The sequence below is a fragment of the Puntigrus tetrazona genome, unplaced genomic scaffold (genome assembly GCF_018831695.1).
Source record: "Puntigrus tetrazona isolate hp1 unplaced genomic scaffold, ASM1883169v1 S000000975, whole genome shotgun sequence".
In the NCBI taxonomy this organism is placed as follows: Eukaryota; Metazoa; Chordata; class Actinopteri; order Cypriniformes; family Cyprinidae; genus Puntigrus; species Puntigrus tetrazona.
Genome location: NW_025048570.1, coordinates 1 through 258,280, shown reverse-complemented (window position 1 = coordinate 258,280; position 258,280 = coordinate 1). Strand labels below are relative to the sequence as shown.

At 38.4% G+C, this 258,280-nt stretch overlaps 25 non-coding genes and 130 pseudogenes across 25 annotated transcripts; all 155 read right to left on the bottom strand.

The window, feature by feature from the left end:
• Positions 1-96,211: 96,211 nt before the first annotated feature.
• LOC122337745 lies at positions 96,212-96,330 on the bottom strand (annotated as a pseudogene).
• Positions 96,331-109,240: 12,910 nt separating this feature from the next.
• On the bottom strand, positions 109,241-109,359 carry LOC122337733 (annotated as a pseudogene).
• A 277-nt stretch (positions 109,360-109,636) lies between these two features.
• Positions 109,637-109,755, bottom strand: LOC122337715 (annotated as a pseudogene).
• Positions 109,756-113,204: 3,449 nt separating this feature from the next.
• Positions 113,205-113,313, bottom strand: LOC122337750 (annotated as a pseudogene).
• Positions 113,314-120,078: 6,765 nt separating this feature from the next.
• On the bottom strand, positions 120,079-120,197 carry LOC122337721 (annotated as a pseudogene).
• Positions 120,198-120,473: 276 nt separating this feature from the next.
• On the bottom strand, positions 120,474-120,592 carry LOC122337680 (annotated as a pseudogene).
• A 275-nt stretch (positions 120,593-120,867) lies between these two features.
• On the bottom strand, positions 120,868-120,986 carry LOC122337737. The gene has a single exon (XR_006249567.1). It is a non-coding gene; the product is annotated as a 5S ribosomal RNA (ribosomal RNA).
• A 4,645-nt stretch (positions 120,987-125,631) lies between these two features.
• Positions 125,632-125,750, bottom strand: LOC122337723 (annotated as a pseudogene).
• Positions 125,751-126,022: 272 nt separating this feature from the next.
• On the bottom strand, positions 126,023-126,141 carry LOC122337705 (annotated as a pseudogene).
• A 276-nt stretch (positions 126,142-126,417) lies between these two features.
• Positions 126,418-126,536, bottom strand: LOC122337722 (annotated as a pseudogene).
• A 276-nt stretch (positions 126,537-126,812) lies between these two features.
• On the bottom strand, positions 126,813-126,931 carry LOC122337769. Its single transcript, XR_006249577.1, has one exon. It is a non-coding gene; the product is annotated as a 5S ribosomal RNA (ribosomal RNA).
• A 275-nt stretch (positions 126,932-127,206) lies between these two features.
• On the bottom strand, positions 127,207-127,325 carry LOC122337673 (annotated as a pseudogene).
• A 5,401-nt stretch (positions 127,326-132,726) lies between these two features.
• On the bottom strand, positions 132,727-132,844 carry LOC122337696 (annotated as a pseudogene).
• A 275-nt stretch (positions 132,845-133,119) lies between these two features.
• On the bottom strand, positions 133,120-133,238 carry LOC122337702. The gene has a single exon (XR_006249564.1). It is a non-coding gene; the product is annotated as a 5S ribosomal RNA (ribosomal RNA).
• A 661-nt stretch (positions 133,239-133,899) lies between these two features.
• On the bottom strand, positions 133,900-134,018 carry LOC122337731 (annotated as a pseudogene).
• Positions 134,019-134,294: 276 nt separating this feature from the next.
• LOC122337666 lies at positions 134,295-134,413 on the bottom strand (annotated as a pseudogene).
• A 277-nt stretch (positions 134,414-134,690) lies between these two features.
• On the bottom strand, positions 134,691-134,799 carry LOC122337747 (annotated as a pseudogene).
• Positions 134,800-135,076: 277 nt separating this feature from the next.
• LOC122337752 lies at positions 135,077-135,185 on the bottom strand (annotated as a pseudogene).
• A 275-nt stretch (positions 135,186-135,460) lies between these two features.
• Positions 135,461-135,579, bottom strand: LOC122337643 (annotated as a pseudogene).
• Positions 135,580-143,479: 7,900 nt separating this feature from the next.
• On the bottom strand, positions 143,480-143,588 carry LOC122337741 (annotated as a pseudogene).
• A 276-nt stretch (positions 143,589-143,864) lies between these two features.
• LOC122337662 lies at positions 143,865-143,983 on the bottom strand (annotated as a pseudogene).
• Positions 143,984-144,261: 278 nt separating this feature from the next.
• On the bottom strand, positions 144,262-144,380 carry LOC122337638. Its single transcript, XR_006249558.1, has one exon. It is a non-coding gene; the product is annotated as a 5S ribosomal RNA (ribosomal RNA).
• Positions 144,381-144,662: 282 nt separating this feature from the next.
• Positions 144,663-144,771, bottom strand: LOC122337719 (annotated as a pseudogene).
• A 282-nt stretch (positions 144,772-145,053) lies between these two features.
• LOC122337765 lies at positions 145,054-145,172 on the bottom strand. Its single transcript, XR_006249573.1, has one exon. It is a non-coding gene; the product is annotated as a 5S ribosomal RNA (ribosomal RNA).
• Positions 145,173-145,448: 276 nt separating this feature from the next.
• On the bottom strand, positions 145,449-145,567 carry LOC122337675 (annotated as a pseudogene).
• Positions 145,568-145,843: 276 nt separating this feature from the next.
• On the bottom strand, positions 145,844-145,962 carry LOC122337726 (annotated as a pseudogene).
• Positions 145,963-146,238: 276 nt separating this feature from the next.
• LOC122337683 lies at positions 146,239-146,359 on the bottom strand (annotated as a pseudogene).
• Positions 146,360-146,641: 282 nt separating this feature from the next.
• LOC122337697 lies at positions 146,642-146,760 on the bottom strand (annotated as a pseudogene).
• Positions 146,761-147,033: 273 nt separating this feature from the next.
• Positions 147,034-147,152, bottom strand: LOC122337652 (annotated as a pseudogene).
• Positions 147,153-147,816: 664 nt separating this feature from the next.
• On the bottom strand, positions 147,817-147,935 carry LOC122337691. The gene has a single exon (XR_006249563.1). It is a non-coding gene; the product is annotated as a 5S ribosomal RNA (ribosomal RNA).
• Positions 147,936-148,213: 278 nt separating this feature from the next.
• Positions 148,214-148,332, bottom strand: LOC122337725. Its single transcript, XR_006249566.1, has one exon. It is a non-coding gene; the product is annotated as a 5S ribosomal RNA (ribosomal RNA).
• Positions 148,333-148,614: 282 nt separating this feature from the next.
• Positions 148,615-148,732, bottom strand: LOC122337694 (annotated as a pseudogene).
• Positions 148,733-149,010: 278 nt separating this feature from the next.
• On the bottom strand, positions 149,011-149,129 carry LOC122337782 (annotated as a pseudogene).
• A 657-nt stretch (positions 149,130-149,786) lies between these two features.
• Positions 149,787-149,905, bottom strand: LOC122337651 (annotated as a pseudogene).
• A 280-nt stretch (positions 149,906-150,185) lies between these two features.
• LOC122337655 lies at positions 150,186-150,304 on the bottom strand (annotated as a pseudogene).
• A 278-nt stretch (positions 150,305-150,582) lies between these two features.
• Positions 150,583-150,701, bottom strand: LOC122337801 (annotated as a pseudogene).
• Positions 150,702-150,979: 278 nt separating this feature from the next.
• On the bottom strand, positions 150,980-151,088 carry LOC122337734 (annotated as a pseudogene).
• Positions 151,089-151,366: 278 nt separating this feature from the next.
• Positions 151,367-151,485, bottom strand: LOC122337687 (annotated as a pseudogene).
• Positions 151,486-151,764: 279 nt separating this feature from the next.
• LOC122337695 lies at positions 151,765-151,883 on the bottom strand (annotated as a pseudogene).
• Positions 151,884-152,162: 279 nt separating this feature from the next.
• Positions 152,163-152,281, bottom strand: LOC122337678 (annotated as a pseudogene).
• A 279-nt stretch (positions 152,282-152,560) lies between these two features.
• LOC122337657 lies at positions 152,561-152,679 on the bottom strand (annotated as a pseudogene).
• A 278-nt stretch (positions 152,680-152,957) lies between these two features.
• Positions 152,958-153,076, bottom strand: LOC122337674 (annotated as a pseudogene).
• A 270-nt stretch (positions 153,077-153,346) lies between these two features.
• Positions 153,347-153,465, bottom strand: LOC122337684 (annotated as a pseudogene).
• Positions 153,466-153,743: 278 nt separating this feature from the next.
• LOC122337768 lies at positions 153,744-153,862 on the bottom strand. The gene has a single exon (XR_006249576.1). It is a non-coding gene; the product is annotated as a 5S ribosomal RNA (ribosomal RNA).
• Positions 153,863-154,534: 672 nt separating this feature from the next.
• On the bottom strand, positions 154,535-154,653 carry LOC122337783 (annotated as a pseudogene).
• A 275-nt stretch (positions 154,654-154,928) lies between these two features.
• Positions 154,929-155,047, bottom strand: LOC122337739 (annotated as a pseudogene).
• Positions 155,048-155,325: 278 nt separating this feature from the next.
• On the bottom strand, positions 155,326-155,445 carry LOC122337763. The gene has a single exon (XR_006249571.1). It is a non-coding gene; the product is annotated as a 5S ribosomal RNA (ribosomal RNA).
• A 280-nt stretch (positions 155,446-155,725) lies between these two features.
• On the bottom strand, positions 155,726-155,844 carry LOC122337774 (annotated as a pseudogene).
• A 275-nt stretch (positions 155,845-156,119) lies between these two features.
• LOC122337767 lies at positions 156,120-156,238 on the bottom strand. Its single transcript, XR_006249575.1, has one exon. It is a non-coding gene; the product is annotated as a 5S ribosomal RNA (ribosomal RNA).
• A 278-nt stretch (positions 156,239-156,516) lies between these two features.
• LOC122337650 lies at positions 156,517-156,635 on the bottom strand (annotated as a pseudogene).
• Positions 156,636-156,912: 277 nt separating this feature from the next.
• Positions 156,913-157,031, bottom strand: LOC122337693 (annotated as a pseudogene).
• Positions 157,032-157,309: 278 nt separating this feature from the next.
• Positions 157,310-157,428, bottom strand: LOC122337795 (annotated as a pseudogene).
• A 276-nt stretch (positions 157,429-157,704) lies between these two features.
• On the bottom strand, positions 157,705-157,823 carry LOC122337775 (annotated as a pseudogene).
• Positions 157,824-158,098: 275 nt separating this feature from the next.
• Positions 158,099-158,218, bottom strand: LOC122337698 (annotated as a pseudogene).
• A 276-nt stretch (positions 158,219-158,494) lies between these two features.
• LOC122337672 lies at positions 158,495-158,614 on the bottom strand (annotated as a pseudogene).
• Positions 158,615-158,891: 277 nt separating this feature from the next.
• On the bottom strand, positions 158,892-159,015 carry LOC122337757 (annotated as a pseudogene).
• Positions 159,016-159,289: 274 nt separating this feature from the next.
• LOC122337713 lies at positions 159,290-159,408 on the bottom strand (annotated as a pseudogene).
• Positions 159,409-160,077: 669 nt separating this feature from the next.
• LOC122337800 lies at positions 160,078-160,196 on the bottom strand (annotated as a pseudogene).
• A 276-nt stretch (positions 160,197-160,472) lies between these two features.
• Positions 160,473-160,591, bottom strand: LOC122337766. Its single transcript, XR_006249574.1, has one exon. It is a non-coding gene; the product is annotated as a 5S ribosomal RNA (ribosomal RNA).
• Positions 160,592-180,371: 19,780 nt separating this feature from the next.
• On the bottom strand, positions 180,372-180,491 carry LOC122337738 (annotated as a pseudogene).
• A 1,835-nt stretch (positions 180,492-182,326) lies between these two features.
• Positions 182,327-182,435, bottom strand: LOC122337754 (annotated as a pseudogene).
• A 657-nt stretch (positions 182,436-183,092) lies between these two features.
• Positions 183,093-183,211, bottom strand: LOC122337762. Its single transcript, XR_006249570.1, has one exon. It is a non-coding gene; the product is annotated as a 5S ribosomal RNA (ribosomal RNA).
• A 276-nt stretch (positions 183,212-183,487) lies between these two features.
• On the bottom strand, positions 183,488-183,606 carry LOC122337772. The gene has a single exon (XR_006249579.1). It is a non-coding gene; the product is annotated as a 5S ribosomal RNA (ribosomal RNA).
• A 282-nt stretch (positions 183,607-183,888) lies between these two features.
• LOC122337663 lies at positions 183,889-184,006 on the bottom strand (annotated as a pseudogene).
• Positions 184,007-184,282: 276 nt separating this feature from the next.
• LOC122337781 lies at positions 184,283-184,401 on the bottom strand (annotated as a pseudogene).
• A 273-nt stretch (positions 184,402-184,674) lies between these two features.
• Positions 184,675-184,792, bottom strand: LOC122337670 (annotated as a pseudogene).
• Positions 184,793-185,073: 281 nt separating this feature from the next.
• Positions 185,074-185,192, bottom strand: LOC122337647 (annotated as a pseudogene).
• A 278-nt stretch (positions 185,193-185,470) lies between these two features.
• On the bottom strand, positions 185,471-185,589 carry LOC122337679. Its single transcript, XR_006249562.1, has one exon. It is a non-coding gene; the product is annotated as a 5S ribosomal RNA (ribosomal RNA).
• Positions 185,590-185,869: 280 nt separating this feature from the next.
• LOC122337677 lies at positions 185,870-185,988 on the bottom strand (annotated as a pseudogene).
• A 279-nt stretch (positions 185,989-186,267) lies between these two features.
• LOC122337727 lies at positions 186,268-186,376 on the bottom strand (annotated as a pseudogene).
• A 277-nt stretch (positions 186,377-186,653) lies between these two features.
• LOC122337654 lies at positions 186,654-186,772 on the bottom strand (annotated as a pseudogene).
• Positions 186,773-187,049: 277 nt separating this feature from the next.
• On the bottom strand, positions 187,050-187,168 carry LOC122337649 (annotated as a pseudogene).
• Positions 187,169-187,448: 280 nt separating this feature from the next.
• Positions 187,449-187,567, bottom strand: LOC122337648 (annotated as a pseudogene).
• A 280-nt stretch (positions 187,568-187,847) lies between these two features.
• Positions 187,848-187,966, bottom strand: LOC122337642 (annotated as a pseudogene).
• A 278-nt stretch (positions 187,967-188,244) lies between these two features.
• On the bottom strand, positions 188,245-188,363 carry LOC122337661 (annotated as a pseudogene).
• Positions 188,364-188,636: 273 nt separating this feature from the next.
• On the bottom strand, positions 188,637-188,755 carry LOC122337664 (annotated as a pseudogene).
• A 278-nt stretch (positions 188,756-189,033) lies between these two features.
• Positions 189,034-189,152, bottom strand: LOC122337641 (annotated as a pseudogene).
• A 278-nt stretch (positions 189,153-189,430) lies between these two features.
• Positions 189,431-189,549, bottom strand: LOC122337749. The gene has a single exon (XR_006249568.1). It is a non-coding gene; the product is annotated as a 5S ribosomal RNA (ribosomal RNA).
• Positions 189,550-189,831: 282 nt separating this feature from the next.
• On the bottom strand, positions 189,832-189,950 carry LOC122337682 (annotated as a pseudogene).
• Positions 189,951-190,228: 278 nt separating this feature from the next.
• On the bottom strand, positions 190,229-190,347 carry LOC122337776 (annotated as a pseudogene).
• A 276-nt stretch (positions 190,348-190,623) lies between these two features.
• LOC122337667 lies at positions 190,624-190,742 on the bottom strand (annotated as a pseudogene).
• Positions 190,743-191,017: 275 nt separating this feature from the next.
• Positions 191,018-191,136, bottom strand: LOC122337753 (annotated as a pseudogene).
• A 282-nt stretch (positions 191,137-191,418) lies between these two features.
• On the bottom strand, positions 191,419-191,537 carry LOC122337653 (annotated as a pseudogene).
• A 274-nt stretch (positions 191,538-191,811) lies between these two features.
• Positions 191,812-191,930, bottom strand: LOC122337773. The gene has a single exon (XR_006249580.1). It is a non-coding gene; the product is annotated as a 5S ribosomal RNA (ribosomal RNA).
• A 279-nt stretch (positions 191,931-192,209) lies between these two features.
• Positions 192,210-192,328, bottom strand: LOC122337802 (annotated as a pseudogene).
• A 283-nt stretch (positions 192,329-192,611) lies between these two features.
• LOC122337660 lies at positions 192,612-192,730 on the bottom strand (annotated as a pseudogene).
• Positions 192,731-193,010: 280 nt separating this feature from the next.
• LOC122337690 lies at positions 193,011-193,129 on the bottom strand (annotated as a pseudogene).
• Positions 193,130-193,405: 276 nt separating this feature from the next.
• LOC122337668 lies at positions 193,406-193,524 on the bottom strand. The gene has a single exon (XR_006249561.1). It is a non-coding gene; the product is annotated as a 5S ribosomal RNA (ribosomal RNA).
• A 282-nt stretch (positions 193,525-193,806) lies between these two features.
• LOC122337658 lies at positions 193,807-193,925 on the bottom strand (annotated as a pseudogene).
• Positions 193,926-194,205: 280 nt separating this feature from the next.
• Positions 194,206-194,324, bottom strand: LOC122337714. Its single transcript, XR_006249565.1, has one exon. It is a non-coding gene; the product is annotated as a 5S ribosomal RNA (ribosomal RNA).
• A 275-nt stretch (positions 194,325-194,599) lies between these two features.
• Positions 194,600-194,718, bottom strand: LOC122337656. The gene has a single exon (XR_006249560.1). It is a non-coding gene; the product is annotated as a 5S ribosomal RNA (ribosomal RNA).
• A 269-nt stretch (positions 194,719-194,987) lies between these two features.
• On the bottom strand, positions 194,988-195,096 carry LOC122337751 (annotated as a pseudogene).
• Positions 195,097-195,376: 280 nt separating this feature from the next.
• On the bottom strand, positions 195,377-195,495 carry LOC122337799 (annotated as a pseudogene).
• A 276-nt stretch (positions 195,496-195,771) lies between these two features.
• On the bottom strand, positions 195,772-195,880 carry LOC122337724 (annotated as a pseudogene).
• Positions 195,881-196,157: 277 nt separating this feature from the next.
• Positions 196,158-196,270, bottom strand: LOC122337761 (annotated as a pseudogene).
• A 12,196-nt stretch (positions 196,271-208,466) lies between these two features.
• LOC122337646 lies at positions 208,467-208,585 on the bottom strand (annotated as a pseudogene).
• A 6,904-nt stretch (positions 208,586-215,489) lies between these two features.
• On the bottom strand, positions 215,490-215,608 carry LOC122337645. The gene has a single exon (XR_006249559.1). It is a non-coding gene; the product is annotated as a 5S ribosomal RNA (ribosomal RNA).
• A 279-nt stretch (positions 215,609-215,887) lies between these two features.
• On the bottom strand, positions 215,888-216,006 carry LOC122337778 (annotated as a pseudogene).
• Positions 216,007-216,281: 275 nt separating this feature from the next.
• On the bottom strand, positions 216,282-216,400 carry LOC122337729 (annotated as a pseudogene).
• A 277-nt stretch (positions 216,401-216,677) lies between these two features.
• On the bottom strand, positions 216,678-216,796 carry LOC122337706 (annotated as a pseudogene).
• A 277-nt stretch (positions 216,797-217,073) lies between these two features.
• Positions 217,074-217,192, bottom strand: LOC122337717 (annotated as a pseudogene).
• A 277-nt stretch (positions 217,193-217,469) lies between these two features.
• Positions 217,470-217,586, bottom strand: LOC122337720 (annotated as a pseudogene).
• A 278-nt stretch (positions 217,587-217,864) lies between these two features.
• Positions 217,865-217,973, bottom strand: LOC122337718 (annotated as a pseudogene).
• A 276-nt stretch (positions 217,974-218,249) lies between these two features.
• On the bottom strand, positions 218,250-218,367 carry LOC122337742 (annotated as a pseudogene).
• A 275-nt stretch (positions 218,368-218,642) lies between these two features.
• On the bottom strand, positions 218,643-218,761 carry LOC122337780 (annotated as a pseudogene).
• A 275-nt stretch (positions 218,762-219,036) lies between these two features.
• Positions 219,037-219,155, bottom strand: LOC122337770. Its single transcript, XR_006249578.1, has one exon. It is a non-coding gene; the product is annotated as a 5S ribosomal RNA (ribosomal RNA).
• Positions 219,156-219,430: 275 nt separating this feature from the next.
• On the bottom strand, positions 219,431-219,549 carry LOC122337764. The gene has a single exon (XR_006249572.1). It is a non-coding gene; the product is annotated as a 5S ribosomal RNA (ribosomal RNA).
• A 661-nt stretch (positions 219,550-220,210) lies between these two features.
• On the bottom strand, positions 220,211-220,329 carry LOC122337779 (annotated as a pseudogene).
• A 273-nt stretch (positions 220,330-220,602) lies between these two features.
• Positions 220,603-220,722, bottom strand: LOC122337701 (annotated as a pseudogene).
• Positions 220,723-220,996: 274 nt separating this feature from the next.
• LOC122337798 lies at positions 220,997-221,115 on the bottom strand (annotated as a pseudogene).
• Positions 221,116-221,389: 274 nt separating this feature from the next.
• On the bottom strand, positions 221,390-221,508 carry LOC122337700 (annotated as a pseudogene).
• Positions 221,509-221,782: 274 nt separating this feature from the next.
• On the bottom strand, positions 221,783-221,902 carry LOC122337685 (annotated as a pseudogene).
• A 277-nt stretch (positions 221,903-222,179) lies between these two features.
• Positions 222,180-222,301, bottom strand: LOC122337671 (annotated as a pseudogene).
• A 279-nt stretch (positions 222,302-222,580) lies between these two features.
• Positions 222,581-222,698, bottom strand: LOC122337704 (annotated as a pseudogene).
• A 277-nt stretch (positions 222,699-222,975) lies between these two features.
• LOC122337711 lies at positions 222,976-223,092 on the bottom strand (annotated as a pseudogene).
• Positions 223,093-223,371: 279 nt separating this feature from the next.
• On the bottom strand, positions 223,372-223,490 carry LOC122337686 (annotated as a pseudogene).
• Positions 223,491-223,767: 277 nt separating this feature from the next.
• LOC122337659 lies at positions 223,768-223,886 on the bottom strand (annotated as a pseudogene).
• Positions 223,887-224,158: 272 nt separating this feature from the next.
• On the bottom strand, positions 224,159-224,277 carry LOC122337669 (annotated as a pseudogene).
• A 275-nt stretch (positions 224,278-224,552) lies between these two features.
• Positions 224,553-224,671, bottom strand: LOC122337794 (annotated as a pseudogene).
• A 274-nt stretch (positions 224,672-224,945) lies between these two features.
• On the bottom strand, positions 224,946-225,064 carry LOC122337797. Its single transcript, XR_006249582.1, has one exon. It is a non-coding gene; the product is annotated as a 5S ribosomal RNA (ribosomal RNA).
• A 281-nt stretch (positions 225,065-225,345) lies between these two features.
• On the bottom strand, positions 225,346-225,464 carry LOC122337640 (annotated as a pseudogene).
• Positions 225,465-225,740: 276 nt separating this feature from the next.
• Positions 225,741-225,862, bottom strand: LOC122337759 (annotated as a pseudogene).
• A 665-nt stretch (positions 225,863-226,527) lies between these two features.
• Positions 226,528-226,645, bottom strand: LOC122337703 (annotated as a pseudogene).
• Positions 226,646-226,921: 276 nt separating this feature from the next.
• On the bottom strand, positions 226,922-227,040 carry LOC122337796 (annotated as a pseudogene).
• A 282-nt stretch (positions 227,041-227,322) lies between these two features.
• On the bottom strand, positions 227,323-227,441 carry LOC122337755. Its single transcript, XR_006249569.1, has one exon. It is a non-coding gene; the product is annotated as a 5S ribosomal RNA (ribosomal RNA).
• A 273-nt stretch (positions 227,442-227,714) lies between these two features.
• On the bottom strand, positions 227,715-227,831 carry LOC122337710 (annotated as a pseudogene).
• Positions 227,832-228,108: 277 nt separating this feature from the next.
• On the bottom strand, positions 228,109-228,225 carry LOC122337735 (annotated as a pseudogene).
• Positions 228,226-228,499: 274 nt separating this feature from the next.
• On the bottom strand, positions 228,500-228,618 carry LOC122337692 (annotated as a pseudogene).
• Positions 228,619-228,890: 272 nt separating this feature from the next.
• LOC122337792 lies at positions 228,891-229,009 on the bottom strand (annotated as a pseudogene).
• Positions 229,010-229,285: 276 nt separating this feature from the next.
• LOC122337791 lies at positions 229,286-229,404 on the bottom strand (annotated as a pseudogene).
• Positions 229,405-229,682: 278 nt separating this feature from the next.
• On the bottom strand, positions 229,683-229,801 carry LOC122337785. Its single transcript, XR_006249581.1, has one exon. It is a non-coding gene; the product is annotated as a 5S ribosomal RNA (ribosomal RNA).
• Positions 229,802-230,077: 276 nt separating this feature from the next.
• LOC122337689 lies at positions 230,078-230,196 on the bottom strand (annotated as a pseudogene).
• A 662-nt stretch (positions 230,197-230,858) lies between these two features.
• Positions 230,859-230,977, bottom strand: LOC122337790 (annotated as a pseudogene).
• Positions 230,978-231,251: 274 nt separating this feature from the next.
• LOC122337789 lies at positions 231,252-231,370 on the bottom strand (annotated as a pseudogene).
• Positions 231,371-231,645: 275 nt separating this feature from the next.
• On the bottom strand, positions 231,646-231,765 carry LOC122337740 (annotated as a pseudogene).
• A 12,154-nt stretch (positions 231,766-243,919) lies between these two features.
• On the bottom strand, positions 243,920-244,038 carry LOC122337644 (annotated as a pseudogene).
• A 272-nt stretch (positions 244,039-244,310) lies between these two features.
• On the bottom strand, positions 244,311-244,427 carry LOC122337676 (annotated as a pseudogene).
• Positions 244,428-245,482: 1,055 nt separating this feature from the next.
• On the bottom strand, positions 245,483-245,599 carry LOC122337756 (annotated as a pseudogene).
• A 5,806-nt stretch (positions 245,600-251,405) lies between these two features.
• On the bottom strand, positions 251,406-251,524 carry LOC122337748 (annotated as a pseudogene).
• Positions 251,525-251,797: 273 nt separating this feature from the next.
• On the bottom strand, positions 251,798-251,916 carry LOC122337788 (annotated as a pseudogene).
• A 272-nt stretch (positions 251,917-252,188) lies between these two features.
• Positions 252,189-252,305, bottom strand: LOC122337709 (annotated as a pseudogene).
• Positions 252,306-252,581: 276 nt separating this feature from the next.
• On the bottom strand, positions 252,582-252,704 carry LOC122337732 (annotated as a pseudogene).
• Positions 252,705-252,976: 272 nt separating this feature from the next.
• Positions 252,977-253,095, bottom strand: LOC122337787 (annotated as a pseudogene).
• A 273-nt stretch (positions 253,096-253,368) lies between these two features.
• Positions 253,369-253,485, bottom strand: LOC122337708 (annotated as a pseudogene).
• A 280-nt stretch (positions 253,486-253,765) lies between these two features.
• LOC122337786 lies at positions 253,766-253,884 on the bottom strand (annotated as a pseudogene).
• A 276-nt stretch (positions 253,885-254,160) lies between these two features.
• Positions 254,161-254,277, bottom strand: LOC122337758 (annotated as a pseudogene).
• A 273-nt stretch (positions 254,278-254,550) lies between these two features.
• On the bottom strand, positions 254,551-254,669 carry LOC122337736 (annotated as a pseudogene).
• A 272-nt stretch (positions 254,670-254,941) lies between these two features.
• LOC122337743 lies at positions 254,942-255,057 on the bottom strand (annotated as a pseudogene).
• A 276-nt stretch (positions 255,058-255,333) lies between these two features.
• Positions 255,334-255,450, bottom strand: LOC122337699 (annotated as a pseudogene).
• Positions 255,451-255,725: 275 nt separating this feature from the next.
• On the bottom strand, positions 255,726-255,842 carry LOC122337707 (annotated as a pseudogene).
• Positions 255,843-256,118: 276 nt separating this feature from the next.
• Positions 256,119-256,235, bottom strand: LOC122337746 (annotated as a pseudogene).
• A 269-nt stretch (positions 256,236-256,504) lies between these two features.
• Positions 256,505-256,621, bottom strand: LOC122337730 (annotated as a pseudogene).
• A 276-nt stretch (positions 256,622-256,897) lies between these two features.
• LOC122337784 lies at positions 256,898-257,016 on the bottom strand (annotated as a pseudogene).
• Positions 257,017-257,296: 280 nt separating this feature from the next.
• Positions 257,297-257,415, bottom strand: LOC122337688 (annotated as a pseudogene).
• Positions 257,416-257,685: 270 nt separating this feature from the next.
• On the bottom strand, positions 257,686-257,802 carry LOC122337716 (annotated as a pseudogene).
• Between the last annotated feature and the right edge of the window lie 478 nt (positions 257,803-258,280).

The following is a 258,280-nucleotide window of genomic DNA, read 5'->3' as shown; positions in this document are numbered from 1 at the left end:
TTTCATCAGTTTTTGACTTTTTATGAGCAGAAATGCTTTTTTAGTGCTTCTGAGCAAATGAACTCAAAACAAGCCTAGAAGTACTTTAAAGCTTGTTTTTCAGCGAGAGAAAGCTTTTTCAAGCAGTTTCAAAGTAGAATGAGCCTTTTCAGTGTGTTTCTAGTCTTGGACACAAAAAGTCATTTTAGAGCTCAAAAAGCACAATTTCATCAGTTTTTGACTTTTTATGAGCAGAAATGCTGTTTTAGTGCTTCTGAGCAAATGAACTCAAAACAAGCCTAGAAGTGCTTTAAAGGTTGTTTCTCAGCGAGAGAATGCTTTTGCATGCAGTTTCAAAGCAGAATGAGCCTTTTCAGTGTGTTTCTAGTCTTGGACACAAAAAGTCATTTTAGAGCTCAAAAAGCACAATTTCATCAGTTTTTGACTTTTTATGAGCAGAAATGCTGTTTTAGTGCTTCTGAGCAAATGAACTCAAAACAAGCCTAGAAGTGCTTTAAAGGTTGTTTCTCAGCGAGAGAAAGCTTTTGCATGCAGTTTCAAAGCAGAATGAGCCTTTTCAGTGTGTTTCTAGTCTTGGACACAAAAAGTCATTTTAGAGCTCAAAAAGCACAATTTCATCAGTTCTTGACTTTTTATGAGCAGAAATGCTGTTTTAGTGCTTCTGAGCAAATGAACTCAAAACAAGCCTAGAAGTGCTTTAAAGGTTGTTTCTCAGCGAGAGAATGCTTTTGCATGCAGTTTCAAAGCAGAATGAGCCTTTTCAGTGTGTTTCTAGTCTTGGACAGAAAAGGTCATATTAGAACTCAAAAAGCACAATTTCATCAGTTTTGACTTTTTATGAGCAGAAATGCTGTTTTAGTGCTTCTGAGCAAATGAACTCAAAACAAGCCTAGAAGTGCTTTAAAGGTTGTTTCTCAGCGAGAGAATGCTTTTGCATGCAGTTTCAAAGCAGAATGAGCCTTTTCAGTGTGTTTCTAGTCTTGGACACAAAAAGTCATTTTAGAGCTCAAAAAGCACAATTTCATCAGTTTTTGACTTTTTATGAGCAGAAATGCTGTTTTAGTGCTTCTGAGCAAATGAACTCAAAACAAGCCTAGAAGTGCTTTAAAGGTTGTTTCTCAGCGAGAGAAGCTTTTGCATGCAGTTTCAAAGCAGAATGAGCCTTTTCAGTGTGTTTCTAGTCTTGGACACAAAAAGTCATTTTAGAGCTCAAAAAGCACAATTTCATCAGTTTTTGACTTTTTATGAGCAGAAATGCTGTTTTAGTGCTTCTGAGCAAATGAACTCAAAACAAGCCTAGAAGTACTTTAAAGCTTGTTTTTTCAGCGAGAGAATGCTTTTGCATGCAGTTTCAAAGCAGAATGAGCCTTTTCAGTGTGTTTCTAGTCTTGGACACAAAAAGTCATTTTAGAGCTCAAAAAGCACAATTTCATCAGTTCTTGACTTTTTATGAGCAGAAATGCTGTTTTAGTGCTTCTGAGCAAATGAACTCAAAACAAGCCTAGAAGTGCTTTAAAGGTTGTTTCTCAGCGAGAGAATGCTTTTGCATGCAGTTTCAAAGCAGAATGAGCCTTTTCAGTGTGTTTCTAGTCTTGGACAAAAAGTCATTTTAGAGCTCAAAAAGCACAATTTCATCAGTTTTTGACTTTTTATGAGCAGAAATGCTGTTTTAGTGCTTCTGAGCAAATGAACTCAAAACAAGCCTAGAAGTGCTTTAAAGGTTGTTTCTCAGCGAGAGAAAGCTTTTGCATGCAGTTTCAAAGCAGAATGAGCCTTTTCAGTGTGTTTCTAGTCTTGGACACAAAAGTCATTTTAGAGCTCAAAAAGCACAATTTCATGAGTTCTTGACTTTTTATGAGCAGAAATGCTGTTTTAGTGCTTCTGAGCAAATAAACTCAAAACAAGCCTAGAAGTGCTTTAAAAGTTGTTTCTCAGCGAGAGAAAGCTTTTGCATGCAGTTTCAAAGCATAATGAGCCTTTTCAGTGTGTTTCCAGTCTTGGACACAAAAAGTCATTTTAGAGCTCAAAAAGCACAATTTCATCAGTTTTTGACTTTTTATGAGCAGAAATGCTGTTTTAGTGCTTCTGAGCAAATGAACTCAAAACAAGCCTAGAAGTGCTTTAAAGGTTGTTTCTCAGCGAGAGAATGCTTTTGCATGCAGTTTCAAAGCAGAATGAGCCTTTTCAGTGTGTTTCTAGTCTTGGACACAAAAAGTCATTTTAGAGCTCAAAAAGCACAATTTCATCAGTTTTTGACTTTTTATGAGCAGAAATGCTGTTTTAGTGCTTCTGAGCAAATGAACTCAAAACAAGCCTAGAAGTGCTTTAAAGGTTGTTTCTCAGCGAGAGAATGCTTTTGCATGCAGTTTCAAAGCAGAATGAGCCTTTTCAGTGTGTTTCTAGTCTTGGACACAAAAAGTCATTTTAGAGCTCAAAAGCACAATTTCATCAGTTTTTGACTTTTTATGAGCAGAAATGCTGTTTTAGTGCTTCTGAGCAAATGAACTCAAAACAAGCCTAGAAGTGCTTTAAAGGTTGTTTCTCAGCGAGAGAAAGCTTTTTCAAGCAGTTTCAAAGTAGAATGAGCCTTTTCAGTGTGTTTCTAGTCTTGGACAAAAAAAGTCATTTTAGAGCTGAAAAAGCACAATTTCATCAGTTCTTGACTTTTTATGATCAGAAATGCTGTTTTAGTGCTTCTGAGCAAATGAACTCAAAACAAGCCTAGAAGTGCTTTAAAGGTTGTTTCTCAGCGAGAGAATGCTTTTGCATGCAGTTTCAAAGCAGAATGAGCCTTTTCAGTGTGTTTCTAGTCTTGGACACAAAAAGTCATTTTAGAGCTCAAAAAGCACAATTTCATCAGTTCTTGACTTTTTATGAGCAGAAATGCTGTTTTAGTGCTTCTGAGCAAATGAACTCAAAACAAGCCTAGAAGTGCTTTAAAGGTTGTTTCTCAGCGAGAGAGAATGCTTTTGCATGCAGTTTCAAAGCAGAATGAGCCTTTTCAGTGTGTTTCTAGTCTTGGACACAAAAAGTCATTTTAGAGCTCAAAAGCACAATTTCATCAGTTCTTGACTTTTTATGAGCAGAAATGCTGTTTTAGTGCTTCTGAGCAAATGAACTCAAAACAAGCCTAGAAGTGCTTTAAAGGTTGTTTCTCAGCGAGAGAATGCTTTTGCATGCAGTTTCAAAGCAGAATGAGCCTTTTCAGTGTGTTTCTAGTCTTGGACACAAAAAGTCATTTTAGAGCTCAAAAGCACAATTTCATCAGTTTTTGACTTTTTATGAGCAGAAATGCTGTTTTAGTGCTTCTGAGCAAATGAACTCAAAACAAGCCTAGAAGTGCTTTAAAGGTTGTTTCTCAGCGAGAGAAAGCTTTTGCATGCAGTTTCAAAGCAGAATGAGCCTTTTCAGTGTGTTTCTAGTCTTGGACACAAAAAGTCATTTTAGAGCTCAAAAAGCACAATTTCATCAGTTCTTGACTTTTTATGAGCAGAAATGCTGTTTTAGTGCTTCTGAGCAAATGAACTCAAAACAAGCCTAGAAGTGCTTTAAAGGTTGTTTCTCAGCGAGAGAATGCTTTTGCATGCAGTTTCAAAGCAGAATGAGCCTTTTCAGTGTGTTTCTAGTCTTGGACAGAAAAAGTCATTTTAGAGCTCAAAAGCACAATTTCATCAGTTTTGACTTTTTATGAGCAGAAATGCTGTTTTAGTGCTTCTGAGCAAATGAACTCAAAACAAGCCTAGAAGTGCTTTAAAGGTTGTTTCTCAGCGAGAGAATGCTTTTGCATGCAGTTTCAAAGCAGAATGAGCCTTTTCAGTGTGTTTCTAGTCTTGGACACAAAAAGTCATTTTAGAGCTCAAAAGCACAATTTCATCAGTTTTTGACTTTTTATGAGCAGAAATGCTGTTTTAGTGCTTCTGAGCAAATGAACTCAAAACAAGCCTAGAAGTGCTTTAAAGGTTGTTTCTCAGCGAGAGAATGCTTTTGCATGCAGTTTCAAAGCAGAATGAGCCTTTTCAGTGTGTTTCTAGTCTTGGACACAAAAAGTCATTTTAGAGCTCAAAAAGCACAATTTCATCAGTTTTTGACTTTTTATGAGCAGAAATGCTGTTTTAGTGCTTCTGAGCAAATGAACTCAAAACAAGCCTAGAAGTGCTTTAAAGGTTGTTTCTCAGCGAGAGAATGCTTTTGCATGCAGTTTCAAAGCAGAATGAGCCTTTTCAGTGTGTTTCTAGTCTTGGACAAAAAAAGTCATTTTAGAGCTCAAAAAGCACAATTTCATCAGTTTTTGACTTTTTATGAGCAGAAATGCTGTTTTAGTGCTTCTGAGCAAATGAACTCAAAACAAGCCTAGAAGTGCTTTAAAGGTTGTTTCTCAGCGAGAGAAAGCTTTTGCATGCAGTTTCAAAGCAGAATGAGCCTTTTCAGTGTGTTTCTAGTCTTGGACACAAAAAGTCATTTTAGAGCTCAAAAGCACAATTTCATCAGTTTTGACTTTTTATGAGCAGAAATGCTGTTTTAGTGCTTCTGAGCAAATGAACTCAAAACAAGCCTAGAAGTGCTTTAAAGGTTGTTTCTCAGCGAGAGAATGCTTTTGCATGCAGTTTCAAAGCAGAATGAGCCTTTTCAGTGTGTTTCTAGTCTTGGACACAAAAAGTCATTTTAGAGCTCAAAAAGCACAATTTCATCAGTTCTTGACTTTTTATGAGCAGAAATGCTGTTTTAGTGCTTCTGAGCAAATGAACTCAAAACAAGCCTAGAAGTGCTTTAAAGGTTGTTTCTCAGCGAGAGAATGCTTTTGCATGCAGTTTCAAAGCAGAATGAGCCTTTTCAGTGTGTTTCTAGTCTTGGACAGAAAAGGTCATTTTAGAGCTCAAAAAGCACAATTTCATCAGTTTTTGACTTTTTATGAGCAGAAATGCTGTTTTAGTGCTTCTGAGCAAATGAACTCAAAACAAGCCTAGAAGTGCTTTAAAGGTTGTTTCTCAGCGAGAGAATGCTTTTGCATGCAGTTTCAAAGCAGAATGAGCCTTTTCAGTGTGTTTCTAGTCTTGGACACAAAAAGTCATTTTAGAGCTCAAAAGCACAATTTCATCAGTTTTTGACTTTTTATGAGCAGAAATGCTGTTTTAGTGCTTCTGAGCAAATGAACTCAAAACAAGCCTAGAAGTGCTTTAAAGGTTGTTTCTCAGCGAGAGAAAGCTTTTGCATGCAGTTTCAAAGCAGAATGAGCCTTTTCAGTGTGTTTCTAGTCTTGGACACAAAAAGTCATTTTAGAGCTCAAAAAGCACAATTTCATCAGTTCTTGACTTTTTATGAGCAGAAATGCTGTTTTAGTGCTTCTGAGCAAATGAACTCAAAACAAGCCTAGAAGTGCTTTAAAGGTTGTTTCTCAGCGAGAGAATGCTTTTGCATGCAGTTTCAAAGCAGAATGAGCCTTTTCAGTGTGTTTCTAGTCTTGGACACAAAAAGTCATTTTAGAGCTCAAAAAGCACAATTTCATCAGTTTTTGACTTTTTATGAGCAGAAATGCTGTTTTAGTGCTTCTGAGCAAATGAACTCAAAACAAGCCTAGAAGTGCTTTAAAGGTTGTTTCTCAGCGAGAGAATGCTTTTGCATGCAGTTTCAAAGCAGAATGAGCCTTTTCAGTGTGTTTCTAGTCTTGGACACAAAAAGTCATTTTAGAGCTCAAAAGCACAATTTCATCAGTTCTTGACTTTTTATGAGCAGAAATGCTGTTTTAGTGCTTCTGAGCAAATGAACTCAAAACAAGCCTAGAAGTGCTTTAAAGGTTGTTTCTCAGCGAGAGAATGCTTTTGCATGCAGTTTCAAAGCAGAATGAGCCTTTTCAGTGTGTTTCTACCCCTGGACAAAAAAAGTCATTTTAGAGCTCAAAAAGCACAATTTCATCAGTTTTTGACTTTTTATGAGCAGAAATGCTGTTTTAGTGCTTCTGAGCAAATGAACTCAAAACAAGCCTAGAAGTGCTTTAAAGGTTGTTTCTCAGCGAGAGAATGCTTTTGCATGCAGTTTCAAAGCAGAATGAGCCTTTTCAGTGTGTTTCTAGTCTTGGACACAAAAAGTCATTTTAGAGCTCAAAAAGCACAATTTCATCAGTTTTTGACTTTTTATGAGCAGAAATGCTGTTTTAGTGCTTCTGAGCAAATGAACTCAAAACAAGCCTAGAAGTGCTTTAAAGGTTGTTTCTCAGCGAGAGAATGCTTTTGCATGCAGTTTCAAAGCAGAATGAGCCTTTTCAGTGTGTTTCTACCCCTGGACAGAAAAGGTCATTTTAGAGCTCAAAAAGCACAATTTCATCAGTTTTTGACTTTTTATGAGCAGAAATGCTGTTTTAGTGCTTCTGAGCAAATGAACTCAAAACAAGCCTAGAAGTGCTTTAAAGGTTGTTTCTCAGCGAGAGAATGCTTTTGCATGCAGTTTCAAAGCAGAATGAGCCTTTTCAGTGTGTTTCTAGTCTTGGACACAAAAAGTCATTTTAGAGCTCAAAAGCACAATTTCATCAGTTTTGACTTTTTATGAGCAGAAATGCTGTTTTAGTGCTTCTGAGCAAATGAACTCAAAACAAGCCTAGAAGTGCTTTAAAGGTTGTTTCTCAGCGAGAGAAAGCTTTTGCATGCAGTTTCAAAGCAGAATGAGCCTTTTCAGTGTGTTTCTAGTCTTGGACAAAAAGTCATTTTAGAGCTCAAAAGCACAATTTCATCAGTTCTTGACTTTTTATGAGCAGAAATGCTGTTTTAGTGCTTCTGAGCAAATGAACTCAAAACAAGCCTAGAAAGTGCTTTTAAAGGTTGTTTTTCTCAGCGAGAGAATGCTTTTGCATGCAGTTTCAAAGCAGAATGAGCCTTTTCAGTGTGTTTCTAGTCTTGGACACAAAAAGTCATTTTAGAGCTCAAAAGCACAATTTCATCAGTTTTGACTTTTTATGAGCAGAAATGCTGTTTTAGTGCTTCTGAGCAAATGAACTCAAAACAAGCCTAGAAGTGCTTTAAAGGTTGTTTCTCAGCGAGAGAATGCTTTTGCATGCAGTTTCAAAGCAGAATGAGCCTTTTCAGTGTGTTTCTAGTCTTGGACACAAAAAGTCATTTTAGAGCTCAAAAGCACAATTTCATCAGTTTTGACTTTTTATGAGCAGAAATGCTGTTTTAGTGCTTCTGAGCAAATGAACTCAAAACAAGCCTAGAAGTGCTTTAAAGGTTGTTTCTCAGCGAGAGAATGCTTTTGCATGCAGTTTCAAAGCAGAATGAGCCTTTTCAGTGTGTTTCTAGTCTTGGACACAAAAAGTCATTTTAGAGCTCAAAAAGCACAATTTCATCAGTTCTTGACTTTTTATGAGCAGAAATGCTGTTTTAGTGCTTCTGAGCAAATGAACTCAAAACAAGCCTAGAAGTGCTTTAAAGGTTGTTTCTCAGCGAGAGAATGCTTTTGCATGCAGTTTCAAAGCAGAATGAGCCTTTTCAGTGTGTTTCTAGTCTTGGACACAAAAAGTCATTTTAGAGCTCAAAAAGCACAATTTCATCAGTTTTTGACTTTTTATGAGCAGAAATGCTGTTTTAGTGCTTCTGAGCAAATGAACTCAAAACAAGCCTAGAAGTGCTTTAAAGGTTGTTTCTCAGCGAGAGAATGCTTTTGCATGCAGTTTCAAAGCAGAATGAGCCTTTTCAGTGTGTTTCTAGTCTTGGACACAAAAAGTCATTTTAGAGCTCAAAAGCACAATTTCATCAGTTTTTGACTTTATGATGAGCAGAAATGCTGTTTTAGTGCTTCTGAGCAAATGAACTCAAAACAAGCCTAGAAGTGCTTTAAAGGTTGTTTCTCAGCGAGAGAATGCTTTTGCATGCAGTTTCAAAGCAGAATGAGCCTTTTCAGTGTGTTTCTAGTCTTGGACACAAAAAGTCATTTTAGAGCTCAAAAAGCACAATTTCATCAGTTCTTGACTTTTTATGAGCAGAAATGCTGTTTTAGTGCTTCTGAGCAAATGAACTCAAAACAAGCCTAGAAGTGCTTTAAAGGTTGTTTCTCAGCGAGAGAATGCTTTTGCATGCAGTTTCAAAGCAGAATGAGCCTTTTCAGTGTGTTTCTAGTCTTGGACACAAAAAGTCATTTTAGAGCTCAAAAGCACAATTTCATCAGTTTTTGACTTTTTATGAGCAGAAATGCTGTTTTAGTGCTTCTGAGCAAATGAACTCAAAACAAGCCTAGAAGTGCTTTAAAGGTTGTTTCTCAGCGAGAGAATGCTTTTGCATGCAGTTTCAAAGCAGAATGAGCCTTTTCAGTGTGTTTCTAGTCTTGGACACAAAAAGTCATTTTAGAGCTCAAAAAGCACAATTTCATCAGTTTTGACTTTTTATGAGCAGAAATGCTGTTTTAGTGCTTCTGAGCAAATGAACTCAAAACAAGCCTAGAAGTGCTTTAAAGGTTGTTTCTCAGCGAGAGAAAGCTTTTGCATGCAGTTTCAAAGCAGAATGAGCCTTTTCAGTGTGTTTCTAGTCTTGGACACAAAAAGTCATTTTAGAGCTCAAAAGCACAATTTCATCAGTTTTGACTTTTTATGAGCAGAAATGCTGTTTTAGTGCTTCTGAGCAAATGAACTCAAAACAAGCCTAGAAGTGCTTTAAAGGTTGTTTCTCAGCGAGAGAATGCTTTTGCATGCAGTTTCAAAGCAGAATGAGCCTTTTCAGTGTGTTTCTAGTCTTGGACACAAAAAGTCATTTTAGAGCTCAAAAGCACAATTTCATCAGTTTTTGACTTTTTATGAGCAGAAATGCTGTTTTAGTGCTTCTGAGCAAATGAACTCAAAACAAGCCTAGAAGTGCTTTAAAGGTTGTTTCTCAGCGAGAGAATGCTTTTGCATGCAGTTTCAAAGCAGAATGAGCCTTTTCAGTGTGTTTCTAGTCTTGGACACAAAAAGTCATTTTAGAGCTCAAAAGCACAATTTCATCAGTTTTGACTTTTTATGAGCAGAAATGCTGTTTTAGTGCTTCTGAGCAAATGAACTCAAAACAAGCCTAGAAGTGCTTTAAAGGTTGTTTCTCAGCGAGAGAATGCTTTTGCATGCAGTTTCAAAGCAGAATGAGCCTTTTCAGTGTGTTTCTAGTCTTGGACACAAAAAGTCATTTTAGAGCTCAAAAGCACAATTTCATCAGTTTTTGACTTTTTATGAGCAGAAATGCTGTTTTAGTGCTTCTGAGCAAATGAACTCAAAACAAGCCTAGAAGTGCTTTAAAGGTTGTTTCTCAGGAGAGAGAATGCTTTTGCATGCAGTTTCAAAGCAGAATGAGCCTTTTCAGTGTGTTTCTAGTCTTGGACACAAAAAGTCATTTTAGAGCTCAAAAGCACAATTTCATCAGTTTTTGACTTTTTATGAGCAGAAATGCTGTTTTAGTGCTTCTGAGCAAATGAACTCAAAACAAGCCTAGAAGTGCTTTAAAGGTTGTTTCTCAGCGAGAGAATGCTTTTGCATGCAGTTTCAAAGCAGAATGAGCCTTTTCAGTGTGTTTCTAGTCTTGGACACAAAAAGTCATTTTAGAGCTCAAAAGCACAATTTCATCAGTTTTTGACTTTTTATGAGCAGAAATGCTGTTTTAGTGCTTCTGAGCAAATGAACTCAAAACAAGCCTAGAAGTGCTTTAAAGGTTGTTTCTCAGCGAGAGAGAAAGCTTTTGCATGCAGTTTCAAAGCAGAATGAGCCTTTTCAGTGTGTTTCTAGTCTTGGACAAAAAAAGTCATTTTAGAGCTCAAAAGCACAATTTCATCAGTTTTTGACTTTTTATGAGCAGAAATGCTGTTTTAGTGCTTCTGAGCAAATGAACTCAAAACAAGCCTAGAAGTGCTTTAAAGGTTGTTTCTCAGCGAGAGAATGCTTTTGCATGCAGTTTCAAAGCAGAATGAGCCTTTTCAGTGTGTTTCTAGTCTTGGACACAAAAAGTCATTTTAGAGCTCAAAAGCACAATTTCATCAGTTTTTGACTTTTTATGAGCAGAAATGCTGTTTTAGTGCTTCTGAGCAAATGAACTCAAAACAAGCCTAGAAGTGCTTTAAAGGTTGTTTCTCAGCGAGAGAATGCTTTTGCATGCAGTTTCAAAGCAGAATGAGCCTTTTCAGTGTGTTTCTAGTCTTGGACACAAAAAGTCATTTTAGAGCTCAAAAGCACAATTTCATCAGTTCTTGACTTTTTATGAGCAGAAATGCTGTTTTAGTGCTTCTGAGCAAATGAACTCAAAACAAGCATAGAAGTGCTTTAAAGGTTGTTTCTCAGCGAGAGAATGCTTTTGCATGCAGTTTCAAAGCAGAATGAGCCTTTTCAGTGTGTTTCTAGTCTTGGACAGAAAAGGTCATTTTAGAGCTCAAAAAGCACAATTTCATCAGTTTTTGACTTTTTATGAGCAGAAATGCTGTTTTAGTGCTTCTGAGCAAATGAACTCAAAACAAGCCTAGAAGTGCTTTAAAGGTTGTTTCTCAGCGAGAGAATGCTTTTGCATGCAGTTTCAAAGCAGAATGAGCCTTTTCAGTGTGTTTCTAGTCTTGGACACAAAAAGTCATTTTAGAGCTCAAAAGCACAATTTCATCAGTTTTGACTTTTTATGAGCAGAAATGCTGTTTTAGTGCTTCTGAGCAAATGAACTCAAAACAAGCCTAGAAGTGCTTTAAAGGTTGTTTCTCAGCGAGAGAATGCTTTTGCATGCAGTTTCAAAGCAGAATGAGCCTTTTCAGTGTGTTTCTAGTCTTGGACACAAAAGTCATTTTAGAGCTCAAAAAGCACAATTTCATCAGTTTTGACTTTTTATGAGCAGAAATGCTGTTTTAGTGCTTCTGAGCAAATGAACTCAAAACAAGCCTAGAAGTGCTTTAAAGGTTGTTTCTCAGCGAGAGAATGCTTTTGCATGCAGTTTCAAAGCAGAATGAGCCTTTTCAGTGTGTTTCTAGTCTTGGACACAAAAAGTCATTTTAGAGCTCAAAAGCACAATTTCATCAGTTTTGACTTTTTATGATCAGAAATGCTGTTTTAGTGCTTCTGAGCAAATGAACTCAAAACAAGCCTAGAAGTGCTTTAAAGGTTGTTTCTCAGCGAGAGAATGCTTTTGCATGCAGTTTCAAAGCAGAATGAGCCTTTTCAGTGTGTTTCTAGTCTTGGACACAAAAAAGTCATTTTAGAGCTCAAAAAGCACAATTTCATCAGTTTTTGACTTTTTATGAGCAGAAATGCTGTTTTAGTGCTTCTGAGCAAATGAAAACTCAAAACAAGCCTAGAAGTGCTTTAAAGGTTGTTTCTCAGCGAGAGAATGCTTTTGCATGCAGTTTCAAAGCAGAATGAGCCTTTTCAGTGTGTTTCTAGTCTTGGACACAAAAAGTCATTTTAGAGCTCAAAAAGCACAATTTCATCAGTTTTTGACTTTTTATGAGCAGAAATGCTGTTTTAGTGCTTCTGAGCAAATGAACTCAAAACAAGCCTAGAAGTGCTTTAAAGGTTGTTTCTCAGCGAGAGAATGCTTTTGCATGCAGTTTCAAAGCAGAATGAGCCTTTTCAGTGTGTTTCTAGTCTTGGACACAAAAAGTCATTTTAGAGCTCAAAAAGCACAATTTCATCAGTTCTTGACTTTTTATGAGCAGAAATGCTGTTTTAGTGCTTCTGAGCAAATGAACTCAAAACAAGCCTAGAAGTGCTTTAAAGGTTTGTTTCTCAGCGAGAGAATGCTTTTGCATGCAGTTTCAAAGCAGAATGAGCCTTTTCAGTGTGTTTCTAGTCTTGGACACAAAAAGTCATTTTAGAGCTCAAAAGCACAATTTCATCAGTTTTTGACTTTTTATGAGCAGAAATGCTGTTTTAGTGCTTCTGAGCAAATGAACTCAAAACAAGCCTAGAAGTGCTTTAAAGGTTGTTTCTCAGCGAGAGAATGCTTTTGCATGCAGTTTCAAAGCAGAATGAGCCTTTTCAGTGTGTTTCTAGTCTTGGACACAAAAAGTCATTTTAGAGCTCAAAAGCACAATTTCATCAGTTCTTGACTTTTTATGAGCAGAAATGCTGTTTTAGTGCTTCTGAGCAAATGAACTCAAAACAAGCCTAGAAGTGCTTTAAAGGTTGTTTCTCAGCGAGAGAATGCTTTTGCATGCAGTTTCAAAGCAGAATGAGCCTTTTCAGTGTGTTTCTAGTCTTGGACACAAAAAGTCATTTTAGAGCTCAAAAAGCACAATTTCATCAGTTTTTGACTTTTTATGAGCAGAAATGCTGTTTTAGTGCTTCTGAGCAAATGAACTCAAAACAAGCCTAGAAGTGCTTTAAAGGTTGTTTCTCAGCGAGAGAAAGCTTTTGCATGCAGTTTCAAAGCAGAATGAGCCTTTTCAGTGTGTTTCTAGTCTTGGACACAAAAAGTCATTTTAGAGCTCAAAAAGCACAATTTCATCAGTTTTTGACTTTTTATGAGCAGAAATGCTGTTTTAGTGCTTCTGAGCAAATGAACTCAAAACAAGCCTAGAAGTGCTTTAAAGGTTGTTTCTCAGCGAGAGAATGCTTTTGCATGCAGTTTCAAAGCAGAATGAGCCTTTTCAGTGTGTTTCTAGTCTTGGACACAAAAAGTCATTTTAGAGCTCAAAAGCACAATTTCATCAGTTTTTGACTTTTTATGAGCAGAAATGCTGTTTTAGTGCTTCTGAGCAAATGAACTCAAAACAAGCCTAGAAGTGCTTTAAAGGTTGTTTCTCAGCGAGAGAGAATGCTTTTGCATGCAGTTTCAAAGCAGAATGAGCCTTTTCAGTGTGTTTCTAGTCTTGGACACAAAAAGTCATTTTAGAGCTCAAAAAGCACAATTTCATCAGTTTTGACTTTTTATGAGCAGAAATGCTGTTTTAGTGCTTCTGAGCAAATGAACTCAAAACAAGCCTAGAAGTGCTTTAAAGGTTGTTTCTCAGCGAGAGAAAGCTTTTGCATGCAGTTTCAAAGCAGAATGAGCCTTTTCAGTGTGTTTCTAGTCTTGGACACAAAAAGTCATTTTAGAGCTCAAAAGCACAATTTCATCAGTTCTTGACTTTTTATGAGCAGAAATGCTGTTTTAGTGCTTCTGAGCAAATGAACTCAAAACAAGCCTAGAAGTGCTTTAAAGGTTGTTTCTCAGCGAGAGAATGCTTTTGCATGCAGTTTCAAAGCAGAATGAGCCTTTTCAGTGTGTTTCTAGTCTTGGACACAAAAAGTCATTTTAGAGCTCAAAAGCACAATTTCATCAGTTTTTGACTTTTTATGAGCAGAAATGCTGTTTTAGTGCTTCTGAGCAAATGAACTCAAAACAAGCCTAGAAGTGCTTTAAAGGTTGTTTCTCAGCGAGAGAATGCTTTTGCATGCAGTTTCAAAGCAGAATGAGCCTTTTCAGTGTGTTTCTAGTCTTGGACACAAAAAGTCATTTTAGAGCTCAAAAGCACAATTTCATCAGTTTTGACTTTTTATGAGCAGAAATGCTGTTTTAGTGCTTCTGAGCAAATGAACTCAAAACAAGCCTAGAAGTGCTTTAAAGGTTGTTTCTCAGCGAGAGAATGCTTTTGCATGCAGTTTCAAAGCAGAATGAGCCTTTTCAGTGTGTTTCTAGTCTTGGACACAAAAAGTCATTTTAGAGCTCAAAAGCACAATTTCATCAGTTTTTGACTTTTTATGAGCAGAAATGCTGTTTTAGTGCTTCTGAGCAAATGAACTCAAAACAAGCCTAGAAGTGCTTTAAAGGTTGTTTCTCAGCGAGAGAATGCTTTTGCATGCAGTTTCAAAGCAGAATGAGCCTTTTCAGTGTGTTTCTAGTCTTGGACACAAAAAGTCATTTTAGAGCTCAAAAGCACAATTTCATCAGTTTTTGACTTTTTATGAGCAGAAATGCTGTTTTAGTGCTTCTGAGCAAATGAACTCAAAACAAGCCTAGAAGTGCTTTAAAGGTTGTTTCTCAGCGAGAGAAGCTTTTGCATGCAGTTTCAAAGCAGAATGAGCCTTTTCAGTGTGTTTCTAGTCTTGGACACAAAAAGTCATTTTAGAGCTCAAAAGCACAATTTCATCAGTTCTTGACTTTTTATGAGCAGAAATGCTGTTTTAGTGCTTCTGAGCAAATGAACTCAAAACAAGCCTAGAAGTGCTTTAAAGGTTGTTTCTCAGCGAGAGAATGCTTTTGCATGCAGTTTCAAAGCAGAATGAGCCTTTTCAGTGTGTTTCTAGTCTTGGACACAAAAAGTCATTTTAGAGCTCAAAAGCACAATTTCATCAGTTCTTGACTTTTTATGAGCAGAAATGCTGTTTTAGTGCTTCTGAGCAAATGAACTCAAAACAAGCCTAGAAGTGCTTTAAAGGTTGTTTCTCAGCGAGAGAAAGCTTTTGCATGCAGTTTCAAAGCAGAATGAGCCTTTTCAGTGTGTTTCTAGTCTTGGACACAAAAAGTCATTTTAGAGCTCAAAAAGCACAATTTCATCAGTTTTGACTTTTTATGAGCAGAAATGCTGTTTTAGTGCTTCTGAGCAAATGAACTCAAAACAAGCCTAGAAGTGCTTTAAAGGTTGTTTCTCAGCGAGAGAATGCTTTTGCATGCAGTTTCAAAGCAGAATGAGCCTTTTCAGTGTGTTTCTAGTCTTGGACACAAAAAGTCATTTTAGAGCTCAAAAGCACAATTTCATCAGTTTTTGACTTTTTATGAGCAGAAATGCTGTTTTAGTGCTTCTGAGCAAATGAACTCAAAACAAGCCTAGAAGTGCTTTAAAGGTTGTTTCTCAGCGAGAGAATGCTTTTGCATGCAGTTTCAAAGCAGAATGAGCCTTTTCAGTGTGTTTCTAGTCTTGGACACAAAAAGTCATTTTAGAGCTCAAAAGCACAATTTCATCAGTTTTGACTTTTTATGAGCAGAAATGCTGTTTTAGTGCTTCTGAGCAAATGAACTCAAAACAAGCCTAGAAGTGCTTTAAAGGTTGTTTCTCAGCGAGAGAATGCTTTTGCATGCAGTTTCAAAGCAGAATGAGCCTTTTCAGTGTGTTTCTAGTCTTGGACACAAAAAGTCATTTTAGAGCTCAAAAAGCACAATTTCATCAGTTCTTGACTTTTTATGAGCAGAAATGCTGTTTTAGTGCTTCTGAGCAAATGAACTCAAAACAAGCCTAGAAGTGCTTTAAAGGTTGTTTCTCAGCGAGAGAATGCTTTTGCATGCAGTTTCAAAGCAGAATGAGCCTTTTCAGTGTGTTTCTAGTCTTGGACACAAAAAGTCATTTTAGAGCTCAAAAGCACAATTTCATCAGTTTTTGACTTTTTATGAGCAGAAATGCTGTTTTAGTGCTTCTGAGCAAATGAACTCAAAACAAGCCTAGAAGTGCTTTAAAGGTTGTTTCTCAGCGAGAGAATGCTTTTGCATGCAGTTTCAAAGCAGAATGAGCCTTTTCAGTGTGTTTCTAGTCTTGGACACAAAAAGTCATTTTAGAGCTCAAAAGCACAATTTCATCAGTTCTTGACTTTTTATGAGCAGAAATGCTGTTTTAGTGCTTCTGAGCAAATGAACTCAAAACAAGCCTAGAAGTGCTTTAAAGGTTGTTTCTCAGCGAGAGAATGCTTTTGCATGCAGTTTCAAAGCAGAATGAGCCTTTTCAGTGTGTTTCTAGTCTTGGACACAAAAAGTCATTTTAGAGCTCAAAAGCACAATTTCATCAGTTTTGACTTTTTATGAGCAGAAATGCTGTTTTAGTGCTTCTGAGCAAATGAACTCAAAACAAGCCTAGAAGTGCTTTAAAGGTTGTTTCTCAGCGAGAGAATGCTTTTGCATGCAGTTTCAAAGCAGAATGAGCCTTTTCAGTGTGTTTCTAGTCTTGGACACAAAAAGTCATTTTAGAGCTCAAAAGCACAATTTCATCAGTTTTTGACTTTTTATGAGCAGAAATGCTGTTTTAGTGCTTCTGAGCAAATGAACTCAAAACAAGCCTAGAAGTGCTTTAAAGGTTGTTTCTCAGCGAGAGAATGCTTTTGCATGCAGTTTCAAAGCAGAATGAGCCTTTTCAGTGTGTTTCTAGTCTTGGACACAAAAAGTCATTTTAGAGCTCAAAAGCACAATTTCATCAGTTCTTGACTTTTTATGAGCAGAAATGCTGTTTTAGTGCTTCTGAGCAAATGAACTCAAAACAAGCCTAGAAGTGCTTTAAAGGTTGTTTCTCAGCGAGAGAGAATGCTTTTTTTGCATGCAGTTTCAAAGCAGAATGAGCCTTTTCAGTGTGTTTCTAGTCTTGGACACAAAAAGTCATTTTAGAGCTCAAAAGCACAATTTCATCAGTTTTGACTTTTTATGAGCAGAAATGCTGTTTTAGTGCTTCTGAGCAAATGAACTCAAAACAAGCCTAGAAGTGCTTTAAAGGTTGTTTCTCAGCGAGAGAATGCTTTTGCATGCAGTTTCAAAGCAGAATGAGCCTTTTCAGTGTGTTTCTAGTCTTGGACACAAAAAGTCATTTTAGAGCTCAAAAGCACAATTTCATCAGTTTTGACTTTTTATGAGCAGAAATGCTGTTTTAGTGCTTCTGAGCAAATGAACTCAAAACAAGCCTAGAAGTGCTTTAAAGGTTGTTTCTCAGCGAGAGAATGCTTTTGCATGCAGTTTCAAAGCAGAATGAGCCTTTTCAGTGTGTTTCTAGTCTTGGACACAAAAAGTCATTTTAGAGCTCAAAAGCACAATTTCATCAGTTTTTGACTTTTTATGAGCAGAAATGCTGTTTTAGTGCTTCTGAGCAAATGAACTCAAAACAAGCCTAGAAGTGCTGCTTTAAAGGTTGTTTCTCAGCGAGAGAATGCTTTTGCATGCAGTTTCAAAGCAGAATGAGCCTTTTCAGTGTGTTTCTAGTCTTGGACACAAAAAGTCATTTTAGAGCTCAAAAGCACAATTTCATCAGTTTTTGACTTTTTATGAGCAGAAATGCTGTTTTAGTGCTTCTGAGCAAATGAACTCAAAACAAGCCTAGAAGTGCTTTAAAGGTTGTTTCTCAGCGAGAGAAAGAATGCTTTTGCATGCAGTTTCAAAGCAGAATGAGCCTTTTCAGTGTGTTTCTAGTCTTGGACACAAAAAGTCATTTTAGAGCTCAAAAGCACAATTTCATCAGTTTTTGACTTTTTATGAGCAGAAATGCTGTTTTAGTGCTTCTGAGCAAATGAACTCAAAACAAGCCTAGAAGTGCTTTAAAGGTTGTTTCTCAGCGAGAGAATGCTTTTGCATGCAGTTTCAAAGCAGAATGAGCCTTTTCAGTGTGTTTCTAGTCTTGGACACAAAAAGTCATTTTAGAGCTCAAAAGCACAATTTCATCAGTTTTGACTTTTTATGAGCAGAAATGCTGTTTTAGTGCTTCTGAGCAAATGAACTCAAAACAAGCCTAGAAGTGCTTTAAAGGTTGTTTCTCAGCGAGAGAATGCTTTTGCATGCAGTTTCAAAGCAGAATGAGCCTTTTCAGTGTGTTTCTAGTCTTGGACACAAAAAGTCATTTTAGAGCTCAAAAGCACAATTTCATCAGTTTTTGACTTTTTATGAGCAGAAATGCTGTTTTAGTGCTTCTGAGCAAATGAACTCAAAACAAGCCTAGAAGTGCTTTAAAGGTTGTTTCTCAGCGAGAGAATGCTTTTGCATGCAGTTTCAAAGCAGAATGAGCCTTTTCAGTGTGTTTCTAGTCTTGGACACAAAAAGTCATTTTAGAGCTCAAAAGCACAATTTCATCAGTTTTGACTTTTTATGAGCAGAAATGCTGTTTTAGTGCTTCTGAGCAAATGAACTCAAAACAAGCCTAGAAGTGCTTTAAAGGTTGTTTCTCAGCGAGAGAATGCTTTTGCATGCAGTTTCAAAGCAGAATGAGCCTTTTCAGTGTGTTTCTAGTCTTGGACACAAAAAGTCATTTTAGAGCTCAAAAGCACAATTTCATCAGTTTTGACTTTTTATGAGCAGAAATGCTGTTTTAGTGCTTCTGAGCAAATGAACTCAAAACAAGCCTAGAAGTGCTTTAAAGGTTGTTTCTCAGCGAGAGAATGCTTTTGCATGCAGTTTCAAAGCAGAATGAGCCTTTTCAGTGTGTTTCTAGTCTTGGACACAAAAAGTCATTTTAGAGCTCAAAAAGCACAATTTCATCAGTTTTTGACTTTTTATGAGCAGAAATGCTGTTTTAGTGCTTCTGAGCAAATGAACTCAAAACAAGCCTAGAAGTGCTTTAAAGGTTGTTTCTCAGCGAGAGAATGCTTTTGCATGCAGTTTCAAAGCAGAATGAGCCTTTTCAGTGTGTTTCTAGTCTTGGACACAAAAGTCATTTTAGAGCTCAAAAGCACAATTTCATCAGTTTTTGACTTTTTATGAGCAGAAATGCTGTTTTAGTGCTTCTGAGCAAATGAACTCAAAACAAGCCTAGAAGTGCTTTAAAGGTTGTTTCTCAGCGAGAGAATGCTTTTGCATGCAGTTTCAAAGCAGAATGAGCCTTTTCAGTGTGTTTCTACCCCTGGACAGAAAAGGTCATTTTAGAGCTCAAAAAGCACAATTTCATCAGTTTTTGACTTTTTATGAGCAGAAATGCTGTTTTAGTGCTTCTGAGCAAATGAACTCAAAACAAGCCTAGAAGTGCTTTAAAGGTTGTTTCTCAGCGAGAGAATGCTTTTGCATGCAGTTTCAAAGCAGAATGAGCCTTTTCAGTGTGTTTCTAGTCTTGGACACAAAAAGTCATTTTAGAGCTCAAAAGCACAATTTCATCAGTTTTGACTTTTTATGAGCAGAAATGCTGTTTTAGTGCTTCTGAGCAAATGAACTCAAAACAAGCCTAGAAGTGCTTTAAAGGTTGTTTCTCAGCGAGAGAATGCTTTTGCATGCAGTTTCAAAGCAGAATGAGCCTTTTCAGTGTGTTTCTAGTCTTGGACACAAAAAGTCATTTTAGAGCTCAAAAAGCACAATTTCATCAGTTCTTGACTTTTTATGAGCAGAAATGCTGTTTTAGTGCTTCTGAGCAAATGAACTCAAAACAAGCCTAGAAGTGCTTTAAAGGTTGTTTCTCAGCGAGAGAATGCTTTTGCATGCAGTTTCAAAGCAGAATGAGCCTTTTCAGTGTGTTTCTAGTCTTGGACACAAAAAGTCATTTTAGAGCTCAAAAGCACAATTTCATCAGTTCTTGACTTTTTATGAGCAGAAATGCTGTTTTAGTGCTTCTGAGCAAATGAACTCAAAACAAGCCTAGAAGTGCTTTAAAGGTTGTTTCTCAGCGAGAGAATGCTTTTGCATGCAGTTTCAAAGCAGAATGAGCCTTTTCAGTGTGTTTCTAGTCTTGGACACAAAAGTCATTTTAGAGCTCAAAAAGCACAATTTCATCAGTTTTTGACTTTTTATGAGCAGAAATGCTGTTTTAGTGCTTCTGAGCAAATGAACTCAAAACAAGCCTAGAAGTGCTTTAAAGGTTGTTTCTCAGCGAGAGAATGCTTTTGCATGCAGTTTCAAAGCAGAATGAGCCTTTTCAGTGTGTTTCTAGTCTTGGACACAAAAAGTCATTTTAGAGCTCAAAAAGCACAATTTCATCAGTTTTTGACTTTTTATGAGCAGAAATGCTGTTTTAGTGCTTCTGAGCAAATGAACTCAAAACAAGCCTAGAAGTGCTTTAAAGGTTGTTTCTCAGCGAGAGAATGCTTTTGCATGCAGTTTCAAAGCAGAATGAGCCTTTTCAGTGTGTTTCTAGTCTTGGACACAAAAAGTCATTTTAGAGCTCAAAAAGCACAATTTCATCAGTTTTTGACTTTTTATGAGCAGAAATGCTTTTTTAGTGCTTCTGAGCAAATGAACTCAAAACAAGCCTAGAAGTACTTTAAAGCTTGTTTTTCAGCGAGAGAATGCTTTTGCATGCAGTTTCTAAGTAGAATGAGCCTTTTCAGTGTGTTTCTACTCTTGGACACAAAAAGTCATTTTAGAGCTCAAAAGCACAATTTCATCAGTTTTTGACTTTTTATGAGCAGAAATGCTGTTTTAGTGCTTCTGAGCAAATGAACTCAAAACAAGCCTAGAAGTGCTTTAAAGGTTGTTTTTCAGCGAGAGAATGCTTTTGCATGCAGTTTCTAAGCAGAATGAGCCTTTTCAGTGTGTTTCTAGTCTTGGACACAAAAAGTCATTTTAGAGCTCAAAAAGCACAATTTCATCAGTTTTTGACTTTTTATGAGCAGAAATGCTGTTTTAGTGCTTCTGAGCAAATGAACTCAAAACAAGCCTAGAAGTGCTTTAAAGGTTGTTTCTCAGCGAGAGAATGCTTTTGCATGCAGTTTCAAAGCAGAATGAGCCTTTTCAGTGTGTTTCTAGTCTTGGACACAAAAAGTCATTTTAGAGCTCAAAAAGCACAATTTCATCAGTTTTTGACTTTTTATGAGCAGAAATGCTGTTTTAGTGCTTCTGAGCAAATGAACTCAAAACAAGCCTAGAAGTGCTTTAAAGGTTGTTTCTCAGCGAGAGAATGCTTTTTGCATGCAGTTTCAAAGCAGAATGAGCCTTTTCAGTGTGTTTCTAGTCTTGGACAAAAAGTCATTTTAGAGCTCAAAAGCACAATTTCATCAGTTTTTGACTTTTTATGAGCAGAAATGCTGTTTTAGTGCTTCTGAGCAAATGAACTCAAAACAAGCCTAGAAGTGCTTTAAAGGTTGTTTCTCAGCGAGAGAATGCTTTTGCATGCAGTTTCAAAGCAGAATGAGCCTTTTCAGTGTGTTTCTAGTCTTGGACACAAAAAGTCATTTTAGAGCTCAAAAGCACAATTTCATCAGTTTTTGACTTTTTATGAGCAGAAATGCTGTTTTAGTGCTTCTGAGCAAATGAACTCAAAACAAGCCTAGAAGTGCTTTAAAGGTTGTTTCTCAGCGAGAGAATGCTTTTGCATGCAGTTTCAAAGCAGAATGAGCCTTTTCAGTGTGTTTCTAGTCTTGGACACAAAAAGTCATTTTAGAGCTCAAAAGCACAATTTCATCAGTTTTTGACTTTTTATGAGCAGAAATGCTGTTTTAGTGCTTCTGAGCAAATGAACTCAAAACAAGCCTAGAAGTGCTTTAAAGGTTGTTTCTCAGCGCGAGAGAAAGCTTTTGCATGCAGTTTCAAAGCAGAATGAGCCTTTTCAGTGTGTTTCTAGTCTTGGACACAAAAAGTCATTTTAGAGCTCAAAAGCACAATTTCATCAGTTTTGACTTTTTATGAGCAGAAATGCTGTTTTAGTGCTTCTGAGCAAATGAACTCAAAACAAGCCTAGAAGTGCTTTAAAGGTTGTTTCTCAGCGAGAGAATGCTTTTGCATGCAGTTTCAAAGCAGAATGAGCCTTTTCAGTGTGTTTCTAGTCTTGGACACAAAAAGTCATTTTAGAGCTCAAAAGCACAATTTCATCAGTTTTTGACTTTTTATGAGCAGAAATGCTGTTTTAGTGCTTCTGAGCAAATGAACTCAAAACAAGCCTAGAAGTGCTTTAAAGGTTGTTTCTCAGCGAGAGAATGCTTTTGCATGCAGTTTCAAAGCAGAATGAGCCTTTTCAGTGTGTTTCTAGTCTTGGACACAAAAGTCATTTTAGAGCTCAAAAGCACAATTTCATCAGTTTTTGACTTTTTATGAGCAGAAATGCTGTTTTAGTGCTTCTGAGCAAATGAACTCAAAACAAGCCTAGAAGTGCTTTTAAAGGTTGTTTCTCAGCGAGAGAATGCTTTTGCATGCAGTTTCAAAGCAGAATGAGCCTTTTCAGTGTGTTTCTAGTCTTGGACACAAAAAGTCATTTTAGAGCTCAAAAGCACAATTTCATCAGTTTTTGACTTTTTATGAGCAGAAATGCTGTTTTAGTGCTTCTGAGCAAATGAACTCAAAACAAGCCTAGAAGTGCTTTAAAGGTTGTTTCTCAGCGAGAGAATGCTTTTGCATGCAGTTTCAAAGCAGAATGAGCCTTTTCAGTGTGTTTCTAGTCTTGGACACAAAAAGTCATTTTAGAGCTCAAAAAGCACAATTTCATCAGTTCTTGACTTTTATGAGCAGAAATGCTGTTTTAGTGCTTCTGAGCAAATGAACTCAAAACAAGCCTAGAAGTGCTTTAAAGGTTGTTTCTCAGCGAGAGAATGCTTTTGCATGCAGTTTCAAAGCAGAATGAGCCTTTTCAGTGTGTTTCTAGTCTTGGACACAAAAAGTCATTTTAGAGCTCAAAAGCACAATTTCATCAGTTTTTGACTTTTTATGAGCAGAAATGCTGTTTTAGTGCTTCTGAGCAAATGAACTCAAAACAAGCCTAGAAGTGCTTTAAAGGTTGTTTCTCAGAGAGAGAATGCTTTTGCATGCAGTTTCAAAGCAGAATGAGCCTTTTCAGTGTGTTTCTAGTCTTGGACACAAAAAGTCATTTTAGAGCTCAAAAGCACAATTTCATCAGTTTTGACTTTTTATGAGCAGAAATGCTGTTTTAGTGCTTCTGAGCAAATGAACTCAAAACAAGCCTAGAAGTGCTTTAAAGGTTGTTTCTCAGCGAGAGAATGCTTTTGCATGCAGTTTCAAAGCAGAATGAGCCTTTTCAGTGTGTTTCTAGTCTTGGACACAAAAAGTCATTTTAGAGCTCAAAAGCACAATTTCATCAGTTCTTGACTTTTTATGAGCAGAAATGCTGTTTTAGTGCTTCTGAGCAAATGAACTCAAAACAAGCCTAGAAGTGCTTTAAAGGTTGTTTCTCAGCGAGAGAATGCTTTTGCATGCAGTTTCAAAGCAGAATGAGCCTTTTCAGTGTGTTTCTAGTCTTGGACACAAAAAGTCATTTTAGAGCTCAAAAGCACAATTTCATCAGTTTTGACTTTTTATGAGCAGAAATGCTGTTTTAGTGCTTCTGAGCAAATGAACTCAAAACAAGCCTAGAAGTGCTTTAAAGGTTGTTTCTCAGCGAGAGAATGCTTTTGCATGCAGTTTCAAAGCAGAATGAGCCTTTTCAGTGTGTTTCTAGTCTTGGACACAAAAAGTCATTTTAGAGCTCAAAAGCACAATTTCATCAGTTTTTGACTTTTTATGAGCAGAAATGCTGTTTTAGTGCTTCTGAGCAAATGAACTCAAAACAAGCCTAGAAGTGCTTTAAAGGTTGTTTCTCAGCGAGAGAATGCTTTTGCATGCAGTTTCAAAGCAGAATGAGCCTTTTCAGTGTGTTTCTAGTCTTGGACACAAAAAGTCATTTTAGAGCTCAAAAGCACAATTTCATCAGTTTTTGACTTTTTATGAGCAGAAATGCTGTTTTAGTGCTTCTGAGCAAATGAACTCAAAACAAGCCTAGAAGTGCTTTAAAGGTTGTTTCTCAGCGAGAGAATGCTTTTGCATGCAGTTTCAAAGCAGAATGAGCCTTTTCAGTGTGTTTCTAGTCTTGGACACAAAAAGTCATTTTAGAGCTCAAAAAGCACAATTTCATCAGTTTTTGACTTTTTATGAGCAGAAATGCTGTTTTAGTGCTTCTGAGCAAATGAACTCAAAACAAGCCTAGAAGTGCTTTAAAGGTTGTTTCTCAGCGAGAGAATGCTTTTGCATGCAGTTTCAAAGCAGAATGAGCCTTTTCAGTGTGTTTCTAGTCTTGGACACAAAAAGTCATTTTAGAGCTCAAAAGCACAATTTCATCAGTTTTGACTTTTTATGAGCAGAAATGCTGTTTTAGTGCTTCTGAGCAAATGAACTCAAAACAAGCCTAGAAGTGCTTTAAAGGTTGTTTCTCAGCGAGAGAATGCTTTTGCATGCAGTTTCAAAGCAGAATGAGCCTTTTCAGTGTGTTTCTAGTCTTGGACACAAAAAGTCATTTTAGAGCTCAAAAGCACAATTTCATCAGTTTTTGACTTTTTATGAGCAGAAATGCTGTTTTAGTGCTTCTGAGCAAATGAACTCAAAACAAGCCTAGAAGTGCTTTAAAGGTTGTTTCTCAGCGAGAGAATGCTTTTGCATGCAGTTTCAAAGCAGAATGAGCCTTTTCAGTGTGTTTCTAGTCTTGGACACAAAAAGTCATTTTAGAGCTCAAAAGCACAATTTCATCAGTTTTGACTTTTTATGAGCAGAAATGCTGTTTTAGTGCTTCTGAGCAAATGAACTCAAAACAAGCCTAGAAGTGCTTTAAAGGTTGTTTCTCAGCGAGAGAATGCTTTTGCATGCAGTTTCAAAGCAGAATGAGCCTTTTCAGTGTGTTTCTAGTCTTGGACACAAAAAGTCATTTTAGAGCTCAAAAGCACAATTTCATCAGTTTTGACTTTTTATGAGCAGAAATGCTGTTTTAGTGCTTCTGAGCAAATGAACTCAAAACAAGCCTAGAAGTGCTTTAAAGGTTGTTTCTCAGCGAGAGAATGCTTTTGCATGCAGTTTCAAAGCAGAATGAGCCTTTTCAGTGTGTTTCTAGTCTTGGACACAAAAAGTCATTTTAGAGCTCAAAAAGCACAATTTCATCAGTTCTTGACTTTTTATGAGCAGAAATGCTGTTTTAGTGCTTCTGAGCAAATGAACTCAAAACAAGCCTAGAAGTGCTTTAAAGGTTGTTTCTCAGCGAGAGAATGCTTTTGCATGCAGTTTCAAAGCAGAATGAGCCTTTTCAGTGTGTTTCTAGTCTTGGACACAAAAAGTCATTTTAGAGCTCAAAAGCACAATTTCATCAGTTTTTGACTTTTTATGAGCAGAAATGCTGTTTTAGTGCTTCTGAGCAAATGAACTCAAAACAAGCCTAGAAGTGCTTTAAAGGTTGTTTCTCAGCGAGAGAATGCTTTTGCATGCAGTTTCAAAGCAGAATGAGCCTTTTCAGTGTGTTTCTAGTCTTGGACACAAAAGTCATTTTAGAGCTCAAAAGCACAATTTCATCAGTTTTTGACTTTTTATGAGCAGAAATGCTGTTTTAGTGCTTCTGAGCAAATGAACTCAAAACAAGCCTAGAAGTGCTTTAAAGGTTGTTTCTCAGCGAGAGAATGCTTTTGCATGCAGTTTCAAAGCAGAATGAGCCTTTTCAGTGTGTTTCTAGTCTTGGACAGAAAAAAGTCATTTTAGAGCTCAAAAGCACAATTTCATCAGTTTTTGACTTTTTATGAGCAGAAATGCTGTTTTAGTGCTTCTGAGCAAATGAACTCAAAACAAGCCTAGAAGTGCTTTAAACGTTGTTTCTCAGCGAGAGAATGCTTTTGCATGCAGTTTCAAAGCAGAATGAGCCTTTTCAGTGTGTTTCTAGTCTTGGACACAAAAAGTCATTTTAGAGCTCAAAAAGCACAATTTCATCAGTTTTTGACTTTTTATGAGCAGAAATGCTGTTTTAGTGCTTCTGAGCAAATGAACTCAAAACAAGCCTAGAAGTGCTTTAAAGGTTGTTTCTCAGCGAGAGAATGCTTTTGCATGCAGTTTCAAAGCAGAATGAGCCTTTTCAGTGTGTTTCTAGTCTTGGACACAAAAAGTCATTTTAGAGCTCAAAAGCACAATTTCATCAGTTTTTGACTTTTATGAGCAGAAATGCTGTTTTAGTGCTTCTGAGCAAATGAACTCAAAACAAGCCTAGAAGTACTTTAAAACTTGTTTTTCAGCGAGAGAATGCTTTTGCATGCAGTTTCTAAGTAGAATGAGCCTTTTCAGTGTGTTTCTACTCTTGGACACAAAAAGTCATTTTAGAGCTGCAAAAGCACAATTTCATCAGTTCTTGACTTTTTATGATCAGAAATGCTGTTTTAGTGCTTCTGAGCAAATGAACTCAAAACAAGCCTAGAAGTGCTTTAAAGGTTGTTTCTCAGCGAGAGAGAATGCTTTTGCATGCAGTTTCAAAGCAGAATGAGCCTTTTCAGTGTGTTTTCTAGTCTTGGACACAAAAAGTCATTTTAGAGCTCAAAAGCACAATTTCATCAGTTTTGACTTTTTATGAGCAGAAATGCTGTTTTAGTGCTTCTGAGCAAATGAACTCAAAACAAGCCTAGAAGTGCTTTAAAGGTTGTTTCTCAGCGAGAGAATGCTTTTGCATGCAGTTTCAAAGCAGAATGAGCCTTTTCAGTGTGTTTCTAGTCTTGGACACAAAAAGTCATTTTAGAGCTCAAAAGCACAATTTCATCAGTTTTTGACTTTTTATGAGCAGAAATGCTGTTTTAGTGCTTCTGAGCAAATGAACTCAAAACAAGCCTAGAAGTGCTTTAAAGGTTGTTTCTCAGCGAGAGAATGCTTTTTGCATGCAGTTTCAAAGCAGAATGAGCCTTTTCAGTGTGTTTCTAGTCTTGGACAGAAAAAGTCATTTTAGAGCTCAAAAGCACAATTTCATCAGTTTTTGACTTTTTATGAGCAGAAATGCTGTTTTAGTGCTTCTGAGCAAATGAACTCAAAACAAGCCTAGAAGTGCTTTAAAGGTTGTTTCTCAGCGAGAGAATGCTTTTGCATGCAGTTTCAAAGCAGAATGAGCCTTTTCAGTGTGTTTCTAGTCTTGGACACAAAAAGTCATTTTAGAGCTCAAAAGCACAATTTCATCAGTTTTGACTTTTTATGAGCAGAAATGCTGTTTTAGTGCTTCTGAGCAAATGAACTCAAAACAAGCCTAGAAGTGCTTTAAAGGTTGTTTCTCAGCGAGAGAATGCTTTTGCATGCAGTTTCAAAGCAGAATGAGCCTTTTCAGTGTGTTTCTAGTCTTGGACACAAAAAGTCATTTTAGAGCTCAAAAAGCACAATTTCATCAGTTCTTGACTTTTTATGAGCAGAAATGCTGTTTTAGTGCTTCTGAGCAAATGAACTCAAAACAAGCCTAGAAGTGCTTTAAAGGTTGTTTCTCAGCGAGAGAATGCTTTTGCATGCAGTTTCAAAGCAGAATGAGCCTTTTCAGTGTGTTTCTAGTCTTGGACACAAAAAGTCATTTTAGAGCTCAAAAAGCACAATTTCATCAGTTTTTGACTTTTTATGAGCAGAAATGCTGTTTTAGTGCTTCTGAGCAAATGAACTCAAAACAAGCCTAGAAGTGCTTTAAAGGTTGTTTCTCAGCGAGAGAATGCTTTTGCATGCAGTTTCAAAGCAGAATGAGCCTTTTCAGTGTGTTTCTAGTCTTGGACACAAAAGTCATTTTAGAGCTCAAAAGCACAATTTCATCAGTTTTGACTTTTATGAGCAGAAATGCTGTTTTAGTGCTTCTGAGCAAATGAACTCAAAACAAGCCTAGAAGTGCTTTTTAAAGGTTGTTTCTCAGCGAGAGAATGCTTTTGCATGCAGTTTCAAAGCAGAATGAGCCTTTTCAGTGTGTTTCTAGTCTTGGACACAAAAAGTCATTTTAGAGCTCAAAAGCACAATTTCATCAGTTTTGACTTTTTATGAGCAGAAATGCTGTTTTAGTGCTTCTGAGCAAATGAACTCAAAACAAGCCTAGAAGTGCTTTAAAGGTTGTTTCTCAGCGAGAGAATGCTTTTGCATGCAGTTTCAAAGCAGAATGAGCCTTTTCAGTGTGTTTCTAGTCTTGGACACAAAAAGTCATTTTAGAGCTCAAAAGCACAATTTCATCAGTTTTTGACTTTTTATGAGCAGAAATGCTGTTTTAGTGCTTCTGAGCAAATGAACTCAAAACAAGCCTAGAAGTGCTTTAAAGGTTGTTTCTCAGCGAGAGAAAGCTTTTGCATGCAGTTTCAAAGCAGAATGAGCCTTTTCAGTGTGTTTCTAGTCCTGGACAAAAAGTCATTTTAGAGCTCAAAAAGCACAATTTCATCAGTTCTTGACTTTTTATGAGCAGAAATGCTGTTTTAGTGCTTCTGAGCAAATGAACTCAAAACAAGCCTAGAAGTGCTTTAAAGGTTGTTTCTCAGCGAGAGAATGCTTTTGCATGCAGTTTCAAAGCAGAATGAGCCTTTTCAGTGTGTTTCTAGTCTTGGACACAAAAAGTCATTTTAGAGCTCAAAAGCACAATTTCATCAGTTTTTGACTTTTTATGAGCAGAAATGCTGTTTTAGTGCTTCTGAGCAAATGAACTCAAAACAAGCCTAGAAGTGCTTTAAAGGTTGTTTCTCAGCGAGAGAATGCTTTTGCATGCAGTTTCAAAGCAGAATGAGCCTTTTCAGTGTGTTTCTAGTCTTGGACACAAAAAGTCATTTTAGAGCTCAAAAGCACAATTTCATCAGTTTTTGACTTTTTATGAGCAGAAATGCTGTTTTAGTGCTTCTGAGCAAATGAACTCAAAACAAGCCTAGAAGTGCTTTAAAGGTTGTTTCTCAGCGAGAGAATGCTTTTGCATGCAGTTTCAAAGCAGAATGAGCCTTTTCAGTGTGTTTCTAGTCTTGGACACAAAAAGTCATTTTAGAGCTCAAAAGCACAATTTCATCAGTTTTTGACTTTTTATGAGCAGAAATGCTGTTTTAGTGCTTCTGAGCAAATGAACTCAAAACAAGCCTAGAAGTGCTTTTTAAAGGTTGTTTCTCAGCGAGAGAATGCTTTTGCATGCAGTTTCAAAGCAGAATGAGCCTTTTCAGTGTGTTTCTAGTCTTGGACACAAAAAGTCATTTTAGAGCTCAAAAGCACAATTTCATCAGTTTTTGACTTTTTATGAGCAGAAATGCTGTTTTAGTGCTTCTGAGCAAATGAACTCAAAACAAGCCTAGAAGTGCTTTAAAGGTTGTTTCTCAGCGAGAGAATGCTTTTGCATGCAGTTTCAAAGCAGAATGAGCCTTTTCAGTGTGTTTCTAGTCTTGGACACAAAAAGTCATTTTAGAGCTCAAAAGCACAATTTCATCAGTTTTTGACTTTTTATGAGCAGAAATGCTGTTTTAGTGCTTCTGAGCAAATGAACTCAAAACAAGCCTAGAAGTGCTTTAAAGGTTGTTTCTCAGCGAGAGGAATGCTTTTGCATGCAGTTTCAAAGCAGAATGAGCCTTTTCAGTGTGTTTCTAGTCTTGGACACAAAAAGTCATTTTAGAGCTCAAAAGCACAATTTCATCAGTTCTTGACTTTTTATGAGCAGAAATGCTGTTTTAGTGCTTCTGAGCAAATGAACTCAAAACAAGCCTAGAAGTGCTTTAAAGGTTGTTTCTCAGCGAGAGAATGCTTTTGCATGCAGTTTCAAAGCAGAATGAGCCTTTTCAGTGTGTTTCTAGTCTTGGACACAAAAAGTCATTTTAGAGCTCAAAAGCACAATTTCATCAGTTTTTGACTTTTTATGAGCAGAAATGCTGTTTTAGTGCTTCTGAGCAAATGAACTCAAAACAAGCCTAGAAGTGCTTTAAAGGTTGTTTCTCAGCGAGAGAATGCTTTTTTGCATGCAGTTTCAAAGCAGAATGAGCCTTTTCAGTGTGTTTCTAGTCTTGGACACAAAAGTCATTTTAGAGCTCAAAAGCACAATTTCATCAGTTTTGACTTTTTATGAGCAGAAATGCTGTTTTAGTGCTTCTGAGCAAATGAACTCAAAACAAGCCTAGAAGTGCTTTAAAGGTTGTTTCTCAGCGAGAGAATGCTTTTTGCATGCAGTTTCAAAGCAGAATGAGCCTTTTCAGTGTGTTTCTAGTCTTGGACACAAAAAGTCATTTTAGAGCTCAAAAGCACAATTTCATCAGTTTTTGACTTTTTATGAGCAGAAATGCTGTTTTAGTGCTTCTGAGCAAATGAACTCAAAACAAGCCTAGAAGTGCTTTAAAGGTTGTTTCTCAGCGAGAGAATGCTTTTGCATGCAGTTTCAAAGCAGAATGAGCCTTTTCAGTGTGTTTCTAGTCTTGGACACAAAAAGTCATTTTAGAGCTCAAAAGCACAATTTCATCAGTTTTTGACTTTTTATGAGCAGAAATGCTGTTTTAGTGCTTCTGAGCAAATGATCTCAAAACAAGCCTAGAAGTGCTTTAAACGTTGTTTCTCAGCGAGAGAATGCTTTTGCATGCAGTTTCAAAGCAGAATGAGCCTTTTCAGTGTGTTTCTAGTCTTGGACACAAAAAAGTCATTTTAGAGCTCAAAAGCACAATTTCATCAGTTTTGACTTTTTATGAGCAGAAATGCTGTTTTAGTGCTTCTGAGCAAATGAACTCAAAACAAGCCTAGAAGTGCTTTAAAGGTTGTTTCTCAGCGAGAGAATGCTTTTGCATGCAGTTTCAAAGCAGAATGAGCCTTTTCAGTGTTTTTCTAGTCTTGGACACAAAAAGTCATTTTAGAGCTCAAAAGCACAATTTCATCAGTTTTTGACTTTTTATGAGCAGAAATGCTGTTTTAGTGCTTCTGAGCAAATGAACTCAAAACAAGCCTAGAAGTGCTTTAAAGGTTGTTTCTCAGCGAGAGAATGCTTTTGCATGCAGTTTCAAAGCAGAATGAGCCTTTTCAGTGTGTTTCTAGTCTTGGACACAAAAAAGTCATTTTAGAGCTCAAAAAGCACAATTTCATCAGTTTTTGACTTTTTATGAGCAGAAATGCTGTTTTAGTGCTTCTGAGCAAATGAACTCAAAACAAGCCTAGAAGTGCTTTAAAGGTTGTTTCTCAGCGAGAGAATGCTTTTGCATGCAGTTTCAAAGCAGAATGAGCCTTTTCAGTGTGTTTCTAGTCTTGGACAAAAAGTCATTTTAGAGCTCAAAAGCACAATTTCATCAGTTTTGACTTTTTATGAGCAGAAATGCTGTTTTAGTGCTTCTGAGCAAATGAACTCAAAACAAGCCTAGAAGTGCTTTAAAGGTTGTTTCTCAGCGAGAGAATGCTTTTGCATGCAGTTTCAAAGCAGAATGAGCCTTTTCAGTGTGTTTCTAGTCTTGGACACAAAAAGTCATTTTAGAGCTCAAAAGCACAATTTCATCAGTTTTTGACTTTTTATGAGCAGAAATGCTGTTTTAGTGCTTCTGAGCAAATGAACTCAAAACAAGCCTAGAAGTGCTTTTTAAAGGTTGTTTCTCAGCGAGAGAATGCTTTTGCATGCAGTTTCAAAGCAGAATGAGCCTTTTCAGTGTGTTTCTAGTCTTGGACACAAAAGTCATTTTAGAGCTCAAAAGCACAATTTCATCAGTTTTGACTTTTTATGAGCAGAAATGCTGTTTTAGTGCTTCTGAGCAAATGAACTCAAAACAAGCCTAGAAGTGCTTTAAAGGTTGTTTCTCAGCGAGAGAATGCTTTTGCATGCAGTTTCAAAGCAGAATGAGCCTTTTCAGTGTGTTTCTAGTCTTGGACACAAAAAGTCATTTTAGAGCTCAAAAGCACAATTTCATCAGTTTTTGACTTTTTATGAGCAGAAATGCTGTTTTAGTGCTTCTGAGCAAATGAACTCAAAACAAGCCTAGAAGTGCTTTTAAAGGTTGTTTCTCAGCGAGAGAATGCTTTTGCATGCAGTTTCAAAGCAGAATGAGCCTTTTCAGTGTGTTTCTAGTCTTGGACACAAAAAGTCATTTTAGAGCTCAAAAGCACAATTTCATCAGTTTTTGACTTTTTATGAGCAGAAATGCTGTTTTAGTGCTTCTGAGCAAATGAACTCAAAACAAGCCTAGAAGTGCTTTAAAGGTTGTTTCTCAGCGAGAGAATGCTTTTGCATGCAGTTTCAAAGCAGAATGAGCCTTTTCAGTGTGTTTCTAGTCTTGGACACAAAAGTCATTTTAGAGCTCAAAAAGCACAATTTCATCAGTTTTTGACTTTTTATGAGCAGAAATGCTGTTTTAGTGCTTCTGAGCAAATGAACTCAAAACAAGCCTAGAAGTGCTTTAAAGGTTGTTTCTCAGCGAGAGAATGCTTTTGCATGCAGTTTCAAAGCAGAATGAGCCTTTTCAGTGTGTTTCTAGTCTTGGACACAAAAAGTCATTTTAGAGCTCAAAAAGCACAATTTCATCAGTTTTTGACTTTTTATGAGCAGAAATGCTGTTTTAGTGCTTCTGAGCAAATGAACTCAAAACAAAGCCTAGAAGTGCTTTAAAGGTTGTTTCTCAGCGAGAGAATGCTTTTGCATGCAGTTTCAAAGCAGAATGAGCCTTTTCAGTGTGTTTCTAGTCTTGGACACAAAAAGTCATTTTAGAGCTCAAAAGCACAATTTCATCAGTTCTTGACTTTTTATGAGCAGAAATGCTGTTTTAGTGCTTCTGAGCAAATGAACTCAAAACAAGCCTAGAAGTGCTTTAAAGGTTGTTTCTCAGCGAGAGAATGCTTTTGCATGCAGTTTCAAAGCAGAATGAGCCTTTTCAGTGTGTTTCTAGTCTTGGACACAAAAAGTCATTTTAGAGCTCAAAAGCACAATTTCATCAGTTTTTGACTTTTTATGAGCAGAAATGCTGTTTTAGTGCTTCTGAGCAAATGAACTCAAAACAAGCCTAGAAGTGCTTTAAAGGTTGTTTCTCAGCGAGAGAATGCTTTTGCATGCAGTTTCAAAGCAGAATGAGCCTTTTCAGTGTGTTTCTAGTCTTGACACAAAAAGTCATTTTAGAGCTCAAAAGCACAATTTCATCAGTTTTTGACTTTATGAGCAGAAATGCTGTTTTAGTGCTTCTGAGCAAATGAACTCAAAACAAGCCTAGAAGTGCTTTTAAAGGTTGTTTCTCAGCGAGAGAAAGCTTTTGCATGCAGTTTCAAAGCAGAATGAGCCTTTTCAGTGTGTTTCTAGTCTTGGACACAAAAAGTCATTTTAGAGCTCAAAAGCACAATTTCATCAGTTTTTGACTTTTTATGAGCAGAAATGCTGTTTTAGTGCTTCTGAGCAAATGAACTCAAAACAAGCCTAGAAGTGCTTTTTAAAGGTTGTTTCTCAGCGAGAGAATGCTTTTGCATGCAGTTTCAAAGCAGAATGAGCCTTTTCAGTGTGTTTCTAGTCTTGGACACAAAAAGTCATTTTAGAGCTCAAAAGCACAATTTCATCAGTTTTTGACTTTTTATGAGCAGAAATGCTGTTTTAGTGCTTCTGAGCAAATGAACTCAAAACAAGCCTAGAAGTGCTTTAAAGGTTGTTTCTCAGCGAGAGAATGCTTTTGCATGCAGTTTCAAAGCAGAATGAGCCTTTTCAGTGTGTTTCTAGTCTTGGACACAAAAAGTCATTTTAGAGCTCAAAAGCACAATTTCATCAGTTTTTGACTTTTTATGAGCAGAAATGCTGTTTTAGTGCTTCTGAGCAAATGAACTCAAAACAAGCCTAGAAGTGCTTTAAAGGTTGTTTCTCAGCGAGAGAATGCTTTTGCATGCAGTTTCAAAGCAGAATGAGCCTTTTCAGTGTGTTTCTAGTCTTGGACACAAAAAGTCATTTTAGAGCTCAAAAAGCACAATTTCATCAGTTTTTGACTTTTTATGAGCAGAAATGCTGTTTTAGTGCTTCTGAGCAAATGAACTCAAAACAAGCCTAGAAGTGCTTTAAAGGTTGTTTCTCAGCGAGAGAAAGCTTTTGCATGCAGTTTCAAAGCAGAATGAGCCTTTTCAGTGTGTTTCTAGTCTTGGACACAAAAAGTCATTTTAGAGCTCAAAAGCACAATTTCATCAGTTTTGACTTTTTATGAGCAGAAATGCTGTTTTAGTGCTTCTGAGCAAATGAACTCAAAACAAGCCTAGAAGTGCTTTAAAGGTTGTTTCTCAGCGAGAGAATGCTTTTGCATGCAGTTTCAAAGCAGAATGAGCCTTTTCAGTGTGTTTCTAGTCTTGGACAAAAAGTCATTTTAGAGCTCAAAAGCACAATTTCATCAGTTTTTGACTTTTTATGAGCAGAAATGCTGTTTTAGTGCTTCTGAGCAAATGAACTCAAAACAAGCCTAGAAGTGCTTTTAAAGGTTGTTTCTCAGCGAGAGAAAGCTTTTGCATGCAGTTTCAAAGCAGAATGAGCCTTTTCAGTGTGTTTCTAGTCTTGGACACAAAAAGTCATTTTAGAGCTCAAAAGCACAATTTCATCAGTTCTTGACTTTTTATGAGCAGAAATGCTGTTTTAGTGCTTCTGAGCAAATGAACTCAAAACAAGCCTAGAAGTGCTTTAAAGGTTGTTTCTCAGCGAGAGAATGCTTTTGCATGCAGTTTCAAAGCAGAATGAGCCTTTTCAGTGTGTTTCTAGTCTTGGACACAAAAAGTCATTTTAGAGCTCAAAAGCACAATTTCATCAGTTTTTGACTTTTTATGAGCAGAAATGCTGTTTTAGTGCTTCTGAGCAAATGAACTCAAAACAAGCCTAGAAGTGCTTTAAAGGTTGTTTCTCAGCGAGAGAGAATGCTTTTGCATGCAGTTTCAAAGCAGAATGAGCCTTTTCAGTGTGTTTCTAGTCTTGGACAAAAAGTCATTTTAGAGCTCAAAAGCACAATTTCATCAGTTCTTGACTTTTTATGAGCAGAAATGCTGTTTTAGTGCTTCTGAGCAAATGAACTCAAAACAAGCCTAGAAGTGCTTTAAAGGTTGTTTCTCAGCGAGAGAATGCTTTTGCATGCAGTTTCAAAGCAGAATGAGCCTTTTCAGTGTGTTTCTAGTCCTGGACACAAAAAGTCATTTTAGAGCTCAAAAGCACAATTTCATCAGTTTTTGACTTTTTATGAGCAGAAATGCTGTTTTAGTGCTTCTGAGCAAATGAACTCAAAACAAGCCTAGAAGTGCTTTAAAGGTTGTTTCTCAGCGAGAGAATGCTTTTGCATGCAGTTTCAAAGCAGAATGAGCCTTTTCAGTGTGTTTCTAGTCTTGGACACAAAAGTCATTTTAGAGCTCAAAAGCACAATTTCATCAGTTTTTGACTTTTTATGAGCAGAAATGCTGTTTTAGTGCTTCTGAGCAAATGAACTCAAAACAAGCCTAGAAGTGCTTTAAAGGTTGTTTCTCAGCGAGAGAATGCTTTTGCATGCAGTTTCAAAGCAGAATGAGCCTTTTCAGTGTGTTTCTAGTCTGGACACAAAAAGTCATTTTAGAGCTCAAAAGCACAATTTCATCAGTTTTTGACTTTTTATGAGCAGAAATGCTGTTTTAGTGCTTCTGAGCAAATGAACTCAAAACAAGCCTAGAAGTGCTTTAAAGGTTGTTTCTCAGCGAGAGAATGCTTTTGCATGCAGTTTCAAAGCAGAATGAGCCTTTTCAGTGTGTTTCTAGTCTTGGACACAAAAAGTCATTTTAGAGCTCAAAAAGCACAATTTCATCAGTTTTGACTTTTTATGAGCAGAAATGCTGTTTTAGTGCTTCTGAGCAAATGAACTCAAAACAAGCCTAGAAGTGCTTTTAAAGGTTGTTTCTCAGCGAGAGAATGCTTTTGCATGCAGTTTCAAAGCAGAATGAGCCTTTTCAGTGTGTTTCTAGTCTTGGACACAAAAAGTCATTTTAGAGCTCAAAAGCACAATTTCATCAGTTTTGACTTTTTATGAGCAGAAATGCTGTTTTAGTGCTTCTGAGCAAATGAACTCAAAACAAGCCTAGAAGTGCTTTTTAAAGGTTGTTTCTCAGCGAGAGAATGCTTTTGCATGCAGTTTCAAAGCAGAATGAGCCTTTTCAGTGTGTTTCTAGTCTTGGACAAAAAGTCATTTTAGAGCTCAAAAGCACAATTTCATCAGTTTTTGACTTTTATGAGCAGAAATGCTGTTTTAGTGCTTCTGAGCAAATGAACTCAAAACAAGCCTAGAAGTGCTTTAAAGGTTGTTTCTCAGCGAGAGAAAGCTTTTGCATGCAGTTTCAAAGCAGAATGAGCCTTTTCAGTGTGTTTCTAGTCTTGGACACAAAAAGTCATTTTAGAGCTCAAAAGCACAATTTCATCAGTTCTTGACTTTTTATGAGCAGAAATGCTGTTTTAGTGCTTCTGAGCAAATGAACTCAAAACAAGCCTAGAAGTGCTTTAAAGGTTGTTTCTCAGCGAGAGAATGCTTTTGCATGCAGTTTCAAAGCAGAATGAGCCTTTTCAGTGTGTTTCTAGTCCCTGGACAGAAAAAGTCATTTTAGAGCTCAAAAGCACAATTTCATCAGTTTTTGACTTTTTATGAGCAGAAATGCTGTTTTAGTGCTTCTGAGCAAATGAACTCAAAACAAGCCTAGAAGTGCTTTAAAGGTTGTTTCTCAGCGAGAGAATGCTTTTGCATGCAGTTTCAAAGCAGAATGAGCCTTTTCAGTGTGTTTCTAGTCTTGGACACAAAAAGTCATTTTAGAGCTCAAAAGCACAATTTCATCAGTTTTTGACTTTTTATGAGCAGAAATGCTGTTTTAGTGCTTCTGAGCAAATGAACTCAAAACAAGCCTAGAAGTGCTTTAAAGGTTGTTTCTCAGCGAGAGAATGCTTTTGCATGCAGTTTCAAAGCAGAATGAGCCTTTTCAGTGTGTTTCTAGTCTTGGACACAAAAAGTCATTTTAGAGCTCAAAAGCACAATTTCATCAGTTCTTGACTTTTTATGAGCAGAAATGCTGTTTTAGTGCTTCTGAGCAAATGAACTCAAAACAAGCCTAGAAGTGCTTTAAAGGTTGTTTCTCAGCGAGAGAATGCTTTTGCATGCAGTTTCAAAGCAGAATGAGCCTTTTCAGTGTGTTTCTAGTCTTGGACACAAAAAGTCATTTTAGAGCTCAAAAAGCACAATTTCATCAGTTCTTGACTTTTTATGAGCAGAAATGCTGTTTTAGTGCTTCTGAGCAAATGAACTCAAAACAAGCCTAGAAGTGCTTTAAAGGTTGTTTCTCAGCGAGAGAATGCTTTTGCATGCAGTTTCAAAGTAGAATGAGCCTTTTCAGTGTGTTTCTAGTCTTGGACACAAAAAGTCATTTTAGAGCTCAAAAAGCACAATTTCATCAGTTTTTGACATTTATGAGCAGAAATGCTGTTTTAGTGCTTTTGAGCAAATGAACTCAAAACAAGCCTAGAAGTGCAGTGTTTTTTAAAGGTTGTTTCTCAGCGAGAGAATGCTTTTGCATGCAGTTTCAAAGCAGAATGAGCCTTTTCAGTGTGTTTCTAGTCTTGGACACAAAAAGTCATTTTAGAGCTCAAAAGCACAATTTCATCAGTTTTTGACTTTTTATGAGCAGAAATGCTGTTTTAGTGCTTCTGACCAAATACACTCAAAACAAGCCTAGAAGTGCTTTAAAGGTTGTTTCTCAGCGAGAGAATGCTTTTGCATGCAGTTTCAAAGCAGAATGAGCCTTTTCAGTGTGTTTCTAGTCTTGGACACAAAAAGTCATTTTAGAGCTCAAAAGCACAATTTCATCAGTTCTTGACTTTTTATGAGCAGAAATGCTGTTTTAGTGCTTCTGAGCAAATGAACTCAAAACAAGCCTAGAAGTGCTTTAAAGGTTGTTTCTCAGCGAGAGAATGCTTTTGCATGCAGTTTCAAAGCAGAATGAGCCTTTTCAGTGTGTTTCTAGTCTTGGACACAAAAAGTCATTTTAGAGCTCAAAAGCACAATTTCATCAGTTTTGACTTTTTATGAGCAGAAATGCTGTTTTAGTGCTTCTGAGCAAATGAACTCAAAACAAGCCTAGAAGTGCTTTAAAGGTTGTTTCTCAGAGAGAAAGCTTTTGCATGCAGTTTCAAAGCAGAATGAGCCTTTTCAGTGTGTTTCTAGTCTTGGACACAAAAAGTCATTTTAGAGCTCAAAAGCACAATTTCATCAGTTTTTGACTTTTTATGAGCAGAAATGCTGTTTTAGTGCTTCTGAGCAAATGAACTCAAAACAAGCCTAGAAGTGCTTTAAAGGTTGTTTCTCAGCGAGAGAATGCTTTTGCATGCAGTTTCAAAGCAGAATGAGCCTTTTCAGTGTGTTTCTAGTCTTGGACACAAAAAGTCATTTTAGAGCTCAAAAGCACAATTTCATCAGTTTTTGACTTTTTATGAGCAGAAATGCTGTTTTAGTGCTTCTGAGCAAATGAACTCAAAACAAGCCTAGAAGTGTTTTTTAAAGGTTGTTTCTCAGCGAGAGAATGCTTTTGCATGCAGTTTCAAAGCAGAATGAGCCTTTTCAGTGTGTTTCTAGTCTTGGACACAAAAAGTCATTTTAGAGCTCAAAAGCACAATTTCATCAGTTTTTGACTTTTTATGAGCAGAAATGCTGTTTTAGTGCTTCTGAGCAAATGAACTGAAAACAAGCATAGAAGTGCTTTAAAGGTTGTTTCTCAGCGAGAGAAAGCTTTTTCATGCAGTTTCAAAGCAGAATGAGCCTTTTCAGTGTGTTTCTAGTCTTGGACACAAAAAGTCATTTTAGAGCTCAAAAGCACAATTTCATCAGTTCTTGACTTTTTATGAGCAGAAATGCTGTTTTAGTGCTTCTGAGCAAATGAACTCAAAACAAGCCTAGAAGTGCTTTAAAGGTTGTTTCTCAGCGAGAGAATGCTTTTGCATGCAGTTTCAAAGCAGAATGAGCCTTTTCAGTGTGTTTCTAGTCTTGGACACAAAAAGTCATTTTAGAGCTCAAAAGCACAATTTCATCAGTTTTTGACTTTTTATGAGCAGAAATGCTGTTTTAGTGCTTCTGAGCAAATGAACTCAAAACAAGCCTAGAAGTGCTTTAAAGGTTGTTTCTCAGCGAGAGAATGCTTTTGCATGCAGTTTCAAAGCAGAATGAGCCTTTTCAGTGTGTTTCTAGTCTTGGACACAAAAAGTCATTTTAGAGCTCAAAAGCACAATTTCATCAGTTTTTGACTTTTTATGAGCAGAAATGCTGTTTTAGTGCTTCTGAGCAAATGAACTCAAAACAAGCCTAGAAGTGCTTTTAAAGGTTGTTTCTCAGCGAGAGAATGCTTTTGCATGCAGTTTCAAAGCAGAATGAGCCTTTTCAGTGTGTTTCTAGTCTTGGACACAAAAGTCATTTTAGAGCTCAAAAAGCACAATTTCATCAGTTTTGACTTTTTATGAGCAGAAATGCTGTTTTAGTGCTTCTGAGCAAATGAACTCAAAACAAGCCTAGAAGTGCTTTAAAGGTTGTTTCTCAGCGAGAGAATGCTTTTGCATGCAGTTTCAAAGCAGAATGAGCCTTTTCAGTGTGTTTCTAGTCTTGGACACAAAAGTCATTTTAGAGCTCAAAAGCACAATTTCATCAGTTTTTGACTTTTTATGAGCAGAAATGCTGTTTTAGTGCTTCTGAGCAAATGAACTCAAAACAAGCCTAGAAGTGCTTTAAAGGTTGTTTCTCAGCGAGAGAATGCTTTTGCATGCAGTTTCAAAGCAGAATGAGCCTTTTTTCAGTGTGTTTCTAGTCTTGGACACAAAAAGTCATTTTAGAGCTCAAAAGCACAATTTCATCAGTTTTTGACTTTTTATGAGCAGAAATGCTGTTTTAGTGCTTCTGAGCAAATGAACTCAAAACAAGCCTAGAAGTGCTTTAAAGGTTGTTTCTCAGCGAGAGAATGCTTTTGCATGCAGTTTCAAAGCAGAATGAGCCTTTTCAGTGTGTTTCTAGTCTTGGACACAAAAAGTCATTTTAGAGCTCAAAAGCACAATTTCATCAGTTCTTGACTTTTTATGAGCAGAAATGCTGTTTTAGTGCTTCTGAGCAAATGAACTCAAAACAAGCCTAGAAGTGCTTTTTAAAGGTTGTTTCTCAGCGAGAGAATGCTTTTGCATGCAGTTTCAAAGCAGAATGAGCCTTTTCAGTGTGTTTCTAGTCTTGGACACAAAAAGTCATTTTAGAGCTCAAAAGCACAATTTCATCAGTTTTTGACTTTTTATGAGCAGAAATGCTGTTTTAGTGCTTCTGAGCAAATGAACTCAAAACAAGCCTAGAAGTGCTTTAAAGGTTGTTTCTCAGCGAGAGAATGCTTTTGCATGCAGTTTCAAAGCAGAATGAGCCTTTTCAGTGTGTTTCTAGTCTTGGACACAAAAAGTCATTTTAGAGCTCAAAAGCACAATTTCATCAGTTTTTGACTTTTTATGAGCAGAAATGCTGTTTTAGTGCTTCTGAGCAAATGAACTCAAAACAAGCCTAGAAGTGCTTTAAAGGTTGTTTCTCAGCGAGAGAAAGCTTTTGCATGCAGTTTCAAAGCAGAATGAGCCTTTTCAGTGTGTTTCTAGTCTTGGACACAAAAAGTCATTTTAGAGCTCAAAAGCACAATTTCATCAGTTTTTGACTTTTTATGAGCAGAAATGCTGTTTTAGTGCTTCTGAGCAAATGAACTCAAAACAAGCCTAGAAGTGCTTTAAAGGTTGTTTCTCAGCGAGAGAATGCTTTTGCATGCAGTTTCAAAGCAGAATGAGCCTTTTCAGTGTGTTTCTAGTCTTGGACACAAAAAGTCATTTTAGAGCTCAAAAGCACAATTTCATCAGTTCTTGACTTTTTATGAGCAGAAATGCTGTTTTAGTGCTTCTGAGCAAATGAACTCAAAACAAGCCTAGAAGTGCTTTAAAGGTTGTTTCTCAGCGAGAGAATGCTTTTGCATGCAGTTTCAAAGCAGAATGAGCCTTTTCAGTGTGTTTCTAGTCTTGGACACAAAAGTCATTTTAGAGCTCAAAAGCACAATTTCATCAGTTCTTGACTTTTTATGAGCAGAAATGCTGTTTTAGTGCTTCTGAGCAAATGAACTCAAAACAAGCCTAGAAGTGCTTTAAAGGTTGTTTCTCAGCGAGAGAATGCTTTTGCATGCAGTTTCAAAGCAGAATGAGCCTTTTCAGTGTGTTTCTAGTCTTGGACACAAAAAGTCATTTTAGAGCTCAAAAGCACAATTTCATCAGTTTTTGACTTTTTATGAGCAGAAATGCTGTTTTAGTGCTTCTGAGCAAATGAACTCAAAACAAGCCTAGAAAGTGCTTTAAAGGTTGTTTCTCAGCGAGAGAAAGCTTTTGCATGCAGTTTCAAAGCAGAATGAGCCTTTTCAGTGTGTTTCTAGTCTTGGACACAAAAAGTCATTTTAGAGCTCAAAAGCACAATTTCATCAGTTCTTGACTTTTTATGAGCAGAAATGCTGTTTTAGTGCTTCTGAGCAAATGAACTCAAAACAAGCCTAGAAGTGCTTTAAAGGTTGTTTCTCAGCGAGAGAAAGCTTTTGCATGCAGTTTCAAAGCAGAATGAGCCTTTTCAGTGTGTTTCTAGTCTTGGACACAAAAGTCATTTTAGAGCTCAAAAGCACAATTTCATCAGTTTTTGACTTTTTATGAGCAGAAATGCTGTTTTAGTGCTTCTGAGCAAATGAACTCAAAACAAGCCTAGAAGTGCTTTTTAAAGGTTGTTTCTCAGCGAGAGAATGCTTTTTGCATGCAGTTTCAAAGCAGAATGAGCCTTTTCAGTGTGTTTCTAGTCTTGGACACAAAAAGTCATTTTAGAGCTCAAAAGCACAATTTCATCAGTTTTTGACTTTTTATGAGCAGAAATGCTGTTTTAGTGCTTCTGAGCAAATGAACTCAAAACAAGCCTAGAAGTGCTTTAAAGGTTGTTTCTCAGCGAGAGAATGCTTTTGCATGCAGTTTCAAAGCAGAATGAGCCTTTTCAGTGTGTTTCTAGTCTTGGACACAAAAAGTCATTTTAGAGCTCAAAAGCACAATTTCATCAGTTTTGACTTTTTATGAGCAGAAATGCTGTTTTAGTGCTTCTGAGCAAATGAACTCAAAACAAGCCTAGAAGTGCTTTTTAAAGGTTGTTTCTCAGCGAGAGAATGCTTTTGCATGCAGTTTCAAAGCAGAATGAGCCTTTTCAGTGTGTTTCTAGTCTTGGACACAAAAAGTCATTTTAGAGCTCAAAAGCACAATTTCATCAGTTTTGACTTTTTATGAGCAGAAATGCTGTTTTAGTGCTTCTGAGCAAATGAACTCAAAACAAGCCTAGAAGTGCTTTAAAGGTTGTTTCTCAGCGAGAGAATGCTTTTGCATGCAGTTTCAAAGCAGAATGAGCCTTTTCAGTGTGTTTCTAGTCTTGGACACAAAAAGTCATTTTAGAGCTCAAAAGCACAATTTCATCAGTTTTTGACTTTTTATGAGCAGAAATGCTGTTTTAGTGCTTCTGAGCAAATGAACTCAAAACAAGCCTAGAAGTGCTTTTTAAAGGTTGTTTCTCAGCGAGAGAATGCTTTTGCATGCAGTTTCAAAGCAGAATGAGCCTTTTCAGTGTGTTTCTAGTCTTGGACACAAAAAGTCATTTTAGAGCTCAAAAGCACAATTTCATCAGTTTTTGACTTTTATGAGCAGAAATGCTGTTTTAGTGCTTCTGAGCAAATGAACTCAAAACAAGCCTAGAAGTGCTTTTTAAAGGTTGTTTCTCAGCGAGAGAATGCTTTTGCATGCAGTTTCAAAGCAGAATGAGCCTTTTCAGTGTGTTTCTAGTCCTGGACACAAAAAGTCATTTTAGAGCTCAAAAGCACAATTTCATCAGTTTTTGACTTTTTATGAGCAGAAATGCTGTTTTAGTGCTTCTGAGCAAATGAACTCAAAACAAGCCTAGAAGTGCTTTGGTTGTTTTCATGAGAGAAAGCTTTTTGCATGCAGTTTCAAAGCAGAATGAGCCTTTTCAGTGTGTTTCTAGTCTTGGACACAAAAGTCATTTTAGAGCTCAAAAGCACAATTTCATCAGTTTTTGACTTTTTATGAGCAGAAATGCTGTTTTAGTGCTTCTGAGCAAATGAACTCAAAACAAGCCTAGAAGTGCTTTTAAAGGTTGTTTCTCAGCGAGAGAATGCTTTTGCATGCAGTTTCAAAGCAGAATGAGCCTTTTCAGTGTGTTTCTAGTCTTGGACACAAAAAGTCATTTTAGAGCTCAAAAAGCACAATTTCATCAGTTCTTGACTTTTTATGAGCAGAAATGCTGTTTTAGTGCTTCTGAGCAAATGAACTCAAAACAAGCCTAGAAGTGCTTTTTAAAGGTTGTTTCTCAGCGAGAGAATGCTTTTGCATGCAGTTTCAAAGCAGAATGAGCCTTTTCAGTGTGTTTCTAGTCTTGGACACAAAAAGTCATTTTAGAGCTCAAAAGCACAATTTCATCAGTTTTTGACTTTTTATGAGCAGAAATGCTGTTTTAGTGCTTCTGAGCAAATGAACTCAAAACAAGCCTAGAAGTGCTTTAAAGGTTGTTTCTCAGCGAGAGAATGCTTTTGCATGCAGTTTCAAAGCAGAATGAGCCTTTTCAGTGTGTTTCTAGTCTTGGACACAAAAAGTCATTTTAGAGCTCAAAAGCACAATTTCATCAGTTTTGACTTTTTATGAGCAGAAATGCTGTTTTAGTGCTTCTGAGCAAATGAACTCAAAACAAGCCTAGAAGTGCTTTTAAAGGTTGTTTCTCAGCGAGAGAATGCTTTTGCATGCAGTTTCAAAGCAGAATGAGCCTTTTCAGTGTGTTTCTAGTCTTGGACACAAAAAGTCATTTTAGAGCTCAAAAGCACAATTTCATCAGTTTTTGACTTTTTATGAGCAGAAATGCTGTTTTAGTGCTTCTGAGCAAATGAACTCAAAACAAGCCTAGAAGTGCTTTAAAGGTTGTTTCTCAGCGAGAGAATGCTTTTGCATGCAGTTTCAAAGCAGAATGAGCCTTTTCAGTGTGTTTCTAGTCTTGGACACAAAAAAGTCATTTTAGAGCTCAAAAGCACAATTTCATCAGTTTTTGACTTTTTATGAGCAGAAATGCTGTTTTAGTGCTTCTGAGCAAATGAACTCAAAACAAGCCTAGAAGTGCTTTAAAGGTTGTTTCTCAGCGAGAGAATGCTTTTGCATGCAGTTTCAAAGCAGAATGAGCCTTTTCAGTGTGTTTCTAGTCTTGGACACAAAAAGTCATTTTAGAGCTCAAAAGCACAATTTCATCAGTTTTTGACTTTTATGAGCAGAAATGCTGTTTTAGTGCTTCTGAGCAAATGAACTCAAAACAAGCCTAGAAGTGCTTTAAAGGTTGTTTCTCAGCGAGAGAATGCTTTTTGCATGCAGTTTCAAAGCAGAATGAGCCTTTTCAGTGTGTTTCTAGTCTTGGACACAAAAAGTCATTTTAGAGCTCAAAAAGCACAATTTCATCAGTTCTTGACTTTTTATGAGCAGAAATGCTGTTTTAGTGCTTCTGAGCAAATGAACTCAAAACAAGCCTAGAAGTGCTTTAAAGGTTGTTTCTCAGCGAGAGAATGCTTTTGCATGCAGTTTCAAAGCAGAATGAGCCTTTTCAGTGTGTTTCTAGTCTTGGACACAAAAAGTCATTTTAGAGCTCAAAAGCACAATTTCATCAGTTTTTGACTTTTTATGAGCAGAAATGCTGTTTTAGTGCTTCTGAGCAAATGAACTCAAAACAAGCCTAGAAGTGCTTTAAAGGTTGTTTCTCAGCGAGAGAATGCTTTTGCATGCAGTTTCAAAGCAGAATGAGCCTTTTCAGTGTGTTTCTAGTCTTGACTGGACAAAAAGTCATTTTAGAGCTCAAAAAGCACAATTTCATCAGTTCTTGACTTTTTATGAGCAGAAATGCTGTTTTAGTGCTTCTGAGCAAATGAACTCAAAACAAGCCTAGAAGTGCTTTAAAGGTTGTTTCTCAGCGAGAGAATGCTTTTGCATGCAGTTTCAAAGCAGAATGAGCCTTTTCAGTGTGTTTCTAGTCTTGGACACAAAAAAGTCATTTTAGAGCTCAAAAGCACAATTTCATCAGTTCTTGACTTTTTATGAGCAGAAATGCTGTTTTAGTGCTTCTGAGCAAATGAACTCAAAACAAGCCTAGAAGTGCTTTAAAGGTTGTTTTTCAGCGAGAGAATGCTTTTGCATGCAGTTTCTAAGCAGATTGAGCCTTTTCAGTGTGTTTCTAGTCTTGGACACAAAAAGTCATTTTAGAGCTCAAAAAGCACAATTTCATCAGTTTTTGACTTTTTATGAGCAGAAATGCTGTTTTAGTGCTTCTGAGCAAATGAACTCAAAACAAGCCTAGAAGTGCTTTAAAGGTTGTTTCTCAGCGAGAGAATGCTTTTGCATGCAGTTTCAAAGCAGAATGAGCCTTTTCAGTGTGTTTCTAGTCTTGGACACAAAAAGTCATTTTAGAGCTCAAAAAGCACAATTTCATCAGTGTTTGACTTTTTATGAGCAGAAATGCTGTTTTAGTGCTTCTGAGCAAATGAACTCAAAACAAGCCTAGAAGTGCTTTAAAGGTTGTTTCTCAGCGAGAGAAAGCTTTTGCATGCAGTTTCAAAGCAGAATGAGCCTTTTCAGTGTGTTTCTAGTCTTGGACAAAAAAAGTCATTTTAGAGCTCAAAAGCACAATTTCATCAGTTCTTGACTCTTTATGAGCAGAAATGCTTTTTTAGTGCTTCTGAGCAAATGAACTCAAAACAAGTCTAGAAGTGCTTTTTAAAGGTTGTTTCTCAGCGAGAGAAAGCTTTTGCATGCAGTTTCAAAGCAGAATGAGCCTTTTCAGTGTGTTTCTAGTCTTGGACACAAAAAGTCATTTTAGAGCTCAAAAGCACAATTTCATCAGTTTTTGACTTTTTATGAGCAGAAATGCTGTTTTAGTGCTTCTGAGCAAATGAACTCAAAACAAGCCTAGAAGTGCTTTAAAGGTTGTTTCTCAGCGAGAGAATGCTTTTGCATGCAGTTTCAAAGCAGAATGAGCCTTTTCAGTGTGTTTCTAGTCTTGGACACAAAAAGTCATTTTAGAGCTCAAAAGCACAATTTCATCAGTTTTGACTTTTTATGAGCAGAAATGCTGTTTTAGTGCTTCTGAGCAAATGAACTCAAAACAAGCCTAGAAGTGCTTTAAAGCTTGTTTCTCAGCGAGAGAAAGCTTTTGCATGCAGTTTCAAAGCAGAATGAGCCTTTTCAGTGTGTTTCTAGTCTTGGACACAAAAAGTCATTTTAGAGCTCAAAAGCACAATTTCATCAGTTTTGACTTTTTATGAGCAGAAATGCTGTTTTAGTGCTTCTGAGCAAATGAACTCAAAACAAGCCTAGAAGTGCTTTAAAGGTTGTTTCTCAGCGAGAGAATGCTTTTGCATGCAGTTTCAAAGCAGAATGAGCCTTTTCAGTGTGTTTCTAGTCTTGGACACAAAAAGTCATTTTAGAGCTCAAAAAGCACAATTTCATCAGTTCTTGACTTTTTATGAGCAGAAATGCTGTTTTAGTGCTTCTGAGCAAATAAACTCAAAACAAGCCTAGAAGTGCTTTAAAGGTTGTTTCTCAGCGAGAGAAAGCTTTTGCATGCAGTTTCAAAGCAGAATGAGCCTTTTCAGTGTGTTTCTAGTCTTGGACACAAAAAGTCATTTTAGAGCTCAAAAAGCACAATTTCATCAGTTCTTGACTTTTATGAGCAGAAATGCTGTTTTAGTGCTTCTGAGCAAATGAACTCAAAACAAGCCTAGAAGTGCTTTAAACGTTGTTTCTCAGCGAGAGAATGCTTTTGCATGCAGTTTCAAAGCAGAATGAGCCTTTTCAGTGTGTTTCTACCCCTGGACAAAAAGTCATTTTAGAGCTCAAAAAGCACAATTTCATCAGTTTTTGACTTTTTATGAGCAGAAATGCTGTTTTAGTGCTTCTGAGCAAATGAACTCAAAACAAGCCTAGAAGTGCTTTAAAGGTTGTTTCTCAGCGAGAGAAAGCTTTTGCATGCAGTTTCAAAGCAGAATGAGCCTTTTCAGTGTGTTTCTAGTCTTGGACACAAAAAGTCATTTTAGAGCTCAAAAGCACAATTTCATCAGTTTTTGACTTTTTATGAGCAGAAATGCTGTTTTAGTGCTTCTGAGCAAATGAACTCAAAACAAGCCTAGAAGTGCTTTAAAGGTTGTTTCTCAGCGAGAGAAAGCTTTTTGCATGCAGTTTCAAAGCAGAATGAGCCTTTTCAGTGTGTTTCTAGTCTTGGACACAAAAAGTCATTTTAGAGCTCAAAAAGCACAATTTCATCAGTTCTTGACTTTTTATGAGCAGAAATGCTGTTTTAGTGCTTCTGAGCAAATGAACTCAAAACAAGCCTAGAAGTGCTTTAAAGGTTGTTTCTCAGCGAGAGAATGCTTTTGCATGCAGTTTCAAAGCAGAATGAGCCTTTTCAGTGTGTTTCTAGTCTTGGACACAAAAAGTCATTTTAGAGCTCAAAAAGCACAATTTCATCAGTTCTTGACTTTTTATGAGCAGAAATGCTGTTTTAGTGCTTCTGAGCAAATAAACTCAAAACAAGCCTAGAAGTGCTTTAAAAGTTGTTTCTCAGCGAGAGAAAGCTTTTGCATGCAGTTTCAAAGCATAATGAGCCTTTTCAGTGTGTTTCTAGTCTTGGACACAAAAAGTCATTTTAGAGCTCAAAAGCACAATTTCATCAGTTCTTGACTTTTTATGAGCAGAAATGCTGTTTTAGTGCTTCTGAGCAAATAAACTCAAAACAAGCCTAGAAGTGCTTTAAAGGTTGTTTCTCAGCGAGAGAATGCTTTTGCATGCAGTTTCAAAGCAGAATGAGCCTTTTCAGTGTGTTTCTACCCCTGGACAGAAAAGGTCATTTTAGAGCTCAAAAAGCACAATTTCATCAGTTTTTGACTTTTTATGAGCAGAAATGCTGTTTTAGTGCTTCTGAGCAAATGAACTCAAAACAAGCCTAGAAGTGCTTTAAAGGTTGTTTCTCAGCGAGAGAATGCTTTTGCATGCAGTTTCAAAGCAGAATGAGCCTTTTCAGTGTGTTTCTAGTCTTGGACACAAAAAGTCATTTTAGAGCTCAAAAAGCACAATTTCATCAGTTTTTGACTTTTTATGAGCAGAAATGCTGTTTTAGTGCTTCTGAGCAAATGAACTCAAAACAAGCCTAGAAGTGCTTTAAAGGTTGTTTCTCAGCGAGAGAATGCTTTTGCATGCAGTTTCAAAGCAGAATGAGCCTTTTCAGTGTGTTTCTAGTCTTGGACACAAAAAGTCATTTTAGAGCTCAAAAGCACAATTTCATCAGTTTTGACTTTTTATGAGCAGAAATGCTGTTTTAGTGCTTCTGAGCAAATGAACTCAAAACAAGCCTAGAAGTGCTTTAAAGGTTGTTTCTCAGCGAGAGAAAGCTTTTGCATGCAGTTTCAAAGCAGAATGAGCCTTTTCAGTGTGTTTCTAGTCTTGGACACAAAAAGTCATTTTAGAGCTCAAAAAGCACAATTTCATCAGTTTTGACTTTTTATGAGCAGAAATGCTGTTTTAGTGCTTCTGAGCAAATGAACTCAAAACAAGCCTAGAAGTGCTTTAAAGGTTGTTTCTCAGCGAGAGAATGCTTTTGCATGCAGTTTCAAAGCAGAATGAGCCTTTTCAGTGTGTTTCTAGTCTTGGACACAAAAAGTCATTTTAGAGCTGAAAAAGCACAATTTCATCAGTTCTTGACTTTTTATGATCAGAAATGCTGTTTTAGTGCTTCTGAGCAAATTAACTCAAAACAAGCCTAGAAGTGCTTTAAAGGTTGTTTCTCAGCGAAAGAAGGCTTTTGCATGCAGTTTCAAAGCAGAATGAGCCTTTTCAGTGTGTTTCTAGTCTTGGACAGAAAAGTCATTTTAGAGCTCAAAAAGCACAATTTCATCAGTTTTTGACTTTTTATGAGCAGAAATGCTGTTTTAGTGCTTCTGAGCAAATGAACTCAAAACAAGCCTAGAAGTGCTTTAAAGGTTGTTTCTCAGCGAGAGAATGCTTTTGCATGCAGTTTCAAAGCAGAATGAGCCTTTTCAGTGTGTTTCTAGTCTTGGACACAAAAAGTCATTTTAGAGCTCAAAAGCACAATTTCATCAGTTTTTGACTTTTTATGAGCAGAAATGCTGTTTTAGTGCTTCTGAGCAAATGAACTCAAAACAAGCCTAGAAGTGCTTTAAAGGTTGTTTCTCAGCGAGAGAAAGCTTTTGCATGCAGTTTCAAAGCAGAATGAGCCTTTTCAGTGTGTTTCTAGTCTTGGACACAAAAGTCATTTTAGAGCTCAAAAAGCACAATTTCATCAGTTCTTGACTTTTATGAGCAGAAATGCTGTTTTAGTGCTTCTGAGCAAATGAACTCAAAACAAGCCTAGAAGTGCTTTTAAAGGTTGTTTCTCAGCGAGAGAATGCTTTTGCATGCAGTTTCAAAGCAGAATGAGCCTTTTCAGTGTGTTTCTCCTACCCTGACAGAAAAGGCCGCCTTAGAGCTCAAAAGCACACCTCATCAGTTTTGACTTTTTATGAAATGCTGCTCTTAGTGCTTCTGAGCAATAAACTCCAAGTCGTTTGAAGTGCTTTAAAAGTTGTTTCTCAGCGAGAGAACGCTTTTGCATGCAGTTTCAAAGCATAATGATCCTTTCAGTGTGTTTCAGTCTTGACACAAAAAGTCATTTTAGAGTCCAAAAGCACAATTTCATCAGTTCTTGACTTTTATGAGTAGAAATGTTGTTCTTAGTGGGCTTCTGAGCAACAAACTCAAACAAGCATATAGAAGTGTTTTTAAAGGTTGTTTCTCAGCGAGAGAATGCTTTGCATGCAGTTTTAAAGCAGAATGAGCTTTCTAGTGTGTTTCTGCTCCCTGACAGAAAAAGTGTTATTTAGAGCTAAAGCAATTTCCCATCAGTTTTTGATCTTTTATGAGCAGAAATGTTGTTTAGTGTTTGAACAAATGAACTCAAACAAGCCTAGAAGTGCTTTAAAGGTTGTTTCAGCGAGAATGCTTTGCACAAAGTTTGAAAGCAATGAGCTTCAATGTATTTCTAATTTCTGACAGAAAAGGAATATTTTAGAGCTCAAAAGCACAATTTCATCAGTTTTGACTTTTTATGAGCAGAAATGCTTTTTAGTGCTTCTTGAGCAATGAACTCAAAACAAGCCTAAAGTACTTTTGTGCTTGTTTCTTTTTCAGCGTAGAGAACGCTTTTGCATGCAGTTTCAAAGCAGATTGAGCCTTTTCAGTGTGTTTTTTAGTCTTGACACAAAAAGTCATTTTAGAGCTCAAAAGCACAATTTCATCAGTTTTTGACTTTTATGAGCAGAAATGCTGTTTTAGTGTTTGAGCAATGAACTCAAAATAAGCCAAGAAGTGCTTAAAGGTTGTTTCTCAGCGAGAGAAAGCTTTTCAATACAGTTTCAAAGAAGAATGAGCCTTTTCAGTGTGTTTCTAGTCTTGACAAAAAAAGCTATTTTAGGAGCTGAAAAGCACAATTTTTACTGGGTTCTTGACTTTTTATGATCAGAAATGCTGTTTTAGTGTTTCTGAGCAAATTAACCTAAAACAGTTTAGAAGTGCTTTAAAGGTTGTTTCTCAGAGAAAGAAGGCTTTTGCATGCAGTTTCTCAAAGCAGAATGAGCTCTTTCAGTGTGTTTCTAGTCTTGGACACAAAGTCATTTTAGAGCTCAAAAAGCACAATTTCATCAGTTCTTGACTTTTTATGAGCAGAAATGCTGTTTTAGTGCTTCTGAGCAAATGAACTCAAAACAAGCCTAGAAGTGCTTTAAAGGTTGTTTCTCAGCGAGAGAATGCTTTTGCATGCAGTTTCAAAGCAGAATGAGCCTTTTCAGTGTGTTTCTACCCCTGGACAAAAAGTCATTTTAGAGCTCAAAAGCACAATTTCATCAGTTTTTGACTTTTTATGAGCAGAAATGCTGTTTTAGTGCTTCTGAGCAAATGAACTCAAAACAAGCCTAGAAGTGCTTTAAAGGTTGTTTCTCAGCGAGAAAAAGCTTTTTCAAGCAGTTTCAAAGTAGAATGAGCCTTTTCAGTGTGTTTCTAGTCTTGGACACAAAAAGTCATTTTAGAGCTCAAAAGCACAATTTCATCAGTTTTTGACTTTTTATGAGCAGAAATGCTGTTTTAGTGCTTCTGAGCAAATGAACTCAAAACAAGCCTAGAAGTGCTTTAAAGGTTGTTTCTCAGCGAGAGAATGCTTTTGCATGCAGTTTCAAAGCAGAATGAGCCTTTTCAGTGTGTTTCTAGTCTTGGACACAAAAAGTCATTTTAGAGCTCAAAAAGCACAATTTCATCAGTTCTTGACTTTTTATGAGCAGAAATGCTGTTTTAGTGCTTCTGAGCAAATGAACTCAAAACAAGCCTAGAAGTGCTTTAAAGGTTGTTTCTCAGCGAGAGAATGCTTTTGCATGCAGTTTCAAAGCAGAATGAGCCTTTTCAGTGTGTTTCTAGTCTTGGACACAAAAAGTCATTTTAGAGCTCAAAAGCACAATTTCATCAGTTTTGACTTTTTATGAGCAGAAATGCTGTTTTAGTGCTTCTGAGCAAATGAACTCAAAACAAGCCTAGAAGTGCTTTAAAGGTTGTTTCTCAGCGAGAGAATGCTTTTGCATGCAGTTTCAAAGCAGAATGAGCCTTTTCAGTGTGTTTCTAGTCTTGGACACAAAAAGTCATTTTAGAGCTCAAAAAGCACAATTTCATCAGTTTTTGACTTTTTATGAGCAGAAATGCTGTTTTAGTGCTTCTGAGCAAATGAACTCAAAACAAGCCTAGAAGTGCTTTAAAGGTTGTTTCTCAGCGAGAGAAAGCTTTTTCAAGCAGTTTCAAAGTAGAATGAGCCTTTTCAGTGTGTTTCTAGTCTTGGACACAAAAAGTCATTTTAGAGCTCAAAAAGCACAATTTCATCAGTTCTTGACTTTTTATGAGCAGAAATGCTGTTTTAGTGCTTCTGAGCAAATGAACTCAAAACAAGCCTAGAAGTGCTTTAAAGGTTGTTTCTCCGAGAGAAAGCTTTTGCATGCAGTTTCAAAGCAGAATGAGCCTTTTCAGTGTGTTTCTAGTCTTGGACACAAAAAGTCATTTTAGAGCTCAAAAGCACAATTTCATCAGTTCTTGACTTTTTATGAGCAGAAATGCTGTTTTAGTGCTTCTGAGCAAATGAACTCAAAACAAGCCTAGAAGTGCTTTAAAGGTTGTTTCTCAGCGAGAGAATGCTTTTGCATGCAGTTTCAAAGCAGAATGAGCCTTTTCAGTGTGTTTCTAGTCTTGGACACAAAAAGTCATTTTAGAGCTCAAAAGCACAATTTCATCAGTTCTTGACTTTTTATGAGCAGAAATGCTGTTTTAGTGCTTCTGAGCAAATGAACTCAAAACAAGCCTAGAAGTGCTTTAAAGGTTGTTTCTCAGCGAGAGAATGCTTTTGCATGCAGTTTCAAAGCAGAATGAGCCTTTTCAGTGTGTTTCTAGTCTTGGACACAAAAGTCATTTTAGAGCTCAAAAAGCACACAATTTCATCAGTTTTTGACTTTTTATGAGCAGAAATGCTGTTTTAGTGCTTCTGAGCAAATGAACTCAAAACAAGCCTAGAAGTGCTTTAAAGGTTGTTTCTCAGCGAGAGAATGCTTTTGCATGCAGTTTCAAAGCAGAATGAGCCTTTTCAGTGTGTTTCTAGTCTTGGACACAAAAAGTCATTTTAGAGCTCAAAAGCACAATTTCATCAGTTTTTGACTTTTTATGAGCAGAAATGCTGTTTTAGTGCTTCTGAGCAAATGAACTGAAAACAAGCATAGAAGTGCTTTAAAGGTTGTTTCTCAGCGAGAGAATGCTTTTGCATGCAGTTTCAAAGCAGAATGAGCCTTTTCAGTGTGTTTCTAGTCTTGGACACAAAAGTCATTTTAGAGCTCAAAAGCACAATTTCATCAGTTTTTGACTTTTTATGAGCAGAAATGCTGTTTTAGTGCTTCTGAGCAAATGAACTCAAAACAAGCCTAGAAGTGCTTTAAAAAGGTTGTTTCTCAGCGAGAGAAAATGCTTTTGCATGCAGTTTCAAAGCAGAATGAGCCTTTTCAGTGTGTTTCTAGTCTTGGACAAAAAAAGTCATTTTAGAGCTCAAAAAGCACAATTTCATCAGTTCTTGACTTTTTATGATCAGAAATGCTGTTTTAGTGCTTCTGAGCAAATGAACTCAAAACAAGCCTAGAAGTGCTTTAAAGGTTGTTTCTCAGCGAGAGAAGGCTTTTGCATGCAGTTTCAAAGCAGAATGAGCCTTTTCAGTGTGTTTCTAGTCTTGGACACAAAAAGTCATTTTAGAGCTCAAAAAGCACAATTTCATCAGTTCTTGACTTTTTATGAGCAGAAATGCTGTTTTAGTGCTTCTGAGCAAATGAACTCAAAACAAGCCTAGAAGTGCTTTAAAGGTTGTTTCTCAGCGAGAGAAAGCTTTTGCATGCAGTTTCAAAGCAGAATGAGCCTTTTCAGTGTGTTTCTAGTCTTGGACACAAAAAGTCATTTTAGAGCTCAAAAAGCACAATTTCATCAGTTCTTGACTTTTTATGAGCAGAAATGCTGTTTTAGTGCTTCTGAGCAAATGAACTCAAAACAAGCCTAGAAGTGCTTTAAAGGTTGTTTCTCAGCGAGAGAATGCTTTTGCATGCAGTTTCAAAGCAGAATGAGCCTTTTCAATGTATTTCTACCTTGGACAGAAAAGTCATTTTAGAGCTCAAAAAGCACAATTTCATCAGTTTTGACTTTTTATGAGCAGAAATGCTGTTTTAGTGCTTCTGAGCAAATGAACTCAAAACAAGCCTAGAAGTGCTTTAAAGGTTGTTTCTCAGCGAGAGAATGCTTTTGCATGCAGTTTCAAAGCAGAATGAGCCTTTTCAGTGTGTTTCTAGTCTTGGACACAAAAAGTCATTTTAGAGCTCAAAAGCACAATTTCATCAGTTTTGACTTTTTATGAGCAGAAATGCTGTTTTAGTGCTTCTGAGCAAATGAACTCAAAACAAGCCTAGAAGTGCTTTAAAGGTTGTTTCTCAGCGAGAGAATGCTTTTGCATGCAGTTTCAAAGCAGAATGAGCCTTTTCAGTGTGTTTCTAGTCTTGGACACAAAAAGTCATTTTAGAGCTCAAAAAGCACAATTTCATCAGTTCTTGACTTTTTATGAGCAGAAATGCTGTTTTAGTGCTTCTGAGCAAATGAACTCAAAACAAGCCTAGAAGTGCTTTAAAGGTTGTTTCTCAGCGAGAGAATGCTTTTGCATGCAGTTTCAAAGCAGAATGAGCCTTTTCAGTGTGTTTCTAGTCTTGGACACAAAAAGTCATTTTAGAGCTCAAAAGCACAATTTCATCAGTTCTTGACTTTTTATGAGCAGAAATGCTGTTTTAGTGCTTCTGAGCAAATGAACTCAAAACAAGCCTAGAAGTGCTTTAAAGGTTGTTTCTCAGCGAGAGAATGCTTTTGCATGCAGTTTCAAAGCAGAATGAGCCTTTTCAGTGTGTTTCTAGTCTTGGACACAAAAGTCAGTCATTTTAGAGCTCAAAAGCACAATTTCATCAGTTCTTGACTTTTTATGAGCAGAAATGCTGTTTTAGTGCTTCTGAGCAAATAAACTCAAAACAAGCCTAGAAGTGCTTTAAAGGTTGTTTCTCAGCGAGAGAAAGCTTTTGCATGCAGTTTCAAAGCAGAATGAGCCTTTTCAACGTGTTTCTAGTCTTGGACACAAAAAGTCATTTTAGAGCTCAATAAGCACAATTTCATCAGTTCTTGACTTTTAATGAGCAGAAATGCTGTTTTAGTGCTTCTGAGCAAATTAACTCAAAACAAGCCTAGAAGTGCTTTAAAGGTTGTTTCTCAGCGAGAGAAAGCTTTTGCATGCAGTTTCAAAGCAGAATGAGCCTTTTCAGTGTGTTTCTAGTCTTGGACACAAAAAGTCATTTTAGAGCTCAAAAGCACAATTTCATCAGTTTTGACTTTTTATGAGCAGAAATGCTGTTTTAGTGCTTCTGAGCAAATGAACTCAAAACAAGCTTAGAAGTGCTTTAAAGGTTGTTTCTCAGCGAGAGAATGCTTTTGCATGCAGTTTCAAAGCAGAATGAGCCTTTTCAGTGTGTTTCTAGTCTTGGACACAAAAAGTCATTTTAGAGCTCAAAAGCACAATTTCATCAGTTCTTGACTTTTTATGAGCAGAAATGCTGTTTTAGTGCTTCTGAGCAAATGAACTCAAAACAAGCCTAGAAGTGCTTTAAAGGTTGTTTCTCAGCGAGAGAAAGCTTTTGCATGCAGTTTCAAAGCAGAATGAGCCTTTTCAGTGTGTTTCTAGTCTTGGACACAAAAAGTCATTTTAGAGCTCAAAAAGCACAATTTCATCAGTTTTTGACTTTTTATGAGCAGAAATGCTGTTTTAGTGCTTCTGAGCAAATGAACTCAAAACAAGCCTAGAAGTGCTTTAAAGGTTGTTTCTCAGCGAGAGAAAGCTTTTTGCATGCAGTTTCAAAGCAGAATGAGCCTTTTTTCAGTGTGTTTCTAGTCTTGGACACAAAAAGTCATTTTAGAGCTCAAAAGCACAATTTCATCAGTTTTTGACTTTTTATGAGCAGAAATGCTGTTTTAGTGCTTCTGAGCAAATGAACTCAAAACAAGCCTAGAAGTGCTTTAAAGGTTGTTTCTCAGCGAGAGAATGCTTTTGCATGCAGTTTCAAAGCAGAATGAGCCTTTTCAGTGTGTTTCTAGTCTTGGACACAAAAAGTCATTTTAGAGCTCAAAAGCACAATTTCATCAGTTCTTGACTTTTTATGAGCAGAAATGCTGTTTTAGTGCTTCTGAGCAAATGAACTCAAAACAAGCCTAGAAGTGCTTTAAAGGTTGTTTCTCAGCGAGAGAATGCTTTTGCATGCAGTTTCAAAGCAGAATGAGCCTTTTCAGTGTGTTTCTAGTCTTGGACACAAAAAGTCATTTTAGAGCTCAAAAGCACAATTTCATCAGTTTTTGACTTTTTATGAGCAGAAATGCTGTTTTAGTGCTTCTGAGCAAATGAACTCAAAACAAGCCTAGAAGTGCTTTAAAGGTTGTTTTTCAGCGAGAGAATGCTTTTGCATGCAGTTTCAAAGCAGAATGAGCCTTTTCAGTGTGTTTCTAGTCTTGACACAAAAAGTCATTTTAGAGCTCAAAAGCACAATTTCATCAGTTTTTGACTTTTTATGAGCAGAAATGCTGTTTTAGTGCTTCTGAGCAAATGAACTCAAAACAAGCCTAGAAGTGCTTTAAAGGTTGTTTCTCAGCGAGAGAAAGCTTTTGCATGCAGTTTCAAAGCAGAATGAGCCTTTTCAGTGTGTTTCTAGTCTTGGACACAAAAAGTCATTTTAGAGCTCAAAAGCACAATTTCATCAGTTCTTGACTTTTTATGAGCAGAAATGCTGTTTTAGTGCTTCTGACCAAATACACTCAAAACAAGCCTAGAAGTGCTTTAAAGGTTGTTTCTCAGCGAGAGAAAGCTTTTGCATGCAGTTTCAAAGCAGAATGAGCCTTTTCAGTGTGTTTCTAGTCTTGGACAAAAAAGTCATTTTAGAGCTCAAAAGCACAATTTCATCAGTTTTTGACTTTTTATGAGCAGAAATGCTGTTTTAGTGCTTCTGAGCAAATGAACTCAAAACAAGCCTAGAAGTGCTTTAAAAGGTTGTTTCTCAGCGAGAGAATGCTTTTGCATGCAGTTTCAAAGCAGAATGAGCCTTTTCAGTGTGTTTCTAGTCTTGGACACAAAAAGTCATTTTAGAGCTCAAAAGCACAATTTCATCAGTTTTGACTTTTTATGAGCAGAAATGCTGTTTTAGTGCTTCTGAGCAAATGAACTCAAAACAAGCCTAGAAGTGCTTTAAAGGTTGTTTCTCAGCGAGAGAATGCTTTTGCATGCAGTTTCAAAGCAGAATGAGCCTTTTCAGTGTGTTTCTAGTCTTGGACACAAAAAGTCATTTTAGAGCTCAAAAGCACAATTTCATCAGTTCTTGACTTTTTATGAGAGAAATGCTGTTTTAGTGCTTCTGAGCAAATGAACTCAAAACAAGCCTAGAAGTGCTTTAAAGGTTGTTTCTCAGCGAGAGAATGCTTTTGCATGCAGTTTCAAAGCAGAATGAGCCTTTTCAGTGTGTTTCTAGTCTTGGACACAAAAAGTCATTTTAGAGCTCAAAAAGCACAATTTCATCAGTTCTTGACTTTTTATGAGCAGAAATGCTGTTTTAGTGCTTCTGAGCAAATGAACTCAAAACAAGCCTAGAAGTGCTTTAAAGGTTGTTTCTCAGCGAGAGAATGCTTTTGCATGCAGTTTCAAAGCAGAATGAGCCTTTTCAGTGTGTTTCTAGTCTTGGACACAAAAGTCATTTTAGAGCTCAAAAGCACAATTTCATCAGTTTTTGACTTTTATGAGCAGAAATGCTGTTTTAGTGCTTCTGAGCAAATGAACTCAAAACAAGCCTAGAAGTGCTTTAAAGGTTGTTTCTCAGCGAGAGAATGCTTTTGCATGCAGTTTCAAAGCAGAATGAGCCTTTTCAGTGTGTTTCTAGTCTTGGACACAAAAAGTCATTTTAGAGCTCAAAAGCACAATTTCATCAGTTTTTGACTTTTTATGAGCAGAAATGCTGTTTTAGTGCTTCTGAGCAAATGAACTCAAAACAAGCCTAGAAGTGCTTTAAAGGTTGTTTCTCAGCGAGAGAATGCTTTTGCATGCAGTTTCAAAGCAGAATGAGCCTTTTCAGTGTGTTTCTAGTCTTGGACACAAAAAGTCATTTTAGAGCTCAAAAAGCACAATTTCATCAGTTCTTGACTTTTTATGAGCAGAAATGCTGTTTTAGTGCTTCTGAGCAAATGAACTCAAAACAAGCCTAGAAGTGCTTTAAAGGTTGTTTCTCAGCGAGAGAATGCTTTTGCATGCAGTTTCAAAGCAGAATGAGCCTTTTCAGTGTGTTTCTACCCCTGGACAAAAAAAGTCATTTTAGAGCTCAAAAAGCACAATTTCATCAGTTTTGACTTTTTATGAGCAGAAATGCTGTTTTAGTGCTTCTGAGCAAATGAACTCAAAACAAGCCTAGAAGTGCTTTAAAGGTTGTTTCTCAGCGAGAAATGCTTTTGCATGCAGTTTCAAAGCAGAATGAGCCTTTTCAGTGTGTTTCTAGTCTTGGACACAAAAGTCATTTTAGAGCTCAAAAAGCACAATTTCATCAGTTTTTGACTTTTTATGAGCAGAAATGCTGTTTTAGTGCTTCTGAGCAAATGAACTCAAAACAAGCCTAGAAGTGCTTTAAAGGTTGTTTCTCAGCGAGAGAATGCTTTTGCATGCAGTTTCAAAGCAGAATGAGCCTTTTCAGTGTGTTTCTAGTCTTGGACACAAAAAGTCATTTTAGAGCTCAAAAAGCACAATTTCATCAGTTCTTGACTTTTTATGAGCAGAAATGCTGTTTTAGTGCTTCTGAGCAAATGAACTCAAAACAAGCCTAGAAGTGCTTTAAAGGTTGTTTCTCAGCGAGAGAATGCTTTTGCATGCAGTTTCAAAGCAGAATGAGCCTTTTCAGTGTGTTTCTAGTCTTGGACACAAAAAGTCATTTTAGAGCTCAAAAGCACAATTTCATCAGTTCTTGACTTTTTATGAGCAGAAATGCTGTTTTAGTGCTTCTGAGCAAATGAACTCAAAACAAGCCTAGAAGTGCTTTAAAGGTTGTTTCTCAGCGAGAGAATGCTTTTGCATGCAGTTTCAAAGCAGAATGAGCCTTTTCAGTGTGTTTCTAGTCTTGGACACAAAAAGTCATTTTAGAGCTCAAAAAGCACAATTTCATCAGTTTTTGACTTTTTATGAGCAGAAATGCTGTTTTAGTGCTTCTGAGCAAATGAACTCAAAACAAGCCTAGAAGTGCTTTAAAGGTTGTTTCTCAGCGAGAGAAAATGCTTTTGCATGCAGTTTCAAAGCAGAATGAGCCTTTTCAGTGTGTTTCTAGTCTTGGACACAAAAAGTCATTTTAGAGCTCAAAAAGCACACTTTCATCAGTTCTTGACTTTTTATGATCAGAAATGCTGTTTTAGTGCTTCTGAGCAAATGAACTCAAAACAAGCCTAGAAGTGCTTTAAAGGTTGTTTCTCAGCGAGAGAAGGCTTTTGCATGCAGTTTCAAAGCAGAATGAGCCTTTTCAGTGTGTTTCTAGTCTTGGACACAAAAAGTCATTTTAGAGCTCAAAAGCACAATTTCATCAGTTCTTGACTTTTTATGAGCAGAAATGCTGTTTTAGTGCTTCTGAGCAAATGAACTCAAAACAAGCCTAGAAGTGCTTTAAAGGTTGTTTCTCAGCGAGAGAAAGCTTTTTGCATGCAGTTTCAAAGCAGAATGAGCCTTTTCAGTGTGTTTCTAGTCTTGGACACAAAAAGTCATTTTAGAGCTCAAAAGCACAATTTCATCAGTTCTTGACTTTTTATGAGCAGAAATGCTGTTTTAGTGCTTCTGAGCAAATGAACTCAAAACAAGCCTAGAAGTGCTTTAAAGGTTGTTTCTCAGCGAGAGAATGCTTTTGCATGCAGTTTCAAAGCAGAATGAGCCTTTTCAGTGTGTTTCTAGTCTTGGACACAAAAAGTCATTTTAGAGCTCAAAAGCACAATTTCATCAGTTCTTGACTTTTTATGAGCAGAAATGCTGTTTTAGTGCTTCTGAGCAAATGAACTCAAAACAAGCCTAGAAGTGCTTTAAAGGTTGTTTCTCAGCGAGAGAAAGCTTTTGCATGCAGTTTCAAAGCAGAATGAGCCTTTTCAGTGTGTTTCTAGTCTGGACACAAAAAGTCATTTTAGAGCTCAAAAGCACAATTTCATCAGTTCTTGACTTTTTATGAGCAGAAATGCTGTTTTAGTGCTTCTGAGCAAATGAACTCAAAACAAGCCTAGAAGTGCTTTAAAGGTTGTTTCTCAGCGAGAGAAAGCTTTTGCATGCAGTTTCAAAGCAGAATGAGCCTTTTCAGTGTGTTTCTAGTCTTGGACACAAAAAGTCATTTTAGAGCTCAAAAAGCACAATTTCATCAGTTCTTGACTTTTTATGAGCAGAAATGCTGTTTTAGTGCTTCTGAGCAAATGAACTCAAAACAAGCCTAGAAGTGCTTTAAAGGTTGTTTCTCAGCGAGAGAGAATGCTTTTGCATGCAGTTTCAAAGCAGAATGAGCCTTTTCAGTGTGTTTCTAGTCTTGGACACAAAAGTCATTTTAGAGCTCAAAAAGCACAATTTCATCAGTTTTTGACTTTTTATGAGCAGAAATGCTGTTTTAGTGCTTCTGAGCAAATGAACTCAAAACAAGCCTAGAAGTGCTTTAAAGGTTGTTTCTCAGCGAGAGAAAGCTTTTGCATGCAGTTTCAAAGCAGAATGAGCCTTTTCAGTGTGTTTCTAGTCTTGGACACAAAAAGTCATTTTAGAGCTCAAAAAGCACAATTTCATCAGTTCTTGACTTTTTATGAGCAGAAATGCTGTTTTAGTGCTTCTGAGCAAATGAACTCAAAACAAGCCTAGAAGTGCTTTAAAGGTTGTTTCTCAGCGAGAGAAAGCTTTTGCATGCAGTTTCAAAGCAGAATGAGCCTTTTCAGTGTGTTTCTAGTCTTGGACACAAAAAGTCATTTTAGAGCTCAAAAGCACAATTTCATCAGTTTTTGACTTTTTATGAGCAGAAATGCTGTTTTAGTGCTTCTGAGCAAATGAACTCAAAACAAGCCTAGAAGTGCTTTAAAGGTTGTTTCTCAGCGAGAGAATGCTTTTGCATGCAGTTTCAAAGCAGAATGAGCCTTTTCAGTGTGTTTCTACCCCTGGACAGAAAAGGTCATTTTAGAGCTCAAAAGCACAATTTCATCAGTTTTTGACTTTTTATGAGCAGAAATGCTGTTTTAGTGCTTCTGAGCAAATGAACTCAAAACAAGCCTAGAAGTGCTTTAAAGGTTGTTTCTCAGCGAGAGAATGCTTTTTGCATGCAGTTTCAAAGCAGAATGAGCCTTTTCAGTGTGTTTCTAGTCTTGGACACAAAAGTCATTTTAGAGCTCAAAAGCACAATTTCATCAGTTCTTGACTTTTTATGAGCAGAAATGCTGTTTTAGTGCTTCTGAGCAAATAAACTCAAAACAAGCCTAGAAGTGCTTTAAAGGTTGTTTCTCAGCGAGAGAATGAATTTTTGCATGCAGTTTCAAAGCAGAATGAGCCTTTTCAGTGTGTTTCTAGTCTTGGACACAAAAAGTCATTTTAGAGCTCAAAAGCACAATTTCATCAGTTCTTGACTTTTTATGAGCAGAAATGCTGTTTTAGTGCTTCTGAGCAAATGAACTCAAAACAAGCCTAGAAGTGCTTTAAAGGTTGTTTCTCAGCGAGAGAATGCTTTTGCATGCAGTTTCAAAGCAGAATGAGCCTTTTCAGTGTGTTTCTAGTCTTGGACACAAAAAGTCATTTTAGAGCTCAAAAGCACAATTTCATCAGTTCTTGACTTTTTATGAGCAGAAATGCTGTTTTAGTGCTTCTGAGCAAATGAACTCAAAACAAGCCTAGAAGTGCTTTAAAGGTTGTTTCTCAGCGAGAGAATGCTTTTGCATGCAGTTTCAAAGCAGAATGAGCCTTTTCAGTGTGTTTCTAGTCTTGGACACAAAAAGTCATTTTAGAGCTCAAAAAGCACAATTTCATCAGTTCTTGACTTTTTATGAGCAGAAATGCTGTTTTAGTGCTTCTGAGCAAATGAACTCAAAACAAGCCTAGAAGTGCTTTAAAGGTTGTTTCTCAGCGAGAGAAATGCTTTTGCATGCAGTTTCAAAGCAGAATGAGCCTTTTCAGTGTGTTTCTAGTCTTGGACACAAAAAGTCATTTTAGAGCTCAAAAGCACAATTTCATCAGTTCTTGACTTTTTATGAGCAGAAATGCTGTTTTAGTGCTTCTGAGCAAATGAACTCAAAACAAGCCTAGAAGTGCTTTAAAGGTTGTTTCTCAGCGAGAGAATGCTTTTGCATGCAGTTTCAAAGCAGAATGAGCCTTTTCAGTGTGTTTCTAGTCTTGGACACAAAAGTCATTTTAGAGCTCAAAAAGCACAATTTCATCAGTTTTTGACTTTTTATGAGCAGAAATGCTGTTTTAGTGCTTCTGAGCAAATGAACTCAAAACAAGCCTAGAAGTGCTTTAAAGGTTGTTTCTCAGCGAGAGAATGCTTTTTGCATGCAGTTTCAAAGCAGAATGAGCCTTTTCAGTGTGTTTCTAGTCTTGGACACAAAAAGTCATTTTAGAGCTCAAAAGCACAATTTCATCAGTTCTTGACTTTTTATGAGCAGAAATGCTGTTTTAGTGCTTCTGAGCAAATGAACTCAAAACAAGCCTAGAAGTGCTTTAAAGGTTGTTTCTCAGCGAGAGAATGCTTTTGCATGCAGTTTCAAAGCAGAATGAGCCTTTTCAGTGTGTTTCTAGTCTTGGACACAAAAAGTCATTTTAGAGCTCAAAAAGCACAATTTCATCAGTTCTTGACTTTTTATGAGCAGAAATGCTGTTTTAGTGCTTCTGAGCAAATGAACTCAAAACAAGCCTAGAAGTGCTTTAAAGGTTGTTTCTCAGCGAGAGAATGCTTTTGCATGCAGTTTCAAAGCAGAATGAGCCTTTTCAGTGTGTTTCTAGTCTTGGACACAAAAAGTCATTTTAGAGCTCAAAAGCACAATTTCATCAGTTCTTGACTTTTTATGAGCAGAAATGCTGTTTTAGTGCTTCTGAGCAAATGAACTCAAAACAAGCCTAGAAGTGCTTTAAAGGTTGTTTCTCAGCGAGAGAATGCTTTTGCATGCAGTTTCAAAGCAGAATGAGCCTTTTCAGTGTGTTTCTAGTCTTGGACACAAAAAGTCATTTTAGAGCTCAAAAGCACAATTTCATCAGTTTTGACTTTTTATGAGCAGAAATGCTGTTTTAGTGCTTCTGAACAAATAAACTCAAAACAAGCCTAGAAGTGCTTTAAAAGTTGTTTCTCAGTGAGAGAATGCTTTTGCATGCTGTTTCAAAGCAGAATGAGCCTTTTCAGTGTGTTTCTAGTCTTGACACAAAAAGTCATTTTAGAGCTCAAAAAGCACAATTTCATCAGTTTTTGACTTTTTATGAGCAGAAATGCTGTTTTAGTGCTTCTGAGCAAATGAACTCAAAACAAGCCTAGAAGTGCTTTAAAGGTTGTTTCTCAGCGAGAGAAAGCTTTTTCAAGCAGTTTCAAAGTAGAATGAGCCTTTTCAGTGTGTTTCTAGTCTTGGACACAAAAAGTCATTTTAGAGCTCAAAAAGCACAATTTCATCAGTTCTTGACTTTTTATGAGCAGAAATGCTGTTTTAGTGCTTCTGAGCAAATGAACTCAAAACAAGCCTAGAAGTGCTTTAAAGGTTGTTTCTCAGCGAGAGAATGCTTTTGCATGCAGTTTCAAAGCAGAATGAGCCTTTTCAGTGTGTTTCTAGTCTTGGACACAAAAAGTCATTTTAGAGCTCAAAAAGCACAATTTCATCAGTTTTTGACTTTTTATGAGCAGAAATGCTGTTTTAGTGCTTCTGAGCAAATGAACTCAAAACAAGCCTAGAAGTGCTTTAAAGGTTGTTTCTCAGCGAGAGAAAGCTTTTTTTGCATGCAGTTTCAAAGCAGAATGAGCCTTTTCAGTGTGTTTCTAGTCTTGGACACAAAAAGTCATTTTAGAGCTCAAAAAGCACAATTTCATCAGTTTTGACTTTTTATGAGCAGAAATGCTGTTTTAGTGCTTCTGAGCAAATGAACTCAAAACAAGCCTAGAAGTGCTTTAAAGGTTGTTTCTCAGCGAGAGAATGCTTTTTGCATGCAGTTTCAAAGCAGAATGAGCCTTTTCAGTGTGTTTCTAGTCTTGGACACAAAAAGTCATTTTAGAGCTCAAAAGCACAATTTCATCAGTTTTTGACTTTTTATGAGCAGAAATGCTGTTTTAGTGCTTCTGAGCAAATGAACTCAAAACAAGCCTAGAAGTGCTTTAAAGGTTGTTTCTCAGCGAGAGAAAGCTTTTTCATGCAGCAGTTTCAAAGCAGAATGAGCCTTTTCAGTGTGTTTCTAGTCTTGGACACAAAAAGTCATTTTAGAGCTCAAAAGCACAATTTCATCAGTTCTTGACTTTTTATGAGCAGAAATGCTGTTTTAGTGCTTCTGAGCAAATGAACTCAAAACAAGCCTAGAAGTGCTTTAAAGGTTGTTTCTCAGCGAGAGAATGCTTTTGCATGCAGTTTCAAAGCAGAATGAGCCTTTTCAGTGTGTTTCTAGTCTTGGACACAAAAAGTCATTTTAGAGCTCAAAAGCACAATTTCATCAGTTTTTGACTTTTTATGAGCAGAAATGCTGTTTTAGTGCTTCTGAGCAAATGAACTCAAAACAAGCCTAGAAGTGCTTTAAAGGTTGTTTCTCAGCGAGAGAAAGCTTTTTCAAGCAGTTTCAAAGTAGAATGAGCCTTTTCAGTGTGTTTCTAGTCTTGGACACAAAAAGTCATTTTAGAGCTCAAAAAGCACAATTTCATCAGTTCTTGACTTTTTATGAGCAGAAATGCTGTTTTAGTGCTTCTGAGCAAATGAACTCAAAACAAGCCTAGAAGTGCTTTAAAGGTTGTTTCTCAGCGAGAGAAGGCTTTTGCATGCAGTTTCAAAGCAGAATGAGCCTTTTCAGTGTGTTTCTAGTCTTGGACACAAAAAGTCATTTTAGAGCTCAAAAAGCACAATTTCATGAGTTCTTGACTTTTTATGAGCAGAAATGCTGTTTTAGTGCTTCTGAGCAAATGAACTCAAAACAAGCCTAGAAGTGCTTTAAACGTTGTTTCTCAGCGAGAGAATGCTTTTGCATGCAGTTTCAAAGCAGAATGAGCCTTTTCAGTGTGTTTCTAGTCTTGGACACAAAAAGTCATTTTAGAGCTCAAAAGCACAATTTCATCAGTTCTTGACTTTTTATGAGCAGAAATGCTGTTTTAGTGCTTCTGAGCAAATGAACTCAAAACAAGCCTAGAAGTGCTTTAAAGGTTGTTTCTCAGCGAGAGAATGCTTTTGCATGCAGTTTCAAAGCAGAATGAGCCTTTTCAGTGTGTTTCTAGTCTTGGACACAAAAAGTCATTTTAGAGCTCAAAAAGCACAATTTCATCAGTTCTTGACTTTTTATGAGCAGAAATGCTGTTTTAGTGCTTCTGAGCAAATGAACTCAAAACAAGCCTAGAAGTGCTTTAAAAAGGTTGTTTCTCAGCGAGAGAATGCTTTTGCATGCAGTTTCAAAGCAGAATGAGCCTTTTCAGTGTGTTTTTCTAGTCTTGGACACAAAAAGTCATTTTAGAGCTCAAAAGCACAATTTCATCAGTTCTTGACTTTTTATGAGCAGAAATGCTGTTTTAGTGCTTCTGAGCAAATGAACTCAAAACAAGCCTAGAAGTGCTTTAAAGGTTGTTTCTCAGCGAGAGCAAGCTTTTGCATGCAGTTTCAAAGCAGAATGAGCCTTTTCAGTGTGTTTCTAGTCTTGGACACAAAAGTCATTTTAGAGCTCAAAAGCACAATTTCATCAGTTCTTGACTTTTTGAGCAGAAATGCTGTTTTAGTGCTTCTGAGCAAATGAACTCAAAACAAGCATAGAAGTGCTTTAAAGGTTGTTTCTCAGCGAGAAAGCTTTTGCATGCAGTTTCAAAGCAGAATGAGCCTTTTCAGTGTGTTTCTACCCCTGGACAAAAAAAGTCATTTTAGAGCTCAAAAAGCACAATTTCATCAGTTTTTGACTTTTTATGAGCAGAAATGCTGTTTTAGTGCTTCTGAGCAAATGAACTCAAAACAAGCCTAGAAGTGCTTTAAAGGTTGTTTCTCAGCGAGAGAAAGCTTTTGCATGCAGTTTCAAAGCAGAATGAGCCTTTTCAGTGTGTTTCTAGTCTTGGACACAAAAAGTCATTTTAGAGCTCAAAAAGCACAATTTCATCAGTTCTTGACTTTTTATGAGCAGAAATGCTGTTTTAGTGCTTCTGAGCAAATGAACTCAAAACAAGCCTAGAAGTGCTTTAAAGGTTGTTTCTCAGAGAGAAAGCTTTTGCATGCAGTTTCAAAGCAGAATGAGCCTTTTCAGTGTGTTTCTAGTCTTGGACACAAAAAGTCATTTTAGAGCTCAAAAAGCACAATTTCATCAGTTCTTGACTTTTTATGAGCAGAAATGCTGTTTTAGTGCTTCTGAGCAAATGAACTCAAAACAAGCCTAGAAGTGCTTTAAAGGTTGTTTCTCAGCGAGAGAATGCTTTTGCATGCAGTTTCAAAGCAGAATGAGCCTTTTCAGTGTGTTTCTACCCCTGGACACAAAAGTCATTTTAGAGCTCAAAAGCACAATTTCATCAGTTTTTGACTTTTTATGAGCAGAAATGCTGTTTTAGTGCTTCTGAGCAAATGAACTCAAAACAAGCCTAGAAGTGCTTTAAAGGTTGTTTCTCAGCGAGAGAAAGCTTTTTCAAGCAGTTTCAAAGCAGAATGAGCCTTTTCAGTGTGTTTCTAGTCTTGGACAAAAAAAGTCATTTTAGAGCTCAAAAGCACAATTTCATCAGTTCTTGACTTTTTATGAGCAGAAATGCTGTTTTAGTGCTTCTGAGCAAATGAACTCAAAACAAGCCTAGAAGTGCTTTAAAGGTTGTTTCTCAGCGAGAGAAAGCTTTTGCATGCAGTTTCAAAGCAGAATGAGCCTTTTCAGTGTGTTTCTAGTCTTGGACACAAAAAGTCATTTTAGAGCTCAAAAAGCACAATTTCATCAGTTCTTGACTTTTTATGAGCAGAAATGCTGTTTTAGTGCTTCTGAGCAAATGAACTCAAAACAAGCCTAGAAGTGCTTTAAAGGTTGTTTCTCAGCGAGAGAAATGCTTTTGCATGCAGTTTCAAAGCAGAATGAGCCTTTTCAGTGTGTTTCTAGTCTTGGACACAAAAAGTCATTTTAGAGCTCAAAAGCACAATTTCATCAGTTCTTGACTTTTTATGAGCAGAAATGCTGTTTTAGTGCTTCTGAGCAAATGAACTCAAAACAAGCCTAGAAGTGCTTTAAAGGTTGTTTCTCAGCGAGAGAAAGCTTTTGCATGCAGTTTCAAAGCAGAATGAGCCTTTTCAGTGTGTTTCTAGTCTTGGACACAAAAAGTCATTTTAGAGCTCAAAAGCACAATTTCATCAGTTCTTGACTTTTTATGAGCAGAAATGCTGTTTTAGTGCTTCTGAGCAAATGAACTCAAAACAAGCCTAGAAGTGCTTTAAAGGTTGTTTCTCAGCGAGAGAATGCTTTTGCATGCAGTTTCAAAGCAGAATGAGCCTTTTCAGTGTGTTTCTAGTCTTGGACACAAAAGTCATTTTAGAGCTCAAAAGCACAATTTCATCAGTTCTTGACTTTTTATGAGCAGAAATGCTGTTTTAGTGCTTCTGAGCAAATGAACTCAAAACAAGCCTAGAAGTGCTTTAAAGGTTGTTTCTCAGCGAGAGAAAGCTTTTGCATGCAGTTTCAAAGCAGAATGAGCCTTTTCAGTGTGTTTCTAGTCTTGGACACAAAAAGTCATTTTAGAGCTCAAAAAGCACAATTTCATCAGTTTTTGACTTTTTATGAGCAGAAATGCTGTTTTAGTGCTTCTGAGCAAATGAACTCAAAACAAGCCTAGAAGTGCTTTAAAGGTTGTTTCTCAGCGAGAGAAAGCTTTTTGCATGCAGTTTCAAAGCAGAATGAGCCTTTTCAGTGTGTTTCTAGTCTTGGACACAAAAAGTCATTTTAGAGCTCAAAAAGCACAATTTCATCAGTTCTTGACTTTTTATGAGCAGAAATGCTGTTTTAGTGCTTCTGAGCAAATGAACTCAAAACAAGCCTAGAAGTGCTTTAAAGGTTGTTTCTCAGCGAGAGAAAAGCTTTTGCATGCAGTTTCAAAGCAGAATGAGCCTTTTCAGTGTGTTTCTAGTCTTGGACACAAAAAGTCATTTTAGAGCTCAAAAGCACAATTTCATCAGTTCTTGACTTTTTATGAGCAGAAATGCTGTTTTAGTGCTTCTGAGCAAATGAACTCAAAACAAGCCTAGAAGTGCTTTAAAGGTTGTTTCTCAGCGAGAGAATGCTTTTGCATGCAGTTTCAAAGCAGAATGAGCCTTTTCAGTGTGTTTCTACCCCTGGACAGAAAAGTCATTTTAGAGCTCAAAAGCACAATTTCATCAGTTTTTGACTTTTTATGAGCAGAAATGCTGTTTTAGTGCTTCTGAGCAAATGAACTCAAAACAAGCCTAGAAGTGCTTTAAAGGTTGTTTCTCAGCGAGAGAAGGCTTTTGCATGCAGTTTCAAAGCAGAATGAGCCTTTTCAGTGTGTTTCTAGTCTTGGACACAAAAAGTCATTTTAGAGCTCAAAAAGCACAATTTCATCAGTTTTTGACTTTTTATGAGCAGAAATGCTGTTTTAGTGCTTCTGAGCAAATGAACTCAAAACAAGCCTAGAAGTGCTTTAAAGGTTGTTTCTCAGCGAGAGAAAGCTTTTGCATGCAGTTTCAAAGCAGAATGAGCCTTTTCAGTGTGTTTCTAGTCCTTGGACACAAAAAGTCATTTTAGAGCTCAAAAGCACAATTTCATCAGTTCTTGACTTTTTATGAGCAGAAATGCTGTTTTAGTGCTTCTGAGCAAATGAACTCAAAACAAGCCTAGAAGTGCTTTAAAGGTTGTTTCTCAGCGAGAGAATGCTTTTGCATGCAGTTTCAAAGCAGAATGAGCCTTTTCAGTGTGTTTCTAGTCTTGGACACAAAAGTCATTTTAGAGCTCAAAAGCACAATTTCATCAGTTTTTGACTTTTTATGAGCAGAAATGCTGTTTTAGTGCTTCTGAGCAAATGAACTCAAAACAAGCCTAGAAGTGCTTTAAAGGTTGTTTCTCAGCGAGAGAAAGCTTTTGCATGCAGTTTTAAAGCAGAATGAGCCTTTTCAGTGTGTTTCTAGTCTTGGACACAAAAGTCATTTTAGAGCTCAAAAGCACAATTTCATCAGTTCTTGACTTTTTATGAGCAGAAATGCTGTTTTAGTGCTTCTGAGCAAATGAACTCAAAACAAGCCTAGAAGTGCTTTAAAGGTTGTTTCTCAGCGAGAGAATGCTTTTGCATGCAGTTTCAAAGCAGAATGAGCCTTTTCAGTGTGTTTCTACCCCTGGACAGAAAAGGTCATTTTAGAGCTCAAAAGCACAATTTCATCAGTTTTGACTTTTTATGAGCAGAAATGCTGTTTTAGTGCTTCTGAGCAAATGAACTCAAAACAAGCCTAGAAGTGCTTTAAAGGTTGTTTCTCAGCGAGAGAAAGCTTTTGCATGCAGTTTCAAAGCAGAATGAGCCTTTTCAGTGTGTTTCTAGTCTTGGACACAAAAAGTCATTTTAGAGCTCAAAAAGCACAATTTCATCAGTTTTTGACTTTTTATGAGCAGAAATGCTTTTTTAGTGCTTCTGAGCAAATGAACTCAAAACAAGCCTAGAAGTACTTTAAAGCTTGTTTTTCAGCGAGAGAATGCTTTTGCATGCAGTTTCAAAGCAGAATGAGCCTTTTCAGTGTGTTTCTAGTCTTGGACACAAAAAGTCATTTTAGAGCTCAAAAGCACAATTTCATCAGTTTTTGACTTTTTATGAGCAGAAATGCTGTTTTAGTGCTTCTGAGCAAATGAACTCAAAACAAGCCTAGAAGTGCTTTAAAGGTTGTTTCTCAGCGAGAGAAAGCTTTTTCAAGCAGTTTCAAAGCAGAATGAGCCTTTTCAGTGTGTTTCTAGTCTTGGACACAAAAGTCATTTTAGAGCTCAAAAGCACAATTTCATCAGTTTTTGACTTTTTATGAGCAGAAATGCTGTTTTAGTGCTTCTGAGCAAATGAACTCAAAACAAGCCTAGAAGTGCTTTAAAGGTTGTTTCTCAGCGAGAGAAAGCTTTTGCATGCAGTTTCAAAGCAGAATGAGCCTTTTCAGTGTGTTTCTAGTCTTGGACACAAAAAGTCATTTTAGAGCTCAAAAGCACAATTTCATCAGTTTTGACTTTTTATGAGCAGAAATGCTGTTTTAGTGCTTCTGAGCAAATGAACTCAAAACAAGCCTAGAAGTGCTTTAAAGGTTGTTTCTCAGCGAGAGAATGCTTTTGCATGCAGTTTCAAAGCAGAATGAGCCTTTTCAGTGTGTTTCTAGTCTTGGACACAAAAGTCATTTTAGAGCTCAAAAGCACAATTTCATCAGTTTTTGACTTTTTATGAGCAGAAATGCTGTTTTAGTGCTTCTGAGCAAATGAACTCAAAACAAGCCTAGAAGTGCTTTAAAGGTTGTTTCTCAGCGAGAAAGCTTTTTTTGCATGCAGTTTCAAAGCAGAATGAGCCTTTTCAGTGTGTTTCTACCTTGGACACAAAAAGTCATTTTAGAGCTCAAAAAGCACAATTTCATCAGTTTTGACTTTTTATGAGCAGAAATGCTGTTTTAGTGCTTCTGAGCAAATGAACTCAAAACAAGCCTAGAAGTGCTTTAAAGGTTGTTTCTCAGCGAGAGAAAGCTTTTGCATGCAGTTTCAAAGCAGAATGAGCCCTTTTCAGTGTGTTTCTAGTCTTGGACACAAAAAGTCATTTTAGAGCTCAAAAAGCACAATTTCATCAGTTCTTGACTTTTTATGAGCAGAAATGCTGTTTTAGTGCTTCTGAGCAAATGAACTCAAAACAAGCCTAGAAGTGCTTTAAAGGTTGTTTCTCAGCGAGAGAAAGCTTTTGCATGCAGTTTCAAAGCAGAATGAGCCTTTTCAGTGTGTTTCTAGTCTTGGACACAAAAAGTCATTTTAGAGCTCAAAAAGCACAATTTCATCAGTTCTTGACTTTTTATGAGCAGAAATGCTGTTTTAGTGCTTCTGAGCAAATAAACTCAAAACAAGCCTAGAAGTGCTTTAAAGGTTGTTTCTCAGCGAGAGAATGCTTTTGCATGCAGTTTCAAAGCAGAATGAGCCTTTTCAGTGTGTTTCTACCCCTGGACAGAAAAGGTCATTTTAGAGCTCAAAAAGCACAATTTCATCAGTTTTTGACTTTTTATGAGCAGAAATGCTGTTTTAGTGCTTCTGAGCAAATGAACTCAAAACAAGCCTAGAAGTGCTTTAAAGGTTGTTTCTCAGCGAGAGAATGCTTTTGCATGCAGTTTCAAAGCAGAATGAGCCTTTTCAGTGTGTTTCTAGTCTTGGACACAAAAAGTCATTTTAGAGCTCAAAAAGCACAATTTCATCAGTTTTTGACTTTTTATGAGCAGAAATGCTGTTTTAGTGCTTCTGAGCAAATGAACTCAAAACAAGCCTAGAAGTGCTTTAAAGGTTGTTTCTCAGCGAGAGAAAGCTTTTTCAAGCAGTTTCAAAGCAGAATGAGCCTTTTCAGTGTGTTTCTAGTCTTGGACACAAAAAGTCATTTTAGAGCTCAAAAGCACAATTTCATCAGTTTTGACTTTTTATGAGCAGAAATGCTGTTTTAGTGCTTCTGAGCAAATTAACTCAAAACAAGCCTAGAAGTGCTTTAAAGGTTGTTTCTCAGCGAAAGAAGGCTTTTGCATGCAGTTTCAAAGCAGAATGAGCCTTTTCAGTGTGTTTCTAGTCTTGGACACAAAAAGTCATTTTAGAGCTCAAAAAGCACAATTTCATCAGTTCTTGACTTTTTATGAGCAGAAATGCTGTTTTAGTGCTTCTGAGCAAATGAACTCAAAACAAGCCTAGAAGTGCTTTAAAGGTTGTTTCTCAGCGAGAGAATGCTTTTTCATGCAGTTTCAAAGCAGAATGAGCCTTTTCAGTGTGTTTCTAGTCTTGGACACAAAAAGTCATTTTAGAGCTCAAAAAGCACAATTTCATCAGTTCTTGACTTTTTATGAGCAGAAATGCTGTTTTAGTGCTTCTGAGCAAATGAACTCAAAACAAGCCTAGAAGTGCTTTAAAGGTTGTTTCTCAGCGAGAGAATGCTTTTGCATGCAGTTTCAAAGCAGAATGAGCCTTTTCAGTGTGTTTCTAGTCTTGGACACAAAAAGTCATTTTAGAGCTCAAAAGCACAATTTCATCAGTTTTTGACTTTTATGAGCAGAAATGCTGTTTTAGTGCTTCTGAGCAAATGAACTCAAAACAAGCCTAGAAGTGCTTTAAAGGTTGTTTCTCAGCGAGAGAATGCTTTTTCATGCAGTTTCAAAGCAGAATGAGCCTTTTCAGTGTGTTTCTAGTCTTGGACACAAAAAGTCATTTTAGAGCTCAAAAGCACAATTTCATCAGTTTTTGACTTTTTATGAGCAGAAATGCTGTTTTAGTGCTTCTGAGCAAATGAACTCAAAACAAGCCTAAGTGCTTTAAAGGTTGCTTTAAAGGTTGTTTCTCAGCGAGAGAGCCTTTTCAGTGTGTTTCTTTTTGAAAAAAGTCATTTTAGAGCTCAAAGCAGAATGAGCCTTTTCAGTGTGTTTTTAGTGCTTCTGAGCAAATGTTTCAAAGTAGAGCTGAGCCTTTTCAGTGTTTTTCTAGTCTTGGACAGAAAAGTCATTTTAGAGCTTTCATCAAAGCACAATTTCATCAGTTCTTGACTTTTTATGAAAGGAAATGCTGTTTTAGTGCTTCTGAGCAAATGAGCTCAAAACAAGCCTAGTTTCAAAGCAGAATGAGCCTTTTCAGTGTGAGCCTTTCTGTGTTTCTAGTCTTGGACACAAAAAGTCATTTTAGAGCTCAAAAGCACAATTTCATCAGTTTTTGACTTTTTATGAGCAGAAATGCTGTTTTAGTGCTTCTGAGCAAATGAACTCAAAACAAGCCTAGAAGTGCTTTAAAGGTTGTTTCTCAGCGAGAGAATGCTTTTGCATGCAGTTTCAAAGCAGAATGAGCCTTTTCAGTGTGTTTCTAGTCTGGACACAAAAGGTCATTTTAGAGCTCAAAAGCACAATTTCATCAGTTCTTGACTTTTTATGAGCAGAAATGCTGTTTTAGTGCTTCTGAGCAAATGAACTCAAAACAAGCCTAGAAGTGCTTTAAAGGTTGTTTCTCAGCGAGAGAAAGCTTTTTCATGCAGTTTCAAAGCAGAATGAGCCTTTTCAGTGTGTTTCTAGTCTTGGACACAAAAAGTCATTTTAGAGCTCAAAAGCACAATTTCATCAGTTCTTTTACTTTTTATGAGCAGAAATGCTGTTTTAGTGCTTCTGAGCAAATGAACTCAAAACAAGCCTAGAAGTGCTTTAAAGGTTGTTTTTCTCAGCGAGAGAAAATGCTTTTGCATGCAGTTTCAAAGCAGAATGAGCCTTTTCAGTGTGTTTCTAGTCTTGGACACAAAAAGTCATTTTAGAGCTCAAAAGCACAATTTCATCAGTTTTTGACTTTTTATGAGCAGAAATGCTGTTTTAGTGCTTCTGAGCAAATGAACTCAAAACAAGCCTAGAAGTGCTTTAAAGGTTGTTTCTCAGCGAGAGAAAGCTTTTGCATGCAGTTTCAAAGCAGAATGAGCCTTTTCAGTGTGTTTCTAGTCTTGGACACAAAAGTCATTTTAGAGCTCAAAAAGCACAATTTCATCAGTTCTTGACTTTTTATGAGCAGAAATGCTGTTTTAGTGCTTCTGAGCAAATGAACTCAAAACAAGCCTAGAAGTGCTTTAAAGGTTGTTTCTCAGCGAGAGAATGCTTTTGCATGCAGTTTCAAAGCAGAATGAGCCTTTTCAGTGTGTTTCTAGTCTTGGACACAAAAGTCATTTTAGAGCTCAAAAGCACAATTTCATCAGTTCTTGACTTTTTATGAGCAGAAATGCTGTTTTAGTGCTTCTGAGCAAATGAACTCAAAACAAGCCTAGAAGTGCTTTAAAGGTTGTTTCTCAGCGAGAGAAAGCTTTTTCAAGCAGTTTCAAAGTAGAATGAGCCTTTTCAGTGTGTTTCTAGTCTTGGACAAAAAAAGTCATTTTAGAGCTTGCACAATTTCATCAGTTCTTGACTTTTTATGAGCAGAAATGCTGTTTTAGTGCTTGAGCAAATGAACTCAAAACAAAGAAGAAGCGAGAGAATGCTGAGTTTCAAAGCAGAATGAGCCTTTTCAGTGTGTTTCTAGTCTTGGACACAAAAAGTCATTTTAGAGCTCAAAAGCACAATTTCATCAGTTTTTGACTTTTTATGAGCAGAAATGCTGTTTTAGTGCTTCTGAGCAAATGAACTCAAACAAGCCTAGAAGTGCTTTAAAGGTTGTTTCTCAGCGAGAGAATGCTTTTGCATGCAGTTTCAAAGCAGAATGAGCCTTTTCAGTGTGTTTCTAGTCTTGGACACAAAAGTCATTTTAGAGCTCAAAAGCACAATTTCATCAGTTCTTGACTTTTTATGAGCAGAAATGCTGTTTTAGTGCTTCTGAGCAAATGAACTCAAAACAAGCCTAGAAGTGCTTTAAAGGTTGTTTTTCAGCGAGAGAAAGCTTTTGCATGCAGTTTCAAAGCAGAATGAGCCTTTTCAGTGTGTTTCTAGTCTTGGACACAAAAAGTCATTTTAGAGCTCAAAAGCACAATTTCATCAGTTTTTGACTTTTTATGAGCAGAAATGCTGTTTTAGTGCTTCTGAGCAAATGAACTCAAAACAAGCCTAGAAGTGCTTTAAAGGTTGTTTCTCAGCGAGAGAAAGCTTTTGCATGCAGTTTCAAAGCAGAATGAGCCTTTTCAGTGTGTTTCTAGTCTTGGACACAAAAAGTCATTTTAGAGCTCAAAAAGCACAATTTCATCAGTTTTTGACTTTTTATGAGCAGAAATGCTGTTTTAGTGCTTCTGAGCAAATGAACTCAAAACAAGCCTAGAAGTGCTTTAAAGGTTGTTTCTCAGCGAGAGAAAGCTTTTGCATGCAGTTTCAAAGCAGAATGAGCCTTTTCAGTGTGTTTCTAGTCTTGGACACAAAAAGTCATTTTAGAGCTCAAAAGCACAATTTCATCAGTTCTTGACTTTTTATGAGCAGAAATGCTGTTTTAGTGCTTCTGAGCAAATGAACTCAAAACAAGCCTAGAAGTACTTTAAAGGTTGTTTTTCAGCGAGAGAAAGCTTTTGCATGCAGTTTCAAAGCAGATTGAGCCTTTTCAGTGTGTTTCTAGTCTTGGACACAAAAAGTCATTTTAGAGCTCAAAAGCACAATTTCATCAGTTTTTGACTTTTTATGAGCAGAAATGCTGTTTTAGTGCTTCTGAGCAAATGAACTCAAAACAAGCCTAGAAGTGCTTTAAAGGTTGTTTCTCAGCGAGAGAAAGCTTTTGCATGCAGTTTCAAAGCAGAATGAGCCTTTTCAGTGTGTTTCTAGTCTTGGACACAAAAAGTCATTTTAGAGCTCAAAAGCACAATTTCATCAGTTTTGACTTTTTATGAGCAGAAATGCTGTTTTAGTGCTTCTGAGCAAATGAACTCAAAACAAGCCTAGAAGTGCTTTAAAGGTTGTTTCTCAGCGAGAGAAAGGTTTTGCATGCAGTTTCAAAGCAGAATGAGCCTTTTCAGTGTGTTTCTAGTCTTGGACACAAAAAGTCATTTTAGAGCTCAAAAGCACAATTTCATCAGTTCTTGACTTTTTATGAGCAGAAATGCTGTTTTAGTGCTTCTGAGCAAATGAACTCAAAACAAGCCTAGAAGTGCTTTAAAGGTTGTTTCTCAGCGAGAGCAAGCTTTTGCATGCAGTTTCAAAGCAGAATGAGCCTTTTCAGTGTGTTTCTAGTCTTGGACACAAAAAGTCATTTTAGAGCTCAAAAAGCACAATTTCATCAGTTCTTGACTTTTTATGAGCAGAAATGCTGTTTTAGTGCTTCTGAGCAAATGAACTCAAAACAAGCATAGAAGTGCTTTAAAGGTTGTTTCTCAGCGAGAGAAAGCTTTTGCATGCAGTTTCAAAGCAGAATGAGCCTTTTCAGTGTGTTTCTAGTCTTGACACAAAAAGTCATTTTAGAGCTCAAAAAGCACAAGTTCATCAGTTTTTGACTTTTTATGAGCAGAAATGCTGTTTTAGTGCTTCTGAGCAAATGAACTCAAAACAAGCCTAGAAGTGCTTTAAAGGTTGTTTCTCAGCGAGAGAATGCTTTTGCATGCAGTTTCAAAGCAGAATGAGTCTTTTCAATGTATTTCTACCCTGGACAGAAAAGGTCATTTTAGAGCTCAAAAAGCACAATTTCATCAGTTTTTGACTTTTTATGAGCAGAAATGCTGTTTTAGTGCTTGTGAGCAAATGAACTCAAAACAAGCGTAGAAGTGCTTTAAAGGTTGTTTCTCAGCGGGAGAATGCTTTTGCATGCAGTTTCAAAGCAGAATGAGCCTTTTCAATGTGTTTCAACCCCTGGACAGAAAAGGTCATATTAGAACTCAAAAAGCACAATTTCATCAGTTCTTTTCTTTTCATGAGCAGAATTGCTGTTTTAGTGCTTCTAAGCAAATGAACTGAAAACAAGCCTAGAAGTGCTTTAAAGGTTGTTTTTCAGCGAGAGAAAGATTCTTTATGAAGTTTCAAAGCAGAATGAGCATTTTCACTGTGTTTCTAATCTTGGACACAAAAAGTCATTTTAGAGCTCAAAAAGCACAATTTCATCAGTTCTTGACTTAGAGAAGCCTACTATAAATTCGTACAAGCTTCTTACCTCGATATCTCGTTTCCGAGCATGGTATCCAGCATGTCCGAACAAGACCAATCGCCAGAAACCTCACGAAATCGAGGACACCGAGCCCTCCACGACTCCGCTGAGCAAGCACGCTAACGCCCGCCCGGAACTTCAAGCGGCGCGGGCGCCCAGAGGCAGAAAACTAACGCGAGTGACTATCCTTTCGCCAACGCGATTAAGATCACGTTCGCCTCCACCTGCCAGACGTCCTCAAGCTTCCCCAGCTTCTCCCTACCGTGCAGCCTTTTCTTCCGCTCCATCCGCAACAAAATGGACAATTCCGGCTTTGTCAAGCACTGCATAACGAACATTCCGTTCTCCGCCGCTAACAAAGCCGAGCTTCTCTCGCTGTACTCGACTTATCAAACAGGCGCAGCTTCGCCAAACATTTCTCCTCCAGCCAAAAGAAAGGAAACAACTAGAAGAAGCCGTAATTCTCCCAGGGAAGACCCGAGAAGTCAGCATCTGCACCCGTATTAAGCCTCCGCCCACCAGGAGGCGGCAGAAGGCTCCCAGCTACTGCTAGCAAAGCCCAGGACCCAAACACCAGCAGCTCTTCCTCCAGTTTCCAGCAAACAACCCACGCAGCAAGCACCACGGCTCCAGCCCCACAAGCCATCAGCCTAGCCTGTACCCACTCTGTTCATTGGATCAGTTGAACCCACACCAACAGTACTCTGCCCAAGTCTCTCCCGACCATGCCTGGCAACCAGCCCCCAATCCACTGTCCGTTATTTACCAGCCTCAAGTTTCTCCTATTCCTCCAGGACCTAACTCGTCCATTTCTGTTCCCACAGCCCAGCCAGCCATAGGTGCCAGCACAGGCACACAGATGCCTCCACTGACGATCCCAGCCGTACCACCTCCTATTCCTCCTCCCCTCCCCTATTTTTCTGCTACCAGTCTGAACCCAGGTTCAAGACCCCCCCCACCATCTTCACACACCTATTCTTCTTTACCTCCCTATCTTTTCCACTCTTTTCCCCTAGATCCCCTGCCATAGCCGCAGTGAGCTCCAACCCACCCCCACAAGTAGCTCCCATGAGTTACCCCCGCCAACTCTCCCATCGCCCACCACCCTTTCTCAGTATCCACTGCTAACCCTCTTCCTATGCCCTCAAATGCCGCCGCACTTTGACCCACCCCGTCCCCAATTCCATCAAAGCACAGATCCTTGCAGAAATCCAGGATGCTGGCACCAGAAGCGGAACCCTATGCAACCCAGGTGCTTCTCTTTTCACAACTAATATCCCAGCGAACCATCCTTTAAGGTCCCTCCTCGAAGCCTCCTCGACTCAATCCTACAAGCAGTTTCTCACAGAACCCTGCAATCTTACCTGACCGCTTGGAAATGCTTTAAATCTTTCCAGGCAAGGTATAACCTCCAATTCCCTGATTTTTCCCTGCTATCCATCACTTCTTTCATCTCCTTTCTTAACACCTCAAAACCTGCAAGTCAGTTCTATTAAGGGCTACTTGAGTGGTATCCAGTTTTTCCATAAACTCATCCACGGCATCGCCTCACCTCAAATAACCAATGCTCAGACTTCACTTTTAATCAAGGGCATCCAAAGAAGGCATCCTCGATCCGACTCAAGGATGCCCATCACCTCGAAATTCTCTCAAAATGCATATCCACCCTCCGCAGAGGCTACTCTTCTATCCATACTGCTCGCACTCTCGATGCAATGTTCATTCTGGCCTTTTCGGTTTCCTCAGATGTTCAGAATTTACAGTCAACTCCAGATTCGACCCAAATATTCACCCCACTATTTCCGACCTATCTATCGTAGACCACGAAACCGTATCCTTTTTCATCAAACAAAGTAAAACGGACCAGACCAAAAATGGGCATTTCATATATATTTTTAACCTCCAAACTCCTACTTTTCCCCTTCAAACACTTCTAGCTTTCCTCCAATACAGGAAATCCCAAACTAAAACTCCACTCGACCCTCTGTTCACAGATGATTCCAACCACCCCGTATCTCGATTCTGGTTCCAAAAGCACCTCAAATCAGTCCTATCTTACTCCGGAATCCCATCAAAAAATTTCTCCACACATTCCTTCAGAATAGGGGCAGCCACCACTGCAGCAGAGAAAGGTCTCTCCCAACAGCAAATCCAAACCCTCGGCCGCTGGTCTTCTAACGCATACAAAAGCTACATTCGTTCAGACCAGTCACTCATCAAAAAAGCCCTCCAGACCCTAACCAGTCCCAACAGAACTCCAAACCTACCACCCCCGCAGGGGATCACCCAAGGCACGTCATCACTCCTTCTACAACGGCCAGCTCTCGCTGTATACGACCAAATACAAAATCCGCCACCGCAGCGGCCACACCAAGCAGGAACATCGCACCCACCGCCCTGGACGGCTCCCGCTATAAACAGCCATATTCAAAATCTGCCACCACAGTGGACATACCAAGCAGGAACATTGCACCCACCGCCCTGGTCAGCTCCCGCTATAGACGTTCGTATACAAAATCTGCCACAGGAGTGGCAATGCCAAGCAGGAGCATCGCATCCACCGCCGTGGACCGCTCCCGCAGCAAACGACCATATACAAAATTCGCCACTGCAGTGGCCAGCTCAAGCAGGAGCATCGCACCCACCGCCATGGACCACTCCGCTATAGACGTTCAGATACAAAATCTGCCACAGGAGTGGCAATGCCAAGCAGAGCATCGCATCCACCGCCGTGGACCGCTCCGCAGCAAATGACCATATACAAAATTCGCCACTGCAGTGGCCAGCTCAAGCAGGAGCATCGCACCCACCGCCATGGACCACTCCGCCGTAGATGACCCTATACAAACCTGCCACCACAGTGGCCAACACAAGCAGGAGCACTGCACCCACCGCGCCGTGGACCGCTCCGCCGTAGATGCTAATACACTCCACCGCCTTAACAGCGGACTCTAGCTAGAGTACTGCACCCACCGCCATGGACCGCTCCGCTGTTCACGACAGTATACAAAACCTGCCACCGCGATGGCCAACACAGGCTGGAGCATTGCACCCACCGTCGTGGACCGCTCCGCTGTAGATCATGGTATACAAACCTGCCACCGCAGTGGCCAACACAGGCAGGAGCATTGCACCCACCGCCGTGGACCGCTCCCGCCGTGCACACATAGCACACAAACCTGCCACCACAGTGGCCAACACAGACAGGAGATTGCACCCACCGCCGTGGACCGCTCCCGCTGTACACGTCAATATACAAACCCGCCACCGCAGCGGCCAACACAGGCAGGAGCATTGCACCCACTGCCGTGGACTGCTCCCGCTGTAGATGACGGTATACAAAACCTGCCACCGCAGTGGCCAACACAGGCAGGAGCATTGCACCCACCGCCGTGGACCGCTCCCGCCGTAGATGACGGCATACAAAACCCGCCACCGCAGTGGCCAACACAGGCAGGAGCATTGCACCCACTGCTGTGGACCGCTCCGCCGTAGATGATGGTATACAAACCCGCCACCGCAGTGGCCAACACAGGCAGGAGCATTGCACCCACCGCCGTGGACCGCTCCCGCCGTAGATGACGGTATACAAACTTGCCACCGCAGTGGCCAACGCAGGCAGGAGCATTGCACCCCGCCCGTGGTCCACTCCCGCCAGAGACGCACACTTGCACCCACTGCTTCTAGCAGCAGACCGCATAAGCCGGAGCTCTGCACCCACCGCCGTGGGCAGCTCCGCCAGAGACGGTCATTCACACAAGCTGCTATTACAGTGGACTGCTCTAAGCCGGAGCCCTGCACCCACCGCCGTGGACCGCTCCCCGTTAGAGACGCACACTCGCACCCACTGCTTCTAGCAGCAGACCGCAAAAGTCGGAGCTTTGCACCCACCGCCGTGGACAGCTCCGCGCCAGCGACGGTCGTTCACACATGCTGCTATTACAGTGGACTGCTCTAAGCCGGAGCTCTGCACCCACCGCCGTGGACCGCTCCCCGCTAGAGACGCACACTCGCACCCACTGCTTTTAGCAGCAGACCGCAAAAGCCGGAGCTTTGCACCCACCGCCGTGGACAGCTCCGCCAGCGATGGTCGTTCACACATGCTGTTATTACAGTGGACTGCTCTGGCCGGAGTACTGCACCCACCGCCGTGGACCACTCCCACTAGAGACGCTCACACGCACCCACTGCCTTCAGCAGCAGACTGCAAGCAGGAGCATTGCACCCACCGCCGTGGACCGCTCCGCTGTACATGACAACATACAAACCCGCCACCGCTGCGGCCAACACAGGCAGGAGCATTGCACCCACCGCCGTGGACCGCTCCCGCCGTATCGACAATATACAAACCCGCCACGCGGTGGCCAACACAGGTAGGAGCATTGCACCCACCGCCGTGGACCGCTCCCACTGTACACGACAATATACAAACCCGCCACCGCAGTGGCCAACACAGGCAGGAGCATTGCACCCACCGCTGTGGACCGCTCCCACTGTAAATGACATTATACAAAACCTGCCACCGCGAGTGGCCAACACAGGCAGGAGCATTGCACCCACCGCCGTGGACCGCTCCGCCGTAGATGATGGTATACAAAACCCGCCACCGCAGTGGCCAACACAGGCAGGAGCATTGCACCCACCGCCGTGGACCGCTCCGCCGTAGATGATGGTATACAAAACTTGCCACCGCAGTGGCCAACACAGGCAGGAGCATTGCACCCACCGCCGTGGACCGCTCCGCCAGAGACGCACACTCGCACCCACTGCTTCTAGCAGCAGACCGCAAAGCCGGAGCTTTGCACCCACCGCCGTGGACAGCTCCGCCAGCGACGGTCGTTCACACATGCTGCTATTACAGTGGACTGCTCTAAGCCGGAGCATTGCACCCACCGCCGTGGACCGCTCCGCTAGAGACGCTCACTCGCACCCACTGCTTCTAGCAGCAGACCGCAAAAGTCGGAGCTTTGCACCCACCGCCGTGGACAGCTCCGCCAGCGACGGTCGTTCACACATGCTGCTATTACAGTGGACCGCTCTAAGCTGGAGCATTGCACCCACCGCCGTGGACCGCTCCCGCTAGAGACGCTCACATTCGCACCCACTGCTTTAGCAGCAGACCGCAAAAGCCGGAGCTCTGCACCCACCGCCGTGGACAGCTCCGCCAGAGACGGTCGTTCACAGATGCTGCCATTACAGTGGACCGCTCTAAGCCGGAGCACAGCACCCACCGCCGTGGACCGCTCCGCAAGAGACGCCACATGCACCCACTGCTTTTAGCAGCAGACCGCAAAAGCCGGAGCTCTGCACCCACCGCCGTGGACAGCTCCTGCCAGAGACGGTCGTTCACATATGCTGCTATTACAGTGGACCGCTCGAAGCCGGAGCCCTGCACCCACCGCCGTGGACCGCTCCTGTAAGAGACGCTCACTTGCACCCACTGCCTTTAGCAGCAGACCACAAAAGCCGGAGCTTTGCACCCACCGCCGTGGACAGCTCCCGCCGGAGACGGTCGTTCACACATGCTGCTAATACAGTGGACCGCTCTAGCCGGAGTACTGCACCCACCGCCGTGGACCACTCCCGCTAGAGACGCTCACAACATTTTCATGCCCACTCTCCTACACCTACATAATATCATCCTAATACCATTCCAATTTCAACTAACATATCCATGCTCTTCCTCCTTTCTAGCTAAGCCAGTAGCTTTTTTGGGGGGCCGCTTACACGTGTTTTCGGCTGCTGTCTTAATTGGCTTTTTGGGGGGCACTCAGGGATCGGGTCGGACACCGAGTCCTGTCCGCTTTCACGGACAAGAGGAAAAACTCTGGACTCGGTAGTCCACCTAGTTCCGAGCCCTCTCCCTGACAGCTCGCCAAACACGCTTACTTTTTACCGTTACTATGATTAATTATACGTAAGGGCGAACTCGTGAAATGATGTTTAGCTATAAACAAATTTCGGGAGGAGCACGCACTGATAATTAACGCGGCTGGCTTCTCGTTTCCTAATCACGCAATTATCCAACCAGAGCAAGAGAAGCCTACTATAAATTCGCACAAGCTTCTTACCTCGATATCTCGTTTCCGAGCATCCCTCCACCACCCCAATCTCCATTCCTCCTAGTTCTACTATCCCCTCTCGGGGGCACTCAGGGATCGGGTCGGACACCGAGTCCTGTCCGCTTTCACGGACAAGAGGAAAAACTCTGGACTCGGTAGTCCACCTAGTTCCGAGCCCTCTCCCTGACAGCTCGCCAAACACGCTTACTTTTTACCGTTACTATGATTAATTATACGTAAGGGCGAACTCGTGAAATGCTGTTTTAGTGTCTCTGAGCAAATGAACTCAAAACAAGCCTAGAAGTACTTTAAAGGTTGTTTTTCAGCGAGAGAAAGCTTTTGCATGCAGTTTCAAAGCCGATTGAGCCTTTTCAGTGTGTTTCTAATCTTTGACACAAAAAGTCATTTTAGAGCTCAAAAAGCACAATTTCATCAGTTTTTGACTTTTTTATGAGCAGAAATGCTGTTTTAGTGCTTCTGAGCAAATAAACTCAAAACAAGCCTAGAAGTGCTTTAAATGATGTTTCTCAGCGAGAGAAAGGTTTTGCATGCAGTTTCAAAGCAGAATGAGCCTTTTCAGTATGTTTCTAGTCTTGGACACAAAAAGTCATTTTAGAGCTCAAAAAGCAAATGTTCATCAGTTTTTGACTTTTCATGAGCAGAAATGCTGTTTTTGTGCTTCTGAGGAAATGAACTCAAAACAAGCCTAGAAGTGCTTTAAAGGTTGTTTCTCAGCGAGAGAAAGCTTTTGCATGCAGTTTCAAAGCAGAATGAGCCTTTTCAGTGTATTTGTAGTTTTGGACACAAAAAGTCATTTTAGAGCTCAAAAAGCAAATGTTCATCAGTTTTTGACTTTTCATGAGCAGAAATGCTGTTTTAGTTCTTTTGAGCAAATGAACTCAAAACAAGCCTAGAAGTGCTTTAAAGGTTGTTTCTCAGCGAGAGAATGCTTTTGCATGCAGTTTCAAAGTAGAATGAGCCTTTTCAATGTATTTCTACCCCTGGACAGAAAAGGTAATTTTAGAGCTCAAAAAGCACAATTTCATCAGTTCTTGACTCTTTATGAGCAGAAATGCTGTTTTAGTGTTTCTGAGCAAATGAACTCAAAACAAGCCTAGAAGTGCTTTAAAGGTTGTTTCCCAGCGAGAGAATGCTTCTGCTTGCAGTTTCAAAGTAGAATGAGCCTTTTCAGTGTGTTTCTAGTCTTGGACACAAAAAGTCATTTTAGAGCTCAAAAAGCACAATTTCATCAGTTCTTGATTTTTTATGAGCAGAAATGCTGGTTTAGTGCTTCTTAGCAAATGAACTCAAAACAAGCCTAGAAGTGCTTTAAATGATGTTTCTCAGCGAGAGAAGGCTTTTTCATGCAGTTTCAAAGCATAATGAGCCTTTTCAACGTGTTTCTACCCCTGGACAGAAAAAGTCATATTAGAGCTCAAAAAGCACAATTTAATCAGTTTTTGACTTTTTATGAGCAGAAATGCTGTTCTAGTGCTTCTGAGCAAAAGAACTCAAAACAAGCCTAGAAGTGCTTTAAAGGTTTTTTCTCAGCGAGAGAAGGCTTTTTCATGCAGTTTCAAAGCAGAATGAGCCTTAGAAAGTGTTTCTACCCCTGGACAGAAAAGGTCATAGTAGAGCTCAAAAAGCACAATTTCATCAGTTTTTGACTTTTTATGAGCAGAAATGCTGTATTAGTGCTTCTGAGCAAATTAACTGAAAACAAGCATAGAAGTGCTTTAAAGCTTGTTTGTCAGCAAGAGAAAGCTTTTGCATGCAGTTTCAAAGCAGAATGAGCCTTTTCAATGTATTTCTACCCCTGGACAGAAAAAGTCATTTTAGAGCTCAAAAAGCACAATTTCATCAGTTTTTGACTTTTTATGAGCAGAAATGCTGTTTTAGTACTTTGAAGCAAATGAACAGAAAACAAGCATAGAAGTGCTTTAAAGGTTGTTTCTCATCGCGAGAAAGCTTTTTTAAACATTTTCAAAGTAGAATGAGCCTTTTCAGTGTGTTTCTAGTCTTGGACACAAAAAGTCATTTTAGAGCTCAAAAAGCACAATTTCATCAGTTCTTGACTTTTTATGAGTAGAAATGCTGTTTTAGTGCTTCTGAGCAAATGAAGTCAAAACAAGCCTAGAAGTGCTTTAAATGTTGTTTCTCAGTGAGAGAAGGCTTTTGCATGCAGTTTCAAAGCAGAATGAGCCTTTTCAATGTGTTTCTACCCCTGGACAGAAAAGGTTATATTAGAGCTCAAAAAGCACAATTTCATCAGTTTTTGACTTTTTATGAGCAGAAATGCTGTTTTAGTGCTTCTGAGCAAAAGAACTTAAAACAAGCCTAGAAGTACTTTAAAGGTTGTTTTTCAGCGAGAGAAAGATTCTTTATGCAGTTTCAAAGCAGAATGAGCCTTTTCAATGTGTTTCTACCCCTGGACAGAAAAGGTTATATTAGAGCTCAAAAAGCACAATTTCATCAGTTCTTGACTTTTTATGAGCAGAAATGCTGTTGTAGTGCTTCTGAGCAAATGAACTCAAAACAAGCGTAGAAGTGCTTTAAAGGTTGTTTCTCAGCGAGAGAAAGCTTTTCCATGCAGTTTCAAAGCAGAATGAGCCTTTTCAATGTGTTTCTAGTCTTGGACACAAAAAGTCATTTTAAAGCTCAAAAAGCACAATTTCATCAGTTCTTGACTTTTAATGATCAGAAATGCTGTTTTAGTGCTTCTGAGCAAATGAACTCAAACAAGCCTAGAAGTGCTTTAAAGGTTGTTTCTCAGCGAGAGAAAGCTTTTTCATGCAGTTTCAAAGTAGAATGAGCCTTTTGAATGTGTTTCTACCCCTGGACACAAAAAGTCATTTTAGAGCTCAAAAAGCACAATTTCATCAGTTCTTGACTTTTTATGAGCAGAAATGCTGTTTTAGTGCTTCTGAGCAAATGAACTGAAAACAAGCATAGAAGTGCTTTAAAGCTTGTTTGTCAGTGAGAGAAAGCTTTTGCATGCAGTTTCAAAGAAGAATGAGCCTTTTCAATGTATTTCTACCCCTGGACAGAAAAGGTCATTTTAGAGCTCAAAAAGCACAATTTCATCAGTTTTTGACTTTTTATGAGCAGAAATGCTGTTTTAGTGCTTCTGAGCAAATTAACTGAAAACAAGCATAGAAGTGCTTTAAAGCTTGTTTGTCAGCGAGAGAAAGCTTTTTCATGCAGTTTCAAAATAGAATGAGCGTTTTCAGTGTTTTTCTAGTCTTGGACACAAAAATTTATTTTAGAGCTCAAAAAGCACAATTTCATCAGTTCTTGACTCTTTATGAGCAGAAATGCTGTTTTAGTGTTTCTGAGCAAATGAACTCAAAACAAGCCTAGAAGTGCTTTAAAGGTTGTTTCCCAGCGAGAGAATGCTTCTGCTTGCAGTTTCAAAGTAGAATGAGCCTTTTCAGTGTGTTTCTAGTCTTGGACACAAAAAGTCATTTTAGAGCTCAAAAAGCACAATTTCATCAGTTCTTGATTTTTTATGAGCAGAAATGCTGGTTTAGTGCTTCTTAGCAAATGAACTCAAAACAAGCCTAGAAGTGCTTTAAATGATGTTTCTCAGCGAGAGAAGGCTTTTTCATGCAGTTTCAAAGCATAATGAGCCTTTTCAACGTGTTTCTACCCCTGGACAGAAAAAGTCATATTAGAGCTCAAAAAGCACAATTTAATCAGTTTTTGACTTTTTATGAGCAGAAATGCTGTTCTAGTGCTTCTGAGCAAAAGAACTCAAAACAAGCCTAGAAGTGCTTTAAAGGTTTTTTCTCAGCGAGAGAAGGCTTTTTCATGCAGTTTCAAAGCAGAATGAGCCTTAGAAAGTGTTTCTACCCTGGACAGAAAAGGTCATAGTAGAGCTCAAAAAGCACAATTTCATCAGTTTTTGACTTTTTATGAGCAGAAATGCTGTATTAGTGCTTCTGAGCAAATTAACTGAAAACAAGCATAGAAGTGCTTTAAAGCTTGTTTGTCAGCAAGAGAAAGCTTTTGCATGCAGTTTCAAAGCAGAATGAGCCTTTTCAATGTATTTCTACCCCTGGACAGAAAAAGTCATTTTAGAGCTCAAAAAGCACAATTTCATCAGTTTTTGACTTTTTATGAGCAGAAATGCTGTTTTAGTACTTTGAAGCAAATGAACAGAAAACAAGCATAGAAGTGCTTTAAAGGTTGTTTCTCATCGCGAGAAAGCTTTTTTAAACATTTTCAAAGTAGAATGAGCCTTTTCAGTGTGTTTCTAGTCTTGGACACAAAAAGTCATTTTAGAGCTCAAAAAGCACAATTTCATCAGTTCTTGACTTTTTAGGAGCAGAAATGCTGTTTTAGTGCTTCTTAGCAAATTGATTCAAAACAAGCCTAGAAGTGCTTTAAAGGTTGTTTCTCAGCGAGAGAATGCTTTTGCATGCAGTTTCAAAGCAGAATGAGCCTTTTCAGTGTGTTTCTAGTCTTGGACACAAAAAGTCATTTTAGAGCTCAAAAAGCACAATTTCATCAGTTCTTGACTTTTAATTATCACAAAAGCTGTTTTAGTGCTTCTGAGCAAATGAACTCAAAACAAGCCTAGAAGTGCTTTAAAGGTCGTTTCTCAGCAAGAGACGGCTTTTGCATGCAGTTTCAAAGCAGAATGAGCCTTTTTAATGTGTTTCTACTCCTGGACAGAAAAGGTCATATTAGAACTCAAAAAGCACAATTTCATCAGTTCTTGACTTTTTATGGGCAGAAATGCTGTTTTAGTGCTTCTGAGCAAATGAACTCAAAACAAGCGTAGAAGTGCTTTAAAGGTTGTTTTTCAGTGAGAGAAAGCTTTTGCATGCAGTTTCAAAGCAGAATGAGCCTTTTCAATGTGTTTCTACCCCTGCACAGAAAAGGTCATATTAGAGCTCAAAAAGCACAATTTATCAGTTTTTGACTTTTTATGAGCAGAAATGCTGTTTTAGTGCTTCTGAGTAAATTAACTGAAAACAAGCATAGAAGTGCTTTAAAGGTTGTTTCTCAGCGAGAGAATGCTTTTGCATGCAGTTTCAAAGCAGAATAAGCCTTTTCAGTGTGTTTCTAGTCTTGGACACAAAAAGTCATTTTAGAGCTCAAAAAGCACAATTTCATCAGTTTTTTACTTTTTACGAGCAGAAATGCTGTTTTAGTGCTTCTTAGCAAATGAATTCAAAACAAGCCTAGAAGTACTTTAAAGGTTGTTTTTCAGCGAGAGAATGCTTGTGCATGCAGATTCAAAGCAGAATGAGCATTTTCACTGTGTTTCTAGTCTTGGACAAAAAAAGTCATTTTAGAACTCAAAAAGCACAATTTCATCATTTCTTGACTTTTTATGAGCAGAAATGCTGTTTTAGTGCTTCTGAGCAAATGAACTCAAAACAAGCGTAGAAGTGCTTTAAAGGTTGTTTCTCAGCGAGAGAAAGCTTTTGCATGCAGTTTCAAAGCAGAATGAGCCTTTTCAATGTGTTTCTAGTCTTGGACACAAAAAGTCATTTTAGAGCTCAAAAAGCACAATTTCATCAGTTCTTGACTTTTAATGATCAGAAATGCTGTTTTAGTGCTTCTGAGCAAATGAACTCAAACAAGCCTAGAAGTGCTTTAAAGGTTGTTTCTCAGCGAGAGAAAGCTTTTGCATGCAGTTTCAAAGCAGAATGAGCCTTTTCAGTGTGTTTCTAGACTTGGACACAAAAGGTCATTTTAGAGCTCAAAAAGCACAATTTCATCAGTTTTTGACTTTTTATGAGCAGAAATGCTGTTTTAGTGCTTCTTAGCAATTAAACTCAAAACAAGCCTTAGAAGTGCTTTTAAAGGTTGTTTCTCAGCGAGAGAAGGCTTTTGCATGCAGTTTCAAAGCAGATTGAGCCTTTTCAATGTATTTCTACCCCTGAACAGAAAAGGTCGTTTTAGAGCTCAAAAAGCACAATTTAATCAGTTCTTGACTTTTTATGAGCAGAAATGCTGTTTTAGTGCTTCTGAGCAAATGAACTGAAAACAAGCATAGAAGTGCTTTAAAAGTTGTTTGTCAGCGAGAGAAAGCTTTTTCATGCAGTTTCAAAGTAGAATGAGCCTTTTGAATGTGTTTCTACCCCTGGACACAAAAAGTCATTTTAAAACTCAAAAAGCACAATTTCATCAGTTCTTGACTTTTTATGAGCAGAAATGCTGTTTTAGTGCTTCTGAGCAAATTAACTGAAAACAAGCATAGAAGTGCTTTAAAGCTTGTTTGTCAGCGAGAGAAAGCTTTTGCATGCAGTTTCAAAGAAGAATGAGCCTTTTCAATGTATTTCTACCCCTGGACAGAAAAGGTCATTTTAGAGCTCAAAAAGCACAATTTCATCAGTTTTTGACTTTTTATGAGCAGAAATGCTGTTTTAGTGCTTCTGAGCAAATGAACTGAAAACAAGCATAGAAGTGCTTTAAAGCTTGTTTGTCAGCGAGAGAAAGCTTTTTCATGCAGTTTCAAAGCAGAATGAGCATTTTCACTGTGTTTCTAGTCTTGGACACAAAAAGTCATTTTAGAGCTCAAAAAGCACAATTTCATCAGTTTTTGACTTTTTATGTGCAGAAATGCTGTTTTAGTGCTTCTGAGCAAATTAACTCAAAACAAGCCTAGAAGTGCTTTAAAGGTTGTTTCTCAGCGAGAGAATGCTTTTTTATGCAGTTTCAAAGCAGAATGAGCCTTTTCAGTGTGTTTCTAGTCTTGGACACAAAAGTCATTTTAGAGCTCAAAAGCACAATTTCATCAGTTCTTGATTTTTATGAGCAGAAATGCTGGTTTAGTGCTTCTTAGCAAATGAACTCAAAACAAGCCTAGAAGTGCTTTAAAGGATGTTTCTCAGCGAGAGAATGCTTTTGCATGCAGTTTCAAAGCAGAATGAGCCTTTTCAGTGTATTTCTTGTCTTGGACATGAAAACTCATATTTAGAGCTCAAACAGAACAATTTGCTTAGTTCTTACTTTTTATGATCAGAAATGCTGTTTTAGTGTTTATAATCAAATGAACTCAAAACAAGCCTAGAAGTACTTTAAAGGTTGTTTCTCAGCGGGAGAAATCTTTTTCATGCAGTTTCAAAGCAAAATGCGTCTGCAAAATTACTAAATGTAAATGTAAATGTAAATGCAAAGCAGAATGAGCCTTTTCAGTGTGTTTCTAGTCTTGGACACAAAAAGTCATTTTAGAGCTCAAAAAGCACAATTTCATCAGTTCTTGACTTTTTATGTGCAGAAATGCTGTTTTAGTGCTTCTGAGCAAATGAACTGAAAACAAGCATAGTAGTGGTTTAAAGGTTGTTTCTCAGCGAGATAAATCTTTTTCATGCAGTTTCAAAGCAGAATGAGTCATTTCAGTGTATTTCTATCCCCGGACACAAAAAGTCATATTAGAGCTCAAAAGGCACAATGTTACGTCCCCTATTGGCGTGGTGGTCTAGGGTAAATGAGGACGCACATAACCGGGAGAAATAACCCTTGTGAATGACATCCGAGAACGGGGAAGAAGAAAGAAACCAAAACAATCCGAGATTTCACTACAAACCTAGTGGTTTGTTTTATTAAATATCTGGCTCTTGCCAAAAATATGATTGTGAGCGAATCAATATATATATATATATATACAGGTTGTACAACAGGAAACAAACAGAGAGAAGAGAAAACTAGCGCTGCTAAATAAAAGAAATTAACAAAAACATACAATACTAACTGAAATCCCCCTTTTCCTTTAACCTAACTGAAAAGAAAGAAAACAAATATTCGCTAGCAACAACTCCACCGCCCCTGCCGAAGCATGCACACCAGTCCATTTAAATGCTGCATCACGGCTTCTGATTGGACCTCCAGATCTTCCCAGATGGTCAGGCGAACCAATAAAGAAACCAAATAAAAACACAGCAGCCAATAATAACAGAAAAGACATTACTAAAATTATCCATTCACAGAAAAGAAGAGGAGAGAAACAAACAAATGCGGTCACGTAACAGACAATTTCATCAGTTTTTGACTTTTTATGAGCAGAAATGCTGTTTTAGTGCTTTTGAGCAAATGAACTCAAAACAAGCCTAGAAGTACTTTAAAGGTTGTTTCTCAGCGAGAGAAAGCTTTTTATGCACTTTCAGGCGTGAACAGGGTTGTAAGGCCATACACGAGAACTGCTGCAAAAGCCCCTATTTTAAGGTGAGGCACACTAATTGCAATCATACTAGACAGGTTCTGAAAAAATACAAAGAAATACTTCAAAATAAGGTACATTAAAGATAAGAGCATTAGTTAATTAGTTCAAAACAGCCAAACGCTGTTTAAATGTCAGCTACCTTAAAGGCAATTGAATTAAATAAGCAGTAAGGGAAAGCAAAGAGCTGGTCAAACTTTTGCCACACTAAGGGCCAGTGTATTAGATAAGTGTAAGAACTTCTCTTCTTCAGTGTATGCGTCCCCCTGTGTCCGTTCATCAGCAGTACAGAACAAATTCAGGCGCCTGGAAGCAGCAGTCGAAACAAACCACACGAGTGAAATCAAATCTGGTTTATTCAGAATGCAGCTTAACACAGAGAGAAAACATCAGCTTATATAGCCCTTATAGGGCGTTGACCTCTATTGCATAGCTGGACATGCCTCAACTGCCCACTACGGAGAGGACAAAAAACAACTCCATATATGGGTTGAAGATTCACAAAACTAGCAGACTAGAGACAAAGCAAGTCTATATAAGGAATGAAAGACTACAGAGTTAGTAGAGTAACCTGAAACTATACCTGCAGGGTGAAAAGGGACTAGAACAATTATCATACCTTGCTCACACACACACACACACAGTAATAGAGAATTAATTCTCTCAGTCCCTTTTTAGGCTGAAGAGCCTAATTTCTGGCCATTGGAGTATAACGAGGACCTGTCATACTGTCAATTGTGGCATACACACGATCCATCAAACATCTCATAATGCATGGTCCAAAAACACATACAGCAAAACAGATTATTAAAATTGGTACAAGCATAGTAAAGAAAGGAGTCATCCAGCCAAACAGGTGATGTAAAATACCCCACCCCCAGTCCTGTATCTTTTGTTCATCATCATACAAGTCTTCTGCAACTTTTTTCATTTCCTTCACAGCATGGCCCACAGCACCAGCAGGTTCGTCCTCAGTTGGGACGTACGTACAACACTGGTCACCAACCAGAGCACATACTCCGCCTTCTTTTGCTAGCAACATGTCCAGGGCTAGTCGCTTCTGTGTGGTCATCAGACGCAGAGCACCCAGCTCCCTCCGTGCTCCGTCTAATCCAATTGTGGTGTCATTAACAAATTTAGCCAGACGGTAGTGCAGAACTTCGGTCTGATGCCACAGATCACTGACACCATACGTGGGCACCAAAGAGGTCCAGAACCGGTGCCATTTAGTTGAGAGTTGATTTTCCTCAGGGACGTCATCAGCTACAGATCTCTTCAACCTGTGGTACTGTTTCTTATGCTGTGAGGTATGCTGGAATATCTGAACAGGGTAAGATAACTCTGGAACATTGGCCTTATCCCAAGATGTTCCTTCAGGAAAGGAACCTGTGTTGATGTCATTGAGCTGCTCCACCCATCACAGTTAACGGCAGGCTTCCAGCTATTAAGCGATCTACATACAGTTGTTATATTGTTTTGAGGCATGACAGGCATGGACACTGATACAGTTGATGACATGATTTGCTGACATACATAACATGACTCATTGGTGTGATGTCTAGCTGTCCAATTGGCATATCGCCAGAACAAATTATCAGTAGGTAAAACACAGTTCACACATTGTAATGATACAAAAATCATGAATACTAACAGAAGCTGCATTCTGATCAAATAATAATTAAATAATATAATCAAAGGATATGTGCAGTCAGTTTCTATGTCAGCAACAGCGCTGCGTGTTCAGCTCCTCTGTTGTGCAATAGCAACCAATCTACGTAAGAAGTCGTCAGGTCGTCAGTCCAGTAATGCGCACCGTCCAGCCCCTCCCGTCCCGTGACAGTAGTGATCAATGATCCTACAAGAGTGGCCCCTTGTTCAGGTGTTGACGGCTAATAACAATCTGGTCAGAAACTATTAGACATTCATACTGCTGATTGATGCATTTTCAGCCTGGTTGCATGGATCCACTGTGGAAAAGAATCAGTTAGTACGGCGGTTCGAGTTACAGCAACAATTTTGGTAGGAGCACTATATTTTGTTTTGTCCAATGGGTCTCCCATTTTTAAGAATTGTTTCACTAATACTGTGTCACCCACTTGAAAAGGGTGAGTCATGTCAATTGGCATAGGTGCTGAACTCGAATGCATTTTGCTCCAATTCTTGTGGAGAGCTTCAATTAGTAACTGCACATATTCACTCATATGGACATCACATCCCCCATCTCCCAAAACACACCCTCCCTTTCTCCAAGGCGCGGGGAAAGGGCGTCCCATCACCATCTCATATGGTGATAGACCTTTGAGACCCTTATGGGGTGACATTCTCATTTCTGCCAGGACAACGGGTAGCAGTGAGGTCCAGTCTTGGTGACCGACCGTTTGCATTGCTTTTCGTAATTTATCTTTGATAGTACGATTTGCCCTTTCGACTATACCAGATGATTGAGGATGATATGGAATGTGGTGTCTCCACGTGATCTGTAATTCTTTCATTAGGTTCATTAGTACTTTAGACACGAAGGCAGGGCCCTTATCAGAGTCTATGGCGAGTGGTATACCATATCTAGGAATTATTTCTTTGAGTAGATATCGTACCACAGTGGGGGCGTCTTCCTTTGGGCATGGAAACGCCTCCACCCATCTAGAAAATTTGTCCACAAACACCAATAGGTATTTGTATGGGCCCCTCTTAGGTAGATGTGTGAAATCTACTTGCCATTGTTGCAATGGGCCCTCTGGCAGAGGGAGCTGTTGATGCGACGCCAAAGGTTTAGAACAATTATTCATAGCACAAACCATGCACCTGTCTAAAGTGGAATTAACATATGTGGCTAAATGTTGGATGCACAAAAAATTGGTCATTTCATCCAATACCCCTCTTCGGCCGCGGTGTGTGACACCATGAAACTCTCTTACCAAGAACGGGCACAGGAGGCTGGCACACACACACGGCCGGAAGAGTCAACAAAATACCGTCGTCATTCTTTGACGCTCCCTCAGAGATCCAAAACGCCACATCCGCTTCTGTTGCGGCCGCCTGTATAGCACAAATATCTATGTCAGGTAACATATTACTAGTCATAACAGATGTCGAAACAGCAGAGACAGACAACCATGATGGCATCAATCCAGATGCTGCAGCAGTTTTGGCTGCATAGTCAGCTAAAGTGTTACCTCTAGCCTCAAGGGTATCAAGGACAGAATGGCCCTTAGTTTTGATGATGGACAACGAACTAGGAAGACAACAGGCCTGTATTAAGTCTTCGTATGGTACACAGGACACAAGGCCAACATCATCCTTGTGTAAGGCCCATAGTGAGTCAGGGAGAGCTGTAAGGGAAAGGCAGTCAGGGCCGCTGCTGTGAACACAAGAAACATTATGAGGAACTATAAGGCCTTGGACGGCAACCAAGGGCGCTGAGGGAGAGGAAGTAGTTTCAACCACAAGCTGTGACCCTGCAAAGGATAGAGACAAACACAGTTTGGACATCAAGTCTCTACCAAGCAAATTAAAAGGAGAGTCAGCCATGAACACAAAACGATGCTTAAATTTACAATTTGGATCATCCACACAAAAGACAACAAAGGGAGGAGTCATAGGACTCCTGAAGGGCACCCCATCGATTCCCAAAGAGCTAACAGATGATGATGATATAGGCCCCTTATACATAGACCCCAAAGAAGACAACGTAGCCCCAGTATCCAACAGAAAGGGGTACGTTTGCCCATTCACGTGTAACTCAATGAGTGGCAATTCACGCCCTGTGGGGGAAGCAAAACAAAGAGATAAAAGTGCAGAATTTACAACTTCAGTGGGGTCATAACTCTGTGGGCTGCCCTATTCTTGAGGACGGTAGACAGGCTGCTGCACGTAGCCCCTAGGTTGGTAAGGAGCCTGAGGCTGTTGCTGCTGACTGCTAGGCTGTGCATACATCTGCGCATACATCTGTGGGGACCCTCTCGGGGGCTGGGGTTGCCCCACCCTTGCCTGCTCATCGGCCCTGCGCTTGTTACATTCTCTTGCCCAATGCCCAGGCTTGTTACAATAATTACACCTTCCTGGCTTTCTGCCCTCCTTAAATCCTCCTTGTGTACCTGGTGCATAGCCACCAGCTACAGACACACATACAACGTTGCGTTTTCCTACCTCAGGGAACATACCATCACTCTCTAAAGTTCTGATTTTGACCCCCGCATCTTTAACCTTCAGGTTATGTCTGTCACACAGATGGTGCTTCAGAACATCCTTGTGGGTTGGAAGGCAGTTGGACATAAAGGTAGATATGAACATCGGGTTGGGCTCATTACTGTCCAGCTTCAGTCCGCCCACAACCTTCCACACGTCCGAAAAACGGGTGAAAAAACATGCAACAGTCTCATCCTTGCCCTGTTTACAGTTAGTGACTTGTGACAGATCACGGTTGGAAGATTTCAAATCCAAAAGATACTTTTTTAATTGTACACTCAGTTGGCTCATCATTTCTTCCGGATCATCACGCCATGCAAATTCAATAACTGTCCTTTTCCTGCTGGTCTTTCCTTCCCCGATTCCTTCTGTTAAATCCTCGCGCTTAACTATGTCAAATTTCGGTGCGAGAACAGGTACTGCCTTAATTACAGCGTTCTCATCATAGGCTGCGCCTAATTTGCTATGCAGAATGAATCTATAATCAGCCCCAACTAATTGACAGTGGCGCGAGCATCTGATTAACATAAGGCGGCGGTTTCTCGTCACACGGTTTAGACATTGTCAATGGTTTGTCTTTATCATTTTTCTTTGGTTTTGGTACAGTTTTCAAAACTGCTTTTGGAACATACGCATTCGTCTTTTCCCTCCAAACCTCTGCCATTTTATACCACACGTCATATCCTCCTCTCATATAATTGTAATCCCAATCAGGGTCGCCCTCACCTCCATATACTAAATTGTAAACTGTTTTCATATGACTTGGGTCGAAAGTGCCCTCACGCGGATAATCTCGCCACTGGGTACCCGCTGTCCATCCCGCCAAATTATCAAGATATGGAACCGTGTAGTATCCCCAACCACAACGTTCCATCCATGCTTTGGGTGTTTCAGAGGGTTCAGGTTTAGGATATGTTTGTCCAATTCTGACCACTGATGACTCGGACACATACTATAACAAGTCAATCTAGTCTGAATTTAATCAAACACGATACAATTGACTTACGCGGATACATCTACTCAGGTAGTGAAACTATACTTTCTCTTACCTGGTCAGATGTATCCCGACGAGCCCCCAGAACTGTAAGAACTTCTCTTCTTCAGTGTATGCGTCCCCTGTGTCCGTTCATCAGTACAGAACAAATTCAGGCGCCTGGAAGCAGCAGTCGAAACAAACCACACGAGTGAAATCAAATCTGGTTTATTCAGAATGCAGCTTAACACAGAGAGAAAAACATCAGCTTATATAGCCCTTATAGGGCGTTGACCTCTATTGCATAGCTGGACATGCCTCAACTGCCCACTACGGAGAGGACAAAAGACAACTCCATATATGGGTTGAAGATTCACAAAACTAGCAGACTAGAGACAAAGCAAGTCTATATAAGGAATGAAAGACTACAGAGTTAGTAGAGTAACCTGAAACTATACCTGCAGGGCGAAAAGGGACTAGAACAATTATCATACCTTGCTCACACACACACAGTAATAGAGAATTAATTCTCTCAATAAGTAGTGAAGAAAACCAAAAAACTTACAGTAGCCTGTATTCCTAGGCAGTCTCCCATCCAAGTACTAACTAGGCCCAACTCAGTTTAGCTTCTGATATCAGACGAGACCAGGCGTGAACAGGGTGGGACGGCCGTAGGCGAGAGCTGCCCCCTATTTTAAGGTGAGGCACACTAAGTGCCATCATACTAGATAAGTAATGAAATAAATACAAAAAAAAACTTCAAAATAAGGTACATTAAAGATAAGAGCATTAGTTAAGTACTTAAAAACAGTCAAACTCTGTTTAAAGATCAGCTACTTTAAAGGCAATTGAATTAAATAAGCAGTAAGGGAAATCAAAGAGCTGGTCAAACTTTGGCCACACTAAGGGCCAGTGTATTAGATAAGTAGTGAAGAAAACCAAAAAACTTACAGCACCCGGTATTCCTAGGCAGTCTCCCATCCAAGTACTAACCAGGCACAACTCTGCTTAGCTTCTGAAATCAGACGAGATAAGGCGTGAACAGGGTGGTATGGCCTCAAGCGTGAATTGCTGCAAAAAGGCCCCTATTTAAAGGTGAGGCACACTCAGTGCCGTTATACTAGATAGTAAGTAATGAAAGAAATACAAAAAAAAAAAACTTCAAAATAAGATAAATGAAAGATAAGAGCATTAGTTAATTACTTAACTATGTAGCCTTAAAGAAAACTGTAATAAAATACTGAATAAAATCAAGCCCAGTGTAGGGTTTCACCTATTATTAATTATGATAATTATGAATTGTCATTTGAATTAATTCTCAATTCAAGTTTGGGGAATTGAATCTTAAAATATTCACGTTGGTATGCAATTCAAGTATACCTTTAAATCACCTAATACGTCCAGAGTTTTAGGGCAATTTAAATGTATGTTACCAATATGAATTTACTCTGTGATCAGCAAAATAAATCAATTGGACTTTACTCGTTTATCTGATCTTCGCTTTACCTCGAGCAGGTAACAATGGATCTGGGCATGAGTTTAACTTTCCAGTCACATAACACACAAACAAGAATTCGTAATAATGAAACAAAATTTATTAATCAATACCTACTAATTGACAAGACTACACTGAGAAGACTAAGCATACAAACACACACACACATACACATACATTCATGTTACCACTTGGCTTGTCTGGGGAAATCCCGGCTTGCTGATTGGTCAGGCTCGTCCTTGGGATGACGCAGTGGGGCTTTCCCGGGCCCTTTGAATGGAGTCTCTCTAGCTTGGTGGTTCGCTTTGGATGAACCAAGTTGGTTACAGAAAGGGCAGTGAGTGTCCGTGGAGTGATGTAACGGAGCGGACCGGAGTCGAGGGTATCGGGTCGTTCTCGTTCAGAGTCTTCTAACTTCTTCAAGTTCCGAAGTTTCTCTGTTTCCTTGGCAATTCCTGCAGTGACCCGAATTCCCTGCGACTCCTGGTGGTTCCGAAAAGTTCTTCTCGACTCAACTCAGAGAGCTCTGTTCCTGTGTTTTGAGGTGCAAGTTTTGGGCCGTGCCCTGGGCAGTTGTCCAATCCCGAGGTCGAAGGGGCGTATCCACGCCTGCTTTCGACTCCGGTTTCGGGCATATTTTATCCCAGTTAGAGCTGACATTCTGCACTTCTGTTCCTTATCAAAAAGCTTATAAGCGGAATACACTGTTGTGCATTGAACAAACACACAGATTCATTCACCACGATATTGGAAACATCGTAAGCTTCAATTTGATATCAAACATGCATTATCTAGCGCTTATGGAACGCTCTCTGTTAGAGGATTATTCAAAGATTATATAGCGGTTCCTACATACATCCCAAAACATTTATTACACAGTTATTTACAAATCAACCTATATTTGTTTGAAAGGAAGGCATTTAGATTGTTCATTTAATAGTTTTGCTTGTGTCCTGGCAGTTCCTTTGTTGTAGCGAAAAGGAAAAGGCGCGTTTTTACGGAGTGTGTGTTGGGACAGAGCAAACCTCCCTGGGTGGGGTTGAAAGTGTGAGCCTGTCCTGACCACGTTGATTCACCGCGGGAGTCTTATCACCTTTTGACTTGGTGGCTTGGTAGAACCGGTCCCAGATCAGTGTGCAGAACGGGTTATCGTGCTGTCGACCAGATGTTGCATTTCAATCATCCCAATCTTGACATGGGTATGCTCGGATTGGCCGAGCTCACTGCAGCGACAGTGCCTTGCGAACACCTGGCAGACTTTGCGGCGCTCTGCAACGCTCTGCAGACCATTTTGATTGCATTTATGGTCCGAGGCATGGAGGATGCGCGGTTTTACGATCCGGTTTTACGATCCGGTTTTAGGGTGATTCCCCCTTTTATGGTTCGTGTCTGTTCATCAAGGCCTGCCTCACACCAGTAATGTGTTACTGTTATGGGGTTGGTCTGTGAGCCTAGATGTCTGGACTTAAGTTTTGAACGCTTAAAAATTTCTTCCAGGGTTACCATGGTCCAGTAGACCAAGATCCGAGAAGTTGCATTTAACCCGGCTAATATTGCCTGGATGAAGTGCCTGGATGTTTGGGCTTAGGTTTTGAGCGCTTAAAAGTTTGCTCCAGGGTTACCATAGTCGAGTGGGAAAGTGTCCGAGAAATCGCACCTATCCAGGCCAAGATCGGCTGGATGAAGCACCTGGATGTTTGGACTTTGATTTTGAACATTTAAAAATTTCCTCCAGGGTGGCGGGGGTCGAATGTAAAGCGTTGAAGAAGTAGCACCTATCACAGGCAAGATCGCCTAGATGAAGCGCCTGGATAGTTGGTCTTAGATTTTGAATGCTTAAAAATTACTTCCAGGGTTACCATGGTCGTGTGGTAAAGTGTCCGAGAAGTCGTACTTAACCCGGCCAATATCATCAGGATGAAGCGCCAGGATGTCTGGACTTAGGTTTTAAAAGCTTAAAAATATCTTCCAGGGTTACCATGTTCAAGTGGGAAAGTAACCGAGTAGACGCACTTATCCCAGCCAATATCGCCTGGGTGAAGCACCTGGCTGTCTGGGCTTATATTTTGAATGCTTAAAAATTACTTCCAGGGTTACCATGGTCGAGTGGGATAGCCTCCGAGAAGTCGCACTTAACCCAACCAAGATCGGCTGGATGAAGCTCCTGGATGTTTGGATTTAGGTATTAAACACTTAAAAATTGCTTCCAAGGCTACCATGGTCGAGTGGAAAAGCGTTTGAGAAGTCGTACTTAACCTGGCCAATATCGCCTGGATGTCTGGACATAGGTTTTGAATGCTTAAAAATTTCCTCCAGGATTACCATGGTCGAGTGGGAAAACGTCTGAGAAATCGCGCCTATCCTGGCCAATATCACCTGGATGTCTAAACTTAATCCGGCCAAGATCAGTTGGAGGAAGCGCATGTATGTCTGCATTTATTTTTTGAATGTTTAAAAATTTTCTCCAAAGTGATCGGGTTTGAGTGGGATAGAGTCCAGGAAGTAGCACTTAACCCAGCCAAGATAAGCTTGATGAAGCGCCTGGATGTTTGGACTTAGGTTTTGAATGTTTAATAGTTTCCTCCAGGGTGGTGGGGGTCGAGTGGGAAAGAGTCCAAGAAGTAGCACCTATGACGGCCAAGATCGGCTAGATGAAGCGCCTGGATGTCTGGACATAGGTTTTGAACGCTTAAAAATTTCTTCCAGGGTTACTGTGGTCGAGTGGAACAGCGTATGAGAAGTTGAACTTATCCCGGCCAAGATCATGTCCATAAAATTGTTATAATAATGGGGTGAATCTGTGGGCCCAGGCCTTAAAGAAAACTGTAATCCAGGGCCTTTACTGAATAACTTAACCCGGCCAATATCGCCTGGATGTCTGGACTTTTTGAACGCTTTTGAGGTGGTCATTTACCCAGGAGCAACTTTTACGTCAACTTTACTTTTTTCTTTTGGTCTAAAAACTCTGAATTCGTGCCCTGTGCGCAGGCCTTAAAGAAAACATTAATCGAGAGCCTTTATTAAATAAAATCATGCCCGATAAAGCGTTACTGTGTTGGGTTAGTCTGTGAGCGCAGGCCTTATAGAAAACTTTCATCCAGGGTTTTTTTGAATAAAATCATGCCCGATAAAGTGTTTCTGTGTTGGGATAGTCTGTGACAGTCTCTTTGGAAAATTGAAATCCAGACATAGGGGGTTCACAAATATGTGTGTCCGAGAAGTCTCAAGTAACCGGGACTTGATCAGCTGTAACGAGCGCCTGAATGTTTGGACTTAGGTTTTGAACGATTAAAAATTTTATCCAGGGTGGCATGGGTCAAGTGAAAAAGTCGTCCGAGAAGTCGCACCTAACTCGACCAATATTAGCTGGTTGAAGCGTCTGGATGTCTGGACTTAGGTTTTAAACACTTAAAAATTTCCTCCAGGGTTACCATGGTCGAGAGGGAAAGTGTCCGTGAAGTCGCATTTAAACCGGCCAATATCGGTTAGATAAAGCACCTGGATGTCTGGACTTTGGTTTTAAATGCTTAAAAATTTTCTATAGGGTTACCATGGTCGAGTGGGAAAGCATACGAGAAATAGCACCTATCCCGGCTAAGATCGGCTGGATGAAGTGCCTGAATGTTAGGGCTAAGGTTTTGAACGTTTAAAAATTTCCTCCAGGTTGACAGTGGTCGAGTGGGAAAGAGTCCAAAAAATAGCACCTATCATGCCCAAGATCGGCTATATGAATGCTTAAAAATTTCATCCAGGGTGGCGGAGATCGAGTAAAAAAGTTGTCCGAAAAGTTTCACCTAACTTAGCCAATATTGGCTGGATGAAGCGCCTGGATGTCTGGACTTAGGTTTTGAACGCTTAAAAATGAGTTTGTGGGCCCAGGCCTTAAAGAAAACTGTACTCCTGGGCCTTTACTAAATAAAATCATGGCCAGTGATGTGTTACTGTTATGGGGTTAGTCTGTGAGCCTGGATGTTTGGACTTAGGATTTGAACGCTTACAAATTTCTTCCATGGTTACCATGGTCGAGTGGGAAAGCCTCCGAGAAGTCGCACTTAACCCGGCCAAGATCATGCCCGTAAAAGTGTAATAGCAATGGGGTGAGTTTGTGGGCCCAGGCCTTAAAGAAAACTGTACTCCTGGGCCTTTACTAAGTAAAATCATGGCCAGTGATGTGTTACTGTTATGGGGTTAGTCTGTGAGCCTGGATGTTTGGACTTAGGATTTGAACGCTTACAAATTTCTTCCATGGTTACCATGGTCGAGTGGGAAAGCCTCCGAGAAGTCGCACTTAACCCGGCCAAGATCGGCAGAATGAAGCGCCTGGATGTTTTGGACGTTTAAAAATTTCCTCCAGGGTGGCAGGGATCGATTAGGAAAGATTCCAAGAAGTAGCACTTATCACGGCCAAGATCGCCTGGATGTCTGGATTTGGATTTTGAACGCTTAAAAATTTCTTCCACGGTTACCGTGGTCGAGTGGAAAAGCGTATGAGAAGTCGCACTTATCCCGGCTAATATTGCCTGGAGGAAGCGCCTGTATGTTTGGACTTAGATTTTGAATATTTAAAAATTTTCTCCAGGGTTACCATGGTCGAGTGAAAAAAGCGTCCGAAAAGTCGCACTTAACCCGGCCAATGTCGCGTGGATGAAGTGCCTGGATGTCTGGACTTACGTTTTAAACACTTAATAATTTCCTCCAGGGTTACTATGGTCGAGTGGGAAAGTGTCCGATAAGTCACACTTAACCCGGTCAATATCGCCTGGATGTCTGGACTTAAGTTCTGAACGATTGAAAATTTACTCCAAGGTGGAGGTTGAGTGAAAAAGTTGTCCGAGAAGTCGCACTAATTATTGCCAAGATCGGCTAGAAGAAGCGCCTGGACGTCTGGACTTAGGTTTTGAATGCTTAAAAATTTGTTCCAGGTTTACCATAGTCGAGTGGGAAACCGTCCAAGAAGTCGAACTTAACCCGGCCAAGTTCGGCTGGATGAAACGCCTGGATGTTTGGGGTTAGGTTTTGAACGCTTAAAAATTTCATCCAGGGTTACCATGGTCGAGTGGGAAAGCTTCCGAGCAGTCAAACTTTACCCGGCCAAGATCGGCTAGGTAAAGCACCTGGATGTCTGGACTTAGGTTTTGAATGTTTTTAAAATATCCACCAGGTTGACAGTGGTTGAGTGGGAAAGAGACCAAGAAATAGCACCTATCATGGCCAAGATCGGCTGGATGAAGCGCCTGGATGACTGGGGTTAGGTTTTGAATGCTTAAAAATTTCATCCAGGGTGGCGGGGATCGAGTGAAAAAGTTGTCTGAGAAGTTGCACCTAAGTTGACCAATATCGCCTGGATATCGGGACTTAGGTTATAAACCCTTAAAAATTTCCTCCAGGGTTACCATGGTCGAGAGGGAAAGTGTCCGAGAAGTAGCACTTAACCCGGCCAATATCGTTTGGATGAAGCGCCTGAATATCTGGACTTAGGTTTTGAATGCTTAAAAATTAATTCCAGGTTTACCATGGATGAGTGGGAAACCGTCCAAGAAGTCGAACTTAACCCGACCAATATCGCCTGGATGTTGCGCCTGAATGTCTGGAATTAGGTTTTGAATGCTTAAAACTGAGTTCCAGGTTTATCATGGATGAGTGGGAAATCGTCCAAGAAGTCAAACTTAACCTGGCCAAGTTTGGCTGGATGAAGCACCTGGATGTTTAGGGTTAAGTTTTGAATGCTTAAATTTTTTTTCCAGGGTTACCATGGTCGAGTAGTTAAGCGTCCGAGAAAGTCGCACTTAACCCAGCGAAAATCGTCTGGATGAAGCGCCTGGATGTCTGGACTTAGGTTTTGAATGCTTAAAATTTTTTTCCAGGGTTACCATGGTCGAGTAGTTAAGCGTCTGAGAAAGTCACACTTAACTTGGCCAATATCGTCTGAGTGAAGAGCCTGGATGTTTGAGATTAGGTTTTGAATGCTTAAAAATATCATCCAGGGTGGCGGGATCGAATGAAAAAGTCATCTGAGAAGTCGCAGCTAACTTAGCCAAAATCGGCTGGAAGAAGTGCCTGGAAGTCTGTACTTAGGTTTTGAACGCTTAAAAATTTCTTCCAGGGTTACGATTGTCAAGTGGGAAAGCCTCAGTGAAGTCGCACTTAACCCGGCCAAGATCATGCCCATAAAAGTATTATAGCAATGGGGTGAGTTTGTGGTCCCAGGCCTTAAAGAAAACTGTAATCCTGGGCCTTTACTAAATAAAATCATGCACAGTGATGTGTTACTGTTATAGGGTTCGTCTGTGAGCCTGGATGTCTGGACTTAGAACGCTTACAAATTTCTTCCATGGTTACCATGGTAGAGTGGGAAAGCCTCAGAGAAGTCACACTTACCCTGGCCATTATCGCCTGGACGAAGCGCCTGGATGTCTGGACTTAGGTTTTAAATGCTTAAAATTTTATCCAGGCTTACCATGGTGGAGTGGGAAAATGTCTGAGAAGTCGCTCTTAACCCGGCCAATATCGCCTGGATGTCTGGACTTACGTTTACAACGATTGAAAATTTCCTCCAAGGTGGGGGTCGATTGTAAAAGTCGTCCGAGAAGTCGCACCTAACTCTTGCCAATATGCGCTGGATGAAGCGCCTGGATGTCTGGACTTTTCTAAATGCTTACAAATTTCTTCCAGGGTTATCATGGGCGAGTGGGAAAGCCTCAGAGAAATCTCAGTTAACCCAGCCAAGATCGGCTGGATGAAATGCCTGGATGTCTGGGGTTAGGTTTTGAATGCTTAAAAATTTCATCCAGGGTGGCGGGGGTCGAGTGAAATAGTCGTCAGAGAAATTGCACCTATCCCAGCTAAGATCGGCTGGATGAAGCGCCTGAATGTTAGGACTAAGATTTTAAACGTTAAAAAATTTACTCCAGGGTTGTCATGGTTGAGTGGAAAAGTGTCTGAGAAGTCGCATTTAACCCGGCCAATATCGCCTGGATGAAGCCCCTGGATGAAGCGCCTGGATGAAGCGCCTGGATGTCTGGACTAAGGTTTTGAATGCTTAAAAATTTCCTCCAGGGTTACCATGGTCGAGTGCGAAAGTGTCCGAAAAATCACACCTCTCCTGGCTAAGATCGATTGGTAGAAGCGCCTGAATGTTAGGACTAAGGTTTTGAACGTTCAAAAATTTCCTCCGTGGTGGCAGGGGTCAAGTGGGAAAGCGTCCAAGAAGTTGCACCTATCACGGGCAAGATCGGCTAGATGAAGCACCTGGATGTTTGGACTTAGGTTTAAAACGCTTAAAAAGTTCTTCCAGGGTTACCCTGGTCAAGTGGAAAAGCATATGAGAAGTCGCACTTAACCCGGCCAATATAGTCTGGATGAAGTGCCTGAATTTCTGGGGTTAGGTTTTGAATGCTTAAAATTTTCATCCAGGGTGTCGGGGATTGAGTGAAAAAGTCATCCGAGAAGTCGCACCTAACTCTTGCCAATATGGTCTGGATGAAGCGCCTGGATGTCTGGACTTAGGTTTCTAAATGCTTACAAGTTTCTTCCAGGGTTATCATGGTCGAGTGGGAAAGCCTCCGAGAAGTCTCAGTTAACCCAGCCAAGATCGGCTGGATGAAACGCCTGGATGTCTGGGGTTAGGTTTTGAATGCTTAAAAATTTCATCCATGGTGGCGGGGGTCGAATGAAAAAGTTGTCCGAAAAGTCGCACCTAAATCGGCCAATATCAGCTTGAGGAAGCGCCTGGATGTCTGGACTTAGGTTTTGAATGCTTAAAAATTTGTTCCAGGTTAACCATGGTCGAGTGGGAAACCGTCCAAGAAGTCAAACTTAACCCGGCCAAGTTCGGCTGGGTGAAGCACCTGGAGATAGGTTTTAAACGCTTAAAAATTTCTTCCTGGGTGGCGGGGGTCGAGTGGGAAAAAGTCCAAGAAGTAGCACCTATCACGGCCAATATCGCCTGGACGAAGCGCCTGGATGTCTGGACGTAGGTTTTGAACGCTTAAAAATTTTCTACAGGGTTACCATGGTCGAATGGGAAAGCGTACGAGAAGTCGCACTTAACCCGGCCAAGATCATACCCATAAAAGTGTTACAGTAATGGGGTGAGTCTGTGGGTCCAAGCGCCTGGATGTCTGGACTTACATTTTAAACGCCTAAAAATTTCCTCCAGGGTGGTGGGGGTGGAGTGGGAAAACATCCAAGAAGTCACACCTATCACGGCCAAGATCGGTTAAATGAAGCGCCTTGATGTCTGGACTTACGTTTTAAACGCTTAAAAATTTTCTCCAGGGTTACCATGGTTGAGTGGGAAAGTGTCCAAGAAGTCGCACTTAACCCGGCCAATAACGCCTTGATGTCAGGAGTTACGTTTTGAATGATTGAAATTTTACTGCAAGGTGGCGGGGGTCGAGTGAAAAAATCGTCCGAGAAGTCACACCTATTATGGCCAAGATCAGCTAAATGTAGCGCCTGTATGTCTGGACTAAGGTTTTAAACGCTTAAAATTTTCCTCCAGGGTTATGTGAGGCCTTGATGAACAGACACGAACCATGAAAGGGGGAATCACCCTAAAACCGGATCGTAAAACCGCGCATCCTCCACACCCCGGACCATAAATGCAATCAAAATGGTCTGCAGAGCGTTGCAGAGCGCCGCAAAGTCTGCCAGGTGTTCGCAAGGGACTGTCGCTGCAGTGAGCTCGGCCAATCCGAGCGTACCCACGTCAAGATTGGGATGATTGAAATGCAACATCTGGTCGACAGCACGATAACCCGTTCTGCGCACTGATCTGGGACCGGTTCTACCGAGCCACCAAGTCAAAAGGTGATAAGACTCCCGTGGTGAATCAATGTGGTCAGGACAGCCTCACACTTTCAACCCCCCCCAAGGAGGCTTGCTCTGTCCCAAGACACATTCCTCAAAAGCGCGCCTTTTCCCTTTCGCTACAACGAAGGAACTGCCAGGACACACGTCAAACTACTAACAATCTAACAATGAACAATCTAAATACTTTCTTTTCGAACCAATATAGGTTCGATTGTAAATGAAATGTATGTAGAAACCGCTGTGTAATCTTCAAATAATCCGCTAACAGATAGCGCTCCATAAGTGCTAGATAATGCATGTTTGGTGTCAAGTTGAAGCTGATGATGTTTCCAATATCATGGTGAATGAATAGGTGTGTTTGTTAAAATGCACAACAGTGTATTCTATTCATAAACTTTCGATAAGAAACAGAAGTGCAGAATGTCAGTTCTAACTGGGATAAAATACACTCGAAACCGAGTCGAAAGCAGGCGTGGTCACGTCCCTTCGGCCTCGGGATTGGACAGCTGCCCAGGGCACGGCCCAAAACTTGCACCTCAAAACACAGCAACAGGGAGCTTGCAACGAGCCTGTACGAGAGTTTTCGGAACCACCAGGAGTCGCAGGGGAATTCGGGTCGCTGCAGGAATTGCCAAGGAAACAGAGAAACTTCGGAACTTGGAGAAGTGAGAAGATTCTGAACGAGAACGACCCGATACCCTCGACTCCGGTCCGCTCCGTTACATCACTCCACGGACACTCACTGCCCTTCCGGTAACCAACTCGGTTCATCCAAAGCGAACCACCAAGCTAGAAAGACTCCATTCAAACGGCCCAGGAAAGCCCCACCACGTCATCCCACGGACGAGCCTGACCAATCAGCAAGCCGGGATTTCCCCAGACAAGCCGAGTGGTAAAACTACCTTTTCATCTCTACTGAATTGGCGCAGACACACATAAGCAAAGCTAAAACCTAACTTTGCTTTGTTGGTGCTCTTAGTGCGATCTCAGAACTAGCTAACAGACTTTGGACAGACAATTATCCATTTTCCCTTCCAACCCGTGAATGTGTGTATGAATGTATGTGTATGTGTGTGTGTGTAGTAGGTATTGATTAATAAATTTTGTTTCATTATTACGAATTTTCGTTTGTGTGTTATGTGATTGGAACGACAAACTCATGCCCAGATCCGTTGTTACCTGCTCGAGGTAAAGCGAAGATCAGATAAACGAGTAAAATCCAATTGATTTATTTTGCTGATCACAGAGTAAATTCATATTGGTAACATACGTTTAAATTGCCCTAAAACGCTGGACGTATTAGGTGATTTAAAGGTATATTGTAATTGCATACCAAAGTGAATCTTTTAAGGTTAAATTCCCCAAATTTGAATTAAGAGCTAATTCAAATGATAATTCATAATTATCATAATTAATAATAGGTGCAAACCCTACAGTTACCATGGTCGTGTGCGAAAGTGTCCGAGAAGTCGCACTTAACCCGGCCAATATCGCCTGGATGAAGCCCCTGGATGAAGCACCTGGATGTCTGGACTTCGGTTTTAAAAGTTTAAAAATTTCTTAGAGGGTGGCAGGGGTCGAGTGGGAAAGAGTCCAAGAAGTAGCACCTATCACGGCCAATATCGCCTGGACGAAGCGCCTGGATGTCTGAACTTAAGTTTTGAACGCTTAAAAATTTCTTTCAGGGTTACCAAGGTCGAGTGGAAAAGCATCTGAGAAGTCGCACTTAACCCGGCCAATATAGCTTGGATGTCTGGACTTTTGTTTTGAATGATTGAAAATTTCCTCCAAGGTGGTGGGGGTTGAGTTAAAAAGTCATCCGAGAAGTCGCACTTAACCCGGCCAATATCGCCTGGATGAAGCCCCTGGATGAAGCACCTGGATGTCTGGACTTTGGTTTTGAAAGTTTAAAAATTTCTTAGAGGGTGGCAGGGGTCGAGTGGGAAAGAGTCCAAGAAGTAGCACCTATCACGGCCAATATCGCCTGGACGAAGCGCCTGGATGTCTGAACTTAAGTTTTGAACGCTTAATTTCTTTCAGGGTTACCAAGGTCGAGTGGAAAAGCATCTGAGAAGTCGCACTTAACCCGGCCAATATAGCTTGGATGTCTGGACTTTTGTTTTGAATGATTGAAAATTTCCTCCAAGGTGGTGGGGGTTGAGTTAAAAAGTCATCCGAGAAGTCGCACTTAACTTGGCCAATATCAGCTGGATGAAGCGCCTGGATGTCTGAAATTAGGTTTTGAATGATTTTAAATTTCCTCCTCAGGGTTACCATGGACGAGTGGGAAAAGTGTCCGAGAAGTCGCACTTAACCCGGCCAATATCGCCTGGATGAAGTCCCTGGATGAAGCACCTGGATGTCTGGACTAAGGTTTTAAATGCTTAAAAATTTCCTCCAGGGTTACCATGGTCGAATGGGAAAGCGTCCGAGAAATCGCACTTATCAAGATCAGCTGGATGAAGTGCCTGGATGTCTGGGGTTAGGTTTTGAATTTTTAAAAATTTCATCCAGGGTGGCGTGGATCGAGTGAAAAAGTCATCCGAGAGGTCACACCTAACTCGGCAATATCGGCTGGAAGAAGCGCCTGGATGTCTGGACTTAGGTTCGAAACAATTAAAAATTTCCTCCAGGGTTTCCATGGTCGAGTGGTAAAGCCTCCGAGAAGTCACACTTAACCTGGCCAAGATTGGCTGGAAGAAGCGCCTGGATGTTTGAACTTAGGTTTTGAACGTTTAAAAATTTACTCTAGGGTGGTGGGGGTCGAGTGGGAAAGAGTACAAGAAGTGGCACCTTTCACGGCCAAGATTGGCTAGATGAAGCGCCTGGATGTCTAGGTTTTGAACACTTAAAAATTTCATCCAGGGTGGCTGGGGTTGAGTGGAAAAGCATTTGAGAAGTCGCACCTATCCCGGCCAATATCGCCTCGATGAAGCGCCTGGATGTCTGGATTTATAGTAACTTATAGTTATAGTGGACATATTGTAACTTATAGAATGCTTAAAAATTTTCTTCCAGGGTTACCATGGTCGAGTGGGAAAGCGTCCGAGAAGTCGAACTTAACCCGGCCAAGATCATGCCGATAAAAGTGTTATATTAATGAGTCTGTGGGCCCAGGCCTTAAAGAAAACTGTAATCCAGGGCCTTTACTGAATAAAATCATGCCCAGTCATGTGTCACTGTTATGGGGTTATTCTGTGAGCCTTGATGTCTGGTTTTGAACGCTTACAAACTAAACGCTGTTTAAAGATCAGCTACTTTAAAGGCAATTTAATTAAATAAGCAGTAAGGGAAAGCAAAGAGCTGGTCTCCCATCCAAGTACTAACTAGGCCCAACTCTGCTTAGCTTCTGAGATCAGAAGTTAAGAGGGTGGTATGGCCGTAAGCAAAATCTGCTGCAAAAAGCCCCCTATTTTATGGTGAGGCACACTAAGTGCCATCATACTAGACAAGTAATGAAAGAAATACCAAAAAATACTTCAAAATAAGGTACATTAAAGATAAGAGCATTAGTTAATTAGTTCAAAACAGCCAAACGCTGTTTAAAGATCAGCTACTTTAAAGGCAATTGAATTAAATAAGCAGTAAGGGAAAGCAAAGAGCTGGTCAAACTTTGGCCACACTAAGGGCCAGTGTATTAGATAAGTAGTGAAAAAACGCAAAAGAATTACAGCACCTGGTATTCCTAGGTTGTCGCCTATCCAAGTACTAACTAGGCCCAACTCTGCTTAGCTTCTGAGATCAGACGATATCAGGCGTGAACAGGGTGGTATGACCTTAAGCGAATGCTGCTGCAAAAAGCCCCCTATTTTAAGATGAGGCACACTAAGTGCAATTATACTAGATAAGTAATGAATGAAATACCAAAAAAATACTTCAAAATAAGGTTCATTAAAGATAAGAGCATTAGTTAAGGAGTTAAAAACAGTCAAACTCTGTTTAAAGAACAGCTACTTTAAAGGCAATTGAATTAAATAAGCAGTAAGGGAAAGCACAGAGCTTTTCAAACTTTGGCCACACTAAGGGCCAGTGTATAAGGTAAGTAGTGAAAAAACTCAAAAACTTTCAGCACCTGGTATTCCTAGGCAGTCTCCCATCTAAGAACTAACTAGGCCCAACTCTGCTTAGCTTCTGAAATCAGACGAGATCAGGCGTGAACAGGGTGGTATGGCCGTAAGGGAAAGCTGCTGCAAAAAGGCCCCTATTTTAAGGTGAGGCACACTAAGTGCCATTATACTAGATAAGTAATGAATGAAATACAAAAAAAAAATACTTCAAAATCAGGTACATTAAAGACAAGAGCATTAGTTAAGCAGTTAAAAACAGTCTAACTGGGGATTTCTAAGTACCACGACTGCGATTGCCGTTAGAATCTCCTCCGGGCGAGGATAAAACAATAGCAATGACAGTGTTAGCTTTTAGTTGGTTAGATTGACGCCGTGCACCAAGTAGATTGTTCCTGGGGTCGTGTTTACGATTCCTCGTCGATCGACTTTGGTTTCGGCTGGGTAGGATAACACGCTGAGAAGTGAAGGTTTGTGAGCATGAACAATTTTGAAACAATGTCTTCAAGTTTCACCCGATACTGATCAGAAATGTCTCAAATTAAATTCTTTGCTTTCCTGGTTCCCACAGGTGTGATCTCAGAAGCAGCAGCAGCAGTCAGATCAGAGGAAAGGAACAATAAGGGAGAGGAGAGAGAGAAAGTTGCTTACACTGTAAACAAAGTTGGCAAAGTGTGATGCTGTTAAGCCTGATAAGAAAAGGCACTAGCCTGATGCTAACAGTTTGCATAGGTTTCAATGCCAACACAATAGCTTCAGTTATCCTAGCCTCTGCTCCATTTGTTTACAAACTTCAAATATGGCGCCAGAGGACTGCGCTTGCGCACTTTGAAGTTAACTCGGAAATGGCATCCTAGGACTTCCGCGTCGTTGCTATGGATACGTGCAATTCGCTATTATACGAGTTCGGCCCGCCCGAAATTACGGCGCATTTCGCAACGATCAAACTCGATCAGCTTCGTCTAGCACTGACAACTTCACTTGCTAAAAGTGAGGCACTTTTACATACATATACTGCAATTAAACAATGACGTCATCGGACCGCGGCGGGTCGGCACAGTTACACTTACACTTACTTGATCAATAAGTTTCTTCTCCCATATAACTTCCGCGCTCGGACGCTCTCTGCGTTGCGCTCGGTTTCACTTCTTCAAGTGATTAAATGGCGAAGGATTACTTAGTTAGCTACTTCTAAGCTCTTGCCAGGGAGGAATTAGATTCAAATGACAGTGGAACTCGCACTGTCATAGATCAATAAAGGCCTTATGGAAAATAAACAAGGAACACGCTTGTTTTTTTTCTCAACGTGCTCTAACGCGGATCTCTGTCTCTATGGACAAATATTACAATTACTGCAGTTTTCACAAAGTCTTCACAAATCACACGCACTTTTACGTGTTCGCATGACAAAATAGAGGTACGAAATAACAGCAATTTGTCTCTGTGTCTTAATCTATTCTTCTGGATAAAATAGAAAACCACGAAATCACGAATCACAAATTTATGAATTATGCATTGAAAGTCAAATCTTGCCCGCCTTTATTCTCCACCATTGTATGTAGGGTTTACACCTATTATTAATTATGATAATTATGAATTGTCATTTGAATTTGCTCTCAATTCAAGTTTGGGGAATTGAACCATAACAGATTCACGTTGGTATGCAATTCAAGTATACCTTTAAATCACCTAATACGTCCAGCGTTTTAGGGCAATTTAAATGTATGTTACCAATATGAATTTACTCTGTGATCAACAAAATAAATCAATTGGACTTTACTCGTTTATCTGATCTTCGCTTTACCTCGAGCAGGTAGCAACGGATCTGGGCATGAGTTTGACTTTCCAGTCACATAACACACAAACAAGAATTCGAAATAATGAAACTAAATTTATTAATCAATACCTACTAATTGACAAGACTACACTGAGAAGACTAAACATACACACACACACACATACACATACATTCATACACACATTCACGGGTTGGAAGGGAAAATGGATAATTGTCTGTCCAAAGTCTGTTAGCTAGTTCTGAGATCGCACCAAGAGCACCAACAAAGCAAAGTTAGGTTTTAGTTTTGCTTATACGTGTCTGCGCCAATTCAGTAGAGATGAAAAGGTAGTTTTACCACTCGGCTTGTCTGGGGAAATCCCGGCTTGCTGATTGGTCAGGCTCGTCCGTGGGATGACGCGGTGGGGCTTTCCTGGGCCGTTTGAATGGAGTCTCTCTAGCTTGGTGGTTCGCTTTGGATGAACCAAGTTGGTTACGGAAAGGGCAGTGAGTGTCCGTGGAGTGATGTAACGGAGCGGACCGGAGTCGAGGGTATCGGGTCGTTCTCGTTCAGAGTCTTCTAACTTCTTCAAGTTCCAAAGTTTCTCCGTTTCCTTGGCAATTCCTGCAGCGACCCGAATTCCCTGCGACTCCTGGTGGTTCCGAAACTCTCGTACAAGCTCTTCTCGACTCAACTCAGAGAGCTCTGTTCCTGCGTTTTGAGGTGCAAGTTTTGGGCCGTGCCCTGGGCAGTTGTCCAATCCCGAGGTTGAAGGGGCGTGTCCACGCCTGCTTTGTGCATATTTTATCCCAGTTAGAGCTGACATTCTGCACTTCTGTTGCTTATCAAAAAGCTTATAATCGGAATACACTGTTGTGCATTGAACAAACACACAGATTCATTCACCACGATATTGGAAACATCGTAAGCTTCAATTTGATATCAAACATGCATTATCTAGCGCTTATGGAACGCTCTCTGTTAGAGGATTATTCAAAGATTTTATAGCGGTTCCTACATACATCCCAAAACATTTATTAAACAGTTATTTACAAATGAACCTATATTTGTTTGAAAGGAAGGCATTTAGATTGTTCATTTAATAGTTTTACGTGTGTCCTGGCAGTTCCTTTGTTGTAGCGAAAGGGAAAAGGCGCGCCAAGACACATGAGGAATGTGTCTTGGGACAGAGCAAGCCTCCCTGGGGGGGGTTGAAAGTGTGAGGCTGTCCTGACCACGTTGATTCACCGCGGGAGTCTTATCACCTTTTGACTTGGTGGCTCGGTAGAACGGGTCCCAGATCAGTGCGCAGAACGGGTTATCGTGCTGTCAACCAGATGTTGCATTTCAATCATCCCAATCTTGACGTGGGTATGCTCGGATTGGCCGAGCTCACTGCAGCGACAGTCCCTTGCGAACACCTGGCAGACTTTGCGGCGCTCTGCAACGCTCTGCAGACCATTTTGATTGCCTTTATGGTCCAAGGCGTGGAGGATGCGCGGTTTTACGATCCGGTTTTAGGGTGATTCCCCCTTTTATGGTTTGTGTCTGTTCATCAAGGCCTCACATAGATAAGTAATGAATGAAATACAAAACAAATACTTCAAAATAAGGTACATTAAAGATAAGAGCATTAGTTAAGTAGTTAAAAACAGTCAAACTCTGTTTAAAGAACAGCTACCTTAAATGCAATTGAATTAAATAAGCAGTAAGGGAAAGAAAAAAGCTTGTCAAACTTTGGCCACACTAAGGGCCAGTGTATTAGATAAGAGTGAAAAAACTCAAAAACTTACAGCACCTGGTATTCCTAGGCAGTCTCCCATCCAAGTACTAACTAGGCCCAACTCTGCTTACCTTCTGAGATCAGACGTGAACAGGGTGGTATGGCCGTAAGCAAAAGCTGCTGCAAAAAGCCCCCTATTTTAAGGTGAGGCACACTAAGTGCCATTATACTAGATAAGTAATGAATGAAATACAAAAAAATACTTCAAAATGAGCTACATTTAAGATAAGAGCATTAGTTAATTAGTTAAAAACAGTCAAACTCTGTTTAAAGTACAGCTACTTTAAAGGCAATTGAATTAAATAAGCAGTAAGGGAAATAAAGAGCTGGTCAAACTTTGGCCACACTAAGGGCCAGTGTATTAGATAAGTAGTGGAAAAACTCAAAAACTTACAGCACCTGGTATTCCTAGGCAGTCTCCCATCCAAGTACTAACTAGGCCCAACTCTGCTTAGCTTCTTAGATCAGGCGTGAACACGGTGGTATGCCCGTAAGCAAAAGCTGCTGCAAAAAGGCCCCTATTTTAAGGTGAGGCACACTAAGTGCCATTATACTAGATAAGTAATGAATGAAATACAAAAAAATACTTCAAAATGAGGTACATTAAAGATAAGAGCATTAGTTAAGTAGTTAAAAACAGTCAAACTCTGTTTAAAGAACAGCTACTTTAAAGGCAATTGAATTAAATAAGCAGTAAGGGAAAGCAAAGATCTGGTCTAACTTTGGCCACACTAAGGGCCAGTGTATTAGATAGGTAGTGAAAAAACTCAAAAACTTACAGCACCTGGTATTCCTAGGCAGTCTCCCATCCAAGATCTAACTAGGCTCAACTCAGCTTAGCTTCTGAGATCAGACGAGATCAGGCGTGAACAGGGTGGTATGTGAGAGAATTAATTCTCTATTACTGTGTGTGTGTGAGCAAGGTATGATAATTGTTCTAGTCCCTTTTCGCCCTGCAGGTATAGTTTCAGGTTACTCTACTAACTCTGTAGTCTTTCATTCCTTATATAGACTTGCTTTGTCTCTAGTCTGCTAGTTTTGTGAATCTTCAACCCATATATGGAGTTGTCTTTTGTCCTCTCCGTAGTGGGCAGTTGAGGCATGTCCAGCTATGCAATAGAGGTCAACGCCCCATAAGGGCTATATAAGCTGATGTTTTTTTCTCTGTGTTAAGCTGCATTCTGAATAAACCAGATTTGATTTCACTCGTGTGGTTTGTTTCGACTGCTGCTTCCAGGCGCCTGAATTTGTTCTGTACTGCTGATGAACGGACACAGGGGGACGCATACACTGAAGAAGAGAAGTTCTTACAGTTCTGGGGCTCCGTCCGGGATACATCTGACCAGGTAAGAGAAAGTATAGTTTCACTACCTGAGTAGATGTATCCGCGTAAGTCAATTGTATCGTGTTTGATTAAATTCAGACTAGATTGACTTGTTATAGTACGTGTCCGAGTCATCAGTGGTCAGAATGGGACAAACATATCCTAAACCTGAACCCTCTGAAACACCCAAAGCATGGATGGAACGTTGTGGTTGGGGATACTACACGGTTCCATATCTTGATAATTTGGCGGGATGGACAGCGGGTACCCAGTGGCGAGATTATCCGCGTGAGGGCACTTTCGACCCAAGTCATATGAAAACAGTTTACAATTTAGTATATGGAGGTGAGGGCGACCCTGATTGGGATTACAATTATATGAGAGGAGGATATGACGTGTGGTATAAAATGGCAGAGGTTTGGAGGGAAAAGACGAATGTGTATGTTCCAAAAGCAGTTTTGAAAACTGTACCAAAACCAAAGAAAAATGATAAAGACAAACCATTGACAATGTCTAAACCGTGTGACGAGAAACCGCCGCCTTATGTTGCACCACCTGTGCCTAATGCACCGCTCCCACAGAATCCGCCCGTGTCGAGCATTTATCCGTCCCTAGCTGCTTTGTCTGGTGAAATGGAGCGTCGCCACAACACCCCAAAAGAGGGGTCTGACGAGGGTTCTGTAATAGACCCTGCCAGCATGTCCACCTCGCCAGATAATGTAGCTGCGCTATGGGTAGCGAGGAATAAGGGAATTGATATTCAACCACCCTCTCCAAGTGCTCTGAAAGATATCCTGTCTATGCTTCCTGGTGTTGAGAATCCTGTGGCTTTCGTTGATATGTTAATCAGATGCTCGCGCCGCTGTCAATTAGTTGGGGCTGATTACGTTGTAATTAAGGCAGTACCTGTTCTCGCACCGAAATTTGACGTAGTTAAGCGCGAGGATTTAACAGAAGGAATCGGGCAAGGAAAGACCAGCAGGAAAAGGACAGTTATTGAATTTGCATGGCGTGATGATCCGGAAGAAATGATGAGCCAACTGAGTGTACAATTAAAAAAGTATCTTTTGGATTTGAAATCTTCCAACCGTGATCTGTCACAAGTCACTAACTGTAAACAGGGCAAGGATGAGACTGTTGCATGTTTTTTCACCCGTTTTTCGGACGTGTGGAAGGTTGTGGGCGGACTGAAGCTGGACAGTAATGAACCAAACCCGATGTTCATATCTACCTTTATGTCCAACTGCCTTCCAACCCACAAGGATGTTCTGAAGTACCATCTGTGTGACAGACATAACCTGAAGGTTAAAGATGCGGGGGTCAAAATCAGAACTTTAGAGAGTGATGGTATGTTCCCTGAGGTAGGAAAACGCAACGTTGTATGTGTGTCTGTAGCTGGTGGCTATGCACCAGGTACACAAGGAGGATTTAAGAAGGGCAGAAAGCCAGGAAGGTGTAATTATTGTAACAAGCCTGGGCATTGGGCTAGAGAATGTAACAAGCGCAGGGCCGATGAGCAGGCAAGGTGGGGCAACCCCAGCCCCCGAGAGGGTCCCCACAGATGTATGCGCAGATGTATGCACAGCCTAGCAGTCAGCAGCAACAGCCTCAGGCTCCTTACCAACCTAGGGGCTACGCGCAGCAGCCTGTCTACCATCCACAAGAATAGGGCAGCCCACAGAGTTATGACCCCACTGAAGTTGTAAATTGCGCACTTTTATCTCTTTGTTTTGCTTCCCCCACAGGGCGTGACTTGCCACTCATTGAGTTACACGTGAATGGGCAAACTTACCCCTTTCTGTTGGATACTGGGGCTACGTTGTCTTCTTTGGGGTCTATGTATAAGGGGCCTATATCATCATCATCTGTTAGCTCTGTGGGAATCGATGGGGTGCCCTTCAGGAGTCCTATGACTCCTCCCTTTGTTGTCTTTTGTGTGGATGATCCAAATTGTAAATTTAAGCATCGTTTTGTGTTCATGGCTGACTCTCCTTTTAATTTGCTTGGTAGATACTTGATGTCCAAACTGTGTTTGTCTCTATCCTTTGCAGGGTCACAGCTTGTGGTTGAAACTACTTCCTCTCCCTCAGCGCCCTTGGTTGCCGTCCAAGGCCTTATAGTTCCTCATAATGTTTCTTGTGTTCACAGCAGCGGCCCTGACTGTCCTTCCCTTGCAGCTCTCCCTGACTCGCTATGGGCCTTACACAAGGATGATGTTGGCCTTGTGTCCTGTGTACCATACGAAGACTTAATACAGGCCTGTCATCTTCCTAGTTCGTTGTCCATCATCAAAACTAAGGGCCATTCTGTCCTTGATACCCTTGAGGCTAGAGGTAACACTTTAGCTGACCATGCAGCCAAAACTGCTGCAGCATCTGGATTGATGCCATCATGGTTGTCTGTCTCTGCTGTTTCGACATCTGTTATGACTAGTAATATGTTACCTGACATAGATATTTGTGCTATACAGGCGGCCGCTACAGAAGCGGATGTGGCGTTTTGGATCTCTGAGGGAGCGTCAAAGAATGACGACGGTATTTTGGTTGACTCTTCCGGCCGTGTGTGTGTGCCAGCCTCCTGTGCCCCGTTCTTGGTAAGAGAGTTTCATGGTGTCACACACCGCGGCCGAAGAGGGGTATTGGATGAAATGACCAATTTTTGTGCATCCAACATTTAGCTACATATGTTAATTCCACTTTAGACAGGTGCATGGTTTGTGCTATGAATAATTGTTCTAAACCTTTGGCGTCACATCAACAGCTCCTCTGCCAGAGGGCCCATTGCAACAATGGCAAGTAGATTTCACACATCTACCTAAGAGGGGCCCATACAAATACCTATTGGTGTTTGTGGACAAATTTGCAGATGGGTGGAGGCGTTTCCATGCCCAAAGGAAGACGCCCCACTGTGGTACGATATCTACTCAAAGAAATAATTCCTAGATATGGTATACCACTCGCCATAGACTCTGATAAGGGCCCTGCCTTCGTGTCTAAAGTACTAATGAACCTAATGAAAGAATTGCAGATCACGTGGAGACACCACATTCCATATCATCCTCAATCATCTGGTATAGTCGAAAGGGCAAATCGTACTATCAAAGATAAATTACGAAAAGCAATGCAAACGGTCGGTCACCAAGACTGGACCTCACTGCTACCCGTTGTCCTGGCAGAAATGAGAATGTCACCCCATAAGGGTCTCAAAGGTCTGTCACCATATGAGATGGTGATGGGACGCCCTTTCCCCGCGCCTTGGAGAAAGGGAGGGTGTGTTTTGGGAGATGGGGGATGTGATGTCCATATGAGTGAATATGTGCAGTTACTGATTGAAGCTCTCCACAAGAATTGGAGCAAAATGCATTCGAGTTCAGCACCTATGCCAATTGACATGACTCACCCTTTTCAAGTGGGTGACACAGTATTAGTGAAACAATTCTTAAAAATGGGAGACCCATTGGACAAAACAAAATATAGTGCTCCTACCAAAATTGTTGCTGTAACTCGAACCGCCATACTAACTGATTCTTTTCCACAGTGGATCCATGCAACCAGGCTGAAAATGCATCAATCAGCAGTATGAATGTCTAATACTTTTCTGACCAGATTGTTATTAGCCGTCAACACCTGAACAAGGGCCACTCTTGTAGGATCATTGATCACTACTGTCACGGGGACGGGAGGGGCTGGACGGTGCGCATTACTGGACTGACGACCTGACGACTTCTTACGTAGATTGGTTGCTATTGCACAACAGAGGAGCTGAACACGCAGCGCTGTTGCTGACATAGAAACTGACTGCACATATCCTTTGATTATATTATTTAATTATTATTTGATCAGAATGCAGCTTCTGTTAGTATTCATGATTTTTGTATCATTACAATGTGTGAACTGTGTTTTACCTACTGATAATTTGTTCTGGCAATATGCCAATTGGACAGCTAGACATCACACCAATAAGTCATGTTATGTATGTCAGCAAATCATGTCATCAACTGTATCAGTGTCCATGCCTGTCATGCCTCAAAACAATATAACAACTGTATGTAGATCGCTTAATAGCTGGAAGCCTGCCGTTAACTGTGATGGGAGCAGCTCAATGACATCAATACAGGTTCCTTTCCTGAAGGAACATCTTGGGATAAGGCCAATGTTTTAGAGTTATCTTACCCTGTTCAGATATTCCAGCATACCTCACAGCATAAGAAACAGTACCACAGGTTGAAGAGATCTGTAGCTGATGACGTCCCTGAAGAACATCAACTCTCAACTAAATGGCACCGGTTCTGGACCTCTTTGGTGCCCACGTATGGTGTCAGTGATCTGTGGCATCAGACCGAAGTTCTGCACTACCGTCTGGCTAAATTTGTTAATGACACCACAATTGGATTAGACGGAGCGCGGAGGGAGCTGGGTGCTCTGCGTCTGATGACCACACAGAATCGACTAGCCCTGGACATGTTGCTAGCAAAAGAAGGCGGAGTATGTGCTCTGGTTGGTGACCAGTGTTGTACGTCGTCCCAACTGAGAGACGAACCTGCTGGTGCTGTGGGCCATGCTGTGAAGGAAATTAAAAAGTTGCAGAAGACTTGTATGATGATGAACAAAAGATACAGGACTGGGGTGGGGTATTTTACATCACCTGTTTGGCTGGATGACTCCTTTCTTTACTATGCTTGTACCAATTTTAATAATCGGTTTTGCTGTATGTGTTTTTGGACCATGCATTATGAGATGTTTGATGGATCGTGTGTATGCCACAATTGACAGTATGACAGGTCCTCGTTATACTCCAATGGCCAGAAATTAGGCTCTTCAGCCTAAAAGAGGGGACTGAGAGAATTAATTCTCTATTACTGTGTGTGTGTGAGCAAGGTATGATAATTGTTCTAGTCCCTTTTCGCCCTGCAGGTATAGTCTCAGGTTACTCTACTAACTCTGTAGTCTTTCATTCCTTATATAGACTTGCTTTGTCTCTAGTCTGCTAGTTTTGTGAATCTTCAACCCATATATGGAGTTGTCTTTTGTCCTCTCCGTAGTGGGCAGTTGAGGCATGTCCAGCTATGCAATAGAGGTCAACGCCCCATAAGGGCTATATAAGCTGATGTTTTTTTCTCTGTGTTAAGCTGCATTCTGAATAAACCAGATTTGATTTCACTCGTGTGGTTTGTTTCGACTGCTGCTTCCAGGCGCCTGAATTTGTTCTGTACTGCTGATGAACGGACACAGGGGGACGCATACACTGAAGAAGAGAAGTTCTTACAGTATGGCCATAAGCGAAAGCTGCTGCAAAAAGCCCCCTATTTTAAGGTGAGGCACACTAAGTGTCATTATACTAGATAAGAAATGAATGAAATACAAAAAAATACTTCAAAATGAGGTACATTAAAGATAAGACAATTAGTTAAGTAGTTAAAAACAGTCAAACTCTGTTTAAAGAACAGCTACTTTAAAGGCAATTGAATTAAATAAGCAGTAAGGGAAAGCAAAGAGCTGGTCAAACTTTGGCCACACTAAGGGCCAGTGTATTAGATAAGTAGTAAAAAACTCAAACTTACAGCACCTGGTATTCCTAGGCAGTCTCCCATGCAAGTACTAACTAGGCCCAACTCTGCTGAGCTTCTGAGATCAGACGAGATCAGGCGTGAACAGGGTGGTATGGCCGTAGCGAAAGCTGCTGCAAAAGCCCCTATTTTAAGGTGAGGCACACTAAGTGCCATTATACTAAATAAGTAATGAATGAAATACAAAAAAAATACTTCAAAATGAGCTACATTTAAGATAAGAGCATTAGTTAAGTAGTTAAAAACAGTCAAACTCTGTTTAAAGAACAGCTACTTTAAAGGCAATTGAATTAAATAAGCAGTAAGGGAAAGCAAAGAGCTGGTCAAACTTTGGCCACACTAAGGGCCAGTGTATTAGATAAGTAGTGAAAAAAAACTCAAAAACTTACAGCACCTGGTATTCCTAGGCACTCTCCCATCCAAGTACTAACTAGGCCCAACTCTGCTGAGCTTCTGAGATCAGATGAGATCAGGCGTGAACAGGGTGGTATGGCCGTAAGCAAAAGCTGCTGCAAAAAGCCCCTATTTTAAGGTGAGGCACACTAAGTGCCATTATACTAGATAAGTAATGAATGAAATACAAAAAAATACTTCAAAATGAGCTACATTAAAGATAAGAGCATTAGTTAAGTAGTTAAAAACAGTCAAACTCTGTTTAAAGAACAGCTACTTTAAAGGCAATTGAATTAAATAAGCAGTAAGGGAAAGCAAAGAGCTGGTCAAACTTTGGCCACACTAAGGGCCAGTGTATTAGATAAGTAGTGAAAAAACTCAAAAACTTACAGCACCTGGTATTCCTAGTCAGTCTCCCATCCAAGTACTAACTAGGCCCAACTCTGCTTAGCTTCTGAGATCAGACGAGATCAGGTGTGAACAGGGTGGTATGGCCGTAAGCAAAAGCTGCTGCAAAAAGCCCCGTATTTTAAGGTGAGGCAGACTAAGTGCCATTATACTAGATAAGTAATGAATGAAATACAAAAAAATACTTCAAAATGAGCTACATTAAAGATAAGAGCATTAGTTAAGTAGTTAAAAACAGTCAAACTCTGTTTAAAGAACAGCTACTTTAAAGGCAATTGAATTAAATAAGCAGTAAGGGAAATGAAAGAGCTGGTCAAACTTTGGCCACACTAAGGGCCAGTGTATTAGATAAGTAGTGAAAAAACTCAAAAACTTACAGCACCTGGTATTCCTAGGCTAAGTACTTCTTTATTGTTTTCACTCTTACTGCTTTCCTTTTTACATCTAAATCAATCAGCCTCAACCCACCCTCCTTGTAATCTGCTATTAATGTTTTTGTTGATATTTTCACTCCTTTCCCTCTCCACAAAAATGTGTTCACAACCTCCCTCATTTCATTCAACACCCAATCCGGTAGATCAATTACTCCCATCACATAATTACATTTAACAAGCAATAGTGAATTAACTACAACTACCATTCCTCTTAATCTTAAATCTCTTAATCTCCAAAACTGTAAAACCTCTTTTATTTTATTTAAAATCCCAGTCCATGTAGCATCTCTCGCCTCTTTTGCATTTACTCCTATATTCACACCTAAAATCTTTATATATTCTTTCGCTACTTTAAAAGGAATATCTTGTCCTTCTATATCTGTTCCACCTACACTCATTATTTCTGATTTATCAACATTTATTTTAGCACCTGATGCTTTACCGTATGTTTCCATATGTTTCATTACCCTATTTATACTCTCTCTATCTTTGACTGTAAATGTTGTGTCATCTGCATACTGATGAATTATGCTCATTCCCCCATATGGAATTTGGATTCCTTTTATTTCCTTATCTTTTTTAACTAATGTTGCCAAAGGATCAGCCGTTATTGAATACAGCAATGCCGACAACGGACATCCCTGCCTAACTGACCTCTCTATAGGAAATGAGACTGTTAAAACACCATTAATCTTTACACAACTTTTTGAATTACTATACAATAACTTTATCCATCTTAAAATCCTCTCCCCGAAACCGAATCTTCTCATTACTTGCTCTATAAAACTGTGCTCTACCCTATCAAATGCCTTATTTAAATCCATACTTAAAATCAAACCCCCCTCCCCATCCTTTCCCATTTTGTCCACAACATCTCTTATTGTGCACACTGTATCTGAAATATCCCTGCCTGGTATACTATATGCTTGACTTGGTGATATTATACTCCCCACTATCTCTTTTATTCTATTTGCCAGTACTTTTGTCAGTATCTTATCATCTGTATTTAAAAGGCTCAAAGGCCTGTAATTTTCCAACTTAAGCCGACTACCTTTATTTTTATACAAGATATTGATTACCCCTAAAGTCAATGATTCTGGCACTTCGCTCTCTCTTCCATAGTTTTATATAGCTTCCATAAAATGGGCGCTAAAACCTCGATGAACGTCTTATAAAACTCGTGTGTTAACCCATCCGATCCTGGGCTTTTATTTGGTTTTGTTTGTTTTATTGCTTCTTTTATTTCTTCTATGCTTATTTCTCTATCACACATATTTTTATCGCCCTCTTTTAACTTAGCACTCAACGTATCTAAAACTTCATCTACGCACTCTTGTTTTACACCTTTTTCTTAAACAATCCCGCATAAAATGCCTCCACCACTCCTATTATTTCCACATAATCAGTTACCTTTACACCTTTTCCATTCTCCAATTCCATTATATGATTTCTCTTCTGCTTTCTTTTTTCTAGATTCAGAAAGAACTTTGTACTCCTCTCTCCCTCAACCGCATACTGTGCTCTACTTCTTACTTTTGCACCCTCACTTTTTCTATTTCATACTCGTCCATTTCTGTTTTATCTGACAATAACATTCTTTGCCGTACTCAGGATTACTTTCTATTTTTTTGCTTCTTTCTCCAATGCCTTTTTCAGTGCTTCTATTCTACTTTTCCTCATAAAGTCCCTTTGCTTTGAATACCTAATGCTTCTTCTTTTAATTTTTCTTTCATTCCTTCCCACCACTCACACATTTTCATCAAACAAAGGGTTTTCCATTTCATAACTTATGCATTTTCTAATATTTTCCTTATAAGCCTCTTCAGTTAATATGGATGAATTCAAACACCACACTCCCCTCCTCTTTCTCCCAGATTTATACCTATCTTTACTTTTATAGCTGCATGATCACTTATGCCTAAAAAGCTGTTTTTCACATTTTTAACATAATTTAATATTTCTCTTTTAACTAAACACAAATCTATCCTGCTTTGTTTTAAGCTTCCCATTACCATTTGCCTTCTAGAAAACTCTCTCTCAAATGGGTTTTCTTCTCTCCAAACATCTACCATTTCATCACTTTGCATCCACTCATTTAGATATTTCCTAGACACATCCGATTTAAAATTAGCAGTGCTTGAAGCATCTAATCTTGTGCACCACACATTGAAATCTCCAACCACTATACATTTACCTTTACATGATGGCTTCGTTTCTTTAAAAAGTTCCTTTCTTTCAGCCTCTACATTTGGTGCATATATATTTATCAATCTAAACAATTCATTACAAAACACAAATTCTATAACTAACAATCTCCCCTTATCATCTTTATATATTTGCTTTACACATTTCAGTTTTTCTCTTTTTATCAAAATTGCAACACCACATGCTTTTTGAGTCCATGATTAACTAAAATATCTTCTTCCCATAATTTTTAATATTTTCCATAATTCCCTCTGTCCAATGTGTCTCTTGTAAACAAATTATGTCTGCTTTCATCATACCAATCACCTTCTCAACCTTTTTTGATTCTCTTAGTCCATTACTATTTAAGCATGCAATGTTCATTGTGCCCCACATAGCGAATATTGCAGTTAAAAGGTTCTATAATGCATTTAAATATACTCAAAGTCTTACTTTTTCCCCTATACTCCATCTCTTTCTTCTTTCTTTTCCTCTGCATGATCTTCTCCTCACATGTGTCCATTTCCTCTCCTCCATTTGATTCTGGAGTCTCTTGCACCACATTCTTTCCCCCTTCTCCACTCACCTGAAACGCCATGCCTTGACTTTTGGCATTACTGCCTTCTTGGCTCGCAATACCACTTTTTGCTGTCTTCCTCTCTTCTTCAGTCCTCGGTCCTTTCTCTTCTCTCTCCTCTCTCTGACCCGAGATCACGTCCTTTGGGCAGGTCTCCTCCTCAGAGCCTCTCTGTTCTGCTGTGTCTTCTTTTCTGCTCCCATTGTCTCTTCTCACCTCCTCCACGGCCACAGAACCTTCCCCCTCCTCATTCTCCTCTTCCTCTTCCACCTCATACAGATCCGTCCACTTCTCATCACTTCCCTCTTCTTCAATCTCCACCACAGTTTCGCACACACAAAATCCAGTTCCCATCTTGCACACGTTGCAGATCCCTTCATTACATTCCGTGCATAATGTCCTTGTTTGGCACACCTGAAACACTTGAAGCTCGGACAGTCTCTCACAACATGCCCAGGCTGAATGCACAAACGACACACTTTCACCTGTCTATCATGTATTACTCGAAAGTGCTCAGCACCTCCCACTGTGTCAAACTTTGTGGAATATGGCAACGATTTGTGGTGTCTGTGAACTTCACTTTCAAAAATCTTGTTCCATCCAGCGATATCAGTTCCTGGCCACATTCTCCTTTTAATTCTTGAAACCACCATCACTCCCCATTCCGTCAGCTTTTTCAATATTTCATCGTCCTGGATATATGTGGGCAGACCAGGAACGAAACCACCAACTCTGTGCTGCTTATTTCTCTACGCCATGATTCTGCTCTTTTTTATATTTAGTCCATCCAGTAATTTCTCCTTTCCTTTCTCCTCCTGCATAGTCAGCTCATATTCTCTTGGCGTTTTATATCTGCATCCAATAACCACTCCACATTCTTCTTTTACTTTCTTCAACAATTCCATCATAGTAATTCTGTCATCTCCATCTATCACCACGTGTACAGTTAGATGCTTGTCATAATTTCTCTTACTTTGTTCGCCATCACTGACTGTCTCCTTCAAATTCCTCTTGTCCAATCTGTTTTCCTTCTCCATGTTCTTTTTCTGCATTTTCCACCTTCTCAGAAACAGAAATATTTATCCCCAAACAGCAAGAGCTGCCTGGGGATTAAAACAACCGTTCAAAGAAAAATCCTGCTTATTTGACGTAGTTTTCAAACAATAAAGTGTTCCAAGCTCTTCCAAACAATCAATCTCCACCTGTTCTCGCCACTGACTCACTCACTTCCTGAATTCCACTGGAGGCGCTCAGGGTGGTATGGCCGTGTGAAAGCTGCTGCAAAAGCCCCTATTTTAAGGTGAGGCACACTAAGTGCCATTATACTAGATAAGTAATGAATGAAATACAAAAAAATACTTCAAAATGAGCTACATTAAAGATAAGAGCATTAGTTAAGTAGTTAAAAACAGTCAAACTCTGTTTAAAGAACAGCTACTTTAAAGGCAATTGAATTAAATAAGCAGTAAGGGAAAGCAAAGAGCTGGTCAAACTTTGGCCACACTAAGGGCCAGTGTATTAGATAAGTAGTGAAAAAACACAAAAACTTACAGCACCTGGTATTCCTAGGCAGTCTCCCATCCAAGTACTAACTAGGCCCAACTCTGCTTAGCTTCTGAGATCAGACGAGAGCAGGCGTGAACAGGGTGGTATAGACTTAAGCAAAAGCTGCTGCAAAAAGGCCCCTATTTTAAGGTGAGGCACATTAAGTGCCATTATACTAGATAAGTAATGAATGAAATACAAAAAAATACTTCAAAATGAGCTTCATTAAAGATATGAGCATTAGTTAAGTAGTTAAAAAACACTCAAACTCTGTTTAAAGTACAGCTACTTTAAAGGCAATTGAATTAAGCAGTAAGGGAAAGCAAAGAGCTGGTCAAACTTTGGCCACACTAAGGGCCAGTGTATTAGATAAGTAGTGAAAAAACTCAAAACTAACAGCACCTGGTATTCCTAGGCAGTCTCCCATCCAAGTACTAACTATGCCCAAATCTACTTAGCTTCTGAGATCAGACGAGATCAGGCGTGAATAGGGTGGTATGGCCGTAAGCAAAAGCTGCTGCAAAAAGCCCCCTATTTTAAGGTGAGGCACACTAAGTGCCATTATACTAGATAAGTAATGAATGAAATACAAAAAAATACTTCAAAATGAGCTACATTAAAGATAAGAGCATTAGTTAAGTAGTTAAAAACAATCAAACTCTGTTTAAAGTAAAGCTACTTTAAAGGCAATTGAATTAAATAAGCAGTAAGGGAAAGCAAAGAGCTGGTCAAACTTTGGCCACACTAAGGGCCAGTGTATTAGATAAGTAGTGAAAAAACTCAAAAAATTACAGCACCTGGTATTCCTGGGCAGTCTCCCATCCAAGTACTAACTAGGCACAACTCTGCTTAGCTTCTGAGATCAGAAGAGTTCAGGCGTGAACAGGGTGGTATGGCCGAAAGCTAAAGCTGCTGCAAAAAGCCCCCTATTTTAAGGTGAGGCACACTAAGTGCCATTATACTAGATAAGTAATGAATGAAATACAAAAAAATACTTCAAAATGAGCTACATTAAAGATAAGAGCATTAGTTAAGTAGTTAAAAACAGTCAAACTCTGTTTAAAGAACAGCTACTTTAAAGGCAATTGAATTAAATAAGCAGTAAGGGAAAGCAAAGAGCTGGTCAAACTTTGGCCACACTAAGGGCCAGTGTATTAGATAAGTAGTGAAAAAACTCAAAAACTTACAGCACCTGGTATTCCTAGGCAGTCTCCCATCCAAGTACTAACTAGGCCCAACTCTGCTTAGCTTCTGAGATCTGACGAGATCAGGCATGAACAGGGTGGTATGGCCGTAAGCTACAGCTGCTGCAAAAGCCCCTATTTTAAGGTGAGGCACACTAAGTGCCATTATACTAGATAAGTAATGAATGAATTACAAAAAAATACTTCAAAATGAGCTTCATTAAAGATATGAGCATTAGTTAAGTAGTTAAAAAACACTCAAACTCTGTTTAAAGTACAGCTACTTTAAAGGCAATTGAATTAAATAAGCAGTAAGGGAAAGCAAAGAGCTGGTCAAACTTTGGCCACACTAAGGGCCAGTGTATTAGATAAGTAGTGAAAAAACTCAAAAACTTACAGCACCTGGTATTTCTAGGCAGTCTCCCATCCAAGTACTAACTCGGCCCAACTCTGCTTAGCTTCTGAGATCAGACGAGATCAGGTGTGAACAGGGTGGTACGGCCGTAGGCGAAAGCTGCTGCAAAAAGCCCCCTATTTTAAGGTGAGGCACACTAAGTGCCATTATACTAGATAAATAATGAATGAAATACAAAAAATACTTCAAAATGAGCTACATTAAAGATAAGAGCATTAGTTAAGTAGTTAAAAACAGTCAAAGTCTGTTTAAAGAACAGCTACTTTAAAGGCAATTGAATTAAATAAGCAGTAAGGGAAAGCAAAGAGCTGGTCAAACTTTGGCCACACTAAGTGTTGGAGTTATGTATGTATCCATCGGGTGCCAGGCTTTGTCAGCCTGGTGAGAACGGAATGTTGGAGTTAAATGTTGACAGTTATGCACCTGTGGCTCTTTTAGTTTCAGTTTGATTCTTGGTCATAACATGGCCTCCGTATAATACTGATAGGGCCACCGGAAGAATCCGAAGGAGTGAAGATTCTGACGCACAAGAAATGTGTGGTTGTTTTCATTTATTGTATCTTGTCTTTTCCTCTATAAATAAAGTGACTTGCGATCTGAGTTTCGGAGGAGGCAAAGCAGGGAAGGACGTAGAAGGCGGGGGCCTGCCCGGCCCCCGGCCTGAGGCGGACTGAGATCCGTCTGGAGGCAAAAGGGAGGTTAAGGAGAAACCTGCTTCTCTCCCGCTTGCAACCGACAGCGCAATCCTTGCAAGCTTAAAAATCCAAAAACTTGTCTTGTGTTTTATTTCGCCTTGAGTTGATCCTTCCTGGTAAAGAGCCGTTTGAGTGAAATAGTCTCAACATTTACTTGGTCCTTCGAGCCGGATCCCAACACGACAGAGCAGAGGAGGAGAGGACGAAGAGGAGCCGAGAGACAGTCTCTGATCAGAGCCAGGCAATAGCTGCCTGCAAAAATCCACCCGCGTGAATTCGAGGGGGGTCGGTGAATCTTCGTCTGGAAAAATCAACTTCTCCGGGCTGTCTGACGGGAGCCGTTGGAAGGACAACTCAACGCACTGATCAGGTGATATACGGTATTGTTTTTATGGGTGAAGTATGTGGATGAGACTGCAGTATAATAGGTACCGGCTCGAGTTCGTAGCCAGTGATTTGCCTGTTAAGGTGAAGGATCTGTATCGACGGTGAAGCCTAGATTACTAGCTGCTTTGGAAGCACAGTAATCTCGACAGACGAATTCTGTCGACCAATAGTCTGGGACATTGGTTTGTCGACAAAAGGTTGTTCTAAGCGCGCAGGGTATGAATGGTATGAATGTGTTGTATGAGCGTCATTGTGAATCACTAGGATTTACGGTGAATAAGGTGGTTGTTGTGGTTTAGGAATAACACGACTGATATTTCTCCCTACTAGGAAGGGAGTTGTGTTATTCAAACATAAAAATTATATTGGGTTTGAGTCAAAATTGAAAAGTTGGTTTGTTCAGACGACTGTATCCGTAGACAAATTAGCGTCTGTAGAAGCTTGGTGCAGTGGGCGATCTGATCAGGCGTGTGACTAATCGTTGACTCTTGCAAAAAGCAAATATGGGCGCAGGAAAAAGTAAATTGACGGAGATCCAAAGTTTATGCATACATATTCGGCAGACAGTGTGCGATATCTCAATGAGTGGAATAAAAAATATGATTTCAGTGGTAAATTAGTCAAAAGGGACTGCGCTCTCTTAATAAACAAAATAAAGGTTGATTTATCCTTAGCCAAGGGAAAAAAGGTTGATTTGTTGAAACTTCAATTGATTGAAGCGACGAAGTGGCAAGAGCAGGCTGATAAAAGACAGGTGGAAGTCGAAGAGAAAAAAAGACAGAAACTAGAAAGATTGGTTGCAGTGCAAAAAGAAGAGGATCCAGCAGATTATGTTGGGAGACCAGAGGCATTGTATAGGCAAGAAAAGTTAAGAGTAGAGAGAGCAGCTAGAGGCCAGAAGACGGCTGCAGCAGCTCAGTGAGAGGAGCCGAGAGAGCAGGCAGCACAAAGCGAAGTGCGAGTAAAAGGGAAAGAGATAGAAAAACATGACCGATCCAAGATAACTGAATTCAGTCCCCCTCGTACTAGACGAAATACACCTTATGCTGAAGCAGTTGCCCTGAGAATTAAGGAAGAAAAAGAGCATAAAAAAGACCCTTGAACTCCTCACACCTTTCATCAGAATCAGATTTCGTTTTTCCAGCCATCCAAGTGGCTAATCCACGTTACGATTAGTAGAGGGCGATCGCAATAGATACCTTAATGTGTATAGCCCCTGGTCAGACCAAGAAGTTAAAGAGGCAGCAAACGCACTTGGTCCACTTGAAAATACCGCTGCATGGATAGAGAATTTTAACCAACTGATACGCACGTATCGTTTAAATGGCCAAGAGGTTGACAGAGTTGCGAGATTGGCTCGTAAATACAAATATGGCCTGGTTAGGGATAATTTCACGGGTCTAGATGAGAATAATGATCCGTTAGCTCATGATGGAGAGGCATTGCGAGATGCAGTAGAACACGGACAGGAAAGAATTAAAAACATCCTTGGAACACGCCCAGATTACTCTAATATATCCCAGTGTACACAGAAAGATGGAGAAGATGTACAGGAATACAGAGCACGTCTGGAAGAAGTTTTTAGGGTTAACAGTGGGGTTCAGTATAGTGCAGATGAGGTTAGTGCATACCAAGAGCAATTAAACCAAGCACTGCTTTTAGGATTCAGTCTCCAGTTGGCAGACTACATCAAAAAATATAATATAGACTGGTCCACCGACCCAGTAACTAGCATAATGAATTATGCCAGGCATGGACAGGGATTGTTGAAAAATAAAAGGAAAAGCAGACAGGGCCCATACTTTCGCTGCACTCACTGCCCTCCCAAGGCATGACCTTGCTTGGTGCAGACACTTTCTACCAAGCTAATCGGAGAGGAGGGGAGGAAAGCAGCACGTGGTCGAGGTAGAGGGAGAGTTGTTGAGACAGAGACACGATGACAGAGAATATGATAGGTGTTTTAATTGCCACAAGGAAGGCCATTATATCCGAGAATGCCCAGAACCGCTAAAGCCCAGAACACAGGGTAAAAGCCCAGAGGAAAGCCAAAGACCAGCCCCATATAATGATCAATTATGACTAGGTGAGACCAATAATGACCCCATAGATGACGCAGAAAATGACTCCGATCTAGGCGAGACTGATAATGACCCCAAAACTGACCTAGACTTGCAGAGCAGTATCGAGGTTTTTAGCTTTGTCAGGAAATACTCGCTTACCCGAGCGAGAGCTAATAGTGAAGCGGAACCCGAGTAAAATTTCTCTGTGACTCTGGGGCAGACAGAACAGTATTACATGACATAATTCCAGGATTGCAGCCTAGCTCCAAAAAAATATATGTGAAATCAGCCAATGGGCTGGTTACAGAGAATAAGTTTTCTCACAGACACAGAAGTAGTGTTATGTCCAGGTCGTTCAGTAAACCTCCTGGGTAGGGACCTTATGTCCCCACTTCAAATTTCTATACACCCACTGAAAAGAATCTACTAGATTTGTTACCAGAACCAACACCCCCAAAGACAGAAGTTAAAACTGAAAGTGACCTGCATGTGACTATGTATTACAAGCGAGACCCAGGGCCCGACCCAGCCTACTCAGAAAGATTTTCGAGGCTAGGCCCTCAGCATGTGACATTGAGCACACTATACACAGACAGAAAAGGAAATGCCGTTTACTCTGTGAAACTTTACAGCGGGGCACAGCGACTTTTTGAAGGTCAAGACAGACCGCCACATTTATCTTTGTCTATCTTTGTCTCTCTATTCCAAAACAGTGAACTTGATGTGTACACTTACCCCCAGAGCCCATTTGACTGAAGAAACAGTATGACATTCTTTAGCTGCTGTTGAGATAGACCCCTTTATCAATGCAGTGCCAGAAAAATTTTGCAGATGTGGTTAACAACAGGTGCACAAAACAGCAACAATTTTGACATATGGTAAACATGTGTCAACAGGAGGGATGGTGCATAGGGTAGAACAGTACTTTTATGCAGTACTTTTATGCACCAGGTGTTATGCACCAGGGTTTAATAACTACTAAAAAAAATTTTTTTGTGAATCTTGTTTGATCTGCTGTAAACATAACTTGCAGACCTAAGAGAGGTCAATTTCCAAAGCCAGACTACCTTTTCAGTTTATCCACATGGATTTTATTGAACTGACACCTTGCCAACAGTACAAATACTGTATGGTAGACCGTTCAGTTTACCGCTGTGTGATGATGTGTGTGAGAAACCACAAGAGCAGCATGCACTAGCAGAATGGATGAACAAAATGTTGAAATTTAAAATGTTTAAAGATGTTGTGAGAGCAAATGATCTGCCAGATATACCTCTGTCCCCACAGGCCTCAAGAGTGAAACCAGGCGACAGCATCCTGATTAAAGCACCGTGGTGCTGACTACCCCAACTGCCTTGAAGACCGCTGAGAGCCACTGTAAAAAGGTCACAGAAAGGGTGGTGAAGGCAATAGGCCTCGCTGGTCTCAACCCGGTGAAGAAACCAACAGAGCCCTACTCATTTTTAGCATGGCGTGGAAAGAAATCACCTTTGTGGCAGTAGCAGTCCTGCTGTGGATGGATGCGGAGGAGAGAGAGACGATTAAAGGGGAACTGAAACTAATTGAATTTTGACTGGTTCACAGAACAACAAGAACTAAAGACTCATTTTGATTTGAACATGTTTATGCATGATCTGTGTTTTACCATGTTTAAGGGCAATGATTACTAAAATGATTAGCCAGACATTTCTCAGTTTTACTATGCTTCTCCAACAAGAGAGAAATGGAGAGCTTTAATATCATGTGTGAAGTCTCAGTTAAAACCTCAGCTGTGACATGGCTGAGTGCTGATGTTTATGATACAAAGGTACACTGACAAGCTACAGTAGCCGTGCCAAGGACAAGAGGCACTGTTTTATTTCATTCTTCCTTTTCAGTTTATTTTCACATTTTCCTCCTATGATCAAGCTTTAAAATTTTATATTGTATACATTATGATTAAGATGCAAGCCTTACAGGTGATCGCCCATATAAAATCTTGAAATTCGGTTGGGAATTTTTCTCAGATACTGGGGTTTTCGCCCAACCTTGCTGTTTAAAGTAAGCATCGACTATGAAATCAAGTAATCAGTAGAGATGTAGTGCAAAATGCATATGCTTTATTATGTTATTTTTCAGGTGCTAAATGTCAAACAGGAGGGAGATGTTGGAGTTATGTATGTATCCATCGGGAGAAACCTGCTTCTCTCCCGCTTGCAACCGACAAGCGCAATCCTTGCAAGCTTAAAAATCCAAAAACTTGTCTTGTGTTTTATTTCGCCTTGAGTTGATCCTTCCTGGTAAAGAGCCGTTTGAGTGAAATAGTCTCAACACTAAGGGCCAGTTTATTAGATAAGTAGTGAAAAAACTCAAAAACTTACAGCACCTGGTATTCCTAGGCAGTCTCCCATTCAAGTACTAACTAGGCCCAACTCTGCTTAGCTTCTGAGATCAGACGAGATCAGGCGTGAACAGGTGGTATTGCCATAAGCAAAAGCTGCTGCAAAAAGGCCCCTATTTTAGGGTGAGGCACACTAAGTGCCATTATACTAGATAGGTAATGAATGAAATACAAAAGAATACTTCAAAATGAGGTACATTAAAGATAAGAGCATTAGTTAAGTAGTTAAAAACAGTCAAACTCTGTTTAAAGTACAGCTACTTTAAAGGCAATTGACTTAAATAAGCAGTAAGGGAAAGCAAAGAGCTGGTCAAACTTTGGCCACACTAAGGGCCAGTGTATTAGATAAGTAGTGAAAAAACTCAAAACTTACAGCACCTGGTATTCCTAGGCAGTCTCCCATCCAAGTACTAACTAGGCCCAACTCTGCTTAGCTTCTGAGATCAGACGAGATCAGGCGTGAACAGGGTGGTATGGCCGTAAGCGAAAGCTGCTGCAAAAAGCCCCCTATTTCAAGGTGAAGCACACTAAGTGGCATTATACTAGATAAGTAATGAATGAAATACAAAAAATACTTCAAAATGAGGTACATTAAGGATAAGAGCATTAGTTAAGTAGTTAAAAACAGTCAAACTCTGTTTAAAGTACAGCTACTTTATAGGCAATTGAATTAAATAAGCAGTAAGGGAAAGCAAAGAGCTGGTCAAACTTTGGCCACACTAAGGGCCAGTGTATTAGATAAGTAGTGAAAAAACTCAAAAACTTACAGCACCTGGTATTCCTAGGCAGTCTCCCATCCAAGTACTAACTAGGCCCAACTCTGCTTAGCTTCTGACATCAGGCATGAACAGGGTGGTATGGCCGTGGCAAGCGAAAGCTGCTGCAAAAGCCCCTATTTTAAGGTGAGGCACACTAAGTGCCATTATACTAGATAAGTAATGAATGAAATACAAAAAAATACTTCAAAATGAGCTACATTAAAGATAAGAGCATTAGTTAAGTAGTTAAAAACAGTCAAACTCTGTTTAAAGAACAGCTACTTTAAAGGCAATTGAATTAAATAGGCAGTAAGGGAAAGCAAAGAGCTGGTCAAACTTTGGCCACACTAAGGGCCAGTGTATTAGATAAGTAGTGAAAAAACTCAAAAACTTACAGCACTTGGTATTCCTAGGCAGTCTCCCATCCAAGTACTAACTAGGCCCAACTCTGCTTAGCTTCTGAGATCAGACGAGATCAGGCGTGAACAGGGTGGTATAGAGGTTAGCAAAAGCTGCTGCAAAATGCCCCCTATTTTAAGGTGAGGCACACTAAGTGCCATTATACTAGATAAGTAATGAATGAAATACAAAAAAATACTTCAAAATGAGCTACATTAAAGATAAGAGCATTAGTTAAGTAGTTAAAAACATTCAAACTCTGTTTAAAGAACAGCTACTTTAAAGGCAATTGAATTAAATAAGCAGTAAGGGAAAGCAAAGAGCTGGTCAAACTTTGGCCACACTAAGGGCCAGTGTATTAGATAAGTAGTGAAAAAACTCAAAAACTTACAGCACCTGGTATTCCTAGGCAGTCTCCCATCCAAGTACTAACTAGGACCAACTCTGCTTAGCTTCTGAGATCAGACGAGATCAGGCGTGAACTGGGTGGTATGGCCGTAAGCGAAAGCTGCTGCAAAAAGCCCCCTATTTTAAGGTGAGGCACACTAAGTGCCATTATACTAGATAAGTAATGAATGAAATACAAAAAAAAATACTTCAAAATGAGCTACATTAAAGATAAGAGCATTAGTTAAGTAGTTAAAACAGTCAAACTCTGTTTAAAGAACAGCTACTTTAAAGGCATTTGAATTAAATAAGCAGTAAGGGAAAGCAAAGAGCTGGTCAAACTTTGGCCACACTAAGGGCCAGTGTATTAGATAAGTAGTGAAAAAACTCAAAAACTTACAGCACCTGGTATTCCTAGGCAGTCTCCCATCCAAGTACTAACTAGGCCCAACTCTGCTTAGCTTCTGAGATCAGACGTGAACAGGGTGGTATGGCCATAAGCGAAAAGCTGCTGCAAAAAGCCCCCTATTTTAAGGTGAGGCACACTAAGTGCCATTATACTAGATAAGTAATGAATGAAATACAAAAAAATACTTCAAAATGAGCTACATTAAAGATAAGAGCATTAGTTAAGTAGTTAAAAACAGTCAAACTCTGTTTAAAGAACAGCTACTTTAAAGGCAATTGAATTAAATAAGCAGTAAGGGAAAGCAAAGAGCTGGTCAAACTTTGGCCACACTAAGGGCCAGTGTATTAGATAAGTAGTGAAAAAACTCAAAAACTTACAGCACCTGGTATTCCTAGGCAGTCTCCCATCCAAGTACTAACTAGGCCCAACTCTGCTTAGCTTCTGACATCAGGAATGAACAGGGTGGTATGGCCGTAAGCGAAAGCTGCTGCAAAAAGCCCCCTATTTTAAGGTGAGGCACACTAAGTGCCATTATACTAGATAAGTAATGAATGAAATACAAAAAAATACTTCAAAATGAGCTACATTAAAGATAAGAGCATTAGTTAAGTAGTTAAAAACAGTCAAACTCTGTTTAAAGAACAGCTACTTTAAAGGCAATTGAATTAAATAAGCAGTAAGGGAAAGCAAAGAGCTGGTCAAACTTTGACCACACTAAGGGCCAGTGTATTAGATAAGTAGTGAAAAAACTCAAAACTTACAGCACCTGGTATTCCTAGGCAGTCTCCCATCCAAGTACTAACTAAGCCCAACTCTGCTTAGCTTCTGAGATCAGACGAGATCAGGCGTGAACAGGGTGGCATGGCCGTAAGCGAAAGCTGCTACAAAAAGGCCCCTATTTTAAGGTGAGGCACATTAAGTGCCATTATACTAGATAAGTAATGAATGAAATACAAAAAAAAAAAAACTTCAAAATGAGCTACATTAAAGATAAGAGCATTAGTTAAGTAGTTAAAAACAGTCAAACTCTGTTTAAAGAACAGCTACTTTAAAGGCAATTGAATTAAATAAGCAGTAAGGGAAAGCAAAGAGCTGGTCAAACTTTGACCACACTAAGGGCCAGTGTATTAGATAAGTATTGAAAAAACTCAAAAACTTACAGCACCTGGTATTCCTAGGCAGTCTCCCATCCAAGTACTAACTAGGCCCAACTCTGCTTAGCTTCTGCAATCAGACGAGATTTTTTTTTTTTTTTTTTTTTTTTTTTTTAATTTTTTTTATTTACAATCAAATGTTAAGAAATAAATACATTAAAAAAATACATAAATCTGAAATAAATCACATCTCAAACATCTCCTGGTAGCAACACTTCAAAACTATTCCAAACTCTTACAACATATGGATTATTTTTGTTATACAATGATTCAATTCAATTCAATTCAAGTTTATTTGTATAGAGCTTTTTACAATGGCTATTGTTCCAAAGCAGCTTCACAAAAGCAAATTATTCCACAGACATAAGCAAGTCACCACACAACAGGATGCGTTACAAAACAGCAGGATGAATTACAATGCAGAAAGTCCAAGATAGAATTAGTCCAGACAGAAGGTTGAGTTTTCCTCGACGTCATCGCTGGAAGGTCATCTCCTCGCTGGGTCCACTGGAGAGGCTTGGTAACTAGATGCCTCGGGATGTACATCCCGAGGTGGAGACAAAAGGATAATTAGAGTAGCGGCCATTCATACTATTGGGAATCACGATGTACTGTAGCATAGGTTAATGTTAATCTTTACGAGTATGCTTTGCTAAAAAGATATGTCTTTAGCCTAGACTTAAACTGAGAGAGTGTGTCTGATCCCCGAACATTTGCAGGAAGGTTATTCCAGAGTTTGGGTGCCAAATGTGAAAACGCTCGACCACCTTTAGTAGACTTTGCTATACGAGGAACTACCAGGAGCCCTGAGTTTTGAGATCTTAAAGAGCGTGACGGGTTGTAGCGAGACAGAAGGCTGGTCAGATAAATGGGGGCTAAACCATTTAGAGCCTTGTAGGTCAGTAACAGTACTTTATAATCAATTCGGAAATGAACAGGCAGCCAGTGCAGGAGGATAAAACTGGGGTTATATGGTCATATTTCCTTGTCCTGGTAAGAACTCGGCGGCTGCGTTCTGCACTAACTGAAGCTTGTTTATTGAAGATGCTGGACAACCAGCGAGCAGCGCATTACAGTAATCCAGTCTAGATGTCATGAACGCATGAACTAGCTTTTCTGCATCTGAGAGAGAGAGCATGTGTCTGAGTTTAGCAATATTTCTAAGATGAAAGTAGGCAGATTTTGTAACATGAGTGATATGGTGTTGAAGGACAGGTTGCTGTCCAATATCACACCCAAGTCTTTAACTGTCGGATAACGTTTATATCACATCCATCTAATTGTAGTTTGAGCTCAGAAATTTGCTGTAAACATGAATTTGGTCCGATAAGAAGCACCTCTGTTTTGTTAGAGTTTAATAGAAGAAAATTTCTGGTCATCCAGTCTTTTATGTCTTTAACACACTCTGTTAATTTAGACATTTCTGATAACTTATCAGGCTTAGATGAAATGTATAGCTGTGTGTCATCTGCATAACAGTGAAATTAACCCTGTGCTTTCTAATAATGTTCCCTAGTGGCAGCATGTATATAGAGAACAGTAAGGGGCCTAGAACTGATCCTTGAGGCACACCACACTTTACAGGCATTGTACTAGAGCGGTCTCCGTTTATATCTACAAATTGATAACGGTCTGATAGGTATGATTTAAACCAATTTAACGCCTGTCCCTGTACACCAGCGGTGTTTAAACGCTCAGGAGAATATTATGATCTATGGTGTCAAATGCAGCAGTGAGATCTAAAAAAGCAGTAGCGAGACGCAGCCTCGGTCGGAGGATAAGAGCAGGTCATTAGTGATTTTAACTAATGCGGTTTCTGTGCTATGGTGCGGTCTAAAAACCTGACTGAAACTCCTCATAGACATCATTCATCTTTAAGAAGGAGCATAGCTGCGCTGACACAACTTTTTCTAATATTTTTGATATAAATGGGAGATTTGATATCGGTCTGTAATTAGATAGTTCATTAGGATCAAGTTGTGGTTTTTTGATCATAGGCTTAATAATTGCTAATTTGAATGGGTTGGGTACGTGACCTAATGATAGGAGGAGTTAATAATATTTAGAAGAGGTTCACCAGCTGCTGGTAATATATCTTTCAGAAATTTAGTTGGAATAGGATCTAATACACATGTGGCAGATTTAGACTTAGTGATTAGTTTATTTAAGATTGTCTTCATACAACAAATCACATACCATCTTTTTTAACATTTTAAAAAAATTACTTAACTTTCTACATTTCAAAAATAAATGCAAAACTCCTTCCTTTTTATCCAAACACACTTTACATAGTTCATCTTGCGTTAAACCACTTTTATATAAAATAATTTCCGTCATCACACAATTGTGTCTTAATAGGAAATCAAAATTTTCCAAAGCCGGACTTTTAAAATTAGCTCTTACATTTTTCCATATTTTAGAAGCATCAAAATAATCAAATAGCTTCTCCCAATACTCTATTGCTTTAGGTTTTACAAAGACTACCTTACGTATACAACAGTAAAACATCTTGATGACACATTCATTAAACGGAATCTTATCATCTCCCTCTTTCAAAAAAACCTGTGGTTTTTCATTCTCAGATTCTTTTTCATTATCCTCAATTGCTTTTATCCATTGTTCTGGTATTGCTACTTTTAATTTTATATACTGATCTTCAATATTCCTTTTGTCTTCTATATCTTCCCTTTCCTCCAGTGAATCAGTTATCGCTTGTGTAGGTAGAAATCCAGGTCTCACTTCGTATAATATATCTTTTATTTGTCTGTAGCCTACTGCAAACCAGTTTTCGTAAAACATTGTTTTTTTCCCTTTATTATTTAGGTTTAAAAACAAAGGTTGTCGTAGGTACTGCTTTCTCCCTTCAATCTTTACATACACCTTGTCATAAAACATTTTCCAAGTTCTCAGTAGTTCTTTGTAGAACTCCGGTATATTTCCTATCATCTCATCTTTAAAAGCCATCCATAAAAGTCATCTCCTATTTGTCCACACTTATTCATAAAGTAACTCATAACACTTTTCCATGGGATGTTATCTTTATTTAAAAACCTTTTTACCATTTTAATCCTCATGCTTTTCATTCTTAGCCATGGATCTATCAGTCCTAATCCCCCATCTTCCACATTTCCAATGATTGTATTATATGCAATTTTAGACGGCTTACCATCCCAAAGAAATGTTAAGATCATAGCTTTTATTCTCTTATATACCCATATTGGTAAGCTTACAACACTTAAAACGTACCACATTTTGGATAAAAAAAGAGAATTTAATACAAGCACCTTCCCTTTTAGAAACAGTACTCTCTGTTTCCAAAAATTTAATCTTTTATCCATTTTGTTCAGAATTTCGTTCCAATTTATTTCTCTAGTTACAATCTCATCGTATCCAAACGTAATGCCTAAAATTTTAATATTGCTTTTTTGTTCTTTAAAACACCAATTTATTTGTGGAACTTCTACCTTTCCCATTTTAACATATTCAGATTTTTCCTTATTTACCTTTGCTCCCGAACCACTACAATATTTATCAAAAATCTCTATAGCTTTCTCAACACTATTGGAATCCTTTAAAAATAAAGTGGTATCATCTGCATACTGGAAAATCTTTTGTTCCATTTCATTACCTTCTATTAAAATACCTTTTATTTCTTTTTCTCCATTCCGCTACTATAGTGTACAGTATAGGTACAGTAAGGCCGATAAAGGACATCCTTGTCTTATGGATCTTGAAATTCCTATGTAATCTGTTAAAAAACCATTTATTTTAAAACAACTAATAATTTCTGTGTAAAAACATTTCATCCACTTTAAGAAATTATTCCCAAAGCCAAATCTTTTAAGCAAATCAAATAAATATTTATGTTCCACTCTATCAAACGCCTTTTCTAAATCCATACTAAATAGAAACCCTCACCTTTTTTTCTCTTTTGTATACCAAATTAAGTCTCTAATACTCGTTACTGTATCTGCTATATCTCTTCCCAGTATACTGTACGCTTGATTGGTCGTGATGATGTGTGGTGTTACTCTTTTAAGTCTATTTGCAAAGATCTTTGCTAATATTTTGTAGTCTGTATTGAGCATACTCAACGGTCTATAATTCCTCAAATCATCTTTATTTCCTTTCTTTTTATATATTATTTTAATCATACCTCTCTTCATACTCTCACTCAATTGCCCATTTTGAAAAATCATTAAGAACAGATCTTTTAGAATTGGTGTTAAAACATCTTTAAAAACCTTATAAAATTCAGAAGATAAACCATCCAAGCCAGGGCTTTTCCTGTTGCTTAATTGTGTTATAGCTTCCTTTATCTCTTCTTCTGCTATATCACTATCACACATTTTTTTATCATCTTCTGTTACTTTTACTTTAATTTGATTTAACAAGAATTCTTCATTTTCTACATTAACTCCTTCTGTCTTAAATAAAACACTATAGAAATCCTGGACAGCTTTTAATATTCCTTCTTTATCTTTTATGTTTCTACCTTCTAAAGACACATTTTTATTAGGTCAGCTTTTTGTCTTGTCTTTTCTACCTCATAAAAAAACTTTGTACTTCTTTCTCCTTCTACTGTATTCCTTATTTTACTTCTTATTCTAGCACCCTCACATTTGTCTTCTTCCATTTTTTTAAGTTTCTCTTCAAGCGCTACTATTTTCCTAATGTCTGTGGTTCCTTCACTTACCTTTTTCATTTCATTTTCCCATTTTTTGCTTAATTCTCTTTCTTTAGCTCTTTTTGCTTTCTGTATTTTCTTAGAAAATTCTATAGATAATCTTTTAATGTCTGCTTTTATATTGTCCCACCATGTGCATATTGCTTCATCGTATAGAACATCATTTACACTATTAATTATTAAGTTTTCAATTTCCATTTTGTAAAAATCATTCTTTAAAAGTTCTGCATTAAGCACCCATACCCTGGTCCTCTCTCACACCACTGAAATCCATCGTTACAAATAAAAATCATGATCGCTCCACTGTACATTTTATAAAACACTTTTGAAATAAAATGCTCAAAACTCCTATTACATAAAAGAAAATCTATTCTGCTTTGTTTTAAACTGCTTTTCACCCACTGTCTTCTTGAATATTCTCTTTTTACTCTATTTCTTTCTCTCCATACATCTACTAATTGGTGTTTATACATCATACTTTTCAATTCTTTTCTTCCAACATCGGCTCTGTACACCATGTGATCTTCAGCATCTATTCTTTCTAAAATAGTATTAAAATCCCCTATAATAACAACGCTCTTACATCCAATAATCAAATCATTCAGTTTTTTAAAAAAAGTAACTCTTTCTGTATCTTCATTTGGAGCATGTATATTACATATTATTATTTCTTCTCCCTTATCCATAATTTTTACAATTAAAATCCTTCCATTATTATCTTTAAATAAAACTTTTGTTGATTCCACTGCTCCCCTTCTAACAAGTATCGCCAGACCTTTTTTCTTATTGACATCGTTGCTGCACCATATTTCTCCATCCCAGCCTTTTTTAAGATCATCCAATATTATTTCATTCCATCCAGTCTCTTGAATACAGATAACATCACATTGCTTTGTTAAATTGATCACATTTTCAAATTTCCATTTAGATGACAATCCTCTAACATTAATCGAGACCAGACTTAAATTACTCATAATAGGAGAAAGAAGAAACAAGAACCAAAACAGCCAATCATCAATATATTTTCTCTCTTGATATCTAAGAATTTATATCAACTTGTTCATCATTTTGTCTTGCTCTTACTTCTTTCCTTAACTTTTGTTTCTTTAATACCTGTTCAATATTTATTTTGACCCCTCTTGTCATTTCGTCTTTTGTTTATAATGTCCAGAGTTCTACTTTCAAGCTCAAAGTTAATTTCAGCCGTTTTCTCATCGCTTACCTCCACTTCAGTCCATCCAGCTGCAACTTCACTCGTTGTTGCACATTCCTTCTCTTTCGTTTGTCCTTCATTGTTAGTTATACACTGTGTCTCAGTCTCCGTTGTATGAACTTCAATTTCTTTATCTCCATTGTCCTCTCTCCTCGTACGCTCCTCCTCTCCTCGTTCACGAAGATCTTCAGAAATTACATCCGCCTCCTGAATTTCATCTTTGCTTGGCTCCTCCGTGCGCTTCTGTGCCTCGGTCTCCATTTCATTATTGTCCTCCTCCTCAGATTCACAGTTGCACCTCATCCACGTCCTTTCACAGTCTTGGCACCGCGGGGCTTGACAGTCCCGAGCAAAATGCCCCTGTTCCATACATTCTCTGCAGGTGTATTGAGGGCAGTCTTTTTTTTCATGCTCCGTGCTAGCGCAAATTCTGCAAGTCTTCAGTTGGTCATCATGAATTACTCTAAAATATTTTGGTCCTTCCTCCGTGTCAAATCTTACATTATATGGCAAAGTCACAATGTCCTGTGGAAATTTAACTTTTATAAATCTTGTTCCGTCTGCAACTGCTGTGCCTGGATAATATCTCCTTCTTAACGGGAAGATAGGATTCACTCTCCAATCCACCAATTTCTGTATTATTTCATCGTCTTTTATGTAGTTGGGCAAATGCAAAAAAGAGACCATTTTTTCAGTTTTACATAGTTTTTTGATCTCACATCTTTGTTCATCAATCATTAATCCATCCATTAACTTATCACAGTCGGTTTCATTTTCCATTGTAAGTTCATACTCAAAGTTACTTTTTTTCCTTAGTCCATACAGTTTTCCAATTCCAGCTTTCTCTTCCACAGCTTTTATAATCATCATCACAGTTATTTTATCTGGATCATTAACAATCATCGTTAGAGTTGCTTCTTTCTTATAGTCTCTTTGATATTTTGATTGGCTTTTTAGCTTATTCATTGTCCAATTTCTTTGTGGTGCTTCTCGTATTCCATCAGTGTAATCTCTTGTTTGTTTACCTTGATTTTTTTGTAGGTCCTCTCTTTGACTTATCCTTGCATCCATCCCGTTCTTTTTTCCTCTTGCGGCAACCCTTGCCCAAGTCTGGCTGGCATCTTTATACTTTCCATTGTCATTTTCCACGTTTCTTTCAGTATAGTTAATATCCTCAGTCTCTTTGTTCAATTTTCGGTCATGATCCGTCACCATAATATCCATCATTTTAAAGGTTGGAAACCTCAGACAGAAAATCTGTCTGAGGTTTCAAAAACTAATATGTAACTCAAAAAACAACAGCCTTTAAGAAATTATCAAAAAGAAAAAAAAAAAAATAATAATAACAGCAAACAAAATGGAGGAGAGCCTTCCTCTCCCTACTGCAGCCAAAAACTCTGTGTGCTCTCTAGCGCCAACAGGGTGGTATGGCCGTAGGCGAAAGCTGCTGCAAAAAGCCCCCTATTTTAAGGTGAGGCACACTAAGTGCCATTATACTAGATAAGTAATGAATGAAATACAAAAAAAAAAATACTTCAAAATGAGCTACATTAAAGATAAGAGCATTAGTTAAGTAGTTAAAAACAGTCAAACTCTGTTTAAAGAACAGCTACTTTAAAGGCAATTGAATTAAATAAGCAGTAAGGGAAAGCAAAGAGCTGGTCAAACTTTGGCCACACTAAGGGCCAGTGTATTAGATAAGTAGTGAAAAAACTCAAAAACTTACAGCACCTGGTATTCCTAGGCAGTCTCCCATCCAAGTACTAACTAGGCCCAACTCTGCTTAGCTTCTGAGATCAGACGTGAACAGGGTGGTATGGCCGTAAGCGAAAGCTGCTGCAAAAAGCCCCCTATTTTAAGGTGAGGCATACTAAGTGCCATTATACTAGATAAGTAATGAATGAAATACAAAAAAATACTTCAAAATGAGCTACATTAAAGATAAGAGCATTAGTTAAGTAGTTAAAAACAGTCAAACAATTTTTAAAGAACAGCTACTTTAAAGGCAATTGAATTAAATAAGCAGTAAGGGAAAGCAAAGAGCTGGTCAAACTTTGACCACACTAAGGGCCAGTGTATTAGATAAGTAGTGAAAAAACTCAAAAACTTACAGCACCTGGTATTCCTAGGCAGTCTCCCATCCAAGTACTAACTAGGCCCAACTCTGCTTAGCTTCTGAGATCAGAGCAGATCAGGCGTGAACAGGGTGGTATGGCCGTAAGCAAAAGCTGCTGCAAAAAGCCCCTATTTTAAGGTGAGGCACACTAAAGTGCCATTATACTAGATAAGTAATGAATGAAATACAAAAAAAAAAATACTTCAAAATGAGCTACATTAAAGATAAGAGCATTAGTTAAGTAGTTAAAAACAGTCAAACTCTGTTTAAAGAACAGCAACTTTAAAGGCAAATGAATTAAATAAGCAGTAAGGGAAAGCAAAGAGCTGGTCAAACTTTGACCACACTATGGGCCAGTGTATTAGATAAGTAGTGAAAAACTCAAAACTTACAGCACCTGGTATTCCTAGGCAGTCTCCCATCCAAGTACTAACTAGGCCCAACTCTGCTTAGCTTCTGAGATCAGACGAGATCAGGTGTGAACAGGGTGGTATGGCCGTAAGCAAAAGCTGCTGCAAAAAGCCCCCTATTTTAAGGTGAGGCACACTAAGTGCCATTATACTAGATAAGTAATGAATGAAATACAAAAAAAAAAAAATACTTCAAAATGAGCTACATTAAAGATAAGAGCATTAGTTAAGTAGTTAAAAACAGTCAAACTCTGTTTAAAGAACAGCTACTTTAAAGGCAATTGAATTAAATAAGCAGTAAGGGAAAGCAAAGAGCTGGTCAAACTTTGACCACACTAAGGGCCAGTGTATTAGATAAGTAGTGAAAAAACTCAAAAACTTACAGCACCTGGTATTCCTAGGCAGTCTCCCATCCAAGTACTAACTAGGCCCAACTCTGCTTAGCTTCTGAGATCAGGCGTGAACAGGGTGGTATGGCCGTAAGCTAAAGCTGCTGCAAAAAGCCCCCTATTTTAAGGTGAGGCACACTAAGTGCCATTATACTAGATAAGTAATGAATGAAATACAAAAAAAAAAAAAATACTTCAAAATGAGCTACATTAAAGATAAGAGCATTAGTTAAGTAGTTAAAAACAGTCAAACTCTGTTTAAAGAACAGCTACTTTAAAGGCAATTGAATTAAATAAGCAGTAAGGGAAAGCAAAGAGCTGGTCAAACTTTGGCCACACTAAGGGCCAGTGTATTAGATAAGTAGTGAAAAAACTCAAAACTTACAGCACCTGGTATTCCTAGGCAGTCTCCCATCCAAGTACTAACTAGGCCCAACTCTGCTTAGCTTCTGAGATCAGACGAGATCAGGTGTAAACAGGGTGGTATGGTCGTAAGCGAAAGCTGCTGCAAAAAGCCCCTATTTTAAGGTGTGGGCACATTAAGTGCCATTATACTAGATAAGTAATGAATGAAATACAAAAAAATACTTCAAAATGAGCTACATTAAAGATAAGAGCATTAGTTAAGTAGTTAAAAACAGTCAAACTCTGTTTAAAGAACAGCTACTCTAAAGGCAATTGAATTAAATAAGCAGTAAGGGAAAGCAAAGAGCTGGTCAAACTTTGGCCACACTAAGGGCCAGTGTATTAGATAAGTAGTGAAAAAACTCAAAAACTTACAGCACCTGGTTTTCCTAGGCAGTCTCCCATCCAAGTACTAACTAGGCCCAACTCTGCTTAGCTTCTGAGATCAGACGAGATCAGGCGTGAACAGGGTGGTATGGCCGTAGCGAAAGCTGCTGCAAAAAGCCCCTATTTTAAGGTGAGGCACACTAAGTGCCATTATACTAGATAAGTAATGAATGAAATACAAAAAAAAATACTTCAAAATGAGCTACATTAAAGATAAGAGCATTAGTTAAGTAGTTAAAAACAGTCAAACTCTGTTTAAAGTACAGCTACTTTAAAGGCAATTGAATTAAATAAGCAGTAAGGGAAAGCAAAGAGCTGGTCAAACTTTGGCCACACTAAGGGCCAGTGTATTAGATAAGTAGTGAAAAAACTCAAAAACTTACAGCACCTGGTATTCCTAGGCAGTCTCCCATCCAAGTACTAACTAGGCCCAACTCTGCTTCGCTTCTGAGATCAAACGAGATCAGGCGTGAACAGGGTGGTATGGCCTTGCTTAAAGCTGCTGCAAAAAGCCCCTATTTTAAGGTGAGGCACACTAAGTGCCATTATACTAGATAAGTAATGAATGAAATACAAAAAAAAATACTTCAAAATGAGCTACATTAAAGATAAGAGCATTAGTTAAGTAGTTAAAAACAGTCAAACTCTGTTTAAAGAACAGCTACTTTAAAGGCAATTGAATTAAATAAGCAGTAAGGGAAAGCAAAGAGCTGGTCAAACTTTGGCCACACTAAGGGCCAGTGTATTAGATAAGTAGTGAAAAAACTCAAAAACTTACAGCACCTGGTATTCCTAGGCAGTCTCCCATCCAAGTACTAACTAGGCCCAACTCTGCTTAGCTTCTGAGATCAGACGAGATCAGGCGTGAACAGGGGGTGGTATGGCCGTAGGCAAAAGCTGCTGCAAAAAGCCCCTATTTTTAAGGTGAGGCACACTAAGTGCCATTATACTAGATAAGTAATGAATGAAATACAAAAAAAAAAAAAATACTTCAAAATGAGCTACATTAAAGATAAGAGCATTAGTTAAGTAGTTAAAAACAGTCAAACTCTGTTTAAAGAACAGCTACTTTAAAGGCAATTGAATTAAATAAGCAGTAAGGAAAGCAAAGAGCTGGTCAAACTTTGGCCACACTAAGGGCCAGTGTATTAGATAAGTAGTGAAAAAACTCAAAAACTTACAGCACCTGGTTTTCCTAGGCAGTCTCCCATCCAAGTACTAACTAGGCCCAACTCTGCTTAGCTTCTGAGATCAGACGAGATCAGGCGTGAACAGGGTGGTATGGCCGTGGCGAAAGCTGCTGCAAAAGCCCCTATTTTAAGGTGAGGCACACTAAGTGCCATTATACTAGATAAGTAATGAATGAAATACAAAAAAATACTTCAAAATGAGCTACATTAAAGATAAGAGCATTAGTTAAGTAGTTAAAAACAGTCAAACTCTGTTTAAAGAACAGCTACTTTAAAGGCAATTGAATTAAATAAGCAGTAAGGGAAAGCAAAGAGCTGGTCAAACTTTGACCACACTAAGGGCCAGTGTATTAGATAAGTAGTGAAAAAACTCAAAAACTTACAGCACCTGGTATTCCTAGGCAGTCTCCCATCCAAGTACTAACCAGGCCCAACTCTGCTTAGCTTCTGAGATCAGACAAGATCAGGCGTGAACAGGGTGGTATGGCCTTAAGCGAAAGCTGCTGCAAAAAGCCCCCTATTTTAAGGTGAGGCACACTAAGTGCCATTATACTAGATAAGTAATGAATGAAATACAAAAAAAAACTTCAAAATGAGCTACATTAAAGATAAGAGCATTAGTTAAGTAGTTAAAAACAGTCAAACTCTGTTTAAAGAACAGCTACTTTAAAGGCAATTGAATTAAATAAGCAGTAAGGGAAAGCAAAGAGCTGGTCAAACTTTGACCACACTAAGGGCCAGTGTATTAGATAAGTAGTGAAAAAACTCAAAAACTTACAGCACCTGGTATTCCTAGGCAGTCTCCCATCCAAGTACTAACTAGGCCCAACTCTGCTTTCTGAGCTTCAGGCGAGATCAGGCGTGAACAGGGTGGTATGGCCGTGCTAAAGCTGCTGCAAAAAGCCCCTATTTTAAGGTGAGGCACACTAAGTGCCATTATACTAGATAAGTAATGAATGAAATACAAAAAAATACTTCAAAATGAGCTACATTAAAGATAAGAGCATTAGTTAAGTAGTTAAAAACAGTCAAACTCTGTTTAAAGTACAGCTACTTTAAAGGCAATTGAATTAAATAAGCAGTAAGGGAAAGCAAAGAGCTGGTCAAACTTTGGCCACACTAAGGGCCAGTGTATTAGATAAGTAGTGAAAAACTCAAAAACTTACAGCACCTGGTATTCCTAGGCAGTCTCCCATCCAAGTACTAACTAGGCCCAACTCTGCTTAGCTTCTGAGATCAGACGAGATCAGGCGTGAACAGGGTGGTATGGCCGTAAGCAAAAGCTGCTGCAAAAAACCCCCTATTTTAAGGTGTGGCACATTAAGTGCCATTATACTAGATAAGTAATGAATGAAATACAAAAAAAAATACTTCAAAATGAGCTACATTAAAGATAAGAGCATTAGTTAAGTAGTTAAAAACAGTCAAACTCTGTTTAAAGAACAGCTACTTTAAAGGCAATTGAATTAAATAAGCAGTAAGGGAAAGCAAAGAGCTGGTCAAACTTTGGCCACACTAAGGGCCAGTGTATTAGATAAGTAGTGAAAAAACTCAAAAACTTACAGCACCTGGTTTTCCTAGGCAGTCTCCCATCCAAGTACTAACTAGGCCCAACTCTGCTTAGCTTCTGAGATCAGACGAGATCAGGCGTGAACAGGGTGGTATGGCCGTAAGCGAAAGCTGCTGCAAAAAGCCCCCTATTTTAAGGTGAGGCACACTAAGTGCCATTATACTAGATAAGTAATGAATGAAATACAAAAAAATAAAAAATACTTCAAAATGAGCTACATTAAAGATAAGAGCATTAGTTAAGTAGTTAAAAACAGTCAAACTCTGTTTAAAGAACAGCTACTTTAAAGGCAATTGAATTAAATAAGCAGTAAGGGAAAGCAAAGAGCTGGTCAAACTTGGACCACACTAAGGGGCAGTGTAATAGATAAGTAGTGAAAAAACTCAAAGCTTACAGCACCTGGTATTCCTAGGCAGTCTCCCATCCAAGTACTAACTAGGCCCAACTCTGCTTAGCTTCTGAGATCAAACGAGATCAGGCGTGAACAGGGTGGTATGGCCTTAGCGAAAGCTGCTGCAAAAGCCCCTATTTTAAGGTGAGGCACACTAAGTGCCATTATACTAGATAAGTAATGAATGAAATACAAAAAAAAAAATACTTCAAAATGAGCTACATTAAAGATAAGAGCATTAGTTAAGTAGTTAAAAACAGTCAAACTCTGTTTAAAGTACAGCTACTTTAAAGGCAATTGAATTAAATAAGCAGTAAGGGAAAGCAAAGAGCTGGTCAAACTTTGGCCACACTAAGGGCCAGTGTATTAGATAAGTAGTGAAAAAACTCAAAAACTTACAGCACCTGGTATTCCTAGGCAGTCTCCCATCCAAGTACTAACTAGGCCCAACTCTGCTTAGCTTCTGAGATCAGACGAGATCAGGCGTGAACAGGGTGGTATGGTCGTAAGCAAAAGCTGCTGCAAAAGCCCCTATTTTAAGGTGTGGACATTAAGTGCCATTATACTAGATAAGTAATGAATGAAATACAAAAAAATACTTCAAAATGAGCTACATTAAAGATAAGAGCATTAGTTAAGTAGTTAAAAACAGTCAAACTCTGTTTAAAGAACAGCTACTCTAAAGGCAATTGAATTAAATAAGCAGTAAGGGAAAGCAAAGAGCTGGTCAAACTTTGGCCACACTAAGGGCCAGTGTATTAGATAAGTAGTGAAAAAACTCAAAAACTTACAGCACCTGGTTTTCCTAGGCAGTCTCCCATCCAAGTACTAACTAGGCCCAACTCTGCTTAGCTTCTGAGATCAGGCGTGAACAGGGTGGTATGGCGTGCGAAAAGCTGCTGCAAAAAGCCCCTATTTTAAGGTGAGGCACACTAAGTGCCATTATACTAGATAAGTAATGAATGAAATACAAAAAAAAATACTTCAAAATGAGCTACATTAAAGATAAGAGCATTAGTTAAGTAGTTAAAAACAGTCAAACTCTGTTTAAAGTACAGCTACTTTAAAGGCAATTGAATTAAATAAGCAGTAAGGGAAAGCAAAGAGCTGGTCAAACTTTGGCCACACTAAGGGCCAGTGTATTAGATAAGTAGTGAAAAAACTCAAAAACTTACAGCACCTGGTATTCCTAGGCAGTCTCCCATCCAAGTACTAACTAGGCCCAACTCTGCTTAGCTTCTGAGATCAGACGAGATCAGGCGTGAACAGGGTGGTATGGCCTTAAGCGAAAGCTGCTGCAAAAAGCCCCCTATTTTAAGGTGAGGCACACTAAGTGCCATTATACTAGATAAGTAATGAATGAAATACAAAAAAAAAAATACTTCAAAATGAGCTACATTAAAGATAAGAGCATTAGTTAAGTAGTTAAAAACAGTCAAACTCTGTTTAAAGTACAGCTACTTTAAAGGCAATTGAATTAAATAAGCAGTAAGGGAAAGCAAAGAGCTGGTCAAACTTTGACCACACTAAGGGCCAGTGTATTAGATAAGTAGTGAAAAAACTCAAAAACTTACAGCACCTGGTATTCATAGGCAGTCTCCCATCCAAGTACTAACCAGGCCCAACTCTGATTAGCTTCTGAGATCAGACGAGATCAGGCGTGAACAGGTTGGTATGGCCGTAAGCGAAAGCTGCTGCAAAAAGGCCCCTATTTTAAGGTGAGGCACACTAAGTGCCATTATACTAGATAAGTAATGAATGAAATACAAAAAAAAATACTTCAAAATGAGCTACATTAAAGATAAGAGCATTAGTTAAGTAGTTAAAAACAGTCAAACTCTGTTTAAAGAACAGCTACTTTAAAGGCAATAGAATTAAATAAGCAGTAAGGGAAAGCAAAGAGCTGGTCAAACTTTGACCACACTAAGGGCCAGTGTATTAGATAAGTAGTGAAAAAACTCAAAAACTTACAGCACCTGGTATTCATAGGCAGTCTCCCATCCAAGTACTAACTAGGCCCAACTCTGCTTAGCTTCTGAGATCAGACGAGATCAGGCATGAACAGGGTGGTATGGCCGTAAGCGAAAGCTGCTGCAAAAAGCCCCCTATTTTAAGGTGAGGCACACTAAGTGCCATTATACTAGATAAGTAATGAATGAAATGAAATAAAAAAAAAACTTCAAAATGAGCTACATTAAAGATAAGAGCATTAGTTAAGTAGTTAAAAACAGTCAAACTCTTTAAAGAACAGCTACTTTAAAGGCAATTGAATTAAATAAGCAGTAAGGGAAAGCAAAGAGCTTTTCAAACTTTGACCACACTAAGGGCCAGTGTATTAGATAAGTAGTGAAAAAACTCAAAAACTTACAGCACCTGGTATTCCTAGGCAGTCTCCCATCCAAGTACTAACTAGGCCCAACTCTGCTTAGCTTCTGAGATCAGGCGTGAACAGGGTGGTATGGCCGTTAGCGAAAGCTGCTGCAAAAAGCCCCCTATTTTAAGGTGAGGCACACTAAGTGCCATTATACTAGATAAGTAATGAATGAAATACAAAAAAAAATACTTCAAAATGAGCTACATTAAAGATAAGAGCATTAGTTAAGTAGTTAAAAACAGTCAAACTCTGTTTAAAGAACAGCTACTTTAAAGGCAATTGAATTAAATAAGCAGTAAGGGAAAGCAAAGAGCTGGTCAAACTTTGACCACACTAAGGGCCAGTGTATTAGATGAGTAGTGAAAAAACTCAAAAACTTACAGCACCTGGTATTCCTAGGCAGTTTCCCATCCAAGTACTAATCAGGCCCAACTCTGCTTAGCTTCTGAGATCAGACGAGATCAGGCGTGAACAGGGTGGTATGGCCGTGGCGAAAGCTGCTGCAAAAAGCCCTATTTTAAGGTGAGGCACACTAGAGTGCCATTATACTAGATAAGTAATGAATGAAATACAAAAAAAAAAATACTTCAAAATGAGCTACATTAAAGATAAGAGCATTAGTTAAGTAGTTAAAAACAGTCAAACTCTGTTTAAAGAACAGCTACTTTAAAGGCAATTGAATTAAATAAGCAGTAAGGGAAAGCAAAGAGCTGGTCAAACTTTGACCACACTAAGGGCCAGTGTATTAGATAAGTAGTGAAAAAAACTCAAAAACTTACAGCACCTGGTATTCCTAGGCAGTCTCCCATCCAAGTACTAACTAGGCCCAACTCTGCTTAGCTTCTGAGACCAGGCGAGATCAGGCGTGAACAGGGTGGAATGGCCGTAAAGCAAAGCTGCTGCAAAAAGCCCCCTATTTTAAGGTGAGGCACACTAAGTGCCATTATACTAGATAAGTAATGAATGAAATACAAAAAAAAATACTTCAAAATGAGCTACATTAAAGATAAGAGCATTAGTTAAGTAGTTAAAAACAGTCAAACTCTGTTTAAAGAACAGCTACTTTAAAGGCAATTGAATTAAATAAGCAGTAAGGGAAAGCAAAGAGCTGGTCAAACTTTGACCACACTAAGGGCCAGTGTATTAGATAAGTAGTGAAAAAAACTCAAAAACGTACAGCACCTGGTATTCCTAGGCAGTCTCCCATCCAAGTACTAACTAGGCCCAACTCTGCTTAGCTTCTGAGATCAGACGAGATCAGGCGTGAACAGGGTGGTATGGCCGTAGCGAAAGCTGCTGCAAAAGCCCCTATTTTAAGGTGAGGCACACTAAGTGCCATTATACTAGATAAGTAATGAATGAAATACAAAAAAAAAAAAATACTTCAAAATGAGCTACATTAAAGATAAGAGCATTAGTTAAGTAGTTAAAAACAGTCAAACTCTGTTTAAAGAACAGCTACTTTAAAGGCAATTGAATTAAATAAGCAGTAAGGGAAAGCAAAGAGCTGGTCAAACTTTGACCACACTAAGGGCCAGTGTATTAGATAAGTAGTGAAAAAACTCAAAAACTTACAGCACCTGGTATTCCTAGGCAGTCTCCCATCCAAGTACTAACTAGGCCCAACTCTGCTTAGCTTCTGAGATCAGGCGAGATCAGGCATGAACAGGGTGGTATGGCCGTAAGCGAAAGCTGCTGCAAAAAGCCCCCTATTTTAAGGTGAGGCACACTAAGTGCCATTATACTAGATAAGTAATGAATGAAATACAAAAAAAAATACTTCAAAATGAGCTACATTAAAGATAAGAGCATTAGTTAAGTAGTTAAAAACAGTCAAACTCTGTTTAAAGAACAGCTACTTTAAAGGCAATTGAATTAAATAAGCAGTAAGGGAAAGCAAAGAGCTGGTCAAACTTTGACCACACTAAGGGCCAGTGTATTAGATAAGTAGTGAAAAAACTCAAAAACTTACAGCACCTGGTATTCCTAGGCAGTCTGCCATCCAAGTACTAACTAGGCCCAACTCTGCTTAGCTTCTGAGATCAGACGAGATCAGGCGTGAACAAGGTGGTACGGCCGTAAGCGAAAGCTGCTGCAAAAGCCCCTATTTTAAGGTGAGGCACACTAAGTGCCATTATACTAGATAAGTAATGAATGAAATACAAAAAAAAATACTTCAAAATGAGCTACATTAAAGATAAGAGCATTAGTTAAGTAGTTAAAAACAAACTCTGTTTAAAGAACAGCTACTTTAAAGGCAATTGAATTAAATAAGCAGTAAGGGAAAGCAAAGAGCTGGTCAAACTTTGACCACACTAAGGGCCAGTGTATTAGATAAGTAGTGAAAAACTCAAAACTTACAGCACCTGGTATTCCTAGGCAGTCTCCCTTCCAAGTACTAACTAGGCCCAACTCTGCTTAGCTTCTGAGATCAGACGAGATCAGGCTTGAACAGGGTGGTATGGCCGTGAGCGAAAGCTGCTGCAAAAGCCCCTATTTTAAGGTGAGGCACACTAAGTGCCATTATACTAGATAAGTAATGAATGAAATACAAAAAAAAAAATACTTCAAAATGAGCTACATTAAAGATAAGAGCATTAGTTAAGTAGTTAAAAACAGTCAAACTCTGTTTTAAAGAACAGCTACTTTAAAGGCAATTGAATTAAATAAGCAGTAAGGGAAAGCAAAGAGCTGGTCAAACTTTGACCACACTAAGGGCCAGTGTATTAGATAAGTAGTGAAAAAACTCAAAACTTACAGCACCTGGTATTCCTAGGCAGTCTCCCATCCAAGTACTAACTAGGCCCAACTCTGCTTAGCTTCTGAGATCAGACGAGATCAGGCGTGAACAAGGTGGTATGGCCGTAAGCTAAAGCTGCTGCAAAAAGCCCCTATTTTAAGGTGAGGCACACTAAGTGCCATTATACTAGATAAGTAATGAATGAAATACAAAAAAAAAAATACTTCAAAATGGATCTACATTAAAGAAAGAGCATTAGTTAAGTAGTTAAAAACAGTCAAACTCTGTTTAAAGAACAGCTACTTTAAAGGCAATTGAATTAAATAAGCAGTAAGGGAAAGCAAAGAGCTGGTCAAACTTTGACCACACTAAGGGCCAGTGTATTAGATAAGTAGTGAAAAACTCAAAAACTTACAGCACCTGGTATTCCTAGGCAGTCTCCCATCCAAGTACTAACTAGGCCCAACTCTGCTTCTGAGAGATCAGGCGAGATCAGGCGTGAACAGGGTGGTATGGCCGTAAGCGAAAGCTGCTGCAAAAGCCCCTATTTTAAGGTGAGGCACACTAAGTGCCATTATACTAGATAAGTAATGAATGAAATACAAAAAAAAAAAAATACTTCAAAATGAGCTACATTAAAGATAAGAGCATTAGTTAAGTAGTTAAAAACAGTCAAACTCTGTTTAAAGAACAGCTACTTTAAAGGCAATTGAATTAAATAAGCAGTAAGGGAAAGCAAAGAGCTGGTGAAACTTTGACCACACTAAGGGCCAGTGTATTAGATAAGTAGTGAAAAACTCAAAACTTACAGCACCTGGTATTCCTAAGCAGTCTCCCATCCAAGTACTAACTAGGCCCAACTCTGCTTAGCTTCTGAGACCAGACGAGATCAGGCGTGAACAGGGTGGTATGGCCGTAAGCAAAAGCTGCTGCAAAAAGCCCCTATTTTAAGGTGAGGCACACTAAGTGCCATTATACTAGATAAGTAATGAATGAAATACAAAAAAAATACTTCAAAATGAGCTACATTAAAGATAAGAGCATTAGTTAAGTAGTTAAAAACAGTCAAACTCTGTTTAAAGAACAGCTACTTTAAAGGCAATTGAATTAAATAAGCAGTAAGGGAAAGCAAAGAGCTGGTCAAACTTTGGCCACACTAAGGGCCAGTGTATTAGATAAGTAGTGAAAAAACTCAAAACTTACAGCACCTGGTATTCCTAGGCAGTCTCCCATCCAAGTACTAACTAGGCCCAACTCTGCTTAGCTTCTGAGACCAGGCGAGATCAGGCGTGAACAGGGTGGTATGGCCGTGGCGCAAAGCTGCTGCAAAAGCCCCTATTTTAAGGTGAGGCACACTAAGTGCCATTATACTAGATAAGTAATGAATGAAATACAAAAAAAAAAATACTTCAAAATGAGCTACATTAAAGATAAGAGCATTAGTTAAGTAGTTAAAAACAGTCAAACTCTGTTTAAAGAACAGCTACTTTAAAGGCAATTGAATTAAATAAGCAGTAAGGGAAAGCAAAGAGCTGGTCAAACTTTGACCACACTAAGGGCCAGTGTATTAGATAAGTAGTGAAAAAACTCAAAAACTTACAGCACCTGGTATTCCTAGGCAGTCTCCCATCCAAGTACTAACTAGGCCCAACTCTGCTTAGCTTCTGAGATCAAGACGAGATCAGGCGTGAACAGGGTGGTATGGCCGTAAGCAAAGCTGCTGCAAAAGCCCCTATTTTAAGGTGAGAGCACACTAAGTGCCATTATACTAGATAAGTAATGAATGAAATACAAAAAAAAAAAAAATACTTCAAAATGAGCTACATTAAAGATAAGAGCATTAGTTAAGTAGTTAAAAACAGTCAAACTCTGTTTAAAGAACAGCTACTTTAAAGGCAATTGAATTAAATAAGCAGTAAGGGAAAGCAAAGAGCTGGTCAAACTTTGACCACACTAAGGGCCAGTGTATTAGATAAGTAGTGAAAAACTCAAAAACTTACAGCACCTGGTATTCCTAGGCAGTCTCCCATCCAAGTACTAACTAGGCCCAACTCTGCTTAGCTTCTGAGATCAGGCGAGATCAGGCGTGAACAGGGTGGTATGGCCGTAAGTGAAAGCTGCTGCAAAAGCCCCTATTTTAAGGTGAGGCACACTAAGTGCAATTATACTAGATAGATAATGAATAAAATACAAAAAAATACTTCAAAATGAGCTACATTAAAGATAAGAGCATTAGTTAAGTAGTTAAAAACAGTCAAACTCTGTTTAAAGAACAGCTACTTTAAAGGCAATTGAATTAAATAAGCAGTAAGGGAAAGCAAAGAGCTGGTCAAACTTTGACCACACTAAGGGCCAGTGTATTAGATAAGTAGTGAAAAAACTCAAAAAACTTACAGCACCTGGTATTCCTAGGCAGTCTCCCATCCAAGTACTAACTAGGCCCAACTCTGCTTAGCTTCTGAGATCAGACGAGATCAGGCGTGAACAGGGTGGTATGGCCATAAGCAAAGCTGCTGCAAAAAGCCCCTATTTTAAGGTGAGGCACACTAAATTGCCATTATACTAGATAAGTAATGAATGAAATACAAAAAAAAAAATACTTCAAAATGAGCTACATTAAAGATAAGAGCATTAGTTAAGTAGTTAAAAACAGTCAAACTCTGTTTAAAGAACAGCTACTTTAAAGGCAATTGAATTAAATAAGCAGTAAGGGAAAGCAAAGAGCTGGTCAAACTTTGACCACACTAAGGGCCAGTGTATTAGATAAGTAGTGAAAAAACTCAAAACTTACAGCACCTGGTATTCCTAGGCAGTCTCCCATCCAAGTACTAACTAGGCCCAACTCTGCTTAGCTTCTGAGATCAGGCGAGATCAGGCGTGAACAGGGTGGTATGGCCATAAGCCCGAAGCTGCTGCAAAAGCCCCTATTTTAAGGTGAGGCACACTAAGTGCCATTATACTAGATAAGTAATGAATGAAATACAAAAAAAAATACTTCAAAATGAGCTACATTAAAGATAAGAGCATTAGTTAAGTAGTTAAAAACAGTCAAACTCTGTTTAAAGAACAGCTACTTTAAAGGCAATTGAATTAAATAAGCAGTAAGGGAAAGCAAAGAGCTGGTCAAACTTTGGCCACACTAAGGGCCAGTGTATTAGATAAGTAGTGAAAAAACTCAAAAACTTACAGCACCTGGTATTCCTAGGCAGTCTCCCATCCAAGTACTAACTAGGCCCAACTCTGCTTAGCTTCTGAGATCAGGCGAGATCAGGCGTGAACAGGGTGGTATGGCCGTGCGAAAGCTGCTGCAAAAAGCCCCTTATTTTAAGGTGAGGCACACTAAGTGCCATTATACTAGATAAGTAATGAATGAAATACAAAAAAAAAAATACTTCAAAATGAGCTACATTAAAGATAAGAGCATTAGTTAAGTAGTTAAAAACAGTCAAACTCTGTTTAAAGAACAGCTACTTTAAAGGCAATTGAATTAAATAAGCAGTAAGGGAAAGCAAAGAGCTGGTCAAACTTTGACCACACTAAGGGCCAGTGTATTAGATAAGTAGTGAAAAACTCTCAAAACTTACAGCACCTGGTATTCCTAGGCAGTCTCCCATCCAAGTACTAACTAGGCCCAACTCTGCTTAGCTTCTGAGATCAGGCGAGATCAGGCGTGAACAGGGTGGTATGGCCGTAAGCGAAAGCTGCTGCAAAAGCCCTATTTTAAGGTGAGGGCACACTAAGTGCCATTATACTAGATAAGTAATGAATGAAATACAAAAAAAAAAATACTTCAAAATGAGCTACATTAAAGATAAGAGCATTAGTTAAGTAGTTAAAAACAGTCAAACTCTGTTTAAAGAACAGCTACTTTAAAGGCAATTGAATTAAATAAGCAGTAAGGGAAAGCAAAGAGCTGGTCAAACTTTGACCACACTAAGGGCCAGTGTATTAGATAAGTAGTGAAAAACTCAAAACTTACAGCACCTGGTATTCCTAGGCAGTCTCCCATCCAAGTACAAACTAGGCCCAACTCTGCTTAGCTTCTGAGATCAGACGAGATCAGGCGTGAACAGGGTGGTATGGCCGTAAGCGAAAGCTGCTGCAAAAAGCCCCTATTTTAAGGTGAGGCACACTAAGTGCCATTATACTAGATAAGTAATGAATGAAATACAAAAAAATACTTCAAAATGAGCTACATTAAAGATAAGAGCATTAGTTAAGTAGTTAAAAACAGTCAAACTCTGTTTAAAGAACAGCTACTTTAAAGGCAATTGAATTAAATAAGCAGTAAGGGAAAGCAAAGAGCTGGTCAAACTTTGACCACACTAAGGGACAGTGTATTAGATAAGTAGTGAAAAAACTCAAAAACTTACAGCACCTGGTATTCCTAGGCAGTCTCCCATCCAAGTACTAACTAGGCCCAACTCTGCTTAGCTTCTGAGATCAGAGCGAGATCAGGCGTGAACAGGGTGGTATGGCCGTGTGAAAGCTGCTGCAAAAAGCCCCTATTTTAAGGTGAGGCACACTAAGTGCCATTATACTAGATAAGTAATGAATGAAATACAAAAAAAAATACTTCAAAATGAGCTACATTAAAGATAAGAGCATTAGTTAAGTAGTTAAAAACAGTCAAACTCTGTTTAAAGAACAGCTACTTTAAAGGCAATTGAATTAAATAAGCAGTAAGGGAAAGCAAAGAGCTGGTCAAACTTTGACCACACTAAGGGCCAGTGTATTAGATAAGTAGTGAAAAAAACTCAAAAACTTACAGCACCTGATACTCCTAGGCAGTCTCCCATCCAAGTACTAACTAGGCCCAACTCTGCTTAGCTTCTGAGATCAGAGCGAGATCAGGCGTGAACAGGGTGGTATGGCCGTAAGCGAAAGCTGCTGCAAAAAGCCCCTATTTTAAGGTGAGGCACACTAAGTGCCATTATACTAGATAAGTAATGAATGAAATACAAAAAAAAATACTTCAAAATGAGCTACATTAAAGATAAGAGCATTAGTTAAGTAGTTAAAAACAGTCAAACTCTGTTTAAAGAACAGCTACTTTAAAGGCAATTGAATTAAATAAGCAGTAAGGGAAAGCAAAGAGCTGGTCAAACTTTGACCACACTAAGAGGCCAGTGTATTAGATAAGTAGTGAAAAACTCAAAATCTTACAGCACCTGGTATTCCTAGGCAGTCTCCCATCCAAGTACTAACTAGGCCCAACTCTGCTTAGCTTCTGAGATCAGACGAGATCAGGCGTGAACAGGGTATGGTATGTGTCAAGTAAGAAAGCTACTGCAAAAAGCCCCTATTTTAAGGTGAGGCACACTAAGTGCCAATTATACTAGATAAGTAATGAATGAAATACAAAAAAAATACTTCAAAATGAGCTACATTAAAGATAAGAGCATTAGTTAAGTAGTTAAAAACAGTCAAACTCTGTTTAAAGAACAGCTACTTTAAAGGCAATTGAATTAAATAAGCAGTAAGGGAAAGCAAAGAGCTGGTCAAACTTTGACCACACTAAGGGCCAGTGTATTAGATAAGTAGTGAAAAACTCAAAAACTTACAGCACCTGGTATTCCTAGGCAGTCTCCCATCCAAGTACTAACTAGGCCCAACTCTGCTTAGCTTCTGAGATCAGGCGAGATCAGGCGTGAACAGGGTGGTATGGCCGTGCTAAAGCTACTGCAAAAAGCCCCTATTTTAAGGTGAGGCACACTAAGTGCCAATATACTAGATAAGTAATGAATGAAATACAAAAAAATACTTCAAAATGAGCTACATTAAAGATAAGAGCATTAGTTAAGTAGTTAAAAACAGTCAAACTCTGTTTAAAGAACAGCTACTTTAAAGGCAATTGAATTAAATAAGCAGTAAGGGAAAAGCAAAGAGCTGGTCAAACTTTGACCACACTAAGGGCCAGTGTATTAGATAAGTAGTGAAAAAACTCAAAACTTACAGCACCTGGTATTCCTAGGCAGTCTCCCATCCAAGTACTAACTAGGCCCAACTCTGCTTAGCTTAGATTCTGAGATCAGACATGAACAGGGTGGTGGTGGGCCGTAAGCAAAATCTGCTGCAAAAGCCCCTATTTTAAGGTGAGGCACACTAAGTGCCATTATACTAGATAAGTAATGAATGAAATACAAAAAAAAAAAAATACTTCAAAATGAGCTACATTAAAGATAAGAGCATTAGTTAAGTAGTTAAAAACAGTCAAACTCTGTTTAAAGAACAGCTACTTTAAAGGCAATTTAATTAAATAAGCAGTAAGGGAAAGCAAAGAGCTGGTCAAACTTTGACCACACTAAGGGCCAGTGTATTAGATAAGTAGTGAAAAAACTCAAAAACTTACAGCACCTGGTACTCCTAGGCAGTCTCCCATCCAAGTACTAACTAGGCCCAACTCTGCTTAGCTCCTGAGATCAGACGAGATCAGGCGTGAACAGGGTGGTATGGCCGTAAGCGAAAGCTGCTGCAAAAAGCCCCCTATTTTAAGGTGAGGCACACTAAGTGCCATTATACTAGATAAGTAATGAATGAAATACAAAAAAAAATACTTCAAAATGAGCTACATTAAAGATAAGAGCATTAGTTAAGTAGTTAAAAACAGTCAAACTCTGTTTAAAGAACAGCTACTTTAAAGGCAATTGAATTAAATAAGCAGTAAGGGAAAGCAAAGAGCTGGTCAAACTTTGACCACACTAAGGGCCAGTGTATTAGATAAGTAGTGAAAAACTCAAAACTTACAGCACCTGGTATTCCTAGGCAGTCTCCCATCCAAGTACTAACTAGGCCCAACTCTGCTTAGCTTCTGAGATCAGACGAGATCAGGCGTGAACAGGGTGGTATGGCCATAAGCGAAAGCTGCTGCAAAAGCCCCTATTTTAAGGTGAGGCACACTAAGTGCCATTATACTAGATAAGTAATGAATGAAATACAAAAAAATACTTCAAAATGAGCTACATTAAAGATAAGAGCATTAGTTAAGTAGTTAAAAACAGTCAAACTCTGTTTAAAGAACAGCTACTTTAAAGGCCATTGAATTAAATAAGCAGTAAGGGAAACCAAAGAGCTGGTCAAACTTTGACCACACTAAGGGCCAGTGTATTAGATAAGTAGTGAAAAAACTCAAAAACTTTCAGCACCTGGTATTCCTAGGCAGTCTCCCATCAGAAGTACTAACTAGGCCCAACTTTGTTAGCTTCTGAGATCAGACGAGATCAGGCGTGAACAGGGTGGTATGGCCGTGGCGATAGCTGCTGCAAAAGCCCCTATTTTAAGGTGAGGCACACTAAGTGCCATTATACTAGATAAGTAATGAATGAAATACAACAAAAAATACTTCAAAATGAGCTACATTAAAGATAAGAGCATTAGTTAAGTAGTTAAAAACAGTCAAACTCTGTTTAAAGAACAGCTACTTTAAAGGCAATTGAATTAAATAAGCAGTAAGGGAAAGCAAAGAGCTGGTCAAACTTTGACCACACTAAGGGCCAGTGTATTAGATAAGTAGTGAAAAACTCAAAACTTACAGCACTTGGTATTCCTAGGCAGTCTCCCATCCAAGTACTAACTAGGCCCAACTCTGCTTAGCTTCTGAGATCAGGCGAGATCAGGCGTGAATTTTTTTTTTTTTTATTTTTACACAAAGTACAAGCGATAAACTACAATAAACCACCTGAAGAAACCCTTTTACATGGGGCAGTACACCTTTGTAAAATTAAACATAAAATTAACATACATAGGTTCCAACATCCGGCTCTTTTAAAACATATATAAAATCAACCGTCGTCATCAGGCATCTTCCAGTCAAATTCTTCAAAGATCTTATATACATCATAAGTAAAAATGTGATAAAAGTCATTGAGTTTTCCCAAGTTCTTGTAGTAACATTACAAATATTTCAGATAGTTTTCAGCTTTTTCTTCATTATTCTTTCAATATCCAAGACAGATTTCTCTCTTTTTGCCACCACCTTCTCTCCCCATATTGCTCCTTTCATTAGCATAACAAGAAGATTAATGATTTTGCTATTTTTTCCACTCCTTATATTCACCCAACATTACAATTTTATTCCATTCTGATTCGTCTTCATAGTGCTCTCTTTTCAAAAATTCAAACAGTCTTTTGCATTTAGTTTTTAAAATGTCCAGTTCTTTGCAATATAAAAACAGGTGCAGGAAGCCTTCATCCTCTTTGTTGCACACCTTACAGATGGAGCTCTGCTCCATTTCCAATCTTAATGTAAAATCACGTCTGTAAAAATAGCTTTGTGTCTGATAAAAATTCCAGGTTTCCCAGTTTCGTTTCAACTATCCTTCCTTTTATGTTACTCCATATGTTTTCTTCTTTCAAGTCTTTATATTTCTGCTTCCAATAGTCATTTGCTTTAGGTTTCTTAAAAATCGTATCTCTAAAAACACCATAAAACATTTTGACAGTACATTCCTTGAAAATATGTAGTTTCTCTCTAAAAATAGCGTTCACATCTTTCTCCGGTTCACCTGGCTCCATATTTTCAATTTTTTTTCTCAATCCAGTCTTTTGGTATTGCATTTTTAATCATGCAGTACTTATTTATGATTTCTTGTTTGGTATAGTCCTCCTTAGCTTCTTCCATAGTGTCAAAAACATATTGAACTGGTAAAAATCCCTCTTTGAACTCATACAGAACATCTCTTACTCTCGCTATCCCCACATCCCACCATTTCTTAAAAAACAACTCTTTTCCTTGATTCACAATATTCTTGTTTAAAAACAATGGTTGATTTAAAATGTCCTCTCGTCCCTTCGGGATGTAATGCACATGCTTTAAAAACTCTCCCCAGGCACTCAACTGTTCCTTGTAAAAATCTGGCAAATCTTTCCACATCCAGTTTTTTGTTCTCATCCATAAAATATTCTCCCCCATATTGACATTCCCACATTTGTAAAAATACAACATAGTTTTTTCCAAACAGTTTCAATTCTTGCATCAGATATTTCTTCACCAGTTTAACTCTCAAACATTTCTTCCTTTGTACAACATCAATAAGACCCAAGCCGCCTTTCTCAACAGCCCCTACAAGGGTGTCATCACGCAATCCTCGGTGGCTTTCCCTCCATAAATACTCAGTAAAACATTTTTTCAATCTTTTTCAACCCACAGAGGCATACTTGTAACATATAAAAAATAACAAATCTTTGAAGTCATTAAAACATTCAAAATTAAGACCTTTCCTTTCAAGCACAGATTTCTTGTTTTCCACCAGTTCATCCTTCTTTCAATATCTCCTAAAATTCCTTCCCACATGATCTCATTTGTTTTCTTGTCATCCTCTCCATGCTAACTCCTAAAATCTTCATTTCCTTAACTTCTTTAAAGTTAAAAGTGTCTATTAAGGCTGGGGCTCCGCCAAATCTCATGTACATTGTTTTATCCTCATTTATTTTCCCCAGTTTATTACAGAATTCCTGAACTACGTCCATAGCCACCTTAACACTATATGCGTCTCTTACTATTAACGTTGTGTCATCTGCGTATTGGAAAATCCTATTCTCTGATCTACCTCCTTCAATATCGATTCCTCTCACATTCTTCTCTCCTCTTACTGCTAAGCCCAGAGGCTCTGCCACCAAGGAATATAAAAGCGCTGAAAGGGGACATCCCTGCCTTACAGATCTTGTGAGCTTAAAACATTTAGTTAAAAACCATTGCATTTAATCCTCGTCACCACTCCTTTGTATAAAATCTTAATCCATCTGATAAAATTTTCCCCGAAGCCAAAACTCTTTAAATCCCAAATAAAAACTGATGCTCCACTCGGTCAGAAGGCTTTTTCAAAATCAAGACTTACAATGTAACCTTCAGATTTTTGTCCTTTATATAACTTATTGTCCCTAATACTAATTGTAGTATCTGATATATCTCTGCCTTTCACTCCATATGCTTGATTTGTCTTGATAATTTTTGGCATCACCTCCTTTAGTCTATTAGCTAAAACCTTAGATAAAATTTTTAAGTCAGTGTTCAACATTGTCAAAGTCTGTAATTTTCAATTCTTTTTATCTCCTTTCTTCTTATAAATAATTTTCATTAAACCCATACTCATTCTTAAATTCATGTGTCCCTTATTAAAAATGTCATCATACACTTTCTTTAAAATGCCAATTAAAATACCCTTGAAAACAATATAAAATTCATTGCCTAGACCATCAATTCCTGGACTTTTATTCCTGTTCAATTCGTTTATGGCTCTTTCTATTTCTCCTTCATTTATTTCCATATACGCAAGCTTCTTTGTCTTCCTTTTCAACTTTTGTTTCAATTATGTTGAACAATTCTTCACATTCATCTTGCACCCCTTCAGTTGTAAAAGTTTCTCATAATACATTTTTATCTCTTCTAGTATTTCTTTGTTATCCTTTATTTCTTCTCCATTCTCATTTTTAATAGCTGTTATCATTTCAGCTTTCCCTTCCTCTTTTCTAGATTAAAGAAAAATTTTGTACATTTCTCTCCTTCCACTATATATCTAGCTTTACTTCTTAAACGTGCACCTTCATATTTTCTTCTTCTAAAACTTTAAGTTTATCTTCCAGATCTTTTATTTTTTGACACATTCTTCTCATTATTCTGATTAAGCTCCCTTTCTAAGTTCTCTCTTGTTTTTATTTCTGTGTACCTTTTTACATCTCTCCACCGATCTACAAAACTGTATAGTATGTCTTTTAATTAGAAACTTAACGTTTTCCCACCATATCCTTTTATCTTACACATACATTTCATTCTGTTTTTCTTTTCTATCAATTCTTTTATGTCTTGGACATAGCTGTCTCTTTAAAATCTCAGCATTTAAAACCCAAACACCTGCCCCCTTTTAATCGTGCTCCAGTCCACTTTCATAAATAGTGGTTTATGGTCACTTAAACTTGTTCCTCATATCTCATATCTTCAATAAAACCCTCTACATTTCTTGAACACAAAATAAAATCAATTCTCGTTTGGCACATAAAATTCCCTACCATTTGCCTTCTAGAATATTGTCTTCTTTTCCCATTTCTCTCTCTCACACATCTACCATATTATTGTTTCTCATCAACAAATTCAATTCCTTCCTTCCTGTATCGGTTTTAAAAACCATTCCGTCAGCCATATCTAACTTGCTTAAAACAGTATTAAAATCCCCCAATACAATAGCATACTTATATTTCATTAAAAATATCCTTAGATCCTTAAAAATCCCTCTTTTCCTTCTCTTCAACAGGCGCATCGACATTTACCACAGTTACTTTGTTGTCATCATGTTCCATTTCTATTGCCAAACATTTCCCTACATCATCTTTGTAAACAACTTTTGTAAACCACATTCCATGTTTCTTCTTATTAAAAAAGCCACCCCTCTGCCATATCTTTTATCCTCAGTGCTGCATAATATATCACCATCCCATCTTTTGCTTATTTCACATTTGTGCTTTTCTCTCAGTTTGTTTCTTGCAATACTATTACATCTACATTTTTAAACATCTCTTTCACCTTTTCAAACTTGTTAAAATCTAAGAGCCCTCTGGCATTAAATGTAATGAGACTTAAAACCATAAAAATGAATACATAAAAACGTTAATAAAACCAATGTCTTTAGCTTGTGTCATCAAACCCTTTAACAGTTCAAATCGATTCTTTAAAAAGTCTTTGTTAGCATTTCTTTTCTTTACCCCATCTAAACTGGGTTTTACCTTGATTTGACGTTTTCTTATGCTTATTTTTGATGTTCCTACTGCCATTTCTTCTGTGTCATCTTTAACATCCTCATCTGCATCAAAATATCCTCAAAGTCCCTAGTAATGTCGATCAGTTCCCTTCTGTCTGTTTCGCAGCTTGTGCATGCATGCTGGTCTTTTTGTTCCTCCGTGATTTTACATCGTCTGTCTTGTGATTGTCTGTCCTCCTCATTCTTCTCTGTCTCATCAATAATGTTTTGAACTTCAGTCTTCTCCATTTGTTTCAAGCGTTCATTGTCCATATGTTCTCCCAACCCCTGGCCCTCAATAATGTCTTTGCCATGCCAGCTTGATTTTCTCTTTCCTGTGGTAAGCCTTCTTCTTGTTCGACTACGCTGTCCCGCTCATGCACCTGCCCACTCCATGAGTCTCTTCATCCTCATACCAACAATCACACTTATTTAAAACCTTTTTACAATCCGGGCACTTAACGCATTGCAATCCCTGGCAAAATGTCCTCTCTCCTCACACTTAAAGCACTTAAAATCTGGGCAGTCTTTCAAGACGTGCTCAGGGCTCATGCACAACCGACAGGTTTTAACCTGATGGCTGTGCATCACCTAAAATACTGAAGCCCTTCAGCTGTTTCCAGCCTTGTGCTGTCTGGGAGAACACTACTTCCCGCCAAGCGACATTTTACAAATCGTGTGCCATCTTCAACAGTTGTGCCCGGATAAACCCGTCTCTTGATGTCCGAAATAGGGGTAACTCCCCACCCTTGCAGTTTATCTAAAAATATCTGATGCGTCAATGTAGCGGGCATGTGCATGAATGAGACAACGTAGTCTCTGTTTAGCAACCTCTTTACGCCGCACAGTGTCTCTTTTATCATTAAACCTTCAACCAACAGTTCAACATCGTCGATATTCTCTAATGTCATTCGTATTCCTTATTTTGTTTAGGTCTTACCGCCAAGACATTTCCTTTGCCGACCTTTTCCGTTACAGCTTTTATGATGTCCCCGCCCTCGCATTCACATTACAGATGTCCACCGTCACAGTTGCTTCTTTCAGGTAATCCTTCTTTGAGTTGTTTCTCTTTTGTTCCTTATCTTTTGCATTCCCATCTAAATCGTTTATTTCCAGTTCCGTGTTCATTAACCAATTCTGTTTCTCAGCCAAGTCCAAGTTCATAGCCATCTGTCCGTCCGCCATAGATGAAAAAAAAAATAAATAAATAAAAAAAAATAAATAAATAAATAAAAAATAAATAAATAAATAACTGAATAAAACCACCTTCCAGACAGCACTAGGCTGCTGTTGAGGTGGTTTAAACACTCTACAAACACACAAAAAACTAAATTAAAGTCCGAAAAAGTTCACAAAATAAACACTAATAATAAACACAAAATGGAGAGAGCCTTCCTCTCCCAACTACTGCCAAGTCACTTCCTGTGTGCTCTCTAGCGCCAACAGGGTGGTATGGCACGTGTGTCTAGGCAGCTGCTGCAAAAAGCCCTATTTTAAGGTGAGGGCACACTAAAAAGTGCCATTATACTAGATAAGTAATGAATGAAATACAAAAAAAAAAAATACTTCAAAATAGGCTACATTAAAGATAAGGCATTAGTTAAGTGGTTAAAAACAGTCAAACTCTGTTTAAAAGAACAGCTACTTTAAAGGCTATTGAATTAAATAAGCAGTAAGGAAAGCAAAAGAGCTGGTCAAACTTTGACCACACTAAGGCCAGTGTATTAGATAAGTAGTGAAAAAAAACTCAAAACCCACAGCACCTGGTATTCCTAGGCAGTCTCCCATCCAAGTACTAACTAGGCCCAACTCTGCTTAGCTTCTGAGATCAGGCGAGATCAGGCGTGAATTTTTTTTTTTTTTTTTTATTATTTTTACACAAACGATACAAACTACAATAAACCACCTGAAGAAACCCTTTTACATGGGAGTACACCTTTGTAAAATTAAACATAAAATTAACATACATAGGTTCCGACATCCGACTCTTTTAAAACATACATAAAATCAACTGTCGTCATCAGGCATCTTCCAGTCAAATTCTTCAAAGATCTTATATACATCATAAGTAAAAATGTGATAAAAGTAATTGAGTTTTCCCAAGTTCTTGTAGTAACAATACAAATATTTCAGATAGTTTTCAGCTTTTTTCTTCAATATTCTTTCAATATCCAAGACAGATTTCTCTTTGCCACCACCCTTCTCTCTCCCCATATTGCCCTTCTTCATTAGCATGACAAGAAGATTAATGATTTGCTATTTTTACACTCCTTATATTCACCCAACATTACAATTTTATTCCATTCTGATTCGTCTTCATATGCTCTCCTTCAAAAGTTCAAACAGTCTTCTTTGCATTTAGTTTTTAAATGTCCAGTTCTTTTGCAATATAAAACAGGTGCAGGAAGTCAACTTCTTGTGAGTTGCACCTTACAGATGGAGCTCCTGCTCCATTCCAATCTTGTAAAAATCACGTCTGTAAAAATAGCTTTGTGTCTGATTAAAATTCCAGGTTTCCCCAGTTTGCTTCAACTATCCTTCCTTTATGTTACCATATGTTTTCTTCTTTCAAATCTTTTATATTTCTGCTTCCAATAGTCATTTGCTTTAGGTTTCCTTAAAAATCAGATTCTAAAAACACTATAAAACATTTTGATTAGTGCTATCTTTGTGTGGCCATGGTTTCTCTCAAAAATAGCCTACATCTTTCTCCGGTCTACCTGGCTCCATATTTTCAATTTTTCAACCCAGTCTTTTTGGTATTGCGTTTAATCATGCAGTACTTATTTATGATTTCTTTGTTTGGTATAGTCCTCTCTAGCTTCTTCCATAGTGTCAAAACATATTGAACTGGTAAAATCCTCTTGAACTCATACAGAAACATCTCTTACTCTCGCTTATCCCCACATCCCAAATTTTACTTTCTTAAAAACAAATCCTTCCTTGATTCAATATTCTTGTTTAAAAACAATGGTTGATTTAAAATGTCTCTGCTCCTTCGGGATGTAACAATGCACATGCTTTAAAACTCTCCCCAGGCACTCAACTGTTCCTTGTAAAAATCTGGCAAATCTTTCCACATCCAGTTTTTTGCTCTCATCCATAAAATATTCTCCCATATTGACATTGCTACATTTGTTTAAAAATACAACATAGTTTTTTCCAAACAGTTTCCAATTCTTGCATCCAGATATTTCTTCACCAGTTTAACTCTCAAACATTTCTTCCTCGTGCAACATCAATAAGACCCAAGCCGCCTTTCTCAACAGCTCCCTGCTAAGGTGTCATACGCAACTCTCGGTGGCTTTCCTCCCATAAATACTCAGTAAAACATTTTTCAATCTTTTTCAACCCACAGAGGCATACTTGTAACATATAAAAATAACAAATCTTTGAAGTCATTAAAACATTCAAAATTAAGACCTTCCTTTCAAGCACAGATTTCTTTGTTTTCCACTGTTCATCCTTCTTTTCAATATCTCCCTAAAATTCCTTCCACATGATCTCATTTGTTTTCTTGTCATCCTCTCCCATGCTAACTCCTAAAATTTCATTTCTTAATTTCTTTAAAGTTAAAAGTGTCTGTTAAGGCTGGGTCGCCAAATCCTATGTAATATTGTTTTATCTCATTTATTTTCTCTCCGGATTTATTACATTCTCTGGAATCATTCTATAGCCACCTTAACACTATGTAATGCCTCTTTACTATTAACGTTGTGTCATCTGGGCGCATTGGCAAATCCTAATTCTCTGATCTACCTCCTTCAATATCGCATTCTCTCACATTCTTCTCCTCTACTGCTAAGCCCAGAGTGGCTCTGCCACCAAGGAATATAAAAGCGCTGGAAAGGGGACATCCCCTGCCTTTACAGATCTTGTGAGCTTAAAACATTTAAAGGTTAAAAACCATTGCATTTAATCCGCCACCACCTCTTTGTATAAAAATCTTAATCCATCTGATAAAATTTCCCTAAGCCAAAACTCTTAAAATCCCAAATAAAAACTGATGCTCCACTCGGTCGAAGGTTTTTCTGAAATCAAGACTTACAAATGTAACCTCCAGATTTTTGTCCTTTATATAACTTATTGTGTCCCTAATACTAATTGTAGCCCTGATATATCTCTGCCTTTCACCATATGCTTGATTTGTCTTGATAATTTTGCATCACCTCCTTTAGTCTATTAGCTAAAACCTTAGGATAAAATTTTTTAAGTCAGTGTTCAAATATTGTCAAAGGTCTGTAATTTTTCAATTCTTTTTTATCTCCTTTCTTCTTATAAATAATTTTCATTAAACCCATACTCATTCTTAAATTCATGTCCTTATTAAAAATGTCATCATACACTTCCTTTAAATGCCAATTAAAATACTCCTTTGAAAACAATATAAAATTCATTGCCTAGACCATCAATTCCTGGACTTTTATTCCTGTTCAATTCTGGCACGGCTCTTTTCTATTTCTCCTTCATTTATTTCATATCGCAGTTTTTGTCTTCTTTTTTCAACTTTTGTTTCCAATTGTTGAACAATTCTTCAAGCATTCATCTTGCACCCTTCAGTTGTAAAAAGTTTCTCATAATACATTTTTATCTCTAGTATTTCTTTATATCCTTTATTTTTCTCCATACTATTTTTAATAGCTGTTATCATTTCAGCTTTCTTTCCTCTTTTCTAGATTAAAGAAAAATTTGTAATACTTTCCACTATATATTCAGCTTTACTTTAAACGTGCACCTTCATATTTTTCTTCTTCTTAAACTTTAAGTTTTATCTTCCAGATCTTTTTTTATTTTTGACATATCTTTCTCATTATTCTGGATTAAGCTCCCTTTCTAAGTTCTCTCTTGTTTTTATTTCTGTGTACCTTTTTAGTGATCTCTCCACCATCTGCAAAACTGTATAGTATGTCTTTAATTAGAAACTTTAACGCTTTTCCCCACTCATATCCTTTATCTTCCACATACATTGCCTTGCTTTTCTTTTTTCTATCAATCTTTTTATGTCTTGGACATAGCTGTCTCTTTTAAAACCTCAGCATTTAAAACCCAAACACCTGGCCTCCCTTTTAATCGTGCTCCAGTCCACTTTCATAAATAGTGCTTATGGTCACTTAAACTTTGTTTTCCTCTTACATCTCATCTTCAATAAACCTCTACATTTCTTGAACACAAAATAAAATCAATTGCTTGGCACATAAAAATTCCCTACCATTTGCCTCTAGAATATTGTCTTTTCCCATTTTCTCTCGCCACACATCTACCATATTATTGTTTTTCATCAACAAATTCACCTCCTTCCTTCCTGTATCGGTTTTAAAAATCCATTCCATTAGCTATATCTAACTTGTTTAAAAGTAGACAAATCCTCTAATACAATAGCATACTTATATTTCATTAAAAATATCCTTAGATCCTTAAAAAAATCCTCTTTCCTTCTCTTCAACAGGTGCATGGACATTACCACAATTACTTTGTTAAGCTATCATGTTCCATTTCCTATTGCCAAACATTTCTACACTTTCTGTCTTTAAACAACTTTGTAAACCACATCTGTATTTCTTTTCTATTAAAAGGCTACCTCTCTGCCATATCTTTTATCCTCATTGCTGCATAATATATCACCATCCCATCTTTTGTTTATTTCACACTGCAGTTTTTCAGCTTGTTTCTTGCAATACTATTACATCTACATTTTTAAACATCTCTTTCACCTTTTCAAACTTGTTGTACCTAAGAGCTCCTCTGCATTAAATGTAGCCAGACTTAAACCATAAAATGAATAACAAAACGCTCATAAAACCAATGTCTTTAGTTTAGTCATCCAAACCTTAACAGTTCAAATCGATTCTCTTAAAAAGTCTTTGTTAGCATTTCTTTCTTTATCCCATCTAAACTGGCTTACCTGATTTGACGCTTTCTTTATGCTTATCTTGATGTTCCTACTGCCATTTCTTCTGTGTCGCTCTTTAACATCCTCTCATCTGCATCCGAAATATCCTCAAAGTCCCTAGTAATGTCGTATCAAAAGCAAAATTCCTTCTCTGTCTGTTTCGCTTTGTGCAGGGCGTTATCTTTTGTTCCTCCATGATTTTACATCGCCTGTCTCTAGGATTGTCTGTCCTCCTATTCTTCTCTGTCTCATCAATAATGTTTTGAACTTCAGCCTTCCATTTGTTTCAAACGCTCATTGTCTATATGTTCTCCAACCCCTGGTCTCTGGCCAATGTCTTTGCCTGGGCCAGCTGATTTTCTCATGTGGTAAGCCTTCTTCTTTGTTCGACTCACGCTGTCCCGCCTATGCACCTGCCCACTCACATGAGTCTTCTATCCATACCAACTCACACTTATTTAAAACCTTTTACAATCCGCAATTTAACCGCATTGCAATCCCTGGCAAAAATGTCCTCTCACACTTAAAGCATTCTAAAATCTGGGCGCAGTCTTTCAAGATGCTGTTTCGCCCATGCACAGCCGCAGTTTTAAACCTGATGGCCGTGCATCACTCCTAAATACTGAAGCCCTTCAGCTGTTTCAGCCTTGTGCTGTAATGGAGAGACACACTACTTCTCGGCCATGCATACAAATCAGCCATTCGGGCCAGTTGTGCCCGGATAAACACGCCTCTTTTGATGTCCTAAATAGTAAATTCTCACCTTGTAGCTTATCTAAAAACATCTGACGCCAATAAGCGGAAAAGGAATGAGACAACGTAGTCTCTGTTTTGCAACCTCTTTACTTCGCACAGTGTCTTTTATCATTAAAACCTCAAATCAACAGTTCAATATCACGATATTCTTTTAATGTCACTTCGTATTCTCTTATTTTATTTAGGTCTTACCAAGATACTTTGCCGACCTTTTCCGTTACAGCTTTTGTGATGTCCTCAGCCTCGATTCAGCATTACAGATGTCCACCGTCATGCAGCGTTCTTTCAGGTAATCCTTCTTTGGATTTGCTTCTCTTTTTGTTCCTTATCTTTTGCATTCCCATCTCGTTGCCATTTCCCAGTCTTGTTCATTAAACCACCCTTGGTTTCTTCCAGCCAAGTCCAAGTTCAGGCATCTGTCCATCCATAGATGAAAGAGAAAAAAAAAAAAAAAAAAATTGAATAAAACCACCTTCCAGACAGCACTAGGCTGCTGTTAGGTGGCTGAAACACCACAAAACACACACAAAACCAAATTAGTCCTAAAAAGTTCACAAAATAAACACTAATAAACATTAAAATGGAGGAGAGCTTCTCTCTCCCAACTACTGCCAAGTCACTTTCTGTGTGCTCTCTAGCGCTAACAACAGTAGGGCACAGTAAGCAAAGCTGCTGCAAAGCTCCCTATTTTGGCGTGAGGCACACTGGCAAGCATTATACTAGATATAATGAATGAAATACAAAAAAAAATACTTCAAAATGGTTTTATTAAAGATAAGAGCATTAGCTAAGTAGTTAAAACAGTCAAACTCTGTTTAAAGAACAGCTACTAAAGGCAATTAAATTCTAAACACAGTATGAAATAAAGAGTCATCAAACTTGACCACTCATGGGCCAGTGTATTAGAGGTAGAAAAATCTCAAAAATTTAGCAGCACCTGCAGTATTCCTGGTGGCAGTCTCCCATCCAAGTACCAACTAGGCCCAACTTACTTAGTTTGAGATCAGACGAGATCAGGCGGAACAGGTGGTATGGCCGTGTTTAAAAAGCTGCTGCAAAAAGCCTCATTTTAAGGAAACACTAAGTGCATTATACTAGATAAGTAATGAATGAAATACAAAAAAATACTTCAAATGAGCTATTAAAGATAAGAGCATTAGTTAAGTAGTTGTTAAACACCTCTGTTTAAAGAACAGCTACTTTGTGCTGCAATTGAATCTAAATACAGTAAGGGAAAGCAAAGAGCTGGTCAAACTTCTGACCACACTAAGGGCTAAATGTATTAGATAAGCAGTGAAAAAACCCAAAAACTCCACAGCACCTGGTATTCCTGGGCAGCCCCCATTCAGCAATAGTCTAGGCCCAACTTGCTTAGCTTCCTGAGATCAGACAAGATCAGGCGTGGAACAGCGGTATGGCCAGAGCCAAAGCTGCTGCAAAATCCTTATTTTAAGGTGAGGTACCATGTGCCATTATACTAGATAAATAATGAATGAAATATTAAAAAAAAAAATACTTCAAAATGAGCTTAGACAGATAAGAGCATACAAGTAGTTAAACAGTCAAACTCTGTTTAAAGAAGCTACTTTAGCGCAATTGAATTAAATAAGCAGTAAGTGAAAGCAAAGAGCTGGTCAAATCCTTTGACCACACTAAGGGCCAGTGTATTAGATAAGAGAAAAACTCAAAACCTACAGCAATCTGCATTCCTAAGCAGTTCCTCATCCAAGTACTAACTAGGCCCAACTCTGCTTAGCTTCTAGACTGTGACTATGGATCAGGCGTGGAATTTTTTTTTTTTTTTATTTGCTTTATTTGAATAGTCATATTTTAACAGTCATTCAATAACATTTCCAATCCAGAGTCCATTAAAATCTTGCAAACTCTCTTGAAACATTACAAAACAGACCATTTTTTCTTCTTGTTTAAAATAATAAAACAAGCATTGGAACATACTCTTTTTCAAAATTTCCTTTTAAACACATTCCACATCCAATAAAATATTTTTCTTTTTTGCATCCTCTTTCATACTGCACTTAATCAGCATCACAATTAAATTGATAAGTTTTTTATTTACATTGTTTATCCAAACCCAACATCACCACCTTATTCCATTCAAAAACTTTCATTATCATCTCCTTCAAACTTAAAACAAACTTTTGCATTTACCTATTAAAACTTCCAGTTCACAATATAAAAACAGGTGTAAAAATCCTTCATCATTATCATTACAAACTTCACAAGAGCGCTTGCCCATTCCAATTCTTGTTTAAAATGACATCTGTAAAATCACTTTGTGTCTAATAAAATATTCAGAGTTTTCAATTTCGCTTGTACAAATTTTTCCATTTAGGTTCCCCATATACTGCTTTTTTAAATCAAGTAAATTTCTGTAGCCATTATGTATCTCACAGTAGGCTTCTTAAAACAGCATTTCTAAATGAGTAAACCTTTTCACCGCACATTCATTAAAACATGCAGTTTTTCCTCTGTCCTCGCTATACAAGTCTTTTTCTTTGTTTGTCTTCTCCATATTTTCAATTCTCCTTTCTTTATACACTCTTGCGGCATTGTACTTTAATCACGCCATATTTGTTTATTATCTCTCTGTGCTATAATCCTCCTTTGCCTCCATCACATCCACAATGTAACGCATCAGTAAAAAAACCCTTCTTTCTTTAAATTCATATAAACATCTCTGACTTTTGTGATCCCCACATCCCACCATTTCTTAAAAATACCTCCCTTCCTTGATTTGGGAAAATACAGTTGTTTAAGAATAAAGGCTGATTTTGAAATGTTCTCTCTCGACCTTGTGGCTTAAATGCACATTATTTAAAAAAATTTGCCTCCATCGCCCCAGTAGTTCTTTATAAAATCTGCAGCATATCCGCTATCCATTTTTTGTCACTCCATTGTTCTCTTCCATGCCGCGGTTATCTTCTGGCCCATGTACTTTTAATCATTTTTACCTCAATGTTCTTTCTTTGTTCCACATCCATTAACCCCAATCCTCCTTCCCACCTCTCCAATTAAAGTGTTGGTGTGCTATTTTCCTGGCGGCTTCTTCCCATAAAAATCTAAAAAAACATTTGTTCAGCCTTTTTTCTACCTAATAACGGCATAGATGCCACATATAAAATATGCCATAACTTAGAAACCATTAAAACATTCAAAAATTAAAACCTTCTTTTCAAAGTTAATGACATTAATTTCCAAAAGATCAACCTCTCAATCCCTCCTAAAATTTCTTACACATTGTTCCTTCCTTGGGCTTTCTTTTCATCCTCCTCATTATAATACTTTAAAATCTTTATTTCATTAAGGTTTCCTAAAAGTAAAGTGCCCAAGTTAAAACTGGTCTCCCAAATCTCATGTACAACTGCTTATCCTCATTAACTTCACTCGATATCTCGCAAAATTTTGGTACTACTTATTGATTCCCTTACATTGGCCAGATCTTTTAACATTGAAGCGTTGTATCATCAGCATACTGAAATATACATTCTCCTCCTTCTATACCTATCCCTTTTATTTGTCCCTCCTTCATATCGCTAATCCCAGTGGTTCATGACTAAAGCATATAAAAAGTGTCGTATAACGGGCAAACTTCTGCCTAATTGATCTAGTTAAATTAAACAGTCTGTTAAAACCCATTGCATTTTATCATACAGCACCTTTTTATATAAAATTTTTAACTACTAATAAAAATTCTCCAAACCAGTAAAACGCTAAACCCAAATAAAAATCATGTCACCTGTCAAAAGCCTTCAAAGTCCAAACTGATTATAAAACCATCTTTCCTCTTTTCGGTTATATACCTTATTGTGTCTTCTTTATGCTCATTGTCAGATCCGCAATGTCCCTTCCTTTAATGCTGTACGCTGGTTTGTTTTGATTATACTGCATCACTCTTAATCTGTTAGCTAAAACTTTGATAAAATCTTCAGATCGGTAAGCAAGCATTGGTTATAGGCCTATAATTTTTAAATTCACTCTTTGTCTCCTCTCCTTTTTATATATCAGCTTCATTAATCCTACCTCTATCCTTGGTTCATCTCATCTTTCCTAAAAATCTCATCAAATACTTCTTTTAAAATACCGTTAAAAATCTTTTAAAAATACCGTGTAAACCCACTCCCAACCCATCTATGCCTGGGACTTTTCCTTTTGTTTGAAGCTTCTCACTTATTGCTCTTTTTATTTCTTCTTTCTTTTTACTTCATCATCATACACTCTTTATCAATTTCTCCTACTCTTCTTGATTTTATTTGCATTAGTAGTTCCTCTTTTTCTCCTTTTATCCTCCGTACAGAACAAGTTTTCTATGGGGGTATGATTGTATTTCTTTCAAGATTTCTCCATTTTCTTCTACTATCCCCTCCCATTTTTGCCCCTCATTTCTTTAATCATTTCGCTTTTCCTCTTCTTTCTCCAGATCAAAGAAAACTTTGTGTAATTTCTCCTCTCCACTGTATATTTTGCTTTACTTAATCTTGCACCTTCATATTTCTTCTCTTCCATTTCCCTTCAGTCTCACCCTCAATTTCTTTTATTTTCTGAATGCTTTTTCTGCCTAACCTAGTTCCTCTCATTTAATTTCACTCTTAGCTCTCTTCCTGTTTTTCTTACATTTTTGAACTAATTTGGTAATATCTTATTGTAATTTTTTTTTACTGTGATATTTCATATTCTCCCACTATTACATTCTGGCTTATCCTCATTATACATTTCATTTCTTTTTCCTTTTCAATGATCTCCTTTATACTGAAAACATAATCTTCATTCTTTAAAAAATCTCTGTATTTAAATCCATACTCCCGGGCTTCCCTTTGCACTTTACTCCAGTCCACTCTAAAATATAAACTGTGATCGCAAAGCTGTCTCTTCATACACAATCTTTTCTATAAAAATTCTCCATATTTCTCGTGACATGTAAAAATCAATTCTTGCTGCACACACAAACTGCCCCACTATTTGCCTCCTAGAAAATTCTTTTTCTTTTCATTTCTTTCTCTCCACACATCGCATCATATTATTCTCTCTTCTCATTAATGCTTTTAATTCTTTTCTCTCGTGTCAGTTTTAAAACACCATTCCTTCTGCCATGTCTTGTTTGCTAAAAACTGTGCTAAAACTTCCCCATCATTATTATTATTTCCTTTATATTTTTACAACATTTCTTAAAACATTAAAAACTTCTCTTTTCTTTTTCTCTGTTGGCGTATATTCTACTTCCTGCTAAAATCAGTTCCCTGGTCCTCATAATCCACTTCCACAACCATACATTTCCCATTTTATCTTTTTATACACTACTTTCAAGTTTATATAAAAAACCCTTTTCCCATTAAAAATGCCACTCCTCTCTCCAGGCCTTCCATCCCCATTATTATACAAACATTCCCTACCACATCTTTTATAGTCCATCATCACACTATCTTTCCAGTTTGTTTCTGGTGAGCAACAACATCTTCTTCCTTTGTGGTTTTCTTCACTCTTTCAAATTTTCCTATGTCCATCAGTCCCCTTGCATTAAAAGTAACACATCTTAAAACCAGAAAAAGAAGGAAAAATAAGCACATAAAAACATTACTCTCCATCTTCTCCCTCCAGCTCTCTTAACACTTCATAACAAAGTTAAAACTTTTACTTTGTCCTGCAGATTACTATTTTTTCCCTGCATTTCAACATTTGGTTTTACCTTTAGTGCTCTCCTTTCTTATTTGTCCTTTCCCCTCTGTCTTTTTCTATGTTGTCCTTCCTTGCTTCTCTTCTTCAGTGTCCGCTTTTTGTTTTGATCTTTCATTTCTTGTCTATCTTTCACGCTATCCGGAAATCTTTTAAAACTGTCCTATTTCCATTTCTGTCCCTTGGAGTGTCCTGTTCTCGTGGTTTGTTCCTTTTTCTTTTCATTCTCTTTATTCTTCTCTCTTCCTCTGCTGCCCCATTCTCCGCCTGCTTTCTTTTGTTGTAGTCCTTGTTGCTCTGTCCTTATCAAATTCTCCTTCAAGGCTCTTTGCTTCTCTTCATAATCTGTCTGTCCATAACGTTCATGTTCCATACCTCCTTCCTCTCTCCCTCTATCCCACACCTCGCAACCTTTATTTAAAATTTGTTGACACTCTGGCACTTTACTGCATTGCAATTTCTTTGCAAAATGTCCTTTCTTTACATTTGCAGCAGGTGAACCAGGGCATTCTTTTAGCAGATGTTCAGGGTCTATGCACACAGCCTGGCAAGTCTTCACCTGATGGCTGTGCATCACCAAAGTACTGCGTCTCTTCTGCTGTTCTTCAAGCTTGTGTTAGAGGCAACGATGCCACCTCCTTTGGGGGAACCTTTACTTTTAGGAACCTTGTTCCATCTTCGACGCAAGGTCTAGGTGGCATCTTCTTTAATTTTTGAGATGGGATTAACCTCATGACTCCAATTTTCCCATAATTTTTTAATATCAAGGTAGACAGGCAGGCATGAAGGAAACAACATAATCTCCCTATTTGCAGTCTTTTAACCTCACAGTTCACTCCCTTTGATTAAGAGTCCATCAGTAAAATACCACATATTTCCATATTTTCCATCGTTAGTTCAAACTCCTTTCCCTTGCCTTGGTCTTAGCGCCAGAATTGTCCCATTTCCACATTTGAACTGGTCACTGCTTTAATAATATCCACCGCTGTCACATCAAGCCTACATTTTCCATATTCACAATCACCGTAGCTCTTTAAATATTTCCCTTTCGTTGACCCCTGTTCTTTCATGTTTTGATCCATTCTATTTCCAACTCGTAGTCGCCATCCAGTCCAGTGTCGCTTGTCGCGGCGTGTTCCTCTCCCTCCCGCTCCAGTGTCGCTTGTCTTGGCGTGTTCTCGTGTCGCTCCAGTGTCGCTTGCCATGCATGTTCCTTGTGCCGCTGCATTGTCGCTGTTCCCACGTGCCCTCGTGCCAGTCCAGTGTCATTTGCCATTAATCCGCCCATTGAAAGAAAAGAAGAAAAAATAAAATAGAAAGATGAATTCACCTCTCCAGCAAGCAAAAAGCTGCTGTTGGGTGGTTTTATAACTGGAAAACAACAAAAACTAACTTAAAACTAAAGATAAAAGCAAAATACAAACACAAAAATTAACACAAAATGGAGGAGAGGCTACCTCCCTACTGCAGCCAACAACTTCCTGTGTACTTCTCTAGCGCCAACAAGGTGGTATGGCCGTAGTTTAAAGCTGCTGCAAAAAGCCCCTTATTTTAAGGTGAGGCACACTGGTGCCATTATACTAGATAAGTGAATGAATGAAATACAAAAAAAAAAAAATACTTCAAAATGAGCTACATTAAAAATAAGAGCATTAGTTAAGTAGTTAAAAATAGTCAAACTGTTTAAAGAACAGCTACTTTAAAGGCAATTGAATTAAATACAGTAAGGAAAGCAAAGAGCTGGTCAAACTTTGACCACATCAAGGGCCAGTGTGGCTAGATAAGTAGTGAAAAAACTCAAAACTCACAGCACATGGCATTCCTAGGCAGTCTCCCCATCCAAGTACTAACTAGGCTCCAACTCTGCTTAGCTTCTGAAAGGTCCATGGAACAGTGGTATGGCCGTAGTTTCTAAAGCTGCTGCAAAAAAGCCCCTATTTTAAGGTGAGGCACATCATGCCATTATACTAGATTAGTAATGAATGAAATACAAAAAACACTTCAAAATGAGCTATTACTGAAGACAGACATTAGTTAAGTAGTTAAAACAGTCAAACTCTGTTTAAAGAACAGCCACTTTAAAGGCAACTGAATTAAATAAGCAGTAAGGGGAAAGCAAAGAGCTGGGCCAAACTTTGACCACACTAAGGCCAGGTATTAGATAAGCAGTAAAACTCAAAAACTTACAGCACCTGGTATTCCTAGGCAGTCTCCCCATCCAAGTACTAACTAGGCCCAACTCTGCTTAGCTTCTGAGATCAGACGAAAGACTGTATGCGTGAACAGGTGGTATGTACTGCAGCCACTGCCGCTGCAAAAGCCCCCTATTTTAAGGTGAGGCCACCATGCCATTATACTCAGATAAGTAATGAATGAAATACAAAAAAAAAAATACTCTCAAAATGAGCTACATTAAAGATAAGAGCATTAGTTAAGTAGTTAAAAACAGTCAAACTTGTTTAAAGAACAGCTACTTTTTAAAGGCAATTAACTAAATAAGCAGTAAGGAGCTAAAAGATTGGTCAAACTTTTGACCACACTAAGGGCCAGTGTATTAGATAAGAGTGAAAACTCAAAACTAACAGCACCTGGTATTCCTAGGCAGTCTCCCATCCAAGTACTAATCCAGGCCCAACTCTGCTTAGCTTCTGAGATCAGACGAGATCAGGCGTGGAACAGGGTGGTATGGCTGCAGCCAGTTGCTGCAAAAGCCCCCTATTTTAAGGTGAGGTAATACTATGCCATTATACTAGAGATGGCAATGAATGAAATACAAAAAAAATACTCAAATGAGTTTACATTAAAGATAAGAGCATTAGTTACAGTTAAAACAGTCAAACTCTGTTTAAAGAACAGCTACTTTAAAGGCAATTGAATTAAATAAGCAGTAAGGAAAGCAAAGAGCTGGTCAAACTTTGACCACACCAAGGGCAAGTGTAATAGATAAGTAGTGAAAAACCTAAAAAAATACAGCACCTGGTATTCTAGGCAGTCTCCATCCAAGTACTAACTAGGCCCAACTCTGCTTAGCTTCTGAGATCAGACAAGAACAGGCGTGAACAGGGTGGTAAGGCTGCAATAAAGCTGCTGCAAAAAGCTCCCTATTTTAAGGTGAGGCACACTCATGCCATTATACTAGATAAGTAATGAATGAAATACAAAAAAAAAAATACTTCAAAAATGAGCTACATTAAAGATAAGAGCATTAGTTAAGTAGTTAAAACAGTCAAACTCTGTTTAAAGAACAGCTACTTAAAGGTGCAATTGAATTAAATAAGAGTAAGGAAAAGCAAAGAGCTGGTCAAACTTCTTGACCACACTAAGGGCCAGTGTAATAGATAAGTAGAAAACTCAAAAAATACAGCACCTGGTACTCCTAGGCAGTCTCCCATCCAAGTACTTTAATTCAGGCCCAACTCTGCTTAGCTTCTGAGATCAGACAAGAACAGGCGAACAGGGTGGTATGGCCGCAAGCTTAAAGCTGCAAAAAGCCCCTATTTTAAGGTGAGGCACACTCATGCCATTATACTAGATAAGTAATGAATGAAATACAAAAAAAAAAAAATACTTCCAAAATGAGCTACATTAAAGATAAGAGCATTAGTTAAGTAGTTAAAAACAGTCAAATCCCTGTTTAAAGAATAAAGCATTTAAAGGCAATTGAATTAAATAAGCAGTAAGTGAAAGCAAAGAGCTGGTCAAACTTTGACCACACTCAAGGCAGTGTAATAGATAAGTAGTGAAAACTCCAAAAAAATACAGCACCTGCATTCCCAGGGCAGTCTCCCATCCGCAATTAACTAGGCCCAACTCTGCTTAGCTTCTGAGATCAGACAACATCAGCGTGAACAGGTGGTATGGCTGCACAAAGCCGCTGCAAAAAGCCCCCTATTTAAGGTGAGGCACACCAAGTGCCATTATACTAGGTAAGTAATGAATGAAATACAAAAAAAAAAATATCTTCAAAATGAGCTACATTAAAGATAAGAGCATTAGTTAAGTAGTTAAAATAGTCAAACTCTGTTTAAAGAACAGCAACTTTAAAGGCAAATGAATTAAATAAGCAGTATGGAAAGCAAAGAGCTGGTCAAACTTTGACCACACTATACAGTGTATTAGATGTTAGAAAAACTCAAAACTTACAGCACCTGGTATTTCCAGGCAGTCTCCCATCCAAGTACCAACTAGCCCAACTCTGCTTTAGCTTCTGAGATCAGACTTAGATCAGGTAAACAGGGTGGTATGTAATGCAAGCAAAGCTGCAAAGCCCCTATTTTAAGGTGAGGCACACTAAGTACATTACTAGATAAGCAATGAATTTAAATACAAAAAAAAAAAAATACTTCCAAAATGAGCTACATTAAAGATAAGAGCAATGAAGTTAAGAGTTAAAACAGTCAAACTTCTGGTTTAAAGAACAGCCACTTTAAAGGCAATTGAATTAAAATAAGCAGTAAGGGGAAAGCAAAGAGAGCTGGTCAAACTTTGACCACACCAAGGGCCAGTGTATTGTGATATAGTGAAAACTCAAAACTTACAGCACCTGGTATTCCTAGGCAGTCTCCCATCCAAGTACTAACTAGGCCCAACTCTGCTTAGCTTCTGAGATCAGGCGTGAACAGGGTGGTATGGCCAGAAGCCAAAGCTGCCAAAAAGCTCTATTTTAAGGTGAGGCACACTAAGTGCCATTATACTAGATAAGCAATGAATGAAATACAAAAAAATACTTCCAAAATGAGCTACATTAAAGATAAGAGCATTAGTTAAGTAGTTAAAAACAGTCAAACTCTGTTTAAAGTACAGCCACTTTAAAGGCAATGAATTCAAATAAGCAGTAAGGAAAGCAAAGAGCTGGTCAAACTTCTCGCCACACTAATGGGCCAGTGTATTAGATAAGTAGTGAAAACTCAAAAACTTACAGCACCTGGTATTCCTAGGCAGTTCCATCCAAGTACTAGTTAACCAGGCCCAACTCTGCTTAGCTTGAGATCAAACGCAGATCAGGCGTGAACAGGTGGTATGCCTTGCCGAAAGCTGCCGCAAAAAGCCTCTATTTAAGGTGATACACTAAGTGCCATTATACTAGATAAGTAATGAATGAAATACAAAAAAATCAAAATGAGCTACATTAAAGATAAGAGCATTAGTTAAGTAGTTAAAAACAGTCAAACTCTGTTTAAAGTACAGCTACTTTAAAGGCAATTGAATTAAATAAGCAGTAAGGGAAAGCAAAGAGCTGGTCAAACTTTGGCCACACTAAGGGCCAGTGTATTAGATAAGTAGTGAAAAAACTCAAAAGCTTACAGCACCTGGTATTCCTAGGCAGTCTCCCATCCAAGTACTAACTAGGCCCAACTCTGCTTAGCTTCTGAGATCAGACGAGATCAGGCGTAAACAGGGTGGTATGGTCGTAAGCAAAAGCTGCTGCAAAAAGCCCCCTATTTTAAGGTGTGGCACATTAAGTGCCATTATACTAGATAAGTAATGAATGAAATACAAAAAAATACTTCAAAATGAGCTACATTAAAGATAAGAGCATTAGTTAAGTAGTTAAAAACAGTCAAACTCTGTTTAAAGAACAGCTACTCTAAAGGCAATTGAATTAAATAAGCAGTAAGGGAAAGCAAAGAGCTGGTCAAACTTTGGCCACACTAAGGGCCAGTGTATTAGATAAGTAGTGAAAAAACTCAAAAACTTACAGCACCTGGTTTTCCTAGGCAGTCTCCCATCCAAGTACTAACTAGGCCCAACTCTGCTTAGCTTCTGAGATCAGACGAGATCAGGCGTGAACAGGGTGGTATGGCCGCAAGCGAAAGCTGCTGCAAAAAGCCCCCTATTTTAAGGTGAGGCACACTAAGTGCCATTATACTAGATAAGTAATGAATGAAATACAAAAAAAAAAAAATACTTCAAAATGAGCTACATTAAAGATAAGAGCATTAGTTAAGTAGTTAAAAACAGTCAAACTCTGTTTAAAGTACAGCTACTTTAAAGGCAATTGAATTAAATAAGCAGTAAGGGAAAGCAAAGAGCTGGTCAAACTTGGCCACACTAAGGGCCAGTGTATTAGATAAGTAGTGAAAAAAACTCAAAAACTTACAGCACCTGGTATTCCTAGGCAGTCTCCCATCCAAGTACTAACCAGGCCCAACTCTGCTTAGCTTCTGAGATCAGACGAGATCAGGCGTGAACAGGGTGGTATGGCCTAAGCGAAAGCTGCTGCAAAAAGCCCCCTATTTTAAGGTGAGGCACACTAAGTGCCATTATACTAGATAAGTAATGAATGAAATAAAAAAAAAAATACTTCAAAATGAGCTACATTAAAGATAAGAGCATTAGTTAAGTAGTTAAAAACAGTCAAACTCTGTTTAAAGTACAGCTACTTTAAAGGCAATTGAATTAAATAAGCAGTAAGGGAAAGCAAAGAGCTGGTCAAACTTTGGCCACACTAAGGGCCAGTGTATTAGATAAGTAGTGAAAAACTCAAAACTTACAGCACCTGGTATTCCTAGGCAGTCTCCCATCCAAGTACTAACTAGGCCCAACTCTGCTTAGCTTCTGAGATCAGACGAGATCAGGCGTGAACAGGGTGGTATGGTCGTAAGCAAAAGCTGCTGCAAAAGCCCCTATTTTAAGGTGAGGCACACTAAGTGCCATTATACTAGATAAGTAATGAATGAAATACAAAAAAATACTTCAAAATGAGCTACATTAAAGATAAGAGCATTAGTTAAGTAGTTAAAAACAGTCAAACTCTGTTTAAAGAACAGCTACTTTAAAGGCAATTGAATTAAATAAGCAGTAAGGGAAAGCAAAGAGCTGGTCAAACTTTGGCCACACTAAGGGCCAGTGTATTAGATAAGTAGTGAAAAACTCAAAAGCTTACAGCACCTGGTTTTCCTAGGCAGTCTCCCATCCAAGTACTAACTAGGCCCAACTCTGCTTAGCTTCTGAGATCAGACGAGATCAGGCGAAACAGGGTGGTATGGTCGTAAGCAAAAGCTGCTGCAAAAGCCCCTATTTTAAGGTGTGGCACATTAAGTGCCATTATACTAGATAAGTAATGAATGAAATACAAAAAAAAAAAAAAATACTTCAAAATGAGCTACATTAAAGATAAGAGCATTAGTTAAGTAGTTAAAAACAGTCAAACTCTGTTTAAAGTACAGCTACTTTAAAGGCAATTGAATTAAATAAGCAGTAAGGGAAAGCAAAGAGCTGGTCAAACTTTGGCCACACTAAGGGCCAGTGTATTAGATAAGTAGTGAAAAACTCAAAAACTTACAGCACCTGGTATTCCTAGGCAGTCTCCCATCCAAGTACTAACTAGGCCCAACTCTGCTTAGCTTCTGAGATCAGACGAGATCAGGCGTGAACAGGGTGGTATGGGCGTAAGCGAAAGCTGCTGCAAAAAGCCCCCTATTTTAAGGTGAGGCACACTAAGTGCCATTATACTAGATAAGTAATGAATGAAATACAAAAAAAAATACTTCAAAATGAGCTACATTAAAGATAAGAGCATTAGTTAAGTAGTTAAAAACAGTCAAACTCTGTTTAAAGTACAGCTACTTTAAAGGCAATTGAATTAAATAAGCAGTAAGGGAAAGCAAAGAGCTGGTCAAACTTTGGCCACACTAAGGGCCAGTGTATTAGATAAGTAGTGAAAAAACTCAAAAACTTACAGCACCTGGTATTCCTAGGCAGTCTCCCATCCAAGTACTAACTAGGCCCAACTCTGCTTAGCTTCTGAGATCAGACGAGATCAGGCGTGAACAGGGTGGTATGGCCGTAAGCTAAAGCTGCTGCAAAAAGCCCCTATTTTAAGGTGAGGCACACTAAGTGCCATTATACTAGATAAGTAATGAATGAAATACAAAAAAAAAAAATACTTCAAAATGAGCTACATTAAAGATAAGAGCATTAGTTAAGTAGTTAAAAACAGTCAAACTCTGTTTAAAGAACAGCTACTTTAAAGGCAATTGAATTAAATAAGCAGTAAGGGAAAGCAAAGAGCTGGTCAAACTTTGACCACACTAAGGGCCAGTGTATTAGATAAGTAGTGAAAAAACTCAAAAACTTACAGCACCTGGTATTCATAGGCAGTCTCCCATCCAAGTACTAACTAGGCCCAACTCTGCTCAGCTTCTGAGATCAGACGAGATCAGGCATGAACAGGGTGGTATGGCCGTAAGCGAAAGCTGCTGCAAAAAGCCCCCTATTTTAAGGTGAGGCACACTAAGTGCCATTATACTAGATAAGTAATGAATGAAATACAAAAAAAAAAAAAACTTCAAAATGAGCTACATTAAAGATAAGAGCATTAGTTAAGTAGTTAAAAACAGTCAAACTCTTTAAAGAACAGCTACTTTAAAGGCAATTGAATTAAATAAGCAGTAAGGGAAAGCAAAGAGCTTTTCAAACTTTGACCACACTAAGGGCCAGTGTATTAGATAAGTAGTGAAAAAACTCAAAAACTTACGGCACCTGGTATTCCTAGGCAGTCTCCCATCCAAGTACTAACTAGGCCCAACTCTGCTTAGCTTCTGAGATCAGGCGTGAACAGGGTGGTATGGCCGTTAGCGAAAGCTGCTGCAAAAGCCCCTATTTTAAGGTGAGGCACACTAAGTGCCATTATACTAGATAAGTAATGAATGAAATACAAAAAAAAAAATACTTCAAAATGAGCTACATTAAAGATAAGAGCATTAGTTAAGTAGTTAAAAACAGTCAAACTCTGTTTAAAGAACAGCTACTTTAAAGGCAATTGAATTAAATAAGCAGTAAGGGAAAGCAAAGAGCTGGTCAAACTTTGACCACACTAAGGGCCAGTGTATTAGATGAGTAGTGAAAAACTCAAAAACTTACAGCACCTGGTATTCCTAGGCAGTTTCCCATCCAAGTACTAATCAGGCCCAACTCTGCTTAGCTTCTGAGATCAGACGAGATCAGGCGTGAACAGGGTGGTATGGCCGTGAAGCTAAAGCTGCTGCAAAAAGCCCCTATTTTAAGGTGAGGCACACTAAGTGCCATTATACTAGATAAGTAATGAATGAAATAAAAAAAAAAATACTTCAAAATGAGCTACATTAAAGATAAGAGCATTAGTTAAGTAGTTAAAAACAGTCAAACTCTGTTTAAAGAACAGCTACTTTAAAGGCAATTGAATTAAATAAGCAGTAAGGGAAAGCAAAGAGCTGGTCAAACTTTGACCACACTAAGGGCCAGTGTATTAGATAAGTAGTGAAAAACTCAAAAACTTACAGCACCTGGTATTCCTAGGCAGTCTCCCATCCAAGTACTAACTAGGCCCAACTCTGCTTAGCTTCTGAGACCAGACGAGATCAGGCGTGAACAGGGTGGAATGGCCGTAAGCAAAAGCTGCTGCAAAAAGCCCCCTATTTTAAGGTGAGGCACACTAAGTGCCATTATACTAGATAAGTAATGAATGAAATACAAAAAAAAAAATACTTCAAAATGAGCTACATTAAAGATAAGAGCATTAGTTAAGTAGTTAAAAACAGTCAAACTCTGTTTAAAGAACAGCTACTTTAAAGGCAATTGAATTAAATAAGCAGTAAGGGAAAGCAAAGAGCTGGTCAAACTTTGACCACACTAAGGGCCAGTGTATTAGATAAGTAGTGAAAAAACTCAAAAACGTACAGCACCTGGTATTCCTAGGCAGTCTCCCATCCAAGTACTAACTAGGCCCAACTCTGCTTAGCTTCTGAGATCAGACGAGATCAGGCGTGAACAGGGTGGTATGGCCGTAAGGCGAAAGCTGCTGCAAAAAGCCCCTATTTTAAGGTGAGGCACACTAAGTGCCATTATACTAGATAAGTAATGAATGAAATACAAAAAAAAAAAAATACTTCAAAATGAGCTACATTAAAGATAAGAGCATTAGTTAAGTAGTTAAAAACAGTCAAACTCTGTTTAAAGAACAGCTACTTTAAAGGCAATTGAATTAAATAAGCAGTAAGGGAAAGCAAAGAGCTGGTCAAACTTTGACCACACTAAGGGCCAGTGTATTAGATAAGTAGTGAAAAACTCAAAACTTACAGCACCTGGTATTCCTAGGCAGTCTCCCATCCAAGTACTAACTAGGCCCAACTCTGCTTAGCTTCTGAGATCAGACGAGATCAGGCGTGAACAAGGTGGTACGGCCGTAAGCGAAAGCTGCTGCAAAAAGCCCCCTATTTTAAGGTGAGGCACACTAAGTGCCATTATACTAGATAAGTAATGAATGAAATACAAAAAAAAATACTTCAAAATGAGCTACATTAAAGATAAGAGCATTAGTTAAGTAGTTAAAAACAGTCAAACTCTGTTTAAAGAACAGCTACTTTAAAGGCAATTGAATTAAATAAGCAGTAAGGGAAAGCAAAGAGCTGGTCAAACTTTGACCACACTAAGGGCCAGTGTATTAGATAAGTAGTGAAAAAACTCAAAAACTTACAGCACCTGGTATTCCTAGGCAGTCTGCCATCCAAGTACTAACTAGGCCCAACTCTGCTTAGCTTCTGAGATCAGACGAGATCAGGCGTGAACAAGGTGGTACGGCCGTAAGTTTAAAGCTGCTGCAAAAAGCCCCTATTTTAAGGTGAGGCACACTAAGTGCCATTATACTAGATAAGTAATGAATGAAATACAAAAAAATACTTCAAAAGGAGCTACATTAAAGATAAGAGCATTAGTTAAGTAGTTAAAAACAAACTCTGTTTAAAGAACAGCTACTTTAAAGGCAATTGAATTAAATAAGCAGTAAAGGGAAAGCAAAGAGCTGGTCAAACTTTGACCACACTAAGGGCCAGTGTATTAGATAAGTAGTGAAAAAACTCAAAAACTTACAGCACCTGGTATTCCTAGGCAGTCTCCCTTCCAAGTACTAACTAGGCCCAACTCTGCTTAGCTTCTGAGATCAGACGAGATCAGGCTTGAACAGGGTGGTATGGCCGTAAGCTTAAAGCTGCTGCAAAAGCCCCTATTTTAAGGTGAGGCACACTAAGTGCCATTATACTAGATAAGTAATGAATGAAATACAAAAAAAAATAATTTCAAAATGAGCTACATTAAAGATAAGAGCATTAGTTAAGTAGTTAAAAACAGTCAAACTCTTTTTAAAGAACAGCTACTTTAAAGGCAATTGAATTAAATAAGCAGTAAGGGAAAGCAAAGAGCTGGTCAAACTTTGACCACACTAATGGCCAGTGTATTAGATAAGTAGTGAAAAAACTCAAAAACTTACAGCACCTGGTATTCCTAGGCAGTCTCCCATCCAAGTACTAACTAGGCCCAACTCTGCTTAGCTTCTGAGATCAGACGAGATCAGGCGTGAACAAGGTGGTACGGCCGTAAGCTAAAGCTGCTGCAAAAGCCCCTATTTTAAGGTGAGGCACACTAAGTGCCATTATACTAGATAAGTAATGAATGAAATACAAAAAAAAAAATACTTCAAAAGGATCTACATTAAAGAAAAGAGCATTAGTTAAGTAGTTAAAAACAGTCAAACTCGGTTTAAAGAACAGCTACTTTAAAGGCAATTGAATTAAATAAGCAGTAAGGGAAAGCAAAGAGCTGGTCAAACTTTGACCACACTAAGGGCGAGTGTATTAGATAAGTAGTGAAAAAACTCAAAAACTTACAGCACCTGGTATTCCTAGGCAGTCTCCCATCCAAGTACTAACTAGGCCCAACTCTGCTTAGCTTCTGAGATCAGACGAGATCAGGCGTGAACAGGGTGGTATGGCCGTAAGAAGCTAAAGCTGCTGCAAAAAGCCCCTATTTTAAGGTGAGGCACACTAAGTGCCATTATACTAGATAAGTAATGAATGAAATACAAAAAAAAAAAAATACTTCAAAATGAGCTACATTAAAGATAAGAGCATTAGTTAAGTAGTTAAAAACAGTCAAACTCTGTTTAAAGAACAGCTACTTTAAAGGCAATTGAATTAAATAAGCAGTAAGGGAAAGCAAAGAGCTGGTGAAACTTTGACCACACTAAGGGCCAGTGTATTAGATAAGTAGTGAAAAACTCAAAACTTACAGCACCTGGTATTCCTAAGAAGTCTCCCATCCAAGTACTAACTAGGCCCAACTCTGCTTAGCTTCTGAGACCAGACGAGATCAGGCGTGAACAGGGTGGTATGGCCGTGAAGCGAAAGCTGCTGCAAAAGCCCCTATTTTAAGGTGAGGCACACTAAGTGCCATTATACTAGATAAGTAATGAATGAAATACAAAAAAAAAAATACTTCAAAAGGAGCTACATTAAAGATAAGAGCATTAGTTAAGTAGTTAAAAACAGTCAAACTCTGTTTAAAGAACAGCTACTTTAAAGGCAATTGAATTAAATAAGCAGTAAGGGAAAGCAAAGAGCTGGTCAAACTTTGACCACACTAAGGGCCAGTGTATTAGATAAGTAGTGAAAAACTCAAAAACTTACAGCACCTGGTATTCCTAGGCAGTCTCCCATCCAAGTACTAACTAGGCCCAACTCTGCTTAGCTTCTGAGACCAGACGAGATCAGGCGTGAACAGGGTGGTATGGCCGTAAGCTTAAAGCTGCTGCAAAAGCCCCTATTTTAAGGTGAGGCACACTAAGTGCCATTATACTAGATAAGTAATGAATGAAATACAAAAAAAAATACTTCAAAATGAGCTACATTAAAGATAAGAGCATTAGTTAAGTAGTTAAAAACAGTCAAACTCTGTTTAAAGAACAGCTACTTTAAAGGCAATTGAATTAAATAAGCAGTAAGGGAAAGCAAAGAGCTGGTCAAACTTTGACCACACTAAGGGCCAGTGTATTAGATAAGTAGTGAAAAACTCAAAAACTTACAGCACCTGGTATTCCTAGGCAGTCTCCCATCCAAGTACTAACTAGGCCCAACTCTGCTTAGCTTCTGAGATCAAACGAGATCAGGCGTGAACAGGGTGGTATGGCCAGAAGCTAAAGCTGCTGCAAAAAGCCCCCTATTTTAAGGTGAGACACACTAAGTGCCATTATACTAGATAAGTAATGAATGAAATACAAAAAAATACTTCAAAATGAGCTACATTAAAGATAAGAGCATTAGTTAAGTAGTTAAAAACAGTCAAACTCTGTTTAAAGAACAGCTACTTTAAAGGCAATTGAATTAAATAAGCAGTAAGGGAAAGCAAAGAGCTGGTCAAACTTTGACCACACTAAGGGCCAGTGTATTAGATAAGTAGTGAAAAACTCAAAAACTTACAGCACCTGGTATTCCTAGGCAGTCTCCCATCCAAGTACTAACTAGGCCCAACTCTGCTTAGCTTCTGAGATCAGACGAGATCAGGCGTGAACAAGGTGTGGTACGGCCGAGTTTTTAAAGCTGCAGCAAAAAGCCCCTATTTTAAGGTGAGGCACACTAAGTGCCATAATACTAGATAAGTAATGAATGAAATACAAAAAAAAAAATACTTCACAAGGAGCTACATTAAAGATAAGAGCATTAGTTAAGTAGTTAAAAACAGTCAAACTCTGTTTAAAGAACAGCTACTTTAAAGGCAATTGAATTAAATAAGCAGTAAGGGAAAGCAAAGAGCTGGTCAAACTTTGACCACACTAAGGGCCAGTGTATTAGATAAGTAGTGAAAAAACTCAAAAACTTACAGCACCTGGTATTCCTAGGCAGTCTCCCATCCAAGTACTAACTAGGCCCAACTCTGCTTAGCTTCTGAGATCAGACAAGATCAGGCGTGAACAGGGTGGTATGGCCATAAGCGAAAGCTGCTGCAAAAGCCCCTATTTTAAGGTGAGGCACACTAAGTGCCATTATACTAGATAAGTAATGAATGAAATAAAAAAAAAAATACTTCAAAATGAGCTACATTAAAGATAAGAGCATTAGTTAAGTAGTTAAAAACAGTCAAACTCTGTTTAAAGAACAGCTACTTTAAAGGCAATTGAATTAAATAAGCAGTAAGGGAAAGCAAAGAGCTGGTCAAACTTTGACCACACTAAGGGCCAGTGTATTAGATAAGTAGTGAAAAACTCAAAACTTACAGCACCTGGTATTCCTAGGCAGTCTCCCATCCAAGTACTAACTAGGCCCAACTCTGCTTAGCTTCTGAGATCAGACGAGATCAGGCGTGAACAGGGTGGTATGGCCATAAGTGAAAGCTGCTGCAAAAGCCCCTATTTTAAGGTGAGGCACACTAAGTGCCATTATACTAGATAAGTAATGAATGAAATACAAAAAAAAAAAAATACTTCAAAAGGAGCTACATTAAAGATAAGAGCATTAGTTAAGTAGTTAAAAACAGTCAAACTCTGTTTAAAGAACAGCTACTTTAAAGGCAATTGAATTAAATAAGCAGTAAGGGAAAGCAAAGACCTGGTCAAACTTTGACCACACTAAGGGCCAGTGTATTAGATAAGTAGTGAAAAAACTCAAAACTTACAGCACCTGGTATTCCTAGGCAGTCTCCCATCCAAGTACTAACTAGGCCTAACTCTGCTTAGCTTCTGAGATCAGACGAGATCAGGCGTGAACAGGGTGGTATGGCCGTAAGCGAAAGCTGCTGCAAAAAGCCCCTTATTTTAAGGTGAGGCACACTAAGTGCCATTATACTAGATAAGTAATGAATGAAATACAAAAAAAAAAAAAAATACTTCAAAATGAGCTACATTAAAGATAAGAGCATTAGTTAAGTAGTTAAAAACAGTCAAACTCTGTTTAAAGAACAGCTACTTTAAAGGCAATTGAATTAAATAAGCAGTAAGGGAAAGCAAAGAGCTGGTCAAACTTTGACCACACTAAGGGCCAGTGTATTAGATAAGTAGTGAAAAACTCAAAAACTTACAGCACCTGGTATTCCTAGGCAGTCTCCCATCCAAGTACTAACTAGGCCCAACTCTGCTTAGCTTCTGAGATCAGACGAGATCAGGCGTGAACAGGGTGGTATGGCCAGAAGCGAAAGCTGCTGCAAAAGCCCCTATTTTAAGGTGAGGCACACTAAGTGCCATTATACTAGATAAGTAATGAATGAAATACAAAAAAAAAAAAATACTTCAAAATGAGCTACATTAAAGATAAGAGCATTAGTTAAGTAGTTAAAAACAGTCAAACTCTGTTTAAAGAACAGCTACTTTAAAGGCAATTGAATTAAATAAGCAGTAAGGGAAAGCAAAGAGCTGGTCAAACTTTGACCACACTAAGGGCCAGTGTATTAGATAAGTAGTGAAAAAACTCAAAAACTTACAGCACCTGGTATTCCTAGGCAGTCTCCCATCCAAGTACAAACTAGGCCCAACTCTGCTTAGCTTCTGAGATCAGACGAGATCAGGCGTGAACAGGGTGGTATGGCCGTGTAAGCGAAAGCTGCTGCAAAAAGCCCCTATTTTAAGGTGAGGCACACTAAGTGCCATTATACTAGATAAGTAATGAATGAAACACAAAAAAATACTTCAAAATGAGCTACATTAAAGATAAGAGCATTAGTTAAGTAGTTAAAAACAGTCAAACTCTGTTTAAAGAACAGCTACTTTGAAGGCAATTGAATTAAATAAGCAGTAAGGGAAAGCAAAGAGCTGGTCAAACTTTGACCACACTAAGGGCCAGTGTATTAGATAAGTAGTGAAAAACTCAAAAACTTACAGCACCTGGTATTCCTAGGCAGTCTCCCATCCAAGTACTAACTAGGCCCAACTCTGCTTAGCTTCTGAGATCAGACGAGATCAGGCGTGAACAGGGTGGTATGGCCGTAAGCGAAAGCTGCTGCAAAAAGCCCCCTATTTTAAGGTGAGGCACACTAAGTGCCATTATACTAGATAAGTAATGAATGAAATACAAAAAAAAAAAAATACTTCAAAATGAGCTACATTAAAGATAAGAGCATTAGTTAAGTAGTTAAAAACAGTCAAACTCTGTTTAAAGAACAGCTACTTTAAAGGCAATTGAATTAAATAAGCAGTAAGGGAAAGCAAAGAGCTGGTCAAACTTTGACCACACTAAGGGCCAGTGTATTAGATAAGTAGTGAAAAAACTCAAAAACTTACAGCACCTGATACTCCTAGGCAGTCTCCCATCCAAGTACTAACTAGGCCCAACTCTGCTTAGCTCCTGAGATCAGACGAGATCAGGCGTGAACAGGGTGGTATGGCCGTAAGCGAAAGCTGCTGCAAAAAGCCCCCTATTTTAAGGTGAGGCACACTAAGTGCCATTATACTAGATAAGTAATGAATGAAATACAAAAAAAAAAATACTTCAAAATGAGCTACATTAAAGATAAGAGCATTAGTTAAGTAGTTAAAAACAGTCAAACTCTGTTTAAAGAACAGCTACTTTAAAGGCAATTGAATTAAATAAGCAGTAAGGGAAAGCAAAGAGCTGGTCAAACTTTGACCACACTAAGGGCCAGTGTATTAGATAAGCAGTGAAAAAACTCAAAATCTTACAGCACCTGGTATTCCTAGGCAGTCTCCCATCCAAGTACTAACTAGGCCCAACTCTGCTTAGCTTCTGAGATCAGATGAGATCAGGCGTGAACAGGGTGGTATGGCCGTAAGCGAAAGCTACTGCAAAAAGCCCCCTATTTTAAGGTGAGGCACACTAAGTGCCAATATACTAGATAAGTAATGAATGAAATACAAAAAAATACTTCAAAATGAGCTACATTAAAGATAAGAGCATTAGTTAAGTAGTTAAAAACAGTCAAACTCTGTTTAAAGAACAGCTACTTTAAAGGCAATTGAATTAAATAAGCAGTAAGGGAAAGCAAAGAGCTGGTCAAACTTTGACCACACTAAGGGCCAGTGTATTAGATAAGTAGTGAAAAACTCAAAAACTTACAGCACCTGGTATTCCTAGGCAGTCTCCCATCCAAGTACTAACTAGGCCCAACTCTGCTTAGCTTCTGAGATCAGACGAGATCAGGCGTGAACAGGGTGGTATGGCCGTAAGCGAAAGCTACTGCAAAAAGCCCCCTATTTTAAGGTGAGGCACACTAAGTGCCAATATACTAGATAAGTAATGAATGAAATACAAAAAAAATACTTCAAAATGAGCTACATTAAAGATAAGAGCATTAGTTAAGTAGTTAAAAACAGTCAAACTCTGTTTAAAGAACAGCTACTTTAAAGGCAATTGAATTAAATAAGCAGTAAGGGAAAGCAAAGAGCTGGTCAAACTTTGACCACACTAAGGGCCAGTGTATTAGATAAGTAGTGAAAAAACTTACAGCACCTGGTATTCCTAGGCAGTCTCCCATCCAAGTACTAACTAGGCCCAACTCTGCTTAGCTTCTGAGATCAGACATGAACAGGGTGGTATGGCCGTAAGCAAAATCTGCTGCAAAAAGCCCCCTATTTTAAGGTGAGGCACACTAAGTGCCATTATACTAAAGTAATGAATGAAATACAAAAAAAAAAAAAAATACTTCAAAATGAGCTACATTAAAGATAAGAGCATTAGTTAAGTAGTTAAAAACAGTCAAACTCTGTTTAAAGAACAGCTACTTTAAAGGCAATTTAATTAAATAAGCAGTAAGGAAAGCAAAGAGCTGGTCAAACTTTGACCACACTAAGGGCCAGTGTATTAGATAAGTAGTGAAAAAACTCAAAAACTTACAGCACCTGGTACTCCTAGGCAGTCTCCCATCCAAGTACTAACTAGGCCCAACTCTGCTTAGCTCCTGAGATCAGACGAGATCAGGCGTGAACAGGGTGGTATGGCCGTAAGCGAAAGCTGCTGCAAAAAGCCCCCTATTTTAAGGTGAGGCACACTAAGTGCCATTATACTAGATAAGTAATGAATGAAATACAAAAAAAAATACTTCAAAATGAGCTACATTAAAGAAAAGAGCATTAGTTAAGTAGTTAAAAACAGTCAAACTCTGTTTAAAGAACAGCTACTTTAAAGGCAATTGAATTAAATAAGCAGTAAGAAAGCAAAAAGAGCTGGTCAAACTTTGACCACACTAAGGGCCAGTGTATTAGATAAGTAGTGAAAAACTCAAAACTTACAGCACCTGGTATTCCTAGGCAGTCTCCCATCCAAGTACTAACTAGGCCCAACTCTGCTTAGCTTCTGAGATCAGGCGTGAACAGGGTGGTATGGCCATAAGCGAAAGCTGCTGCAAAAAGCCCCCTATTTTAAGGTGAGGCACACTAAGTGCCATTATACTAGATAAGTAATGAATGAAATACAAAAAAAAAATACTTCAAAATGAGCTACATTAAAGATAAGAGCATTAGTTAAGTAGTTAAAAACAGTCAAACTCTGTTTAAAGAACAGCTACTTTAAAGGCCATTGAATTAAATAAGCAGTAAGGGAAACCAAAGAGCTGGTCAAACTTTGACCACACTAAGGGCCAGTGTATTAGATAAGTAGTGAAAAACTCAAAACTTTCAGCACCTGGTATTCCTAGGCAGTCTCCCATCGAAGTACTAACTAGGCCCAACTTTGCTTAGCTTCTGAGATCAGACGAGATCAGGCGTGAACAGGTGGTATGGCCGTGGCGATAGCTGCTGCAAAAAGCCCCTATTTTAAGGTGAGGCACACTAAGTGCCATTATACTAGATAAGTAATGAATGAAATACAACAAAAAATACTTCAAAATGAGCTACATTAAAGATAAGAGCATTAGTTAAGTAGTTAAAAACAGTCAAACTCTGTTTAAAGAACAGCTACTTTAAAGGCAATTGAATTAAATAAGCAGTAAGGGAAAGCAAAGAGCTGGTCAAACTTTGACCACACTAAGGGCCAGTGTATTAGATAAGTAGTGAAAAAACTCAAAAACTTACAGCACTTGGTATTCCTAGGCAGTCTCCCATCCAAGTACTAACTAGGCCCAACTCTGCTTAGCTTCTGAGATCAGACGAGATCAGGCGTGAATTTTTTTTTTATTATTTTTTTACACAAAGTACAAACGATAAACTACAATAAACCACCTGAAGGGGGAAACCCTTTTACATGGGGGCAGTACACCTTTGTAAAATTAAACATAAAATTAACATACATAGGTTCCAACATCCGGCTCTTTTAAAACATATATAAAATCAACCGTCGTCATCAGGCATCTTCCAGTCAAATTCTTCAAAGATCTTATATACATCATAAGTAAAAATGTGATAAAAGTCATTGAGTTTTCCCAAGTTCTTGTAGTAACATTACAAATATTTCAGATAGTTTTCAGCTTTTTTCTTCATTATTCTTTCAATATCCAAGACAGATTTCTCTCTTTTTGCCACCACCCTTCTCTCCCATATTGCTCCTTTCATTAGCATAACAAGAAGATTAATGATTTTGCTATTTTTCCACTCCTTATATTCACCCAACATTACAATTTTATTCCATTCTGATTCGTCTTCATAGTGCTCTCTTTTCAAAAATTCAAACAGTCTTTTGCATTTAGTTTTTAAAATGTCCAGTTCTTTGCAATATAAAAACAGGTGCAGGAAGCCTTCATCCTCTTTGTTGCACACCTTACAGATGGAGCTCTGCTCCATTCCAATCTTGTGTAAAATCACGTCTGTAAAAATAGCTTTGTGTCTGATAAAAAATTCCAGGTTTCCCAGTTTCGTTTCAACTATCCTTCCTTTTATGTTACTCCATATGTTTTCTTCTTTCAAGTCTTTATATTTCTGCTTCCAATAGTCATTTGCTTTATGTTTCTTAAAAATCGTATCTCTAAAAACACCATAAAACATTTTGACAGTACATTCCTTGAAAATATGTAGTTTCTCTCTAAAAATAGCGTTCACATCTTTCTCCGGTTCACCTGGCTCCATATTTTCAATTTTTTCAATCCAGTCTTTTGGTATTGCATTTTTAATCATGCAGTACTTATTTATGATTTCTTGTTTCGTATAGTCCTCCTTAGCTTCTTCCATAGTGTCAAAAACATATTGAACTGGTAAAAATCCTCTTTGAACTCATACAGAACATCTCTTACTCTCGCCTTATCCCCACATCCCACCATTTCTTAAAAACAACTCTTTTCCTTGATTCACAATATTCTTGTTTAAAAACAATGGTTGATTTAAAATGTCCTCTCGTCCCTTCGGGATGTAATGCACATGCTTTAAAAACTCTCCCCAGGCACTCAACTGTTCCTTGTAAAAATCTGGCAAATCTTTCCACATCCAGTTTTTTGTTCTCATCCATAAAATATTCTCCCCCATATTGACATTCCCACATTTGTAAAAATACAACATAGTTTTTTTCCAAACAGTTTCAATTCTTGCATCCAGATATTTCTTCACCAGTTTAACTCTCAAACATTTCTTCCTTTGTGCAACATCAATAAGACCCAAGCCGCCTTTCTCAACAGCCCCTACAAGGGTGTCATACGCAATCCTCGGTGGCTTTCCCTCCCATAAATACTCAGTAAAACATTTTTTCAATCTTTTTTCAACCCACAGAGGCATACTTGTAACATATAAAAAATAACAAATCTTTGAAGTCATTAAAACATTCAAAATTAAGACCTTTCCTTTCAAGCACAGATTTCTTGTTTTCCACCAGTTCATCCTTCTTTCAATATCTCCTAAAATTCCTTCCCACATGATCTCGTTTGTTTTCTTGTCATCCTCTCCCATGCTAACTCCTAAAATCTTCATTTCTTAACTTCTTTAAAGTTAAAAGTGTCTGTTAAGGCTGGGGCTCCGCCAAATCTCATGTACATTGTTTTATCCTCATTTATTTTCCCCCCGGATTTATTGCAGAATTCCTGAACTACGTCCATAGCCACCTTAACACTATGTACGTCTCTTACTATTAACGTTGTGTCATCTGCGTATTGGAAAATCCTATTCTCTGATCTACCTCCTTCAATATCGATTCCTCTCACATTCTTCTCTCCTCTTACTGCTAAGCCCAGAGGCTCTGCCACCAAGGAATATAAAAGCGCTGAAAGGGGACATCCCTGCCTTACAGATCTTGTGAGCTTAAAACATTTAGTTAAAAAACCATTGCATTTAATCCTCGTCACCACTCCTTTGTATAAAATCTTAATCCATCTGATAAAATTTTCCCCGAAGCCAAAACTCTTTAAAATCCCAAATAAAAACTGATGCTCCACTCGGTCGAAGGCTTTTTCAAAATCAAGACTTACAATGTAACCTTCCAGATTTTTGTCCTTTATATAACTTATTGTGTCCCTAATACTAATTGTAGTATCTGATATATCTCTGCCTTTCACTCCATATGCTTGATTTGTCTTGATAATTTTTGGCATCACCTCCTTTAGTCTATTAGCTAAAACCTTAGATAAAATTTTTAAGTCAGTGTTCAACATCGTCAAAGGTCTGTAATTTTTCAATTCTTTTTTATCTCCTTTCTTCTTATAAATAATTTTCATTAAACCCATACTCATTCTTAAATTCATGTGTCCCTTATTAAAAATGTCATCATACACTTTCTTTAAAATGCCAATTAAAATACCCTTGAAAACAATATAAAATTCATTGCCTAGACCATCAATTCCTGGACTTTTATTCCTGTTCAATTCGTTTATGGCTCTTTCTATTTCTCCTTCATTTATTTCCATATCGCAAGCTTCTTTGTCTTCCTTTTCAACTTTTGTTTCAATTATGTTGAACAATTCTTCACATTCATCTTGCACCCCTTCAGTTGTAAAAAGTTTCTCATAATACATTTTTATCTCTTCTAGTATTTCTTTGTTATCCTTTATTTCTTCTCCATTCTCATTTTTAATAGCTGTTATCATTTCAGCTTTCCCCTTCCTCTTTTCTAGATTAAAGAAAAATTTTGTACATTTCTCTCCTTCCACTATATATCTAGCTTTACTTCTTAAACGTGCACCTTCATATTTTTCTTCTTCTAAAACTTTAAGTTTATCTTCCAGATCTTTTATTTTTGACACATTCTTCTCATTATTCTGATTAAGCTCCTTTCTAAGTTCTCTCTTGTTTTTATTTCTGTGTACCTTTTACACCTCTCCACCGATCTACAAAACTGTATAGTATGTCTTTTAATTAGAAACTTAACGTTTTCCCACCATATCCTTTTATCTTCCACATACATTTCATTCTGTTTTTCTTTTTCTATTAATTCTTTTATGTCTTGGACATAGCTGTCTCTTTTTAAAATCTCAGCATTTAAAACCCAAACACCTGGCCCCCTTTTAATCGTGCTCCAGTCCACTTTCATAAATAGTGGTTTATGGTCACTTAAACTTGTTTCCTCATATCTCATATCTTCAATAAAACCCTCTACATTTCTTGAACACAAAATAAAATCAATTCTCGTTTGGCACATAAAATTCCCTACCATTTGCCTTCTAGAATATTGTCTTCTTTTCCCATTTTCTCTCTCCACACATCTACCATATTATTGTTTCTCATCAACAAATTCAATTCCTTCCTTCCTGTATCGGTTTAAAAACCATTCCGTCAGCCATATCTAACTTGCTTAAAACAGTATTAAAATCCCCAATACAATAGCATACTTATATTTCATTAAAAATATCCTTAGATCCTTAAAAATCCCTCTTTTCCTTTCTCTTCAACAGGCGCATCGACATTTACCACAGTTACTTTGTTGTCATCATGTTCCATTTCTATTGCCAAACATTTCCCTACATCATCTTTGTAAACAACTTTGTAAACCACATTCATGTTTCTTCTTATTAAAAAGCCACCCCTCTGCCATATCTTTTATCCTCAGTGCTGCATAATATATCACCATCCCATCTTTTGCTTATTTCACATTTGTGCTTTTCTCTCCAGTTTGTTTCTTGCAATACTATTACATCTACATTTTTAAACATCTCTTTCACCTTTTCAAACTTGTTAAAATCTAAGAGCCCTCTGGCATTAAATGTAGCCAGACTTAAAACCATAAAAAATGAATACATAAAAACGTTAATAAAACCAATGTCTTTAGCTTGTGTCATCCAAACCCTTTAACAGTTCAAATCGATTCTTTAAAAAGTCTTTGTTAGCATTTCTTTTCTTTACCCCATCTAAACTGGGTTTTACCTTGATTTGACGTTTTCTTATGCTTATTTTTGATGTTCCTACTGCCATTTCTTCTGTGTCATCTTTAACATCCTCATCTGCATCCGAAATATCCTCAAAGTCCCTAGTAATGTCGATCGGTTCCTTCTGTCTGTTTCGCTTGTGCATGCTGGTCTTTTTGTTCCTCCGTGATTTTACATCGTCTGTCTTGTGATTGTCTGTCCTCCTCATTCTTCTCTGTCTCATCAATAATGTTTTGAACTTCAGTCTTCTCCATTTGTTTCAAACGTTCATTGTCCATATGTTCTCCAACCCCCTGGCCCTCAATAATGTCTTTGCCCGCCGCTTGATTTTCTCTTTCCTGTGGTAAGCCTTCTTCTTGTTCGACTACGCTGTCCCGCTCATGCACCTGCCCACTCACATGAGTCTCTTCATCCTCATACCAACAATCACACTTATTTAAAACCTTTTTACAATCCGGGCACTTAACCGCATTGCAATCCCTGGCAAAATGTCCTCTCTCCTCACACTTAAAGCACTTAAAATCTGGGCAGTCTTTCAAGACGTGCTCAGGGCTCATGCACAGCCGACAGGTTTTAACCTGATGGCTGTGCATCACCTAAAATACTGAAGCCCTTCAGCTGTTTCCAGCCTTGTGCTGTACGGGAGAGACACTACTTCCCTTGGGAAGCGACATTTTACAAATCGTGTGCCATCTTCAACAGTTGTGCCCGGATAAACCCGTCTCTTGATGTCCGAAATAGGGGTAACTCCCCACCCTTGCAGTTTATCTAAAAATATCTGATCGTCAATGTAAGCGGGCATGTGCATGAATGAGACAACGTAGTCTCTGTTTAGCAACCTCTTTACTTCGCACAGTGTCTCTTTTATCATTAAACCTTCAACCAACAGTTCAACATCGTCGATATTCTCTAATGTCACTTCGTATTCCTTATTTTGTTTAGGTCTTACCGCCAAGACATTTCCTTTGCCGACCTTTTCCGTTACAGCTTTTATGATGTCCCCGCCCTCGCATTCACATTACAGATGTCCACCGTCACAGTTGCTTCTTTCAGGTAATCCTTCTTTGAGTTGTTTCTCTTTTGTTCCTTATCTTTTGCATTCCCATCTCGTCGTTTATTTCCAGTTCCGTGTTCATTAACCAATTCTGTTTCTCCAGCCAAGTCCAAGTTCATAGCCATCTGTCCGTCCGCCATAGATGAAAAAAAATAAATAAATAAAAAATAAATAAATAAATAAATAAAAAAAATAAATAAATAAATAACTGAATAAAACCACCTTCCAGACAGCACTAGGCTGCTGTTAGGTGGTTTAAACACTCACAAAAACACAAAAAAACTAAATTAAAGTCCGAAAAAGTTCACAAACAAACACTAATAATAAACACAAAATGGAGGAGAGCCTTCCTCTCCCAACTACTGCCAAGTCACTTCCTGTGTGCTCTCTAGCGCCAACAGGGTGGTATGGCCGTAGTAAGCGTAAAGCTGCTGCAAAAAGCCCCTATTTTAAGGTGAGGCACACTAAGTGCCATTATACTAGATAAGTAATGAATGAAATACAAAAAAAAATACTTCAAAATGAGCTACATTAAAGATAAGAGCATTAGTTAAGTAGTTAAAAACAGTCAAACTCTGTTTAAAGAACAGCTACTTTAAAGGCTATTGAATTAAATAAGCAGTAAGGGAAAGCAAAGAGCTGGTCAAACTTTGACCACACTAAGGGCCAGTGTATTAGATAAGTAGTGAAAAAACTCAAAAACTTACAGCACCTGGTATTCCTAGGCAGTCTCCCATCCAAGTACTAACTAGGCCCAACTCTGCTTAGCTTCTGAGATCAGACGAGATCAGACGTGAATTTTTTTTTTTTTTTTTTTTTTTTTTATTATTTTTTACACAAACGATACAAACTACAATAAACCACCTGAAGGGGGAAACCCTTTTACATGGGGGGAGTACACCTTTGTAAAATTAAACATAAAATTAACATACATAGGTTCCGACATCCGACTCTTTTAAAACATACATAAAATCAACTGTCGTCATCAGGCATCTTCCAGTCAAATTCTTCAAAGATCTTATATACATCATAAGTAAAAATGTGATAAAAGTAATTGAGTTTTCCCAAGTTCTTGTAGTAACAATACAAATATTTCAGATAGTTTTCAGCTTTTTCTTCAATATTCTTTCAATATCCAAGACAGATTTCTCTCTTTTGCCACCACCTTTCTCTCTCCCATATTGCTCCTTTCATTAGCATGACAAGAAGATTAATGATTTTGCTATTTTTACACTCCTTATATTCACCCAACATTACAATTTTATTCCATTCTGATTCGTCTTCATAGTGCTCTCCTTTCAAAAGTTCAAACAGTCTTTTGCATTTAGTTTTTAAAATGTCCAGTTCTTTTGCAATATAAAAACAGGTGCAGGAAGCCTTCATCCTCTTTGTTGCACACCTTACAGATGGAGCTCTGCTCCATTCCAATCTTAATGTAAAATCACGTCTGTAAAAATAGCTTTGTGTCTGATTAAAAATTCCAGGTTTCCCAGTTTCGTTTCAACTATCCTTCCTTTTATGTTACTCCATATGTTTTCTTCTTTCAAATCTTTATATTTCTGCTTCCAATAGTCATTTGCTTTAGGTTTCTTAAAAATCGTATCTCTAAAAACACCATAAAACATTTTGACAGTACATTCCTTGAAAATATGTAGTTTCTCTCTAAAAATAGCGTTCACATCTTTCTCCGGTTCACCTGGCTCCATATTTTCAATTTTTTCAACCCAGTCTTTTGGTATTGCGTTTTTAATCATGCAGTACTTATTTATGATTTCTTGTTTGGTATAGTCCTCCTTAGCTTCTTCCATAGTGTCAAAAACATATTGAACTGGTAAAAATCCCTCTTTGAACTCATACAGAACATCTCTTACTCTCGCTATCCCCACATCCCACCATTTCTTAAAAAACAACTCTTTTCCTTGATTCACAATATTCTTGTTTAAAAACAATGGTTGATTTAAAATGTCCTCTCGTCCCTTCGGGATGTAATGCACATGCTTTAAAAACTCTCCCCAGGCACTCAACTGTTCCTTGTAAAAATCTGGCAAATCTTTCCACATCCAGTTTTTCGTTCTCATCCATAAAATATTCTCCCCCATATTGACATTGCCACATTTGTTTAAAAAAATACAACATAGTTTTTTCCAAACAGTTTCAATTCTTGCATCCAGATATTTCTTCACCAGTTTAACTCTCAAACATTTCTTCCTTTGTGCAACATCAATAAGACCCAAGCCGCCTTTCTCAACAGCCCCTACAAGGGTGTCATACGCAATCCTCGGTGGCTTTCCCTCCCATAAATACTCAGTAAAACATTTTTTCAATCTTTTTTCAACCCACAGAGGCATACTTGTAACATATAAAAAATAACAAATCTTTGAAGTCATTAAAACATTCAAAATTAAGACCTTTCCTTTCAAGCACAGATTTCTTGTTTTCCACCAGTTCATCCTTCTTTCAATATCTCCTAAAATTCCTTCCCACATGATCTCATTTGTTTTCTTGTCATCCTCTCCCATGCTAACTCCTAAAATCTTCATTTCCTTAACTTCTTTAAAGTTAAAAGTGTCTGTTAAGGCTGGGGCTCCGCCAAATCTCATGTACATTGTTTTATCCTCATTTATTTTCCTCCCGGATTTATTACAGAATTCCTGAACTACGTCCATAGCCACCTTAACACTATGTACGTCTCTTACTATTAACGTTGTGTCATCTGCGTATTGGAAAATCCTATTCTCTGATCTACCTCCTTCAATATCGATTCCTCTCACATTCTTCTCTCCTCTTACTGCTAAGCCCAGAGGCTCTGCCACCAAGGAATATAAAAGCGCTGAAAGGGGACATCCCTGCCTTACAGATCTTGTGAGCTTAAAACATTTAGTTAAAAAACCATTGCATTTAATCCTCGTCACCACTCCTTTGTATAAAATCTTAATCCATCTGATAAAATTTTCCCCGAAGCCAAAACTCTTTAAAATCCCAAATAAAAACTGATGCTCCACTCGGTCGAAGGCTTTTTCGAAATCAAGACTTACAATGTAACCTTCCAGATTTTTGTCCTTTATATAACTTATTGTGTCCCTAATACTAATTGTAGTATCTGATATATCTCTGCCTTTCACTCCATATGCTTGATTTGTCTTGATAATTTTTGGCATCACCTCCTTTAGTCTATTAGCTAAAACCTTAGATAAAATTTTTAAGTCAGTGTTCAACATTGTCAAAGGTCTGTAATTTTTCAATTCTTTTTTATCTCCTTTCTTCTTATAAATAATTTTCATTAAACCCATACTCATTCTTAAATTCATGTGTCCCTTATTAAAAATGTCATCATACACTTCCTTTAAAATGCCAATTAAAATACCCTTGAAAACAATATAAAATTCATTGCCTAGACCATCAATTCCTGGACTTTTATTCCTGTTCAATTCGTTAATGGCTCTTTCTATTTCTCCTTCATTTATTTCCATATCATAAGCTTCTTTGTCTTCTTTTTCAACTTTTGTTTCAATTATGTTGAACAATTCTTCACATTCATCTTGCACCCCTTCAGTTGTAAAAAGTTTCTCATAATACATTTTTATCTCTTCTAGTATTTCTTTGTTATCCTTTATTTCTTCTCCATACTCATTTTTAATAGCTGTTATCATTTCAGCTTTCCCCTTCCTCTTTTCTAGATTAAAGAAAAATTTTGTACATTTCTCTCCTTCCACTATATATCTAGCTTTACTTCTTAAACGTGCACCTTCATATTTTTCTTCTTCTAAAACTTTAAGTTTATCTTCCAGATCTTTTATTTTTGACACATTCTTCTCATTATTCTGATTAAGCTCCCTTTCTAAGTTCTCTCTTGTTTTTATTTCTGTGTACCTTTTACATCTCTCCACCGATCTACAAAACTGTATAGTATGTCTTTTAATTAGAAACTTAACGTTTTCCCACCATATCCTTTTATCTTCCACATACATTTCATTCTGTTTTTTTTTTTCTATCAATTCTTTTATGTCTTGGACATAGCTGTCTCTTTTAAAACCTCAGCATTTAAAACCCAAACACCTGGCCCCCTTTTAATCGTGCTCCAGTCCACTTTCATAAATAGTGGCTTATGGTCACTTAAACTTGTTTCCTCATATCTCATATCTTCAATAAAACCCTCTACATTTCTTGAACACAAAATAAAATCAATTCTCGTTTGGCACATAAAATTCCCTACCATTTGCCTTCTAGAATATTGTCTTCTTTTCCCATTTCTCTCTCGCCACACATCTACCATATTATTGTTTTTCATCAACAAATTCAATTCCTTCCTTCCTGTATCGGTTTTAAAAACCATTCCGTCAGCCATATCTAACTTGCTTAAAACAGTATTAAAATCCCCAATACAATAGCATACTTATATTTCATTAAAAATATCCTTAGATCCTTAAAAAAATCCCTCTTTTCCTTCTCTTCAACAGGCGCATGGACATTTACCACAATTACTTTGTTGTCATCATGTTCCATTTCTATTGCCAAACATTTCCCTACATCATCTTTGTAAACAACTTTGTAAACCACATTCGTGTTTCTTCTTATTAAAAAGGCCACCCCTCTGCCATATCTTTTATCCTCATTGCTGCATAATATATCACCATCCCATCTTTTGCTTATTTCACATTTGTGCTTTTCTCTCCAGTTTGTTTCTTGCAATACTATTACATCTACATTTTTAAACATCTCTTTCACCTTTTCAAACTTGTTAAAATCTAAGAGCCCTCTGGCATTAAATGTAGCCAGACTTAAAACCATAAAAAATGAATAAATAAAAACGTTCATAAAACCAATGTCTTTAGCTTGTGTCATCCAAACCCTTTAACAGTTCAAATCGATTCTTTAAAAAGTCTTTGTTAGCATTTCTTTTCTTTATCCCATCTAAACTGGGTTTTACCTTGATTTGACGTTTTCTTATGCTTATTTTTGATGTTCCTACTGCCATTTCTTCTGTGTCGTCTTTAACATCCTCATCTGCATCCGAAATATCCTCAAAGTCCCTAGTAATGTCGATCGGTGCCAAAATTCCTTCTGTCTGTTTCGCTTGTGCATGCTGGTCTTTTGTTCCTCCATGATTTTACATCGTCTGTCTTGTGATTGTCTGTCCTCCTCATTCTTCTCTGTCTCATCAATAATGTTTTGAACTTCAGTCTTCTCCATTTGTTTCAAACGTTCATTGTCCATATGTTCTCCAACCCCCTGGCCCTCAATAATGTCTTTGCCCGCCGCTTGATTTTCTCTTTGCTGTGGTAAGCCTTCTTCTTGTTCGACCACGCTGTCCCGCTCATGCACCTGCCCACTCACATGAGTCTCTTCATCCACATACCAACAATCACACTTATTTAAAACCTTTTTACAATCCGGCACTTAACCGCATTGCAATCCCTGGCAAAATGTCCTCTCTCCTCACACTTAAAGCACTTAAAATCTGGGCAGTCTTTCAAGGCGTGCTCAGGGGCTCATGCACAGCCGACAGGTTTTAACCTGATGGCTGTGCATCACCCTAAAATACTGAAGCCCTTCAGCTGTTTCCAGCCTTGTGCTGTGCTGCACGGAGACACTACTTCCCTTGGGAAGCGACATTTTACAAATCGTGTGCCATCTTCAACAGTTGTGCCCGGATAAACACGTCTCTTGATGTCCGAAATAGGGGTAACTCCCCACCCTTGCAGTTTATCTAAAAATATCTGATCGTCAATGTAAGCGGGCATGTGCATGAATGAGACAACGTAGTCTCTGTTTTGCAACCTCTTTACTTCGCACAGTGTCTCTTTTATCATTAAACCTTCAACCAACAGTTCAACATCGTCGATATTCTCTAATGTCACTTCGTATTCCTTATTTTGTTTAGGTCTTACCGCCAAGACATTTCCTTTGCCGACCTTTTCCGTTACAGCTTTTATGATGTCCTCAGCCCTCGCATTCACATTACAGATGTCCACCGTCACAGTTGCTTCTTTCAGGTAATCCTTCTTTGACTTGTTTCTCTTTTGTTCCTTATCTTTTGCATTCCCATCTCGTCGTTTATTTCCAGTTCCGTGTTCATTAACCAATTCTGTTTCTCCAGCCAAGTCCAAGTTCATAGCCATCTGTCCGTCCGCCATAGATGAAAGAAAAAAAAAAAAAAAAAAAAAAACTGAATAAAACCACCTTCCAGACAGCACTAGGCTGCTGTTAGGTGGTTTAAACACTCACAAAAACACACAAAAACTAAATTAAAGTCCGAAAAAGTTCACAAAATAAACACTAATAATAAACACAAAATGGAGGAGAGCCTTCCTCTCCCAACTACTGCCAAGTCACTTTCTGTGTGCTCTCTAGCGCCAACAGGGTGGTATGGCCGTAAGCAAAAGCTGCTGCAAAAGCCCCTATTTTAAGGTGAGGCACACTAAGTGCCATTATACTAGATAAGTAATGAATGAAATACAAAAAAAAATACTTCAAAATGAGCTACATTAAAGATAAGAGCATTAGTTAAGTAGTTAAAAACAGTCAAACTCTGTTTAAAGAACAGCTACTTTAAAGGCAATTGAATTAAATAAGCAGTAAGGAAAGCAAAGAGCTGGTCAAACTTTGACCACACTAAGGGCCAGTGTATTAGATAAGTAGTGAAAAACTCAAAAATTTACAGCACCTGGTATTCCTAGGCAGTCTCCCATCCAAGTACTAACTAGGCCCAACTCTGCTTAGCTTCTGAGATCAGACGAGATCAGGCGTGAACAGGGTGGTATGGCCGCAAGCGTAAAGCTGCTGCAAAAAGCCCCTATTTTAAGGTGAGGCACACTAAGTGCCATTATACTAGATAAGTAATGAATGAAATACAAAAAAAAATACTTCAAAATGAGCTACATTAAAGATAAGAGCATTAGTTAAGTAGTTAAAAACAGTCAAACTCTGTTTAAAGAACAGCTACTTTAAAGGCAATTGAATTAAAGCAAAAGCAGTAAGGGAAAGCAAAGAGCTGGTCAAACTTTGGCCACACTAAGTACTAACTAGGCCCAACCAATGTATTAGATAAGTAGTGTAAAAAACTCAAAACCTACAGCACCTGGTATTCCTAAGCAGTCTCCCATCCAAGTACTAACTAGGCCCAACTCTGCTTCAGCTTCTGAGATCAGACAAGATCAGGCGTGAACAAAGTGGTATGGCGTGAACAAAGTGGTATGGCGTAAGCGAAAGCTGCTGCAAAATCCCCTATTTTAAGGTGAGGCACACTAAGTGCCATTATACTAGATAAATAATGAATGAAATACAAAAAAAAATACTTCAAAATGAGCTATATTAAAGATAAGAGCATTAGTTAAGTAGTTAAAAACAGTCAAACTCTGTTTAAAGAAAAGCTACTTTAAAGGCAATTGAATTAAATAAGCAGTAAGGAAAGCAAAGAGCTGGTCAAACTTTGACCACACTAAGGGCCAGTGTATTAGATAAGTAGTGAAAAAACTCAAAAACCTACAGCACCTGGTATTCCTAAGCAGTCTCCCATCCAAGTACTAACTAGGCCCAACTCTGCTTAGCTTCTGAGATCAGACGAGATCAGGCGTGAATTTTTTTTTTTTTTTATTTTGTTTTATTTGAACAGTCATATTTTAACAGTCATTCAATAACATTTCCAATCCAGAGTCCATTAAAATCTTGCAAACTTCCTTGGTAAAAACATTATAAAACAGACCAATTTTCTCTTCTTGTTTAAAATAATAAAACAAGCATTGAACATACTTTTCAAATTTCCTTTTAAACACATTCCACACATCCAATAAAATATTTTCTTTTTTTGCCACTATCCTTCTTTCCCATACTGCACTCTTAATCAGCATCACAATTAAATTGATAAGTTTTTGTTTTACATTGCTTATCCAAACCCAACATCACCACCTTATTCCATTCAAAACTTTCATTATCATCTTCCCTTCTCAAACTTAAAATCAAACTTTTGCATTTACCATTAAAATCCTCCAGTTCGTTACAATATAAAAACAGGTGTAAAAATCCTTCATCATTATCATTACAAACTTTACAAGTAGCGCTTCGTTCCATTCCAATTTTGTTTAAAATGACATCTGTAAAAATCACTTTGTGTCTAATAAAATATTCAGAGTTTTCCAATTTCGTTTGTACAAATTTTCCATTTAGGTTCCCCCATATACTGTCTTCTTTTAAATCGTTAAATTTCTGTAGCCAATATGCATTCACAGCAGGCTTCTTAAAAACAGCATTTCTAAAAACAGAGTAAAACCTTTTCACCGTACATTCATTAAAAACATGCAGTTTTTCCCCCGTCCTCACATACAAGTCTTTTTCTTGCTTGTCTTCTTCCATATTTTCAATTCTCTTTATACACTCTTGCGGTATTGCATTCTTAATCACGTCATATTTGTTTATTATCTCTCGTGTGCTATAATCCTCCTTTGCCTCCTCCATCACATCCACAATGTATCGCACTGGTAAAAACCCTTCTTTAAATTCATATAAAACATCTCTGACTTTTGTGATCCCCACATCCCACCATTTCTTAAAAAATACCTCCTTCCCTTGATTTAAAATACAGTTGTTTAAGAATAAAGGCTGATTTAAAATGTTCTCTCGACCTTGTGGCTTAAAATGCACATTATTTAAAAATTTGCTCCACGCCCCCAGTAGTTCTTTATAAAAATCTGGCAGCATATCCGTCATCCATTTTTTTGTCACCCCATTGTTCTCTTCCATGCCGCTTTGTTATCTTCGTCCATGTACTTTTGAATCATTTTTACCCTCAGACTGTTCTTTCTTTGTTCCACATCCATTAACCCCAATCCTCCCTTCCCCACCTCTCCAATTAAAGTGTTATGTGCTATTCTTGGCGGCTTTCCTTCCCATAAAAAATCTAAAAAACATTTGTTCAGCCTTTTTTCTACCCACAACGGCATAGATGCCACATATAAAATATGCCATAACTTAGAAACCATTAAAACATTCAAAATTAAAACCTTTCCTTTCAAAGTTAATGACATTAATTTCCAAAAGATCAACCTTCTCTCAATCCCTCCTAAAATTTCTTGCCACATTGTTCCTTCCGCTTTCTTTTCATCCCTCCCCATTATAATACCTAAAATCTTTATTTCATTAGTTTCCCTAAAAGTAAAGTGCCCGGTTAAAACCTCCGTCCCCCAAATCTCATGTACACGTTTTATCCTCATTAACTTTAGCCCCGATACCCTGCAAAATTTTTGTACTACTTTCATTGATTCCCTTACACTGGCCAGATCTTTTAACATTAGCGTTGTATCATCAGCATACTGAAATATATTATTCTCCTCCTTCTATACCTATCCCTTTTATTTGTCCCTCCTTCTTTATCGCTAATCCCAGTGGTTCTGCGACTAAAGCATATAAAAGTGCCGACAACGGGCAACCCTGCCTAATTGATCTAGTTAAATTAAAACAGTCTGTTAAAAACCCATTGCATTTTACTCTCGTTACAGCACCTTTATATATAAAATTTTAATCCATTTAATAAAATTCCTCCCAAAACCAAAAAACGCTTTAAAACCCCAAATAAAAATCATGCTCTACCCTGTCAAAAGCCTTCTCAAAGTCCAAACTGATTATAAAACCATCTTTCCTCTTTTCGGTTATATACCTTATTGTGTCTTTTATGCTCATTGTTGTATCCATAATGTCCCTTCCTTTAATGCTGTACGCTTGGTTTGTTTTGATTATACTGAGGCATCACTTCTTTTAATCTGTTAGCTAAAACTTTGGATAAAATCTTCAGATCGGTGTTAAGCATTGTTATAGGCCTATAATTTTTTAACTCCACTTTGTCTCCTTTCCTTTTATATATCAGCTTCATTAATCCCATTCCCATCCTTTGGTTCATCTCATCTTTCCTAAAAATCTCATCAAATACTTCTTTTAAAATACCGGTTAAAAAATCTTTAAAAACAATGTAAAACTCACTCCCCAACCCATCTATGCCTGGACTTTTCCTTTTGTTTAAGTCACTTATTGCTCTTTTTATTTCTTCTTCTTTTACTTCATCATCACACTCTTTTTTATCAATTTCTCCTACTCTTGATTTTATTTGCATTAGTAGTTCCTCTTTTTCTCCTTCTTTTATCCCCTCCGTACAGAACAAGTTTTCATAGTATGATTGTATTTCTTTCAAGATTTCTCCATTTTCTTCTACTATCCTCCCATTTTTGCCCCTTATTTCTTTAATCATTTCTGCTTTTCCTCTTCTTTTCTCCAGATCAAAGAAAAACTTTGTGCACTTCTCCCCCTCCACTGTATATTTTGCTTTACTTCTTAATCTTGCACCTTCATATTTCTTCTCTTCCATTTCCTTCAGTCTACCCTCAATTTCTTTTATTTTCTGAATGCTTTTTTCTGCCTAACCCAGTTCCTCATTTAATTTCACTCTTAGCTCTCTTTCCTTGTTTTTCTTACATTTTTGAACTAATTTGCAATATCTTATTGTAATTTTTTTTACCAGATATTTCACATTCTCCCACCACATTCGCTTATCCTCATTATACATTTCATTTCCTTTTTCCTTTTCAATGATCTCCTTTATACTGAAAACATAATCTTCATTCTTTAAAATCTCTGTATTTAAAATCCATACTCCTGGCCCTCTTTGCACTTTACTCCAGTCCACTCTAAAATATAAAAACTTGTGATCGCTAAAGCTTGTCTCTTCATACATAATCTTTTCTATAAAATTCTCCATATTTCTCGTACATAAAATAAAATCAATTCTTGTTGCACACACAAACTGCCCCACTATTTGCCTCCTAGAAAATTCTTTTTTCTTTTCATTTCTTTCTCTCCACACATCGATCATATTATTCTCTTCCATTAATGCTTTTAATTCTTTTCTCCCCGTGTCAGTTTTAAACACCATTCCTTCTGCCATGTCTTGTTTGCTAAAAACTGTGTTAAAATCCCCCATCATTATTATTTCCTTATATTTCTTTACAATATTTCTTAAAACATTAAAAAAACTTTCTTTTCTTTCTCTTCTGTTGGCGCGTGTATATTCACTAAAATCAGTTCCCGTCCCTCATAATCCACTTCCACAACCATACATTTCCCATTTTATCTTTATACACTACTTTGCTTTGCGTTAAAAACCCCTTTTCCCATTAAAATGCCACTCCTCTCCCAGGCCTTCCATCCCCATTATTATACAAAATATCCCCTACCCACATCTTTTTATAGTCCATCATCACACTATCTTTCCAGTTTGTTTCCTGCAGAGCAATAACATCTTCTCCTTTACATTTTTCTTTCACTCTTTCAAATTTTCCCATGTCCATCAGTCCCCTTGCATTAAAAGCAACACATCTTAAAACCATGAAAAGAAGGAAAAATAAGTACATAAAAAACATTACTCTCCATCTTCTCCCTCCAGCTCTCTTAACACTTCATAACAGTTAAAACTTTTACTTTGTCCCGTATCATTATTTTTTCCTTGCATTTCCAACATTTGGTTTTACCTTTAGTGCTCTCCTTCTTATTTGTCCTTTCCCCCTCTGTCTTTTTCTATGTTGTCCTTCCTTGCTTCTTCTTCAGTGTCCGTTTCTTTGTTTTGATCTTTCATTTCTTGTTCATCTTTCTCCACGTTATCCGAAATCTTTTAAAACTGTCCGATATTTCCATTTCTGTCCCTTGAGTGTCCTGTTCTCGTGTCGGTTCCTTCTTCTTTTCATTCTCTTTTATTCCTTCTCTTTCCTCTCTGTTGCCCATTCCTCCGTCTGTTTCTTTTTGGTTGTAGTCCTTGTTGCTCTTGTCCTTTATCAAATTCTCCTTCCGCGTCCCTGTTTCCTTCATGCACCTGTCTGTCCACCCGATGTTCCATACCTCCTTCCTCTCCCTCTATCCCACACTCGCAATTATTTAAAATTTGTTGACACTCTGGGCACTTTACTGCATTGCACTCTCTTGCAAAATGTCCCCTTTCTTTACATTTGTAGCAGGTGAAATCAGGGCATTCTTTTAGCAGATGTTCAGGGCTCATGCACAGCCTACAAGTCTTCACCTGATGGCTGTGCATCACCCGAAAGTACTGCGGCCCTTCTGCTGTTTCAAGCTTGGTGCTGTAGGCAACGATGCCACCTCCTTGGGGAACCTTACTTTTAGGAACCTTGTTCCATCTTCGACGTCAGTGCCCAGGTAGCATCTTCTTTTAATTTTTGAGATGGGATTAACTCCCCATGACTCCAATTTTCCCATAATTTCCTTATCATCAAGGTAGACAGGCAGGTGCATGAAGGAAACAACATAATCTCTATTTTGCAGTCTTTTAACCTCACAGTTCACTCCTTTGATTAAGAGTCCATCAGTAAAATACTCACATATTTCCATATTTTCCATCGTTAGTTCAAATTCTTTCCCTTGCCTTGGTCTTAGCGCCAGAATTGTCCCATTTCCACATTTGTCCGTCACTGCTTTAATAATATCCACCGCTGTCACATCGTTCACATTTTCCACATTCACAATCACCGTAGCCTCCTTTAAATATTTCCTTTCGTTGACCCTGTTCTTCATGTTTTGATCCATTCTATTTCCAACTCGTAGTCGCTTATCCAGTCCAGTGTCGTTTACGGCGTGTTCCTCCTCCCGTTCCAGTGTCGTTTGCCTTGCGTGTTCCTCGTGCCGTTCCAGTGTCGTTTGCCATGCATGTTCCTTGTGCCGTTGCATTGTCGTTTGCCCCACGTGTTCCTCGTGCCAGTCCAGTGTCATTTGCCATTAATCCGTCCATTAAAGAAAAGAAGAAAAATAAAAATAGAAAGGCGTAACCACCCTCCAGCAAGCAAAAAAAGCTGCTGTTGGGTGGTTTTATAACTGAAAAAACAACAAAAAACTAACTTAAACTAAAGATAAAAGCAAAATACAAACACAAAAATTAACACAAAATGGAGGAGAGGCTACCTCTCCCTACTGCAGCCAACAACTTCCTGTGTGCTCTCTAGCGCCAACAAGGTGGTATGGCCGTAGCGAAAGCTGCTGCAAAAAGCCCCCTTATTTTAAGGTGAGGCACACTAAGTGCCATTATACTAGATAAGTAATGAATGAAATACAAAAAAAAAATACTTCAAAATGAGCTACATTAAAAATAAGAGCATTAGTTAAGTAGTTAAAAACAGTCAAACTCTGTTTAAAGAACAGCTACTTTAAAGGCAATTGAATTAAATAAGCAGTAAGGGAAAGCAAAGAGCTGGTCAAACTTTGACCACACTAAGGGCCAGTGTATTAGATAAGTAGTGAAAAAACTCAAAAACTTACAGTACATGGTATTCCTAGGCAGTCTCCCATCCAAGTACTAACTAGGCCCAACTCTGCTTAGCTTCTGAAATCAGGCGTGAACAGGGTGGTATGGCCGTAAGCGAAAGCTGCTGCAAAAAGCCCCCTATTTTAAGGTGAGGCACACTAAGTGCCATTATACTAGATTAGTAATGAATGAAATACAAAAAAATACTTCAAAATGAGCTACATTAAAGATAAGAGCATTAGTTAAGTAGTTAAAAACAGTCAAACTCTGTTTAAAGAACAGCTACTTTAAAGGCAATTGAATTAAATAAGCAGTAAGGGAAAGCAAAGAGCTGGTCAAACTTTGACCACACTAAGGGCCAGTGTATTAGATAAGTAGTGAAAAACTCAAAACTTACAGCACCTGGTATTCCTAGGCAGTCTCCCATCCAAGTACTAACTAGGCCCAACTCTGCTTAGCTTCTGAGATCAGACGAGATCAGGCGTGAACAGGGTGGTATGGCCGTAAGCTAATGCTGCTGCAAAAAGCCCCTATTTTAAGGTGAGGCACACTAAGTGCCATTATACTAGATAAGTAATGAATGAAATACAAAAAAAAAAATACTTCAAAATGAGCTACATTAAAGATAAGAGCATTAGTTAAGTAGTTAAAAACAGTCAAACTCTGTTTAAAGAACAGCTACTTTAAAGGCAATTGAATTAAATAAGCAGTAAGGGAAAGCAAAGAGCTGGTCAAACTTTGACCACACTAAGGGCCAGTGTATTAGATAAGTAGTGAAAAAACTCAAAAACTAACAGCACCTGGTATTCCTAGGCAGTCTCCCATCCAAGTACTAACTAGGCCCAACTCTGCTTAGCTTCTGAGATCAGACGAGATCAGGCGTGAACAGGGTGGTATGGCCGTAAGCTAAAGCTGCTGCAAAAGCCCCTATTTTAAGGTGAGGCACACTAAGTGCCATTATACTAGATAAGTAATGAATGAAATACAAAAAAAATACTTCAAAATGAGCTACATTAAAGATAAGAGCATTAGTTAAGTAGTTAAAAACAGTCAAACTCTGTTTAAAGAACAGCTACTTTAAAGGCAATTGAATTAAATAAGCAGTAAGGGAAAGCAAAGAGCTGGTCAAACTTTGACCACACTAAGGGCAAGTGTAATAGATAAGTAGTGAAAAAACTCAAAAAAATACAGCACCTGGTATTCCTAGGCAGTCTCCCATCCAAGTACTAACTAGGCCCAACTCTGCTTAGCTTCTGAGATCAGACAAGAACAGGCGTGAACAGGGTGGTATGGCCGTGCGAAAGCTGCTGCAAAAAGCCCCTATTTTAAGGTGAGGCACACTAAGTGCCATTATACTAGATAAGTAATGAATGAAATACAAAAAAAAAAATACTTCAAAATGAGCTACATTAAAGATAAGAGCATTAGTTAAGTAGTTAAAAACAGTCAAACTCTGTTTAAAGAACAGCTACTTTAAAGGCAATTGAATTAAATAAGCAGTAAGGGAAAGCAAAGAGCTGGTCAAACTTTGACCACACTAAGGGCCAGTGTAATAGATAAGTAGTGAAAAAACTCAAAAAAATACAGCACCTGGTATTCCTAGGCAGTCTCCCATCCAAGTACTAACTAGGCCCAACTCTGCTTAGCTTCTGAGATCAGACAAGAACAGGCGTGAACAGGGTGGTATGGCCGTAAGCGAAAGCTGCTGCAAAAGCCCCTATTTTAAGGTGAGGCACACTAAAGTGCCATTATACTAGATAAGTAATGAATGAAATACAAAAAAAAATACTTCAAAATGAGCTACATTAAAGATAAGAGCATTAGTTAAGTAGTTAAAAACAGTCAAACTCTGTTTAAAGAACAGCTACTTTAAAGGCAATTGAATTAAATAAGCAGTAAGGGAAAGCAAAGAGCTGGTCAAACTTTGACCACACTAAGGGCCAGTGTAATAGATAAGTAGTGAAAAAACTCAAAAAAATACAGCACCTGGTATTCCTAGGCAGTCTCCCATCCAAGTACTAACTAGGCCCAACTCTGCTTAGCTTCTGAGATCAGACAATATCAGGCGTGAACAGGGTGGTATGGCCGTAAGCAAAAGCTGCTGCAAAAAGCCCCTATTTTAAGGTGAGGCACACTAAGTGCCATTATACTAGATAAGTAATGAATGAAATACAAAAAAAAATACTTCAAAATGAGCTACATTAAAGATAAGAGCATTAGTTAAGTAGTTAAAAACAGTCAAACTCTGTTTAAAGAACAGCAACTTTAAAGGCAAATGAATTAAATAAGCAGTAAGGGAAAGCAAAGAGCTGGTCAAACTTTGACCACACTATGGGCCAGTGTATTAGATAAGTAGTGAAAAAACTCAAAAACTTACAGCACCTGGTATTCCTAGGCAGTCTCCCATCCAAGTACTAACTAGGCCCAACTCTGTAGCTTCTGAGATCAGACGAGATCAGGTGTGAACAGGGTGGTATGGCCGTGAAGCAAAAGCTGCTGCAAAAGCCCCTATTTTAAGGTGAGGCACACTAAGTGCCATTATACTAGATAAGTAATGAATGAAATACAAAAAAAAAAATACTTCAAAATGAGCTACATTAAAGATAAGAGCATTAGTTAAGTAGTTAAAAACAGTCAAACTCTGTTTAAAGAACAGCTACTTTAAAGGCAATTGAATTAAATAAGCAGTAAAGGAAAGCAAAGAGCTGGTCAAACTTTGACCACACTAAGGGCCAGTGTATTAGATAAGTAGTGAAAAAACTCAAAACTTACAGCACCTGGTATTCCTAGGCAGTCTCCCATCCAAGTACTAACTAGGCCCAACTCTGCTTAGCTTCTGAGATCAGGCGTGAACAGGGTGGTATGGCCGTAAGCGAAAGCTGCTGCAAAAAGCCCCCTATTTTAAGGTGAGGCACACTAAGTGCCATTATACTAGATAAGTAATGAATGAAATACAAAAAAATACTTCAAAATGAGCTACATTAAAGATAAGAGCATTAGTTAAGTAGTTAAAAACAGTCAAACTCTGTTTAAAGTACAGCTACTTTAAAGGCAATTGAATTAAATAAGCAGTAAAGGAAAGCAAAGAGCTGGTCAAACTTTGGCCACACTAAGGGCCAGTGTATTAGATAAGTAGTGAAAAAACTCAAAAACTTACAGCACCTGGTATTCCTAGGCAGTCTCCCATCCAAGTACTAACCAGGCCCAACTCTGCTTAGATTCTGAGATCAAGCGAGATCAGGCGTGAACAGGGTGGTATGGCCTTAGCGAAAGCTGCTGCAAAAAGCCCCTATTTTAAGGTGAGGCACACTAAGTGCCATTATACTAGATAAGTAATGAATGAAATACAAAAAAAAATACTTCAAAATGAGCTACATTAAAGATAAGAGCATTAGTTAAGTAGTTAAAAACAGTCAAACTCTGTTTAAAGTACAGCTACTTTAAAGGCAATTGAATTAAATAAGCAGTAAGGAAAGCAAAGAGCTGGTCAAACTTTGGCCACACTAAGGGCCAGTGTATTAGATAAGTAGTGAAAAAACTCAAAACTTACAGCACCTGGTATTCCTAGGCAGTCTCCCATCCAAGTACTAACTAGGCCCAACTCTGCTTAGCTTCTGAGATCAGACGAGATCAGGCGTAAACAGGGTGGTATGGTCGTAAGCAAAAGCTGCTGCAAAAAGCCCCCTATTTTAAGGTGTGGCACATTAAGTGCCATTATACTAGATAAGTAATGAATGAAATACAAAAAAATACTTCAAAATGAGCTACATTAAAGATAAGAGCATTAGTTAAGTAGTTAAAAACAGTCAAACTCTGTTTAAAGAACAGCTACTCTAAAGGCAATTGAATTAAATAAGCAGTAAGGGAAAGCAAAGAGCTGGTCAAACTTTGGCCACACTAAGGGCCAGTGTATTAGATAAGTAGTGAAAAACTCAAAAACTTACAGCACCTGGTTTTCCTAGGCAGTCTCCCATCCAAGTACTAACTAGGCCCAACTCTGCTTAGCTTCTGAGATCAGACGAGATCAGGCGTGAACAGGGTGGTATGGCCATAAGCGAAAGCTGCTGCAAAAAGCCCCTATTTTAAGGTGAGGCACACTAAGTGCCATTATACTAGAATAAGTAATGAATGAAAATAAAAAAAATACTTCAAAATGAGCTACATTAAAGATAAGAGCATTAGTTAAGTAGTTAAAAACAGTCAAACTCTGTTTAAAGTACAGCTACTTTAAAGGCAATTGAATTAAATAAGCAGTAAGGGAAAGCAAAGAGCTGGTCAAACTTTGGCCACACTAAGGGCCAGTGTATTAGATAAGTAGTGAAAAACTCAAAAACTTAGAGCACCTGGTATTCCTAGGCAGTCTCCCATCCAAGTACTAACCAGGCCCAACTCTGCTTAGCTTCTGAGATCAGACGAGATCAGGCGTGAACAGGGTGGTATGGCCTTAAGCGAAAGCTGCTGCAAAAGCCCTATTTTAAGGTGAGGCACACTAAAGTGCCATTATACTAGATAAGTAATGAATGAAATAAAAAAAAAAAATACTTCAAAATGAGCTACATTAAAGATAAGAGCATTAGTTAAGTAGTTAAAAACAGTCAAACTCTGTTTAAAAGAACAGCTACTTTAAAGGCAATTGAATTAAATAAGCAGTAAGGGAAAGCAAAGAGCTGGTCAAACTTTGGCCACACTAAGGAGGCCAGTGTATTAGATAAGTAGTGAAAAACTCAAAACTTACAGCACCTGGTATTCATAGGCAGTCTCCCATCCAAGTACTAACTAGGCCCAACTCTGCTTAGCTTCTGAGATCAGGCGTGAACAGGGTGGTATGGCGTAAGCTAAAGCTGCTGCAAAAAGCCCCTATTTTAAGGTGAGGCACACTAAGTGCCATTATACTAGATAAGTAATGAATGAAATACAAAAAAATACTTCAAAATGAGCTACATTAAAGATAAGAGCATTAGTTAAGTAGTTAAAAACAGTCAAACTCTGTTTAAAGTACAGCTACTTTAAAGGCAATTGAATTAAATAAGCAGTAAGGGAAAGCAAAGAGCTGGTCAAACTTTGGCCACACTAAGGGCCAGTGTATTAGATAAGTAGTGAAAAAACTCAAAAACTTACAGCACCTGGTATTCCTAGGCAGTCTCCCATCCAAGTACTAACTAGGCCCAACTCTGCTTAGCTTCTGAGATCAGACGAGATCAGGCGTAAACAGGGTGGTATGGTCGTAAGCAAAAGCTGCTGCAAAAGCCCCTATTTTAAGGTGTGGCACATTAAGTGCCATTATACTAGATAAGTAATGAATGAAATACAAAAAAATACTTCAAAATGAGCTACATTAAAGATAAGAGCATTAGTTAAGTAGTTAAAAACAGTCAAACTCTGTTTAAAGAACAGCTACTCTAAAGGCAATTGAATTAAATAAGCAGTAAGGGAAAGCAAAGAGCTGGTCAAACTTTGGCCACACAAAGGGCCAGTGTATTAGATAAGTAGTGAAAAAACTCAAAACTTACAGCACCTGGTATTCCTAGGCAGTCTCCCATCCAAGTACTAACTAGGACCAACTCTGCTTAGCTTCTGAGATCAGGCGAGATCAGGCGTGAACAGGAGTGGTATGGCCATAAGAAAGCTGCTGCAAAAAGCCCCTATTTTAAGGTGAGGCACACTAAGTGCCATTATACTAGATAAGTAATGAATGAAATACAAAAAAAAATACTTCAAAATGAGCTACATTAAAGATAAGAGCATTAGTTAAGTAGTTAAAAACAGTCAAACTCTGTTTAAAGTACAGCTACTTTAAAGGCAATTGAATTAAATAAGCAGTAAGGGAAAGCAAAGAGCTGGTCAAACTTTGGCCACACTAAGGGCCAGTGTATTAGATAAGTAGTGAAAAAACTCAAAACTTACAGCACCTGGTTTTCCTAGGCAGTCTCCCATCCAAGTACTAACTAGGCCCAACTCTGCTTAGCTTCTGAGATCAGGCGAGATCAGGCGTGAACAGGGTGGTATGGCCGTAAGCGAAAGCTGCTGCAAAAGCCCCTATTTTAAGGTGAGGCACACTAAGTGCCATTATACTAGATAAGTAATGAATGAAATACAAAAAAAATACTTCAAAATGAGCTACATTAAAGATAAGAGCATTAGTTAAGTAGTTAAAAACAGTCAAACTCTGTTTAAAGTACAGCTACTTTAAAGGCAATTGAATTAAATAAGCAGTAAGGGAAAGCAAAAGAGCTGGTCAAACTTTGGCCACACTAAGGGCCAGTGTATTAGATAAGTAGTGAAAAACTCAAAACTTACAGCACCTGGTATTCATAGGCAGTCTCCCATCCAAGTACTAACTAGGCCCAACTCTGCTCAGCTTCTGAGATCAGGCGAGATCAGGCATGAACAGGGTGGTATGGCCGTAAGCGAAAGCTGCTGCAAAAGCCCCTATTTTAAGGTGAGGCACACTAAGTGCCATTATACTAGATAAGTAATGAATGAAATAAAAAAAAAATACTTCAAAATGAGCTACATTAAAGATAAGAGCATTAGTTAAGTAGTTAAAAACAGTCAAACTCTGTTTAAAGAACAGCTACTTTAAAGGCAATTGAATTAAATAAGCAGTAAGGGAAAGCAAAGAGCTGGTCAAACTTTGACCACACTAAGGGCCAGTGTATTAGATAAGTAGTGAAAAAACTCAAAACTTACAGCACCTGGTATTCCTAGGCAGTCTCCCATCCAAGTACTAACTAGGCCCCAACTCTGCTTAGCTTCTGAGATCAGGCGAGATCAGGCGTGAACAGGGTGGTATGGCCGTTAGCGAAAGCTGCTGCAAAAAGCCCCTATTTTAAGGTGAGGCACACTAAGTGCCATTATACTAGATAAGTAATGAATGAAATACAAAAAAAAATACTTCAAAATGAGCTACATTAAAGATAAGAGCATTAGTTAAGTAGTTAAAAACAGTCAAACTCTGTTTAAAGAACAGCTACTTTAAAGGCAATTGAATTAAATAAGCAGTAAAGGGAAAGCAAAGAGCTGGTCAAACTTTGGCCACACTAAGGGCCAGTGTATTAGATGAGTAGTGAAAAAACTCAAAACTTACAGCACCTGGTATTCCTAGGCAGTCTCCCATCCAAGTACTAATCAGGCCCAACTCTGCTTAGCTTCTGAGATCAGGCGAGATCAGGCGTGAACAGAGTGGTGGTATGGCCGTAAAGCGAAAGCTGCTGCAAAAAGCCCCTATTTTAAGGTGAGGCACACTAAGTGCCATTATACTAGATAAGTAATGAATGAAATACAAAAAAAAATACTTCAAAATGAGCTACATTAAAGATAAGAGCATTAGTTAAGTAGTTAAAAACAGTCAAACTCTGTTTAAAGAACAGCTACTTTAAAGGCAATTGAATTAAATAAGCAGTAAGGGAAAGCAAAGAGCTGGTCAAACTTTGGACCACACTAAGGGCCAGTGTATTAGATAAGTAGTGAAAAAACTCAAAAACTTACAGCACCTGGTATTCCTAGGCAGTCTCCCATCCAAGTACTAACTAGGCCCAACTCTGCTTAGCTTCTGAGATCAGGCGAGATCAGGCGTGAACAGGGTGGTATGGCGTAAGCAAAAGCTGCTGCAAAAAAGCCCCTATTTTAAGGTGAGGCACACTAAGTGCCATTATACTAGATAAGTAATGAATGAAATACAAAAAAAAATACTTCAAAATGAGCTACATTAAAGATAAGAGCATTAGTTAAGTAGTTAAAAACAGTCAAACTCTGTTTAAAGAACAGCTACTTTAAAGGCAATTGAATTAAATAAGCAGTAAGGAAAGCAAAGAGCTGGTCAAACTTTGGCCACACTAAGGGCCAGTGTATTAGATAAGTAGTGAAAAAACTCAAAAACTTACAGCACCTGGTATTCCTAGGCAGTCTCCCATCCAAGTACTAACTAGGCCCAACTCTGTAGCTTCTGAGATCAGGCGAGATCAGGCGTGAACAGGGTGGTATGGCCGTAAGCGAAAGCTGCTGCAAAAAGCCCCTATTTTAAGGTGAGGCACACTAAGTGCCATTATACTAGATAAGTAATGAATGAAATACAAAAAAAAAAAATACTTCAAAATGAGCTACATTAAAGATAAGAGCATTAGTTAAGTAGTTAAAAACAGTCAAACTCTGTTTAAAGAACAGCTACTTTAAAGGCAATTGAATTAAATAAGCAGTAAGGAAAGCAAAGAGCTGGTCAAACTTTGGCCACACTAAGGGCCAGTGTATTAGATAAGTAGTGAAAAAACTCAAAAACTTACAGCACCTGGTATTCCTAGGCAGTCTCCCATCCAAGTACTAACTAGGCCCAACTCTGCTTAGCTTCTGAGATCAGGCGAGATCAGGCATGAACAGGGTGGTACGGCCGTAAAAAGCGAAAGCTGCTGCAAAAAGCCCCTATTTTAAGGTGAGGCACACTAAGTGCCATTATACTAGATAAGTAATGAATGAAATACAAAAAAATACTTCAAAATGAGCTACATTAAAGATAAGAGCATTAGTTAAGTAGTTAAAAACAGTCAAACTCTGTTTAAAGAACAGCTACTTTAAAGGCAATTGAATTAAATAAGCAGTAAGGGAAAGCAAAGAGCTGGTCAAACTTTGACCACACTAAGGGCCAGTGTATTAGATAAGTAGTGAAAAAACTCAAAACTTACAGCACCTGGTATTCCTAGGCAGTCTGCCATCCAAGTACTAACTAGGCCCAACTCTGCTTAGCTTCTGAGATCAGGCGAGATCAGGCGTGAACAGGGTGGTATGGCCGTAAGTGAAAGCTGCTGCAAAAGCCCCTATTTTAAGGTGAGGCACACTAAGTGCCATTATACTAGATAAGTAATGAATGAAATACAAAAAAATACTTCAAAATGAGCTACATTAAAGATAAGAGCATTAGTTAAGTAGTTAAAACAGTCAAACTCTGTTTAAAGAACAGCTACTTTAAAGGCAATTGAATTAAATAAGCAGTAAAGGAAAGCAAAAGAGCTGGTCAAACTTTGGCCACACTAAGGGCCAGTGTATTAGATAAGTAGTGAAAAACTCAAAACTTACAGCACCTGGTATTCCTAGGCAGTCTCCCATCCAAGTACTAACTAGGCCCAACTCTGCTTAGCTTCTGAGATCAGGCGAGATCAGGCTTGAACAGGGTGGTATGGCCGTAAGCGAAAGCTGCTGCAAAAGCCCCTATTTTAAGGTGAGGCACACTAAGTGCCATTATACTAGATAAGTAATGAATGAAATACAAAAAAAAAAATACTTCAAAATGAGCTACATTAAAGATAAGGCATTAGTTAAGTAGTTAAAAACAGTCAAACTCTGTTTAAAGAACAGCTACTTTAAAGGCAATTGAATTAAATAAGCAGTAAGGAAAGCAAAGAGCTGGTCAAACTTTGACCACACTAAGGGCCAGTGTATTAGATAAGTAGTGAAAAACTCAAAAACTTACAGCACCTGGTATTCCTAGGCAGTCTCCCATCCAAGTACTAACTAGGCCCAACTCTGCTTAGCTTCTGAGATCAGGCGAGATCAGGCGTGAACAGGGTGGTATGGCCGTAAGCTAAAGCTGCTGCAAAAGCCCCTATTTTAAGGTGAGGCACACTAAGTGCCATTATACTAGATAAGTAATGAATGAAATACAAAAAAATACTTCAAAATGAGCTACATTAAAGATAAGAGCATTAGTTAAGTAGTTAAAAACAGTCAAACTCTGTTTAAAGAACAGCTACTTTAAAGGCAATTGAATTAAATAAGCAGTAAGGGAAAGCAAAGAGCTGGTCAAACTTTGGCCACACTAAGGGCCAGTGTATTAGATAAGTAGTGAAAAAACTCAAAAACTTACAGCACCTGGTATTCCTAGGCAGTCTCCCATCCAAGTACTAACTAGGCCCAACTCTGCTTAGCTTCTGAGATCAGACGAGATCAGGCGTGAACAGGGTGGTATGGCCGTAAGCGAAAGCTGCTGCAAAAAGCCCCTATTTTAAGGTGAGGCACACTAAGTGCCATTATACTAGATAAGTAATGAATGAAATACAAAAAAAAAAAAATACTTCAAAATGAGCTACATTAAAGATAAGAGCATTAGTTAAGTAGTTAAAAACAGTCAAACTCTGTTTAAAGAACAGCTACTTTAAAGGCAATTGAATTAAATAAGCAGTAAGGGAAAGCAAAGAGCTGGTCAAACTTTGGCCACACTAAGGGCCAGTGTATTAGATAAGTAGTGAAAAAACTCAAAAACTTACAGCACCTGGTATTCCTAGGCAGTCTCCCATCCAAGTACTAACTAGGCCCAACTCTGCTTAGCTTCTGAGATCAGGCGAGATCAGGCGTGAACAGGGTGGTATGGCCGTAAGAAAGCTGCTGCAAAAGCCCCTATTTTAAGGTGAGGCACACTAAGTGCCATTATACTAGATAAGTAATGAATGAAATACAAAAAAAAAAAATACTTCAAAATGAGCTACATTAAAGATAAGAGCATTAGTTAAGTAGTTAAAAACAGTCAAACTCTGTTTAAAGAACAGCTACTTTAAAGGCAATTGAATTAAATAAGCAGTAAGGGAAAGCAAAGAGCTGGTCAAACTTTGGCCACACTAAGGGCCAGTGTATTAGATAAGTAGTGAAAAAACTCAAAACTTACAGCACCTGGTATTCCTAGGCAGTCTCCCATCCAAGTACTAACTAGGCCCAACTCTGCTTAGCTTCTGAGATCAGGCGAGATCAGGCGTGAACAGGGTGGGATGGCGTGCGAAAGCTGCTGCAAAAAGCCCCTATTTTAAGGTGAGGCACACTAAGTGCCATTATACTAGATAAGTAATGAATGAAATACAAAAAAATACTTCAAAATGAGCTACATTAAAGATAAGAGCATTAGTTAAGTAGTTAAAAACAGTCAAACTCTGTTTAAAGAACAGCTACTTTAAAGGCAATTGAATTAAATAAGCAGTAAGGGAAAGCAAAGAGCTGGTCAAACTTTGGCCACACTAAGGGCCAGTGTATTAGATAAGTAGTGAAAAAACTCAAAAACTTACAGCACCTGGTATTCCTAGGCAGTCTCCCATCCAAGTACTAACTAGGCCCAACTCTGCAGCTTCTGAGATCAAGGCGAGATCAGGCGTGAACAGGGTGGTATGGCCGTGCTTGAAAGCTGCTGCAAAAAGCCCCTATTTTAAGGTGAGGCACACTAAGTGCCATTATACTAGATAAGTAATGAATGAAATACAAAAAAAAAAATACTTCAAAATGAGCTACATTAAAGATAAGAGCATTAGTTAAGTAGTTAAAAACAGTCAAACTCTGTTTAAAGAACAGCTACTTTAAAGGCAATTGAATTAAATAAGCAGTAAGGGAAAGCAAAGAGCTGGTCAAACTTTGGCCACACTAAGGGCCAGTGTATTAGATAAGTAGTGAAAAAACTCAAAACTTACAGCACCTGGTATTCCTAGGCAGTCTCCCATCCAAGTACTAACTAGGCCCAACTCTGCTTAGCTTCTGAGATCAGGCGAGATCAGGCGTGAACAGGGTGGTATGGCGTAAGCTAAAGCTGCTGCAAAAAGCCCCTATTTTAAGGTGAGGCACACTAAGTGCCATTATACTAGATAAGTAATGAATGAAATACAAAAAAAATACTTCAAAATGAGCTACATTAAAAGATAAGAGCATTAGTTAAGTAGTTAAAAACAGTCAAACTCTGTTTAAAGAACAGCTACTTTAAAGGCAATTGAATTAAATAAGCAGTAAGGAAAGCAAAGAGCTGGTCAAACTTTGGCCACACTAAGGGCCAGTGTATTAGATAAGTAGTGAAAAAACTCAAAAACTTACAGCACCTGGTATTCCTAGGCAGTCTCCCATCCAAGTACTAACTAGGCCCAACTCTGCTTAGCTTCTGAGATCAGACAAGATCAGGCGTGAACAGGGTGGTATGGCCGTAAGCGAAAGCTGCTGCAAAAAGCCCCCTATTTTAAGGTGAGGCACACTAAGTGCCATTATACTAGATAAGTAATGAATGAAATACAAAAAAAAAAAAATACTTCAAAATGAGCTACATTAAAGATAAGAGCATTAGTTAAGTAGTTAAAAACAGTCAAACTCTGTTTAAAGAACAGCTACTTTAAAGGCAATTGAATTAAATAAGCAGTAAGGAAAGCAAAAGAGCTGGTCAAACTTTGGCCACACTAAGGGCCAGTGTATTAGATAAGTAGTGAAAAAACTCAAAAACTTACAGCACCTGGTATTCCTAGGCAGTCTCCCATCCAAGTACTAACTAGGCCCAACTCTGCTTAGCTTCTGAGATCAGACGAGATCAGGCGTGAACAGGGTGGTATGGCCGTAAGTGAAAGCTGCTGCAAAAGCCCCTATTTTAAGGTGAGGCACACTAAGTGCCATTATACTAGATAAGTAATGAATGAAATACAAAAAAAATACTTCAAAATGAGCTACATTAAAGATAAGAGCATTAGTTAAGTAGTTAAAAACAGTCAAACTCTGTTTAAAGAACAGCTACTTTAAAGGCAATTGAATTAAATAAGCAGTAAGGGAAAGCAAAGAGCTGGTCAAACTTTGGCCACACTAAGGGCCAGTGTATTAGATAAGTAGTGAAAAACTCAAAACTTACAGCACCTGGTATTCCTAGGCAGTCTCCCATCCAAGTACTAACTAGGCCCAACTCTGTAGCTTCTGAGATCAGGCGAGATCAGGCGTGAACAGGGTGGTATGGCCGTAAGCGAAAGCTGCTGCAAAAAGCCCCCTATTTTAAGGTGAGGCACACTAAGTGCCATTATACTAGATAAGTAATGAATGAAATACAAAAAAAATACTTCAAAATGAGCTACATTAAAGATAAGAGCATTAGTTAAGTAGTTAAAAACAGTCAAACTCTGTTTAAAGAACAGCTACTTTAAAGGCAATTGAATTAAATAAGCAGTAAGGGAAAGCAAAGAGCTGGTCAAACTTTGGCCACACTAAGGGCCAGTGTATTAGATAAGTAGTGAAAAAACTCAAAAACTTACAGCACCTGGTATTCCTAGGCAGTCTCCCATCCAAGTACTAACTAGGCCCAACTCTGTAGCTTCTGAGATCAGACGAGATCAGGCGTGAACAGGGTGGTATGGCCGTGTGAAAGCTGCTGCAAAAGCCCCTATTTTAAGGTGAGGCACACTAAGTGCCATTATACTAGATAAGTAATGAATGAAATACAAAAAAAAAAATACTTCAAAATGAGCTACATTAAAGATAAGAGCATTAGTTAAGTAGTTAAAAACAGTCAAACTCTGTTTAAAGAACAGCTACTTTAAAGGCAATTGAATTAAATAAGCAGTAAGGAAAGCAAAGAGCTGGTCAAACTTTGGCCACACTAAGGGCCAGTGTATTAGATAAGTAGTGAAAAAACTCAAAACTTACAGCACCTGGTATTCCTAGGCAGTCTCCCATCCAAGTACTAACTAGGCCCAACTCTGCTTAGCTTCTGAGATCAGGCGAGATCAGGCGTGAACAGGGTGGTATGGCCGTAGCAAAGCTGCTGCAAAAAGCCCCTATTTTAAGGTGAGGCACACTAAGTGCCATTATACTAGATAAGTAATGAATGAAAACAAAAAAAAATACTTCAAAATGAGCTACATTAAAGATAAGAGCATTAGTTAAGTAGTTAAAAACAGTCAAACTCTGTTTTAAGAACAGCTACTTTAAAGGCAATTGAATTAAATAAGCAGTAAGGGAAAGCAAAGAGCTGGTCAAACTTTGGCCACACTAAGGGCCAGTGTATTAGATAAGTAGTGAAAAACTCAAAACTTACAGCACCTGGTATTCCTAGGCAGTCTCCCATCCAAGTACTAACTAGGCCCAACTCTGCTTAGCTTCTGAGATCAGGCGAGATCAGGCGTGAACAGGGTGGTATGGCCGTAAGCGAAAGCTGCTGCAAAAGCCCCTATTTTAAGGTGAGGCACACTAAGTGCCATTATACTAGATAAGTAATGAATGAAATATAAAAAAAAATACTTCAAAATGAGCTACATTAAAGATAAGAGCATTAGTTAAGTAGTTAAAAACAGTCAAACTCTGTTTAAAGAACAGCTACTTTAAAGGCAATTGAATTAAATAAGCAGTAAGGGAAAGCAAAGAGCTGGTCAAACTTTGGCCACACTAAGGGCCAGTGTATTAGATAAGTAGTGAAAAAACTCAAAAACTTACAGCACCTGGTATTCCTAGGCAGTCTCCCATCCAAGTACTAACTAGGCCCAACTCTGCTTAGCTTCTGAGATCAGGCGAGATCAGGCGTGAACAGGGTGGTATGGCCGTAAGCGAAAGCTGCTGCAAAAAGCCCCCTATTTTAAGGTGAGGCACACTAAGTGCCATTATACTAGATAAGTAATGAATGAAATACAAAAAAAAATACTTCAAAATGAGCTACATTAAAGATAAGAGCATTAGTTAAGTAGTTAAAAACAGTCAAACTCTGTTTAAAGAACAGCTACTTTAAAGGCAATTGAATTAAATAAGCAGTAAGGGAAAGCAAAGAGCTGGTCAAACTTTGGCCACACTAAGGGCCAGTGTATTAGATAAGTAGTGAAAAAACTCAAAAACTTACAGCACCTGGTATTCCTAGGCAGTCTCCCATCCAAGTACTAACTAGGCCCAACTCTGCTTAGCTTCTGAGATCAGACGAGATCAGGCGTGAACAGGGTGGTATGGCCGTAAGCGAAAGCTGCTGCAAAAAGCCCCCTATTTTAAGGTGAGGCACACTAAAGTGCCATTATACTAGATAAGTAATGAATGAAATACAAAAAAATACTTCAAAATGAGCTACATTAAAGATAAGAGCATTAGTTAAGTAGTTAAAAACAGTCAAACTCTGTTTAAAGAACAGCTACTTTAAAGGCAATTGAATTAAATAAGCAGTAAGGGAAAGCAAAGAGCTGGTCAAACTTTGGCCACACTAAGGGCCAGTGTATTAGATAAGTAGTGAAAAAACTCAAAACTTACAGCACCTGGTATTCCTAGGCAGTCTCCCATCCAAGTACTAACTAGGCCCAACTCTGCTTAGCTTCTGAGATCAGGCGAGATCAGGCGTGAACAGGGTGGTATGGCCGTGTGAAAGCTGCTGCAAAAAGCCCCTATTTTAAGGTGAGGCACACTAAGTGCCATTATACTAGATAAGTAATGAATGAAATACAAAAAAATACTTCAAAATGAGCTACATTAAAGATAAGAGCATTAGTTAAGTAGTTAAAAACAGTCAAACTCTGTTTAAAGAACAGCTACTTTAAAGGCAATTGAATTAAATAAGCAGTAAAGGAAAGCAAAGAGCTGGTCAAACTTTGGCCACACTAAGGGCCAGTGTATTAGATAAGTAGTGAAAAAACTCAAAACTTACAGCACCTGGTATTCCTAGGCAGTCTCCCATCAAGTACTAACTAGGCCCAACTCTGCTTAGCTTCTGAGATCAGACATGAGATCAGGCGTGAACAGGTGGTATGGCGTAAGCAAAAGCTGCTGCAAAAAGCCCCTATTTTTAGGTGAGGCACACTAAGTGCCATTATACTAGATAAGTAATGAATGAAATACAAAAAAATGCTTCAAAATGAGCTACATTAAAGATAAGAGCATTAGTTAAGTAGTTAAAAACAGTCAAACTCTGTTTAAAGAACAGCTACTTTAAAGGCAATTGAATTAAATAAGCAGTAAGGAAAGCAAAGAGCTGGTCAAACTTTGGCCACACTAAGGGCCAGTGTATTAGATAAGTAGTGAAAAACTCAAAACTTACAGCACCTGGTATTCCTAGGCAGTCTCCCATCCAAGTACTAACTAGGCCCAACTCTGCTTAGCTTCTGAGATCAGGCGAGATCAGGCGTGAACAGGGTGGTATGGCCGTAAGCGAAAGCTGCTGCAAAAAGCCCCTATTTTAAGGTGAGGCACACTAAGTGCCATTATACTAGATAAGTAATGAATGAAATACAAAAAAAAATACTTCAAAATGAGCTACATTAAAGATAAGAGCATTAGTTAAGTAGTTAAAAACAGTCAAACTCTGTTTAAAGAACAGCTACTTTAAAGGCAATTGAATTAAATAAGCAGTAAGGAAAGCAAAGAGCTGGTCAAACTTTGGCCACACTAAGGGCCAGTGTATTAGATAAGTAGTGAAAAACTCAAAACTTACAGCACCTGGTATTCCTAGGCAGTCTCCCATCCAAGTACTAACTAGGCCCAACTCTGCTTAGCTTCTGAGATCAGGCGAGATCAGGCGTGAACAGGGTGGTATGGCCGTAAGCGAAAGCTGCTGCAAAAAGCCCCTATTTTAAGGTGAGGCACACTAAGTGCCATTATACTAGATAAAGTAATGAATGAAATACAAAAAATACTTCAAAATGAGCTACATTAAAGATAAGAGCATTAGTTAAGTAGTTAAAAACAGTCAAACTCTGTTTAAAGAACAGCTACTTTAAAGGCAATTGAATTAAATAAGCAGTAAAGGAAAGCAAAGAGCTGGTCAAACTTTGGCCACACTAAGGGCCAGTGTATTAGATAAGTAGTGAAAAAACTCAAAAACTTACAGCACCTGGTATTCCTAGGCAGTCTCCCATCAGAAGTACTAACTAGGCCCAACTCTGCTTAGCTTCTGAGATCAGGCGAGATCAGGCGTGAACAGGGTGGTATGGCCGTGAAGCGATAGCTGCTGCAAAAGCCCCTATTTTAAGGTGAGGCACACTAAATTGCCATTATACTAGATAAGTAATGAATGAAATACAACAAAAAATACTTCAAAATGAGCTACATTAAAGATAGAGCATTAGTTAAGTAGTTAAAAACAGTCAAACTCTGTTTAAAGAACAGCTACTTTAAAGGCAATTGAATTAAATAAGCAGTAAGGGAAAGCAAAGAGCTGGTCAAACTTTGACCACACTAAGGGCCAGTGTATTAGATAAGTAGTGAAAAACTCAAAAACTTACAGCACTTGGTATTCCTAGGCAGTCTCCCATCCAAGTACTAACTAGGCCCAACTCTGCTTAGCTTCTGGATCAGAGCGAGATCAGGCGTGAATTTTTTTTTTATTATTTTTTTACACAAAGTACAAACGATAAACTACAATAAACCACCTGAAGGGGAAACCCTTTTACATGGGGCAGTACACCTTTGTAAAATTAAACATAAAATTAACATACATAGGTTCCAACATCCGGCTCTTTTAAAACATATATAAAATCAACTGTCGTCATCAGGCATCTTCCAGTCAAATTCTTCAAAGATCTTATATACATCATAAGTAAAAATGTGATAAAAGTCATTGAGTTTTCCCAAGTTCTTGTAGTAACATTACAAATATTTCAGATAGTTTTCAGCTTTTTCTTCATTATTCTTTCAATATCCAAGACAGATTTCTCTCTTTTTGCCACCACCCTTCTCTCCCATATTGCTCCTTTCATTAGCATAACAAGAAGATTAATGATTTTGCTATTTTTCCACTCCTTATATTCACCCAACATTACAATTTTATTCCATTCTGATTCGTCTTCATAGTGCTCTCTTTTCAAAAATTCAAACAGTCTTTTGCATTTAGTTTTAAAATGTCCAGTTCTTTGCAATATAAAAACAGGTGCAGGAAGCCTTCATCCTCTTTGTTGCACACCTTACAGATGGAGCTCTGCTCCATTCCAATCTTGTGTAAAATCACGTCTGTAAAAATAGCTTTGTGTCTGATAAAAAATTCCAGGTTTCCCAGTTTCGTTTCAACTATCCTTCCTTTTATGTTACTCCATATGTTTTCTTCTTTCAAGTCTTTATATTTCTGCTTCCAATAGTCATTTGCTTTATGTTTCTTAAAAATCGTATCTCTAAAAACACCATAAAACATTTTGACAGTACATTCCTTGAAAATATGTAGTTTCTCTCTAAAAATAGCGTTCACATCTTTCTCCGTTCACCTGGCTCCATATTTTCAATTTTTTTTCAATCCAGTCTTTTGGTATTGCATTTTTAATCATGCAGTACTTATTTATGATTTCTTGTTTCGTATAGTCCTCCTTAGCTTCTTCCATAGTGTCAAAAACATATTGAACTGGTAAAAATCCCTCTTTGAACTCATACAGAACATCTCTTACTCTCGCTATCCCCACATCCCACCATTTCTTAAAAACAACTCTTTTCCTTGATTCACAATATTCTTGTTTAAAAACAATGGTTGATTTAAAATGTCCTCTGTCCCTTCGGGATGTAATGCACATGCTTTAAAACTCTCCCCAGGCACTCAACTGTTCCTTGTAAAAATCTGGCAAATCTTTCCACATCCAGTTTTTGTTCTCATCCATAAAATATTCTCCCCCATATTGACATTCCCACATTTGTTTAAAAATACAACATAGTTTTTTCCAAACAGTTTCAATTCTTGCATCCAGATATTTCTTCACCAGTTTAACTCTCAAACATTTCTTCCTTTGTGCAACATCAATAAGACCCAAGCCGCCTTTCTCAACAGCCCCTACAAGGGTGTCATCACACGCAATCCTCGGTGGCTTTCCCTCCCCATAAATACTCAGTAAAACATTTTTTCAATCTTTTTCAACCCACAGAGGCATACTTGTAACATATAAAAATAACAAATCTTTGAAGTCATTAAAACATTCAAAATTAAGACCTTTCCTTTCAAGCACAGATTTCTTGTTTTCCACCAGTTCATCCTTCTTTCAATATCTCCTAAAATTCCTTCCCACATGATCTCATTTGTTTTCTTGTCATCCTCTCCCATGCTAACTCCTAAAATCTTCATTTCCTTAACTTCTTTAAAGTTAAAAGTGTCTGTTAAGGCTGGGGCTCCGCCAAATCTCATGTACATTGTTTTATCCTCATTTATTTTCCCCAGATTTATTGCACAGAATTCCTGAACTACGTCCATAGCCACCTTAACACTATGTACGTCTCTTACTATTAACGTTGTGTCATCTGCGTATTGGAAAATCCTATTCTCTGATCTACCTCCTTCAATATCGATTCCTCTCACATTCTTCTCTCCTCTTACTGCTAAGCCCAGAGGCTCTGCCACCAAGGAATATAAAAGCGCTGAAAGGGGACATCCCTGCCTTACAGATCTTGTGAGCTTAAAACATTTAGTTAAAAAACCATTGCATTTAATCCTCGTCACCACTCCTTTGTATAAAATCTTAATCCATCTGATAAAATTTTCCCCGAAGCCAAAACTCTTTAAAATCCCAAATAAAAACTGATGCTCCACTCGATTGAAGGCTTTTTCAAAATCAAGACTTACAATGTAACCTTCAGATTTTTGTCCTTTATATAACTTATTGTGTCCCTAATACTAATTGTAGTATCTGATATATCTCTGCCTTTCACTCCATATGCTTGATTTGTCTTGATAATTTTTGGCATCACCTCCTTTAGTCTATTAGCTAAAACCTTAGATAAAATTTTTAAGTCAGTGTTCAACATCGTCAAAGGTCTGTAATTTTTCAATTCTTTTTATCTCCTTTCTTCTTATAAATAATTTTCATTAAACCCATACTCATTCTTAAATTCATGTGTCCCTTATTAAAAATGTCATCATACACTTTCTTTAAAATGCCAATTAAAATACCCTTGAAAACAATATAAAATTCATTGCCTAGACCATCAATTCCTGGACTTTTATTCCTGTTCAATTCGTTAATAGCTCTTTCTATTTCTCCTTCATTTATTTCCATATCATAAGCTTCTTTGTCTTCTTTTTCAACTTTTGTTTCAATTATGTTGAACAATTCTTCACATTCATCTTGCACCCTTCAGTTGTAAAAAGTTTCTCATAATACATTTTTATCTCTTCTAGTATTTCTTTGTTATCCTTTATTTCTTCTCCATTCTCATTTTTAATAGCTGTTATCATTTCAGCTTTCCCTTCCTCTTTTCTAGATTAAAGAAAAATTTTGTACATTTCTCTCCTTCCACTATATATCTAGCTTTACTTCTTAAACGTGCACCTTCATATTTTTCTTCTTCTAAAACTTTAAGTTTATCTTCCAGATCTTTTATTTTTGACACATTCTTCTCATTATTCTGATTAAGCTCCCTTTCTAAGTTCTCTCTTGTTTTTATTTCTGTGTACCTTTTACATCTCTCCACCGATCTACAAAACTGTATAGTATGTCTTTTAATTAGAAACTTAACGTTTTCCCACCATATCCTTTTATCTTCCACATACATTTCATTCTGTTTTTCTTTTTCTATTAATTCTTTTATGTCTTGGACATAGCTGTCTCTTTTTAAAATCTCAGCATTTAAAACCCAAACACCTGGCCCCTTTTAATCGTGCTCCAGTCCACTTTCATAAATAGTGGTTTATGGTCATAAACTTGTTTCCTCATATCTCATATCTTCAATAAAACCCTCTACATTTCTTGAACACAAAATAAAATCAATTCTCGTTTGGCACATAAAATTCCCTACCATTTGCCTTCTAGAATATTGTCTTCTTTTCCCATTCTCTCTCTCCACACATCTACCATATTATTGTTTCTCATCAACAAATTCAATTCCTTCCTTCCTGTATCGGTTTTAAAAACCATTCCGTCAGCCATATCTAACTTGCTTAAAACAGTATTAAAATCCCCCAATACAATAGCATACTTATATTTCATTAAAAATATCCTTAGATCCTTAAAAAAATCCCTCTTTTCCTTCTCTTCAACAGGCGCATGGACATTTACCACAGTTACTTTGTTGTCATCATGTTCCATTTCTATTGCCAAACATTTCCCTACATCATCTTTGTAAACAACTTTGTAAACCACATTCATGTTTCTTCTTATTAAAAAAGCCACCCCTCTGCCATATCTTTTATCCTCATTGCTGCATAATATATCACCATCCCATCTTTGCTTATTTCACATTTGTGCTTTTTTCTCTCAGTTTGTTTCTTGCAATACTATTACATCTACATTTTTAAACATCTCTTTCACCTTTTCAAACTTGTTAAAATCTAAGAGCCCTCTGGCATTAAATGTAGCCAGACTTAAAACCATAAAAAATGAATACATAAAAACGTTCATAAAACCAATGTCTTTAGCTTGTGTCATCAAAACCCTTTAACAGTTCAAATCGATTCTTTAAAAGTCTTTGTTAGCATTTCTTTTCTTTACCCCATCTAAACTGGGTTTTACCTTGATTTGACGTTTTCTTATGCTTATTTTTGATGTTCCTACTGCCATTTCTTCTGTGTCATCTTTAACATCCTCATCTGCATCAGAAATATCCTCAAAGTCCTAGTAATGTCGATCGGTTCCTTCTGTCTGTTTCGCTTGTGCATGCTGGTCTTTTTGTTCCTCCGTGATTTTACATCGTCTGTCTTGTGATTGTCTGTCCTCCTCATTCTTCTCTGTCTCATCAATAATGTTTTGAACTTCAGTCTTCTCCATTTGTTTCAAACGTTCATTGTCCATATGTTCTCAACCCCTGGCCCTCAATAATGTCTTTGCCCGCCGCTTGATTTTCTCTTTCCTGTAGTAAGCCTTCTTCTTGTTCGACTCACGCTGTCCCGCTCATGCACCTGCCCACTCACATGAGTCTCTTCATCCTCATACCAACAATCACACTTATTTAAAACCTTTTTACAATCCGGGCACTTAACCGCATTGCAATCCCTGGCAAAATGTCCTCTCTCCTCACACTTAAAGCACTTAAAATCTGGGCAGTCTTTCAAGACGTGCTCAGGGCTCATGCACAGCCGACAGGTTTTAACCTGATGGCTGTGCATCACCCTAAAATACTGAAGCCCTTCAGCTGTTTCCAGCCTTGTGCTGTACGGGAGAGACACTACTTCCCTTGGGAAGCGACATTTTACAAATCGTGTGCCATCTTCAACAGTTGTGCCCGGATAAACCCGTCTCTTGATGTCCGAAATAGGGGTAACTCCCCACCCTTGCAGTTTATCTAAAAATATCTGATCGTCAATGTAAGCGGGCATGTGCATGAATGAGACAACGTAGTCTCTGTTTTGCAACCTCTTTACTTCGCACAGTGTCTCTTTTATCATTAAACCTTCAACCAACAGTTCAACATCGTCGATATTCTCTAATGTCACTTCGTATTCCTTATTTTGTTTAGGTCTTACCGCCAAGACATTTCCTTTGCCGACCTTTTCCGTTACAGCTTTTATGATGTCCCCCGCCCTCGCATTCACATTACAGATGTCCACCGTCACAGTTGCTTCTTTCAGGTAATCCTTCTTTGAGTTGTTTCTCTTTTGTTCCTTATCTTTTGCATTCCCATCTCGTCGTTTATTTCCAGTTCCGTGTTCATTAACCAATTCTGTTTCTCCAGCCAAGTCCAAGTTCATAGCCATCTGTCCGTCCGCCATAGATGAAAAAAATAAATAAATAAAAAATAAATAAATAAATAAATAAAAAATAAATAAATAAATAACTGAATAAAACCACCTTCCAGACAGCACTAGGCTGCTGTTAGGTGGTTTAAACACTCTAAAAACACAAAAAACTAAATTAAAGTCCAGAAAAAGTTCACAAACAAACACTAATAATAAACACAAAATGGAGGAGAGCCTTCCTCTCCCAACTACTGCCAAGTCACTTCCTGTGTGCTCTCTAGCGCCAACAGGGTGGTATGGCCGTAAGCAGAAAGCTGCTGCAAAAAGCCCCTATTTTAAGGTGAGGCACACTAAATTGCCATTATACTAGATAAGTAATGAATGAAATACAAAAAAAAATACTTCAAAATGAGCTACATTAAAGATAAGAGCATTAGTTAAGTAGTTAAAAACAGTCAAACTCTGTTTAAAGAACAGCTACTTTAAAGGCTATTGAATTAAATAAGCAGTAAGGAAAGCAAAGAGCTGGTCAAACTTTGACCACACTAAGGGCCAGTGTATTAGATAAGTAGTGAAAAACTCCAAAACTTACAGCACCTGGTATTCCTAGGCAGTCTCCCATCCAAGTACTAACTAGGCCCAACTCTGCTTAGCTTCTGAGATCAGGCGAGATCAGGCGTGAATTTTTTTTTTTTTTTTTTTTTTTTTTTTTTTTATTATTTTTTACACAAACGATACAAACTACAATAAACCACCTGAAGAAACCCTTTTACATGGGGAGTACACCTTTGTAAAATTAAACATAAAATTAACATACATAGGTTCCGACATCCGACTCTTTTAAAACATACATAAAATCAACTGTCGTCATCAGGCATCTTCCAGTCAAATTCTTCAAAGATCTTATATACATCATAAGTAAAAATGTGATAAAAGTAATTGAGTTTTCCCAAGTTCTTGTAGTAACAATACAAATATTTCAGATAGTTTTCAGCTTTTTCTTCAATATTCTTTCAATATCAAGACAGATTTCTCTCTTTTGCCACCACCCTTCTCTCCCATATTGCTCCTTTCATTAGCATGACAAGAAGATTAATGATTTTGCTATTTTTACACTCCTTATATTCACCCAACATTACAATTTTATTCCATTCTGATTCGTCTTCATAGTGCTCTCTCCTTTCAAAAGTTCAAACAGTCTTTTGCATTTAGTTTTTAAAATGTCCAGTTCTTTGCAATATAAAAACAGGTGCAGGAAGCCTTCATCCTCTTTGTTGCACACCTTACAGATGGAGCTCTGCTCCATTCCAATCTTATGTAAAATCACGTCTGTAAAAATAGCTTTGTGTCTGATTAAAAATTCCAGGTTTCCCAGTTTCGTTTCAACTATCCTTCCTTTTATGTTACTCCATATGTTTTCTTCTTTCAAATCTTTATATTTCTGCTTCCAATAGTCATTTGCTTTAGGTTTTTCTTAAAAATCGTATCTCTAAAAACACCATAAAACATTTTGACAGTACATTCCTTGAAAATATGTAGTTTCTCTCTAAAAATAGCGTTCACATCTTTCTCCAGTTCACCTGGCTCCATATTTTCAATTTTTCAATCCAGTCTTTTGGTATTGCGTTTTTAATCATGCAGTACTTATTTATGATTTCTTGTTTGGTATAGTCCTCCTTAGCTTCTTCCATAGTGTCAAAAACATATTGAACTGGTAAAAATCCCTCTTTGAACTCATACAGAACATCTCTTACTCTCGCTATCCCCACATCCCACCATTTCTTAAAAAACAACTCTTTTCCTTGATTCACAATATTCTTGTTTAAAAACAATGGTTGATTTAAAATGTCCTCTCGTCCCTTCGGGATGTAATGCACATGCTAAAAACTCTCCCCAGGCACTCAACTGTTCCTTGTAAAAATCTGGCAAATCTTTCCACATCCAGTTTTTTTCTCATCCATAAAATATTCTCCCCATATTGACATTGCCACATTTGTTTAAAAAATACAACATAGTTTTTTTTCCAAACAGTTTCAATTCTTGCATCCAGATATTTCTTCACCAGTTTAACTCTCAAACATTTCTTCCTTTGTGCAACATCAATAAGACCCAAGCCGCCTTTCTCAACAGCCCCTACAAGGGTGTCATACGCAATCCTCGGTGGCTTTCCCTCCCATAAATACTCAGTAAAACATTTTTTCAATCTTTTTCAACCCACAGAGGCATACTTGTAACATATAAAAATAACAAATCTTTGAAGTCATTAAAACATTCAAAATTAAGACCTTTCCTTTCAAGCACAGATTTCTTGTTTTCCACCAGTTCATCCTTCTTTCAATATCTCCTAAAATTCCTTCCCACATGATCTCATTTGTTTTTCTTGTCATCCTCTCCCATGCTAACTCCTAAAATCTTCATTTCCTTAACTTCTTTAAAGTTAAAAGTGTCTATTAAGGCTGGGGCTCCGCCAAATCTCATACATTGTTTTATCCTCATTTATTTTCCCCCAGATTTATTACAGAATTTCTGAACTACGTCCATAGCCACCTTAACACTATATACGTCTCTTACTATTAACGTTGTGTCATCTGCGTATTGGAAAATCCTATTCTCACTGATCTACCTCCTTCAATATCGATTCCTCTCACATTCTTCTCTCCTCTTACTGCTAAGCCCAGAGGCTCTGCCACCAAAGAATATAAAAGCGCTGAAAGGGGACATCCCTGCCTTACAGATCTTGTGAGCTTAAAACATTTAGTTAAAAAACCATTGCATTTAATCCTCGTCACCCCTCCTTTGTATAAAATCTTAATCCATCTGATAAAATTTTCCCAGAAGCCAAAACTCTTTAAAATCCCAAATAAAAACTGATGCTCCACTCTCGGTGAAGGCTTTTCAGAAATCAAGACTTACAATGTAACTTCCAGATTTTTGTCCTTTATATAACTTATTGTGTCCTAATACTAATTGTAGTATCTGATATATCTCTGCCTTTCCTCCATATGCTTGATTTGTCTTGATAATTTTTGGCATCACCTCCTTTAGTCTATTAGCTAAAACCTTAGATAAAATTTTTAAGTCAGTGTTCAACATTGTCAAAGGTCTGTAATTTTCAATTCTTTTTATCTCCTTTCTTCTTATAAATAATTTTCATTAAACCCATACTCATTCTTAAATTCATGTGTCCCTTATTAAAAATGTCATCATACACTTCCTTTAAAATGCCAATTAAAATACCCTTGAAAACAATATAAAATTCATTGCCTAGACCATCAATTCCTGGACTTTTATTCCTGTTCAATTCGTTAATGGCTCTTTCTATTTCTCCTTCATTTATTTCCATATCGCAAGCTTCTTTGTCTTCTTTTTCAACTTTTTGTTTCAATTATGTTTGAACAATTCTTCACATTCATCTTGCACCCCTTCAGTTGTAAAAGTTTCTCATAATACATTTTATCTCTTCTAGTATTTCTTTGTTATCCTTTATTTCTTCTCCATACTCATTTTTAATAGCTGTTATCATTTCAGCTTTCCCCTTCCTCTTTTCTAGATTAAAGAAAAATTTTGTACATTTCTCTCCTTCACTATATATCTAGCTTTACTTCTTAAACGTGCACCTTCATATTTTTCTTCTTCTAAAACTTTAAGTTTATCTTCCAGATCTTTTATTTTTGACACATTCTTCTCATTATTCTGATTAAGCTCCCTTTCTAAGTTCTCTCTTGTTTTTATTTCTGTGTACCTTTTACATCTCTCCACGATCTACAAAACTGTATAGTATGTCTTTTAATTAGAAACTTAACGTTTTCCCACCATATCCTTTTATCTTCCACATACATTTCATTCTGTTTTTCTTTTCTATCAATTCTTTTATGTCTTGGACATAGCTGTCTCTTTTTAAAACCTCAGCATTTAAAACCCAAACACCTGGCCCCCTTTTAATCGTGCTCCAGTCCACTTTCATGAATAGTGGCTTATGGTCATAAACTTGTTTCCTCATATCTCATATCTTCAATAAAACCCTCTACATTTCTTGAACACAAAATAAAATCAATTCTCGTTTGGCACATAAAAATCCCTACCATTTGCCTTCTAGAATATTGTCTTCTTTTCCCATTTCTCTCTCGCCACACATCTACCATATTATTGTTTTCATCAACAAATTCAATTCCTTCCTTCCTGTATCGGTTTTAAAACCATTCCGTCAGCCATATCTAACTTGCTTAAAACAGTATTAAAATCCCCCAATACAATAGCATACTTATATTTCATTAAAAATATCCTTAGATCCTTAAAAAAATCCCTCTTTTCCTTCTCTTCAACAGGCGCATGGACATTTACCACAATTACTTTGTTGTCATCATGTTCCATTTCTATTGCCAAACATTTCCCTACATCATCTTTGTAAACAACTTTGTAAACCACATTCGTGTTTCTTCTTATTAAAAGGCCACCCCTCTGCCATATCTTTTATCCTCATTGCTGCATAATATATCACCATCCCATCTTTTGCTTATTTCACATTTGTGCTTTTCTCTCCAGTTTGTTTCTTGCAATACTATTACATCTACATTTTTAAACATCTCTTTCACCTTTTCAAACTTGTTAAAATCTAAGAGCCCTCTGGCATTAAATGTAGCCAGACTTAAAACCATAAAAAATGAATAAATAAAAACGTTCATAAAACCAATGTCTTTAGCTTGTGTCATCAAACCCTTTAACAGTTCAAATCGATTCTTTAAAAAGTCTTTGTTAGCATTTCTTTTCTTTATCCCATCTAAACTGGGTTTTACCTTGATTTGACGTTTTCTTATGCTTATTTTTTGATGTTCCTACTGCCATTTCTTCTGTGTCGTCTTTAACATCCTCATCTGCATCGAAATATCCTCAAAGTCCCTAGTAATGTCGATCGGTGCCAAAATTCCTTCTGTCTGTTTCGCTTGTGCATGCTGGTCTTTTGTTCCTCCATGATTTTACATCGTCTGTCTTGTGATTATCTGTCCTCCTCATTCTTCTCTGTCTCATCAATAATGTTTTGAACTTCAGTCTTCTCCATTTGTTTCAAGCGTTCATTGTCCATATGTTCTCAACCCCTGGCCCTCAATAATGTCTTTGCCACGCCGCTTGATTTTTCTCTTTGCTGTGCCTTCTTCTTGTTCGACTACGCTGTCCGCTCATGCACCTGCCCACTCACATGAGTCTCTTCATCCACATACCAACAATCACACTTATATTTAAAACTTTTTTACAATCCGGGCACTTAACCGCATTGCAATCCCTGGCAAAATGTCCTCTCTCCTCACTTAAAGCACTTAAAATCTGGGCAGTCTTTCAAGGCGTGCTCAGGGCTCATGCACAACCGACAGGTTTTAACCTGATGGCTGTGCATCACCTAAATACTGAAGCCCTTCAGCTGTTTCCAGCCTTGTGCTGTCACGGAGAGAACACTACTTCCCTTGGGAGGCGACATTTTACAAATCGTGTGCCATCTTCAACAGTTGTGCCGGATAAACCGTCTCTTGATGTCCGAAATAGGGTAACTCCCCCCCTTGCAGTTTATCTAAAAATATCTGATCGTCCAGTGTAAGCTGGGCATGTGCATGAATGAGACAACGTAGTCTCTGTTTTGCAACCTCTTTACTTCGCACAGTGTCTCTTTTATCATTAAACCTTCAACCAACAGTTCAACATCGTCGATATTCTCTAATGTCACTTCGTATTCCTTATTTTGTTTTGGAGTCTTACCGCCTTAAGACATTTCCTTTGCCGACCTTTTCCGTTACAGCTTTTATGATGTCCTCAGCCCTCGCATTCACATTACAGATGTCCACCGTCACAGTTGCTTCTTTCAGGTAATCCTTCTTTGACTTGTTTCTCTTTTGTTCCTTATCTTTTGCATTTCCCATCTCGTCGTTTATTTCCAGTTCCGTGTTCATTAACCAATTCTGTTTCTCAGCCAAGTCCAAGTTCATAGCCATCTGTCCGTCCGCCATAGATGAAGAAAAAAAAAAAAAAAAAAAAAAAAACTGAATAAAACCACCTTCCAGACAGCACTAGGCTGCTGTTAGGTGGTTTAAACACTCACAAAAACAAACAAAAAACTAAATTAAAGTCAGAAAAAGTTCACAAAACAAACACTAATAATAAACACAAAATGGAGGAGAGCCTTCCTCTCCCAACTACTGCCAAGTCACTTTCTGTGTGCTCTCTAGCGCCAACAGGGTGGTATGGCCGTGCGAAAGCTGCTGCAAAAAGCCCCTATTTTAAGGTGAGGCACACTAAATTGCCATTATACTAGATAAGTAATGAATGAAATACAAAAAAAAATACTTCAAAATGAGCTACATTAAAGATAAGAGCATTAGTTAAGTAGTTAAAAACAGTCAAACTCTGTTTAAAGAACAGCTACTTTAAAAGGCAATTGAATTAAATAAGCAGTAAGGAAAGCAAAGAGCTGGTCAAACTTTGGCCACACTAAGGGCCAGTGTATTAGATAAGTAGTGAAAAACTCAAAAACTTACAGCACCTGGTATTCCTAGGCAGTCTCCCATCCAAGTACTAACTATGCCCAACTCTGCTTAGCTTCTGAGATCAGACGAGATCAGGCGTGAACAGGGTGGTATGGCCGTAAGCGAAAGCTGCTGCAAAAGCCCTATTTTAAGGTGAGGCACACTAAGTGCCATTATACTAGATAAGTAATGAATGAAATACAAAAAAATACTTCAAAATGAGCTACATTAAAGATAAGAGCATTAGTTAAGTAGTTAAAAACAGTCAAACTCTGTTTAAAGAACAGCTACTTTAAAGGCAATTGAATTAAATAAGCAGTAAAGGAAAGCAAAGAGCTGGTCAAACTTTGACCACACTAAGGGCCAGTGTATTAGATAAGTAGTGAAAAAACTCAAAACTTACAGCACCTGGTATTCCTAGGCAGTCTCATCCAAGTACTAACTAGGCCCAACTCTGCTTAGCTTCTGAGATCAGACGAGATCAGGCGTGAACAGGGTGGTATGGCCGTAAGCGAAAGCTGCTGCAAAAAGCCCTATTTTAAGGTGAGGGCACACTAAAGTGCCATTATACTAGATAAGTAATGAATGAAATACAAAAAAAAATACTTCAAAATGAGCTATATTAAAGATAAGAGCATTAGTTAAGTAGTTAAAAACAGTCAAACTCTGTTTAAAGAACAGCTACTTTAAAGGCAATTGAATTAAATAAGCAGTAAGGGAAAGCAAAGAGCTGGTCAAACTTTTGGCACACACTAAGAGCCAGTGTATTAGATAAGTAGTGAAAAACTCAAAAACTTACAGCACCTGGTATTCCTGTCCCATCCAAGTACTAACTAGGCCCAACTCTGTAGCTTCTGAGATCAGGCGAGATCAGGCGTGAACAGGGTGGTGGTATGGCCGTAAGCGAAAAGCTGCTGCAAAAGCCCCTATTTTAAGGTGAGGCACACTAAGTGCCATTATACTAGATAAGTAATGAATGAAATACAAAAAAGAAATACTTCAAAATGAGCTACATTAAAGATAAGAGCATTAGTTAAGTAGTTAAAAACAGTCAAACTCTGTTTAAAGAACAGCTACTTTAAAGGCAATTGAATTAAATAAGCAGTAAGGAAAGCAAAAGGCTGGTCAAACTTGACCACACTAAGAACCAGTTTATTAGATAAGTAGTGAAAAAACTCAAAACCTTACAGCACATGGTATTCCTAGGCTGTCTCATCCAAGTACTGCTAGGGCCCAACTCTAGCTTCTGAGATTCTGAGATCAGGCGTGAACAGGGGTGGTATGGCCGTGGCCAGCTGCTGCAAAAAGCCCCTATTTTAAGGTGAGGCACACTAAAGTGCCATTATACTAGATAAGTAATGAATGAAATACAAAAAAAAATGCTTCAAAATGAGCTACATTAAAGATAAGAGCATTAGTTAAGTAGTTAAAAACAGTCAAACTCTGTTTAAAGAACAGCTACTTTAAAGGCAATTGAATTAAATAAGCAGTAAGGGAAAGCAAAGAGCTGGTCAAACTTTGACCACACTAAGGGCCAGTGTATTAGATAAGTAGTGAAAAAACTCAAAAACTTACAGCACCTGGTATTCCTAGGCAGTCTCCCATCCAAGTACTAACTAGGCCCAACTCTGTAGCTTCTGAGATCAGGCGAGATCAGGCGTGAACAGGGTGGTATGGCCGTGCGAAAGCTGCTGCAAAAAGCCCTATTTTAAGGTGAGGCACACTAGAAGTGCCATTATACTAGATAAGTAATGAATGAAATACAAAAAAAAATACTTCAAAATGAGCTACATTAAAGATAAGAGCATTAGTTAAGTAGTTAAAAACAGTCAAACTCTGTTTAAGAACAGCTACTTTAAAGGCAATTGAATTAAATAAGCAGTAAGGAAAGCAAAGAGCTGGTCAAACTTTGAGCCACACTAAGGCCAGTGTATTAGATAAGTAGTGAAAAAACTCAAAAACCTACAGCACCTGGTATTTTCTAAGCAGTCTCCCATCCAAGTACTAACTAGGCCCAACTCTGCTTAGCTTCTGAGATCAGGAATGAGATCAGGCGTGAATTTTTTTATTTTGTTTTATTTGAACAGTCATATTTTAACAGTCATTCAATAACATTTCCAATCCAGAGTCCATTAAAATCTTGCAAACTTCCTTGGTAAAAACATTATAAAACAGACCAATTTTCTCTTCTTGTTTAAAATAATAAAACAAGCATTGAACATACTTTTCAAATTTCCTTTTAAACACATTCCACACATCAATAAAATATTTTCTTTTTTTGCCACTATCCTTCTTTCCCATATTGCACTCTTAATCAGCATCACAATTAAATTGAAAGTTTTTGTTTTACATTGCTTATCCAAACCCAACATCACCACCTTATTCCATTCAAAACTTTCATTATCATCTTCCCTTCTCAAACTTAAAATCAAACTTTTGCATTTACCATTAAAATCCTCCAGTTCGTTACAATATAAAAACAGGTGTAAAAATCCTTCATCATTATCATTACAAACTTTACAAGTAGCTCTTCGTTCCATTCCAATTTTGTTTAAAATGACATCTGTAAAAATCACTTTGTGTCTAATAAAATATTCAGAGTTTTCCAATTTCGTTTGTACAAATTTTCCATTTAGGTTCCCCCATATACTGTCTTCTTTTAAATCGTTAAATTTCTGTAGCCAATATGCATTCACAGCAGGCTTCTTAAAAACAGCATTTCTAAAAACAGAGTAAAACCTTTTCACCGTACATTCATTAAAAACATGCAGTTTTTCCCCCGTCCTCACATACAAGTCTTTTTCTTGCTTGTCTTCTTCCATATTTTCAATTCTCTTTTATACACTCTTATGTATTGCATTCTTAATCACGTCATATTTGTTTATTATCTCTCGTGTGCTATAATCCTCCTTTGCCTCCTCCATCACATCCACAATGTATCGCACTGGTAAAAACCCTTCTTTAAATTCATATAAAACATCTCTGACTTTTGTGATCCCCACATCCCACCATTTCTTAAAAAATACCTCCTTCCCTTGATTTAAAATACAGTTGTTTAAGAATAAAGGCTGATTTAAAATGTTCTCTCGACCTTGTGGCTTAAAATGCACATTATTTAAAAATTTGCTCCACGCCCCAGTAGTTCTTTATAAAAATCTGGCAGCATATCTGTCATCCATTTTTTTTTGTCACCCCATTGTTCAAATTCATGCCGCTTTGTTATTCTCTCGTCCATGTACTTTGACTTTTGAATATTTTACCCTCAGACTGTTCTTTCTTTGTTCCACATCCATTAACCCCAATCCTCCCTTCCCCACCTCTCCAATTAAAGTGTTATGTGCTATTCTTGGCGGCTTTCCTTTCCATAAAAATCTAAAAACATTTGTTCAGCCTTTTTCTACCCACAACGGCATAGATGCCACATATAAAATATGCCATAACTTAGAAACCATTAAAACATTCAAAATTAAAACCTTTCCTTTCAAAGTTAATGACATTAATTTCCAAAAGATCAACCTTCTCTCAATCCCTCCTAAAATTTCTTCCCACATTGTTCCTTCCGCTTTCTTTTCATCCCTCCCCATTATAATACCTAAAATCTTTATTTCATTAGTTTCCCTAAAAGTAAAAGTGCCGGTTAAAACCTCCGTCCCCCAAATCTCATATATACCGTTTTATCCTCATTAACTTTAGCCCCGATGCCCTGCAAAATTTTTGTACTACTTTCATTGATTCCTTACACTGGCCAGATCTTTTAACATTAGCGTTGTATCATCAGCATACTGAAATATATTATTCTCCCCCTCCTTCTATACCTATCCCTTTTATTTGTCCCTCCTTCTTTATCGCTAATCCCAGTGGTTCTGCGACTAAAGCATATAAAAGTGCCGACAACGGAGCAACCCTGCCTAATTGATCTAGTTAAATTAAAACAGTCTGTTAAAAACCCATTGCATTTTACTCTTGTTACAGCACCTTTATATAAAATTTTAATCCATTTAATAAAATTCCTCCCAAAACCAAAACGCTTTAAAACCCCAAATAAAAAATCATGCTCTACCCTGTCAAAGCCTTCTCAAAGTCCAAACTGATTATAAAACCATCTTTCCTCTTTTCGGTTATATACCTTATTGTATCTTTTATGCTCATTGTTGTATCATAATGTCCCTTCCTTTAATGCTGTACGCTTGGTTTGTTTTGATTATACTGGGCATCACTTCTTTTAATCTGTTAGCTAAAACTTTGGATAAAATCTTCAGATCGGTGTTCAGCATTGTTATAGGCCTATAATTTTTTTAACTCCACTTTGTCTCCTTTCCTTTTATATATCAGCTTCATTAATCCCATTCCCATTCTTTGGTTCATCTCATCTTTCCTAAAAATCTCATCAAATACTTCTTTTAAAATACCGGTTAAAAATCTTTAAAAACAATGTAAAACTCACTCCCCAACCCATCTATGCCTGGACTTTTCCTTTTTATTTAAGTCACTTATTGCTCTTTTATTTCTTCTTCTTTTACTTCATCATCACACTCTTTTTATCAATTTCTCCTACTCTTACTTTTTATTTGCATTTAGTAGTTCTCTTTTTCTCCTTCTTTTATCCCCTCCATTACAGAACAAGTTTTCATAGTATGATTGTATTTCTTTTAAAGATTTCTCCATTTCTTCTACTATCCTCCATTTTTGCCCCTTATTTCTTTAATCATTTCTGCTTTTCCTCTTCTTTTCTCCAGATCAAAGAAAAACTTTGTGCACTTCTCCCCCTCCACTGTATATTTTGCTTTGCTTCTTAATCTTGCACCTTCATATTTCTTCTCTTCCATTTCCTTCAGTCTACCCTCAATTTCTTTTATTTTCTGAATGCTTTTTCTGCCTATTCAGTTCCTCATTTAATTTCACTCTTAGCTCTCTTTCCTTGTTTTTCTTACATTTTTGAACTAATTTGCAATATCTTATTGTAAATTTTTACCAGATATTTCACATTCTCCCACCACATTCGCTTATCCTCATTATACATTTCATTTCCTTTTCCTTTTCAATGATCTCCTTTATACTGAAAACATAATCTTCATTCTTTAAAATCTCTGTATTTAAAATCCATACTCCTGGCCCTCTTTGCACTTTACTCCAGTCCATTCTAAAATATAAAAACTTGTGATCGCTAAAGCTTGTCTCTTCATACATAATCTTTTCTATAAAATTCTCCATATTTCTTGTACATAAAATAAAATCAATTCTTGTTGCACACAAACTGCCCCACTATTTGCCTCCTAGAAAATTCTTTTTCTTTTCATTTCTTTCTCCACACATCGATCATATTATTCTCTTCCATTAATGCTTTTAATTCTCTTTTCTCCCGTGTCAGTTTTAAACACCATTCCTTCTGCCATATCTTGTTTGCTAAAAACTGTGTTAAAATCCCCATCATTATTATTTCCTTATATTTCTTTACAATATTTCTTAAAACATTAAAAAATCTTTCTTTTCTTTCTCTTCTGTTGGTGCGTGTATATTCACTAAAATCAGTTCCCGTCCCTCATAATCCACTTCCACAACCATACATTTCCCATTTTATCTTTATACACTACTTTGCTTGCGTTAAAAACCCCTTTTCCCATTAAAAATGCCACTCCTCTCCCAGGCCTTCCATCCCCATTATTATACAAAATATCCCTACCCCATCTTTTTTATAGTCCATCATCACACTATCTTTCCAGTTTGTTTCCTGCAGAGCAATAACATCTTCTCCTTTACATTTTTCTTTCACTCTTTTCAAATTTTCCCATGTCCATCAGTCCCCTTGCATTAAAAGCAACACATCTTAAAACCATGAAAAAAGAAGGAAAAATAAGTACATAAAAACATTACTCTCCATCTTCTCCCTCCAGCTCTCTTAACACTTCATAACAGTTAAAACGTTTTACTTTGTCCGTATCATTATTTTTTTCCTTGCATTTCCAACATTTGGTTTTACCTTTAGTGCTCTCCTTCTTATTTGTCCTTTCCCCCTCTGTCTTTTTCTATATTTGTCCTTCCTTGCTTCTTCTTCAGTGTCCGTTTCTTTGTTTTGATCTTTCATTTCTTGTTCATCTTTCTCCACGTTATCCGGAAATCTTTTAAAACTGTCCAATATTTCCATTTCTGTCCCTTGAGTGTCCTGTTCTCGTGTCGGTTCCTTCTTCTTTTCATTCTCTTTTATTCCTTCTCTTTCCTCTCTGTTGCCCATTCCTCCGTCTGTTTCTTTTGGTTGTAGTCCTTGTTGCTCTTGTCCTTTATCAAATTCTCCTTCCTCCTCCCTGTTTCCTTCATGCACCTGTCTGTCCATCCGATGTTCCATACCTCCTTTCCTCTCCCTCTATCCCACACTCACAATTATTTAAAATTTGTTGACACTCTGGGCACTTTACTGCATTGCAATCTCTTGCAAAATGTCCCCTCTCTTTACATTTGTAGCAGGTGAAATCAGGGCATTCTTTAAGCAGATGTTCAGGGCTCATGCACAGCCTACAAGTCTTCACCTGATGGCTGTGCATCACCGAAAATACTACTGGCCCTTCTGCTGTTTCAAACTTGGTGCTATAGAACAACGATGCCACCTCCTTGGGAACCTTAACTTTTAGGAACCTTGTTCCATCTCAATGTCAGTGCCCAGGTAGCATCTTCTTTTATTTTTTGAGATGGGATTAACTCCCCATGACTCCAATTTTCCTATAATTTCCTTATCATCAAGGTAGACAGGCAGGTGCATGAAGGAAACAACATAATCTCTATTTTGCAGTCTTTTAACCTCTCACAGTTCACTCCTTTGATTAAGTCCATCAGTCAAAAATCTCACATATTTCCATATTTTCCATCGTTAGTTCAAATTCTTTCCCTTGCCTTGGTCTTAAGCGCCAGAATTGTCCCATTTCCACATTTGTCCGTCACTGCTTTAATAATATCCACAGCTGTCACATCGTTCACATTTTCCACATTCACAATCAATCGTAGCCTCCTTTAAATCTTTCCTTTCGTTGACCCTGTTCTTCATGTTTTGATCCATTCTATTTCCAACTCGTAGTCGCTTATCCAGTCCAGTGTCGTTTGCCGTGCGTGTTCCTCCTCCCGTTCCAGTGTCGTTTGCCTTGCGTGTTCCTCGTGCCGTTCCAGTGTCGTTTGCCATGCATGTTCCTTGTGCCGTTGCATTGTCGTTTGCCCCACGTGTTCCTCGTGCCAGTCCAGTGTCATTTGCCATTAATCCGTCCATTAAAGAAAAGAAGAAAAATTATACTAGATAAATAATGAATGAAATACAAAAAAAAATACTTCAAAATGAGCTACATTAAAGATAAGAGCATTAGTTAAGTAGTTAAAAACAGTCAAACTCTGTTTAAAGAACAGCTACTTTAAAGGCAATTGAATTAAATAAGCAGTAAGAAAGCAAAGAGGCTGGTCAAACTTTGGCCACACTAAGGGCCAGTGTATTAGATAAGTAGTGAAAAAACTCAAAACTTACAGCACCTGGTATTCCTAGGCAGTCTCCCATCCAAGTACTAACTAGGCCCAACTCTGTAGCTTCTGAGATCAGGCGAGATCAGGCGTGAACAGGGTGTGGTATGGCCGTAAGCGAAAGCTGCTGCAAAAAGCCCCTATTTTAAGGTGAGGCACACTAAGTGCCATTATACTAGATAAGTAATGAATGAAATACAAAAAATACTTCAAAATGAGCTACATTAAAGATAAGAGCATTAGTTAAGTAGTTAAAAACAGTCAAACTCTGTTTAAAGAACAGCTACTTTAAAGGCAATTGAATTAAATAAGCAGTAAGGGAAAGCAAAGAGCTGGTCAAACTTTGGCCACACTAAGGGCCAGTGTATTAGATAAGTAGTGAAAAAACTCAAAACTTACAGCACCTGGTATTCCTAGGCAGTCTCCCATCCAAGTACTAACTAGGCCCAACTCTGCTTAGCTTCTGAGATCAGGCGAGATCAGGCGTGAACAGGGTGGTATGGCCGTAAGCGAAAGCTGCTGCAAAAGCCCCTATTTTAAGGTGAGGCACACTAAGTGCCATTATACTAGATAAGTAATGAATGAAATACAAAAAAATACTTCAAAATGAGCTACATTAAAGATAAGAGCATTAGTTAAGTAGTTAAAAACAGTCAAACTCTGTTTAAAGAACAGCTACTTTAAAGGCAATTGAATTAAATAAGCAGTAAGGAAAGCAAAGAGCTGGTCAAACTTTGGCCACACTAAAGGCCAGTGTATTAGATAAGTAGTGAAAAACTCAAAAACTTACAGCACCTGGTATTCCTAGGCAGTCTCCCATCCAAGTACTAACTAGGCCCAACTCTGTAGCTTCTGAGATCAGGCGAGATCAGGCGTGAACAGGGTGGTATGGCCGTAAGCGAAAGCTGCTGCAAAAGCCCCTATTTTAAGGTGAGGCACACTAAGTGCCATTATACTAGATAAGTAATGAATGAAATACAAAAAAAAAATACTTCAAAATGAGCTACATTAAAGATAAGAGCATTAGTTAAGTAGTTAAAAACAGTCAAACTCTGTTTAAAGAACAGCTACTTTAAAGGCAATTGAATTAAATAAGCAGTAAAGGAAAGCAAAGAGCTGGTCAAACTTTGGCCACACTAGAGGCCAGTGTATTAGATAAGTAGTGAAAAAACTCAAAACTTACAGCACCTGGTATTCCTAGGCAGTCTCCCATCCAAGTAAGTACTAACTAGGCCCAACTCTGCTTAGCTTCTGAGATCAGGCGAGATCAGGCGTGAACAGGGTGGTATGGCCGTAAAGAAAGCTGCTGCAAAAGCCCCTATTTTAAGGTGAGGCACACTAAGTGCCATTATACTAGATAAGTAATGAATGAAATACAAAAAAATACTTCAAAATGAGCTACATTAAAGATAAGAGCATTAGTTAAGTAGTTAAAAACAGTCAAACTCTGTTTAAAGAACAGCTACTTTAAAGGCAATTGAATTAAATAAGCAGTAAGGAAAGCAAAGAGCTGGTCAAACTTTGGCCACACTAAGGGCCAGTGTATTAGATAAGTAGTGAAAAAACTCAAAAACTTACAGCACCTGGTATTCCTAGGCAGTCTCCCATCCAAGTACTAACTAGGCCCAACTCTGCTTAGCTTCTGAGATCAGGCGAGATCAGGCGTGAACAGGGTGGTATGGCCGTAAGCGAAGCTGCTGCAAAAGCCCCTATTTTAAGGTGAGGCACACTAAGTGCCATTATACTAGATAAGTAATGAATGAAATACAAAAAAATACTTCAAAATGAGCTACATTAAAGATAAGAGCATTAGTTAAGTAGTTAAAAACAGTCAAACTCTGTTTAAAGAACAGCTACTTTAAAGGCAATTGAATTAAATAAGCAGTAAGGGAAAGCAAAGAGCTGGTCAAACTTTGGCCACACTAAGGGCCAGTGTATTAGATAAGTAGTGAAAAAACTCAAAAACTTACAGCACCTGGTATTCCTAGGCAGTCTCCCATCCAAGTACTAACTAGGCCCAACTCTGTAGCTTCTGAGATCAGGCGAGATCAGGCGTGAACAGGGTGGTATGGCCGTAAGCGAAAGCTGCTGCAAAAAGCCCTATTTTAAGGTGAGGCACACTAAAGTGCCATTATACTAGATAAGTAATGAATGAAATAAAAAAAAAAAAAAATACTTCAAAATGAGCTACATTAAAGATAAGAGCATTAGTTAAGTAGTTAAAAACAGTCAAACTCTGTTTAAAGAACAGCTACTTTAAAGGCAATTGAATTAAATAAGCAGTAAAGGAAAGCAAAGAGCTGGTCAAACTTTGGCCACACTAAGGGCCAGTGTATTAGATAAGTAGTGAAAAAACTCAAAACTTACAGCACCTGGTATTCCTAGGCAGTCTCCCATCCAAGTACTAACTAGGCCCAACTCTGCTTAGCTTCTGAGATCAGGCGAGATCAGGCGTGAACAGGGTGGTATGGCCGTAAGCGAAAGCTGCTGCAAAAGCCCCTATTTTTAAGGTGAGGCACACTAAGTGCCATTATACTAGATAAGTAATGAATGAAATACAAAAAAAAAAATACTTCAAAATGAGCTACATTAAAGATAAGAGCATTAGTTAAGTAGTTAAAAACAGTCAAACTCTGTTTAAAGAACAGCTACTTTAAAGGCAATTGAATTAAATAAGCAGTAAGGAAAGCAAAGAGCTGGTCAAACTTTGGCCACACTAAGGGCCAGTGTATTAGATAAGTAGTGAAAAACTCAAAACTTACAGCACCTGGTATTCCTAGGCAGTCTCCCATCCAAGTACTAACTAGGCCCAACTCTGTAGCTTCTGAGATCAGGCGAGATCAGGCGTGAACAGGGTGGTATGGCCGTAGCGAAAGCTGCTGCAAAAAGCCCCTATTTTAAGGTGAGGCACACTAAGTGCCATTATACTAGATAAGTAATGAATGAAATACAAAAAAATACTTCAAAATGAGCTACATTAAAGATAAGAGCATTAGTTAAGTAGTTAAAAACAGTCAAACTCTGTTTAAAGAACAGCTACTTTAAAGGCAATTGAATTAAATAAGCAGTAAGGAAAGCAAAGAGCTGGTCAAACTTTGGCCACACTAAGGCCAGTGTATTAGATAAGTAGTGAAAAAACTCTCAAAACTTACAGCACCTGGTATTCCTAGGCAGTCTCCCATCCAAGTACTAACTAGGCCCAACTCTGCTTAGCTTCTGAGATCAGGCGAGATCAGGCGTGAACAGGGGTGGTATGGCGTAAGCGAAAGCTGCTGCAAAAAGCCCCTATTTTAAGGTGAGGCACACTAAGTGCCATTATACTAGATAAGTAATGAATGAAATACAAAAAAATACTTCAAAATGAGCTACATTAAAGATAAGAGCATTAGTTAAGTAGTTAAAAACAGTCAAACTCTGTTTAAAGAACAGCTACTTTAAAGGCAATTGAATTAAATAAGCAGTAAGGAAAGCAAAGAGCTGGTCAAACTTTGGCCACACTAAGGCCAGTGTATTAGATAAGTAGTGAAAAAACTCAAAACTTACAGCACCTGGTATTCCTAGGCAGTCTCCCATCCAAGTACTAACTAGGCCCAACTCTGTAGCTTCTGAGATCAGGCGAGATCAGGCGTGAACAGGTGGTATGGCCGTAAGTGAAAGCTGCTGCAAAAAGCCCCTATTTTAAGGTGAGGCACACTAAGTGCCATTATACTAGATAAGTAATGAATGAAATACAAAAAAATACTTCAAAATGAGCTACATTAAAGATAAGAGCATTAGTTAAGTAGTTAAAAACAGTCAAACTCTGTTTAAAGAACAGCTACTTTAAAGGCAATTGAATTAAATAAGCAGTAAAGGAAAGCAAAGAGCTGGTCAAACTTTGGCCACACTAAAGGCCAGTGTATTAGATAAGTAGTGAAAAAAACTCAAAAACTTACAGCACCTGGTATTCCTAGGCAGTCTCCCATCCAAGTACTAACTAGGCCCAACTCTGTAGCTTCTGAGATCAGGCGAGATCAGGCGTGAACAGGGTGGTATGGCCGTAAGTGAAAGCTGCTGCAAAAGCCCCTATTTTAAGGTGAGGCACACTAAGTGCCATTATACTAGATAAGTAATGAATGAAATACAAAAAAAATACTTCAAAATGAGCTACATTAAAGATAAGAGCATTAGTTAAGTAGTTAAAAACAGTCAAACTCTGTTTAAAGAACAGCTACTTTAAAGGCAATTGAATTAAATAAGCAGTAAGGGAAAGCAAAGAGCTGGTCAAACTTTGGCCACACTAAGGGCCAGTGTATTAGATAAGTAGTGAAAAAACTCAAAAACTTACAGCACCTGGTATTCCTAGGCAGTCTCCCATCCAAGTACTAACTAGGCCCAACTCTGTAGCTTCTGAGATCAGGCGAGATCAGGCGTGAACAGGGTGGTATGGCCGTAAGCGAAAGCTGCTGCAAAAAGCCCCTATTTTAAGGTGTGAGGCACACTAAAGTGCCATTATACTAGATAAGTAATGAATGAAATACAAAAAAATACTTCAAAATGAGCTACATTAAAGATAAGAGCATTAGTTAAGTAGTTAAAAACAGTCAAACTCTGTTTAAAGAACAGCTACTTTAAAGGCAATTGAATTAAATAAGCAGTAAGGGAAAGCAAAAGCTGGTCAAACTTTGGCCACACTAAGGGCCAGTGTATTAGATAAGTAGTGAAAAAACTCAAAACTTACAGCACCTGGTATTCCTAGGCAGTCTCCCATCCAAGTACTAACTAGGCCCAACTCTGTAGCTTCTGAGATCAGGCGAGATCAGGCGTGAACAGGGTGGTATGGCCGTGAAAGCTGCTGCAAAAAGCCCCTATTTTAAGGTGAGGCACACTAAGTGCCATTATACTAGATAAGTAATGAATGAAATACAAAAAAATACTTCAAAATGAGCTACATTAAAGATAAGAGCATTAGTTAAGTAGTTAAAAACAGTCAAACTCTGTTTAAGAACAGCTACTTTAAAGGCAATTGAATTAAATAAGCAGTAAGGGAAAGCAAAGAGCTGGTCAAACTTTGGCCACACTAAGGGCCAGTGTATTAGATAAGTAGTGAAAAAACTCAAAACTTACAGCACCTGGTATTCCTAGGCAGTCTCCCATCCAAGTACTAACTAGGCCCAACTCTGTAGCTTCTGAGATCAGGCGAGATCAGGCGTGAACAGGGTGGTATGGCCGTAAAGCGAAAGCTGCTGCAAAAGCCCCTATTTTAAGGTGAGGCACACTAAGTGCCATTATACTAGATAAGTAATGAATGAAATACAAAAAAAAATACTTCAAAATGAGCTACATTAAAGATAAGAGCATTAGTTAAGTAGTTAAAAACAGTCAAACTCTGTTTAAAGAACAGCTACTTTAAAGGCAATTGAATTAAATAAGCAGTAAGGAAAGCAAAGAGCTGGTCAAACTTTGGCCACACTAAAGGCCAGTGTATTAGATAAGTAGTGAAAAAACTCAAAAACTTACAGCACCTGGTATTCCTAGGCAGTCTCCCATCCAAGTACTAACTAGGCCCAACTCTGCTTAGCTTCTGAGATCAGGCGAGATCAGGCGTGAACAGGGTGGTATGGCCGTAAGCGAAAGCTGCTGCAAAAGCCCTATTTTAAGGTGAGGCACACTAAGTGCCATTATACTAGATAAGTAATGAATGAAATACAAAAAAAAAAAAATACTTCAAAATGAGCTACATTAAAGATAAGAGCATTAGTTAAGTAGTTAAAAACAGTCAAACTCTGTTTAAAGAACAGCTACTTTAAAGGCAATTGAATTAAATAAGCAGTAAAGGAAAGCAAAGAGCTGGTCAAACTTTGGCCACACTAAGGGCCAGTGTATTAGATAAGTAGTGAAAAAAACTCAAAAACTTACAGCACCTGGTATTCCTAGGCAGTCTCCCATCCAAGTACTAACTAGGCCCAACTCTGCTTAGCTTCTGAGATCAGGCGAGATCAGGCGTGAACAGGGTGGTATGGCCGTGTGAAAGCTGCTGCAAAAGCCCCTATTTTAAGGTGAGGCACACTAAGTGCCATTATACTAGATAAGTAATGAATGAAATACAAAAAAATACTTCAAAATGAGCTACATTAAAGATAAGAGCATTAGTTAAGTAGTTAAAAACAGTCAAACTCTGTTTAAAGAACAGCTACTTTAAAGGCAATTGAATTAAATAAGCAGTAAGGAAAGCAAAGAGCTGGTCAAACTTTGGCCACACTAAGGGCCAGTGTATTAGATAAGTAGTGAAAAAACTCAAAACTTACAGCACCTGGTATTCCTAGGCAGTCTCCCATCCAAGTACTAACTAGGCCCAACTCTGTAGCTTCTGAGATCAGGCGAGATCAGGCGTGAACAGGGTGGTATGGCCGTAAGAAAGCTGCTGCAAAAAGCCCCTATTTTAAGGTGAGGCACACTAAGTGCCATTATACTAGATAAGTAATGAATGAAATACAAAAAATACTTCAAAATGAGCTACATTAAAGATAAGAGCATTAGTTAAGTAGTTAAAAACAGTCAAACTCTGTTTAAAGAACAGCTACTTTAAAGGCAATTGAATTAAATAAGCAGTAAGGAAAGCAAAGAGCTGGTCAAACTTTGGCCACACTAAGGGCCAGTGTATTAGATAAGTAGTGAAAAAACTCAAAACTTACAGCACCTGGTATTCCTAGGCAGTCTCCCATCCAAGTACTAACTAGGCCCAACTCTGTAGCTTCTGAGATCAGAGGCGAGATCAGGCGTGAACAGGGTGGTATGGCGTAAGCGAAAGCTGCTGCAAAAAGCCCCTATTTTAAGGTGAGGCACACTAAATTGCCATTATACTAGATAAATGAATGAAATACAAAAAAAATGCT